The sequence below is a fragment of the Muscardinus avellanarius genome (genome assembly GCF_963383645.1).
Source record: "Muscardinus avellanarius genome assembly, chromosome: X".
Taxonomy (NCBI): Eukaryota; Metazoa; Chordata; class Mammalia; order Rodentia; family Gliridae; genus Muscardinus; species Muscardinus avellanarius.
The window spans coordinates 118,481,603-118,769,960 of NC_137792.1; the positions used below are offsets into that span (position 1 = coordinate 118,481,603).

The 288,358-nt window shown below is 37.6% G+C and overlaps 2 protein-coding genes and 1 pseudogene across 7 annotated transcripts; 1 reads left to right on the forward strand and 2 right to left on the reverse strand.

The window, feature by feature from the left end:
- Positions 1–77,250: 77,250 nt before the first annotated feature.
- On the forward strand, positions 77,251–100,121 carry ZNF711 (zinc finger protein 711; the record flags this gene model as incomplete). 5 transcript variants are annotated; one of them, XM_080718345.1, is made up of 8 exons in its annotated part: positions 77,251–77,329; positions 85,548–86,105; positions 92,418–92,573; positions 93,446–93,583; positions 95,566–95,703; positions 96,567–96,614; positions 98,052–98,195; positions 98,941–100,121. In XM_080718345.1, 8 exons carry the CDS (start codon positions 77,251–77,253, stop codon positions 100,119–100,121), a joined length of 2,442 nt encoding a protein of 813 aa, XP_080574471.1. The 5 variants fall into 5 exon arrangements, with proteins under 5 accessions (XP_080574471.1, XP_080574472.1, XP_080574473.1 ...); XM_080718346.1 differs by having other exon boundaries at positions 96,570–96,614; XM_080718347.1 differs by lacking the exon at positions 95,566–95,703.
- Positions 100,122–120,955: 20,834 nt separating this feature from the next.
- On the reverse strand, positions 120,956–206,271 carry POF1B (POF1B actin binding protein; the record flags this gene model as incomplete). Its single annotated transcript, XM_080719021.1, has 15 exons — positions 120,956–121,094; positions 128,040–128,122; positions 129,934–130,062; positions 131,328–131,447; positions 132,484–132,636; positions 133,443–133,556; positions 134,397–134,489; positions 146,507–146,581; positions 147,982–148,009; positions 151,481–151,611; positions 170,495–170,677; positions 176,719–176,820; positions 186,462–186,542; positions 190,064–190,138; positions 205,984–206,271. 15 exons carry the CDS (start codon positions 206,269–206,271, stop codon positions 120,956–120,958), a joined length of 1,794 nt encoding a protein of 597 aa, XP_080575147.1.
- A 46,660-nt stretch (positions 206,272–252,931) lies between these two features.
- LOC308279175 (transcription factor BTF3-like) lies at positions 252,932–253,437 on the reverse strand (annotated as a pseudogene). The gene has a single exon. The product of its transcript is annotated as a transcription factor BTF3-like (transcript).
- Between the last annotated feature and the right edge of the window lie 34,921 nt (positions 253,438–288,358).

A 288,358-nucleotide genomic window follows, 5' to 3' on the forward strand; every position in this document is an offset into this window, starting at 1 on the left:
AAGAGGTATCTATACTCCTCCACTTGTTTTAGCATTATTCATGATCATCAGGATAAGAGAGGTCATTTTTTAAAAAAAAGTTATATTGGTGCATTGTAGTCATACATCTTAATGAGATGCAAGATGGTGAAGACACACATGCACACATCACCCAAATAGCCCTTACTCAGTTCCTACCCCGTTCCCTCCCACTCGCTCCTTCTCATGTTTGGCTTAGTGATTGATATTCATATGTTTGTTAAAGTACATCATGTGCATTAGGGAATTTCCCTCTTCCCCCTCCCATCCCCTCAGGTCACCTTATTTGCTCATCTATACTATCTCCTTCTTCATCTAGAGTTTCTCCTAGGACCCATTCTCCCTAGCTTCCACATATTAGGGAGGGCATTTGATTTCTTTTTTTTTTTTTGTGACTGACTAATCTCTCTTAGCCTAATGTTCTCCAGTTCCATCCATTTCTATATAAATGATATAATTGTGTTCTTCTTTATGGCTGATTAAAATTCCAGTGTGTACATGTCCTGTAGTTTGTAATCCATTCATCTGTTGATAGACATCTTGGTCGGTTCCATAGTTTAGCAATGGTGAATTGTGCAGCTATGAACATAGATATGCATGCATTAGTCTGGTAGTTTGGTTTCAGTTCTTTTGGGTAGATACTGAGAAGTGGTGTTGCTGTATTGTATGGCCAATAAATGCATGAAATAATGCTCAACACCATTAGCAATCAGAGAGATGCAAATTAAAACTACCCTGAGATTTCCTCTAACTCCAATTAGAATGGCAATCGTTCAAAACACAAACAACAACAAATGCTGATGAGAATGTGGAGAAGTGGGAACTCTAATACATTGTTGGTAGAATTGCAAATTAGTGCAACCACTTTGGAAAACAGAATGGAGGCTCCTCAGAAGAATGGGAACAAACTTACCAAATGATCCATAAAGAGAGGTCATTTTTAATGACCAATACACTCTAAGTTTAACAACAACAGAAAAAATCTTCTGAACATACTGTACATGATGGGTATTTCAAGAGTGGGTATGGTATTTAGGTGCAAGTATGAGTAGGGCATTTATATTAGTTATGTAGTTGCTAAAGGCAGAACCAAACTAATTAGATTACAAAGGGGAAATTTTCAATTCAATGTAATGTATTTAATTTCTAACAATTGGAGCAATCAATAATTAAATAAATATTTCCACTTAGAAAGTACTTAATTAATATCTGGGAGTATTAAAAAAAAGTCTAAGATGAAACAGAAGGTACATCTTCAGGTGAAAAAGCAGACAAGATGATAGCTAATATTCCATGATAATCAACTCTAAAAATACATATTCTTTTCAGCATATCAGATTTTACTTATCTTTTATTTTGTGGGTCTAGGGGTGGAACCCAGGGGCATTTGACCTCCAAGATACACCCCCTGCCCTATTTTTTATTCTTTATTTTGAAACCGGGTCTCAGTGAGTTGCAGAGGACCTCATTAGGTAGCTGAGGCTGTCCCTGAACCACGATCCTCTGGTCTCAGCCTCCTGAGTGCTGGGATTACAAGTATGCGCCACCACGCCCGGCTCAGATTTTACTTATCTTTAATATATTTTTGTTGGCACATTGTAATTATACATCATAAGGAGGTTCAGAGTGATAGAAACATACATACATGAATACCATACTTTCAATTTGCTTTAACTTCATGTTTGAAGAGTCAAAAGAGCTCTCGTGGGATTTTTGGTTGTTTTTACCATTTTTCAACTCTGTGTTCTCACTGCATTAAATACGAAGGTCACATTTTGAAACCTGTTTTTTCCAACAAATAACATTTAGGTTATTGAAGCTTATCTGCTGAGCTCTACCCACTCACCCAGCCTTGGCAGATCTCAACACAGATTATCCTTGTCAACTTGACAGCTCATTTCCAGGAAGGTCAGCATCAAATGTTAGCCTGGAAGAAATTTTAGAGACCATCTATTCAATGACAGACACTTCCTCTAGCTCTATGGTGACCTAAATTTTAAAGAGCCCTTGTTGTGAAAACTTGTCAAGTATTTTTGAAAGTCTAAACCCTTTCAACTTCCATATGCAATGTTCATTTAAAAAAAACTTAGTTTGTTTATTCATATTTTTATTTACTAAAATTATATTTGCTTTTACCGTATGGATTATGTGTTTTTACACATATGATGATCTTAGCTAATCTACCACCTACCTACCATAGAGAAACAATGATTATTGGTCTATAGTCTTTTGGGTTCTATCTTTCTGGATTGGAGTTAACATAGTAGTTATTTATAAAATAAACAGCATTTCCTGGTCATCTACTTCACAATCTCGGGTTCCTTCAAATTTTTCTTTTTCTTTCTTCTTTGTGGTACTGGGGATGAAACCCAGGAGCATTCTACCACCAAGCTACACCCCCAACCCTATTTTTTAATTTTTTATATTGAAACAGGGTCTCACTGAGTTGCAAAGTGTCTCACTAAGTAGCTGAGGCTGTCCTCGAACCAGGATCCTTCTGTCTCAGCCTCCCAAATGCTGAAATTATAAGCATGCCAAAATTTTCAGTAGGCACTCTTTAAGTTTAATATCTTTGTTTTGTATGTACTGGGTGATTGAAGCCAGGATATTATATCTCTGAGCTAAATACTTAGCCCTTTAAATGTTTTGTTTTGTTTTGATGCAAGGTCTTGCCAGTTTACTGAGAGTCCTGCTACATTGCTGAACCTGCGATCCTTCAATTCTCCCGTCTCAGGATAACAGGTGTATGGCATCATGCCTAGCTCCAATATTGTCTTTTTTTAATGGTACTGGGGCTTGAACCCAGGCACATTATATCTCTGAGCTACACATCCAACCCTATATTTTTATTTTTGAAACAGGATCTCACTAAGATGCTGAGGACTTTGCTAAGTTGCTGAGGCTATTCTTGAACCTTCAATCGTCCTGTCTCAGCCTCACAAGTCCTGGGATTACAAGTATGCACCACCATACCTGGCTAGCCCTAATAAATCTTAACCAATTATTTCAAATATAATTTGCTATGATAACAGATATGTTCTATAAATTTCTGTCCAGTTTGTTACTTATTAGCTAAATGTGACTATTATGGACTTGAAATTTGACTGATGTGACAAAGGACTGGGGATTTTAAAACCTTTTTATTTTATATCGCTCTTCGGTATCTTTACAAAAGACTTAATTTGTAAGTCAGGCATAGTAGCATGCATCTGTAATCCCAGTGCTGAGGAGGCTGAGACAATGAGACTGAGAGTTTGAAGTGAGGCTCTATTTCCAAATAAAAAATAAAATTAGTCTGGGAGTATAGCTTGGAGGTAGAATACTACTAGGTTCAATCTCCGGCACTACAAAAATAGTAAATGAACAAATTAATTAATTAGTACATAAATAGTCATATTTGGCTAGTGACCACTACATTGGAAGAAACGTAGCTAGACCATCCTACACATTTAAAATAATTTACTCAATATTTCTTTCCTTTTAGACTTATTAAATGCTTTGAGAAAAGTGCTATTATTGAGAAAAACAATTTCTTGTAAAAAACCAATGAAAAAATTAGTGTGGTCTATTTTCTAATCTTAAAATTTTTTGAATAGTTTTTTTATTTGGTTCCTAATTTCCTTCTGTGGGTTAGAGTATAAAATTTCTGAACTTGGAAACATGTGATCAGAGTCTGAAAAATGGTTCTGTGACCTTGTTCTTTTACTTATTGAATTTATTGAAATGAATTTGTTTAATCATAGTTATTGAGTAGTTACAATGATTTTTACCCCTAGTCAGCCATCCTTCAGTATTCATTACCCTTTACCATGAGCAAGGTACTCTGAATATAGCATGAATTAGAAAAGGGAGTAAGAAAAATAGCATTTACTGAGCATCTACTATATAACAGGGATTTTCCTATACATATAACATAGGATTTATATTTTAGTCTTCATGCCATCTCTGTATGATCTTATTGGCCCCATTTTTAAAAGGAGGGAGCCAAGGGAAAAAATAGGCTAAGTGACCACAGAAGTCAATAGGACTAAGTAGTAGAGCCAGAATTCCAAACTGAGTCTTTGAACTCGAAGTTCAATCTTCTTTCCAGTAAACCATAGCTGCCTCCTGAGTAATGTGTGTGTGTGTGTGTATGTGTGTGTGTGTGTGTGTGTGTGTGTGTGTGTGTGTGTGTGAGATACTGGGATGGAACCCGGGGGCATTCTACCTCTGAGCTACACTCCCGGCCCTATATTTTATTCTTTTTTTTAAATTGGTGCACTGTATTCATACATCATAGTGGGTACAAACTTTTGTAGACATACATGCACGCATCGCCCAGTTAGCCCCTAACCTATCCCCACCCCATTCTCTCCCCATCCCTCCCTCCCATGCTTGGCTTAGTGGTTGTAATCTAGTATTATAGCAATTTATCCTAAATTAAAAATGATAATCTCACATAACAGTTTCATTTGTCTGATACCAAGCTTTTGATGACTTAAAGATAACATTTCAATATTTCTTTTTACTTTCTTTCTTACCAGAGAATATTTTTTCTATTTTTTTAGGTGAAACTATCATATATTTATATATTTATTTTTCAGAAAAAAAATCTATCCTAATATGGAATATGGACTCTAGATACCCAAAATGATCTTGAAAAAGAACAAAGCTAGAAAATATATATTTTCTGATTTCAAACCATATAAAGCTACAATAATTGAAACAGTGTAGTACTGTTCTAAAGGCAGATATATAAACCATTGGAGTTAAATACAAGCCTAGAACTAAATTCTTCCCTATATTGTCAAGTTGTTTTTGACAAGGTTTCCACGAACATTTGGTGGTGGAAATAATAATCTTTTAACTAAATATTGTTGAAACATAATAATTACATGGAAAAGAATAAAGTTGGACCCTTACCTAATCCCATATACAAATATTAACTCAAAATAGATAAAAGACCTAAATATAACTCTTAAGACTGTAAACTTTTAGGAGAAAATCTGGGTCATAAAACCTCACAACACTGAAATTGGCAGTGATTTTTTGGATATGATTTCAATGGCACAGGTAATAGAAGAGTATACAAACTCCCTAAAAAAATATTGTATATCCAAAGACAACGTAAACAGAGTTAACAGTTACTAATAGAATGGGATAAAATATTTCCAAATGCTATATCTGAAGGTATATTAATATTCCAACTAGAAATCCTAAAAATTAAAAATAAAGGCAAACAATACCATTTAGAGATAGGTAAAAGACTAACATAAATAATGAATCTCCACAGATAACCAGTCTTAGGTGTCTGTTGGATGGAAACTCTTGTTTCTCTGGTTCTGGTGTGTGTTACCTATTTCTTCTTTGTAGTTAATCTCTTTGAGTATTTTCTCTAGTGCTGGTTTTGAAGACATAAATTCCTTCAGTTTCTGTTTGTCATGGAAGCTTCTTATTTCTCCATCTAATTTGATAGAAAGTTTTGCTGGGTAGGAAATTTTTGGCTGAAAGTTGTTTTCTTTCAGAGTTTGGAATATGTTACTCCAAGCCCTTCTGGCTCTCATGACTTGGTTTGGGAAGTCTGGAGTGATTCTAATTGGTTTGCCTCTGAATGTCACTTGGCCCTTTGTTTTTGTTGCCTTTAAGATTCTCTGCTTGGCTTCCACATTGGTCGTTTTGACAATTATGTGGCGTGGGGATCCTCTTCTCCGATCCTGTCTAAAGGGAGTTCTATAAGTTTCCTGGACCTGTGTATCGACCTCTTGCTCTATGTTTGGAAAATTTTCTGCTATTACTTCCTTGAAGAGATTGTTGATCCCTTTGGTTTCACTTTCTTTTCCCTCCTCTATTCCAATTATTCTTAGGTTAGCTCTCTTAAAATGGGCCCATATTTCTTCAATATCAGATTCCTGCTGTCGGATATTTTTTCCTAGATTAGAAACTATGCGTTCATTTTTGGAATGATCATCTTCTAAGAGCGAGATTCTGTTCTCCATGTGGTCTAATCGGTTGTTTGTGCTTTGAATTGAGGCCTTTACTTCATTAATTGCATCCTTTATCTCTTTTTGGCTCTCTCTGAGTTCTTTTCGAAGCACCTCTATTATTTCTACAGTTATTTTCCTGATTTGATCTTCTAGAAATCTCTGATTTTCTGTTTTATTGGGTTCTGATGTTGTGGGGTTGTGAGCATTCATTGCTCCAGTATTATTCCTCTTTCCCATGATTTCGGAAGTTTGTGCCTTCTCTGGGTTCTTCCCTTGGGTCACTATGACTTCGCTTAAGGTGTTCTGGATCTCGAGTCTGTAGTATCTCAGACCCCACTACTCCTTTACTGGGTTGTATCACAGAGTCTCCGACCCAGAGAGTCGATAGAGGCTGCTTTAGACTGTGGGGGGTGCCAGGTTGCACGTTCTCCTATGGTGTGATATTTCTGCCACCTCCCCTCCCCCACTGGGTCAAGTCCCAGGGAGTACAGTACTGGGATTTCTCCTCTGTGGCCCACAATTTGACTCACTGTTCTTGAGTACGCAGATGTAGCTGTACTGGATTCGGTGAATTCTCTGCTGCTGCCGCAGGTGGCAGTATGGCGCCGCTGCTATGCCCTCGGCCATGAGGCTGGCGTATTTCTTCTTGGTTTTGATTTCCACTCTGAATCCCTGCAGCGTGTGCTGAGCTCAGCCACTGGGAGCTTTAGATTTTACCTGTGGCGAGAAATCCCGCCTGGCTGTTCCGCAGCGGCTCACCTCAGCTTGCTGTAGCCGTCCGGTGAAGTCGCCGCTGCCGCCGGCAGTATGGCGCTACTGCTGCGGCCTCGGGCGTGAGGCCGATGTATCTCCTCTGTGGCTCTGAGCTCTGTTCTCAGTCCGCTTTTTCTCTGGAGCCTGGTGATTTTTTTGTTTCTCTGGTGATGGTGTTTTCTGGCTATGAAGGCGCTGATTTTGTGGTAATGGAGTTTAGTTGTTAACGGGGCTCTTAAGCCCCGCTTTTCTCGGTCGCCATCTTCCCGGAAGTCCTCTATTTTTCTCTATTCTTTTTTTTAAAACAGGGTCTCACTGAGTTGCAAAGGGCCTCACTAAGTAGTAGCTGAGGCTGTCTGCAAACCACAATCCTTCTGTCCCAGCCTCCCAAATGCTGGGATTACAAGTGTGTGCCACCACACCTGGCTCTGAGTAATTATCATCATCATCATTATCATCATCATCATCATCATCTAGTTTATGTTGAGAACTCATGTGCCCAGACATATGTGAGATACTTCATATATTTTATAGTTTAATAATGAGAATAGCTTTATGGATTTTACAGACAATAAAACACAGGCTAAATTAAGTTAGTAAGGTCAAGTGTTCTAAAGAGGTCAAGGAGACTCTAAAAAGTCAATACTATCACCCTCATTTTTCTGTAACCATGATATCAACAGGTTTGAGGACCACTTCACACTTCAATTTCAAATGTAACTTGACTGTTCTTCATGTACAAAACATTATCTTCAGCAGCAAGAATAGAGAGAGATTGAAAAGACAGAGAAATCCAGATTCTTGTTTTCAAAGCCTTTTGCTTTTCCATTTTCTTCAGTGTTCCTTCTTTCCCTATTTCCATTCAGTGTGATTTTAGCCAAAGATATTCAAACTGAAAGCCAAGTTAGTGATATGCCATTTTCATTTATTGCTAGTGTGGTTCTCGGTACTAGTTATATTCTAATTATATTGGAGAAGTCAGGGCCAGGGTGGAAGCTGCTTAAGGTGTTAAGCTGTTATGCTCAAAATTACAAGTGGAGCCAGGCGTGGTGGCACACGTTTGTAATCCCCGCGCTTGGGAGGTGGAGACATGAGGATTGCACAGGTTCGAAGCCAGCTGCACTGGCTTAAGAGGCCCTGTTTCCAAATAAAAAAATATAAAATGGGTCTGGGAGTGTAGACCAGTGGAAAAAGGGTTTCCAGGAACCCCAGTACCACACACACAAAAAATTACCAGTGGAGCAAAGGAGCTGCTACCTTTTCACAAATCCTCCATCCCATTTTTCCTCTCTTGTCTCATCATTTAGAAATTCTATCTGTCACTGGGCTTGGTGGCACACACTTGTAATCCCAGCGCTTGGGAGACTGAGACAGGAGGATTGCACAGGTTCAAAGCCAGCCTCACATACTGAGTGAGGCTCTCAGCAACTTAGTGAGACCCTGTTTCCAAATAAAAAATAAAATAGGTCTGGGAGTGTAGCCCAGAGGTAGAAAAGCCCCTGGGTTTCATCCCCAGTACCACAAAAATTAAAAAAAAAATTCTACCTGACTCATGCATTTGAATGTTCCCCTTTAAGTTTTGAATATTTTTGCCATAATGTTAAAAAGTGCAGTTACATATATTTTCAGTAAATTCTCTCTATTCTCTTTCTTTCTTCTCTATGAAACAGTAATATAATCTAAGTGTTCTAGCCAAGATCAGAAAAAATGACTTAACAAGAAAACAATTTGTCATTTGATAACTTGGCCAACTTGGATATATACACATTGAAGAGTTCAAAAGATTCAACTCGAAACACTGCTGAATGTAATAGGTGAGAGAGAGAGAGAGAGAGAGAGAGAGAGAGAGAGAGAGAGAGAGAGAGAGAGAGTGTGTGTGTGTGTGAACACATATACACGTGCACATTCCCATTCGGAGCCGAAAACTGAGAAAAATTTTCCTGAGTGAATGCCTAGGGAAATGTTGATTTCCTCTTTTTCTTTCTTGGGAGTCATTTTATGGTTCTGTTTATGGAGAAACCCAAGGGTAAGCTAAAGTCTGGAGTTATTAAAAATGCAAGTTTTGAGAGATTTGGGACATTTCCCAGATTAACCTAGCATTGCAGTGTTATTTGTGGGGAGCTGAAGGACTTACTCAAGATCTCTGGAAGCATTCGAGACTGCCCCAAAGCAGACTTGAAGCCTACTTGCTGAGGCTGGAGAAGTAAAGAGTCAGACTTCTCATAGGATTAGTCACCAGTTCCTCTCCTTTAACCTGAAAACAATGCCTAAATATAACATGCAAGATCAAATCCGAACAAATTTCAAATGTCCTGATCGCTCAGAAAGAGCACAGAGCTGAGTACAGACAAATCACAGATCTATATGTTAGTATCTTCATTTATTAAACAATTAGATAGGACTGTGTATAATCTCTATCTTGTGAAGCTGTTTTTGTGTGTATGTGTGATACTGGGAATTGAACTTTCAGAGACATTCTACCTCTGAGCCATTTTCCAAGGCCTTTTATATATTTTGTTTTTGAAACATGGTCTTGTTAGGTTACTGAGAAGCTCGCTACCTTGCTGATCTTGTACCTACAACCCTCCTGTCTCCTAAGTACTGGGATTACAGGTATGTGTCCCAAGCCTAGCTACAAGGTTGTTTGGGATATTTAATAAGGTAGTAAATATCAGGTGCTTCAAATACCAAAAAATATTATATAATCTATTATTTTTATTTTTTTAATTTTTATTGGTACATTATATTCATACATCATATTGGGATAAAAAACTTGTGTGGTACAATCTATTATTGTAGAAGCAAAATTGCTTTGTAATTTTTATACTTTTATCAGTACATCACAGATATACATCATAGTGAGGTTCAATGTGTGTATATATATGTGTGTGTGTGTGTGTGTGTGTGTGTGTGTGTGTGTGTGTATTTGGCTTTTTTTTTTTGCAGTTCTGGGGAATGGAACCCAGGGGCATTCTACCTCTGAGCTACACCCCCAGCCCTAGTTTTTATTTTTTTATTTTTGAAACAGGTTCTCACTCAGTTGCAAAGGGCCTCACTAAGTAGTAACTGAGGCTGTCTGCGAATCAAGATCCTCTTACCTCAGCTTTCCAAATGCTGGGATTACAAGTGTGTACCACTACACCCGGCTTATATACAGCTTTTGATGTATTCCCTTCTACATCCCAAACCACTACACTCTCCTTACTTAACCCCATCCATCAAGTTGGTAGTGATCCCGCCAAATATTTTTCTGGTATTATTTGAACAGTTTCCTTAAAACAGCTGAGCATGGTGGTGCATGCCTTGTAAGCCCAATCCTTGGGAGGGTGAGAAAGGAGGATCACATGTTCAAGGTCAGCCTCAGCAACTTAGCAAGACCCTCTCAGCACCTTAGCAAAACTGTTTCAAATATACAAAATAAAATAGGCCTGAGGGTGTAGCTCAGAGGTAGGACACCAAGAGAACATTTTTTAAAGCAGCCAAATAATGTGTACATATTTACTAGAATTTTGTATAACTAAAATGTATAACTTTTTTGTTGTTGTTTGTTATTGGGGATTGAATCCAGAGGTATTCTGCCTCCTAGCTACAACCCAGAACTATTTTTTTTTTAAATTTTGAAACAGAGTCTCTCTAAGTTGCTGTGGGCCTTGCTAAATTGCTGAGGCTGGCCTCAAACCTGCGTCAAACTTCCTGTCTCAAGGCATGTGCCACCATGCCCAGCTAAATTTATACCTCTTAAAATAAAGCAAGGCACTGTTTCTTAAACATTCTAAGGCTTTTAAATTCTTCTGGAAGCCTATAACCCCTAATATACTGTTGTAAAAGGAAAAAATAGAAAAATTTTGTCGGTCTAAAAAATATGATTTTGTGAAAATTCACTAGTATATTTTTTTAATTTTTTTATTGCACATAAATGGTATACATTTAAACTATATTTGGTGCTCTCTCCCCCCCGTCCCTGTTTTCCCTTCCCCCCTCCCACCAATGGTTGTCTAGGTTAACCATGTCATATTCATAATTTTACACATATTCAGATGTAGACCCTCATTAATCAAGGTCAGCCTTCCTCCTCTCCTATCTTTCCATTCAAACTTTGCTGATATTTCCCCTTCATTATATGGAGTCCCACTGGTATCCTCTGTGTTTCCTAGTATAATTTTAACATGTTCTACCACTTTTGCATATTCTATTGCTTATTATCTCTTTGGAAATAAAATGTTACCTTACTTGCATGTAGAAAATTTCATATGTAAAAAGGTGTTTGGCCCGAGCATGAAGATAAAAATTCAAAAATAATATATTTTAATAAACTGGAAATATGGTATCTTGCTTTTATACTTTTTTTGTGGTACCAGTTTGATAGCCACATGTAGTATTGTCATTAATATAGTAAATGAGAAGTGGGAAATCAACATTTACTAGCTATCTCTGCTCTTCAGAATCATTAAATAATATTAAATGAGTACTTGGGAGGGTGAGATAGGAAGATTGCAGGTTCAAGGCCATCCTCAGAAACTTAGTGAGCCCCTCAACAACTTAGTGTGATACTGTTTTAAGATTTTAAAAAATAGGGCTGTGGGTATAGCTTGGAGGTAGAATGCCCCTGGGTTCAATCCCCAGTACCAAAAAATAAAATAAAATAGTATTAATTGAGCATTCACAAGATACCTAGCCCTCATATAATCATGAGAAAATATCAAGAGGAATGTTACATCCTTGTTATTAAACAGAAAAATCATGAAGATATGTTCTCTACATATTTCACAATAGTTGACTTTTTGAAATGTGCTATTTTGCATGAGCATACATGTTTAAGAAACCTTTCTCTGCATAAAAAGATCATAGCCAATGTATTAATGATTTTCCTTAGAGATTTCATGTCATATTTATAACTGTTTTAATTTCATACCATAAAACACATATGCACTCACATATACACCTCTTCCCAACTTCTTTAAGTTCTTCCACTTCCGCAAACCTCAGACTTTTACAATGACTTTCTATCATAAACTATCTTGAAATTTTAGCAGTTAATTATTTTTATGGAAAGTATAAAAATCTCACGCTCTTGTAAGCCAACCATTTGGGAGGCTGAGACAGGAGGATGGTGGTTTGCAGCCAGCCTCAGCTTAGTGAGGCTCTGCACAACTTAGTGAGACCCTGTTTCAAAAAAATAGGGCTGGAGGTATAGATCAGAGGTAGAATGCCCTTGGGTTCCATTCCTAGTAATGCAAAAAAAAAAAAAAAAGGACATATTAGAATCTTATCCCCTTCTTCTTCCTTTCCTGTACTTCCTAGCTTTTGATGAGGTAGGTGGTTTTGCCTGACCATGAGCTCCTGCCATTGTTTGTGTTCACACCACAGCATTGAAAGCATGGGGACAAACTGACTATGGACTGAGAACTTCAATATGGTTAGCCAAAATCAGCCTTTTCCCATTTTTTTTACTTATTTATTTATTTTTATTTTGGCAGTATTGAGGATGAATACCCAGGGGCATTCTATCTCTGAGCTACGCCCCAGCCCTATATTTTATTCTTTCTTTTGAAACAGGGTCTCACTGAGTTGCAGAGGGCCTCACTAAGTAGCTGAGGCTGGCCGCAGACCATAATCCTCCTGTCTCAGCCTCCCAAATGCTGTGATTATAAGCATGTGCCACTATGCCCTGCAGCCTTTTCTCTTCTTAAGATGACTATATTAAGTATCTTGTTACAGTAACATAAAGCCAAATAATACCTCAATGTATAGAATGATTTTATTACATAATTATCTCCCTCATGTCACTATATAATTCAGCCATTAAGATGATAAAAATATACCAATTCGTGTTCCACCCTTTTACTTATCTATGCCAAAGATGGAAACCATGGAGTTTAATTCCTGTTAGCTTTGCTAGAATGTACTGCCTTTGAAACTTATTATTATTGGCTCTATGAACACGATTTTCCAAAAAAAAAAATACTTGTTGCAAATGAAGTTCTTTTGGAAGCAAACAAGATTTTCTTTTGCTGTTGGAGATTGAACCCAGGGGCTCACACATGCTAGGCAAAATGCTCTGCCACTGAGGTTTGTCCTCAGTCCTCAAAACGAATTCGGATGTGACAAGTTTGTTGTGTTAAAAAGTCTTCCTTCAGGTTCCAGCATTGAAATATGCTGAATTCTGAATACATTTGAAGCAGCTTTATGTTACTCCATAGTTCAAGGATAAATGTAGTCATACAAGATTCCTGAAAGCTCTATGTGCCCCCCCAAAAGGAGCCACTCTGCAAATCTATTGCTTCAAAACCTCATTTCTCAGATCAAAGTTCTCTCTGAAATTGATGCTAATATCCACTTGAAACATATATGGAGTTTTCAGAGGCAGGCGCAGCAAGACATCTGTAACACAAGACTATGAATACTACTCAGCAGAATTTGATATTCAATTTGTGGATATCACTCTAATATAGATATTGCGCAGTTAGAGCCAGACAACTTCTAGGTATACAGCCTGGTCAGAGCAGCTACCGGCAGCATTTGATAAGTGAATGCACAAAGGAAGAGACTTTGTCTCTTCTTTAATCATTGTCTTGCTAATGAGTTCTACTTTATTCTCATACCAATTATTTCCATTTATTACTAAATGGAAAAAATGATTACCAAACTCCTTTCTACAAATGAAAGAGCATAAAATATCAGTATTAATTCATTCATTCTCAAACATATTCTTTTATTGAGTTACAAATAAATATAAGGCTATAGTCTTAGCTTCTAACTTATTGCAGTTTGGTATTTAGCAACATTACTTTGATGCTCTTGTTGGTGCACTGCAATTATACATCATAGTGTATTTCAGTATGATATAAACATACATGCACAGAGCTTTTTGTGTATTTCCCTTCATATACAACCCCATTACTCTTCTCCCTCTTAAACATGCTACCAAAACCATTAGTAACACGTTTATATATTGGCAAAGCATTATTTCAACCATTTCCTTCATCAACATCTCATTTTCCCCTCCCCACCTCACTCTCCCAAATCCCTTCCACTATTCTACTGGTCTTTCTTCCCATTTATCCAAAGTCTCTTATGTTTTCTCTTTTATTTATTTATTTTTTTATTTATTTATTTTTATTTTATTGGTGCACTGTATTCATACATCATAGTGGGATACAAACTTTTGTAGACATACATGCACACATCACCCAGTCAGCCCCCACCTGATCCCCACCCCATTCTCTCCCCATTTTCTCTCTAACTTCCACATATAAGAAAAAACATATGACCCTTAACTGAGACTGGCTGATCTTACCTTGTATAATATTCTCTAGTTCCATCATTTTTCTGAAAATGACATAATTTTGTTCTCTTCGTGGCTGAATAGAATTCCATTGTGTGTATATACCATATTTTCTTTATTCATCCATCTGTTGGGGGGCGCCTGGTTTGGTTACATAATTTGGCTATGGTGAATTGTGTTGCTGTAAACATGATGCATCACTATTCGCTGACTGTAATTCTTTTGGAAAAATACTTAGGAGTAGAATAGCTAGCTCATATAATGTTTCCATTCCTGTTCTTTTGAGGAACCTCCATACTGATCTCCTTAGTGGTTATACTAATTTACAACCCCATCAACACTGTATTAGAGTTGCTATTTCTCCTCATATTCTCCAGCATTTATTATTTTTTTATATTTCTTGGAATCTAACCCAAAGGCATTCTACCCCCAAATTACACCCCCAGGTATTTTTTAAAATTTGTTTTGAGAGCCAGGCGTGGTGGCACACGCTTGTAATCCCCGTGCTTGGGAGGCGGAGACAGGAGGACTTCACAGGTTCGAAGCCAGCCTCTCTGGCTTAAGAGACCCTGTTTCAAAATAAAAAATATAAAAATAGGTCTGGGAGTGTAGCCTGGAGGTAGAAGGATTTCCAGGAACCCGAGTACCACCAAAAAAAAAATTGTTTTGAACAGGGTCTTGCTAGATTACTGAGTCTTGCTGAGTTGCTAAGGCAAGTCTTGAACCTGTGATCCTCCTGTCTCAGCCTCACAAATACTGGGATCACAGGAATGTGCCACAGAGCCTAGTTTATTGTTTGTATTCTTGATGAACAAACTTATTTTAAAATATATTTATTCTAGCCGGGGGTGGTGGCACACGCCTGTAATCCCCGTGCTTGGGAGGCAGAGACAGGAGGATCATGCAGGTTCGAAGCCAGCCACGTGTGCTGGCTTAGGAGACCCTGTTTCCAAATAAAAATATAAAATAGGTCTTAGAGTGTAGCCTGGAGGTAGAAGGGCTTCCAGGAACCCCAGTACCACCAATATATATATATTTCTCTTTTATTTATTTATTTATTTATTTTTATTTTATTGGTGCACTGTATTCATACATCATAGTGGGATACAAACTTTTGTAGACATACATGCACACATAATATACATATATATATATATATATATATATATATATATATATATATTCTGTAATTATGGTTATAACAGCTACACTTTACCAATGGCTCCTGTAATTGCTATAATAATCTAAGGATGATATAGTATAGGCTGTATGGTATATAATATTAGAAAGAACAGGAATAAAATTAGTATCTCCAAAAGACTTTGTTTGACCAGGAAAATGCTATTCTAATAAACAATGACCTTATCCAATAGGATCATTCCTTTTTTAAAGTTAAAGTCATAGTCCTCTGATATTAAAATAAATCAGCATTAATAATAATGCTAAAAACTCATGATTATCTGCAGATGGTTAATCCACATACTTTGACATCTGACTCAGCTGAATAAAGGTTATAGTCCTATTTTTAGAGGGACTCAATACAGCTTTCATTACTTTATTAATATGCATAAGAAATATGTTAAGATTAAGTACTAACAAAGTGTTATACAAGAATAATAAAAGTGGAAGGATATTTTAATTAATACCCACTCAAATATATACTATATCTTATAACAATGGTTCTTTTTTCTTAAGTAAATTATTAAAAATAAAGCTTACTCAATTAGCAATGTTAGCACCAGATACTCTCTTAATTTTAAAGATATATGAGTTAACAATTCTACTATAAAATAATGAGGTCAATTTTCTTAAGCTAAAAGTTAGCCTTATATTATTATCACAGTCCTATTGTGACTATGGTGGAAAAGGCGATGCAAATATTGTTAGAACGATATTAATTACATAGGAAATTGAGTAATTGTATGTACTCTCGGAGGTAGTCTTCTGTATACATAGTATTTCCATCAATCAATCCAACATTTCTGTGCTACAGGCTGCATGAAATAAACAAGAAATATAAGGTATATTCCCTCCTCTCTTTTAGCTTCTAATAAAGTTGGAAAGACTAAAGCAACATATTTACACATGTACATTTTTAATAGCTAACCTGACAATAACAACAATAGGATTTCAGAGAAAATTAGTGTAGGTTAAAGTAGCTAGTTTAATCATGGTGAAGCTGAGGTTTGGGGTGTGTGTGTGTGTGTGTGTGTGTGTGTGTGTGTGTGTGCATATGTGCACTATTGGAGGATGAACCCAGAGGCATTCTACCTATGGTTGATACTCCCAGACCTGTTTTTATTTCTTCTTTTTTTTGGGGGGTGGTACTGGAGTTCCTGGAAACCCTTCTACCTCTGGGCTACACTCCCAGATATATTTAATACTTTTTTATTTTTGGAAACAGAATCTCTTAAGCCAGCGGGGCTGCCTTCAAACCAGCGTGATCCTCCTGTCTCCACCTCCCAAGCGTGGGATTACAAGTGTGTGCCACCATGGCTGGCTTATTTCTTCTTTTGAAACAAGATCTTACTAAGTTGCAAAGGGTCTCACCAAGCTTCTGAGTATGGCCAAGAACCTGTGACCCTCCTGTCTCAGCCTCGCAAGTACTGGGATTACAAGTGTGTACTACCATGCCTGGCTTGGGTTGATTCTTGAAGGATTACCCTAGAGTAGATGAGCCAATAGTCCCTCATTGTGATTTACTTGGCAAAAGATCTTGATCAATTTATTTAAGTTAAAATGTCAAAAGTATGTATGTAGTTCCTTTACTTTTCCTAAGGAGGGAAAAATTAAAATCTCAGCCTGAACTGAATATATCTTGTGTGTGTGTGTGTGTGTGTGTGTGTGTGTGTGTGTGTGTGTTGCTAAGGATAGAACTCAGGGGCATTCTACTCTGAACTACACTTCCAGCCCTATTTTTTTAAATTTTGAAACAAGAGTCTCATGAAGTTGCTGAAGGCCTAAGTTGCTGAGACTGGCTTCAACCCTACAAATTTTCTGTCCCAGCCTCCTAAATACTGGGATTATAGGCTTGTGCTACCATGCCTGGCTCAGAGTATATCTTTTGTGCTTTCTTTGTTTTCATTTTACAGACCAGTAATAGTAGATTAAAAGAAAGTCCCTCCCTCCAAGCATTCTAAGATAAAACTTGAATTTATATGCATTTAGGTCCAGAAGAAAAAATGGAGCATTAAAAAAGCATGAACTACTATGTAAAAATTAAAACCAAATGTACATTATGTGACATATGTTGACATCTGAGCATAGAGAATTGCTAAAGTATCTGAGTGCAGATCAAGGTCAGTATCTCAAGCATAGCTGGTTCAAGCTGAATTGAAATGGATTGTTTCTCTTTCAACATGTGAATGTAACACTTGAGATACAAAAGAATAATATGATGTTCTACAGAACTGAAGCTGATGATCTGGCCATAATGTTGTAGGGTCATTATGAGGCCAAGCCTTAACTCTGAGGGTTATAACCTTATGGAAAGCATTCCTATTGAAACATATAGTCTGGTTTCTGAGGAAGAGATTCAGCTGGGAACAGTCAGTGCTAGTGTTCTCTGAGAGGTCACGTCCCCTGTACTTGTTCAAATTATGTGAGAGAATATGAAGAAAGAATGGTCCCGTGATTTGGGACTTTATTATTCTAATTTCTACATTTCCTGAAATAACCTAATGGCTCTGTTATCCTTTACATCTCCCTGTTCACTGATCCTTCAAAATATATATTTTTTGCGGTACTGGGGATGGAACCCAGGGGCATTCTACCTCCAAGATATACCCCCAATGCTATTTTTTATTCTTTATTTTGAACCAGGGTCTCACTGAGCTACAAAGGGTCTCACTAAGTAGCCGAGGCTGTCCATTAACTGCGGTCCTCCAGTCTCAGCCTCCCAAAGGCTGGGATTACAAGTGTGTGCCACCACGCCTGGCTCAGAACATATTATACCTATTATAAACAGTTAATGATATAGCCCATTGACAACTTAAACTGGTTCACTAAGAGACCACTACCCGCCCAAGTTAACAAAGCCAGAAATGTACACTTGGTTTTTACATAGTCCCTCTTCCTCATTTGCCATGCCACCTGCTTGCTTGTATTTTTAAAATTTCACTCCTCTCGCTCTCGCTCTCGCTCTCGCTCTCGCTCTCGCTCTCGCTCTCGCTCTCGCTCTCGCTCTCGCTCTCGCTCTCGCTCTCGCTCTCGCTCTCGCTCTCGCTCTCGCTCTCGCTCTCGCTCTCGCTCTCGCTCTCTCATGCTAGTGATTGAATGATTAAATCCGCCGGTATTCTACTTCTGAGCTACAGGATCTCATTAGGTTTCTCACTATGTTGCTGAGACCGTCCTCAAACCTGCCATCTTCCTGTTTCAGCCTCCCAAGGACTGGGATTACAGGTGTGTGCCACCATGCTCACCTTTTCGTCATCTCTATTGCCACTGTGTCACTTTAACCCGGTCAAATAATTTTTCACCAGGTCTATTACCATAGCCCCTATTAGCCCCTATGCTTGGGCTCTGTCTTTCTCCACTGTCCATTCTCCAAGATTGATTTAACTAATTTTTCCAAAGGATAAATCCACACCTGTTACCTCAATAACTACAAACTATTTGTGTGTGTGTGTGTGTGTGTGTGTGTGTTTCTGGGGAATGAATTCAGGTACATTCTACCTCTGAACTATACCTCCAGCCCTATTTTATCATTTTATTGTGAAACAGGATCTTACTAAGTTGCAGAGAGGGCCTCACTAAATTGCTGAGGCTGGCCACAAACCTGTGAGCCTCCCATCTCAGGCCGCCAAGTACTTGGATTACAAAGGTGCACACCATCATGCCCTATGACTACAAACTTTTTAATGGAGTCCATACAAAGTTAAAACCATATTCCTTGGCATTGCTCAAAAAGCCTTTACTAGCCTGGTGTGGTGGAGCACACTTGTAATCCCAGGATTCAGGAGGCGGAGACGGGAGGATCACAGTTCATGGCCAGCCTTAGCTACTCTTAGTGAAGCCCTTCATGACTCAGTAAGACCCTGTTTCAAAAATAAAAAGACTAAAAATAAGACTGGGGGTATAGCACAGAGTTATAGTGCCCTTGGGTTCCATTCCCAGTACCACAAAAAATAAAAATAAAAAATAAAAATAAAAAATAAAAAATAGAAAATAAAAAGACTGCTGGACATGGCAGCACACACTTGTAATCCCAACATTTGGGAGGCAGAGATGGGAGATCACAGTTCGTTGATGGCCTCATCTACTTAGCGATGACCTTCGCAACTTAGTGAGACCCTGTTTCAATAATAAAGAGACAAAAAAATAGGGCTGGGGGTGTAGCTTGGAGGTAGAATAACCTGGGTTCCATCACTGGTACCACACAAATAAATAAATAAATAAATAGACTAAAAATAGGGCTATGGGTGTACCTCAGAGGTACAATGTCCTTGGATTCCATCCCCAGTACCATAAAAAATACAAATAAAATAAAATAAAATAAGCTGGGCGTGGTGGCACACGCTTGTAATCCCAGCATCTGGGAGGCTGAGACTGAAGGATCATGGTTTGTGGACAGCCTCTGCTACTTAGTGAGGCCCTCTGCAACTCAGTGAGACCCGGTTTCAAAATAAAGAATAAAAAATAGAGCAGGGGATATAGCTCAGAGGGAGAATGCCCCTGGGCCCCAGACCCACAAAATAAACAAATAAATAAATAAATGAATAAATAAATAAATAAATAAAAAATAAAAAGACTGATGGGTGTGGTGGCGCATGCATGTAATTCCAGCATTATGGAGGCTGAGACCGGAGGATTGCAGTTCACTGCAGCCTCAGATACTTAGCGAGGCCCTTTGCAATTCATTGAGACCCTATTTCAAATATAAAAAGACCAAAAAATAGGGCTGGGGTTGTAGTTCAGAGGTAGAATACCCCTGGGTTTTATCAACAGTGCCACAAGAATAAATAAAAAATAAATTAATAAATTAATAAAAATAAAAATACTAAAATATAGCGCTGGGGTTGTAGCTTGGAGGTACAATACTCTTAAATTCTATCCTTGGATTGCAAAAAAAAAAAAAAAAAAAAAAACCTTTCCAGATTGACCTCCTGTTTCCCATACCAACCTCATTTTTTATGATTTCCCTTCCACTCATCACAGTGTGCTCTAAACATTTCAAGGAATTTGGAGTTTTTGCAAAAGCGTCCTGCAATTTCACTTTCCACTCTTGGCACATTTGCCTTGAATGTTCTCATTTTTCTTTGACCTCTGCTATCTCATACCGGAACGACTCACTTATCTTCTTCTTTTTTTTTGTTTTGTTTTAGTGTCACCAAGGAATTTTATTTTTTTATATTTATGTGGATCATATTGAAAATGGCATACATTCTCCCTTCCTCTTTCCCCCCTCCCAACAATGAGTGTCCAGGTTGCTACATTCACACTTATACACATATTTGAATGTAGATCCTCCAGTTCATCAACATCAGTCTTCTCCTCTCTTACCCTTCCTTTCTAGCTTTGCTGAGGCTTCCCCTCCATTATCTGGAATATACCCTCTGCTATCTCTAATATTCCCTGGTTTGGGCATATCTTTTAAAGCTCAGATCAAGCAGTCATTAAAATCATTCACTGCCTCTCACAGCATCTCATAGACCTCATCTCTACAATGCACACTACACTCAATTATAAGGATACACCTATGGTTTCTGTTATATACCTATAGTCTCAGTAACTTTTTTAACAATTTGAGGTCAGACACCAACTCATATTCTTTTCTTTATCCTTAATGCTTAGTAGAGTGCCTAGCTCCTAGTAAGCACTTAAAAATTCTGTTAGGTGACATTTAACTACTTATAGATGGATGATAGTCGTTAAATGAATTATAGACAGTATATCACATATAAAACTCAGGTATGAGATAGCAGAGGTCAAAGAAAAATGAGAGCATCCAAGGCAAATGTGCCAAGAGTAAAAAGCGAAATTGTACGAAGTTTTGGTAAAACTCCAAATTCCTTGACATGTTTAGAGCACACCGTGATGAGTGGAAGGGAAATCATGAAAAAACTGAAAAACTGAGGTTGGTATAGGAAACAGGAGGACAATCAGGAAAGGTTGTTTTTTTTTTTTTCAATCCTGAGGATTTAGGAGCATTGTACCTCCAAGCTGCACCCCAGTCCTATTTTTTAGTCTTTCTTTTTCTTTCTTTCTTTCTTTCTTTCTTTCTTTCTTTCTTTCTTTCTTCCTTCCTTCCTTCCTTTCTTTCCTTCCTTCTTTCTTTCTTTTTTCTTTTTTTCTTTCTTACACTTTTCTTTCTTTCTATTTATTTATTTATTTATTTATTTATTTATTTATTTATTTTGTGGTACTGTGGATGGAACCCAGGGCCATTATTTCTCTGAGCTACACACCAAGCTCTAGGTTTTAGTCTTTCTATGTTTGAAACAAGGTCTGACTGAATTGCAAAGGACCTTGCTAAGTAGCTGAAGCTGTCTGCAAACTGATATCTTCTGGTCTCAGCCTCCTAAATGCTGGGGTTACAAGTGTGAGACACCACGTCCAGCAGTCTCTATTTAATTAAATTAAGTATTTAATTAATTAATTTCCAGTACTGGAAATGGAATCCAAGGGCATTGTACCTCTGAGCTACATCCACAGCCCTATTTTTTAGTCTTTTTATTTTTATTATTTTTTTCTGGTACCTGAGATGGAACCTAGGGGCGTTCTACCTCCAAGCTACATTCCTAGCCCTAATTTTTAGTCTTTTTATTTTTCAAAGAGGGTCTCACTGAGTTGCAATGGGCCTCACTAAGTACCCTTCAGTGCATTTAAAAAATCATAAAGAGCCGGGCGTGGTGGCGCACGCTTGTAATCCCCATGCTTGGGACGCAGAGACAGGAAGATGGTGCAGTTTTGAAGCCAGCCTTGCCGGCTTAAGAGACCCTGTTTCCAAATAAAAATATAAAAAATAGGTGTCTGGGAGTGTAGTCTGGTGGTAGAAGGGTTTCCAGGAACCCCAGTACCACAAATAAAAAAAATATGGGCAGAAGTTTTAATCTTAAATTACGTGACCCTACTCTAAAAGCTTTCCTTTACTCTAAAAGAGAAACATAAAATCAAAGCTAAAAGTTGTAATTAATGCAAAGTTATGGGTATGTCTCTAGGGGAGCTTTTGTAAATTTCACAATGCTAGAAAGTCTAAGAGGATAATGGTACTCTCTATCCCATATCATTTACCCATCTAATATTTACTAAGTACCTAATTTATTCCAGGCACTATAGCAGTAGTAGAAACTAACACGTGATTATAACATAGTACTGAAACTTACAGTCAAAGGGGAGAACATGATGACAGTATAATGTGAATTGGGAGGTGAAATTGGGAGGCAAGTGTGTTGTGAAATCGTGTAGAACCCAGAGAATGTTAAGAAAGTTTGTCCAGAGATAAGAAGGTACTCCAAAAAAGAAGGAGGATAGACTATCCAGGAAAAGGCAGGAGTCACATGAAAAGGCTTAGGGCTGAGTGAAATTGTGCCTCCTTTGAAAAACTGCACACAACATACGTCTGTTTCAATATATCTGGACCACGGGGTGGAGGGGGAGGATAATGATTAGGCAAAGAATTTTATAAGTCATGATTGATAAGAGATTTTATTCTGAAGATAGTACAGGGAGTGGAGATTTGGTGAGAAGAATTAAAGAATTTTAAGTAGAAGAGTGCCACAATCAGGTATGCATTTTAGAAATATCACTTTGATGTATTGGTTGTGCGTATATAAATATATCACTATGGATCTCACTATATGAGTGTAGAAGGAGGAGGGGAGAAAAAAGATGTGTAGAGAGGGAAACAGACCAAGTGACATTGTGTGGATATATGATTTATCCCTAGGAACCTCACTGTGACGTATAATTGGAGCGTACCAATAAAAGATTAATAATTTATGCTGAACATGGTAGGTATGCTTGTAATCCCAGCATTCTGGAGGCTGAGACAGGAGGATCACGGTTCACAGACAGCCTCAGCTACTTAGTGAGGCCCTCTGCAACTCAGTGAGACCAGGTTTCAAAATAAAGAATAAAAAATAGGGCTGGGGGTATAGCTCAGAGGGAGAATACCCCTGGGTTCCATCCCCAGTACCGCAAAAAAAAGATTAATAATTTAAAATAAAAAAACAGTACTCTGGTGAATGTGTGCATAATGGATAGGAATGAAGGAAACAGGAAGCAAGATTGGAGGCAGAGACGTAATCCTGTGCAAAACTAACTTAGTAGTAATAGAGGTTTAAAAAATCCTTCAAATATAAATTTGGGAAGTCTGATAAGATATATAAAGGAAGGTCTGGAGTAAAGTCTTTGTCTCTAACTAGTGTTACTGACTGTAGTTAATCTATTCCTTTAGACTGAGCATAAGGAAGAAAGATGAGACTTGAAAATAGTAAATGTCATGAGGGTCGAGATGAGTAATATACAGTTGAATATATAGGGATAAACCTTAGGATGAAGGTCTTAACTATAAATAGTGATTTGGGAGACATCAGCATAGAGATGACAGTGAGAACCTTGAGAGTTATTGACTCCCAAATCTTCGCCTTTTGCCAAGAAAAATTTCCAGATGCCAAGAAAATTTTTCAGAAAAATTTCCACGTTTTCCATGTGTGGAGTGAGAACACCTTTTCAGTGGTCTGATGGGAGATATAACACATCAAGATCAGAGTGGCTGGCATAGAAATAGAGGTGGTAGAACATCCTTAAGGAAACTAAGCCAGGCACAGTGGTGCACACCTGAAATTCCAGTACTGGAAGGCTGAGGTGGAAGAATGGCAGGTTCAAGGCTAGCCTCAGCAACTTAACAAGACTCTGTTTCAAAATAAAAAGTTTAAATAGGTCTCAGGGTGTAGCTCAGAGTTAGGTTTCCTCTGGATCCCAGCCTCAGTACTACATAGAAACAACACAAAACTGGGTGTGAAGAGTTCAACTGATAGTAGTATTCATAGAGAAAATTTAGTATCAAAGTGAGTATGAATGTGTGAAGTGTGCATGTATGCCTTTACCATCCTGAGCTCATAATGATGTATGATTACAATGCACCAATGAATAAGAAAAGAAAAGAAAGTGAATATGATAGATGATAGAACTCAGAAGGAAGGGCATATTTTAGATTGAAATGGAGACCAGGCATAAAGAATGGGTTCTGGAAAAACACTTTTGTCTATAGGGGATCAGAAGATTGAGGGCATGTTCAGAACAGCTTTTTTACAGATCACTATGACAACATGGGAGTATTAAATTTATTGAATTAAAGGTAGTTGAATGATTTAATAAATGTATGTATTCCTAAGGCTGGGGCAGGGGTAGTGGTCTGGGGTTTAAGCTCTTAAAGGAAGAAGCAGAGAACACCCAGTACATTTATATAAACCCACTCTTGCCACGAAGTTCAATATAACTTCAGGTTTATATTGAGCTGGCTATTGAAATAAAGCAGGACACAAGACCAATTTACAAAATAAATTTATTTCTATATATGAACAATGAGCAATCTTAAAATGAATTAAGAAAATGTTTTTATCTATAATAGTGTTAAATTACTGAAATAACTAGTGTTAAATTTACTTTTCATCTACTGCAACTTTAAACATTATCCTGGGACTTTATGTGTGTGTGTATGTATATATAGGTGTGTGTGTGTGTGTGTGTGTGTGTGTGTGTGTGTGTGTGTAATAACGAAACTACTCACCTAACGATATGTAAAAATTAACTCAGAGTACAACTTAAAGTTAAGAGCTAAAACTATAAATTTCAAAAGATAACAATTTTAAAACTTTGTGATTTTAAGTAATAGTAGTTTCTTAGCTGTTATATATACATCCAACTGACAAAATAAAAAATAGGAAAAGTAGAAATAACCAAAATGTAAACATTTGTGCTTCAAAAGACACCATTGAGAAAGTAAAAAGATATACCAGTGACAGAAAAATTTGGCAAGTCATATGCCTGATAAAGAATGTGTCTCTAGAATATATTAAAGAACACACACAAAAAAAATAAAAAGACACATAGCCTAATTAAAACTTTGGCAGAGTATTTATAAAGATATTTCTCTAAAGAATGGGCAATGCATACATGAAAAGATCCTCAACATCAATAGCTATCAGGGAAATGCAAGTTGGAATCACAATGAGATACTGATCCATACCCACTTGGATATTTACAATCAAAAAGACAGACATTAAGTGTTAGCAAGCACATAGAGAATGTGGGACCTTCTTATGATGCTGGTAGAAATGTAAAATAGTGCAGCCAGTTTAGAAAAGAATCTGGCAGTTCCTTGAAAAAGTTAAGTACAGAGCTACCATATGACCAGCAATTCTATTTCCAGATATTTAGCCAAGAGAACTGAAAATATATATCCAATCAAATTGTGCTCATTAATGCTTATGTCATTTATTATTTTAATAACCAAAAAGAAAAACAGCTGAAAAATCCATCAACTGATGATTATATAAACAAAATGTGGTATACTCTTATAATGGAATACTACTAAGCAGTAAAAATGAATTAAATACGAATACATGCTAAAACTTGGATGGCCCTTGAAAACATACTAACTGAAAGAAAACCACTCCCTAAGGGATTACAGATTGTGTGACTTTATCTGTATGAAACTTTCAGGAGAAGAAATTTTAAATAGTCAGAAAGTATACTGATGGATGCCTAAGTCAAAGTATGAAGTAGCATTTGGGGAAAGTGAGTACATTTTATGGTACATAAATGACTAATTTAAGTTTTTAGTATTAATACATATTAATTGCAAATATTAAGGGGGATCACTACAGTACTTCCACACATGCATACATCATTCATTGCTCATGTCTGTCAGCCTTCTTCTACCCTCACCTCCCCTTCCTCCCCTTTCCTTTCCCTAGTAGTCTCTCTTCTTTTCAGGTTGACTTTATTTTTAGTTTTCTCATATGAGAGAGAATTTATTAAATTATTGCCCAACATGATGTCCTCCAGTTTCATTCATTTTGCTACAAAAAACAGGAATTCATTTCTTTATGAATACTATTCCATAGAGTATAGGCACTATATATATTCTTTATGCATTCATCTGTTTAATGAGCACCTCAGCTGACTCTATACCTTAGCTATTGTGAATAGTGCCACAGTATCATGGGCATGCAGGTATCTCCTTTGTATGCTCACTTCATTTCCAATGGATATATATTCAGGAATAAGATAGCTGGATAATAGAGTTATATTAATTTTTTTCAGGTTTGGGGATGGAACCCAGGGGCATTTGACCTCCGAGCTACACCCCTGCCCTAGTTTTTATTCTTTATTTGGAAACAGGGTCTCACTAAGTTGCAGAGGGCCTCATTAGGTAGCTGAGGCTGTCCACGAACTGCAATCCTCCTGTCTCAGCCTCCCAAATGCTGGGATTACAAGCATGCACCACCACGCCCGGCTATATTAATTTTTTTGAGAAAACTCCATGACGTTTTCCATAGTAGCTCTATTAATAAATGTTCCCACCAACAGTGTATAAGTGTTCCTTTTTCTCCATATCACCACTAGCATTTGTTATTATTTGGGTGGGGGGAAGTAATTAGAATCTACCTGTGGTGAAATGGGATTTCACTGAAGTTTTTGATTTGTAAGTCCCTGATAGCTAATGATTTTGAGCACTTTTACTGTATATTTATTGATCTTCTTATTTCTTCCTTTCAGAAACTTTTATTTAGATTTGTGTATATTTTATTTTATTTTTTAACAATTTTATTATTGAACATAAATAGTATACATTTAAACTATATTTGGTGCCCTCTCCCCCCGCCCCCGTTTTCCCTTCCCCCCTCCCACCAATGGTTGTCTAGGTTAACCATGTCTTATTCATAATTTTACACATGTTCAGATGTAGAACCTCATTAATCAAGATCAGCCTTCCTCCTCTCCTATCTTTCCATTCAAACTTTGCTGGTATTTCCCTTCCATTATCTGGAGTAATTGGTTTGTTTTTAAGTTTTATTTTACTTCCTTATATATTATGGATATTCTGTATTGCATTTTTATTCAACTTTTGAAAATCACTGTGCTCAGCTGGGCATGGTGGCTCATGCTTGTAATCTCAGCAATCGGGAGGCTGAGATAGGATCGTGGTTTGCGGCCAGCTACTTAGTGAGGCTCTTTGCAACTCAGTGAGAACCTGTTTTAAAATAAAGAATAAAACATAGGGTTGGGATGTCACTTGGAGGTAGGTTGCTCCTGGGTTCCATCCTTACTGCAAAAAAAAAAAAAAACTGTTTCAATTCTTCATTGGGCAAACTATTTCAACCACTATGATATATTTGGAATCTGTTATGTAAACATCTTGAGTTTCAGAATATGTTGTATTACCTTATTTTTTATATTTCATATTTTTGTGTCTTTTTCTGTGTGCATGTGTGTGTATGTGAGAGAGAGAGAGAGAGAGGGAGATGGAGGGAGAGAGAGAGAGATAGAAAGACAGACAGACAGACAGACAGACAGACAGACAGACTGGAGATTGAGCCCAAGAGTGTTCTACCTGTGAGCTGGACCCCCAGTCCTTTTAATGTTTCTTTCAAATTTTGAAACAGGGTCTCACTAAGTTGCTGAGAATCTTCATAAGTTGCTGAGGCCCATCTCAAACTTGTTATCCTACTATCTCAGCCTTCCAAGTATTAGGATTATAGGTGTGCCACTATGCCCAGCTTCTTGTGCTCTTATATTGAGATTTGTGCTTCTGATGGAATTGATAGCTTTACTACATGTATTGGATGGCTTTCCTAGTAAGTGTCTTTATCCTGAAGTTGTGTCTTGGGATATCCATTTCTTTCTCAAAGTTGAGCTCATGTCCAACGGGGTATTATAGTATTAATCTCCCTGTAGCTTCTTTGGGAATGATTAGTGAGTTTGTGGCACAGTATGTGCTATGTTAGAGTTGGAAAGATCCACTATTTCTGTGGGTTACACAAGAGTGGGAACACTCTAATGGTTAAAAGAGTTGTGATTTTGATAGTAGAATATGTATCCTGTGTGTTTGCTCCTACAATGGAAATGGTAGCCCCATCCTGTGATGGGGGTTTCCTCAGGAATCTTTGCTACTGGTTCTGTTACTTATACTGGCTTTCTGGTGCTGATTGTTCAAGTCCTGGTAAGAGATCTGACACATTTTTCTTGTATTAGACACTGGTATAGGTCTAGTGTTCTGCAGGGAGAAGCTAGAGAATGAATAACAACCTCCTTTCTTTGGTATTAATATTAATCTTGTCAGCAGTGCATAACTAGACAAGGTGCAGAGACCTTCTAGACCTGGACTTCTATTTAGTGTGAGGCTTTTTATTTCCTTTTTATCCCTTTCCTTGCTATTGGTCAGATTGGAACTTCTATATTCTCCTGGTTCAATTTAGGTAGGTTGTATGTGTTTAGAAATCTTTTGATTTCTTCTATATTTTCAAGTTTATTGGAGTATAAATTTTCAAAATAGTTTCTGATGATCCTCTGGATTCCCTCACTATCTGTGGAGAAACTAATAACCAAATCAAGAAATGGACAATTGAACTAAATAGATACCTCATGAAAGAAGAAATACAGAGCAAGGCGTGGTGGCACATGCTTGTAATCCCAGCACTTGGGAGGCTGAGACAGGAGGATCACACAGGTTTGAAGCCAGCCTCAGATACTTAGTGAGGCTCTCAGCAACTCAGTGAGACCCTGTTTCCAAATAAAATAGAAAACAGGTCTGGGAGTGTAGCGCGAAGGTAGAAAGCCTCTGGGTTCCATCCCCAGCACCACAAAAAAAGAAGAAGAAGAAGAAGGAGGAGGAGGAGGAGGAGGAGGAGGAGGAGGAGGAGGAGGAGGAGGAGGAGGAGGAGGAGGAGGAGGAGGAGGAGGAGAAGAAGAAGAAGAAGAAGAAGAAGAAGAAGAAGAAGAAGAAGAAGAAGAAGAAATACAAGTGGACAATAAAGACACAGCAAATGTTCAACATCATTAGCAATGAATAGATGTAGACTAAAATGACACTGAGATTCCATCTAACCTCAATCAGAATGGAAATCATCAAGAAGACAAACAACAATAAATGCTGGTGCAACTCTTCCATACTATTGGTGGATCGCGAATTGGTGCAGCCACTATAGAGATCAGTGTAGAGATTTCTCAGAAAGCTAGGAATGGATCCATAATGTGACCCAGCTATTGTACTCTTGAATACCTTTCCTAAGGAACTGAAATCAGAATATTGTAATGATACACTCATATTTATGTTTATGCATGGATAATGCACAATATACATTAGCTAAATTATGGAACCAACCCAGGTATCCATTCACAGATAAATGGTTTGCAAAACTGATATACACACAGTAGAATTCTCTTCGACAATAAAGAAGAACAAAATTATGTCATTTGCAGGAAAAGGAATGAAACTGAAGAACATTATGTTAAGTGAGATTAGCTGGTCACATAAAGTGAAGGGTCATATGTTTTCTCTCATATGTGGAAGCTAGGGAGTAATAGGATGCAAGAGGGACTTTAGATAATGGAGGAGTCTGTGACCACAGTGGAGTAAGGAAGGTGGTCTAGTGGAGGGTGGTGTGTGGGACTAATTAATACTAATTGTATTAGTGAAGGAAACACTTTCATTGACTCTATATACATAGGTGAGAATTTCCCATCTCAATACCCTGTATGGGGAAGAGGAGGGAGTGGGGAAGGAGCCAGAGAGAAATTCACCAAGTGCTGTATGCATGTATGTTATTATCAGTATGAACTACGTTATGATGTGAGACTATAATGCACCAATAGAAGTATAAAATTAACAAAGAAATAGTTATCTTCCAATTGCTTTTGTTTTCTAAGTGAAATGAGAAGTGAGATCATCCACCGGACAAAAAGAAAGTTTGAAGATTTGAGGAAAGAAGAAATGAAATAGTTGTCTTAGAGAAGGAAAACTAATTAGCAAATTGTAGGATAAGCCAGCAGTGCTATTGGACCTCTAGGGATGTATTATAAGTTTTAACACCTTAACTTCATCTGAAAAACTCACATCTAGTCCTCCATGATGTATTATTCTCCTGATTACAAGTATCACTTCTCTAAACATAGCCTTATTCTATAACAGTTGGGAGAATTTCATTGGCATTAAGGAGGAGAATGAATAGGGCAATTGCTTTGCCTGTCACATCCAATAAGTTGGACACCAAGTCTAGCTGTTATAAATTAGATGTACTTGTGTGTCTTCCTGCAAGTGAGTCCAAAACACTTCTCTTAATTCCTTGACTTTTCTCAACCAACAGATGCTTTTACTCTTTGATCATGAATTTAAATGGGAATCTACTGACTTCGCTACCCTTGTGCCTTAATGAACCCCTCCCTGTGGCTTTATCTTTGTTCTTTGAAATTGTTAAGTTCAACTGTTGATTGCTTAATGCTATATAGAACACATCTATCCTGTACTCCCACATCATCAACCTCACTGTGGGTTTGTAACCACAGAATCCCTGATTGTGCTTATTAATACCAAATACAATGTTTCCAGGCTTGCTGAAATAAGATATAGGAGTACTGAACTCAGGATCATTGTACCTCCAAGCTCCACCCCATCTCTCTTGCTTTTTTTTAATTTTGAAACAAGGTCTTGATAAGTTGCTGAGTGTATCACCTAAATTGCTGAGGATGGCCTCAAGTCTGTGATCCTTCTGCCTCAGCCTCCCTAGAATTTAGATTATAGGTGTGCACACCATGCCTGTATAGAAGAGGAATTTCTTTTGACAGTGAAAACAGAAGCCACATTGGCTATGTTTCTGGAGAATATGGAAATTTAGGGTCCTAAAATTGACTTCAAAGTAGTGTAATCAGAAAAGTCCCATTGTTTTCATGTAAACATTAATAGCTTACTTTATAATTCTCATAGGTGTTCTGGTTTGACAATAAATGATATTGTCACCCTACTTCAAGGATTTATTATGGACACTATGAAGGAAGCCACCTTCTTTAGGTACCTGCAATTCTTTTTTAAATATATTTGTATTGGTGCATTGTAGTCAAACATCACAATGGAATGTAAGACTTGTTAGGATATCCAAGTACACATCATCCAATCAACCTTTATCCAATCCCCATCCCACTCCCTCACCCTCCCTCAATCCCATGCTTGATGTAGTTTTTAACACTGATATATTTATTTATGTACACCATGTGCTTTAAAGAGATTCCATCTTCCCCCATCCCATCCCCTCTGATTGGTCACCTTAATTGCTCCTCCATAGGGCCCCTTCTTCCATTAGATTCCCTCCTATTACCCATTTCTTCCTAGTTTTACATATTAGGGAGAGCATCCTATTTTTTTTAATTTTCTGTGATATTTCTTTGTGTATGCCACTTTGCAAGTTCCAGTCCCACTTATGAAGGCCCCAGCACTGGCCTGGCCACCCAGTAGACTCTGCTCCCGGCCACACTGGCTCCAGTACTGGCCTTGTCTTGTGGCAGGCTCCGATCCCAGCCTCGGGGGCCCCAGCATTGGCCTTGTCTTTAGTCTAGCTCCTATCTCAGCCTTGCTGGCTCCAGCTATAGCCTCACCAAGTGGCAGGCACCAATCCTGGCCTTGCTGACCCCAGCACCGGCCTCCCCCCTTGGCAGGCTCCAATCCCAGCTTCCGAGGCCCCAGCACCGGACTTGCCTCACTGCAAAATCCAATCCTGGCCTCACTGGCCCCAGCACCAACCTCACCCCTCGGCAGGCTCCGATCTCTGCCTCCAAACCCCCAGCAATGGTCCTGCATCACAGCAGGCTCTGTTCCCAGCCTTGCTGGCCCTGGCACCTGCCTCACCCCTCGGCAGGCTCTGATTCTGGCCTTGGAGGTCCCAGCACTGGCCTTGCCTCACAGTAGGCTCCGATCCTGGCCCCGCTGGCTCTGACACTGGCCTTGCTTCACCATAGGCTCTGATCCTGGCCTCGTTGGTCCCAACACTGTCCTCACCCCTTGGCACGCTCTGATCCCAGCCTTGGAAGCCCCAGCACTGGCCTTGCTTCACAGCAGGCTCCAATCCCAGCCTCGGAGGCCCCAGCACCAGCCTCACCCATCAGCAGGCTCTGATGCCAGCCTTGGAGGGCCCAGCACCGGCCTTGCCTCAAGGCAGGCTCAGATCCTGGCCCTGCTGGCCCCAGTACCAACCTTATCCCTCAGCAGGCTCTAATCCCAGCCTCAGAGGCTCCAGTACCGGCCTTGTTTCATGGCAGGCCCCTATCCTGGCCTCACTGGCCCTGGCACCAGCCTCACCCCTCGGCAGTTTTCGGTTCTGGCCTCAGAGGCCCCAGCCCCAGGCTTGGCTCATGGCAGGCTCTGATTCCAGCTTCACTGGCCCCAGCACCGGTCTTGCCTCATGTCAGGCTTCGATCCCAGCCTTGCTGGTCCTGACACTAGCTTTACCCCTTGGCAGGCTCCGATCCTGGCCTTGGAGGCCCCAGCACTGGCCTTGCCTCAAGGCAGGCTCTGATCCTGGCCTCGCTGACCCTGGCACCGGCCTAACCCCTTGGCTGACTCCAGTCCCAGCCTTGGAGGCCCCAGCACCGGCCTTGCCTCACAGCAGGCTCCGATCTTGGCCTCGCTGGCCCTGGCACTGACCTCACCCCTCGGCAGGCTCTGATCTTGTCCTCAGAGGCACCAACACAGGCTTTGTCTCATGGCAGGCTCTGATCCCGGTCTCCCTGGCCCCAGCACTGGCCTAGCCTGCTTGCAGGCTCCTATCCTGGTCTCCAAGGCCCTACCTCCGGCCTTGCTGTCTTGCTGTGCATCGGGCCCTGTTCTCTGCCCCTATGAGCAGGTCATCTACAAATGTTCCATTTTTTCTCCCCCCTTTTTTTTGGTGGTACTGGGGTTCCTGGAAACCCTTCCACCTCTGGGCTTTACTCCCGGGGACCCACTTTAAAATATATATATATATATATATTTTTTAATTTGGAAATAGGGTCTCTCAAGCCAGCAATGCTGGCCTTGAGCCTATGCGATCCTCCTGTCTCTGACTCCCAAGCACAGGGATTACAAGCGTGTGCCAACACGCCCAGTGTTCTTTTTTTTTTTTTTAATATGAGGGAGCAGTACATGTCTTTTGTGGAAGCTGGGACCCCAGAAACCCAGTGACAATAAAATTTTGTCCTCCCTCCAAAGGCAGAGGTCCACAGCTTCACTCCGGAGAGCAGGCTCTGCTGCCCCATACCTACCCTTGCCTCCCATTCTGCACAGAGGAGCGTGGTAGCCATAAGGGCTGATGACTCCCAGAACCCACAGTGTGGCAGCCCAACCTGACCATGGGGGGCTCCCTCTGAAACCCCCCAAACCCTTTTACCACTTAGCATGTTGTCCAGAAATCCCGATCATGTGTGGGAGGAGCGGTCTACTTTGGGGGAGATTTCCTCAGAAATTCACGGTAGACTGGACTGGATCTGACTGCCCCTCCAAACTCTGGTCACCACCACTGCCACTGCTGCCACTGCCATCTTGTTTCTCTGCCAAACACCCTTCCCACGCAGTTTGTTTTCCAGAATTCCTGAGCATGTATACCTTTGAGGATATTTCTTTAAAATTATGATGTGGATTGGATTGAATCTCTGCCTCTACCAAATGCTAACTACCGCTGCCACTGTCACAGCCATCTCAGTTCTCTTCCAAGCACCCTCTTCACACAGCATGTTGTTCCAAGTCCCCAAGCATGCACAGTGGTATCATTCTACCTCTGGGGCTATTTCTTCAAAACATCCAGGTGTGTTGCATCAGATCTCTGCCTCTCCTGAATACCAGCTGCTGCCATTGCCGCTGCCTCCTCCATTTCAATTCTTTCCCATACTCCTTTCCCACACTGCATGTTGTCCAGTATTCCTGAGCATGCACAACAGTAGCATTCCACCTTTGGGGCAATTTCTTCAGAAGATCAGGGTGGGTTGGATCAGATCTCTGCCTCTCCCAAATACAAGCCTCCATAGCCACCACTGCTGCTGCTGCTGCTGCCAAGACCGCCTTCCTTCTAGATCTCCACTGAGCTCCCTCTTTACAGACGATGTCCAGGATTCTTAAGCATGTAAGGAAGACGCAGTCCCCTTCGCGGGGAATTTTTCCAAAAGATCCAGGTCAGTTGGATATGTTTTGTCTGCATATCCAGAATCCTGGCTGCTGCTGCGGCCATTTTGAACCCTCTCCAATATTTATTCTTTTTTTTCTTTTTTTTTTTAATAAGAGAAGACAATATGTGTAGTTTGAAGAGGTTGTGAGATCAGGCACTTGGTAGAAATGAATTTTTTCTCCCTTCCAAGAGCGGAGTCCCACAGCCTCATCATGCAGAGCAGGATCTGATGTTCTAAATGCACAATGGCCCCTGTGTAGCACAGCGGCACTGAGTTCCTCGGGCCATGCGGCTCGCCCTCCTGCTCGGCACCGGGCCTTCTGGTGCGCAGGCTGGGCCACCTGCCCCCTGCCTGGCATCGAGCCTTCCTGGGCGCAAGCTGGGCCACCACCCCCAGCCCAAACTGGGCTTTCCAGGGCGCAGGCTGGGCCACCCGCCACCAGCCCAGCACTGCAATTCTTTCTTAACCATTAATTGCTTGTAAGAGTAGAGTGCCATACTCCTATCAGCAATACCATCACCAGGAACTGATCTAAACAAACAAATAACAAAAAACAAAGAACTAACCGTTTTATTTATTTTATTTTTATTTTAAAAAATTTTTATTGGTACATTGTATTCATACATCTTAATGTACTACAAGATGGCAGAGGCACTCATTTAGCCCTTCCCCAATTTCCACCCATCCCCTTCCCTTCCCTCCTTGTCATGTTTGGCTTAGTGATTGACTCTGATATGTTTATGAATGTATATCATGTACACTAGGGAATTTTCCTCTCCCCTCCCATCCCCCTCAGCTAGGTCGCCTTATCTGCTCATCTATACTATCTTCTTCATCTAGAGTTCCTCTTGTGACCCATTTTCTCCCTAGCTTCTGCATATTACGGAGAACATCTGATTTCTTATTTTTTGTGACTAATTTCACTTAGTATAATGTGCTGAATACCTTCCCCTTGGCATAATTTAAAATAATGAACTCAGATCTAGCCCCAATCTAACTAGGTAGATATGAGAAATGTATTTTTGGAAAGAACTTAAGAGTGAAACAATTCTAGAGTTAGAGGGCAGGGAAAGAGGAAAGATAAAATGGCTAGCTTTCCAGTTCCAGTCACTTTACTTTTCCTCCTTCCCTGCCTTCTACTCTAGAATTTTTCACTCTTTTTTCCAAAAATACTTTCCCCATCTCTACCTAGTTAGATGGGGGCTAGGTCTGAGTTCATTATTTTAAATTATCCCAAGGGCTTGGGAAGTATTCACCAGTGACCTTATATGCTGGGATGCCCCTACTGCTTCCTTTAGGATCTCTATCCTCAAACATTCATATTGCTGAGGCTAAAAACTCTGCATGTATGCCCTTCTAACCCAAGTTTTTCTAGGCCTCTTTTTATTATGTCAGTTATTCCTTTCTACCTCACCTATTAGAGGAATGGATTGAAAAAGTTAAGTCCTACAGAAAGGAGCGTAGCCCCTTTAAGAGCAGAGATATGGTATGGTCATAAACCCTTTGTTATGTCAGCTGTGACATCAAAGGGCATATAAAAGGACGTGGCTACGGGTACAAGCCAGGAGTTTGGCCAAACTCAATTGAACTTTGCCAAGAGCCATGGTATTTTTGTTATGTTTTGTGGTGGTATTTTATTTCCTTTTGAAGAAGATATCAAAAACACAGCAGAAGAGGAAAGCTCAACGTAGAGAGAAAGATATTTGAACGATGGAGGAGAAAAATTGGGTCTGTCTCATTTTTCCTATTTTTATCAGTAGATCTTTCCTGAAACCTAAGCTCTGTCTCATCCCTGATTTTATTATGTTTAAGTTTCCCTACCCTTCAAAGGCAGTTGTGGGCTGAAACTTAGGGATGGGTTGTGATGTTTATTTTATATATCATTTACTCTTTCTCAAATCAAAGTTCAATGGACAATTGAACTTTATAACTATCAAAAGGGCTATGTGATAACATTCTGAATTTTAAAATGCTTCTACCAAAAGAGTCATATCACGATGTTATGTTCCTGTCCAGAACAAGTGTGGCAGTAAGAAACTGTATCCATGGATACCTGGAGCCACTGTTACATGCCTCAAATCTGCCTTAATGCCAGTTTCTTGTTTCAGTGACTGTATTATCATCATTTAGTCTTTATTTAGTGCTTATTTGAAATACGGTATTTGACAACTGCCTTTTAAAAAACATATACTTGAGCCGGGCATGGTGGCGCATGCTTGTAATCCCTAACGCTTGGGAGGCTGAGACAGGAGGATCACACAGGTTCGAAGTCAGCCTCAGCTACTTAGTGAGGCTCTCAGCAACTCAGGGAGACCCTGTTTCCAAATAAAGTATAAAATAGGTTTGGGAGTATTGCCTGGAGGTAGAAAAGCCCCTTGGGTTCCACTCTAAGTACCACCAAGAAAACCCACCATATACTTGTATTGGTGTGTTTTAATGATATATTACAGTGAGGGTCATTGTGATGCAAACATACATGGGCACAGCCCTTGGTGTGCCCTCCCCATCCCATCCCACCCCACTCCCACCCTCCCTGTACACATTAGTGGAACTGGTAATGATACCATAATATAGGGATATATATATATAGTGTTATTTAAAATGTATTTTTTATTAATTCATTGGTGTGGGAAGCTCACTATAAAATGTTGTATTTGTTTCATGCAGAAGCTCTCGTATTCGACCTGAATTTTTTCTGAGTTATTTTTGTCAAATGTATTTTCTCTGGAGATAATTCACACTATAAATGTGGGAAGGGGAGGAATTGAATTGAATCCTTTATTTAGAAGGGTCATTTACTGCTTACAGTATGGCCGAAATGTGTCCTCCATTTGCACTTCCCCTTTGCCTTGTGTGGCCCCTCAAGCCTGTCATCCCAGTATTTAGGAGGCTAAAACAGCAGGTTTCAGGCCAGTCTCAGCAACTTCCCATTTAGTAGACCATTTTCCATAAATATATGATAGAGATAGATAGATAGATAGATAGATAGATAGATAGATAGATAGATAGTAGGCCATTCTCCATAGATGATATAGATAGATGATAGACTGATGGTAGATAGATTTACAAAGTTGTTAATGTAACACACAAACATTTTATTTTTTACAATATCTTTGTCATTTTGTAGAAATGATACTAGGACTACATTTTGTTGTTGTTGTTTTGGTGGTACTGGGGATTAAACCCAGGGGCATTCTGCCTCTGAGATATACCCCAGCCCTATTTTTTATTCTTTATTTTGAAACAGGGTCTCACTAAGTAGCTGAGGCTGACTTCGAACCTGTGTGATCCTCCAATCTAACCCTCCCAAACACTGGGATTACAAGTGTGTGCCACCAGGCTTGGCCAGTACTAGGGACATTATAACATTTTGATATTTGCATGTAAACTCAATATGGGCTATTATATATTATATTTCAAATTTATTTAAACTCATGACTAACTCTTTGACTTTTCCTTTTTAAAAAATCGATGTGTAGAATCCCTGGAGCAAAATCAATCAGGAGATTCTTTCTTTAAGTCCTGTACCTCCATCACCCCAGTTCTCTAAAAGAAATTACAAGTAAGTTATCTCTTTTTTGTGTGTTTTTATTTATGTATGTATTTGGTACTGGAGATTGAACCCAAGGGCATTCAACCTCTGAGCTACACTCCTATTTTTTATTCTTTATTTTGAAAGAGGGTCTCACTAAGTTCATAGAGCTTCACTAAGTAGCTGAGGCTGGCTTTGAGCCTGTGATCCTTCTGTCTCAGCCTCCCAAGTACTGGGAGTACAAGCGTGTGCCACCATGCCAGCCCGGATGTTTTTATTGGTCTGTTACAGTTTTACTTCATAGTGTAAGGCTGAAATCCCTCCTCATTGGTCCATTACAGCTTTACATCATAATGTAAGACTGAAATCCCTCCCCATTGGTCCATTACAGCTTTACATCATAATGTAATACTGAAATCCCTCCCCATTGGTCCATTACAGCTTTACATCATAATGTAAGACTGAAATCCCTCCCCATTGGTCCATTACAGTTTTACAACATAATGTAAGACTGTAATCCCTCCACATTTCCCTCTCTCCCGATAGAGAGTACCCATATTGACATTGGTATATTCACGTGCATACACATAGTTGATGGTAGTATTTCCATTACCCAGTAGTGGTATGGCCAAATCATATGGTGGATCCATTCCTAGTTTTCTAAGGAATCTCCACCATCTGAATCTCTTCTTTCATGAAATGTCTATTCAGTTCAGTTGCCCATTTCTTGATTGGGTTGTTTTTCTAGTGTAAAGCTTTTGTTTTGCTGGGATTGATCCCAGAGCATTCTATCTCTGAGCTATACCCTCAGCCCTATTTTTTTTTTTATCTAAGTTGCTGAAAGCCTGGTTAAATTGCTGAGGTTGGCTTTGAACCTGCAATCCTTCAGCTTCAGCCTCTCAAGTACTGTGATTACAAGTATGTGACACCACACCTGGTTGATTTTTGTTTTGGAACAGGGTCTACCTAGGTTACCGAGATTCTCGCTGAATTGCTGAGGCTGGTCTTGAATCTGCAATTCTGTCTCAGCCTCCAATGTACTGAGATTACAAATACGCACTACCAAACCCAGATAGTAAACTCTCTTAAAAGGGGAAATAAAGCATGTGAATGCAGAAAAAAGAGAAGCAGTGTCTCATTTTAATTTGTGTTTTAATTTCAATTTATGTATTTATTTTTGGTAAGAGATAGGGTTGTAGAGAGAAAGGGGAATAGTCAATGTTTCTTTACTGTGAATTTCTACATGATTGTGTTTCTGCCAAAGTAAAAGCCCTTTGATACATTTCCTGAGAAAAAAGTTCAGCACTAACCAAAATGCATTTGTAAGACTTTCTAATTCGTACTTTTTTATTTATCTGAGTATCATATAATTTATCAGACATTCTGAGACAGAAGATAGGAAATATGCCCTAACAAGCCCTAGTTTTAGTGAAAAATAGAATAAAAACCATGGTTTAGGTCTTTCAGTTTCATGAATATGACATTATTTTATTACATGTGTTATATCAATCTAATACAACTTCTGAATGACTTCATTTATTTGCCTCCTGTGTAATATATTTATAATAATCTATTTCATCATAACATTTAACACTACATTGATTTAAAAATATCCTAAAGTATGTGTTATTTATTTTTCATTAAAAATAGCTTCATGATTTATGAGCCCAAACAGGACAACCTTTACAACAATCCAGCTTATAATTGGGATGGCTCTCAGGGAATGTCGAAACCCGAAACAACTTATGAGATCAACTATGCTTCAGCCAACCTCTGTACGTATTTATTTTTCCAGTACTGGGGATGAAACCAAGGGGCATTCAGCCTCTGAGCTACACCCCCAGCCCTGTTCTTTTTTAATCCATTATTTTGAAAAAAGTTCTCCCTAAGTTCCAGAGGGCCTCACTCAGTAGCAGAGGCTGACTGCGAACTTGCGATCCTTCTGTCTCAGTCTCCCAAGTACCCAGATTACAAGCGTGCACCACAAGACCTGGCTTTCTGTAGGTATTTAACATCTCAATTTCTATATATGGTTATCATTACTGTAATTCAAGTTCAGGTAACATAGTGAATAGGAGGACTTCATTATACCAAAATGATATGAGATAATAAGTTCAGATAAAGGTTTGCAAGTTTATATGATTCAAACACTAGTTATTTTATTTTTGTAAAACTGGATTATAAAAAGTGAGGCAAAGTATAGTTTGTATAATATTTAATGTGTATTAATATACACATATAAGTGCAGGTATATACAATGTATGTTTATAAAATTTTGTATGATATACTTCCTTATGTATAATACTTAAATTTTCAATCTTTAAAAAGGAGATTTGAAATAAAAAACCTAGCTTAATAACATGAGACTAATTCAGAGGTGAAGGTGATCTTACATTATTATAGTCATCATATTTTAATAATTTAACAAGGCAACTTATTTTGGTGTTACAATGCAGTTTAATATATTCAATAGTATTAGCCCAAGTTAATGCTTGAAGAATATCTAGCTATTGATCACCAATTAGAAGAACTTAACAGTTAACACCAAATGCAAAAGGTTTCTTTGTAGAAGTGTTTCAAAACAGCACTCAGAAAAAAGCAGTGAGATGAATCATCACGTGAAAGTTATTTTTATTTTCTAGGCAAAGGCAATGAATTATAGAAAAAATGGAGCCAGATCATCAAAATCTTTAACAATTGTTTGCTAATATAATTAATTGGGAAGTTTTGACTCTAGGGCAAAGTATATTGCACCCCCAAATCCACTATGGGTTGATGAGTGACCTTAGTGATATAAGTTATTGAAAAATTAATGAGTTTTAAGGATGTAATTATTTATAAAGGTAAGATATTGGCTGTGTGATTGAATAAAAACTGAATTTTCTAATATGTATAACACCCACTAGAATAGATGTACTATTTATATGAACCAGCAATGGAAGAAAAAAAATGAGGAAAAACCCCTAGGAACTTTTAAGGGGTATGTGAAATTCTGAAGGGGAAGGAAATAAGAGAGAATAACATTGTATTTATTGTAGGTCAGTATGTGTGGAAATCCAAGAAGAGGAAGACTGAGTCAGGAAAAAAAGGAGAATGAGAATGTCAAGGAGAAATATGTCTCTTAGCTCCCAAGTGTTGCACACAAAATCCCCATACATTTAGCAATTTAAAACAACACATTATCCTGCAGTGTCTATGAAGCAGGAATCTGAGTCTGGATATGGCTTATCTGGGTTCCATTGTTCAGGATCTCACAAGGCTGCAATCAAGTTGTCAGGCAGGCTCTCTTCTCTCTGGAGCTTGGGTCCTCTTCCATGTTCATGCATTTGGTAGGAGAATCCACTTCCTTGTAGCTGTAGGATGTTATTCCCTCTACACCCACCTTTCTATTTCCTTGCTGGATGTCAGCTATGAGCCACTGTCAGTTCTTAGCGGCTACCTGCAGTTATCAGGAGGCCCTGGAGCAGACCATTTCACAACATCAGAGAGAACTTTCAAGGTCAGCAAAAGAATTCCTGGCTCTATTCTGATAGCATAGAGTCTTAAATAATTGAACCTATTCAAGAGATTATCTAGCTTTTTGCGACTCTCTATCATCCTCTCAGTGTTTTTCTGGCTAAAAGAAAGTCACAGATTCTTCCCACACTCAAGTGGAGGGGTTGTCACTCATTGGGCTCGGTGGTGCAGCCTGTGATGCTAGTACTTGGGAGGCTGAAACAAGAGGATCAACAGTTCAAGGCCAACCTCAGCAACTTAGTGAGACTGTTTCAAAATGAGGAGTGCGGGGGGTTTTGTTCAAAGGTAAAATGCCCCTAACTTCAGTACCCAGTATGCCCCCAAAAAGGATAAATAAGGAACTTACTCTTTAAAGGGTACTAAAATGCAATAATTCAGGCTTTTACTATAAAACAAGATGAACCAGGAAAGAATGTTTACCCTTAAAGGTTATGAGATTTTAGGAAGTCTGGGACAGACTGATAAAACTTTTAAAATAAAATTAAGCAATTAAGTAACAAGACATTTTAATTCACTCAACAAATTGGTTGAACCAAATATACAAAACACTGTGTAGTTAAACAATGATAAAAATGCTTTTATTCCTGCCCCATGGCATGACAATGTCACGTAAAAGCAGATACTAAATAAGTAAAACATGTATAGAATTACAAATTGCGATTGCACACAATTATATAGAATTGTAACTGAGGATGGTTCAATCACTTTAAGCGTGCTGTATCTATCAGTATTACCCTTAATTATTGCCACTAAAAGAAAAAGCAATGATGATACGAGAGGTAAGTAAGACACTTAAAAGGGAAGAATTTTTTTGTGTGTGGTTACCAGTCCTTGAGAGGCTGAGATGAGAGAATTGCAGGTTTGAGGCAAGCTGCAGCAACTTAGCCAGATCTTTTTCAAAATAAAAAATAAATTAAAATAGTGCTGGGAGTATATCTTAGAGTTATACATCCCTGGGCTCAATCCCCAGTACCATAAAATAATGTGATAATAGTTTTCAAGAAGTAAGGGCAGAATTGGAAATAGTGGAAAAGATAAGCAAACATTGAAGTGAAAAGGGGAAGTTGAGGGGAAGATAGTGTACAGGGCAAGAAAGAATACGTGTTGAGGTCTTTAAAAGTATTGGAAGGAAATTTTCATCCAACACTTTTTTTTGGTGGTACTAAGGGTGGAACCCAGGGGCTTTTCTACCTCTGGGCTATACTCCCAGACCTATTTTTATACTTTATTTGGAAACAGGGTCTCACTACGTTGCTTAGAGCCTCACTCAGTAGCTGAGGCTGGCTTCGAACCTGTGCAATCCTTCTGTCTCAGCCTCCCAAGCGCGGGATTACAAGTGTGCACAACCACACCCGGCTCATTCAACACTTTGCTAACAAATTAAACAATTTTTCTTTCCCTGAAAGATTTCACATTGTATTGTGACTTAAAGTATTTATAGAAACCAGACACAGCAATTCTGTTTAACCACCACATTATTAAAGTTGTTGTCACTGGGCTGGGAGTTTAACTCAGTGGTAGAATACTTCCCTAGTATGTGAAAGGTCCTGGGTTCACTCCCCAGTGCCATACACACACACACACACACACACACACACACACACACACACACCTTTCATTGAGTATACTAGTCATCTCTTAGTTGTCAAATCCAAAAGCTCATTAACTCATTTTAGGACTACCATACCTGACCTCTCTAGATGCATTTGATGCTTCCTGATTTCTGAACTCTTCCTTTGTCTTCCAGAGTGCTATTTTCCTGGTACTGTGCCCTCCTTCCTGACTATAATACCCAAACTTCTGAAATACTCCCAACTCAGTCCACAGCTTCAATGTGAGTGTTTTCTAGGGTTCCATCTTTCAAACCTGAATAAAGTAATCCATGCCAAGGGAACTCGAAGACAAACAGGAGTAGCAAAGTTATCAGACAAATTAGACTTGAAGTCCAAACTTATGAGAAGAGACAAAGCAGGTCATTGTTTACTGGTAAAATGAATAATTCAAAAAGAGGAAATAATAATATTCAACATTTATGCCCCATACACGCAGCCACTTTCATAGAACAAACTCTTTGTGACATTAAGCCACACATCGATCCCAGTACAATAACATGGAGAGACTTCAACTCTCTCACACTGTTAGACAGATCTTCTAGACAAAAGGTCAAATCAAAATTTGAGCTCATAAAATCTCTTTAAATCTAGATCAGTAGAAGCTGGTATGTCCAGGCATGCCTGTAATCACAGGACTTGGGAGGCTGTCCTAGTGAACAGTCTCACTGCTACAATCCAAATTTAGAGGAAGGAAGATTTACTTGCTCACGCTTTCTTGGAGATTCTGGGTTCAGTCCATGCAAGGCTAGGATCTGAAGCTCAGGGCAGGAGGCAAAAAGAGGGAGAGAACAAAGTTCTACTCTCACAGTATAGAAGCCTGAAGCCAAGAGAACAAGGGGAGGAGAGAACCTAATATAATCCTCAAGGTTACACCCCCCATCGACTCCTCCTCAGCAACCAAGCCCCACTCCCAACATTGCTACTTGTTTTCCTGCAGGCTGGGGACCTTCTAAATCCAATCTCAGTACTTGGGAGGCTGAGGTAGGAGGATCACAAAGGTTCAAAGCCAGCTTCAACTACTTAGTGAGGCTCTCAACAACTTAGACCCTGTTTTCAAATAAAACAAAATAGGTCTGGATAGCACAATAAATAAATAAATAAATAAATAAATAAATAAATAAATAAATCCAAACCACTATAGAAGCTGACACAGGAGGATCACAGGTTTGAATCAAACCTCAACAATTTAGCAAGGCCCTGCTTTAAAAAATAGAGCCGGGCGTGGTGGCGCAGGCTTGTAATCCCAGTGCTTGGGAGGCTGAGACAGGAGGATCACACAGGTTTGAAGCCAGCCTCAGCTACTGAGTGAGGCTCTCAGCAACTTAGTGAGACCCTGTTTCCAAATATAGTATAAAAATAGGTCTGGGAGTATAGTTTGGAGGTAGAAAAGCCCCTGGGTTCCACCCCCAGTACCACAAAAATTTTTTTTAATTAAAAAAACAAAACAGGGCTGGGGTGGATCCCAGAGGTAGAAAGGCCCTGGTTTTAATCTCCAATAAAAAATTAAATTGACATCTATGGTTCTTAAAGCCGATGGGATAGCTGTACTTTTTTTTTTCAATACTAGGGATGGAACCCAGGGGTATTCTACCACCGAACTACACCCCAGCCCTACTTTTTATTTTGAAACAGGGTCTCACTGAGTTGCAAAGGGCCTTACTAAGTATCTGAGGCTGTGTGCAAACCACGATCCTGTCTCAGCCTCCTGGATGCTGGGATTACAAGTGTGCACCACGCCCAGCAGGCTGGCAGCCCTCTTAAGGGCAGAAGTCAGTATCTCTTCAACCCCTTCCCCTTCTCCTCTCCCATATTCTCAGTGAGAAGTGCAAGCTACGCACTCATTCAAGCCTGAATTCTCTAAATCCTAGGAGAGTTTTTTTCCCTTTATTACTTACCTTAAATCGAATCATGCAAAGACGTGGAATTTTTGTCCTAAATCTCAAATGACCAGCTGATCACATTTGACTTGGGATCATTCTACTTTTAAAATGGAAAGTTCCACATCCCAGGAACCCTATCAGTGCTGGCAAAGTCCCGTCAACTGCCACTGACCTAATTCAGGTCCTCATTATGCCCCTTCTACATTGTTTATCATGAATCCACCACCTCTCTTTTCCATTTCAGGATTAACCTTCACACTCCTGCCAAAATGATTATCCTAAAACCAAATCTGATCTTATTGTCACATCGCATGGAAGGCCATACTATCCTTATTGTCTAGAGCCCAGAATCAAAACTCCTTAAGGAAGCAAAAGAGGCTGTTCAATTTCTAGCCCCTTTTACCTTTAGAGCTCTACAAATTTAACTCTTGTGACTCTTGGGCTTGTATCTTTTAATTTAGCCGGACCAGACATACTGTTTCCTAAGTATATGATTCCCAAGCATGTATGGGTCAATTCATAAAAACTCTGAATCATCCTAAAATGCCTACTTTGCGTATCATATTCTACATGAAGCTGTTCCCAATTATCTAATCAGATGCAGTGCTCTATCCTCTGCCCTCCCATCCCCACTATGTTATTGGCCGCATCTTATATTTATCAGTTTATAGCTCCCACTGGACTTTGAATTCCTCCCCATTAGGGACAATTTTATTACTTTTGTATCCTGAATCCCATACTCAGTGCTTTTTGTATCCTGAGTTCCATACTCGGTGCCTTCCATGGAGTGGCAGTTAATAACAGCAGCAACAACAAATGCATATGTATATGTATATGTATATGTATATGTATATGTATATGTACCTGTATGTATACAGGCTGAGCTGTTGTTGGACAAAGGAAGGTTACCTGGAAATGTAATGCAGAAGGTTTCCCAGTAAAAATAGAGAAGTTTCAAAATAAAGCTTACAGTTTTCATAATCTCTCATATCTGTTTTAAATTATATTTTAGATGTTTATGGGTATGTTTGCTTAGGGTTTCTATAACTGAAAAATGTCCTTGTGAAAAGAAAATCTCGAAGAGGGAAACACTTCAATGAACAGGATGCATATACACATATTTAACAACTCCAATCACAGTGTCGTACATGTGAAGGTGGGGAAGGAGGAAGTGGAGTAGGAACTGGGGGAAGTTTCACTGAGTGCATGTATGCATCTATAACCCTTAGCCTCATCACAGTGTGTGGTTACAATGCACCAATTAAAAATATACAAAGAAGCTGGGCGTGGTGGCACACGCTTGTAATCCCCGAGCTTGGGAGGTGGAGACAGGAGGATCACACTGGTGGCTTAAGAGACCCTGTTTCCAAAACTATATATAATAGGTCTGGGAATGAAGCCCAGAGGTAGAAGGGCTTCCAGGAACCCCAGTACCACCAAAAAAATTATATATATATACATACATACATAGAAAATGCCCTTGTGAGTAGATACTTTTAGTGAATAAAAAGTAGCATGCTATGATGGGGAAATGAAGTCTGAGTATGAATCTTTATCATATAGAATTCTATAGTATTGACAAAACTCTATGTGATACAAATGATATGTTATGGCATGTGATGTAAAACAATGATATAATTTAAAATTTGTGCACGTAATATACAAAGGAGAAAAATGAGATTTTAATAAAAGTAACATTTAATTATCATAATACTGTAGTTACATTTATCACTGTTGAGCATTAGAGTGTGAACTGTAATATCAAAAAAGTATTTGTTTTTCTTATGTAAAATTTCTTCCTACAATATACAGAATTCGGATTACATGATATCTAAGTCAGTCTGGAGGAACTGCATTACAAATTTAGTAGTTAATAATTACACAGGGCAGCCAATAATTCATTTTCTAAAACAAAACATTTTATGTGTTTTATTTATTTATTTATTTATTTATTTATTTATTTATTTATTGTGGTACTGGGGATGGAACCCAGGGGCTTTCTACCTCTGGGCTACACACCCAGACCTATTTTTTTATATTTAATCTGGAAATAGTATCTCACAACACTGCTGAGAGCCTCACAAAGTAGCTGAGGCTGGCTTTGAACCTGTGTGATCTTCCTGTCTCAGCCTCCCAAGTACTGGGATTACAAGCATGTGCCACCATGCCTGATTATGTATTGTTTTAAATCATTACAAATGTCTGTATATTATTATATTAAGCATATGTAACATTTTAAGGTTTTCTAAAATGACTCAGATTATATATAATTTTCTAATACATAAGCATAGCTATACAAGGATCAAAATTTTATTGAATCATTTTTAGTTACACTTGATATTTCTAATTTCTTTATAGAATTTTTCCACACTGAGAGTTCCAAAGTCAACCTACCTTCCAGAAGAAAAACTGCATGAGATATTCGACTACCGGAGAGCCAAAAATCCCTGATAAAATAGGTCATGTGCAGAAGAGTTCTAAGTTCTCTGCAGAAAAGTATACAAATACCTATACATAACCATCTGACCAGTTTAAAAGTGTTCTTATAATACATCAATAAGACATTATAAGTAGGATTGAACTCTGCTCTAAATATCTTTGTTTCTTCATTTCGTGAATCAATTTTTCTCATTACATCTTGAACTTTTCTTTCATTTACCCCTGCGTACACAAAGCAAAACTTTCATTTCTAATACCTAACTTCATTAACTCAGCCATGAAAGGCATATTCTTGTTATTTCCAAAATTTGGCATCATACTTGCTCACTGATTTATAACGTGTATCTTCATAAAGTGCTCCATGAAGTGCATAGAAGATTGGTTACAAATTTATTATAAAGGCCATTGAATGTTTATGGTTAAGGGATAAGTCTAAAGAATTACACCAAAGAATCAGTGAACAATTAATTTTATTTGAAATGTGCAATTTGATTATAAATTAATTCCTGAAAATAAGCTACTGGGAATTGCTAAATTTCTGTAAATTGAGTGGCAAAATGGAATGATCCCAAGGTCTGGAATACTCCCTCCCATCTTACCTTTCTTCTTTCATTTTTCCTTCTCTCCCCTTTTTCCTTCTTTTCTTTAAAAGGCACTTATCCCACCAGCTATATTCCAAGGACTGGTTAGTTGCTATGGTACAGAGATTAATCTGATATGGTCGCTGGAAGTTAGACTGGTAAGAGTAAAGTGATGGAGATTAAAAAATCAACTATTATTATTCAATATGATCAAAGTGATGATAAAGAAATATATAATAAAATGGGAAGCCGGGCGTGGTGGCACATGCATGTGATCCCAGCATTTCGGAGGCTGAGACCAGAGGATCGCGGATTGCAGACAGCCTCAGCTACTTAGCAAGGCCCTTCACAACTCAGTGAGGCCCTATTTTAAAAAAAAAATAAAAAGACGAAGAAATGGGACTGGGGGTGTATCTTGGAGGTACAAAGACCCTGGGTTCTATCCCCAGTACCACAAAAGAAAGAAAGAAAGAAAGAAAGAGAGAGGGAGGGAGGGAGGGAGGGAGGGAGGGAGGGAGAGAGAGAGAGAGAGAGAGAGAGAGAGAGAGAGAGAGAGAGAGAAGAGAAAAGAAGAAGAAGAAGAAGAAGAAGAAGAAGAAGAAGAAGAAGAAGAAGAAGGAAAGAGAGAAAGAGGAATAAAGAAGGAAAGAAAGAAAGAAAGAAAGAGAAAGAAAAGAAAATGGGAAATCAAAGAAAAATTAACCAAGCCTAATAACAAGTGTGATTATAATGGTGAAGGAATAAGGCTATTTTAAAAAGGTGATGCCTAAAGCTGTTGCAATACTAAGTAAGACTTCATTTTATGAAAGGAGAGGTAGGAGAGAGTTTTTGAGAAAAAGGGAGTGAATAAGAAGCATAGAGGTGAAAAGCAACATGGAGTATGAAGGAACTTCAAATATTGTTACAGTGTAAAATGAGGAAGTGAAAAAGATAAGACTAGGCCTTGGAGGTACAAGCTTGCAATTCCAGTACTTGGGAGGCTGAGACAGGAGGATGGATTGCAGGTTTGTGGCCAACCTCAGTTACTTAGTGAAGCCCTCTGCAACCTAGTGAGACCTAGTTTCAGAATAAAAGATAAAACATAGGGCTGTTGGTGCACTTTGGAGGTGCCTGGGTTCAATCCCCAGTACTGCAAAATAAAAACAATGATCTTTCTAGTCCATTCTTCTTGGCACATTTCATTTATTCTCAGAATGTGATACTCATCCACAACCACAGGCTGCTGCTGTACCTCATATCCAGTTCAGGTAATGGTAAAGAAGGAGTGAAAGGCAGAGTACTTTCAGATAAGCCTATTTGTTTTAGGAAAAATGTCCTGGTTGTGCCCCTCAGCACCTTCCTTCCTATAAGAAGAACACACTGAGACAGAATGAGTGCTATAGATGTGGAATACCTACAAAATGTAAATATAGTACACATTATATAATTATGTAGTATGATAATATAACATAAAATAATATCTAATATATGTACACTCTAGATTATGATTTCTAACCTGTTTTAGTTCCCCTGTGCTAATCTCACTGAAAGACTCATAAAATGCAAAACTTGAGAATTATTGAAGGCTCATGTCCTTGAGTTGGGGGAGGAACAATCTAGCACAAATCTTCTCTTTTACTTCCATATATTGCTCTTTTGTTCTGCTTTTTTTGTGCTGGGGACTGAACCCAGGGATGTTTTTCCTCTGAGGTCCACCCCAGCCCTTTTGATTCTTTTTATTTTGAAGTAGGGTCTCACTAAGTTGTGAAGGGCCTCACTGAAGTTACTGATGTGGGCCTTGATCTTGTGATCCTCCTGTTTCAGCATCTCAAGTACAAGGATTATAGGTCTGCACCACCAAAAAGGCCTGTCCAAGCCTCTTTTGTGAAAGAGATGGCAACATGTAGCTATGATCTAACCCTCTGGAGGATCATCTAAATGGAACTCCATTATTACTTAACCACCTATTTTTCTTTATTTTTCTCTGTCATTTAATTTTTATGACTTTCTTGCTCTATCTAGTCTTCCAGCCCTCTTTCCTTTTGTATCTCTTCCCTCCTTGACCAAATTTTTGCATCAGTCTCTCTTATGAATAGCCCTATGGTAATGGTAAGGTCCCAAGATTCCTTTAGGATTTTGCAAATATCAGGACCTCCAGTGTTCGATGTGGCATTTTCTCAGAGTCTATAGGTGGAGGAGGGAGAAAATGTAGAGGCTTTCTAATCTACGCTGCAGTGAGTCTAGTTGGTCTTTAGAGCAGCTAAATTCAAATGCATTTCTTCACCAAAACTGGTAAGTTGGCAATAATATGATAAAAGAATGATAGCTCTCTTCTGGATCTAAGATACATCACAAAGTTTCCTATATTAATTTGTTAACTACTGATCCTACGATTCAACTATTTCTCCTTAATCCCCTAGGGTAGAGGGAGGATGAAGTAGAAAAGAAAATATAGCTATCAAGTCTCAGTTTACCAATTCCTGTCCCTTCTGCTTCCTGAATATATCTCAAATACATCCCTGTTCACACCTATATCTCTATCTACTCTGTTACTACTCTCAACTAAGATATCACCATCTTACTCCTGGACTACTTTAAGAGAATCCTAGTTGTTCTCCGATATTTACACTTGTTTTCATTCAGTCCTATTGCCACATTACAACTAGGATAATGTTTTATTATTTTCTGGTACCAGGGATTGAACCCAAGGCCGTTCTACCACTGAGCTACATGCCAAGTCTTTATTTTTTATTTTGAAGCAAGATTTTCCTAAATTATTGTACACTGGCCTCTAACCTATGAGCCTCCTGTCTCAGCCTCTAAAATATTGGGATTACAGGTTTGCACCACTCTACTTGGTCCAGATTTTGAGTGAACATTAATTTTGTTTAAAGATTTTCTTCTTGCCAGGCGTGGTGGCACACTCTTGTAAACCCAGTACTCGGGAGGCTGAGACAGGAGGATTGCACAGGTTCAAAGCCAGTCTCAGCTACTTAGTGAGGCTCTCAGCAACTTAGTGAGACCCTGTTTCCAAATAAAATACAAAACAGGTCTGAGAGTGTAGCCCGGAGGTAGAAAGTGCCTGGGTTCCATCCCCAACACCACAAAAATAAAATAAAATAAAAAGTAAAGATTTTCAGGCCAGGCGTGGTGGCACACACTTGTAATCCCCGCGCTTGGGAGGTGGAGACAGGATGATCGCGCAGGTTCGAAGCCAGCCGCGCTGGCTTAAGAGACCCTGTTTCCGATTTAAAAAATATATTAAAAATAGGTCTGGGAGTGCAGTCCAGAGGTAGAAGGGCTTCCAGGAACCCTAGTGCCACCAAAAAAAGTAAAGATTTTCTCCTTAAAACTCTTTAATATGTCCCTATTGTCCAAGAATAAATAAAGCTTCAAATCCTTCCCATAAGTTATAAAGCCCCCTAAGGCATGGGGCTTCTGTCTGTCTTTCTGTCTCTTTCTAGTTATATCTGTGTGTGTTTGTGTCCTTCCCATAAGTTATAAAGTCCCCTAAGGCATGGGGCTTCTGTCTGTCTTTCTGTCTCTTTCTAGTTATATCTGTGTGTGTTTGTGTGTATGTGTGTATATGTGCCTTTATATATTAGTGTGTAGTATTTGTAAATATTTCCCAAGACAAATACAAAATGCTTTACATGCATTATCTAATTCCACCTTCACAACATCTCTGTGATGTGGGTACTGTTATTTTCTCTAATTACCAATGAGGAAATTGAGACATTAAGTAATTCAGTAACTTGCCCCAAACCACATAATTAGTGTCAGAGCTACAATTCAAATACAATCAGCCTGACTCCAAAGTCTCTAAGTAGTGTAGTGTATACTTACCAGTGTATTAACATACCACTCTCCATCTTGCTCTGTGGTCTGGTCATACTGAACTTACACTTTTCTTTTTAGGGCCTTCATACACATAGTACCCTCTACCTGGATAAACATCAGAAATAACTCCCTGACATTCATATAATACTTCTCTAGAAGATATGACCATCTCAGTAAAAGCTAAATTGGGCTGGCACTGACTGAAAGTGTTCCTAGTTGTTTGAATAGTTTCTATGAAAGCCACATATTCAGGAATAGGAACAGATTTCAGGTGGTTAAAAGCTTCCTGTACTCATACTGAGAGTCCCACGGGGCCAGACCTTGCATGGTAAGACTTCTGTAGTTGCTTGATACAAGAGCAGACTCTAGCTAGCTTCTGTGGGTTTAAGTAGAAATATACTTTGGGTGTTCGCAGTATTGTCTCTTGATGCTGAGACGGGCCTAAGAACAGACTCTGGGTGGTTAGAGGTTTTTATTTTTCAGTACTGAGAATGGAACCCAGGGGCATTCTACCTCCAAACTACATCCCCAGCCCTATTTTTTTCATTCTTTATTTTGAAACAGGGTCTCACTGAGTGGCAAAGGACCTCACTAGGTAGCGGAGACTTTGTGAACCATGCTCCTCCTGTTTTAGCCTCCCAAATGCTGGAATCACAAGTGTATGCCACCATGTCTGGCTGCGATGTTATCTTTTTAGGTGTTTACTGTTTGCCCTGAATATTTCTCAAATTACCACAGGCTTCTACTATAAGTTCTTGCGTTCAAAGTACAAAAACACCCAGGATGCTCAAAGACGTGGTCTACAGATAGGATAATATAGTACACAGGTTAATAAACTAAACTACACTATAGCTGACCTACTGCATTAAAATACCAACTTTTCTACTAAATAGATGGGACACTGGGCAAGTGACTTATCCTTTATGACTGTTGCATTTTCTCTACAGTGAAAATAACAGCATGTATTCCATAGGGTTGTTGTAAGAATTAAATAAGACTTTTAAAGCACTTAAAACAGAGCCCAGCAAATATTGAGTAGCCAATAAATCATAGTTATTATCTATTAGACATTTTAATGTGGGAATAAGGCTAAAGTGAACAAAGTCATCTTTTTTTTTTTTTGCACTCCAAGGAACAAAGCCCATGTTTCAACTTATAGTCTATATTCTTGATTATCCCTGCCTCACCTGACTTTTCCCCATCTGTGTGTGTGCTTAAGTGTGTGTCTGTCCCTGTCTCTCTTTTAATTTTGATAACTCTGACATATGCCACCTGACTGCCTGATCTAATTACTTAATTATGAGATCAGGCCTGTTTTTGAGTCCTACATCTATTTCACTGTGACAAAAGCAATTTGGTTTTCAATCCTTTCCTATTAGGCACAGGATGAGTTTGGTTTGCCTTTATGATAATGCCAGACATGATCACAAGTCCTCATAGCCTTTGTTCCCCAAGACTAATGGAGAGGAACAAAGAGTAGCACAGATAATACTATGCTCAAAGGGTAAGTACCTCCCAAATAGATTCTTCTCAACCAGGGGAGAAGTTTTACTGATCCTATAAACAATGAAATACTCCACTTTGTATTACTTTTCTAACCAGAAGTTTTAGTTAAGATAATATTTCTTTTAGCAATGTCCTTGCAAGAGCTACAACTTTATACTCTTAAAAATTTGTTTGTCCTGATTTATGAAGGAATCATTCATCCATTGTGGGGTTTGTAACACTTTCATAGGGCTTTCCCTTTTTCCTCTACTGTATAGTTTTTATCTTAATAGATATTGAGAATACATTGTATACTTAGTTATGAAAGATTTCTGTTGCATGCTTAGTTTATGTGCTTTCATATCACATGGTTGAGAAATCACCACAGTGAGAATATTTATAATTATAATAAAAAGCACATTTTATTATAATTATGAATCTTAAGTTTTATCCCATTTCCTTGCCAAGGAAGTTTGTGTTACTGACATTTGTAATCTAGAAACTTGGTAGGAATGGGCAAGTGCCTGGTTGGGAATTTTATTAGACTTTAAAAAGGATATTTAATTAATTTATTTTTTATATGAAAGTGAGGCTTGAGCCCAGAGGCATTCTACCTCTGAGCTACATCCCCAGTCCTTTTTATGTCATTGCGCCTACAATTTTCCTGTCTTAGTCTTCCAAGTGCTGGGATTCAAGCCTATACCACTATGTCCAGCAAGGATCTTTTGCTTTTTCAGTAAGGCAGAAAAGAGAAATAAGGCCAAGAGAATAAGTTATATATCAGAGAGCCAGAGAGAAAGGAAAGGTCAAGTTCTTAGTTCCCTCTTCTCTAAAATAAAAAGGTTAGACTAGATGACCTTTTCGTCCATCTCCAGACCTTCTGTTGTATTATCCAGATCCTGCGTGATGAACCAAGACAAGGATCCCATGTATTTTATAGAGGTGTTGTAGGCATTAAATGAGATAAGACATTTAAGTAAAGTACTTAGAGCAGTGCTTTCCAAGTAGCAAATAGTCAATAAAGAGTACCTATTACCTGCTAAAGCCTAGTCCAGAAATAAGGCTAGAGTGAACAAAAGCTTCTAGACAAAGGTCTAGAAAGCAGGTTAGATCTAGGCAGGAAATTAGCAGAGATTAGAAACCTAGGCTTGCTGACTGGAGAACAAAAATCCTAAACCAAAAAGTCTGGGAAATAAAAGTTGCTATCTAATTATGGGATCTGAGTGATAAACACAGGTCATAAACAGAAAGTAGCTTGACACTGAGCCAAACACCTTTTTTAGGATGGAGTTTTCTGCCCAGGGTTACTTAGAATAGTTCCATAGTGTTGACAGACTTGAATCTGTAGAGTCAAAATAGGAATGAATGAAGTAATAGACTAGGGGAGTATGGGAAAAGATAGTTTCAGATAATGTTCATTAGATCAATTGCCTTTGCCAGGGACTAGGGTTGAGTTCAAAAGGAAAACTCCTAAGAATTATGTCCTGAGTTATGCAAATCTTATTTTTCTTTAGCAATAAATTCCCACTGATATACATTACAAGATAGTTCACATTGTTATGATACAACACCTAATTTTGTAGAAAGTTAATATAAACGGGTTTGAAAAGGGTGGAGCTTTCAACAGTTATAATGAAATCAGAGCCTGTTTCATCCTTTTAAAAGGTTATTGAAATTCCAAAGTCTTGATAACCTAACTAGACTTTATTTTTCACATTAAGTAGGAAAATTATATAGCAATGTTCCCCAAATGAGAGACAAATGCTTGTGTTAGTTATAAACCTACATTCCCATCTAATCACAATCAAAATGGCAATCATCAAGAAATATAAAAAATAAATCTGGCAAGGATGTGGGGAAATAGGAACTCTTATACACTGTTTGTGGGATTGCAAATTAGTTTAGCCACTATGCAGATCAGTGTAGAGATTTCTCAGAAAATTAGGAATGGACCCACTGTAAGATCCAAGTATACCACTCCTAGGTGTCTTTCCAAAGGGACTGAAATCAGAGAACTACAGTATTGTATGCATGCCCATGTTGATAGCAGCACAATTCACAATAGCCAAATTATGAAACCAACCTAGGTGTCCATCAACAGATGAATGGATTATAAAATTGTGGTATATCCATATAATGGAATTCTACTTGGTAATAAAGAAGAACAAAATTATGCCATTTGCAGGAAAATGGAAGGGCCTGGAGAATATTATGTTAAGTGATATTAGCCAGTCAAGAAAGTGAAGGGTCATATGTTTTCTCTAAAATGAGGAGGCTAGGGAGTAATCAGGATACCTTAAGGAAACTTAAGTGGAGACAAATAGATGGTCTAGGGGGAAAAGAGGGAGAAGAGTGAGGATCAATGAAGGAATTACTACCATTAGCTTTGTATACATATGTGTGAATACTAATGTCAATCTCAGTGTCCTGTATGGGGAAGGATGGAAGGAGAAGGAGCCTGGGGAAGGTCCACCAAGTGCTGTGTGCATGTATATCACTGCCAACATGATTTACATTATGATGTGAGACTATAATACACCAATAAAAGCATATTAATAAATAAGCCTAAACTGGGCATCGTAGTGCACACTTGTAATCCCAGTCCTTTGGGAGGCTGAGACAGAAGGATGGCAATTTTGAAGCTAGCCTCAGCAACTTAGTGAGACCCTGTTTCCAAATAAGAAATAAAAAATTATTCTTAGCTGGGCTTGGTGGCGCACGCTTGTAATTCCCTGTGCTTGGGAGGCTGAGACAGTAGGATCACACAGGTTCGAAGCCAGCCTCAGCTACTTAGTGAGCCTCTCAGCAACTTAGTGAGACCCTGTTTCCAAATAAAATATAAAATAGGTCTGGGAGTATAGCCCGGAGGTTTAGTAAGCCTCTGGGTTCCACCCCCAGTACTACCAAAAAAAATTATACCTAGGGGTATAACTTGAAGGTAGAATGTCTTTGGGTTCAATCCCCAATACACCCCCCCAAAAAAAACAAGAAACCTACATTCCTCAGAATTGTTTCCCATTTAGAAAAGCAAACTGTTGACAATAGTATGCTAACTATTCAACATACACAGAACTATTGAATTTATTAAGACTTCTGATGGGAGCTTCTCGTTTTAATATTTGATTAATGGATATATTTAAAATCAGCTATAGTCCATGTACATTACCTTTTTAAAATCACATAATTAAATCAAGTATTATACTATATATTAAATTAGTTTCTTGCCCAGGGCTCCTATAGTAACACTATTATTCACTGGTGAAATCATTACTGATATTGAAGAACTCCCTAGATAGCTATAGTAGGCTAGTATTTCAATGCCTCCAGTCTTAGCTTAATAAATATAATCAGATTTGTCACTCTATTATATTCTATTTCCCCATTGACATTGAAAAATCACGTGCTCAGATCCAGAAGGAAAGAATATATATTTTAATTATAGAAATGATGAAGGTGTTGTATAATTTTTATGTCTCTTAAAAGAGGCAGAAATCATAGTCAGGAGTATACTAGCTATTGCCTTCAAAAGTGAAAATGAAGTGTTCTTTATGGAAATAGTAATACTTAGGGAGAAAGACAGAGAATATTATGTACTAATGGTAGTATTTGCTTGCCTTGTTTTTTAGCTTTGCCTTCCTTAATAACACTAAAGCTAGAAGCTAACGAGTGCTTAGTATGTCCAGGAAGTTGTGTTAAATGTTTTATGTTGTCACCATTTCACTGTTGAGAAAACCTAAGCTTTGAAAAGTTAAGGCGTGTTCCCAGTGGTCAGGGTCACTCACAATAGTTTTCCACATGTCTGTAGTCTTAAATCGTTAGAGTCAAAAGTAAAAGCAGTTTTCTAATGTAATGGGCTAGAGGAGCAGGGATAAATGATAGTTCAAGATAATGATCATCAGAGCAAATATCTTTATTTGGTCCTAGGAATTGAACCCAAAGGCATTCTACCTCTGAGCTACACCCTCAGTCCTATTTTTTGTTTGAAAACCAGGTCTCCCTAAGTTGCTGAGACTAGCTTGGAACCTGCAATCCTCTTGTCTCAGCCTCCCAAGTACTGGGATTACAGGTTTGTGCCACCGTACCTGGATCAGCGTAATTATCTTTGTCAGGGATTGGGGATGAGCTCAAAAGGAACAATCCTCATGCTGGTAAATGACTGAGGAAAGTGTTGAATGCAGACCCAATTCTAATGTCAGTGCTCTTAAATACTGTTATTAATTTTCATGGGCTACTATAATAAATTAGCATAAATTGGGTAACACTACAACAGATATTTATACTCTTACAAGTTTGGAAGCCAGGGTCTTACTACCTCTTTAATACATTTTGTATTGCTATAACAAATTGTCATGGACTAGGTAATTTATAAACAATAAAAATTTTTTTTGGTTCTTGAGGATGGAAAATCCAGTGTCAATGTACTGGCATTTACATTTATATCTTGCTGTGTCATCCTAAGGCAAAATGCAGAAAAGAGAACATTAGAGAATAAATCAGCAAGAAGGAGCCAAACACAATTTTAGAACAAGTTTACTCTCACAATAATTAATCCACTTCTGCAATAATGAGATTTCAATTTTTTTCCAATAATAAATTGGAGGAAATAGAGAACCTATCAATTGAAAGTAACTTAAGAGACCACATCAACTGCTTCAGTCAACATTATGTGGGCACCAGGATCAACCACCAGCACAAATGGTAGTTTCACTGTCTTAATCATGACCACTGTTCCACATTAATCATGGACACAGGGTCCTTTTCAGTGATGGGCTCTGGACCTTCTTCAAAAAAAAAAAGATCTCCCTAAGTTGTTGAGGGTTCTCACTATGTTTCTGAGGCTGGCCTTGAACCTGTGATCCTCCTATTTCAGCCTCCCAAGTACTGGGATTATAGGTATGTGCCACTGGGCCAGTTTATTCCAGTATTTTTTTTTTTTGCAATACTGGGGATAGAACCCAGGGGTATTCTACCTCCAAGCTACAACCCCAGTCCTATTTTTTATTTTTTATTTTGAAACAGGATCTCACTGAGTTGCAAAGAGCTTCAATAAGTAGCTGAGGCTGTCTGCAAACCATGATCCTCCTGTCTCAGCCTCCCAAATGCTGGGATTACAAGTATGTGCCACCATGCCTGGCTCCGTAATTGTTTTTTTTTTTTAACCTGCATTATTAACTTTTCATTTTCTACTGAATTATTTCCAATAAATGTTAAATGTGCCATACTTAATACATTTAAAAAGGCAATATGACCAGGCACGGTGGTGCATACCTGTAATCCAGTACATTTGAGGCTGAGACAGGAGGATCTCAGGTTTGAGAGCAGCCTTAGTAACTTAGCAAGACCCTGTTTCAAAATAAAAAAATAAAAAGGGCTGACACTATAGCTTGAAGGTAGAATTCCCTCAAGTTCAATCCTCAGTAGCAAAAGAAAAATAAATATAGGCAAAGCAAGATGATGACTGAGTGAGAACCTTTAGTGATCATCTTCCCACAGACATATCAATTTGAACAGCCATTCTTATACCAAACTATCCTAAAACGTGCTAAAGAAACCAGATGAGAGGCCATAGTATCTTTAGTATATATTTAGTATACTAAAATAAAAACGTACATTGAAAAAGGAAGGAAAGAAAGAACTGCCCAAATGACCCATCCCCAAACTTCAAGCATTACATCATGAGGGAAAGAGGCAATTGAGTCAGACCCAGTACAATGTAGATCTGAAATATCTTCCAAAGGTCAATGTGTTACAGGCTTGCTCCCCAGCTTGGTGCTTTCAAGAGGTGGTGGACCCTTTAAGGTCACAGACTAGTGGGAGATCTTATGTCATTGAGGGCATACTTTCAAAGGGGATTTTGAGACCCCAGACTTGCTCTCTTGTTTCCACACCCAGCCAAGAGGTGAATGGACTGTTTGTTCTGCTGCAGAATCCCCACATGTTATGCTGCCACAGGCCTAAACTAATAGGGCCAATTAGTCATGGGCTGAAACCTCCAAAACTGTGCCTTAAAGTGAACCTTTTTTCCTTTATTAGTTCACTAGATCAAGTATTTGTTACAGTAATGGAAAGCTGACAAGCATGAGGCCTTAGACTTAGAAGCCAGCACCAGCCTGGCTGAAACTTAGTGTCAGGCACAGCTCCCTGACCCTACTGCCAGTCAAATACATGGGGGCTGAGCTGCTGGAACTGCAGGAGCCAGGTGGCAATGAGACTGCTTCCACCACCCCTTCCTAAACTCGAGTCTTAGAATAAAGAGCAAGACTCCACCCTCTGGGGAACAGGACACAAAAACTAGTGCAAAACTTTGTCTTAGATCTCAGTGTCGGCACGCCGTGCTAAAACTCAGCACAGTGAATAAGCCAGTGGTCTTGTATGAAGGCCAGAGCTCAGAGATGTAAACTCTAGACCTACGCCAACATTAGACAGAGACCTGCATGTGAACGGGAAGATTTGTCTTTTAGCCTAAATCATTACCAGCCTTAAGTGTCCTGGGACAACCTTCCTCAGAGATTATGCAGGTCCCTGTGGCTCTGAGACTCAGGTGTGACCCAGCTTGCTGTGAGCCTTGATGGCCAAGGAACTGTCTCTATCACCTATTCCCAACCTTGGGCAACATAGCTAACACTAGGTCAGTACTTGCAGACAGAGTTCCATATATGCCTCAACATCAAAGACCTGCACACAGTTAGATGGACCCATGTGTCAGTCTACAACTCCACAAGCAAAAGCATAGCCTTAGAGTGCCCCTGAGACTATGTCTGTACATGCAGCTATGAGATTCAGGTTAAATCCAGGTTAGCATCAGCTTAAGTAGACAAAGAATAGCCTTCAGCAACACTCCTCTAACCTCAAGCAATGTATCTTGAAGGAAGATCTATTTACTGGGGTAGGGCAGGGCAGTAATTACAGGACATTGCCCTAGAACTTAGTGTTGGGCTTGTGAAACCTAAAACTGGGAAGATCCTAATAGCTTCCATCCCCAGGCTTGTCCGAAGACAGAGCTTTTGTACTTTTGTACTTTTTGTACTTTTTGTACTTTTTGTACTTTTTCCTTCATACCTGTTTCTGTTTGCAGCATTACTGAAATATGAGCCCACATCAGCAATAGACAGACCATACCAGTGTGGGCCTTGGTTTCACTCTAGTGTTGTGCTGGTTTTGGAGAGTTAAGGATGTTACTCAGCTTGGTGGTATTGGTGGTAACAGGAACAACATAGGAGGTGCATTCACAGTGATTCTTCCCAGACTGGTTGGAATCCCATAGTATTTGACTACAGGTTGTTGACAAAAAATTAGGGCCTATTCAGGCCCCAGGGGAGGAAATAGGGGTATGAAATTCACTTTTTAGGTATTTTTTTCAATTCATACATTACTATAAACCAGCTGGGGATTTAGGACATATCCAAGCTTGGGTTACTCTCTTTTACTAAAAAAGAGACAACAACAGCAGACTCGAGGCAAAATTTTACACAGGCACCATCTAGTACTGCATTAGTAGAAAAACTATAGGCTCAGGAAATATGCAGCCTGCTTAAAATATCTGGAAAGACTGGCACAAACAAAGCTACAATACAAAGACTGGGATGAATACCTATTCCTTTAATGTCCAGATACCATCACATATCAACAAGCATTAAGTAACTTTTTAGTAAACTACAACTCCATAGATATTCAACATAAGGTACTAGAAACTGGCCATAATCAATATGGAAGAAGTCTCAGAGAATTTAAAAACAACTTTATGGAAACTCAATGAGCTTTAAGAAAACACAGCAAAACTATTCAATGCTGTAACAAAGAAGCATAACAAAAAGATGGGAGCAATTTTTAAAAAGCAAGAAGAAATCCTTGATTGAGCAGAAAAAAATACACTCAGTAAAATTAAATACACAATAGAAGGCATCAGTAGCAGGCTAGATCAAACAGAAGAAAGAATTAGTGTGCTCATCCCCTGCAGCTGTGGTGGAGCCCCTCCCCCACCCTACACCACACCAGGGCCAGAGTGACTGACTCTCACTGGCTCCCAGGTGACATCTTCTTGCTCCTTGTGCTGCTGCTGTTGGGTTCAGCCTTCTCTTCTGCTTCTCTTTCTCAGGATCCACGTATTCTTGTTCAGCTATGTGCTGCCAGACAGGTACCAACCATATATGGTGCTGGGGCTCATCGGCCAACAGGACGACTCAGGACTTAGGAATCATCATGTTAGGGTCCTCGTTTCCAACCACATGGCATCTTTCGATCACAACAGAGTCAATCTGCTCACCATCTGTAGCACCCCTCTACTCAGTAGTCCCCCCAGCTTTGTGTGCTGGTCTCAGAGCTTCATGAAAATGGATAGGAGGGGGAGTTGCTGGAGTCACTAAAGAGGTTTTTGTGCTTCAACAAGGCCTCTGGAGATGCCTCCTGGGTCTCAGAACTGCTGTGGTCACTTTTCATCCTCTTCACAGCGTTATCGTAAAGTGGCTTCATCTTGTTCTTCTCCAGCCAGGGAAGGGGAAGGAGGAGTATGCTCTCCATGTACAGCACCTTTTAGCCAGGGAACTGGATCAGTCTGGGACACAGCTTACACCAATAAAGCAGAACACATGAAGCAACAGACACCCCAGATTGCATCCCCCCTCCAGCCCATTCTCCTTTCCCTTCATCTCCTGGTTCTTCTCGTGAAGTATAGCTGTCAACTCTTGCTCAGAGAGTCAAGGAGGGCTTTTTCCCATGTGCTATTAGGCATCATCCAGAGAGACCTGGCTAGGGCTGGCTGTGTAAACTTGACCATCAGTAATTTGCTGGAGGGGGTAGTGGCTTTCATGCCAGAACATGTCACTGAGGGAATTCATTCTCTGTCCACAACCTCTGCCCCAAAGTTTTCCAGCTCTGGTCAGGTCACCTCTCAGCCCACAGCCCTAACATTTGCCAGGTCTTCCTGGGCCTGTCAGGAAAGCCTGAGAAAGCACAAGCAGGCACTGTTTGTACAATGCAAGGAAAGTCAGAGAGAGATAGGCCCAGGAAGCTGACTGAGCCCAAAGGAACAGGACAGGACCAAGAGCTGCATGAGAGACTGAGGGCAGCCCTGACCCAACTAACAAAAGGCTGGATTAGTAGGTGGTAAAAAAGGAAAAATGTCACATTAAATTCAGGGTTTTCATCAAAACAAAAGAATGTGTGAGCTCAAAGACATGCTATTTTAACAATCATAATCAGAGGAGAAAGTAGAAAAAGAATGAAAAGGAATGAAGAAAGCTTATGGAAACTTTGTAACCATGCTGAAGGAGAACATATTTGGTTTATTAGTATTCAAGATTTGAGAATGTCAAAAGAGGAGAAAATTTACTCAAACAGATCATAACAGAAAACTTACTCAACCTAGAGAAGGATACAAATATTCAGAAAGAAGAAGGTTACCGTTAGATTTGACTCAACCAAATCTATCCCAAGTGATATTACAATCAAGCTTTCAAATATAAAAGATAAAAATATTCTCAAGGCATCAAGAGAGAATAAAGAAATAATAAGCTGGGTGTGGTGGTGCACATTTGTAATCCCAGCATTTGGGAAGCTGAGGCAGGAGGATCATGGTTTGCAGCCAGTCTCAGCTACTTAGTGAGGCCCTTTGCAACTCACTGAGACCCTGTTTCAAAATTAAAGAATAAAAAATAGGTCTGGGGGTGTAGCTCGGAGGTAGGATGACTCTGGGTCCCATCCCCAGTACCACAAAAAATAATAATAATAATACATAAGGGTGTCCTAAGCAGACTGATAGCAAGCTTCTTGGAAGAAATCTCACAGGACAAAAGAGATTGGCACGGATTGTGCTGTGTCTCTTTGAATCCCTTTGCTTGCTTTCTCTTTTGCTTCTGGCCTCCACAACATCATGAGACAGAGCTTTGGAGATATCTCTCTCTCTCTCTCTCTCTCTCTCTCTCTCTCTCTCTCTCTCTCTCCTCTCTCTCTTTGCTTCCTGCTGCCACACCCTGAGGTGCAAACCCTGGCCACAATAGAATCCCCAAGAAACTGTAATCCCAGCATTCTGGAGGCTGAGACAGGAGGACCACGGTTTGCAGACAGCACCAGCTACTTAGCAAGGTCCTTCACGACTCAGTGAGACCCTGTTTCAAAATGAAGAATGAAAAAGAAAAATAGGGCTGGGGGTGTAGCTCGGAGGTATAATGCCCCTGGGTTCCATCCCCAGTACTGCAAACAACAACAACAACAACAATAACAAAACAACAACAACAACAACAACAACAAACAGAATTTTTTTATTTAAAAAAATAAATCTTCCTTTAAGTTGTGTGGTCATGTTTTTCGGATCATATCAATGAGAATGCTGGCTGAGACTGAAATTGGTACCTGAGAAGTGACATGGCTGTTCTAAGTCTGACCACATAAGTTTTGTGTGTTTTTGGAACTGTTTTGTGAGAGGAAGTTGGAAAGGGACAGAAGATGGCTCGAAAGGTAGACATAAGAAACTGCTCAGGAGATTCTGGAGGGTAAAGAGGGATCCAAAGGTAAATGGAGCAGAGGATGCAGGTGTTCCATTCTGCCAAAGAACTTATCAGCATTTTTCCCATGTCCTGAAACTTTGTGTGAAGCCAAATTTAAGGGAGATCCTATAGAGGAGCAAATAAGGTGACCTAACTGAGGGGAGGGAGGGGGGAAGAGGGAAACTCTCTAAAGCACATGATGATGTACTTAAACATATCAAAGTCAATCATTAGGCCAAACATGGGCAGGAGGGTTGGAGGGAATGGGGCAGGAATTGGGTAAGGGCTAATCGGGTGATGTGTACATGTATGTTTCCACAAGTTTTTTATCCCATTAAGATGTATGACTACAATCACCAATAAAACATTTTTTTGAAACTAAAGAAAATAAGATTTAAAGATGATGGACTGATTGAACTGGCAGAAGGAGTCTCAAAACAGTAAAATATCCCAAAACCAAGCATAGAGATTTTATAGGCTTGGAGTTTGGTCATAAAGGCATGTATAAAGCTGGAGCCTGGAGAGATAGTGTTGTAAAAGAAAGTGAGATGGCTGAAAGGAGGTTGAATATTTTCCATTGGAACACAGAAAAAATGTGGCCAGGGCAGTTCAAGCCCAAGGGTGGAACCATGAAAACAAGGGCCTGACAATGGTGGCCATGATTGAAAAGAGCCTGATAGACTCTTTTTGAAGACAAAGCGGTAGTCAGGATTGAGACAGGCACAGAAGATGTGATTCAAAAGGCCTCCGTGGTAATAATTAAAGAGAATGTGACTACTTTTCCTGCTGGTAGTCAATCTCGGAACTCATATAATATTGCCTTTGCTGGAAAAAAAGGGTTATGGGTTCCCCCAACACACACATTTCTAAGGAAGGCCTAGGAAGCCAGGCAACCTGTGGTAGGGTCAGGATCCCTGAAAGCAGGCCCAAAGGGGGCAATACGTGAAGCAGTGAGGGTGAAGCCAAGGTTGTAAGAAAACAATTTAGAAATGCCAGAAATGTGGAATGTCCTTGAGGAAACGCTGCAAGCAGCAGACCATGACGTGAGGCTGGAAAAAAGGTTATGCATGGCAAACTAAAGGCCAACACCTTACTAAAAGGAAGAACTCAGAGTATTTTCTCTAAAGTCAGGAACAAGACAAGGACGTCCACTATCACCACTGCTCTTTGATACAATTCTTGGTATTTTAGCCACAGAAATTATGCAAGAGAAGAAAATGAAAGAGATAAAAACAGGAAAAGAAGAAGTCAAGTTGTCACTGTTGTTGGTTATGATTCCATACTTAGAAGACTCCCCCAAAGAAAAACTCTAACAGAAGACTTCTAGAGCTGATAAACAAATACAGTAAAGTAGTAGGATACAAAATCAACCCACAAAACCAAGAGCTTTTATATACACTAATAATAAATTTTCTAAAAAAATCAAGGTTTCAAAAATTAAAATCATTAGGAATAGCTCTAACCAAGGAGGTGATAGAGCTCTACAATGAAATGTTTATTGATTAGTATTTATTTATTTATTTATTTACTGTAATACTGGGGATTGAATCCAGGGGCATTCTATCTCTGAGCTCACCCCTAGCCCTATTTTACTTATTTTGAAACAGGGTCTCATTAAGTTGCTGAGGGCCTCACTAAGTTGCTTAGCCTCTTTGTGAATGTGAGATCCTCCTGTCTTGGCCTCCTAAGTACTGAAGTTACAGGCATGCAGCACCACACCTGGCTTATTATGAAATTTTCAGAACATTGAAGAAATAATTTGAAGAAAACACTAGAAATTGGAAAGATCTTAATATTGTTAAAATGGCCACAGTAACTGAAAGTGATCTACAGATTCAATGAGATGTCCATAAAATTACCAATGAAATTCTTCACAAAATTTAAAGTCTTAAGATTCATATGAAGGAATAAAATACACAGAGTAACCAAAGCATTTCTGAACAACAACAACAACAAAAAAAAAAAACTGGAGTCATCAGACTATCTCACTTGAAATTATACTAGTAACAAAATCAGTGTCCTGGCCATGCCCCCAAGGACACCTCCCCAGCAACAAAATCCCACCTCCAACATAGCTGCCTGGTTAACCACATGAGATCAGGAGAACATTATAAATCCAAACCATAACAATCCCTGGCCCCCAAGATCTCACAGCCACTACTCCACAACGCAAAATGCATTTAGTCCATCTCCCAGAGTCCCATAGTTTTAACAGTTCCATCATCACTCCAAATGTTTCTATGAGATTCAAGGTAAACTCTTGGGTGAGAGCATCTGTAAAAATAAAAATCAAGTTACATGCATTCAATGCACACTGGCACGGAGTAAACATTGCATTCCAAAAGGGAGGAAGGGGGCTTTAGAAAGGAGAAATGGAGAACAGGACCCAAAACAGTAAGGCAAACATTAAATCCTATAGCTCCACCTCTGGATTCCAGGACACTTGGAGGTAAGATACATTCTCCAAAAGGGCTTGGCAGCCCCACCCCTATGGCCTGGTTGATCTTCTAGCCTGGCTCCATGGCTCACAGCTCATAGCCATTCCTGCCTGCAATTCCAGGTTTATGGCATTTCATAATCTTGGAAGGTTTTCTTGCAATTTTGGCTTCATGCTCACAGCTTCGCAAATTACCCACTTCGGGTCCACTTGCAAGGGTTTCGACTCTGCCACACATTGCCTGGACTTTCCCTCTTCTAAGGTCTTTGTAAGCCAGTCTCAGGAAGTCAATTATTGCCGGGGTCCAGCCCTAGCAAGAGTCGAGGTTCATGTGTTGGTGAGAAAAGAGCCAAGGTCGAATAAGAGAAGAGCTGTCACATGAGATCAGGTTCAAACTTCTCCATTTTATTCAGGATTTGTTACAATTTTTATATATATTTTTTGGCATAAAATCAAGGGCATAGCCATGCAAGCAGGATCTCCAAGGACAGGAAAAGTTTTATTTTTTATAGAGTTTAGGGCAAGGGTGCCAGACATTTAAATAATCATAGTATGCTTTGTCTCACTTCACAAAGCTGACTCAAACTTAATCTTATACATTGGCCCAAACTAGTGTCAGTTTGAACTTAATGTTTGGCCCAAACTTTATCCTTGGGAAAAAAATCTTTGCTGCCTGAGTCTCTCACAAGCCGCTGCCCATCAGTTTTAGTTATAATGCTTATACATAAAATTCCAATTATACATATTAATCAAAATAATCCTAAAATAATTTTTTGAAGAAAGGAATGCTAGACATACTTCATGGGGGATCTATGCCATTGCAGATCCCCTGATCGAGCTTTCTCAAGATCTGCATGATATGCTGTAGCAAATGATCATGTAAACGTTTTCTCTAATGTGTGGAAACTAGAGAGAAATAAGTGTTATAGTTTGGATTTAAAATATATCCTAAGAGTTCATGTGTTGAAAGCATGTCCCATGTCAAGAGGTAGATCATTGTTAGTGTGGCCTTGAAGATTAAATATGTCTGTGGGCCTCTTCATCCTTCCTGCCTGCCTGCTTCTTCCCTTGCTCTCACTCTTTCTCTGCTTTGGGCCACCATGATATGAGAAGCATGTCACTCTGCATGTTTCAGCCACTACCATGGTTTCTGCCTTGGAGCTGACCCTATGGACTAAAATTGCTGAACCTATGAGTCCCAGCAACCTTTATTCCTTTAAGTTGTTTTTGTGGGGTAATTTGGTCACAGGAATGGGAAAGCTGACTAAAACAAAAGGAAACAAAAGGGATTTCAGATAAATAAGGAGACCAGTAGAATACTGGAAGAGGATCGAGGAAGGGAAATGGAAAGAGGAAATGGAGAATTGATGAAGAAAACAGTTCAAATAATGCTGCATTAGAGATAAGGCTAACAACACATGAGCTTTGAGGGGGGAGAGTCTAAAACCAAACTTTAATACCACTGCTTGGTATTCACCAAAAACAAAGAGAACATACGTGCTTATTGCACCACAATTTTCAAGAGCCAAGTTATAGAACAAGGTTAGGGGTGCATCGACATATGGCTGGATAAAGAAAATGTGGCGTACACACACACTTAAGTTTTTCCCAGCCATAAAAAAGAATGAAAGCATGCCATATGCAGAAAAATGGATGGAACCAGAAAGCCTCAACTTAGTCAGACTCAGAAAGACAGTGTCATGTGTTTTCCTCCATATGTTGAAGCCAGAGAGAAACAACAACAACAACAACAACAACAACAACACAACTTTCTCATGAAAATAAATAAATGGGAGACTATTAGCGTAGAGGAAGGGAAGCAGGGAGTGGAGGAGGGGAAACCACGGGGAGGTAATGGGTAATGAAATTGATCAAATTATGTGGAGGAAGAATATGCCACAATGAAACCCTGTATTCTGTATAATTAGTATGCACCAATACAAACATCATTACTTATCAGGCAAATGCAAAATAAAACCTCAATGAAATATATATGGCTATGTATATATTCAACTGAAATAAAATGTTAGAATACCAAATACTGGTGGGTACCCTGCTGAGAAGGTGATTAGAGGATTCAAGTGATGAGAACTGGAACTGCATAAAGTTTTTCATCAGTCTTTCTTCTCATGTTTCACCCACTACTGATCATTGCTTGAATCTGTTATTTCATTAGAGGTTGTAAAATTGTGGCTTGTTATACTTATTCATCATACTTCTTGCAAAAATAAAAGAACTTTCTGTGTTCATACTGGGACTATTTGGTTATCACATAATAATTGGTACAAGAAAAACAGCGTAATTTTTTTTTAATTCTTGTTTGTTTGTTTGTACTATGAGTTGAACCCAGCGAAGTTGTACCTCTGAGCTATACCCTCAGCCTCTATTTTGTTTGTGAAACAAGGGTTTTGTTAAGTTGCTGAGGGGCTCCATAAGTTGCTGAGGTTAATTCTCCTGTTTCAGCTTCCCAAGTACTGACATTAGAGGTCTGTGCCACCAGAAAAAAATGACAAAGTGGATTATTTTTATTGCTTATTGTCAAAAGAATGGAGTTAATGTTCTATATATACAAGAAAAAAATGGTATCCTTATGAATTTTTGGGAGGGAGAAGATCTCTATTGTAACCTTATTCACTCCATAAATTTTTATGTATTTAATGTGTTTCTATGATTCCGAGTTACTATTATTTTTATGCTCCTGTGTACTTGTACCATGATCATGTTCATCTTTGATGGTTTCCTTGTTCTCGGACATAAAAAACTGATACAATCTCATTTATTTCCTATTGAAATTTGAAATTAGCTATTTCTCTCAAGGAGTCCTGGTACCATTTTGTGTAGGATAGAATTTATAGACTTTTGTATGTCATTTTGTATTTTTATTGTAGACTATTTTAAAGGAAATACCGTATTCTCCAATGCTAATTTTATTCGGGTTTTCAAAATAATTTTACTTGAACAACAATAGAGAAAGGTAAAAATGTATGCTTTGGTGCCAGACACAGAAATACATGCCTATAATGCCAGTACTTGTGAGGTTGAGACAGGAGGTTTGAGGCCAGTGTATTTTATTTATTTATTTATTTATTTATTTATTTATTTATTTATTTATTTTTATTTTTGGTGGTACTGGGGTTCCTGGAAACCCTTCTACCTCCGGGCTACACTCCCAGACCTATTTTATACTTTTTATTTGGAACCAGAGTCTCTTAAACTGAGTCTAATAGCCAGCGAACCTGCACCTGCATGATCCTCCTGTCTCTGGCTCCCAAGCGAGGGGATTACAAGCCTGTGCCACTATGCCCGGTGAAGAGGCCAGTGTATTTTAACTTAGTGAAACCTGGTGGCGGCGCTTGGGAGGCGGAGACAGGAGGATTGCACAGATTTAAAGCCACCCGCACTGGTTTAAGAGACCCTGTTTCCAAATAAAAAAGTATAAAATAGGTCTGGGAGTGTAGCCTGGGAGGTAGAAGGGCTTCTGAAACTCCAGTACCACCACCAAAAAAAAAAAAAAAAACTTCACTTTGCTGGGCGTGGTGGCGCACGCCTGTAATTCCAGCATTCAGGAGGCTGAGACTGGAGGATCGCGATTCGTGGACAGCCTCAGCTACTACTTAGTGAGGCCCTCTGCAACTCAGTGAGACCCTGTTTCAAAAGAAAGAATAAAAAATAGGGCAGGGGGTGTAGCTCGGAGGTCGAATGCCACTGGGTTCCATCCTCAGACCCGCAAAAAAAAAAAAAAAAAAAAAAAAAAAAAAAAAAGCTGGGCGCAGTGGGGCTTGTAATCAATCCCAGCATCCCAGCATTTGGGAGGCTGGGACAGTAGGATTGCATTTTGAGGACAGCCTCAGCTACTTAGTGAGGCCCTCTGCAACTCAGTGAGACCCTATTTCAAAATAAAGAAGAAAAAATAGGGCTGGGGGTGTAGCTCAGAGGTATGCCCCTGAGATTCACCCCCAGTTTTGCAATAAATTAAGTACTTAATTAATTAAAATTTTAAAAATTTAAAATTAAAAAGATCTGGGAGTGTAGCTCAGAGGTAGAACACTCCAGGGTTCAACCCCCAGTAACACACACACACACACACACACACACACACACACACACACACAATTTGGGTTTATGATGCTCATACAATTATAAAACCAAACAACAGCTAACAAATCTAATACATTGACAGCATTCTTTTAATGCTATGCATTTATATTGTTTTGCTGAGTCTGAATTGTAGCTCACCACATGAAAATGACTCCGCAGTAATATATAGGGTATGGCTTGCCTTATTGTATGCTGTGGGATGATGTACTTTCCTCACCACTCTACCCATGAAGAAATCAGTTTATATACAGCAATCTGGTAGGACCATGTAATTAGAAATGAAGTCCGATTCTTTGTTTTTCTTTAAATTCTCCCAGAATGAATATAAGAGTACAATCTAGTGTCAGCGCAATGCAATACAAACACAAATGTGGTGGGATATGCATTTTGGATTACTTCCTTGGGGCTTGTCTACAAGGTTACAGTAAAAGCAAGGAGGGAAGAGGGTTTTTCACAGAGGCGGCTCAAAGTAAGGAAAGTATAGTTGACTACAAACAAACTGTGCGTGACTCCATAGTCACAGGGGAAGAAAGAGCAATATTTAATATTCCAGAGCAAACTACTGTTAGTTGGTTAAGATTGGTCAGGAAGCAGAGGGAGTAAGGTGAGCAAAGTAAGAAGAAAGCAAGCTATGAATTAGAGTTTATAGCACTTACTATTATTGGTCTTGGAGCTGCAAAATGAAACTGCAAAATGCTAAATCAGATATGAAAACAATACCATTTTAAAAAACAGCATAAACTGCCATCTTTAACATTTCTTCTTCTACATGGTAGTCAGTTTCCTCTTTCAAATAAATACCATACATCTAAACACTGGATGGTCTCCTTCACTGTTGCTCGGCTAGGACTCCTACAAGTCTCCTCCTGTCCTTTCCTGGGTGTCACGACTTCTAGGAGACAGCAATGTTGAAGCACAGTGAAATATAAATTTTATTTATTTTGCTATACAAGTGAACTCTAGTGATAGAAACTTCACATCATAAAAGATATCAAGTGGAGTAGAGACCTGTAAACTTGTAGCAGAGAAATGAATCTGAAGGCTATTACAACCGTTCTATTTGGGGAGAGCTTCAACTGTACTGAAAATGGAGTGAGGCGTCCTCATTTGGTGATTATTTATTTTGAGATCTGTTGACTAAAGGAACGCAGAGGAACTACTTAACACAGTGTTGCAGTGATGCTGTTTAAGAAGGGATGTGAATCCGAACATAGTCATTAAGAATGGGAAAAATTAATGATTGCCACAGATATTATGGAAGTAGAATTCTCTTGTGATTGGCCACATGCTTGGAGAAAAAGGAAGAAGAACAAGCTTCAGGATTGAAAAATTATCTACCTCAGTGTATCATTCACAAAGGTGATTCATGTAAAAACCCCATATCTGGGCTTTCTTCTTTTAGTATTGTGTTGGAATTGTCACTAGAAAAAGACCATTAAGTAGTATTTGCCAGGGTTTAAATCAAAGAAATATGTCATGTATGGAAATGTACTTACAAAAATACCTTTCTTTGTTAAGGAAGGAAAATAAAAGTGTAAATAAATGATAGCTACCAGGATGAGCAAACTATGGTACATAGGCAAGATCTGGGCTCCTGCCTACGTTTTTATGATGTGCCACTAAGAATGGTTTTTATATTTTTAAATAGTTGAAAACATTCAAGAAGGAATAATTTTCATGACACATTAAAATGAAATACAACGTAAATGTCAGTGTCTGGGAGGAAAGTTCTACTGGAGTGAAGCCATGCAGCCATGCTCATTTGTGTAGGTATTGTCTATGGCTACTTTGGGGTTATATTGGCAGAACTGAGTAGTTGTGATAGTGGCACAACACTTGTCTAGCATATGCAATGCGTCCCTGGGTTTTATATCCATCACCACAAAAGGTTTTAAAAATTGTGAGCTGGGTATGGGGGAGCACGTTTGTAATCCCAGCATTTGGGAGGCTGAGACAGGAGGATCTTGGTACAAGGCCAGCCTCAACTACTACTTAGTGAGGCCATCCACAACTTAGTGAGGCCTTGTTTCAAAATAAAAAATGAGCCGGGCGTGGTGGCGCACGCTTGTCATCCCCGTGCTTGGGAGGGCAGAAACAGGAGGATCGAGCAGGTTCTAAGTCAGCCGCGCTGGCTTAAGAGACCCTGTTTCCAAATAAAAATATAAAAATAGGTCTGGAAGTGTAGCCCGGATGTAGAAGGGCTTCCAGGAACCCCAGTACCACAAAAAGAAAAAAATATAAAAAACGAAAAAATAGGGTGGGGTATATAGCTTAGAGGTTGAACGCCCCTGGGTTCCATCCCTAGTACTGCAATAATAATAATAATAATAATAATAATAATAATAATAATAATAATGTATTATTTTTATTATACAGATGAGTGTGGTGGTGCATGCTTGTAATCCCTGTACTTGAGAGGTTGAGACAGGAGGAACGCAGGTTCTAGATCAGTTTCAGCAACTTAGTCTCTCAGCAACCTAGCAAGACCCTGTTTCAAAACAAACCAAACAAACAAAAGGGCTGAGGGTATAGCTTGGAGGTATAATTCCTCTGGGTTTGAGTCCCAACACGCCAAAAAGTTTTTAAAAATTGTTTACTATTTATTTACACAACTTAAACATTTACTATTTGGCCTTTTCAGGAGATTAAATTGCTACCTCCAGGGCTAACATGAGCCAGATATTATCTTGGGGCTTTCACATTTCTTCTCTACTTGTCTCAAAATCTCTATTAATACACTAAGTCATACAGACACGTAGACTTTGTCTAATGTAGAACAATAAGCTGTTTCATTTAGAATTCCAATAATTTACGTGATGGTAATGAGCTAATTTTTTCCAAAGGTTTCTATCTTTCCCCTGGAGAGATACCGTTAGCATTCCCAATGATTACACCAAATAAAGCTAAATCGGCCGAACGTAAGATGCTTTGCAAATGCCACCTCGTCCCCACCTACGTTTCGGTCACGTCTGGCCACCCTTTTCCTTCTCTACCCCTCATTCAGTGAATTTCTAACTGTTCTCCTTCCGTGTGCAGACAGGCTGAAAGTGACACACACAAGGAATATTTAGTGTTCGCTTCATGTCGGTCCCTTGTCCACCTTCCCCTTCCATGTTTTTCTTCACTCCCCTTCACTTTCTTCATGAAAATTGTCTACCATTACGAAATCTAAAAGGAACTGAGGGAAGGAGCGGGGAGGGACCTGCCAAGCACACCTAGGTTTTACTGGTGGAGAGGCGATGCCTCTTATCCTAAGCTCTGGCCAGCCTCATTTGTCAAATACTCGAGGCGAGGAGCGACGACTGGGATTACTTCTTCGGTGCCATCCAGCGCGTCTGCAAACGGTGCGGCTCGCGGCCATCCCGTCACCGACTTCCCCCTCCCCCTCCCCGGTCTCCTTGGGGCCGTCCCGACCACCAAATCTTCCCACGGCAACTCCTCCCGGGCGCGCGGAGATCTGGGCATGCGCACTGGGCGGCGAGCGGCGGCGCGGTCCCCGCCGTCAGCTCGCGGGGTCTCGGAGCACAAACCCCGCGCGGGCTGCGCGCGAGTCCAGGCGCGCGGCCGTGCGCGTGCGCGCCACCCCCGCCCGCGGCCCCCTGCCCCGCAGCCCGGGCCGCGTGACGTAATGCAACCTCAGCAGTCGGCGGGGATATAAAGGAGGACCGCGAGGCGCGCCTCCCAGACGCAGAGTCGCTTGTGATTGGCTCCGGCTGCGGAACCTCGGAAACCCGAATGCGAGGACCTTACGGTTCCACAGCTGCCGCCCCCCGCAGCCACGCAGAGCCCGGTCACAGCCCGACCGGCGGCGGCGGCGGCAGGTAAGCGGCGGCGGCGGGGAGTCGCGGAGGGACGCGGGGCGGCTCTCGCGTGAGGGGAGGAGAGGCGCACACCCAGCCCGGAGTGCGGGAGCGGGGAACAATGGAAGTGGCGTCTAGTCCCTCAGCGTCCCCTCAGCCTTGGGCGGACCGCTCGCCAGCGCCGCTGCCGCCGCCGCCGAGGGCGGTCCCCCCACGCACGCTCTCGCTCGCCGCCCGGCCCCCGTCGCCCCGGCCACAGCCCCGGGGGGGGGGACCCGAGCCGTCGCGGAGGGCCGTCGGTGGGGCAGGGTGACGGGAAAATGGCGGAAAACAAAACGGGGAAGGGAAGAACGCGGCGTCCCCTTGACATGTTCCCTCGGCGACCCGCCGGCCCCGCTCCATCACGCCCCCCGCCGCGCCGCCCGGCCGCTCCCTCCCCCGCCGCGCCGCCCGGGGAGTCTCGGGCAGCGGCGGCCTCGGCGAGGCGGCGGCGGCGGCGGCGGCGGCGGCGGCGGGGAATCGGACATGTTCGGGAGCCCGAGCCCGGCGGGGGTGTGCGTGTGTGGCGTGTGGCAGCTGTCGCCTCCGCTAAAACACCACCATTTTGGTTCTCGGCCGTCTCCCACGTAGCAGGGCTGAGGGAGCGGGAGGAGGCTGAGGGGCTGGGCGACCGCTGCACCAGCCAGGGGAGGGAGGAGGGGAAGGGGTCTCCGGGGCTCCCCGGCTCCTTTGGGCGGCGGAGGTTCTCCTTCGCTTCCCGATCCAGGCAGGTGGGTGATATCCGAAAGGGCACGTGTGTTCCGCCTCGAATCATTGCAACTTGGCGTGGACGTGGGAAAGGGAGACTTCTGCGGGAAGAGGGCTGCGTTCAAAGCTGCAATACTGCTACTTGCCAGGGCTCCTTTGTCTCCCATCTGCAAATACTACTTTCGCATTCTCTCTCTCTCTCCCTCTCTCTGCCGCGTTACCCTTTCTCTTCTCTGCTTCACCCTACCGACATCGCCGAGAAGCTGGGTCCTGAATGAGCTATGTTTAGAGCAGAGAGATGCGAGTGAGATTCTATTTTTGTGATTTCTGCTCCCCGTGCTTTGACGGAGAGATGTTTACTTGAAGCTTTCCTTGGTAGGTTACCTCCATTCAGTAAGGATGCGAGATTCACTCTTGAGAAGACAGAGCAGCCTAGCTATCTATTGGTTATTGAATACTTAACACGCTGCTGTTCTCTGACCTCATTTATTATTGATCTTATAGAAACTTCCTATATGGGAAAGCAACGCTCCAATTTATTTATTTGGTATCCATATACTGTAATTGCCCGTGGTCGTTGCGCTTGTGTGTTGTAATTTTTACACTTCATTGAGTGCCAAGGCGGATTTCTTTTTTCCGTGTGGATTTGGCAAGGATAAACCTTGCCCTTGGTTCTTTTATACTTTCTAAAATAAGGTATTGCTAGCGATTTTTAAAATGTGCTTTGGAGAAGATTTGGGTTTAGTCAGACCGTCAAATTCTACGTGTTAACAACATTACTCAGATCATAGTAGATATTTCCTTTGGCATCCCTTTGGTTGCTTTTTAAGATAAACACAGATTTGAGCACATGAGCTCTTCCCAACCTCACCCTAAAGTTGAAGAATAAATAAAAACATCCCTAAGTTGTGTAAGATTTTTGGTTTAAGATGTTTTAAAATATCTAATTTTGAATGTATTTGTACAATAGGTAAAAAGCGTGTTTTCACAGAGAAAATAACATAATTGAAAAGGAAAAAATAAGAAATTGCTGCAGATTTTACTTTGCAGTGTGTAAGAAAATCTACAATTTCCTCAAGCCACTCATATAAAGGTGAATGACAAATTACTTAATTATCTTATTTAAAAACTAAGTTAATTTTAAGACATTTATAATTGTTCTTTTATGTAATGAAGAAAGCAATTGATCAAATTAAAGTCCAAATAGTACACAATTTTAAGTGTTAAAATAAGTATATATGACATTTTAGTTATTTACCTGCATGAACATACAGGTAATTTATTCTGAACTCTCTTGGCCTTTTGACCTCATTTTGCATGCCAGTAAGGTAAAAATCAATGTGGTTTTTGAAAAAAATACTTTTAAAAAATTATAAAAATAGATAATTTTGCAATTATAGATGCATAATTTCATCTGAGTACTTTGATAAATAAAAATATCACCCAGTGCTGAATCATATTTATGTACACATTACATACATCTCAAATGTTGAAAATGATTTACTCTGCGATTTTTTTCCTCTTTTATATATAGAGAACTCTAAGGCATGGGGAAAAAACTAAAACTCCTTAGCAATATTCCAGCACTTAAGAATAGATTTTATTTAACATGGCAGCTTTGTAAAATTTTCCTTACAGATGTAACCTTATCTTTTGTGTAGTGTATCCCAGTTTGTTAAACACTCCCATTGAAAATGTGATAAATGTCTTATGCAGCTGGTTGATTTGTTTAGAACTTTATGTTTGAAGGGGAGCTACACATATGTAATGATAAGTAATACATTGACTGACAGCATCTGGCTTTATGTTCCATATTGCCTGGTGGCCTTAAGTATAGGATGAGTCATTTGAAATGAAATACTGAGCAATAGTGAGCCTTTGCTTTCTAATCCAGCATGAAGCTAGCATGATTTTATTAATCACTACTAAAAAAATTCACTTGTACAGTTACAAGAAATTATATGCTGAAAAACCAATTTGCTGAATGTTTGTATGTGATTGATCTTATCTTTACCATATTTAGGAAACAGACATGTTTCATGAGTCCTCAAAACTGACCCAAGAGAATATAGTAGAGTGAGGCCAGAAGTCCTTACTGGTTCAAAGAACTCCAGGGAAACTGGGATAGAACATTTTACATTATAAGTAGAACCCCAGGAGCCAGAGGTGAATACAAGTTTATCTGCAGAGCTCCGCTGCAGGGCTGATCTGGGTCTGGAAGAAATGGATGAGAGCCACTGGATGAAATTCACTAATACTAGACATCTGAGTCCTCTAGTAATGTATAAATATCCCAACTATTGTTTGTTCTCATCTTATTCTTTCTCTTCTTTTATAATCTCTATTTTAACTGGACCCTCAGTGCTGCAGTTTGTGTTCTTTTGCTTGCTGTCACTTCTCTATTGCTCATCGCCCTTGCTGTGCCTTATTCTTCATTATCTTTCATTTTCTTCCACATACCCTTCCTTTTATTTATGGTTGTGTCACATAAAGCATCTAATTAAGGTTTTGGGGCTTTTTGTTTTCTTTTGTAATGAGCTTCGCATACCTGGTTGAGAGGCATATTTTCAATTGCATTTTTTTCTCAAAACAGCTGACTTTGGGCTAAATGTATTTAAACTCTTTAAAACAATTTCTTTTATAGGTATTGGTGAATGAATTTTGCTAAGTATGGATTCAGGTGGTGGAAGTCTTGGATTACACACATCGGACTCTAGAATGGCCCATACCATGATTATGCAGGATTTTGGTAAAGCATTTTCTTTGGTGTATTTTTTCCTTTCTTAAAAGTAAGAATATAAAAATAAAGAAGGAGAAAATTACAGTAAGACTAAAAAATAAAAAATAAGGGGAAATTGCAATAAAACAAACAATATTTTACTGGGAAAATAAACTTTTCAGTAGTCTGATCCTTCCTACACTTTGTAGTAGATCCTTCCTACACTTTTGTTTGAAGGTTTGAAGTTAGGAAACTTGGAAGAGGGTAATATGTTACTGGAAATGAAAACCTCAGGTTGCCTAAATAAGTACATGATCATGTCATATTCTGATGTTTTATTTCAGTTCTCACATGTAAGATGTTAAGTTGGCTTTCTAAAATACATTTCAAATTGTATTTTTAATAATACTGGAAAGTGAAGGACTTACATCAATTTATTTATTAATTTTTTAACTTTTATTTATTTATTTATTTATTTATTTATTTATGTATTTATTTTTGCCGGTCTGGGGATGGAACCCAGGGGCATTCGACCTCCGAGCTACACCCCATGCCCCATTTTTTATTTTTAATTTTGAAACAGGGTCTCACTGAGTTGCAGATGGCCTCATTAAGTAGCTGAGGCTGTCCGCAAACCACGATCCTCCAGTCTCAGCCTCCCGAATGCTGGGATTACAAGCATGCGCCACCACGCAACTTACATCAATTTAAAGAAGTTAGAAGCCAGGCGTGGTGGCGCACGCTTGTAATCCCCGCACTTGGGAGGCTGAGACAGGAGGATCGCGCTGGTTCGGAGCCAGCCTTGCTGGCTTAAGAGACCCTGTTTCCAAATTAAAAAAAAATAAAATAAATAGGTCTGGGGGTGTAGCCTGGAGGTAGAAGGGCTTCCAGGAACCCCAGTACCACCAATAAATAAATAAATAAATAAATAAATAAATAAATAAATAAATAAGATGCTTATAAAGTGATACATACAAAACATGTACTTGGTAAATAGTTATATATTCTGATGCTTTTTTTCCTCAGAAAGTTGTTACCAATAGCATACATTTTTTTTGTTGTTTTTCTTTTTTTAAGAAGACTACTTTTTGGCCAAGTTTTTAGCGTCTTAACAGTAGTCATTTGGATGAAGATGCTAAGATTACATTGATAGTCAACAAGAAACTGAACTTAGGCAAGATCAGTCTCTGGACCTAGAGGTATCTGAAATTAAGTAAGCAGTAATGAGATTATAATTGAAAATCAGATTGGAGTAAAAGCAGAGAACAAAAATGGTAAATTGGGATGGATTAAATAGGAGACATGAGGTAATATGGAGTTGAATTAGTGATGGGGAACTAGGACTAGTGATACTTTGTTCAATTAAGAAAATGCTAGTACTATTCTAAGACACTATGGTTGAATATGTCATTTGAAGCCTTCAGTACTAAGAATCAGAGTAAGTAGATTCTACTTTTTGCACTACTGTTAACTTCTGTGTAAACTTGGTTAAATGACTGAATTCAGTTTTATAATAAGGAATTGACTGAATAACATTTGATGTCCTCTCTAGTTCTGTGATTTCTTTGATACTTCTGTCAGATGAGTAAATTTGGTCACATAAAAATTGAATGTGGTAAGGATTGAAATGCTTATTTAGTTAATGATATAGAAAGGAAACATGGATTTATTCTCCTAAATGATATGCAATGGATGATGTAGAAATGATAGTATATACAAAAAAACATAACTAAATTCTAGAGGAAAGACAATAGGGCTAAAAAATAAGAGAATTCACATGACCTTTATGAATTCTTGGCTTGAAAGTTGATTGGTTTAAAAATCTTAAATACTTTAATTTTAGTATAGTAAGAGGGTTTGGTTGAAATGTCAGCTTTAAATTTTAAAATAGGTATTGTAAAAATTGAAATAATACTTTTTTTCCAATTACTGTAAAACATAATCTGCCCTGTAGCATTTGGTAAAATGCCAGGACCCCCTTCACTCATGAATGTGTTTCCTTATTGGCATGTAAAGTGTGATTTCTTCCAAAGGATAAAAATGCTGGTGAATATTTACTTCTCATTTCTCTTACTTTCTATTTTTCTGCTTGTAATTGAACCTTTATTACATCTAATGATTTTATTTCTTTTAGTTGCTATGGAAGTAGAACTTGTATACTGAAATATTTTATATAAATATTTTTCTTTATTGAGATATAATTCATATAACATTCACCCATTTTAAAGTATACAATTCAATGGTAATAGTTTTTTCATGTATCCATAGAATTGTGCAACCATCTACACTGCCTAATTTTAGAACACTTTATCTTTTTTTCTTTTCTTTTTTTTTTTTTTGCCAAACTGAGTGTTGAACCCAGAAGCATTGTACTTCTGAGCTACACTCCCAGGCCCCCTTTTTTTATTCTTAATTTTAAAATGTCATCTCACTAAGTTGCAGAGGGCCTCTCATAGCTAAGGCTGGCTGTGAACCTGCGATCCTCCTGTCTTAGCCTCCCAAGTACTGGGATTACAAGCTTGTGCCATGGGGCTTAGATTTTGCCATGGGGCTTACATTTTATCTTTTATCTCCTTTTTAGCGACACTGGGGTTTAAACTAAGGAGCTTTCTACCTCAGAGCCACACCTCTAGCCATCTTTTTTTTATTATTTTGAAATAGGGTCACACTAAGTTGCAAAAGACCTCACCAAGTTGCTGAAGCTGACCTCAAACCTGCCATCCTCCTGTCTCAGCCTCCCAAGTACTGTTTTTCTTTGTGTGTGTGGTGGTTGTTGTTATCTTAAAAAACAAACAACCCTTTTATTCATTAGCAGTCACTCCATAGCCTTTCTTTCCCCCGAGCCCTAGGCAACCACTCATCTGTGTATTTTTCTAAATACCACATATAAATGGAATCATGTGATATATGGCCAAATACTGGGATTACAGGCATGTGCCACTATGCCTGGCTGATTATTGATTTTGTTAAAAGAATGTATTGTATCTGAATTTAATTTTATACTTTCTTAATGTTAGTTACATAAATTGATGTCAACTAAAATTGCCCCTGTATTTTGATAAGATTACTATTGTATAGGTAATGCTCACTGATTTTTTTTGGTTAGTGATGTTTACCTAAAATGTAAGTTAGCTTTACATTTGTCTTAAGTAAATAGATTCATCTCTTAAATGTCAGAAGCTTTGTGTTTGATATACAGTTGTGAACACAATTTCGTAATAGATGATGTCTTTTTTGTATGATATTTTATGAAATGCAAATGTGTTAAACTGATCTAACTCTGGAGACCTTTATTGGGAGAACTTTTAGAAATTTTAATTTTGAGTGGCATGGGTAGAGTGGCACATACCTGTAATCCTAGTACTTGGAGGACCGAGACAGGAAGATCCAAAGTTCAGTGAGAACCTGTTTCCAAATAAAAAATTATAATAGGGCTGGGGGTATAACTTGGAGGTAGAATGCCCTTAGGTCAACCCTCAGCACCATAAAAAGAAAAGAAATTTTAATTTTGGTAACTTATATTTCTTCTAAGCAGCCTCTGTGCTTAGTTAAACTTTCTAAATTCCAAAATCCATTCTCTTTAAATTTCTGTTAGTGTCAAAACTTAGATATTTGTAACACAATATATTAATTATATTTTTAAATAGCAAGTTTAGCATTCAGAGGTAGAGAATATGGGTCAGGATCTCTAAATTCCATAAGCTTCTTGGTCAGGAGTGTGGGATGGCTAACTATATAGAGAATCTGAAACATTAATTTAGAATTAGACTGCTTTCTTTTGATAGTTAAAATGTAAAATTTCACAACACTGTGCTTTTGTAATGACTTTACTAATGTCTTAGTATGACAGTTGTCCTTGTAGTCTGTGACATTTAACAATAAGAATTGAATGTTGATAAAAGTCTTGGTTTGGCATTCAAATAGCAAAATAGTCTTATACAGTAGTACAGTGCACACCCAACAAATAACAAATTTTATGTATCACTCTGAAGTTTTAGAGGTTCACATTTAAATAAAAACTTGAGTAAAAAGGGAAATACTTGAAATCAGAACTTCTTACTAGTATCTGATTATCTCATTAATTTCACACTTTTTAAATGATTTTTCTTGTCATTTATAATTTCAAAAGCTAATAAGAAAAATTAATGTTACCTATTACTTTTTACTAAATGTTTTAAAATTTAAATGAGTTTCTATGTGAAAGGTCTTTTTACGCTTCCACTCACACTATTCTTCTAGTTGATTAATTCTACGGATCTCTTTAAAAATGAGTCTCTAAGCCAGGCGTGGTGGCGCATGTTTATAATCCCCGCGCTTGGGAGGCTGAGACAGGAGGATCCTGCAGGTTCGAAGCCAGCCTCAGCTACTTAGTGAGGCTCTCAGAAACTTAGTGAGACCCTGTTTCCAAATAAAGTATAAAATAGGTCTGGGAGTGTAGCCCGGAGGTAGAAAGCACCTGGGTCCCACTCCTGGTACCACACACATACAAAAATCAGTCTCTAGGGTAAGTAAATAGACTCTCTCTTCATAGACAAGTAGAAAAAAGCTAGAGTTATACAATGAGTTTGACTCCCATTTTGAGCCATGAGAACATTCATTTAACCTCTGTAAACCATGGTTTATATTTTATATAAGAATAATAAATGGGGTATAGTGGCATATGCCTGTAATCCCAGTACTTGAGAGGCTGGGGCAGGAAGATCACAAGTTTGAGGCCTGTGTGAGATAAATTAGCAATATCCTGTTTTAAATTTTAAAAAAATAGTCAGCATGACTACAATGCACCAATAAAAATTTATTTAACAAAAATAAATAAATAAATGAAAAAAATAGTTGGCTACAGTGGTGCATGCTTGTAATTCCTATATGTGGGAGGCTGAGACAGTAGGACAGAGGCTTTACAGTCAACTTTAGCAACTTAGCAAGGCCATCTGCAACTTAGTAAGACCCTGTTTTAAAATAAAAAATAAAACAGAGCTGGTCATGTTGGCATACACCTGTAATCCCAGTACTTTTCCTTTTTTGTGGTGCTGGGGGTGGAACCAGGGGCTTTTCTACCTCCAGGCTATACTCCCAGACCTCTTTTATACTTTATTTGGAAACAGGGTCTCACTAAGTTGCTAAGAGCCTCACTTAAACAGCTGAGGCTGGCTTCGAACCTGTGTGATCCTCCTGTCTCAGCCTCCCAAGCGCTGGAATTACAAGTGTGTGCCACCATGCGTTGGCTATCCCAGTACTTTTGAGAGGTTGAGACAGGAAGGATCGCAGGTTCAAGGACAGCCTCAGCAAGTACTGAGACTCTCATCATTCTGAGACCCTGTTTCAAAATAACATAAAAATAGGGCTAGGGTTGTAGCTTAGCGGTAGAATGCCCCTGGGTTCTATCCCCAATACCACAAAAGAAGAGAAATTTAAAAAAATATATAGGGAGCTGGATGTGGTGGCACACAATTGTAATCCCAGCATTTGGGAGGCTGAGACACGAGGATCACGGTTCAAGGACAGCCTCACCTACTACTTAATGAGGCCCTTTGCAACTCAGACCCTGTTTCAAAATAAAGAATTAAAAAATAGGGCTTGGGTGTGGCTCAGGGGTAGAATGCCCCTGAGTCCCCCCCCCCAAGAAAAACAACATAGGGAGGGGATTGTAGCTCAGGGATAGAATGTCTTTGGATTCAATCCCTAGTACCACAGTCAACCAGTCAATAAATGAATAACTGAAATAAAATAAAAACTAAAAAGATCTTGGGTATATGTAGCTAAGTGATAGAATGCCCCTGGGTCCAATGCTCAGTAGTTTAAAATATAACGATAATAATACCTAGTTTATTATTATTCTAATGATTAAATGGGATAATATATAAAACTCTTAGGTGGTTTGGTTCATTGTCAGTGCTTAGTAAATATAGATAGTGTATAGCTAAATGATTTTGTTTAGGAATACAATAAAATCTGACATGAATTGTTAAGAGATCTTAGAATTGGATCTTGTTCTAAGTAATCTGAAGTAATCTGATTCATCAATTCTTGGTCTAGGATCCTTAACATCATTTGGTTCTGGATACATAAACATATTTAGATTCATTTTGGCTTAGATCTGGTTTATTTTGACTTGTAAGGTTCCACTAGATGCTTGGTGAGCTTAAAAGCATTTATTACATCTTCTTAGAATCCAGTGAGATTAATTGGAATCAGGCAAGCATGAGCATTATTCTGTCAATTCATCCTCTGAGCTCTACCCTCAGGGACCAAAGTAGCCTGTAGCGATGCTCTAAAATTTTTTAAATAAATATTTTATGAAATAATTTTATTATCTATGTATGTACAATTAAAGTACTGAGTTTTATAGGCCTAATATTTAAATTTATTCTTTCTCAAACTATCCATTTCCAGGTCAGTTGAATGCTAAATTTGAAACTCTACCCTTCCCTTTGTTAGAATTTGTCACAGGAATAATAAATGAATAAAAAGTGCTTGTTTTGTATATATTCCCTTTGTCTCTCAGATTTGCAAGATCCTGATTGTGAACTTTTCAGGTAATTTGGTGGTTTAGGTGAGAGGCTGAGAATGGTGAGGATTCAGAAAAGCTGAAAGGAAGAGAGGTTCATTGAAAGCTCAGCTTTCTCTTCTTATTCTTCAGTGGACAGGGTATTGAGAGTGTCAGCTAGTCAACGTCCTTTAACTTTCATGATAAATTAGTTAAAATAGTGAACATTCTATAGCAGGTTTTATACTGCGTTATTTAATATATGTATTTTATATAACCAGGCCCACAAATTCTTAATTTATTCACTGCTTCCTCAGGGAGAGACACAGACTGTAAAAATTCCCCATGAATAGTTTATGCTCATATGATATTTACAAGGCAGAATGGAGTTATTTACCATACTGTTCAAGAAAAAAATTAAAGCTTTTTTCTTGTTATAGAGTTACTATTATCAAACCAAATCTTAGTCTAAAATAGTAGGTTTTTATCTCCCATATCAGATAATGAAAGGTACTCCCCAGTTGTGTATGTTGTAATTCTTAAGGAAATTAAGGGAATTTCATGTTTATAGTACATATTTTATTGACTCGTGAATGTATTAACATTTTGTTTATGTTCTCTTATTTTCATTTTATTTTTTGAAATACTTAGACTCAATTGACTCATATGAAATAGGAAAAGTAGTTCATAATGTTTTATTCACTATTTACTCATCTTCCTCCAATGATTTTATGTTATGTAGCCATAGTACAATATCAAAACATGAAAATCAACACCTATGCATTACTATTAACTCAAAATCCAAACCTTATTTTATTTTCACTGTTTTTTCATACACGTATATGGGCGTATGCCTGTAGTACCTATGCAGTGTTATCCCACATTTAGTTTCATGTAAACACCACTACAGGGAACATACAGAACTGTTCTATTACCATATATATTCTGTCCCTGTGTGTTTATACCTATACCCCATTTTTGGCAGCCACTAATCTGTTCTTAATTCCTGCAGCTTTATCATATTATGAATGCTATCTAAATAATTCTGTTTATGTATTATACAGCATTGCAGGTTTTGAGGACTGGCTTTTTCACACAGCATAATTTTCTGGATGTTCATTCAGATTGTTGAATATATCAGTAGTTTCTTTTTATTGCCAAGTAGTAGTTGTACAGTAAGAATGTTTCAGATTTAATTTAACCAACCATTCACTTGGTGAAGGATAATTGAGTTTCCAAGTTTTGGGTACTATTAGTAAAAGCTATTATGTGCTGTTTTGAATAATTAAGTACAATTTTTATATAAACATATGTTTTAAGTTTCCTGAAGAAGAAGGCCCTACAGTCCAAATGTTGGTTTGTATGGTAAGTGTTTAGTTTTGTAGGAAACTGACCAACTATTTTTCAGAGTGACTCTTACCATTTTACATTCTTACCAACAACACATGAGAAATGTAGAATTTCTCTTCATTCTCACCAGTCTGTGGTGTTGTCCTTGTTTTTAATTTTATTATGGCTTTTTTTGTTTTCCTTGAAAGTACTTTATTTTTAAGGCCTTAATTTAGATTTTACTAACAGTTTTTCACTCACCTCTAGTTCCTAGTTGTTTTATTATAGTTAAATTGTGAGCAATTATTTAAAAAGGATGTGTTTTAAATATTATTTAATATTTATATTTTATAGCATTTTATAAATTAAATGTAGCACATTTAATTAATAAAATAACTTTACCTTTTTTTTGAATAATTGTTTGTATTATAGTGGCTGGAATGGCTGGTACTGCACACATCGATGGAGACCACATTGTTGTTTCAGTTCCTGAAGCTGTATTAGTTTCTGATGTTGTCACAGATGATGGGATAACTCTTGATCATGGCCTTGCAGCTGAAGTTGTTCATGGGCCTGATATCATCACAGAGACTGATGTAGTAACAGAAGGTGTGATTGTTCCTGAAGCTGTACTTGAAGCCGATGTAACTATTGAAGAAGATTTAGAGGAAGATGATGGGGATCACATCTTGACTTCTGAACTAATTACAGAAACTGTTAGGGTACCTGAGCAGGTTTTTGTGGCCGACCTTGTTACTGGTCCTGATGGACACTTAGAACATGTGGTCCAAGATTGTGTTTCAGGAGTCGACTCTCCCACAATGGTCTCAGAGGAAGTTCTCGTAACTAATTCAGATACAGAAACTGTGATTCAAGCAGCCGGTGGTATTCCTGGTTCTACAGTTACCATAAAAACTGAAGATGATGATGATGACGACGACGATGATGATGATGTCAAAAGCACTTCTGAAGACTACTTAATGATATCTTGTAAGTAAACTATAAAGTCTCTCATTACTCAGAAGATTGATATATGTAACTTAGAAAGATTTTCTGAGATGAAAAATATATTCAGGGATAAAAGTCACAGGGAATCCTTGGAAAATAATTTGCTGTGTTGTGGAGGTTTCTTTTTTAATTTCTCATTGGAACATTGTAATCATGCATCTTAATGGGATACGAGATGGTGGAGACATACATGCACACATACATGTACACACAAATTAGCCCTTACCCAAATGAGGTATTTTAGTTTATTCATGTTTTAATTTATTCAATGAAATTTCTTACCCAAAATAAAATGAAATTATTTATTACTATCTTAGAAGTATAGATTTGGGAGATTGAAGATGAGCATTAATACAAACTTTAATGGTAAACATTTATATCTCAAAATGAGTAGTAACTTTTATGCCACCACTGTTTTACTTTTAAGCATGGCAGACAGCAGAGTTGTCATTTCAATTTTGCAGAGGAATTTAAGCATTATTTGTTAAGAAATGTCATATTAGTTTTTTAAATACTTAAAAATTAAATCCTAGACTCAGATTATGTTCTAGAGTCCTCTTTAGATTTGTGTTCTGTTTGACTAAATATATGAGTATAGTTTATACAAAAATATTTAACATGTTTACTTTAGACTGCTTTGTGAGATCCTTGAAACATTGCATCTGAAGATAGAAATATTTTGTTCTCATTTGAAGATGTTTGCTAGAGTAGCATTGATAATAAAGTCTCATGATATATTATTAATGGAACTTGAAAAGGAAATGGGCTTTTTGCATAAATTTTGAAGGGATTATGCTATAAGTAGTAAAGATTAGATAAAATTACTTTCTCAGGAAAGGTTTCTTTTCTTTGTAAAACAGCAAAAATGATTGACTAGGAAGGGAACTGCCAGGTAGAGAGAGTGTGTGTGTGTGTGTGTGTGTGTGTGTGTGTGTGTGTATACATGCATACAAAGTGATCGCATGCTATATGTGTGCCAGTAAATTTAAAATTAAAACTAGATTCATTCAATTTGTAAATATGATTCTGAAATCTAGTCTGTTAACTTTTTTTCTCTGTAAGCACTTTTTTTTTTTGGCGGGTCTGGGGATGGAACCCAGGGGCATTTGACCTCCGAGCTACACCCCCTGCCCCATTTTTTAATTCTTTATTTTAAAACCAGATCTCACTGAGTTGCAGAGGGCCTCAATGAGGCTGTCCACGAATCACGATCCTCCAGGTCTCAGCCTCCCAAATGCTGGGATTACAAGCGTGCGCCACCACGCCCGGCTTCTGTAAGCACTTTTGAAGGTGAATATTTACATCATTTTACAGGAATGATTTATGCTATTCAAACAATGTCCATGTAAATTTTATTACTTATACTTAAACAGATGTGAATTACTAAAGCAACTCCATATTTCCATTTTTTTTTGGTGGTACTGGGGTTCCTGGAAACCTTTCTACCTCTGGGCTACACTCCCAGACACCTATTTTTTATATTTTTATTTTGAAACAGGGTCTCTTAAGCTAGCGAGGCTGGCTTTGAACCTGCACGATCCTCCTGTCTCCGCCTCCAAGCGCAGGGATTACAAGTGCGCAACACCACGCCTGGCCATATTTAGATCTTAACCTGACATTAAAATTACTGAGGTTATCATAAACAAAATGATATAACAAAAGTTGGTAGTCTCTTTGTACTAATATATATTAATATGCCTTCAAAAGTGTAGTTTTTTTTGTGTGTGTGATATACACCCCCAACCCTTTTATTTAAATTTGAAACAGTCTCATTAAGTTACAGAGGGCCTCACTTTGGTGAGGCTTGCCTTGAACCTTCCATCCTGTTTCAGCTTCTCAAATACTGGGATTATAAGCATGTGCCACCATGCCTGGCTAAAAGGGTAGTCTTTAAACTGGTATAAAAATGGTTTCAAATTTAGACATTACATATTGTAAATAGTCACACGTTTCATTATCATCAATGGTTTGATTCTGTATGTTTAAAAATATATGTCTAAAAGCTGCCTGTAATCCCAGTACTTGGGAGGTTGAGACAGGAGGATCCCAGGTTCAAATTCAGCTTCAGCAACTTAGCGAGGCTCTCAGCACCCTAGCAAGACCTTTTTTCCAAATAAGAAAGAAAATTGAGTTGGGCGTGATAGCTCACGCTTGCAATCCCAGCATTCTGGAGGCTGAGACTGGGGCATCTCGGTTTGCAGCCAGGCTCAGCTGCCTACTCTGGTTCTTTGTAACTCAGTGAGACCCTGTTTTAAAATAAAGAATAAAAATAGTGCTGGGGGTACAGATTGGAGGTAGAGTGCCCCTGAGTTCCATCCCCAGTACCATATTAAAAAAAAAAGAAAATTATGCTGGTGATATAGTTTGAAAGAACACTGTCTCTGGGTTCAATCAGCAGTACCCCCCCCCCACACACACAAATAACTGAAATATTTTAAGTTCAAATATTTATCTTGAAAGCTGGGTGTGGTGGTACATACTTGTAATCCTAGTACTTGGGAGGCTGAAGGGGGGGGGGGGATAACAAAGGTTCAGGGCCAGCCTCAGCTAACTGAGTGAGGCCCTCTGCTACTTAATGATACTCTGTTTCCAAATAAAGAATAAAAAATAGGGCTGGGGATATAGTTTTGGAGGTAGAACACCCCTGGGTTCTGCCCCTAGTACCACAAAAAATTATCTTGATAATTATCACATACACTACAATTGCTAGGATTTATGTCCTTCTAGAATAATATAATTAGAAAGAAAATTAGAGAACATTATATTACTATAATGTTATTGCAATAAACTGCATAATAATTTTAGGGGGAATTTACACTGGGGTTTAATTACTCAATCATTAGAAAGAAAAAAGCCTTTAAAATTCTTTTAAAATGAAATCATTTTGTTGTAGTAAATGTAGTATACAAGTGCATAAAAATTAAATATATTTTATATGACCCATTATCCCCCATTCATATCCTTGCCCTTTTTTATATAATGCTTATCCTAGTTAAATTGGACGTATTTACTTTTACTATTTTATTTTTTCCTCTTCATCTGTTCTTTAATCTTCACTTTTCATTCCCGTGTAGTTTCTGTTGGCTACTGTATCTTCCAGGAATTAGAGAAAAAATTGCCATGAAAGATGTTAATGTTAAAAGGGCCTATTCTCTGTGTTCCAAAATAGAGATTTTCAAAATACCTAAAAGCTAAATTTAAGGACTTAAATTGGACTTTTGTCTTGATCCTGAAACCCTAAATATTCTTCTAAGGAAACTTAATCAGTAGATGAATTTTAGAAGTAGGGAGATAATCACCTTTCAGTATCTGAAGTACATCTGAGTTTAATTCACATTCTGGTCAAATCTCACAAATTTTTAATCTTAATAGATTGTTAGGCTCTTTCACTTAGGTTTAGTAACTTTAAAGTTAATATAAATCTGAATCAGGTTCCCAAACTTATTTGGCTTACTTCCCCTTTTCAGAAAAAAAGGAATACTGTGTCCACCCTACCCCCCCGAAACTACCTTCTTTAAGTGAATAAACAGATTCAGTGACAAATATGTATTATTTTATTAATCTATTTCATTTCAGTGCCCTCAGGGGTCAATATCTCTCATTTTGGGAACCTGTGAAGGATAATCATACAAGATGTATTTTCTCAGATGTGTTCTTTAAAAATACCAAATACCTGTAAAACATTCATGGTTGACTGTTTCCTTCATGAAAAGTTTCTCTGTACATTTTTCATTTTTTCCTAATGTATTTATATGATTTTTTGCTCATAAGATATGTTCATACCTTTTTCAAGAACATAATATTTGTTTGTTTGTTTGTTTGTTTGTTTATTTCAGTACTGGGGATGGAAACCAGGGACATTGTACCTCAGCGCTACACCTCTAGCCCTATTTTTTAAAGTCTTTTTATTTTTGAAACAAGGTCTCACTGAGTTGCAAAGGGCCTCACTTAAGTAGCTGAGGCTGTCTGCGAACTGCAGTCCTCTGGTATCAGCCTCCCGAATGCTGGAATTACAAGTGTGCACCACCACCCCCAGCAGGAACATAATTTTATATAACAAAATATCTCTGTAGATTTTATTCACAGCTCACCAATTTCAAGCGTAAAAAAGTTAACATATTTTTGTTTTTTAAATATAAGTACCTTATCAAGACAATTCACACACCATACAGTTACCCATTTAAAGAGTTATTTTAGTATATTCACAGTGTTATATAGCTATCACCACAAACAATTTAAAAACGTTTTCATTACTCAAAAATGAAACTATGTAACCTTTAGAAGTTAACTCCCTCTCCATTTACTCTAGGTAACCATTAATTAATTTTTAGATTTGCCTATCCTAGCCATTTCATACAAATGTAATATTTTGTGTGGGCTATTGTCTCTGGCTTCTTTTATTTAGCATAATGTTTTCAAGGGCCATCTACGTCATGGCATGCATTGCTATCTCATTCTTTTTTATGGTTGAGTAATATTCTAATATACGGATATGCCATATTTTGTTTATTCACTCATTACGTGATGTATATTTTGGTTGTTTCAACTACTTGACTCTTATGAATAATGTTGCTATGAAAATTTATACACACGTTTTTGTGTGTGTATGTTTTTAGGTCTCTCTTGAATATATACCTGAGGGTGACACACCTTTGAAATTTAAATATGACTAATTTTAAACTTTTTTCCACATTTTTAAATGCAAATCCTTTGTACATTTCTTGACCCTATACTTATATCATACCAATGTATTATTTTGGTAGATAATAGTATAGAGGTTATAAAGTAAAATGCCTACTTTAAGAAGTGATAGACATTTTACTAAAATGAAACTTTTATCAAATTGTTCCAATAGGCTGTAAATGTTACCAGATTTTGCAGTGTTGGCAAACAGTGTGCCTTATACTTTTATATTTAGTGCTAATAGAATTCTGTGGTGGGTATTAAATTAGTTACTTATTAATGGTTTGAGAAACAACACTGGAGATTGAATATTGCAATCTTTACAATAGACAAAAATGTTAAGCTTGAGTTTTAGATATTTTAAGTATTATATACATTAACCTATTTTGTTCCATCATCTCCAATGTGGAATACCTATAAAAACTTACCAGGAGCAACAAATATTTAAATCACTTATGGTAAATTTGAAATACTTATGTTTGAAAAAGTAATAGGTAAATAATTAGAAAATTTGAAATTATATTTAACTTTATTGTGAAAATATCATAAACTGTTGCAAAAGTTATTTCTACTGTATTCAACTGAACAAAATATGTATATAACTGGTATGTCATATAAAAATGAGTTCATGAAAGTATTTTCTAGAAATAGGTTATTTCAAGCAAAATACTGTATTTCACATCAGATACAACATTGTTTTTTGGTCCTATTGACAGAACAATCTTTATTTTCATTTTTAATGATAATGAAGTATATTTTAGCTCTAGATTATGATTTACAGCCTATTTTCTTGTAACCTGTGACAATTTCATTGAAATACTTTCAGAATTGAAAGAGACTAAAATGTTTTAAGTGTACTTTAAACGTAAGTAGTAGTCCAAATACATATGATTTTTTCATATGTATTGAAGCATCAGATTTTTAGTAAGGAAAAAGCATAAAAGTACATATTTAGGTATTTCTTTGCATATGATTTATATATAAAGCATACACTAAATTTAGACATACACAGACTTTGTGGTTTAAAGTTATCTTTAATTGAATCAATAGAAATTATGGAGTATTTAGTAAGATTTAATTTTAAAATTATTTATGAAAAGCTCTTTATAAAATCATATAGATGTTGTATCATCGCTTTTAAGTCCTAGATCTCATATGCTCATTGATTTTAGAAACAAGTCTAGATCTCATATGCTCATTGATTTTAGAAACAATTTCTATTTAATTTGGGAGTTTTTTGTGTGAGTTTATTTTATGATTGATATACATTTTATGTTTTAATTTTTCTGTTACTGATTTTGGTGATGGTATTTAACTTACAAATGTCGAAAGTTATGGAAGATTATTTAATCTTTCTTCAAGCCACTTTAATTAAAGCTATATTTTTATTAGGAATTTTCAACACAATTTGAAATCTGTGATCATCCAATATATCTGATCTTGTGTACTATCTTTCCATGAAATGTTCTGTAAATTGCTGTATAATAGGTCACCAAGAGAATATTGTAGATAGGTGATTAACACTCTAATTTCTTTTGCATTTATAATTAGCACTCACTAAATGTTAGTAGTACTTTTTTACTGAAATCTTTTTCTCTTTATATTTTACAGTGGATGACGTTGGAGAGAAATTAGAACATATGGGGAACACACCATTAAAAATTGGAAGTGATGGTTCACAAGAAGATGTTAAAGAAGATGGGTTTGGTTCAGAAGTAATAAAGGTGTACATATTTAAAGCAGAGGCTGAAGATGATGTTGAAATAGGTATAAAGCCTAGATTTAATTTAATGCTATAGTAAGAATTAGAAATCTTTTTATTTGGAGAATATTTTTAAATTATCCTCAAAGGACAGATTTTTTATAGGCTTCTTGAATGGTGTATTTTTTAATTGTATATGAATATAAAGAAAGAATGCAGAGTATGCCATTCTGAAATTCTTTAAATATTGTAGTTGAAAATACCAAAACAAATGAATGGTGAGGAATTAGAGTAAGAAATTATAATGAGGAATTAAGATCATGGATTCTAGAGGCAGATTGTTTGGGTTTCAATCCTAGTTCTGCCACTTAGTCGAGCCATTTTCAGTGAGTTACATAACCTGTCTGCCTCTGTTTTCTTACCCATTAAATAGCCATAAAGATAGTAACTACCTAATGGGACTGTTGTGAGGAATAAATGAGTAACTATATGTAAAATGCTTATATAGTGCCTGGTAGCTAAGTGTGATGTTAAAAAGTGTTGTTGCTCTGGTAACAGAAAATTTAAAGTGTTATTTATATGAAAAATTTCTTGGCACTTTGAAATTTATTTTGGAATCAATAAACAGTATTTTCTAAAGAAAAATATTTCTAAGCCTGGCGTGGTGGCACATGCCCATAATCATAATACTTGAGAGGTTGAGACAAGAAAATCACAGGTTTGAGACCAGCATGCAGTAACTTAGTGAAACCATTTTTCAAAGTAAAAAACAAACAAGAAAAAACAGAAAGGGCTAAGGGTAGCTCATAGGTAGAATGCCCCTGGGTTCAACCTCCTGTATTACAAAAATGGAAATATTTCTTATAGATGATCCTTATTAATTTAGGGAGTTATTCCATGGCACTTCTCTATTTTAATATCTGTTTTAATTTTTAAGGTGGAACAGAAATTGTCACAGAGAGTGAGTATACCAGTGGACATTCTGTAGCTGGAGTCCTTGACCAGAGCCGAATGCAGCGGGAGAAGATGGTTTATATGGCAGTTAAAGATTCTTCTCAAGAAGAAGATGATATCAGTAAGAAAAAAGGGGGCACTGTAGTGGACTTATAAGTAGTAATCATACAGCTTTAAGAAACAAGCAGTGTCAGAGATAGAATCACTATGTAAGAACAAAGTTCGATAAAGTAAGCCTGACCCTTTGCTACAAATATTTAAAGTGGAAGGGTCGTTTTCACCATTCATACACACATATATTGTTCATTCAGTAAACATATTATATCCAAGACACTATATTGGAAATATAGAGATGAGCAATGAAGCTCACAAATAAAAAGATAATTCAGTGTCAATGTTGTATGTGCTGTTAGATATGTTGCAAATACATGATATCATTTAATTCTCACAAGTCGTCTCTGAGATAGAGGGTATTATCCCTGTTTTATGGAAGGAAAAGGGTTCAAGAAAATGATTTGCACAAGGCCATTACAATGTTAAGTAGGGAAGGAAGGATTTGAACTCATATATTCTAAATCTACTGTTAGTGTTCTTTACACATGGCAACGAGCACTTTCATCTCTGGATTTAGCAGTGCAAGGGCTAACTGGTTGTTCTCCTTGTGTCACTGAGAGTCTAGCTGTGTAAGTATTTATTTAAGCCAATCTGCCAGGATCTTGTTTTACTGTGCTGTTGTTGGTCTCCAAGTAGTTGTTCCTTAGGGTTTCTTGGGTCCAAATACCACTGGGTTTAAAAAAAAAACTCCTTAGGTTTTCTTTCCTGTAATGCTACATGTTTCTTTTTGAAGATAGTACTCTGCTTACTTTTTCCTTTTCTCAGTATGCAGGCATTATCTGTTACTTCTGTCTCCTTGTCAAGCTGAGAAAATACTATTTTGTTTTGGTTTACAAGGGCAAATCTTCAGTTTCACAACATTACCCTGGCAATATTGGATTTTACATATGCTGCACTCTGTTAGCTACTCCTCAGGTGTCCTCTTGAAGACCTGGGGAACTGGATTCTACTCCCAAACATGAGTAGTGTATCACCACTGAAAATACCAAAACAAATTAGTAAAGGTTTGGTTAGAGAGACAAAGAGTTCAAAGAAATAATTTGTATTTGGTCTCTAAATCCTTTAGTATTGTGCTTTAACTCACTGATTGGGAAAGGGGCACAATAGGATGTGGGGACTGAGGCTTAGGTTACCTGATGCCAGAATGCCTGGGGATTAGGAAAACTTAGAAGAGTGTCTCTTTCTGGTTGATGGAGAGAAGTTTGGCGAAGAGAGACAACTTTCCAACATTTATTTTCACATTTCTCATAATTATAGTATATAGAAGATCCCAGTATATTAATCAAAAGAAAAGCATAAGTTCAAGTCAATTTTCTATTTAATAGGCTAAATCTAAACAGATGATTTTGTATAAACTATATAAAGTGGCTCTCTAGGTTTAAATATATTTTACCACAATATTTTTTAAATGAGCCTCACTGAATCCTCCTTTTTTCTCAGTAGTCTCTTAAAAAGTATCTTGAAGTGTGTCCACATATTTTGAGCACCAGCATTTTATATTTATGTCTGCATATATATACTTTTAATTATTTTTATTTATAATTACCAGTTACTTTGATTATTTTATTACTTTTATAGATGGAGTATAAGAAGTGGTATAACATAAATGACTTTCTAGTATTATTTCTTTAGAAAATGTTTTCTGAGTTCAAAGAACTGTCAGGCAAATTTATGGAATACAGCTCCTTTTATAAATCTGTAATACCTGATGGGCTATAAAAATCAGTCAATATATTTCAAGCGCACACGTTTTATACAATTAAAAAGCCATTTTCATCAGACTTGGTTCTGAGAGGAGAATAAGAATTTTGCTAAATGATTGTCTCCTAGTGGCACGAGTCTCCAAAAGTGCCAAATATAAATTTAAGTTAAATTTATAAATTTTTAAATGAACCAAACTGAAATCTTGAAAGTTGAAAAATTTAAATTGTTTGGAATTTTTACCCACTTATTTGGGGTTATAAACAAGCAATTATTTCTAAAATTTAGGTTGCGCTGAAATAGCAGATGAAGTTTACATGGAAGTCATTGTAGGGGAAGAGGAAGGAACTTCTCTCCCTGAGATTCAGCTTGAGGACTCTGATGTTAATAAAACAATTGTCCCTGTTGTCTGGGCTGCGGCATATGGTAGGACAATGGTATCTTTTCACCTGATAAGTGCATAACATATATATTTAATCAGCCTTTAGGCCGTTAAATATGCTGTGCTAATGCCACTGTGTGTTGGCTAGTATATCGTAAAATGTTTTTTTGTGGACTGATTAATCTCTAATTACTTTACATGATTTTTATCATATATCTATTATATATTTAAAGTGAAACTTGCTTAATGCATTTTCAATAAGATATATTTTAAATCCTACCTATATAAGTGAGTGCCATAAAACATTTTATTTTCCTAAAATAGAAATATCCTTTGACAATCAATCCCCTTTTGGAAAAAGTATTTCAATTATTAACACTACAGATAGTAAGATTTTGGGGTTCTGAAAAACAAACTCAGGTGTGCTCTTTTAGAAAATATGTAATGGAAGGTAAATTTATCAAGTTATTTTTCCCATTCTGTTTATTTTCCCATTCGGTTTATCTAATTTCTGTGAAATGTATAAGATGGTCCAGGTATACTTTTTACTTTGAGAAGTTTTGGTATATTCAAATGCATTAATTTATCTCAACTTGGTTCTTTTCAAAGGTTCATTCATTCAACAGTTATTTGTTGGCCATCTTCAGTGTTGGGGGTACTCAGCAGAAAATGCTGCTCTGCTTTCATTTAAAAAGTAAAACTGTTCTAGGTTTTAACAATCCCAAGGATATTGACAGCAGCCCTTATTTTCAGTGTGTGAAATTATTTAATCTATGGGAGTGGAACAACTCAAAGTTGTTATTTAATCCAAGGAATAGTGGGCAAAGTGCAGTTTTGTAGAATAAAATGTGAAGTGCTGGTCATCACTGTAATTAGCATATCAGCTTGTAATTAGTATTTTTTTTAGGAGATGAAAGAAGAGTTGCCAGAAGGTATGAAGATTGTCAATCATCAGGTGAGAGAGCATTGTATATGATATATAAATTAGATATTTAGCTTTATATACTGTTTGGTAAGTAAAGAGTAATTAGTTTGTGTTGGCAGACACATTTGTTAGTCTATTACTTGCCTGATCACACCTAGTTACATATGAGTTTGCCTCTTTAAGGAATTAATTTATATAAGGAAATAATGTGTTTACAGTGCAGTTCATTTTAGATTTCCCTAAAGACACAAGTATCAGCCAGCTTAACACATGGGCCATAATATGGAAAGAAAAGTAAAATATATTCATGTTATTCAACTATTTGTTAATGTTTTCTTTGGAGGTGAATGTTTTTCTTCTGTGGTACCCAGTTGATTGATATGTTACATATACATCCATATATAATTTTTATATGGTTATTATATTAATATTTATAACAAAGTCCATGTGTCAGCTCTTTTGTTTATTTATCTATTGGTTTTATTTCACTCTATGTAGTGAAATAATTGATTTTTTTCTTAAGCAGGAAGACTTTTTCTCATGACAGAGTATATACTCTGTTTCTACCCTTGGGGAATATTTGACTCCTAAAACGTAAATGTAGATTTCACAGAAATTGATGAGACATATATCATAGCACATAAACTAAGCTGACAATTTTGTTCATAAACACTTTTATATTCACTTTTAAAATACCACAATACATTTGTGAGAACTTGAGTTTTATTAAGCACTTTATTCGTTGTGTGCAAATCCACTGAAATTGCAGCAAACTGCCTTCCACAGCTATTTAAGCCCCTAAAATCAATCTTTATTTTTTGTGGTACTGTGGATCGAACCCGGGAACATTCTACCTCTGAGCTACACTCCCAGCCCTGTTTTTTTTTTTTTTTTTATTTTGAAACAGGGTCTAGCAAAATTGCTGAGGCTGGTCTTGAACCTGTGATTCTCCTGTCTCAGACTCTCCAGTATTCTGATTATACAGGTATGTGCCACCACCCCAGCTAAAATCAATTTTAATACCTTTCACATTAAGTATACTATTCTGAAGTACACATATGAGATTTGTTTTGTTTTTAATGATTATATGTAGTGACTATGACTTTATTGGTTCACTGATAAATATATATTTCTTGTTGAATTTCTTTATCAGCCTTCGTCTGTGAGAAATTGGTCTGATGCCGGAATTCTATATAGGGCCATAAAATTCTGGTTTTTTTATATTACTTCATCTTATCAGTTTATTCCTTTTGATTGATCAAAGTAAAATATTTTAAAATTTATTTCATGTGATATCCCATTTAGAGTGTATTAATATACACATCTGTGACAGAGAAAATATATGAGAAGATGAAATGTTTCACCACAATGGCAACTTTGTAGTTGCCATTTATAATAATTCACCTAATTAAGCCAAAAAATTATAATTATATGTAGTTTAACAGTCTGCTGATTTTTTCCCCTCAGGAAATACTTTGGAGTCAACATTAGAAAACAGAAATAATACAGCAGCACAGTATCTTCAAATTTGTGATAGCATTAATACAAATAAAGTACTTAAGCAGAAAACCAAGAAGAGGAGAAAGGGAGAATCAAGGCAGTGGCAAACAGGTAAAACACTGCTTTATGAATACTATAATAATTTGATATGTGCAATTGTTTTTTATTTTATTTATTTATTTTTATTTATTTATTTTTTGTGGGTCTGGGGATGGAACCCAGGGGCATTCAACCTCCGATCTACACCCCCTGCCCTATTTTTTATTCTTTATTTTGAAACCAGGTCTCACTGAGTTGCAGAGGGCCTCACTAAGTAGCTGAGGCTGTCCGCGAACTGTGATCCTCCGGTCTCAGCCTCCCAAATGCTGGGATTACAAGCGTGAGCCACCACGCCCAGCTTGTGCAATTGTTTTTTAATTGAAAGAAAAAAAAAACATTGCTTACAGAGTGTTTACACTCCTGACGTGCCTGTTTGTGTATTATGTAGATAATTGTTTTTTTTAAATACTGTGTCAGTGGTATTTAATAAAACTGTTCTTGTGCTTGGGCTTTATTTAAAATTTTTAAAGAGAATTTTCAGGTTGTTTTAACAATAAAAGGCACCTGATTCTGGTTTTCAAAGTACATATATTGATACTATTTTGACAGGTGAATGGTCTTATAGTACAGTGCTACTCATTACTTTTTGGTGAGCTGCATTATCAAAAATTTCTTTAATGTGCATTTATCTCTTATGGGATTTTATTTAGCTAGTATAGTTTTCACATAGTGAATGACAGCTAGCTTTGACACCTTTATTGTAAAATCCTAAAACAGTCTGACCAAATGTCACAATTTCCTTTATTTTTTTATCTAGCTGTTATAATAGGTCCTGATGGGCAGCCTCTGACAGTATACCCTTGTCATATTTGCACAAAAAAGTTTAAATCCAGGGGATTCTTAAAGAGACATATGAAGAATCATCCTGATCATTTGATGAGAAAAAAGTATCAGTGTACAGATTGTGACTTTACAACTAACAAGAAAGTGAGTTTCCATAACCACTTAGAAAGCCATAAGCTTATAAACAAAGTTGACAAAACACATGAATTTACAGAATATACACGAAGATACAGAGAGGCTAGCCCACTGAGTTCAAATAAACTTATTTTGAGAGACAAGGAACCGAAGATGCACAAGTGCAAATACTGTGACTATGAAACTGCAGAACAAGGACTGTTGAACAGACATTTGCTGGCTGTTCACAGCAAGAATTTTCCTCATGTTTGTGTTGAGTGTGGGAAGGGGTTTCGACATCCTTCTGAACTCAAGAAACATATGAGAACGCATACTGGTGAGAAGCCATATCAGTGTCAGTATTGTATCTTCAGGTGTGCAGATCAATCCAATCTGAAAACTCACATTAAGTCTAAGCATGGTAACAATTTGCCGTATAAATGTGAGCATTGTCCCCAAGCGTTTGGTGATGAGAGGGAGCTTCAGCGTCATCTGGATTTATTTCAAGGACATAAGACACACCAGTGTCCTCATTGTGATCATAAGAGCACCAACTCAAGTGACCTTAAGCGGCACATTATATCTGTCCATACCAAGGATTTTCCTCACAAATGTGAGGTCTGTGATAAAGGTTTCCATCGTCCTTCTGAGCTCAAAAAGCATAGCGATATTCATAAGGGTAGAAAGATTCATCAGTGTAGGCATTGTGACTTTAAAACATCAGATCCATTTATTCTTAGTGGTCATATCCTTTCAGTTCATACCAAGGATCAGTCGTTGAAGTGTAAAAGGTGCAAGAGAGGGTTCAGACAACAAAATGAGCTCAAAAAGCATATGAAGACCCATACTGGAAGGAAGATTTACCAATGTGAATATTGTGAATACAGCACTACAGATGCATCTGGCTTCAAGCGACATGTGATTTCAATTCATACAAAAGACTATCCACACAGGTGTGAATTCTGCAAGAAGGGATTCCGAAGACCTTCAGAAAAAAATCAGCATATTATGAGGCACCACAAGGAGGCTCTTATGTCATAAAGCCCATATAAAGAAAGAAGCTATTTAGAAAATAAGATATGCCACTTGGGAGGAAAATCTCAGTTTCATCTGTTTTCAAAGCTTAATATTAAATCATAACTTTACATTATTTGTATTAAATATCTTAAAATATTTGAATTGACAGGGGAATCACAGCCCTTTTCAAATTACTTAAAGAATTTAAGAAGCACTATAGAGTGGTTGGAGAAAATCTTAATGTGTCTATTTAATATTATTTTATGTGTAAAATACAGAGGGGGAAAGTAAAGACAGATACCTTATTTGTTTGATCATATTAGAAACCAGTGTTTCTGAAAAGAAGACTACAAAATTGAGTTTAGCAATGTTTTGCTATAACAAGCAAGTCTCACTTTTATGCAGTTTTAGAAATGGGGTGGAAAAATAAAATGCAGTTATCCATCAGTCACTAAGTCATTGAGCCTTTTATATTGTACCTGGATGTTGAATTCCAGAAATGGCAAATGTTTTGTGTATTTATTAAAATAATTTCACTGGAAAACCGGTTAGATTAATTCAGTACTATTAGAAAAAGAATTTCAGAGCTGCTACTATTTTATCACAGGATAGGATGTTTAAAATATAGCATTCTGTGCTGAAATCTGGGGTGAAGTCTAAGGACTAAAGTTCCCTTTTACCTGATGTTCAAGTTGATTGTTGTTCTGTATGGCATATATAACAAAAGTATATTTGAGTCAAATGTGGCTTTCTAAAATGCAACTGTTGTGTTGACCCCCCAAAAATCAGCACTATATTTCTTAATGATCTAAAGATTAAATTGAGAGAACTCAGCTTTCTTAAATATTATAATGTTTAGTTTTTTTAGGACAGTCTTAGCAAGTATGATTGTTCTACTCTTACTTGCTCTAATGTTTAAGGTGCAATTTTATGCCATTATTGAAACTTTTGATTTTTAAATCTATATACCATATTATTAACACATTTTCATATGGGGCAGTATTTGTGCAGTATTTAACAGAACAATATGCTGCCAATAGAGTTTGGAGGTGGATATTCAGTTTACAGTGTATAAATTTAAAATATGCATCCCTTTAACAACGCTTTGTGTTAGCATGCTGCAAATCAAAATGGCGCTTAATATTAAAGGCTGGTTTAGGGAAATTTAATGAAAATCCTGTTCATAAATGTAATGCATATGATGTATACTTTTAAGTTTTAGTTGCTTTATGTTTACATTCAGCTGTTCAACATAATTAAATGTAATTTTACTTAATGATATATTGTGGCTTTGTGTTTCAAATAACGTTCACTTTTCTGTTTTTGCACCAGATAAGAATCAGTTATTTGAGAATAAATTTTTTATCTTTCGTAACTTCAGAATATGAAATTTGGAAAATCTAAAATTGTGTGTTATGTGGCTGTAAATGATGTACACGCTGTAAAATAAGATTGTCACTGTTACGTGGGAATATTATTTCTAAATGTTACTCATTGAAATGAGCATAAATAAAAAGCATTTATTGCACTTTGAGGTTTTATGTGTTAATGTTGTGCCGTGATATTTATTCCTTAAAATACTTTTTACTTAAAATTTTTCTTAGGCAATTTGGCCCTTTTTAAATATCTTGCTGAATTTTGTGCACTAACAGTAACATGAGAAGGATTTTAAACAATTTTTTTTGTGTGGTATTGGGGGTTCAACTCAGGGGCATTCTACTTTTGAGCTACACCCCCAGCTCTACCTTTTATTATTTATTTATTTAATTTGCAGTACTGGGAATTGAACCCAGGGGCATACTGCTTCCGAACTACACCCCCAGCCCCATTTTTTATTCCTTATTTTGAAATAGGTTCTCACAGAGTTGCAAGGGCCTCTCACTAAGTAGCTGAGACTGGGTGAGTACCTGGATCCTCCTGTCTCAGCTTCCCAAATGCTGGGATTACAAGTGTGTGCCACCATGCCCAGCTTAATCTTTATTTTGAAACGGTCTCACTAAGCTGTGGAAGGCCTCACTATGTAGCTGAGGCTGGCTACAAACCTACAATCCTGTCTACCAAGTACTGGGATCACAAGCATGTGTGCCACCACATCTGGCTCTAATTTAACAATTATAATGACTATGGTATGCTTCTCAAAAATTTACATTATTTGCTAAAACAGTGGTGAAATACTATAAAGGGTCCATTTTAAGACCTGAGATTTAGTACCGTAAAGAAAACTAAAGATTAACCTTTTAACATGAGTCTTAAAAAACAATTCCATTATGCTCCTAATATATATCGAATATTGAAAATAATTCAGGTACTTGGGAAATATTTTTTTAAATAAATATAAAATAATTTGCTATGTTCTAACTAGTCAACATTTAATATAATTCCAGTACCTAGACATATAGCACAATTAAAGGTCAGTCAACTGTATGATACTTTGATACTTTTTTTTTCAGTACTGGAGATGGAACCCAGGGGCATTCTACCTCCAAGCTACACCCCCAACCCTAGTTTTTATTCTTTATTTTGAAATAAGGTCTCAGTTGCAAAGGGCCTCACTAAGTAGTAGCTGAGTCTGTCCACAAATTGGGATTCCCCTGTCTCAGTCTCCCAAATGCTGGGGTTACAAGCATGCGATATTCTTTAATAATTATTAACAAAGAAGAAATCTCTTCATTTTACATGCTAGACCGGTACTTCCAAAATTTAATGTCTGTAGAGTTAATTATTGGGTCAACAATTCTGTATTTAGTACAAACTCCCATGTGTTGATACCATATGGATAATGAGGTATTGGATCAAATCACCCAATGTAATTCTGCCACACTTTGGTATTTCTGCCTAACCATTATAGTATGGGTGAGAGGACAGAGGCAGTTCTTACTTGAAAACATGTTATTTGAGCTAAGACAAGAGTGGTAAAAAGTCACATGAAGCCGGGCGTGGTGGCACACGCTTGTAATCCCTGCGCTTTGGAGGCAGAGACGAGGGATCGCACAGGTTCGAAGCTGGCTGGCTTAAGAGACCCTGTTTCCAAATTTTAAAAGAAGTATAAAATAGGTCTGGGAGTGTAGCCCGGAGGTAGAAGGGTTTCCAGGAACCCGAGTACCACCAAAAAAAAAAAAAAAAAAAAGTCATATGAAAATTTTGTAGAACAGCAAAGAAGAGAAACTCACAAATGCACATAAATTTGAAATAGAGCTTTGGCTGGATGATGGTGAAAGGAATTGATGAGAAGGCACCTGTGAAAAGTTTGAAAAGTTTGAAGAGGAAGCCATTTGCGCGTTTTTTTTTTTTTTTGTGTGTGTGTGTGGGGGGGTACTGGGGTTCCTGGAAACCCTTCTAACTCCAGGCTTCACTCTCAGACCTATTTTTTATATTTTTATTTGGAAACAGGGACTCTTAAGCCAGCACAGCTGGCTTCGAACCCGTGCAATCCTCCTGTCTCTGCCTCCCAAGAGCGGGAATTACAAGCATGCACTACCACGCCAGGCCATTTGTGGTTTTTATAGAAGAGAATAATGCTACCGCTCTGGAGGCTTGTGAGGAATGTATCAAAGTTGCTGAGGGAAGCAGAAATCCATGTTAAGCAATAGAGCTGGAGAAACGTGGATGGATTTTCTTTTACTTATAAATTAGGTCTAGAAAGCTTCAGCCCAGGTAAAATATGAATTTAACCCATGTTACATATGAAACAGTGTCTTAAAAATACTCATTTTTTGGCACAAGGTTTTTCTATGTGCCCAGATTCCATACAAAAAAGTACCTTTGCAGGTCACAGTAGCCTCACAAAGGATAAAAAATGAGAATTACTGAAAATCATTTTTTCAGAACAGTTCAGGGCCATTATGTTCAGATGGATTTGTTCAATTGTCACTTCTAAATGAACTGTGATATGTAAAGGAAAGTATTTACGGAACACTACCAGATAGGGCCCTATAAGTCATCATGACTTATCGGACAACCACCAATTTGAATCTTGAAATATTCTTGAAGATAAATCATATATATGTATATATGCATGCATATATATGTACACACAAAAGAATATAATGAACTTCTATGTAGCCATTACCCAGCTGCAACATTTATGAAAAATACTGTTTCCTTTATGTTCTTCCTCTTCACTTAAACTTGGTTGCTTTATTTGATTCCTCCTTCCCCACTGGTTTAGTTTGAAGCAAATCCCACCGATCTTTTAAATAAGTTTTGATAGAAGATAGAGCAAATGGCTCACATCTTATGAAGGTAAAGAACAAAAGAATCCTCTTGCTCAGATTTCTCTGCTTCCTTGTGTGAGAACCAAGAAAAAGCTGGCTACATTTGGAATTCCACCCAATAGTTTAAAAAAGAAACATAAAGCTTCACTTACAAAAAATACAGGGCTAGATTATGATTCTAGAATATCATCAGGTTAGAGAATCATCCCAATCTTCCAAATTTGTGTAGCCTCATCTTGCCCGTCTACAAGTGGTTGCTTATAAATTTGGAACTCATTGAGAAATGTCTTGGAAACTTGGATCCTAGATAAGAACTGGATTTTATTATGGGCAGTAGGTTAAATATCCCAAATTAGTAATGGTTCACCTATTTCAACTGCTATTCCTTTCTCTTTTTAATTCCCACCCGTCATAGCATTAGACTCCTTTAGAGAATTATGTCAAAAAGCCCATATAGTCTCCCATTTTGAAGAAAGAGGTCTGCTTTGTTAGATGTTAGCACATATTAGCTAGGAGTATTCAACACTGACTATGTTAGCAAGACATTAAAGGAGCAAAGCTAAGGCTTTAGCTTAATATAAAGAGTCATAGGAACATATGCTTTAATAAAAGTAATTTGGTGGGATGGGATACCAAACATAAAGACCATAGATTTAAAACATCTCATTGTCTACAAGACATGAATCCAAGATTATCAAAACTATCATATAACTCATGTTGACTATCAGATAATTAAGTCATAAAACAATTCCAGCATTCCTTTTTTTTGTTTTGTTTTTTGGTGGTACTGGGGATGGAACCCTTCTACCTCCAGTCTACACTCCCAGACCTATTTTTATATTTTTTTATTTGGAAACAGAGTCTCTGAAGCCAGCGCGGCTGGCTTCGAACCTGCGTGATCCTCCTGTCTCCGCCTACCAATCACGGGAATTACAAACATGTGCCACTGCACCCAGCTCCAACATTTCTTTTGTAGATTGAAAAGAGGCGCATCATTCTGAAGCTCATATTGTTAAAATTTTATCAAGAAAGATGTTCTTATTAACTTTATTTAAATGTTTCTGGTTAGTATTTATCTGAGGATGAGCAGGAAATACTTTGTATTTTTAATTTATTTATTTTTTAAAAATTTTATTGGTGCATTATATTCATACATAATATTGTGGTTAAAAAAAAAAACTTGTGTGTACATACCTGTACACATCACCGATTTAACCCCTACCCTAAGCCAAAAGTACTATGTAGAAATGCAATAAATTCAGTAATTGCATGAGGTGAAGAAGATGTACTATTTGAAGAGATCTTTTCAAAACATCACTTTCAAAAGAATTTTTTTACATTCAGAAGAAACATGTCCTTTTACATTACTGGATTCCAGTAATAGAAAAGAGTTGTGAGGATGGCTTTTTGTTAAGGTGATCCAAATTGGTTAGTAAGGTACAATTATTTTAAAGATTTATTTTGGGGGGGCACATTGGACCCCCGGAAGGACCGGAGGCCCGGGCCCCAAAGCCCTGGACCCCTGGCGGGGGTCACATGGGGCACGCAGGACCCCCGGAAGGACCGGAGGCCCCGGGCCGCAAGGCCCTGGGCCCCGGGCAGGGGTCATGCAGGGCACGTCATATCCCCGAAGAACTGGGGCCTGGGCCGCAACACCCTGGGCCTGGGTGGGGGCCGCGCAGGGCACGCCAGATCCCCTGGAAGGTCTGGAGGCCCAGGCCTGGGCCCTGGACGGGGGTCACGCGGGGCATGCCGGCCCCCCAGAAGGACCAGGGCCTGGGCCACAAGGCCCTGGGTCCCGGACGGGGCGCGCGGGGACCGGTGGTCCCCCGGAAGGTCCCGAGGCCCGGGCCAGAAGGTTCGGTGCCCCGGGCAGGGGGGGAAGCCCGGCCTACCACCGGGAAGGCATGGTGCCAGGCAGGAGGCCGAGCCCGAGTTCTGGGAGGCCTGGTACCAAATAAGAGGCCCAGCTGCGGGTACAGAGGAACCCAGCACTGCTGTGCCGCGCCAGGCTGTGGTGCGCTTAGAATAGCAGATTCTGCTCTGCAAGGTGAGGCTGTTGGACTCTGCTCTTGGAAGGGAGAAAAGAAAAAAAATTCATTGCTACCGAGTGCCTGATCCCACAACCTCCTCAAACTACACATACTGTCTTATTTCAAAAAATAAAAGGAAAAGAAAAAAGAAAAGAAAAATATTGGAGAGGGGTAAAGATGGCCGTGGTGGCAGCCAAGGTACTGGAGATGCAGACAAAACATATCCAACTGAACTGGAACTTTTGTAAAAGTTCCCCACAAAAGAGGACATCACCTTAAGAATCCTGGACATCACCTGTAAGGAGAGAGTTTAGCGAAGACCTAGGAGGAAGGTGGTGTTGGCAGCTTTTACCGTGATGGCGGTGGAGGCTTGTATTTAGGAGAGGCAGAAATCTGATCCTACCAACCTTATCTTCTGGAGAAATTGCACCAAAGTTTGAATGCTACCATTGCGCATGCTTAGGAACACTGGACAACATGCAGTGTGGAAAAAAAGTGTGGGAAAGATTTGAAATGGTGGAGGGAATGGCAATGGCAGCGGCCAGTACTCAGGGGAGGCAGAGATCTGATGCAATACACCAGGAGCTTTTGAAAAAATAACCCCAGAGGCAAAATGCTACCACCTCACACCCTCGGGAACGTGGGACAACCTGCTGGGTGAGGAGGGTGCTCGGATTGGAGCCTGCCGAGGGGTGAGGCTGGTGATGGGAACAGCAAGGCCAGGATTGGAGCCTGCCATGAGGCAGGGCTGGTGCTGGGGCCTCTGAGACAGGGATCGGAGACTGCCGAGGGTTGAGGCCGGGGCCAGTGAGGCCGATATTGGAATCTGCCAAGAAGCAAGGCCGGTGCTGCAGCCTCTAAGGCTGGGATTGGAGCCTGTTGAAGGGTTAGGGCAATGCAGGGGCCAGCGCGGCCGGGATCGGAGCCTGCCGTGAGGCAAGGCCACTACGGAGGCCTCCGAGGCCAGGATCGGAGCTTGCCGAGGGGTTAGGCCGGTGCTGGGGCCAGCATGGCTGGGATCGGAATCTGCCGTGAGGCAAGGGGCTACTGAGGCTTGGGAGGCTGGGATTGGAGCCTGCCAAGGGGTTAGGCTGGTGCCAGGACTAGCGAGGACGGGATCAGAGCCTGCCATGATGCAAAGCCGGTGCTGGGGCCTACAAGGCCGGGATCAGAGCCTGCTGAGGGGTTATGCCGGTGCCGGGGACATCGAGGCCGAGATCGGAGCCTGCCGAGGGGTTAGGCGGGTGCTGGAGTCATCGAGGCTGGAATCGGAGCCAGCCGTGAGGCAAGGCTGGTGCTGGGGACTCTGAGGCCAGGATCACAGCCTGCCGAGGGGAAAGGCTGGTTCTGGGGCCAGCAAGGTGGTTTTGGAACCTGCTGTGAAGCAAGGCCGGTGTTGGGGACTCTGAGGCCAGGATTGAAGCCTGCTGAGGAATTAGGCCTGTGCTGAGGCCAGTGTGGCCGGGATTGGAGTCTGCCATGAGCCAAGGCCGCTACTGAGGCCTCTGAGGCCGAGATCGGAGCCTGCCATGATGCAAGGCCGGTGCTGGGGACTAAGAGGACAGGATCAGAGTCTGACGAGGGGTTAGGCTGGTGCTGCGGTCATAGAGGCCTGGATCGAAGCCAGCTGTGAGGAAAGGCTGGTGCTGGGGACTCCGAGGCCAGGATTGAAGCCTGCCGAGGGGAAAGGCTGGTTCTGGGGCCAGTGAGGCCGGGATTGGAGCCTGCTATGAGGCAAGGCCGGTGTTGGGGACTCCGAGGCCAGGATCGAAGTTTGCTGAGGGGTTAGGCCTGTGCTGGGGCCAGCGTGGCCGGGATCAGAGTCTGCCGTGAGCCAAGGCCGCTACTGAGGCCTCCAAGGCTGGGATTGGAGCCTGCCAAGGGGTTAGGCCTGTGCAAGGCTAGCGTGGCTGGGATCGGAGGCTGCCGTGAGGCAAGGCTGCTACTGAGGCCTGGAGGGCGGGACTGGAGCCTGCCGAGGGGTTAGGCTGGTGCCGGGGCCAGCAAGGCCAGAATCAGAGCCTGCCATGATGCAAGGCCCGTGCTGGGTACTAAGAGGCCAGGATCAGAGCCTGCCGAGGGGTTAGGTGGGTGCTGGGGTCATCGAGGCTGGGATCGAAGCCAGCCGTGAGGCAAGGCTGGTGCTGGGGACTCTGAGGCCAGGATCAGAGCCTGCCAATGGGAAAGGCTGGTTCTGGGGCCAGCGAGGCCGGGATTGGAGTCTTCCGTGAGGCAAGGCCGGTGTTGGGGACTCTGAGGCCAGGATCGAAGTTTGCTGAGGGGTTAGGCCTGTGCTGGGGCCAGCATGACCGGGATCGGAGTCTGCAGTGAGCCAAGGCCTCCGAGCCCAGGATTGGAGCCTGCCGAGGGGTTAGGCCGGTGCAAGGCTAGTGTGGCTGCGAACGGAGGCTGCCTTGAGGCAAGGCTGCTACTGAGGCCTTGGAGGCCGAGATCGGAGCTTGCCAAGGGGTTAGGCTGGTACTGCGACAAGCAAGGCCGGAATCAGAGCCTGCCATGATGCAAGGCCAGTGCTGGGAACTAAGAGACCAGGATCAGAGCCTGCTGAGGGGTTAGGCCGGTGCTGGGGTCATAGAGGCCAGGATCGAAGCCAGCTGTGAGGCAAGGCTGGTGCTGGGGACTCCAAGGCTGGAATCAGAGCCTGCCGAGGGGTTAGGCTGGTGCCGGGTCCAGCAAGTCCAGGATTGAAGCCTGCCATGAGGCAAGGCTGGTGCTGGGGCCTCCGAGGCCGGGATCCGAGCGTGCCGAGGGGTTAGGCTGGTGCCGGGGAGGGCAGGGCCGGGATTGAAACCTGCCATGAGGTAAGGCGGGTGCTGGGGCCAGCGAGGCCGGGATTGGAGCCTGCCATGAGGCAAGGCCGGTGCTGGGGCCTCTGAAGTCGGGATCAGAGCCTGCCGAGGGGTAAGCCTGGGACTGGGGCCAGCGAGGCCCACATCAGAGCCTGCTGTGAGGCAAGGTAGCTTCTGGGGCCTCCGAGGCCAGCAACAGAGCCTGCCGTGAGGCAAGGCCACTATTGAGGTCTCCGAGGCCAGGATCGGAGCCTGCCGAGGGGTTAGGCCTGTGCCGATGCCAGCAAGGCTGGGATCGGAGCCTGCCGAGGGGTTAGGCCAGTGCCAGGGCCAGCAAGGCCGGGATTGGAACCTGTCAAACAGTTAGGCTGGTGCTGGGGTCAGCGAGGCCGGGATCAGAGCCTGCCATGAGGCAAGGCTGGTGCTGAGGCCTCCGAGGCTGGGATTGGAGCCTGACAAGGTGTTAGGCCCGTGCCGGGGCCAGCGAGGCTGGGATCGGAACTTCTGTGAGGCAAGGCAGGTGCCGGGGCCAACGAGGCCGGGATCGGAGTCTGCCATGAGGCAAGTCTGGTGTTCGGGCCTCTGAAGTCGGGATCGGAGCCTGCCGAAGGGTTAGGCCTGTGAAGTGGTCAGCAAGGCTGGAATCGGAACTGCTGTGAGGCAAGGCCACTACTGAGGCCTCCAAGGCCAGGATCAGAGCCTGCTGAGGGGTTAGGCGCGTGCCGATGACAGCGAGGCTGGGATTGGAGCCTGTAGTGAGGCAAGGCCTGTGCTGGGGCTTCTGAGGCCGGGATCAGAGCCTGCCAAGGGGCTAGGCCAGTGCTGGGGCCAGCGAGGCTGGAATTGGAGCCTGTCAAGCAGTTAGGCTGGTGCCAGGGTCAGCGAGGCTGGGATCAGAGCCTGCCATGAGGCAAGGCTGGTGCCGGGGCCAGTGTGGCTAGGATCGGAGCCTGCCGTGAGGCAAGGCTGCTACTGAGGCCTCCGAGGCCGGGATTGGAGCCTGCTGATGGGTTAGGCCAGTACTGGGGCCAGAAATGTCAGGATCAGAGCCTGCTGTGAGGCAAGGCCGGTGCTGGGGCCTCTGAGGACGGGATTGGAGACTGCCGCGGGGTTAGTCCGGTACCAGCCATGATTTGGGGCCAGCGTGGCTGGGATCGGAGCCTGCTGTGAGCAAAGGCCGCTACTGAGGCCTCCAAGACCAAGATCAGAGCCTGCCGAGGGGTTAGGCCAGTGCCGGGGCCAGCATGGCCAGGATCGGAGCCTACCATGAGCCAAGGCCACTACTGAGACCTCTGAGGCTGGGATTGGTGCCTGCTGAAAGGTTAGGCTGGTGCTGGGTCCAGCGTGGCAGGGATTAGAGCCTGCCGTGAGGTAAGGCCGGTTCTGGGGCCTCCGAGGCCGGGATCAGAGGCTGCCATGAGGCAAGGCCGGTGCTCTGGCCTCTGAAGTTGGTATTGGAGCATGCCGAGGGGTTAGGCAGGTGCCGGGGCCAGCGAGGCTGGGATCAGATCCTGCCGTGAGGCAAGGCCTGTGCTGGGACTCTGAGGCTGGGATCGGAGCATGCCAAGGGTTTAGGCCAGTGCTGGGGCCAGCGTGACTGGAATCGTTAGGTGTTAAGCAGTTAGGCCGGTGCCGGGGCCAGCATGGCTGGGATTAGAGCCTGCCATGAGGCAAGGCCACTATGGAGGCCTCCGAGGCCGGGATCAGAGCCTGCTGAGGGGTTAGGCCGGTGCTGGGTCCAGCGTGGCCGGAATTGGAGCCTGCCATGAGGCAAGACCGGTGTTGGGGACTCCGAGGCCGGGATCAGAGCCTGCCGAGGGGTTAGGCTGGTGCCGGGTCCAGCAAGTCTAGGATCAGAGCCTGCCGTGAGGCAAGGCTGGTGCTGGAGCCTCCGAGGCCGGGATCTGAGCCTGCCAAGAGGGAAGGCTGGTGCTGGGGCCTCTGAAGTGGGGATCAGAGCCTGCTGAGGGGTTAGGGCTGTGCAGTGGTCAGCAAGGCTGGAATCAGAAATGCTGTGAGGCAAGGTAGGTACTGGGGCCTCTGAATTCGGGATTGGAGCCTGCCAAGGGGTGAGGCCGGTGCCGGGGCCAGCGAGGCCCGCATTGGAGCCTGCCATGAGGCAAGGCTGGTTCTGGGTCCTCCGAGGCTGGGATCAGAGCCTGCTGTGAGGCAAGGCCACTACTGAGGCCTCCGAGGCCAGGATCAGAGCCTGCTGAGGGGTTAGGCGTGTGCCGATGACAGCAAGGCCAGGATTGGAGCCTGCCGTGAGGCAAGGCCTGTGCTGGGGCCTCTGAGGTCAGGATTGGAGCCTACCGAGGTGTTAGGCCAGTGCCAGGGCCAGCGAGGCCGGGATTGGAAACTGTAAAGCAATTAGGCTGGTGACAGGGTCAGCGAGGACAGGATCGAAACCTGTCAAGGGGTTAGGCCAGTGCCGGGGCCTGCAAGGCTGGGATTGGAACCTGTCAAGCAGGTTCGGAGCCTGCAAAGGGGTTAGGCTGGTGCCGGGTCCAGCAAGGCCTGGATCAGAGCCTCCCATCAGGCAAGGCTGGTGGTAGGGCCTCCAAGGCCAGGATCAGAGCTTGCTGAAGGGTTAGGCCGGTGTCGGGGCCAGCATGGCTGGGATCGGAGCCTACCGTGAGCCAAGGCCTCTACTGAGGCCTCCGAGGCCGGGATCAGAGCCTGTTGAGGGATTAGGCCTGTGCCGGGGCCAGCATGGCCAGGATCGGAGCCTGTCGTGAGGCAAGGCAGCTACTGAGGCCTTGGAGTCTGGGATCAGTGCCTGCCGAGGGGTTAGGCTGGTGCCGGGGCTAGCGTGGCTGGGAACAGAGCCTGCCATGAGGCAAGGCTGCTACTGAGGCCTTGGAGGCCGGAATTGGAGCCTGCCGAGGGGTTAGGCTGGTGCCAGGGCCAGCGAGGCTGGGATCGGAGTCTGCCATGATGCAAGTCCGGTACTGGGGACTAAGAGGCCGGGATCAGAGTCTGCCAAGGGGTTAAGCTGATGCCAGGGCCAGCGAGGCCTGGATTGGAGCCTGCCGAGGAGTTAGGCTGGTGCCTGGGACATTGAAGCCAGGATTGGAGCCTGCTGAGAGGCAAGGCCAGTGCTGGGGACTCTGAGGCCCGGATCGGAGTTTGCCAAGGGGTTAGGCCAATGCCAGGTCCAGCAAGGCCAGAATCAGAGCCGGCCGTGAGTCAAGGCTGGTGCTGGGGCCTCCAAGGCCGGCCTCGGAGCCTGCCGAGGGGTTAGGCCAGTGCTGGGGTCAGCAGGGCCGGGATTGGAGCCTGCCATGAGGCAAGGCTGGTGCTGGGCCTCCGAGGCTGGGATCGGAGCCTGTAATGGGTTAGGTCAATGCTGGGGCCAACAAGTCAGAATTGGAGCCTGCCGTGAGGCATGGCCAGTGCTAAGGCCTCCGAGGCCAGGATCAGAACCTGCCCTGAGGCAAGGCTGGTGCTGGGGACTCCAAGGCCGGTGCTGGGCACTTCGAGGCTGGGATTGGAGCCTGATGAGGGGTTAGGCTTGTGCTGGGCCAGCGAGGCCGGGATCGGAGCTTGCCATGAGGCAAGGCCAATGCTGGGGCCTCTGAGGTCGGGATCAGAGCCTGTCGGGGGGTTAGCCCTGTGCCGGGGTCAGCAAGGCCGGGATTGGAAATGCTGTGAGGCAAGGCCGGTGCTGGGGCCTCTGAAGTCGGGATCGGAGCCTGCCGAGGGGTTAGGCGGGTGCTGGGGCCATCGAGGCCGGGATCGGAGCCTGCCATGAGGCAAGGCCGGTGCTGGGGCTTCCGAGGCCAGGATCAGAGCCTGCCATGAGGCAAGGTCACTACTGAGGCCTCTGAGGCCTGGATGGGAGCCTGCCGAGGGGTTAGGCGCGTGACGATGCCAGCGATGCTGGGATTGGACCCTGCTGTTAGGCAAGGCCTGCGCTGGGGCCTCCGAGGCCAGGATCAGAGCCTGCCGAGCGGTTAGGCCAGTGCCGGGGCCAGTGAGGCTGGGATCGGAACCTGTCATGCAGTTAGGCCAGTGCTGGGATCAGCGAGGCCGGGATTGGAGCCTGCTGTGAATCAAGGCTGGTGCCGGGGCCAGTGTGGCCAGGATTGGAGCCTGCTTTGAGGCAAGGCTGCTACCGAGGCCTTCGAGGCCGGAATTGGAGCCTGCCGATGGGTTAGGCCAGTACCGGGGCCAGCGAGGTCGGGATCGGAGGCTGCCGTGAGGCAAAGCTGGTCCTGGGGCCTTGGAGGATGGGATCAGAGCCTGCCGTGAGGCAAGGCCGGTGCTGGGGCCTCCGAGGCCGGGATCGGAGCCTGCCAACGGGTAAGCCTGGTGCCAGCGCCAGCGAGGCGGGGATCAAAGCCTGCCGAGGGGTTAGGCTGGTGCTGGGGCCAGCGAGGCTGGGATAGGAACCTGCCATGAGGCAAGGTCGGTGACGGGGCCTCTGAGGACGGGATCGGAGACTGCTGTGAGTCTAGGCAAGTGCTGGGGCCTCCGATGCCGGGATTGCAACCTGCCGAGAGGTTAGGCCAGTGCCGGGGCCAGCGTGGCCAGGATCGGGGCCTCCCATGAGGCAAAGCAGCTACTGCGGCCTCCAAGGCCAGGATCAGAGCCTGCCGAGGGGTTAGGCTGATGCTGGGGCCAGCGTGGCCGGGATCGGAGCCTGCCGTGAGGCAAGGCGGCTACTGATGCCTCGGAGGCCAGGATCAGAGCCTGCCGAGGGGTTAGGCTGGTGCCGGGCCCAGCAAGGCCGGCATCGGAGCCTGCCATGATGCAAGGACGGTGCTGGGGCCTACAAGGCTGGGATCAGAGCCTGCCAAGGGGTTATGGCTGTGCCGGGGCCAGCAAGGCCGGGATTGGAGCCTGCCAAGGGGTTAGGCCAGTGCCGGGGTCATTGAGGCTGGGATCGGAGCCAGCCGTGAGGCAAGGCTGGTGCTAGGGCCTCCAAGGCCAAGATCGGAGCCTGCTGAGGGGAAAGGCCGGTGCTGGGGCCTCCGAGGACGGGATTTGAACCTGTTGTGAGGCAAGGCTGGTGCTGGGGCCTCCGAGGCTGGGATTGGAGCCTGCCGAGGGGTAAGGCTGGTGCCGGGGCCATCGAGCCCAGAATCGGAGCCTGCTGTGAAGCAAGACCGGTGCTGGGGACTCCAAGGCCAGGATATGAGCCTGCTGAGGGGTTAGGCCAGTGTCAGGGCCAGCATGGCCAGGATTGGAGCCTGTTGTGAGGCAAGGCTGCTACTGAAGCCTCCGAGGCCGTGATTGAAACCTGCTGAGGGGTTAGGCAAGTGCTGGAGTCAGCAAGGCCGGGATCGGAGACTGCCATGAGGCAAGGCCAGTGCTGGGGCCTCCAAGGCCAGAATCAGAGTCTGCCGATGGGTTAGGTCAATGCCGGGGCCAACAAGGCCAGAATCGGAGCCTGCCATGAGGCAAGGCCGGTGCTGAGGCCTCCGAGGCCAGGATAGGAGCCTGAGGAGGGGTTAGGCCAGTTCTGGGGCCTCCGAGGCTGGGATTGGAGCCTGCCATGAGGCAAGGCCTGTCCTGGGGTCTCCGAGGCCGGGATCGGAGCCAGCTGAGGGGTTAGGCTGGTGCAGGGACCAGTGAGGCTAGGATCGGGGCCTCCCATGAGGCAGGGCCGGTGCTGGAATCAGCGGGGTCAGGATCAGAATCCTCCAGGTGGCCAGGCCACTCCCGGGGTTGTCAAGAGTGGGATCGGAACTTGAAATACGGCATGTGCAGAGAAATATCACAGAAAATAAAGCCAGATGTTTTCCCTAACTAGCAAAAACTAGGAGGAAAGGGGTAACAGGAGGAGGTCGAGTTGTAGAAAGGGCCATATAGAGAAGCAATTAAGGTGACCAATCAGAGCGGATGAAATGGGGGGAGGATGGAACCTCTTTAAAACTCAGGAGGTACGTAAACAAATGTATCAAAGATAATCACCAATCAAGCATGGGATCGAGGGAGGGGGAGGGAATGGGATGGGGATTGGATGAGGGCTAATTGGATGATGTGTGCTTTTATATCCTCTAAAGTCTTGTATTCCAATGTGATATATGATTACAATGCACAAATAAAAATTACAAAAAAAGAATATGTCATTAAGTAGTAAAACAATGAAAAGAAAAAAATGATTTTGGATAGTGTAGGGAGAATCATGCAGGTAGAATCTTAGTTATTGGGAGCATTTTAGTTCTAAAGATGTGTAACAAGTTCACAAATATTCACTTCATTATTACATCTAATAACTCACTTATATTTTTATATACTCTTCATGTTTTTTCCTAATAATTAAATAAAAAATCTCAAAGTAAAAAAATAAAGATATATTTTGTTCCTCTTTTACAGTCCATGCTAATAAAGCGTAATATGAGTTAAAGAACCATTACAAAAATAGGATGAATGTGGTATGGAATTATGTAATAAACAAGTGAGCTATGAAACTTATAAACTAAATTTGTGAGATAGAAATTCTAACTTTAGAGCAGAAAACTTTATCAACTGAAGGTCAAATTATGTTAAAGTGTTATCTTTAGTAGTTCATATTAGGAAATCATTTATTTTTATTTTATTTTATTTTATTTTATTTTTTCTTTTTGTGGTACTGGGGTTCCTGGAAGCCCTTCTACCTCTGGACTATACTTCCAGACCTATTTTTTTATATTTTTTTATTTGGAAACAGGGTCTTTTAAGCCTGTACGATCCTCCTGTCTCCACCTCCCAAGCGCAGGGATTACAAGCGTGCAACATCACACCTGGCATATATTTTTGTTTATTCTAATTAGGTGATTTTTGTTAGCTCAGACATAAACATTCACATGATAATAACTTCTTGACAAAAATATAGAGCTAAGCTAAAAATTCTTCCTACACATTTCCTAATTGAAGTTCCCATGTAGACAGTTTACATGTTTTATTTAAACAAATAAACAAGTTGCATGCAATTGTACAGTCTCCATTTTATTTGACATATCTAAAGTGGCATACTAGAATAGAAGTTATATAAACAGGCATTCCTCACCTGACATCTTTGCAATTTTCATAGATAAGCTGCATGAGGCTGGTGAAAGGAAAACACATCACTACTATTTCTATTTATCTCAATTACACATAGAAGCTATACACAGAACACTTCTTGATGCCATTACACTTTGTATTAAAGTTTTACAAATTATTAAGTATAATAAAGACTTTTACAAGATCCCCCTCATTCACTATGCATGGATCAAGCGGATCCAGAAAATGCTGATTTCCTAACTGCCTCAAAATTTTGGATACTGTTATTTTTGTGTAGTTTAGAAAAAGCATACACGTTCTTATATTCAAATAGTAATGGTGCAGTTTTTACCAAGCTAATAATAGCTGTCCTTTATATGATTTATAATGGATAGATAACAATGTGTTTTTATTTTTATAATTTTTAAATAGAATTTAATGCATAGTGATTGTACATATTTATGGGGCACAGTGTGATGTTTCATTATATGCATACAATATATAATAATCTTATCTGGAAAATCAGCATATCTATTACTTCAGATATTTACCATTTTTTGTTTTGAATTCCTTATATATATGAGTAGTCAGAAGAGGAGAAACTTCTGTTGTTTCTATGCCAAGGGACAAAGTGTAGGAATATGAAGAATATTCACATTTTCTATCACAAAATATTAATAAAATAGGAATTATATTAATGCAAGTTATGGAGCTTTTATGCCAACGCATTTAAGATAATATAAATAAGTATTTTAGCTTCATAGCAAGACCTATTTGAATATTTCTACAAAAGAATATCGAAAGCATTTTTCTCCTCTTTGTTTGCTTAGTATGGGGACTTATCTGTGCATATCCTAACAGTTTCTTAATATAATGAGTAAGTATCAGAATACCATTATAAAGCATAACATAATTTTATGCAAATATTTTAGTGTAAAACTTCATTTACATGTAACCCAAATATATCTGTTATTAATCTAAACTTTGAGAAATGAAACAATTTTTGGTGACTGTTTAGTCAGGTTGAAATTAAGAAATTTTATTCTTATCCTATATTTAAAAAATACTTTTGTTCACCTCATAAGGTCGAGTTCCAATTAACTAACCAACTTCTGAGTACATTAAATGATATAAATGTTTCTCCCAAGTAGGAGATAGCCATTAATTATTTTCCATTGCTGTTTTTATTACCTAAGCCTTTATATCTATACAATATTTCAATGTTATATTTCTATATCGCTATGAAAAAGTCTACCTTCCTTTTGATCACCACTACAACAATATAGTTTTATATATGTTTTTAAGAATTAAGTAGTGGGCTCTTTGGGAAAGGGTATGCCTTACAAAAACAGATTTGCCAAGGTACTGTGTGTGTGTGTGTGTGTGTGTGTGTGTGTGTGTGTATAACCAAGTATCGTAATGTACAATTTAATGGAATGGTATATTCATTTATTTTATTACTTGATTTACTAATTTAGTGATACCCAGGGACATTGTACACCCCTCTGCCTTTTTTATTTTTTGTTTTGAAGCAAGGTCTTGCTTCATTGCTGAGAATGGCCTCGAACCTGCAATCCTCCTTTCTTACCCTCCTAAGTACTGTTGTTACAGGCATAAACTAATACACCCAGCTGAATTAGTTATTTAAAATATATTACTCCCACATTCTTATTTAATTACACTAACTATCACTTTTAACTTAGTTTTCTTTCCAAGAGGTGTTAAAAAGGTCATAGGATTAATGTGAGAAAAGCAAATTAAGGCTGTATATACCATGCACTATACTACTGTTTATAATCCAATTGTCTTTTTCTTCTTTTGCCAGAAATGCTATTAAATCTTGTGGCTACACTGTACAAACAACATCAGAGAAAATCTTCTAATGGAATAACTTGCAAAAGTTCTACCTCTGCAAATTAGTTCAATATCTAGGAAGTAACCTAACCAAAGACAGGTTATGTTCTGCCACATCTACAAAGTTTAAATAAGCAGGTTCCTCTTTCAGTTTGAATGTTAATATGGTAGATATATAAATATTATAGAAAAGATTTGGGTCTCATAAATGGCTGGAGAAACACATCTGTGGAGTTAAGTTATTCCATTAGATTCCTGCATAGTCATCATTGTCCAAAATGTTGATTGGCCTTTAGTGGTGGAAAAATAAAAATACTAATACAGACACAGAAACTTCCTTTAAGTTGAAGTGCTTTAATGTAGACTCATTCATGGCTAGAAAAGAAAAAAAATATGGTTATCTTACAACTAGTTCATAATGAGAAACATTGTTATATGCATACAGTTTGGGAAAATTATTAAAGTTGATATGTATAAAAGCACAAGAAATGTATTGCAAATCGGTGACACCCTTTTATATGATACTCAGTGAATCAATGAGATGTTTGACTTTAGTCAGCACATATATTTCAAAAGACTTTAGGCTGGAAGGAGGGAAGATTGAGTAGATTTCCTGTATAGTATCATGTTTACAGGTTAAATATATCCCCAAGGTCTCTGCTAATAGATATGGATCTCTCTTCTGTTAACTTAAATGTATTTTGAACTTGCTAACCGTCTCCAGAGCCAATTCAGATATCAATTTTAAAGTTTATTGCTACAGATTTTATTAGAGAGAAGAAATTGCTATTGCTATTATTGCCACCTGTGTGGCATATGAGGTTAGTAGCACCAATTGTTTCTAAGTATTAACTTTCAGCATCAAATTATCCCTGAATAACGAATTTGCAAATCCTATGTAGGCCATCTTTTGCTCCTCATATAGTTTTTAGGTCATCAAATAACTTTAGAAGGTTGCTAATTAAGCTGGGCGTGGTGGCGCATGTTTGTAATCCCAGCATTTGGGAGGCTGAGACCGGAGGATCCTGTTTTGAGGCCAGCTTCAGCTACTTAGTGAGGCCCTTTGCAACTCAGTGAGACCCTGTTTCAAACTAAAGAATAAAAATAGGGCTTAGGTTGTAGTTCAGAGGTAAAATGCCCTTGGGTTCAATTCCTACTACCACAAAAAAAGTTGATAATTAGTAATAAGTAATTCATTTTCTTTTTGTTGTACTGGTGATAGGACCCAGGGACATTCTACCTCTGATCTATGCCCCCAGCCCTAGTTTTTATCCTTCATTTAGAAACAGGGTCTCACTGAGTTGCAAAGGGCCTCAATCAGTAGGTGAGGCTGGCCGCAAACTGCGATCCTCCTGTCTCAGCTTCCCAAATGCTAGGATTACAAGCCTGCGCCACCACGCCCGGCTAAAGTAATTCTTAACTAACTAGTAACCTAAGTAAAACAACATGTCTTTTTTTTTACATGTCTTAAAGATCAAAGTAAGCAGGTATATTTTTGGGGGGTAAGTCATTAAGACTTGGTTGTTTCCACTGATGACAGAAAACCATATTTGTAAGATTGATGGCCTGATTATAGTTAAAGAAGGGCTTTAGATCTAAAAACTTTGTTTCTTCTTACTCAAATATGAGAGCCCTTCTGGCCAAAAGGTATTATTTAAAGTGAATTATTTGATAGATGCTTAATTTCCTTAACAATACAACTGAAGTATAATTTTTATACTTTTATTGGTGCATTATAGTCTCACATCATAATGTAGTTTGTAGTTTCTTCAAAGGGCTCTGCAGAATATTCGACTGCCATTTGTATATTTATTGCTTGTTACAGTATACTTACTTAAGTATAATAAGCAGGTAGAGAAGAGTCACATATTATTAGCACTGCACTAAATGAATTTTCCCAAACTGAACACATATATGCAATTATCATACAGCTGAGGAAACAAAACATTATTATTTACCCAGATGCCTTCCTTAGTACTGTCTTGCAATAGCGCCCACCTTCTAAGGTTAATAACTTCCTTATTTTAATAACTATAGATTAGTTTTTGCCTGCTGTTAGTACTTTCAGAGGTTTGATAGATGAGACATTTGACATAACAAGATAAAAGGTAATTTCCACAGTGTTTTCCATCAGATGATGTATGATTTAAGTGCTGGGTTTCTCAACCTTTTTTCTGTTCATTGTACCTGAGGGATAGCACATATTCCTATGCTCAGTATCAGTGGATTACCATCAGAATCACTTGCAAGAGTGTAGGAGAAAATAATTAGAAAAAAATCTCAAAAGAGCATCTTGTGTTAGCAGAGTTTCTCAACCTCAGTACTTTTAACATTGTCTGGATAATTCTTTGTTGTGGAGGACTGTCTTGGACATTGTGAACATGCTCAGCAGCATCCATGGCCTCTATATACTGGATTCCAATATACTCACCCTCTATTTGTGGGAACCAAAAATGCCCCCGGACATTGGTTAATATGCCCTAAAGGGAAAAATTACTCTTGGAGAGAACTATTGTATTAGTGAATATGTATTTCCTCTTTGTTTATCAGTAAAGGTCAATAATTCAGTTTAAAGTTTTAGGAAACTAGCCGTCAGTCTAAGAAGAACATGTTTATAATCAGCCACTTAGCAATGAATTCGACTAATTTGGAAGATGCTATGATCCGTGTTACCTCGTGATACTGGAAGATGAGGTAGAAGGTAGATATTAGAGTGTATGACATTTAAAGGACTATTTTTCAGCCTCTGTACACTCTAGGACTTAAAGCTAGAGGATATGATAAATTCGTGAGGAAATAGATACCTCTCTCTTCTTTCAAAATTCTAGAAGTAATCTATGGGAATAGATATCATATTTAAATATATAAGATTTTATTAAAACATATCTCATCCCCATCCTCCACTCCACTTCATAATTGTCTATATTTTATATTTTACCTCGATGCTTAAAGGATCTTAAAATATAGTCAAAACAGTTCTAGAGATGCTGTTGTGAACTTACAGAAGTCCATTTGTCTTCTGTTTTCTCAATCACAATAGTCTGTGTGTCGTTGCCGGGTGGTATATATTCATAGTCATCATATAGGAGGCCTAGGATTGGGTACTGAGTCCTGTACCTATAAACAAGAAAAGAATTTACAGGTGATATGAGCAAATAACTCATTTTAGTCACTACTAATTTGATTCTAGTCACTATTAATTTGAATTAAACAAATTTGGCTCCCATGACTTGCAAAAGGAAAATAAAACCCCCTGTTAACGGAAAAAGAGTTACTACCATAGTTTTCTGAAAAAGTAAAGGAGAGAAACTTCTATCTATGGCCATTTTGGGGATCACTTGCATCACAGGGCAATGATTCCAGAGAAGAGATACACATGATACACTCTAAAAATGCCTAGCTCTCCTGCTGGAGAGATTTTTCTTGGTTACAAGATTAGGAAAAGGAAACCAAGAAGATTCCAGATATTTCATGAGCAGAGGTGACAGAGGTTAAAAGTGGGCCAAGACAGACAGAATTTGGGAGGGAGTACTCGACAGGTGAATAGATGGAGACATACATGGAGAGAAGTCAGGAAATAGAGGCTCTTCATGTGAGTGGTGATCAGTGTATGCATGTGAATAAGCTATCAAGTACAGTAAAAGACCATTGGAAAGAAAAAAGGCTGGTATAGTTGCTTTGTGTTCAACTAGACAGAATAGTAAGACATTTCCTAGACAACACAGAAGACTACTGTCTTGGTAGTAGAATGTAATTAATCTTAGACTACAGTCTGTTCTAACAAAGTTTTAAAGCAAAGCTTGTATTAAAGTGTTTCCAGTTACTTTAAATTTATCTCAGAATGAAACTTTCAAATAATTTAAGTAATGAAAATTGACAATTTAACCATGTCAAATCAATATATGACATTCAATAAAAACAAAACTTTCAAATATTTTAAATAATAAAAATTGAGAATCTGACAATGTACAATCAATATATGACATTCAATAAAAATAATCATGCAATGAAACAGGAAGATATGACTAATAATGAAGAGAAAAATAAATTAGTGGAAGCAAACCAAGAAATAACATTGATAAACAAATAGGGAAGATATATCCACTAAAAACTTACAAAATGTATATAGGAGGAAAAAGGAAAGGATGAGCACAATGAGGAAAGAAATGGAATAAATTAAAAATGACCCATGTTTTATTTCTTAGGAATAAAAATATATTTAATGAGATAAAAAATAATGTAGGCACTACAGAAGAAAAAACTAGAACATTGGAAGCTATTGGGAGAAGTTGCTGAAAATAAAATGATAAAAAGAGTAAAATGTTCACAGCATGAATTATCTATGGAAAATATCAACTGTAATTATCTAGCCACACACATGAACATATACATGCATACTAGAAGTCATACATAATGGTAGAAGATAAAAAATAATTGAAATAACAACCAAATTACTTTCAAACTGATGAAAATCCAGGGCATTAAAATCTAAGTTCAGTAAACCTCAAAAAAAAAAAAAAAAAAGGAAAAGGCTGGGCTTGGGAAGCAGAAACAGGAGGATCGCGCAGGTTCGAAGCCAGCCTTGCTGGCTTAGGGAGACCCTGTTTCCAAATAAAAACATATAAAAGGTTTTCCAGGAGCCTCAGTACCACCAAAAAAAAAAAAAAAAAAAAAAAAAGAAAAAAAAAAGAAACATGAAGAAAGCCTGAGAAGCACATCATTATCAAATTATTAAGATCTTGTTGTAGCCGGGCGTGGTGGCGCACGCTTGTAATCCCCGCGCTTGGGAGGCGGAGACAGGAGGATCGCACAGGTTGGAAGCCAGCCGCGCTGGCGTAAGAGACCCTGTTTCAAAAATATAAAATAGGTCTGGGAGTGTAGCCCGGAGGAAGAAGGGCTTCAAAAAAAAAAAAAAAGATCTTGTAGGGGGAAATACTATTCAAAGAAGAAAAGTCATAATATTAACAGCTAAATTCTCATCAGACACAATAAAGGTCAGGAGACAGTGGAATGACTCTTTAAAGTACTTTAAAAAATATATCAGGTTACTAATCTACTACTGTATAATCCCCCTTATGGTTTTAGCTATTCATTGTCTGATACACTAAATGAAAATTTTCTGTAATACAAAATTCTTGAATTTAAAATTTTTCACTATTCTAAGTATCATAATGAAATCTTAAACTGTTCTGCTCCACTTGGGATAGGGATCATCCCTTTGTTTGGTGTATTTCTGCTATATGTGATACCTCCCTATTTGTAAATTAGTACACTTCTGAATTTTAAGATCAACTATCATGATATATGAGTATTTGTGTTCACAAAACTTTACCTTAATAATAGCCCCAATATACAAAATAGTGATGCTAGCAATTCATATATGCCAAGGAATAGATATAACATGCTACCTTTAAGAGAAAAGATGAAATTTCTTGACTTAATAAGGAAAGAAAAAATTTAAGTGGCTAGGCATGGTTGCACATGCCTATAATCCCAATATTTGTGAGGCTGACACAGGAGGATCACAGTTTAAAGGTTATCCTCAGGAAACTAGCAATACCATCAGCAACTTAGTGAGAACCTGCTTCAAAATAAAAAATAAAAGGGGTGGGGTACGCTGGGCATGGTGGTGCACGCTTGTAATCCCTGCACTTGGGAGGTGGAGACAGGAGGATTGTGCAGGTTCAAAGCCAGCCATGCTGGCTTAAGAGACCCTGTTTCCAAATAAAACTATAAAATAGGTCTGGAAGTGTAGCCCGGAGGAAGAAGGGTTTCCAGGAACCCCAGTACCACACAAAAAAGGGAGGGGGTAGGATAAGGGGGGTGGAGTAATGCTGGGCGTGGTGGCTCAGGCTTGTTTACCTGAGGCAGAGACCAGAGGATCACTGTTTGCGGACTTGGCAACTTAGGGAGGCCCTTTGCAACTCAGTGAGACCCTGTTTCAAAAATAAAAAGACTTAAAAACTAGGGCTGAGGGTGTAGCTCGGAGGTACAATGCCTCTGGGTTTCATCCCTGGCACTGCAAAAAAGTAAAAAAAAAGGGGGGGGTTATAGTTAAGAGGCAGAATGATCCCCCCAATACACCCTAATGTTGTTAAAATCTATGGTAAAAACGGTACGTATAGAGTTTGTTACTATTCATGTTCTCATGCATCATTGAGAATCTTGAAACATATTACTCTCAAATAAGGTGTATTACTTTATCTCTGAATAATTAAAGAATCATAAAGACTGTATTCAAACTTACAAAGCCGTGAGGAATTGTCACCAGAAGATCAGCATAAAAAAGTTAAAGGAAGTTTATTTAGGGAGAGAGAAAAATGATGCCAGATAAAACTTGGATCTAAACAAAGGAATTAATAGTGCCAGGAAAGATAAATATGTGGATAAACTTAAAACATTGCTTTTGTTATTCCTAATATATGTTTAAAAGATAACTAATATGAAAAAAATTTACTTGATGGTTTTAATATATGCAAAAGAAAATACACATGACGAAAATAGCAATACAATCATGAAGATAAATTTAGGCTGCATGTAAGGGTATGTTTAAAGGTAGACTGTGAAAAATCAAAAAAATACTATAAAATCTATAGCAATCATAAAAATGAATACATCATAAGCTAAAAACATAATATGAAATAATAAAAAGATACCCAAAGGAAGAAAAGAAGAAAGCTAAATGGGAACAAAGAAAATGTAAATCTATCCAGCACAGTGTCGCACACCTTTAATTGTATTACTTGGGAAGCTGAGACAGGTTTGAGGACCACCTCAGCAACATAGTGAGACTTAGAAACCTAGTGAGGGCCTGCTTCAAATTCACACAAAAATTAAAAAACAAAATACTGCGAATATAGCTCAGAGGTAGAATGACCCTGGGTTTGATCTCTAGTACCATAAAAGGAACAAAATGTGTGACAAAGATAAAATAAATAGCTGTTTTACTGATATCTAACATTATAGATAATCACATTATATGTAAATGGTTTAAGAACTCTAACTAAAAGGCAAAGATTGTTAAATTGAGTAAAACCTCAAGACACAACTCTGAATGCTATTTATAAAAACAAACACCCTCACAATATTTTAATGTCAAGAAATTGTTAAAGGATCGAGACATATATATGATGTAATCTCTGCTATTGTTTGAATACACGTCTCCAAAAGACCAGGTTTAAAAGTTCTTTTATCAGCTTATGGCATTATTGGGATATTATCGGTCCTTTGGGAGGTGGGGCTTAGGAGAAGGACAGTAAGTCACTGAGGTCAATAACTAGAAGGTGATAGTACAGCTGTGGCACCTCCTATTTCTCTTTGCTTCCCAGCCACCCTAAGGTGAGAAGCTTCCTCTACCATGTGCTCTCTTCCATGATGTTCTGCCTCACTGCAGGCCTGAAGCCAATGGGACTCAATAGCCATGGTCTGAAACCTCTGAACTGATGAGCCAGAAGAATCCTTACCTCCTTATAAGTTGGTTATCTCAGGTATTTGGCTCAGTGATGGAAAACTGATGCTATGGTTTGAATCTAGAATGGCCCTCTAGATCTCATGATTTATAGCCCCCCCCCCATGCGGCAGTGTTCCAGAGGCGGGGATTTAGAGATGTAATTAGATCATGAGGGCTCTGACCTCATTAGTGGATTTTCCACTGATAGCTGAATGAATTACTGGCTGGTGGGGTATGGTTGGAGAAAGTGGGTAACTGGGGGTGTGCCTTTGGGGACTATATCTTGTCCCTGGTGTTTCTGTCTCTCCTTCCCAGCAGCCATTAGCTGAGCAGCTTTCCTTCAACACATCCTCTGTCATGATATTCTTCTTCACCTGAGGCCCCAAATCAATGGAGTTAACTGACCATGGACTGAACCACTGGAACCATGAGACAAAATAAGTCTTTCCTCCTCTAAGTTATTCTTTTCTATTATTTTGATTAGAGTGATGAAAATAAAACACAGAAGAGTAATCCAATCTATAAGCAAAAAGCTGGAGGAGATATATTACTATCTGAGTAATATCTTGAGAACAAGAAGTATTTGTATGAATAGAAAGGGTCATTTCATAAAGGTAAAGATGTCAATTATCAGCAAGAGTAACTATCCTTAAGGTACATCTACCAGTAGAATATAGCAATCCAAATGTTTATGTACCATCTAGCAGAAATGCAAATTACCAAGCAAAAATGAATAGAACCAAAGAAGAAATAAACAAATCTACAATTTGAATTGGAGGATTCAGCATGTCTTTCAAGACAGTTGATATAAGAAGTAGAAAAAAAGGCAGTAATAATACAGGCGTAAAAACTACTGTTAATCAAATTGATCTGATTGCCATTTATAAAACACTCCACCATTCAACAACCAAATACTCATTCTGTTTTCAAGGGCACATGAGATATTTATCAAGAGTCCATATTCTGGATCACAAGTCAAAATAAGCTCAAGTCACTGATATCATAAAGTATTTTCTCCTACCATAATGGAGATAAGATAGAAATCAATAAAAGAATGATATCTGAAAAAATCACCAAGTATTTGGAGGCAAAAAGTTCTAAGCAATCCATATGTCAAAGTATAAAATGGAAAATTAGAAAATATTTTGAATTGAATGGAAATAAACACACAACTTGTCAAAACATTGGGATAAAGAAAGAGCAGTGCCCAAGTAGGAATTTATAGCATTAAAAGCTTATGTTATAAAACAAAATCAAGCTGGGCATGGTGGTGCATGCATATAATCTCACAATTGGAGCAGCTGCTTTAGAAATCAGCATGGCACTTCATCAAATAGTTAAATATAGAGTGTCCATGCTACCCAGAAATCATGCTGCTAGGTATATACTTTCAAAAAATGAATACACATTTCACACACATTTGTAAATAGATGTTTGTGGTAGCATCACTCATAACAGGCACAAATGGAAAACAACCAAAATATCCATCAACTGATAAATAGGTAAAATGTTGTATGTTCATAGAACTGGATATTAGTGACAGAATTGAACTGAAGTTTAGGCATAGGCCAGAACATGGATGTATCTTGAAAATATGAAAAATGAAAGGATCTGGTCACAATTATTCCATTTTTATGAAACATCCAAAATAGACTTTTCATAAAATCTTCATTGTTTATTTTTATTTGGTTTTGATACATTTCGGGTCTGTAAGTTGTGGGTATATCACCACTGTGAGAGGAGACTCCGAGAATCAAATCTCCACATAAAAGAGTATAGCCTCAGTATATGAGAAAATATAACTGCTTTCTGAGACTGGCTAATCTCATTTATCATAATTTTCTCTAGTTCCATTCATTTTCCTGCCAATGACATGATTTCATTCTTTATGGCTGAGTAAAATTAGAGTGTGTGTATAAACCACAGGTTTGGAATTCATTCATATACTGATGGATACCTACGTTATTTCCATAATTTGACTATTGCGTATTGTGTTGCTATAAACATGAATATGTGCTGAATAACATGTTTTCTCTCATATGTGGAAGCTAGAGAGGTAGTGGGTAACAAAAAAGGCCTCGGATAGAGTACAGACTCCAATGAAATGACAGAATGGTTTTGGTGGGGGGAGTAGATATTATGAAGGTAACAGCTGAAACAATGCTGTGTACATATATGAAATTATCAATGTCAATGACATGAGTGGGGAAGGGGATGAGTGGGGTGGGATCCTGATGGAAAAACAGTTAAGGGTTATGTGCATTCATATTCCTATCATTCTATAACTTATAACAGGGTCTCACTAAGTTGTAGAGGGCTTCAATAAGTAGCTGAGGCTGTCCACGAACTGCAATCCTCCAGTCTCAGCTTCCCAAATGCTGGGATTACAAGTGTGTGCCACCACGCCTGGCAGGGAAGGTATCTTAAAGGATTGTACTGTACAGGAAAGGCATTGTAAAGGATTTTACTGACCATAATAGCAATGCCTTTTGTGTATATTCATTATTCAGTAGGATTATTGGCAAGTAGAAAACAACAAACTCTGTCTAAAAGTACAATATCTTAAATTATATCAACCAATCACATTAAAATTTCATTTTAAAATATCTTACTTTCTAGTGGTGATAGTAGTCCTTCCACCACTGGAGGGTTGATTATGAGATGAACATATTTCTTGTCTCAATTTTGAGAGTTCCTTAAAAATAAAAGTCAACAAATTATTTGAAGAAAAGTAGAAACATGAGAAAAGAAATATGTTTGAACATTTAAAAAGGCTACTAAGGATAAATGCCATTCCCTTCCTTTTCTACCTTGATAAAAATATTTTGTGGAATATCATATAGTACTACTTCACAGTACTCAAGAAGTTATATGTGAGCTGGGCCTGTGATCTCAGTACATGGGAAGCTAAGACAGGAATATTGCAGGTTGGAGGCCAGTCTCAATAACTCAAGGCCCTTAGCAACTTAGTGAGATCCTATTTCAAAATAAAAAAAATAAATAAAATAGGGCTTGGGGTATAGATCAAAGGTAGAATGCCCTTGGGTTCAATCTCCAGCATCACTCATAAAAAAAGAAATTATATGCCTTTGCAGGTCCATTAACTGCAGTGAGGTATCAATCATTGGTAGATACCTTGAGACTGAATATGCATAATTCTTAATATGAAGATGTGGAAGTTTTTGTCCTTAAATTCTTGCAAAGTATAGCCAAGCCAAATAATGGAACCAACTTAGGGGTCCATCACGAAATGAACAGATTACAAAATTATGGAAAATACACATGATTGAATTTTACTTGGCAATAAAGAAGAACAAGCCGGGCGTGGTGGCGCACGCTTGTTATCCCAGCATTCGGGAGGCTGAAACCTGGAGGATCGCGGTTCACGGCCAGCCTCAGCTACTTAGTGAGGCCCTCTGCAACTCAGTGAGACCTGGTTTCAAAATAAAGAAAAAAAATAGGGCAGGAGGTGTAGCTCGGAGGTCAAATGCCCCTGGGTTCCATCCCCAGACCCGCAAAAGAAGAACAAAATTACATCATTTGCAAGAAGATGGGAGGACCTGGAGAACGTTATGTTAAGTGAGATTAGCCAGCATAGAGAGTGAAGGGTCATATGTTTTCTCTAATATGGGCAAGCTAGGGAGTAATTGGGATACAAGAGGGACTCCAGATAATGGAGGAGAAACCTCAGTGGAGTCAGGGAGGAGGTCTAATGGTAGGGGAGGAGGAGACTGAGGTTCATTAATAGAAATACTAGCATCCACTATGTATGTATGTATGTATGTATGTATGTATGTATGTGTGTATGTGTATGTGTGTGTGTGTGTGTGTGTGTGTGAACATACCAATATAAATATGGATACTCTATTTAGAGGTAGGGTAAAGGGAGGTGGGAGACACCAAGTATTGTGTGCATGTACGTCATTGTCAACATGATTGACATTATAATGTGGGACTCTAATGCACCAATAAGAACATACAAAAAGTATAGCCAAAACATAAAAGTATTGAAATTTCAATACGGAAGCAGATATAAGTCCTTAACAGAGAGTTTATGAGTAAATGCTTTCAGTGAATGCAGTTATTGAAATGGTGTTTGTTCAATAACTGCAATATGTTATTAGCCACTAGTTTGGGGAGTCCTTTAGCATCGACTGTATGCCAAATCCTAGGCCACATGTTGTGGATACAGGAAGGGATATAACTCAGTCCCTTGATAAAGCAGTTCATAATCTAGTAAGATGCTCATGGGATTTTGAAGCTTTTCACTAATGAAATAGAAAATCAACATCTTAAAATATTAAATGTACAGTACCATAGAACTTTTTGCTTCAGTTTTGGCTTTCATTTGAATTACTCCTCCTGAAATATCAATCTACTTCTTCATACTTACACATAATAAAGTATGCCTTAGATACATATTCTTTTATAGTTCGTGTGAAGTACATGTCCTACAAGATCAAAGTTATATTATTCTCCCTTATTCCCCCCCTTTTTAGTTTTTACCTCTGACTGACGCTTTATAAGGGAATCCTTCTCTTCTAGCAAGCTTGTCAGTTCATGAAGCTTGAACTGGAAGTCACTACAACTTCCTTCTCTTCTTGAAACATCTTTTTGGTACTGGTTTAATTGGGACTAAGGATTTGGAAAGAAATAAGCATTATTATAGCCCTTATTTAAAAATGTTATTGAGTCACAGTGTGGTTTAAGTTATACAAAAGCACACAGCTACTTATGAAATGAAATACAAAATACCAATAGTTATCTCTATACAATTTTATGAATATAAAACATGAATGAAAATTCCAGTTAGGAATTTCTCATTTTTTAAAGTTACTTTTACTATTTAGCACTAAGAATTATCTAAGAAATGGTCTTGGGTAACAATAATTAAAATTAAGTCAAAACAGGCAGTTCAGATTCCTTCAAATGATAATTAAAAATTTTCAATACAAATATTATATAGTAATTTTAAGTTCACAAATTATTTTTCTTGCATTACTTTTCTCAGATTTCAGAGCATCCCAGTAAAAGAATCATTATTATAATCTTCATTTATAAAAAGACTTAAATGAATTTCAGAGGTTAAATGATACAGAATCACTAGGTAAAATAGATCTAATTCAACACAGAACTTCTGACTACAGATCCTGTCAGTTTCCCATGTATCATATATTTGTACATACATGGCTATTAGACTAAAGTGATATGCATTGGTTATGTTGGGATGGAAAAGAGGAAACCAGTGGAGAAAATCTGATAGAACAAACTAAGTTTTTAAACAAATAATGTTTTGTTTCATTTTGATTGTGGGAAAAACCATACAGTTGTATTGGATAGAAAAAGTTTGGTCATTTTTTCATTAAGATATTTAAGTATATTTTACTACATTTAGGAATCAGCAAATTAAGGATGATACTAAGTCAACTCAAATGAAAATTAAAACACCATGTTTACAATTACAAATACTCTAATTGTTATGCCAATTACAGGTACATAAAATTCAACACTGTTTTCATTCTGATGCTTGACAAACACCTTAATATATAACATTCCTCAAAGTTAAGAATTTTTATTTTTTCTTGCTGTATAATCTTGTATATTGCTCTTGCCTTCGTAACCATGCTTATAGCAAAATCATAAAGTACTCTAATTGTAATCCAATACAATGAAACTAATGTTTAATTTTACTCTCCTAGAAGAGAGTAAGCTAAATTAGAAAACAAACATGATATTTTATATGGACAGTGCTGTGTATTTAAAACAAAATATTCAGTAGCATGTTCCTAAATCTTTACCTTCAGTTGGTTTTTCCAAGTAGCTTAAAACTTGAAACTATCATTACCATGTTAGGAAGTTTGCACCGACCTGTGTATTTATACAATGTAGGATCAACATACCCTTAGCTTGCATATCTCTCTATCTTTCTCTGTTCTCAAGTTTTTTACCATCTCCATATAATGGGTGCCAATTTCATCCATTTTAGCCTGCAGCATTGGGCCCGTGCAAGTCTCAGAAACCTACACAAGACAAAATAATTTTCCATAATTGAATTAATATAAACAAAATACATATTACATTTCATGTGGTACTGTTATATGAAAGCCATGCAATTCGGTGGAGTTTTATTCAGCCATAAAGAAGAACATAATTGCATCATTTGTAGGAAAACGATATGCTAATCTAAATAAGCCAGATTTAGAAAGAAAAGAATTGTATGTTTTCTCTCATATATGGAAGCTAGAGAGAACAAGAGGAAAAAATGGGGAGATCTCATTAATAAAAAAAAAAATTTTTAAATGGGCAGCCAGTAAAGTAGAGGAAGTGGGGCAGGAGAGGGAAAGAGGCAAGGAAAAGGGAAGAACTAAAGAATAAAATTAGACAAATTATGGCATTTGCACGTGTGAACTTATCACCATGATTAATAATTAATCTCACCATTAAGCTGGGCATGGTGGTGCACGCTTGCAATCCCAGCATTCTGGAGGCTGAGACAGGAGGATTCCGGTTTGAGGACAGCCTCAGCTACTCAGTGAAGCCCTCTGCAACTAAGTGAGACCTGGTTTCAAAATAAAGAATAAAAAATAGATCTGGGGGTGTCGCTTGGAGGTCGAATGACCCGCAAAATAATAATAGTAATTAATCTCACTATTATGTATAATTATAATGCACCAATAATAATTTTAAAGGAAATCATGTGAATAAATGAGACACTGAAACGATGAGAATGGCATTTGGAAATTGTTTTATAAATCTCAAATGACTGTGTGATCATTTCTGTGTTTGAGGTCACCAGAAAGCAATTCATGTACGTTCATAAGATGAACAGGAGATGCAGATACAGAGACACATCTCTTTACTATTTTATTTTTTGTACTAGGGATTTAACTCAGAGGTACTCTATGACTAAGCTATACCCCCAGATTCTATTCTTTCCAAGTACTGAGATTAAAGGTATATCTTACCATGCCCTGCCATATCTTAACTATTGCCAATGCTAGAATTACAATGATATAACTAAGGCAATATTGTATTATATAAATAAAGATTTAATACCTGCATTCTAAGATTTTTATTCTCTTGCTCTAAATTGTGCTTGCAATATTCCAGTTCTTTTATTCTGTATTCCATGTCAGATAGTGTATGTCGAAGAGAAAGAATGTTTTCTTCCAATGTCTGGCATTTTGAGCTTGAGTCTTGAAGTCCTTGCTGTTAAGAAAGACATTGGGCATAAGATAAATGAATTTCATAGGTTGAAGGGAAGTGTTATTTTTGCTAATTCATTCAGTCCAATAAAGCAATATTTGTTCATGCCCATGTTTTATATTCTTATCCTTAGCTGGTATGTTAAATCATCCTTCACAGTTATTAACGTTTCCCAGTCTCACTTGCCTATCTTTAGCGAGGAGTCAAGACTAGATGAATTTTCCGTATTCCAACTTAGCAATTAGATTCTTTCAACTCTTTGACAATATTGTCTTCTGCCTTCTAATAGGCACCAAAATGTCCATGTGCCTGATTATTTATGTGATAACTAGCAACTGAGCAAGAATTTAGAATAGTTTTAAGGGTGATTAAGGAGTAAGCCTTAGAGACTCATTACAATTTCCTAGGAAACATCTCTACTCAAACATCTGGAGAAATTCTCTAGAGTTCATTCATTTATTATTCATTGTACAAATAGAACTAAGTCCACAAAACTCCCTCCTTAATACTTTAGTAGATCAAATGGGTGAGTGAACTTAGATTTTCAGTATTTACATAATTCTCGTCACCCAAAACACATGAAATTGTATACCATATGTATTTTACCCCTGAAATATACAAGGTTGTCTATTTTTATGAGAGGGTGTTTAGCTCTGGGAAATAACCAAATACACTCAATTTAGATATGAAAAAATGCTCTATCATATTTTAATTCTATCTGGATGTTATCTCATAGCCCTATGATGCAAGTAGTTGTGCATATGAAGAACTATCAATAAAATTTCTCATCCAGAAAAGCATCAACTTACTTGCTGCTGGCGATTATTTGCTCTCACTGATGCCAAGAGTTCTTCATACTCTTTTATTTGAGTTTCTTTGAATGCCAAGTCCTTCTCAAGTCTTATCTTGTCATTTTCCAGTGACTAAAAGTATAAATTATTTATGGAGGTTCAGAATTATAGAAACTTGTCAAGAGTCACACAATACAAATGCTTGTTTACCTAGGAAGATTTAAATAGGTACTCACTTTCATTTGGAGTTGCTTAATAAGGCAGAATTCTTAAAAGTTAATCAAAATATGGGATTATAAAAGGTTTGAAACTTTAAAAACCCATGTTTAAAGGGACATTTTTGATGGACTAACTCTAAGTGCAATGAAGCAGAACCTTCTGAAATATTTTAATGTTTTTCCCCTGATCTACAAAGACTCTTTGTTAATCCCAGCAGGTGGTAAATTTTCAAATTAGAGTCTAACCACATTCATTAGAACACAGAAACAAAAGAAAAACAACTCCAAAATCTTCAAGGAGTTATTCATTGTAGGGAAAGCATTCTGAATGCATCTAGTTGATGGCACTAAGAACACCAATTAAAATAGAAAATAGAAAGATTAAGTTCTTGGAGAAAGTTTTCAAGTTGTTATGCTTGAAGAGAAGTTCAGAGCATGCTTTCTTATTACAGAAAAGGGGGAAATTTTCCATTCAATGAGTCAGGCTCTTCTAACATTGTGGGCTACTACCTGGTTTTAAATATTAAATCGCATTAGTGGTAAACTAAATAGCAAGTGCACATTCAATATCCTTTCCTTTACACACTGGGAAATTATTTTCTCCTTTCAACACTGTTTCAAGAAAATAATTTAGTTATGTCTGAGTAAGCATAATATTGTATAATATTACATTTTGAAAGCATATTGAATGTCTTCATGACTATGTTTGGAAGTTCAGAATTAGAAAGACTTAGTAAAGAAAAATAAATCTTACTGTCAAATCATTTTGAAGATGTCCAAGCTCCTCTCGTATGTTGCTGAATGTGGATAGCACTAGCCGGAGTGACTTATCAGAGATACCCCTCATCTGGTGGAAGAAAATAATCAATAGTTTATAATCATATTTTTCTGTTCCAAGTACCATACTTATTTATAACTTTATTTTGGACATGACAATATTACAACAGTCATTTTATCAAAATGTCCTTAAGCAACTTAAGAAATATTTCTTAAGAGATCAGGAAATTCTCATTTTAACTTCATATTTTTGTTTAAAAAAAGTAGAAGGAACAAGACAGTTAACATTCAAATAATAAAGTGACCTTTTTTTTGCGGTACTGGAGATGAAATTCAGGGGAATTCTATCTCTGAGTTATGCTCCAGCTCTGTTTTTTTATTCTTTATTTTGAAACAGGGTCTCACTGAGTTGCAAAGGGCCTCACTAAGTACCCGAGGCTGTCTGTGAACCACAATCCTCCTGTCTCAGACTCCCAAATGCTGGAATTGCAAGCGTGTGACACCACGCCTGGATTAAAGTGACTATTTCTAAGTATGCTGCCAAGGGCACGGATTTTGCATGAGATGAGAAGAATATAATACTAATTATGTTTAAATATAAAGTATGGAATCATCTCTAAATCTTAAAAAAGATGGAGAAAAAATTTTGACTCAATTATTTGTTTTAAGAAAAACAGGTATTTTTGCCAGGCGTGGTGGCACACACTTGTAATCCTAGTGCTTGTGAGGAGGAGACAGGAGGGTTGCACAGGTTCAAAGCCAGCCTCAGCTATTTAGTGAGGCTCTCAGTAACTTACTGAGAGACCCTGTTTCCAAATAAAGTATAAAATAGGTCTGGAAGTATAGCCCGGAGGTAGAAAGCCTCTAGGTTCCACCCCCTGTACGACAAAAAAAAAAAAGGAAAAATAAATATTTTTAAAAGGCAAATTCAACTTAAGGAAAGATGAAGAAGTGATTTTTCCTAGTCCTCTTACTAAATACAATAAAAAAATGGGTAGTATATATAAAACAAATATTAAAAAGGCTTAGAATAGTGTAAAGAAAGAAGGCTGGTTAGTACTTTTGGAGCTGAGAAAAGACCCATTTTCGAGTTCTTGGGTTTTCCTTTTGATTTATATATCACAGTTTGGTGTTTGGGAAACTAGTGACCCAAATACGTTAATGGATATAGACAGCAATAGTCCGAAAAAAAGCAAAGGACCGAAAGCACCTTAGCAAGAAAAAAAAAAGACATTAACCACTCTACTCTAGCAAAACACCACAGAAAAACAGCAAGTCTACCCTCACCTAATCAAGGGCTGAGAGCTAAGCCTAGACCTCCCCGATCATCAGATTCTAAGCAGGCATTATCAACACCATTCACCATGTCGGTGTCAGGAAAGGCCTATGAAGGATGCGTCTTTCATCCTAACCAGACAAAAATGAAACCACATACACTGTTTTGTCAGTTGACACCATGAAGGGAACTTGGGTTGCATCTTTTCATATCAAGAGACTGAATAGGAAAGCCTAGACTTGTTTCACTTTCAGCTGCTAAACAGAATATTTGAATAATATCCAGAATATAATAACATAACACCAATAAAATGTTGTTTAAATTGAAAATCACTCATCATTCCGATAACAAGGAAAATCTCAGTTCAGTAAGAAAAGACAAATAATTGTCAATGTCAAGATACTGAAATGTTAGAATTATCTGACAATAGTTTTTAAGTGAAGATCATGAAATGCTTCTGCAAGAAATTACAAACTTGAAACAAATAAAAGGTGAAAGGGCTCAATAACAAAAGAAAAAGTCTTAACAAAGAAACAGAACATATTTAGAACAAGTAAATAGAAACTTTTTAACTGAAAATTCTCAGCAACCCATATACACAAAACAAAACAAAATAAAAATGCTCTCCATATAACGACTAAAAGGCATAACGGAGAGAAGAGAGGAAAGAAATAATAAATTTAAAGATAAAACAAGGCCGGGTGTGGTGGCGCATGCTTGTAATCCCTGCGCTTGGGAGGCGGAGACAGGAGGATCGCGCAGGTTTGAATCCAGTCACGCTGGCTTAAGAGACCCTGTTTCCAAATAAGAAAATATAAAAAATAGGTCTGGGAGTGTAGCCGGGAGGTAGAAGGGCTTCCAGGAACCCCAGTACCACTAAAAAATAAATAAATAAAGATAAAACAAAAGAAAATATATATAATCTGAATAGCAAAGAGAAAATATAGTAGAAAAAACAATTGAACAGAGTCTAAGAACCTGTGGGAATATAACCCATATCTAATATTCATGTAATCAGAGTTCTGGAAAGAAGAAAATAAGGGGGTAGAATTGAAAAAAAAGCACTCAAAGAAATAATGGCTAAGTTCCCCAAAACAGCAAAAAATAGCATAAATATTCAACAAGTTAAACATAAACAGGATTAATCCAAAGAAATATATGCCTAGATAAATCAAATTTCTTGAAACTAAAGACAATTTTTTAAAGCAGCACAAGGAAAATCCTTAACTATTAGGAATATCAACTAAAATGGCAGCAGACGTCTCATCAGAAACCATGGAGGCCAGAAGGAATAAGCATGCTATTTTTTAAACGGCGAAATAGAATAGTCCAATGCAAATTTTACTATCCAATAAAGTCGAATTTTCTTTAGAAATGAAGAGAAAATCCCAATATTTCCAAATGAAGGAAAATGAAAATGTTTTATTATAAAACTTACCCAGAAAAAAATAAAGGATTATTTCTAAAGAGAAGAAAATGATAAAAAAAAAAAAACACTATTTGAGAATATTGAGAAGGAAAGATAGCAAGGTAAGTAAAATATAACTATAACCTCAAAACCAATAAAATACCTAGGAATAAACCTAACCAAAGATGTAAAAGACCTCTACAACAAAAACTAGAAAACATTAAAGAAAGAAATTGAAGAAGACCCTCATGGATAGGCAGAATAAATATCATCAAAATGGCCATTCTGCCAAAACTGATCTATAGGTTCAATGCAATTCCCATTAAAATACCAGTGACATTCTTCAGAGACCTAGAAAAATCAATCATGAGCTTCATATGGAGAAAGAAAAGACCTAGAATAGCCAAAGCAATTCTCAATAACAAGAAACACGCAGGAGGCATTACAATCCCAGACTTCAAACTATACTATAGAGCAATAGTAGTAAAAACAGCATGGTAGTAGCACAAAAACAGATATACTGACCAGTGGATTAGAATAGAAGATACAGAAACAAACCCACACATCTTTAGTCAATTAATCTTTGACAAAGGGGCCAAACACATACGCTGGAGAAAATTCAGCCTTTTCAACAAGTGGTGCTGGGAGAACTGGCTAACCATTTGTAAAAAGATGAATCTAAACCCCTATATCTCACCAAACACAGGAATCAACTCAAGATGGATCAAAGACTTAGAAATTAAACCTGAGACTGTGAAGTTAGTAGAGGAGAGCATAGGTTCAATACTACAACATATTGGCACAGGCAGTAACTTTCTCAACAAAACCTCCAAAGCTCAGGAAATTAAAGCAAGAATAAACAAGTGGGATAACATCAAACTAAAAAGTTTCTTCTCATCAAAGGAAACTATCAATAACCTAAAGAGGAAGCCTACAGAATGGGAAAGGATCTTTACCAGCCACCATTCTGATAGGGGGCTAATATCCAGAGTATACAAAGAGCTCAAAAGACTCTACACTAGCAAAACAAACAACCCAATCAAGAAATGGGCAAATGAACTAAATAGACACTTCACAAAAGAAGAGATACAAAGGGCCAATAGATACATGAAAAGATGTTCTTCATCACTGGCCATCAGGGAGATGCAAATCAAAACTACACTGAGATTCCATCTAACACCAGTCAAAATAGCAAGCATAAAGAAATCAAACAACAACAAATGCTGGTGAGGATGTGGGGAAAGAGGAACTCTTTTACACTGTTGGTGGGAGTGCAAACTAGTTCAACCACTATGGAGATCTGTGTGGAGATTCCTAAGAAAGGTGGGAATAGATCCACCATATGATCCAGCTCTACCACTCCTGGGTATCTTTCCAAAGGGGTTGAATTCAGAGAACTACAGCAACATTTGCATACCTATGTTCATAGCAGCACAATTTGTAATAGCCAAAATATGGAACCAACCCAGATCACCATCAACAGAAGAATGGATAGCAAAACTGTGGGAAATACACACAATGGAATTCTATTCAGCCATAAAGAAGAACAAAATTATATCATTTGTAAGAAGATGGAACGCCCTGGAGAACATTATGTTAAGTGAGATCAGCCAAGCACAGAAGGAGAAGATACATATGTTTCCTCTAATATGCCCAAACTAGGAAACACAAAGGATACCAGTGGGACTCCAGATATTGAAGGGGAAATACTAACTAAGTTTGAATGGTAAGACAGGAGAGGAGGAAGGCCGATCTTGATTAATGAGGGTCTACACCTGAACATGTGTAAAGTAATGAATAAGACATGGTTAACCTGGACAACCATTGGTGGGAGGGGGGAAGGGAAAATGGGGGCATGGGGGGGAGAGGGCACCAAATATAGTGTAAATGTATACTATTTATGTTCAATAAAAATTGTTAAAAATACTATTTGAGAATATTGAGAAGGAAAGATAGCAAGGTAAGTAAAATATAGGTAAATATAATGTGGTTTTTTCTTCCGCCTTGTTGCTGAAGCAAAACATTATAACACTAATATATTTATTAATTGGAGAGGAACAAATTGTGGAGGGGAAAAAGAGATAAACAGAGTAAAGTTTCCTAAAGTTGAATAAGACTGGTAGAACTTTGGCACCAATATACTAGGATAAGTTATGAATTGTTAATGTAAATGACCTCTAAAAACCTATACTAAAAGTTGTACTCAAGCCGGGCATGGTGGCACATGCTTGGAATCCCAGTACTTGGGAGGCTGAGACAGGAGAATTGCAGATTCGTGGCCGGCCTCAGTGAGGCCCTCTGCAACTTATCAAGACCCTCTTTCAAAATAAAGAATTATAAATAGGGCTGGGAGTATAGCTAGGAGGTAGAATACCCCTGGGTTCAATCCCAAGTACTTAAAAAAAAAAAGATGTACTTAAAGGCACTAGCAAAAAATCAAAATCAAATTTTAAAACATGTAATCCACAAGGGAGCAAGACAAGGAAAATAAGACTGTTAAAAAACAGAAAAAGTTAGAGCCCGGTGTGGTGGTGCACTCTTGTAATCCCCGCGTTTGGGAGGCTAAGACAGGAGGATCGTACAGGTTCGAAGCCAGCCTCAGCTACCTAGTGGGGCTCTCAGCAACTTAGTGAGACACTGTTTCTAAATAAAGTGTAAAATAGGTCTGGGAGTATAGCTGGGGAGTAGAAAGCCCCTGGGTTCCACAGGGGGAAAAAAACCAAAAAAAATTAAATAAAATATAAACATTGGATCTAGCCATAATATATCAATAATTTCAAGTTATCTAAATATATCAGTTAAAATAAAGAGATTGAGAGAGTAGACAGAGAAAATAAACAAGACCTAACTATATGTTGTCTATGAGAAACTCACATCAAATGTAATGTAAAGCAGACAGTATATTAGATAAAGTAGAAAGTTGGAGAACATATGCCATGCACACATTAAAAGAAATCATAAGTGGTTATACTGATATCAGGATAAATCCACTTCATAGCAAGGGAAATTTCTAAGGACAGAGAGAAATATGACAGAATGACTAAAGGGCTAATAAAATAAGAAGATGTATAGCAATACCCAATTTCTGTACAGTAAATGACAGAGCAACAGAATATATGAAATAAAAGCTGATAGAGTTAGGCATTGTGACACACACCTGGAATCCTAGTACTTGAGAGATTGAGCCAGGAGGTTTACAGGTTTTAGATCAGCCTTGGCAACTTAGTGAGGCCTTCAGCAATTTAGTGAGATCTTTTTCAAAATAAATAATAAAACAGGGCTGGAGGTATAGCTCAGAGTTAAAATGCCCCTAAGTTAACACACACACACACACACACACACACACACACACACACACACAGAGAGAGAGAGAGAGAGAGAGAGAGAGAGAGAGAGAGAGAGAGAGAGATTAATAGAACTGAAAGTCAAAGAAAAATCCTAAGCCATATAACTCTCTCTGACAAAAGGATAGAGCTAAATGACAAAAAAGGAAGGAAGGATATAAAAGAACTCAACAAGACCATTTACCAAAAAATCTGACACTTATAGAACTCTCTCCCTAACAACAGAATACACATTTTTTAGGCTCCCATGGAACATAAACATAAACCAAAACTGGCTAGTCATGGAGGTACACATCTGTAATTCTAGTACGTGGGAGACTGAAACAAGAGGATCAAAAGTTTAAGGCTATATTAATATACCTTCAGATATAGCATTTGGAAATATTTTATCCCATTCTTTTAGTAACTTTTAACTCTGTTTACATTGTCTTTGGATATACATTTTTTTTTTATTTTTTAGGGAGTTTGTATACTCTTCTGTTGCCTGTGCCATTGAAATCATATCCAAGAAATCACTGCCAATTTCAGTGTTGTGAGGTTTTATGACCCAGATTTTCTCCTAAAAGTTTATAGTCTTAAGATTTATATTTAGGTCTTTTATCTATTTTGAGTTAATATTTGTATATGGGATTAGGTAAGGGTCCAACTTTATTTTTTTCCATGTAATTATTATGTTTCAACAATATTTAGTTAAAATATTATTATTTCTACCACCAAATGTTCGTGGAAACCTTGTCAAAAATAACTTGACAATATAGGGAAGAATTTAGCTCTAGGCTTTTATTTAACTCCAATGGTTTATATATCTGCCTTTAGAATAGTTCTACACTGTTTCAATTATTGTAGCTTTATATGGTTTGAAATCAGAAAATATATATCTTCTAGCTTTGTTCTTTTTCAAGATCATTTTGGGTATCTAGAGTCCATATTCCATATTAGGATAGATTTTTTTTTCTGAAAAATAAATATATAAATATATGATAGTTTCACCTAAAAAAATAGAAAAAAATATTCTCTGGTAAGAAAGAAAGTAAAAAGAAATATTGAAATGTTATCTTTAAGTCATCAAAAGCTTGGTATCAGACAAATGAAACTGTTATGTGAGATTATCATTTTTAATTTAGGATAAATTGCTATAATACTAGATGTCAACCACTAAGCCAAGCATGGGAGGGAGGGATGGGGAGAGAATGGGGTGGGGATCGGGTGGGGGCTGACTGGGCGATGTGTGCATGTATGTCTACAAAAGTTTGTATCCCACTATGATGTATGAATACAGTGCACCAATAAAAAAAAAAGAAAAAAAAGAAATTAAAAAAAAAGTTTAAGGCTATCCTCAGCAATGTAGTGATGCTCCCAGTAACCTAGGTGTGGGGAGCCATTAAGGTTTTCCCCCTTTAAGAATACTTCTGTTTTGCCCAGAGCCAATAAGGTTTGGGGTCATGGAAAGTTCAATGTCTGAGAGAAGCTCAGGTGGAATTGATTGCTTTGACCGTTAAGCGCACAGGTGGTGACGGAACAGGCTTGATTGGTTTGACCATTGCGCGCATAGATGGTGACGTCACGAGGGTTGGTTGACCAGGAGCGGTATAAATAGGACGAGAGCGATAAAACCGGGATAGGTTAGTAGAGATATCGTCCCGGGAGTGTACTGCCGATCCTTCCATGAGAGAATGAAGTATTCTATGAATAAAATTCATTGAATAAAATTCTTCTCATCCTCACTCCTCTCTTCAGAACCCGTACTTTTGCCGGCTGGCTCCGGCACCTAGGAGACCCTGTTTCAAAACAGCAAGTTTCTAAAAGTGGGTCTGGGGATGTAGCTCGGGAGTAAATGTTCCTAGGTTCAATCATCAGTACCACAGAAACAAAGAAACAAACACTTTTAAAAGAATTGATCTCAGAGTGTGTTCTCTGAGCGCATTCGAATCAAACTAGAAATTAGTAACAGAAAGGCACCATGAAAATCTATATGTATTTAAAGTCGTAACAATAAATTTTCAAAAAATTCATGTATAACAATGTTATAGAGAAATAAAAGTACATGGAACTGACTGAAAGAAAATAAAAGTACAGACTTCTGGGAAGATGGCGACCGAGAAAAGCGGGGCTTAAGAGCCCTGCTAACAACCAATCTCCATTACCACAAAATCAGCGCCTATGAATAGCCAGAAAACACTATCACCAGAGAAACAAAAAAAATCACCAGGCTCCAGAGAGAAAGCGGACTGAGAACAGAGCCACAGACGCGGCAGCAGCGCTTTACTGCCGGCGGCAGTGGGGAGTTCACCGGACGGCTACAGCAAGCCGAGGTGAGCCGCTGCGGAACAGCCAGGCGGGATTTCTCGGCGCAGAGAGCATCTAAAGCTCCCAGTGGCCGAGCTCAGCACACGCTGCAGGGATTCAGAGTGGAAATAAAACCAAAAGAAAAACACCAGCCCCACGGCCGAGGGTGTAGCAGCGGCGCCATATTGCCACCGGCGGCAGCAGCAGCAAATTCAGCGAAGCCAGTACAGCTACATCTGCGTACTCAAGAACAGTGAGTCAAATTGCGGGCCACAGAGGAGAAATCCCAGTACTGTACTCCCTGGGACTTGACCCAGTGGGGGAGGGGCGGTGGCAGAGATATCACACCATAGGAGAACGTGCAACCTGACACCCCCCACAGTCTAAAGCAGCCTCTATCGACTCTCTGGGTCGGAGACTCTGTGATACAACCCAGTAAAGGAGTAGTGGGGTCTGAGATACTACTGACTCGAGATCCAGAACACCTTAAGTGAAGTCATAGTGACCCAAGGGAAGAACCCAGAGAAGGCACAAACATCCGAAATCATGGGAAAGAGGAATAACACTGGAGCAATGAATGCCCACAACCCCACAACATCAGAACTCGATAAAACAGAAAATCAGAGATTTCTAGAAGAGCAAATCAGGAAAATAACTGTAGAAATAATAGAGGTGCTTCAAAAAGAACTCAGAGAGAGACAAAAGGAGATAAAGGATGCAATTAATGAAGTAAAGGCCTCAATTCAAAGCACAAACAACCAATTAGACTACATGGAGAACAGAATCTCGCTCTTAGAAGATGATCATTCCAAAAATGAACGCATAGTTTCTAATCTAGAACAAAATATCCGACAGCAGGAATCTGATATTGAAGAAATATGGGCCCATTTTAAGAGAGCTAACCTAAGAATTATTGGAATAGAGGAGGGAAAAGAAAGTGAAACCAAAGGGATCAACAATCTCTTCAAGGAAGTAATAGCAGAAAATTTTCCAGACATAAAGCAAGAGGTTGATACATAGGTCCAGGAAACTTATAGAACTCCCTTTAGACAGGATCGGAGAAGAGGATCCCCACGCCACATAATTGTCAAAATGACCAATGTGGAAGTCAAGCAGAGAATCTTAAAGGCAACAAAAGCAAAGGGCCAAGTGACATTCAGAGTCAAACCAATTAGAATCACTCCAGACTTCCCAAACCAAGTTATGAGAGCCAGAAGAGCTTGGAGTAACATATTCCCAATTCTGAAAGAAAACAACTTCCAGCCAAAAATTTCCTACCCAGCAAAACTTTCTATCAAATTAGATGGAGAAATAAGAAGCTTCCATGACAAACAGAAACTGAAGGAATTTATGTCTTCAAAACCAGCACTAGAGAAAATACTCAAAGAGATTAACTACAAAGAAGAAATAGGTAACACACACCAGAACTAGAGAAACAAGATTTTCCATCCAACAGACAACTAAGATTGGTTATCTGTGGAGATTCATTATTTATGTTAGTCTTTTACCTATCTCTAAAGGGTATTGTTTGCCTTTATTGTTGTTAATTTTTAGGATTTATAGTTGGAATATTAATATACCTTCGGATATAGCATTTGTGAAATATTTTATCCCATTCTATTAGTAACTGTTAACTCTGTTTACATTGTCTTTGGATATACAATATTTTTTAGGGAGTTTGTATACTCTTCTGTTGCCTGTGCCATTGAAATCATATCCAAGAAATCACTGCCAATTTCAATGTTGTGAGGTTTTCTGACCCAGATTTTCTCCTAAAAGTTTAAGTCTTAAGATTTATATTTAGGTCTTTTATCTATTTTGAGTTAATATTTGTATATAGGATTAGGTAAGGGTCCAATTTTATTCTTTTCCATGTAATTATTATTTTTCAACAATATTTAGTTAAAAGATTATTTTTTCCACCACCAAATGTTCATGGAAACCTTGTCAAAAATAACTTGACAATATAGGGAAGAATTTAGCTCTAGGCTTTTATTTAACTCCAATGGTTTATATATCTGCCTTTAGAACAGTACTACACTGTTTCAATTATTGTAGCTTTATATGGTTTGAAATCAGAAAATATATATCTTCTAGCTTTGTTCTTTTTCAAGATCGTTTTGGGTATCTAGAGTCCATATTCCATATTAGGATAGAGTTTTTTTCTGAAAAATAAATATATAAATATATGATAGTTTCACCTAAAAAATAGGAAAAAAAATTCCCTGGTAAGAAAGAAAGTAAAAAGAAATATTGAAATGTTATCTTTAAGTCATCAAAAGCTTGGTGTCAGACAAATGAAACTGTTATGTGAGATTATCATTTTTAATTTTGGATAAATTGCTATAATATTAGATGTCAACCACTAAGCCAAGCATGGGAGGGAGGGATGGGGAGAGAATGGGGTGGGGATCGGGTGGGGGCTGACAGGGCGATGTGTGCATGTATGTCTACAAAAGTTTGTATCCCACTATGATGTATGAATACAGTGCACCAATAAAAAAAAAGAAAAAAAAAGAAAATAAAAGTACAACACAACAAAATTTAAGGGACACAGCTAAAGTCATGCTAAGGGGGAAATTTATAGAACTAAACTACCAAACTAAGACATGCGTAACTATGTTCATGGCCGCACAATTCACAATTGCCAAACTATGGAACCAGCCAAGATGTCCATCAACAGATGAATGGATTACAAGACTACAGGATCTGTACACAATGGAATTTTACTCAGCCATAAAGAACAAAATTACATCATTTGTAGAAAAATAGATGGAACTGGAGAACATTATGCTAAGTGAGACTAGTCAATCACAAAAAGTAAAAAAACCGGATGCTCTCTCTAATATGGAAAGCTAGGGAGAAAAAGGGTCATAGGAGGAACTCCAGATGAAGGAGGGGATACTATAGATGAGCAAATAAGGTGACCTGAGGGGGATGGGAGGGGGGAAGAAGGAAATTCCCTAATGTATATGATATACTTTCACAAACATATCAAAGTCAATCACTAAGCCAAACATGAGAAGGAGAGAGGCGGGGGAGGGGAGGAGGGAAATGGGTGGGAACTGGAGAAGACCTAAATGAGTGATGTGCGCATGTATGCCTGCACCATCTTGTATCCCATTAAGATGGATGATTATAATGCAACAATAAAAAATTAAAAAACAAAAAATTAGAAAAAAGCTTTCTGTTCAATTCATTTTTATTCATCATTTAAAACACACGTTTCTTGGTGCATCCCAGCATAATGAGATTAGTCTCACATCACAATGACGTTAGAGTGATAAGGACATACACGCACACAGCACTTGGTGAGCTTCCCCCCAGCCATGTACTCTTCTTTTAAGGTTGTATTTCCTTAGCATCCTTTCGATGTTCTCTCCCTTTATCATAGGGGGAATACTGCTCTAGTCATCTCTAGCCTCCCTGAACTCAGCAAAAGCAAGGCAATGGCCTTCGTAGCTCTCACTGCCAGTAGTGGCATGTGGGAGAAGATGCAAAGGAAAAGACGAAGGCAAAGACTATGGGTTAGAGTCAGGCTGTATTAAAGCACTGAAGAATGAATTAGGGAATTCAGCAGTAGGTTTTCTGAATGCTAACCATTCGATAGTAGTTTAACTCAAATGCAACACAAGCCTTAACTAATTAAATCATAATCAGCTCTTTTAAAACATCATTTTCATTTGGGACTTTCTGTTCCTAATTAAGGGAGGCATCCTAAGGAGAAGTTTGCTGGCGCTGATCTCATTCACCCACTCCTGACCTCATCTCACCTGCAGTATGTAGCGAATTTGCTGTTTTGTAAACTCCGACAATCCTTTTGGAATCAAGGATTCAATATCTTCTGACTGTAAGAAAAGAGTTTTAAATATTAGACACGTTAGCATTTTAATATTATGGTCAGCAGTCCACAGCTTTTTTGTAATGAGACATATTTTAGGGATATTAAAAGATTATTTCATTTTTAATGAATAATTTCCACAAACTTCATTTATAGCCTTATCAGTTCTTACTTTTTAAAAGCTCATTATATTACTTAGACATGGAAAGGATTCCAGACATTTTTTTTAAGCTTTAAAGGCAACCAATTAAATGCTCCATTTCCATTTTTTAAAAAAAGCAATTTAGGACTGGGGATGCAGCTCAGTGGTACAGTGTTTGTCTGGTGTGCACAAGGCTTTGTGTTTGATCCTCAGAATAAAAAAATTAAACATAAAATGGTCTATTAAATTCTATTAAACACTTTATTTGGTGTATCCTCCAACAGTGAGATGATTGATATAACATTTTAGAAGGTAAAATTTTTAAATAATGAGAACTTTGGAAAATAAAATTACAGATATTACCAGGTTTATTCAGAATTTATGTAGCACTGTGGTGACTTTTGAAAGATTAAGATGTTGCCACAGCAACATTGGGAAGCTTCAACTAATTTTAAGTGAAAAGATGAATTGAAGTGCTTTTTAAAGGCAATTTAGGACTTTTTGAATTATTGTAATTATTGCAGTATACCAATACACTGGAAATAAAGATAAAATTAACACAAAAGAGGTGATTGTGCTTTTTATTGCATTGAAATCAGTTCTTTTCTCCTTTTGATTACTTATTCCATTAAAAGCTATTATTAGCAAAATTGAATATGTAATAGAATTAATACTTGGAGAAATTTTAATTTCAAGTTGCAGGCATGCACCAGGATTTGAAATATATTAAAACTGCATTTATTATTTATTTAGTTAGTTGTGTAGATTTAGGTTTCCTAAAGCAAAAAAAGTATAGGGTCAACTTTAGATTTTCTGATAAGAAAAGATAAATTCTTTTTTTTTTTGGTGGTGGTGGTACTAGGGTTCCTGGAAGCCCTTCTACCTCTGGGCTACACTCCAAGACCAATTTTTACATTTTTATTTGGAAACAGGGTCTCCTAAGTCAGCGCGTGCGGCTGGCTTCAAACCTGCGCGATCCTCCTGTCTCCGCCTCCCAAGCGCGGGGATTACAAGCGTGCGCCACCACGCCCAGCCAGAAAAGATAAATTCTAAAGTGACAGCTGACAAAACATTTTTGTGAATGATTATTACTTTGATAGCCATTACAAAGATATACAGGACTATATAATTAAAAATAAGTATTTATTGTACTGACCTATGTTATTAGCTTAATAAAGGTACTAAGCTAAAAGAATATTATTAGTGCAAATACCAGGATGTACTTTGCTATTGACTGCTAGATTTTTAACTATTTTATCACTTACATTATCTGTAGACTCAAAATCCTGTTTGCTGAAAGAACAACAAAAAAGAGAATCTTAGGAAAAAGGCATTTATTGAGCACATATAGATTTAACTGTTCTTAATTTATATTTGATATATTATAATAGTGTTTATTCATTTTATAATTGAAAATGAAGAATTGAAACTATCTGAAATGACACTTTCAGTTAGCTTAACTAAAACGAGTTTCCTATAGTTAGCTAACCTATTAAACATCTGAAGAGCAAAATAAGAAAATATACAGAATTGGTTAGAATGCCATCTATTAGTACCAGTCCATTTGTGGCTAACTGTAGAAGTCCTTTGTTGGTGGCAATAAATGCTACCTGGGTAAATAAAGTAACAATACTGATTTTCTATCTCTATTTCTACCTCCCTTTCTCCCTGTATTTCTTTCCTTTCAGTGCTGATCCCAGCTTTTCTCCACAGTGTTTTCAAGTTCTTTGTATCCAAATAATCAAAATTAAAACTTGCAAGACAAGATTAACTCATTCCTCCTATACTATGTATGGTAGTGATGAGGCTCAAATTTGAATCTTTATGTAGGACAAAGCCTTAAGCAAAATGACCAGAATTCTAGTGGAATAATAAAATTTCCAGCATCAAAACGAGTGTTTGGCCACAGGGATTAAAAAATCGTTTGTAGAGCCATGTTAAGAAGGCAAATACTGCAAAAGAATTGTTTGTGGTTATACTAGACTGTTACTTGCTCCCTTGGGAATGGTGAAAACTGGAAGGTATACAGTTCTGGTGTTGTCAGGGGCAACAGGCTGGCTTTTATTTTTATCCACTTGCTCCCTCTGCACTTGTGGAAGAACTGGGCCAAAATACATATGCTGAACATATTTCTCAAACAAACAACCAAAACAGTACATGTGTTCTGACAGAGAGGATCTTTTCAAATAAGAGCATTTTAGTACATTTATGTTTCCCTTTACATTTTAAGGAATTGTTTATGATTAATATATTGTTTAGAGATAAGTAGGTCACTCATTGTGCAAAGCTTCTTACATGTATTTCTTAAAACATACAAACTAGTATTGAGAAAGAAAAATAAGGGTTCCATTTCCCAAGGCATAACTATATATATGCAATTGTCTGTCTGTATGTATGTGGTATTTTCTATGTTGTCCAAATCAGAAATTGTTAGGAGGCCCTCCCTAGCAAAAATAAAATATCGTCTAGTTTTGTAAGATTTCATTAAGGCAGCTCTATGTCTATGTCTGAGGCTGAAGCATGTTAAAATCACGAATCACTGCCTGGTGTGGTGGCACACGCTTGTAATTCCCACGCTTGGGAGGCAGAGACAGGAGGATCGCACAGGTTCAAAGGCAGCCACACTGGCTTAAGAGACCTTGTTTCCAAAAATGAAAAAGTATAAAATAGGTCTGGGAGTGTGGCCCGGAGGTAGAAGGGCTTCCAGGAACCCCAGTAACACCAAAAAAAAAAAAAAAAAAATCATGAATCACGATGGAGTTTCACTAGCCTTGCATTGAAGTTAACAGGACTTATGACACTATTAATAAATTATTTTTGTTTAAAATGTTAATCTTTCTCCTATTTCCAGTGCTAATTTAGTATGCATGTTCCTAGTCATTTTTCTATAAATAAGAAGCACAACCAATAAACAAAACAAGGAGTAATAGTGCTTAATATCAGAATTTTAGGAGGTCATCAGGAGGGTTCCTTGAGACAAGCTTCCTTAATTCTGTAGTCCACTTATTGCTGAATTGCATTGTTGAAAGAGGAGAAAAGTGGAGTCAAAGGTAGGGACAGGCAGAAAGTGGCAACAAAGAACAGATCAGGGAGATAGAAAGGTCAGTGTGGCAGGGCACGCCTGTAATCCCCGTGCTTGGGAGGCAGAGACAGGAGGATCATGCAGGGCAGGTTTGAAGCCAGCTGCGCTGGCTTAAGAGACCCTGTTTCCAAATATATATATAATAGGTCTGGGAGTGTAGCCCAGAGGTAGAAGGGCTTCCAGGAACCCCAGTACCACCAAAAAGAAAAAAAAAGGAAAGGTCAGTGTGAATTATATCTCCAGCCAGCACTGGGGGGATGGTGGCTGGAATCACACAAGGTAGAAAAAAAAACAGACTGGCACTATGTGTACCTCATTTCTAGAAAGGAAGAAATGTAACAAAGAAAAACAAAAAATGTAAGGAGTGTGAAAGAGTAATTGAGAGAGGATGGAGGGATGAAGAAAAAGAAAAACTGCAACCTCTGACAAGGAGAAACTCCTGGGCAGCAACTCCTGGGCAGTGCTTACTTCAGAGTAATAATAATTTAATAATAATAATAATAATAATTTAACTCCCACCTTGCTTAACCATATTCTTGACTTCTAATTAGTATAAAACAAGAACTTTGCAATATATCTAGCTCTCATTTGAGACAACTTTATTGAAGAAACTGAAACACAGAGATTAAACCAAAGACTTAGTATGACATATCTGGTATGTAACAAAATCTAGGACCCGAATCCAGGATATGAGCTTTGGTTCTCAAATTAGGCTATTTAAGACCATATGTATTTATATGTCTTGATTTTACAATACTCTTGATACTTTGATAGAAACTTTCACAAAGTGGCATGCCCCTAGTGTTCTGGAAACCCAGGAGGCTGAGACAGGAGGATTGCTTGAGCCGAGGAGTTTGGGACCAGCCAGGGCAACATAGTGGGACCCCATCTCAAAACAGAAAAGATGAAAGGAGAGAAAGGAAGGAAGGGAGGTAGGGAGAAAGTGGAAGAAAGGAAGGAGAAGAGAGCAGAGGAGAGTAGAGAGGAAGGAAGGGAAGAGCAGGGGAAGGGAAAGGAGAAGAGAAGAGAAATAGTCATAGGACATCATTAATGCACAGAAAAGCAACTAGACTTAAATGAGGGTCTTCTAGGGAAGGCTGCTCAGAAATGCTGAGTCATAGTTTATAGGTAAAGATATACTCAAAAACATTTGAATCCATCTCAAGCCCTTAGTAGCTGTGTGACCTTAATTAATAATTTACTCTCTTTGGGTCTCCATCTAAAACTTTGTAGGGTTATTGTACAAATTTGGTAATATAGCTAAAATACTTAGCACAATGCCTGTCATGTAGTGAATATTCAACAATTGACTTATTAAGAGTTAGGAAAAATATTCTAAGAGAGTCCATTTGTGCAAAGAGATGAATGCATGAAGTAGTTGTCTGGGTAATGGGAGAATTGTTCAGTTAATGGGAGAGGGTGCTAATTAGCATAAAAGTATTATCTGAAGGCCTATCTGAAGATGAAAATCACATTCATTTATAGTGGAAGCAATTCATTAGCTATATGGCATAGCAGTGAAACAGGAATTAGTCACTACAAAAACCATCAAGAACACCTGAGGGAATAAAGCAGCCAATACAGAGTTCTACTGTGAACCTGCAACTGCTCTTTAAAAATACAAAAATGTGACAAAATATTTGACAGCTACAATATCAAGGCAAAAAATACATTTACCATACCTTCCTCCAATTCTCTGCAAATGTTCTAATAAACAGTGGTACAGATCTGTATTCTTACGACTTAAGTCGGCAAGCAACTCTCCAAAATACTTAGGGTCCAGTTTTTCAGGGCCTTCATCCTGAATCAACACCTGAAGCAAACAGCAATCACAATTACAAACAATATTATGTTTTCTAAGTTCACTGATACTTGGATGTGAAATATTCAAAAAAATAAAATCACTTATTGATGTCATTACATGAATCAAGCCACTCAATTATCTTTGTGTCTGAGGTATCATTTTTCAGTATGGTAGGAGCTGAAAGGGAAATAAACATTGCAATAGCATATTCAGTTTCATTTTATTCGAATCTAAATGATCTAATGAATGCAAATCTTGAACAACATGAAAATTCTTGAATACATGTACTTAAATAAAAAAATAAAATTAGTAAAAAAACATATCTGAAACTCCCATTATCACCACATTGCTTTCTCATCAGCATCCTGTGGGAAAAGTAAATGTGAATTATTCAAGTTAGTCTGAATATTTAAAATTTTAGTTTTATTTGGATCTTGCATATTTTCAGTAAAAACAGCTTGATTTACTAATATATCTTTTAGTTAGACCAAGAACATCTACTCAATTCAATGTGTTTTATGTATTTCTTGTTGGATTCTCTTCATTTATTATTTGAACTGAATATCTTGTCAATATGACATAGAAAAAATAGGCATAATAAATGAGATAAGAGTAGAAAATTCAGAGATCTAGGAGACATTTGAAGTCTTAGATACCAATGATTATGAATTATGTCCTAAATTGGACATATTTTATGGCTTCTTATCCTTTGGTACCAATGTTTTCAATTTAGTTGTCCACTTTTCCTCCCATAGGTCATATTCCATACTATATTTGATGTATCATGTAGGACCAAGTGCCTTAAAAACACTCTTGTTCCCCAGTATACAGATGATAAATGGATCATATTTGAATACTGACAACACTTTCTTTTAAATATATTCTCTGAAAACAGTCTAAAATGCCACATATGCTGAGGCAAAGTGAACTATAACGAAGTAAACAAAGAGGAGATTTTACAATCACTTATGTGACATGGGAATAAGTTTGTAAAATACCGGTCAATGGAATAACGCAAGATATAAAATACAGTGTAATACCATCATATGTTTATTGAGCTATGTATTTTGTTGCCATCATATGTTTATTAAGATTTATTTTGTGGTACTGGGTATTGAACCCAGGGGCATCTACCTCTGAGCTATACCCCCGGCCTTTTAATTTTTTTTTATTTGATACAGGGTCTAAGTTTCTGAGGATGACCTCAAACTTGCTGTAATCCTCCTGTCTCAACCTCCCAAGTACTGGTATTACAGTTGTGAGCCACCACGCCTGGCTTATATCTACATTTTTAAAAGTCTGGATGAATATAACATAAATTTAGTTATCATCTCCATGATCTCTATGTATCCTTTAGAGATGCCTTTCCTCGAGACATAATAATTATCTCCTAAACAGTGTGAAGTCTTATTTAGCAAAGCATGAAGAAGCTGGGTAAACCTGTAAAGGCAATACCATAACACAGTATGTTTAAATGTCATAGAATGTATAAGCAGTATGTGTAGATATATACATAGATGTAGATAATATATAAAATAGGAACCTTTAAATGCTCACATGATCATAGTAACACTTTCTAGTTCCCAACATGTTCTCTATTCCAGCCATAGTAGAATCCACTGCTCTGGGCACACATCGTGCTATTCCTGTCTCTGGGATTTTACTTAAATTGTTCACTTAGATATACCCTCTCTCCTTGTTGTGAATTCAAATCTTGCTATCCCTTGAAACCCACCTCAAGATGTCTTATGTCCATGAAAATTAAAACCATGTCAGCCAACAAAATGATTTAATTTAGCTCTTTCTGCTCACACTATTTTATAACTAAGTCTTTTTCTCTTGGCACCTTCTCCCTACCACAAAGGAAACAAAGGGAAGTAACAAGTCATATGATTTGCTATATCCTATAATATCTAGCATAAAACTGATCTACAGCTACTCAGTAAGTACTGGTTTAGTACTGATTAGAACTGAACAGAAGTGCCAGCTGATTCTCAACAGAATTGTTTACACATTTTTTCTTAAAGCAGCCAACAAAGAATGATGAATAAATCCATGTCAATCTCAATACTCTATATTGGGAGGGAGGAAAATAGGGAGGAAGGGGGGTCATCAAGTGCGGTGTGCATGTATGGCATTGTCAATATGATTTGCGTTATGATGTGAGACTATAATGCACCAATAAAAGCACATTGATATATCATAAAAAAGAAATCCAAAAGGACTATAGGCAGCACTTCATCAAGAATACTGTAGTGATCCTTGTACCTTCTTCCTAAGTTAAAAGGGAATGGCAACTAAATTGCATTAACAAAAGTAAACTCCTTGTTGGGATGGAGGTTCACATTTCTACCTGAAATTTCTACCTGGATCTTGTCCACCAGCTGCTAAGTGGCACGCCTCTCTCTCTCTCTCTCTCTCTCTCTGGAAATGAGGGTCAAAACCAGGCAAATCTTTATTCAGATTAACATGAATATTTAATGCTGATTTTGTGTTTTATAATGCATCTCCCATTTATGGGGGGATATGAATACATAATAGTCAAAGTGGGAGTGGCCTTAAGACATGTATCAGATATGATTTTAATCATACTTAGCTAGATAAGAAGAATTAGACTGGTTTCTCTTACATAACTAAATATCCGAGGTTGAATATTTTACAAAGAAAAAGGTATATTTGGTTCATAATTCTGGAGACTCAAGGATATGGAACCAGCATCAGTTCAGCTCTGGTGAGGGCTCTATGGCAGATGACAACACAGTGTTGGTAATGTATCCCAGAGGAAGAAATCACACAGTGAAATGGGAAGCCAAGGCAGGGAAAAGACCCGACATTATTTTTATAACAAGGAATCTTCTCCTCCTCCTCCTCCTCCTCCTCCTCCTCCTCCTCCTCCTCCTCCTCCTCCTCCTCCCTTCTTCTTCTTCTTCTTCTTCTTCTTCTTCTTCTTCTTCTTCTTCTTCTTCTTCATCATCTTCATCTTCTTCTTCGTACTGGATATTTAACTCAAGGGTCTCTTAGATATATCCTGTGTTTGTTTATTTATTGATTGATTGATTGATTGATTGTAGTGCTGGGGATTGAACCCAGGGTCATTCCACCTCCAAGCTACATCCAGCCCTATATTTTATTCTTTATTTTGAAACAGGGTCTCATTAAGTTGCAGAGGGCCTAAGTAGCTGAGGCTGGCTGTGAACCTGTGATTCTCCTGTCTCATCCTCCTAAGTCCTGGGATTATGAGGATGCTCCACATGCCCAGCTCCAAGCCTTTTTTAATGTTCTCCATTTTGAAAGATGTCTAAGTTGCTGAGGCTGGCCTTAAACCTGGGATTCTCCTGTCTCAGCCTCCTAAGTATTGGGATTACAGGCAAGTACCACTATTTGTTCTATTTTATAAGACATTTTTAAAATTATTTATTTTTCTGTGGTACTGAGGATAAAACCCAGGGGCTTTCTACCTCCAGGCTACACTCCTAGACCTATTTTCTATATTTTATTTGGAAACAGGGTCTCACTAAGTTGCTGGGAGCCTCACTAAGTAGTTGAGGCTGGCTTCGAAGCTGTGCGATCCTCCTGTCTCAGCCTCCCAAGCGCGGGGATTACAAGCGTGCACCACCACTCCCGGCTACAAGGATTTTTTTCTTATGAGAACTAACTCAGGGTCACACAACAACTACATAATGCCTTCTGAGAGTATTCCCTATGACCTAACCAACTCCCATGGACCTCACCTCTTAAAGGTCCCTAAACTTCTCAACATCACTACACTGGGGACAAAGATCCCTATAGGAAATACATCCAAATCCTGGCAGAGAGTAGAAATGTAGGCATCATGTCAGTATCACTCCATTGATCTTTAGATTGCTTTTGGTTGATTGATTGATTGATTCATTGAATATTCCTTCTTGCTGAAGCTTCCTTCTTCACCTCTTTGTTTGTATTTCTTCCAAGATGACAACTTTTCCAAGCAGAAGAGAACATTTATTTAGCCACAGATATTCAAGTGCTGAATGTCTCTGCTAGAATTTTTAAGCAACCAATTGATGTTTAGAATTTTGCATATTTTTCATTCTTAGGTGATTATAATCCTCTCATAATATTGTGAAAATTATGTTTCTTTTCCACGCAGTTTGATGCATTTGATAGTAATTTTATAGTGTCAGTTTGTCTTATTTATTTTTGCACAAATATTCTCTGCTCATTGTTGCACATCGTTAGAACTTTTAGATGTGCAGTTATTTGCTATACGAATCATTAGTACAACTGATGAAATATTGTCCCTATGATTTCTGTGTGGCAAAATTAAGTGCTCAAAGAATCATAAAGGGCAGGGAATAGAATGAACTGGATAAACATTGTGTGCCCGCTCAAAGCTAAAAAGAGATGTTAGAAGCTTTTTGTGTCTGGGTCTGGGGATGGAATTCAGGGGCATTTGACCTCCGAACTATACCCTGTACCCTATTTTGTATCCTTTACTTTGAAACAGGGTCTCACTAAGTTGCACAGGGCCTCACTGAGTAGCTGAGGCTATCTGTGAACCATGATCCTCCTGTCTTAGCCTCCCAAATACTGGGATTACAAGTGTGTGCCACCACACCTGGCTTAGAAGCTTCTAAATGATAATGATTAACTTGTGAGAAAAGATAACAATAACTAAAATGTATTAAGTGATTGCTAAATACTTCTAGGTACTGCCAAGCATTTCACATAAAGATTAAACAATTCCACTACTTCTTACTATAAACTATATTGCCTCTATATTATATTGCCTTCCTAAATGACCACTATTATCGTTTTCTTGGCCACTGTGGAATCGCACTGTCCCTAAGTGTATTATTTTGAAAGCTAGTTGGGCAAAGACCATAAACAGTAAAGATTTTTATTTTCTTCCTGGAAAACTATGCAAACTAGGCCTAAAGTTTAGGCGATAAATTTTATTTAGCCAGAGGAAAGGTAAGAGGATTAAAACTGAAGAATGGGTTCCTTTGGTAAAAGAAAATGTTGCAGTAGGAAATGGAAGAAAATTTGCACTCTTTTGTGACTATATTACTTCTCAATATCTTAGAGTCTATAATTTATAATAACAATTAAATAAAACTCAGGAAAAACCAAATCCCAGGCGAGTTCAAAAGTTTGGAGGGAAAATTAATGAAGAGAACACCTCCATTGGAATTCTGTACATATGTGAGAATACCAATGCAAATCTCTATATTATGTATGGGGAAGAGGAAGGAGTGGGGAGGGAACCAGGGGAAAGCTCACCAAGCGCTGTGTACATGCATGCCATTATCACTCTGTACTACATTGTGATGTGAGATAAGACACAAATACACACACACATATATGTATATATATATACATATATACTTCAAGTCAGGTGTGCTGGCACATTCTTATAATCACAGCATTTGGGAGGCTGAGACAGGGGGATCTTGGTTCGAGGACATTCTCAGCTACTACTTAGTGAGGACCTTTGCAACTCAGTGAGACCCTGTTTCACAATAAAGATTTAATAGTAGGGCTGGGGGTGTAGCTCAGAGGTAGAATGCCCCTGGGTTTCATCCCTATACCTCAAAACAAACAAACAAACAAACAAAATGTTTGGAGAGATGAGGGTCAAGTTAAATCAGATTTTTACCTATTTTTAAGTCTTTGCTAAAAACAGAGCCTGAGAATTAAAAATAATTCTAATCCCAAATTGGGGTGTGCCAGTTAGCAATATCTTCCACTACTTAAGTACAATTCTTTTTATTGTATATGTTTGTGGGTGTGTTTTGGCATAGATTTTAGGGTGGTCTTAAAGCCATATTCTTATTGCCATGAGAGAGTCAAGATAAGGTACTTCCCAAGGAATGATGAATACTTTGGGCCAGAAATACTTTAATATTAATAGATGGAGGTTTTTCTCTCTTGGATCTTGGTTTATTTAATACATTGGATATAACTGCACCACACATTTACTCCTCTGCCTAATTAAGGAGAGCTATCTCAACTGTCAATCTGGAATAATTTCAGCCATTCACATAGGGAAGGACTACAGACTGCTGAAGAATAATTTTCCACAGATATACAAAATGTGATTATTTCTTCAAAACTTATAAAATTGTTAAAGATTATTGAGCAGACAACAATGAAGTACCTTTGCTAGATTACCATTTGGTTAATCTAATGTCCAAGCTGTCCAACATCTTGTATGTGACTGCAGGTGAGAAACCCTTGATAAGGATGACTCCAGAAAACCCAAAGAAAGGCAATGACATTTAGGTGTAAGCAGAGGCAAAGTAATGGTAATTTTTCCCCCCAGAAAATCTGTAGAAAAGAAGTACTTTCTAAAGGGAAACAGTGGATCTCATGTCACTAGTACCTTGGAAGTTTATGTCCTAATTCCAACTTGGAGTTTTGTTTCATACTTGTGGTCTTTGAGATTCCAGGAGTAGTAGCTGAACTTCCTTTGGTAGTCTCTACATTATATAAATTTTATTTTTAAAATATACTTTACTGGGTACTTTGTAATTATACACCATAATGGGGTATAGAGTGGCAGGAAGATATAGCCACACAACACTAACACCTGGTGTGTTTCCCTTCAGATCCCACCCCATTCTCTCCACTTCCAAATACAGGTCATTGAGAAAATTATATAAACTTTCATATTCCCTCCTCTATTCCAATTATTCTTAGGTTAGCTCTCTTAAGATGGACCCATATTTCTTCAATATCAGATTCCTGCTGTCGGATATTTTTTTCTAGATTAGAAACTATGCATTCATTTTTGGATTGCTCATCTTCTAAGAGCGAGATTCTGTTCTCCATGTGGTCTAATCGGTTGTTTGTGCTTTGAATTGAGGCCTTTACTTCATTAATTGCATCCTTTATCTCTTTTTGGCTCTCTCTGAGTTCTTTTCAAAGCACCTCTATTATTTCTACAGTTATTTTCCTGATTTGATCTTCTAGAAATCTCTGATTTTCTGTTTTATCGGGTTCTGATGTTGTGGGGTTGTGGGCATTCATTGCTCCAGTATTATTCCTCTTTCCCATGATTTCCGATGTTTGTGCCTTCTCTGGGTTTTTCCCTTTGGTATCAGACAAATGAAACTGTTATGTGAGATTATCATTTTTAATTTTAGATAAATTGCCATAATACTAGATGTCAACTACTAAGCCAAGCATGGGAGGGAGGGATAGGGAGAGAATGGGGTGGGGATTGGGTGGGGGCTGACTGGGAAAAGTGTGCATGTATGTCTACAAAAGTATGTATCCTACTATGATGTATGAATACAGTGCACCAATAAAAATAAATAAATTAAAAAATTAAAAAAAAAACTTTCATATTCAAAGATGATACTTTTGGCCAACTATATAAAGTTAAGTGGTAGTGATTATACAGTCCTGTAGATGGTATATAAGAGTTGGTATTGATTTTGGCTGATCTCTCTATGTTTCCTCTGGTCTCCTTCAAGTTTAATGGCATGCATTTGTGAGAATGCTTCTCAGGGCTAGTTTACAGCTGAGAAACAAATTACAATTTAGTAGCATAGGGTATTGGATCAATTAAATTTATTCCCACCAGGTAACTGGTTTAAATGTGTACCTATTAAGTCACCTATTTAGAAGGGATTCTTATCAGAATATAAAGGGCTTTATATACATATATATATACACACACATATGTGTGTATGTATGTATATATATACATACATGTATGTATATATATATATATATACATACATGTGTGTGTGATTAGACATAAGTGCCTAACATTCTAAAAATTCTAAATGTATTAACAAGGTTTGCTGTGCTAAGATCCAACCAAATAGTAACTTTTGAATTACTGCATGATAATGAAAATATCATTATTAATAAAAGGTTAAAACATAGATTATACTGATATGACCGGTAAAACTCATAAGGGTATAGTGATACTTATAAATAAATAAGGGTACCACTTGATTAATATTGTTTTTATTTGGGATATTCAATAGCCTTCAGATTGATTCAAACCATAGATAATCTAGTGGACACTAATCTTTGAGAAAATTAAATGCATTTTACTTGAAACTTCATTTGGCTAATGGGGTAAAAATAACTGTACTCATGTAATTTTAAACCACAAGTAGCAAGCAATCTTAGCCAGAGAAAAAGTATAAAATTTTAGATTATGAAATTCCTTACTTCTATTTTACTATCCATAGATATTTTATAAGGAATTTATGTAGTATACAGAACTTGGTACATACTGGATGTTAGTAAATATTGTCACTGAATTGATTTTTTAAAAAAAATACTTTTACTGGTGCATTGTAATTCCAGAGTAACAACCACAATTTAAAATCAAGATTTTTTTTGTGGTATTAGGGATTGAAACAAGGGACATTCTACCTTTGAGATATACTCCCAGCCATATTTTACTTTATAATTTTGAAACAGGATCTTGCTAAATTACCATGTGCTAGCCTCAAATGTGCGATTCTCCTGCCTCAGCTTCCCAAGTCCTGGGATTATAGGTGTGTGCCACTATGTCTGGCTAACAACTTCCTTACTTGTAACAGTTCTGTTCTTGAAATAAATACTTAATATAACATTCTTTCCCTCCTAATATAAAATTATATGTGAATAAACTTAGACAACAAAATACTGTAATGAGAGAAAAATGGAAAATATTTTCTTCATCATAAAAATAGTTATAAGGCTGATTTTGTACCAATTTATCTTGTAAATCAAAATATATATTAGGGACATCATTTTAACAGATTAACTTTGAAAGGTAATTAGTGAGAAAATTGTAATCAAGGATGAATTTTTGGACTACATGCTAAATAGAATAGATAGAAAACACTGGTTGGAAGAGGTACTTTAATTAGGCACAGTGAAATACATTTCACTGAAACCTAATCAAGGTTGTTATGTCTCCCTTTTGGAAAGAGGGAGAATGAGAGTGAGTGTATGTGTGTGTGTGTGTGTGTGTGTGTGTGTGTGCATTTTGATATTAAGTTGTATTATAAAATGTGCTGATTTTTCCACTTCTAACCAATTAAAATTTATCTAGGCAGTTTCCATTGTCATTTTATAATGAATGCAAGTAAATGAATAATAATATTTTAGGTTCTTAAATTATTCTTTCTGGCTAGAAACAAAATGTATAATGTTTTACTATAATACAAAATGGGTATCAAGAATTTATCAAGTTTTTTTCTCACAGAAAATGGGAGTTCTGAAAAGAATCATGTTTTCTTTTGCTTTCTTTTAGTTTCTGGGAAGCTTAGAGCTGCATTTTTTTATTCAGTTTTTCTAATGACAAAACCCCATGGTGTGCCTTTCTATAGACTTTTCTTCCTGGTATTATCATTCCCATTATATTTATTCTGTCATAGACATGTAGTTTTCTTCCTATTCCATTGTATCTTATTCACTCTCATAAGCCATTCCAAAAGATTTTGGAATGAAATGGGAAGAAGTATAGTACATAAATATAGTTGTATAAGTATCTACATTGAAGAGAGTAATATGTACTTTAAAAATATATAACTTTTTGGTGATAACTTTATTGCTACCTTTCTTTCCTTTCCATTTCTCTATCATTTCTCATTTTTGTGATTCCTTTTTTTTGGATTTTACACTTTATTTTATTTTTTTTCCTTTTAACAATTTTTTAATCGAACATAAATAGTATACATTTAAACTATATTTGGTGCCCTCTCCCCCCTCCCCCATCTTCCCTTCCCCCCTCCCACCAATGGTTGTCCAGGTTAACCATGGGACTCCAGATAATGGAGGGGAAATATCAGCAAAGTTTGAATGGAAAGATAGGAGAAGAGGAAGGCTGATATTGATTAGTGAGGGTCTACATCTGAATATGTGTAAAATTTTGTGATTCTTTAGCATACAATTTATTGAAAGGATAGAAATATTTAGTTTATTTAATCAAGATGCCTGGAGGAGCTCATTGCACATATACGCTAGCTGTTTAATGTAATTTATCTTATATTTTTGTACACTTAAAACTAAAATCTATACCCACAAACCAAACTCAGTATCTACAAGGCCTCAGTGGTATGAGTGATTTCCTCATTCAGCATGCATTTTACTGAGAACTTATTAAAAACTGTTCCAATAATTATTAGAAACACAAACGCATGAGCTATTATCTCCTCAAGGTCTTTATGACCTTTATGGTCTTTTAGAATAGATAATATGTAAACCTAAATAACTTTACTCTAAGGAATGGATCGACTGATAAGGACATAACTAGAGGCACAGACCAAATGCCAAGAGAGTTCTAAGAAGAAAACAACTTTGAGCTGTATAAGAAAGAATGTATGTAGAATCAAAACTATGACAGATAAGTAGGTGTGGAGTGGCAAGGATAAGGAAAAATAGAAAAGAACGATGTTAACTTTTAGGTCTTATGAATCGAGTTCTAGAGGTACCCTTTACAGAGATAAGAGACACGGAGTAAAAATCTGACATGGCCAGTGCATGTGACTGTGGGACAGCCAAGCAGAGATTCATGCAGGAGATTTCTTTAATTTTATACATTATTGGTGCATTATGATTTCACGTCATAATGAGGGTCATGGTGATAGGGACATACATGCCCACAACACTTGGTGAGCTTTCATGTAGATTGTTTAAAATGATAGAGTGGATCTGAGGAAGATTTTTGTAGTTGTCCATGAAGATGTAGTAGCAGAAGTCAACATTTAATATCATATTGTCAAGAGAGAGATGGTAGAGAAAGGAGAAGGGGGCCACAGATGGGTCCTGGGGAAAGTTTCCTAATAAGTGAAGGGAGAAGAGCCTGGGAAGAGGACTCAGAAGCAGTAGTACACAGTATAAGAGAAAGGAAGACTATCAAGGATAAAATCAATGGAATTTCCCAAACCCTAAATAGAATTGGAGCAATATGGGGATGAGTAAAGAAAGTTGAATTTGGCCACTTGGAGGTCAATAAAAGAAGGTTCAAGAGCATAGTGAAGCTATAATGTACTTTGCAAAATGTTAAGGAATGTATGGGTAGTGAGGAAATGGCATCAGTTAGCACATCTTTCTCTAAATTTTATAGGTAAGGTCACTGAAAAGATAAGTTTCTGTCAATAGAATGATTGGGTTATGAATGGAGCCACCTTGAAGGCAAAATTAGAGTCTTAATTGTGTGTATGTGTGTGTGTGTGTGTGTGTGTGACTGGTGATTGAATCCAGGGGATTTCCACCTCTGAGCCGTACTCCTAGCACTTTTATTATTTTTATTTTGAAACAGAGCCTTACTAAGGTGCTGAGGTTGGTCTCAAACTTGTGAGCCTCCTGTCTCAGCCTCCTGAGTGCTGGAATTACAGGAGTATGCCACCATGTCCAGTTTAGAGTCTTAGTTCTTGAATAAAAAGTGTTCTAAAGGCATAGAGAAATTGTTTCCGAGCAGGGGGACATTGATGTTCACAGAGTAAACACAAACTGTGTTTCCCAGACCAGGTATTAAGATAGCCAGGGAACTTGGAAATGCCAATTATCAAGCCCAAAGAAACCTCTTCTTAAACAGACTCTCCAAGTGAGTCTGGCACACAATGAAGTTTGAGATCTACCGTCCATTTTCAGTAGACAGCAAAGTCATCTTCAGGGAAAGAACAGAGGTGGGACTGGGAAAATAAGAAGGATGGGGAATATAAAGATTAGACATTATAGGGTCTATTAGAATGAATTAGAAGGATTGTCTAGCAATGGAAAGAGGGTAGCAAGACAGATTCGATCTGCCCTAGGCTACATTGGCCTAGTTTGGGGACTTTATCACACAAAGAAGTAAAAAAACTCAGAACAGATAAAGTGAATAATTTTAGCCCAGCCAAAGTAGAAAATCACCACTGTAAAAATGGTAATAAGAGAAGGCAAAAAGAAATTGGGCTTCTAGTAAGAGGATTGTTATACTGACTGACAATGGAGACCAGTATAGACTAGAACTGATGGCTGAATATCTTGATGAGGGCAAGGTTGAATAGAAATGAGAGAGTGGAGGATGAAGTAATAAAGTGGTAAGAGAAAAAAGGAACATTCAGAATTCCAAGTTAAATGGTTTCAAATGATGAGATAAATTTCAGATTCCAAAGTTTTTGTGGACTGAATATGTAAAGATGAAGGAATTATAAAGGTGCTGAAGAATCATGAAGACAGAGTGTGGAAAAGGTAACTGATACAGGTGATGCACTTGTCAAAGATGATACTAGGGCAGGAGTCAGTGGAAAGTGGGAAGAAGATCGAAAGCTGCTTCATGAAACTATTGAAGAAGGGGCAAGTGACCAGGTCAGAAGATAGTGGTAATTGAGCCAAAAAGAGTGGTTCATATATAAGGGTTGCAGAGTTTTAAGGAGAGTTGAAGGTTGATGAGAGATGGTTGATAAACAAGCACCAGGATGTCTGAGTATAAAATGACATTAAGAAAAGAATTAGCAATCGATAACACAAACACAAGCAAATGAAAAAAAGGGCAATTAACACCAGTAGCAAAATAGTTGTACTAATAAAAGAAGCACATCGATATATAAATTTGTTCAGCAGTATATATCAATAATGATATAAACAATGAATACTGATTTAGCAAGAAAAAAAATACACAGATTTAACTGTACTAGGATGATAGGAAGGAGAAAAGCAGGTGGTCGGGGGAGTAATAAAACTTAATCTTTATGTATCAGAATTATCAACATATGGTACAGAACATTGATAAATCAAGAAATAGCAGCACAAATATGCACCCTATTTAGCTATATGGAGGTAAATGTCAGGATACAAAGAATTGAAAATCTTTGCCTCTGGGGATCAGATCTGGGTGATGATAAGGGCTAGGAAAGGGAATTGATATTTCTTATATGTTATTCAGTACTGTTTGACCTTTTAAGCTAATGCATATGCATTATGCTGAGAGAAAAATAAAAACTAGTTTCTAATAAGAGCCAATAGGTAAGAACTTTTAAAAACAAAGATGGAACTGGTGAACATTATGCTAAGTGAGATTAGTCAGTCAGAAAAAGTGAAAGGTTGGATGTTTTCCTTGTGTGGAATCTAGGGAGAATTTGGGACATAGGAGGGATTCCAGACAAAGGAGGAGAAACTTTAGTGGAGGGAGGGAGGGAACCTAACTGAGAGAGATGGGAGAGAAGAAGAAACACTTCAAGGGACATGATGTACATACACACACTTATCAAAGCTAGTCACTATGCTGAGCATGGGAAGGTGGAAATGGAGAGGGAGTGGGGTGGGGAGTGGAGGAGGGCTTATAAAGGACTATGTGCATGTCTTCCTCTATTACCTTGAACTTCATCATGATGTATGATTACAATGCACGAATAAAGAAGAAAGAAAATGCCTAACCCCCAACCCCCCCCAAAAAAACCATAAACAAAAGAACGAAAAAACAAGATGCATTTGATGTAAACAAAGTCCGGAAGGACACCAAATACATATTAATTAAAAATTTAATAGGATAAGAAGTTTTCACAAATGGCATTCAGTTTCAATAACAGGAATGAAGAAGGCAACTGATATGGAGAAAGACTTGAGCTACAGGTTAATGAGAGGGAAGTGAGTTTGTTGAACTAACCAGTCACCCAATTCCATCATTAGTGAATGACTTACTTAAAATAAATATTTCAACAATCTTCCTGAAGACTTTCCAAAAAAAGCACTTGACACTAAGACTTGTACTATATTGAAGTTGACAAAAGCCAAAATTTTAAATGATGGATGAATGGCCATTCATCCTGGGTTGGAGTCTTTTTTTATTGGCAACAGTATTATACAAACGAGGAGGATTGTTCCATTTCCATCTTCCCAGGACTCTAAAAGTTGTCCTGGAAATCTCAAGCCAATTAGAAGAGAGTTTCACACACAATATAAATATTTATTTGAGTTTTTCTTATAAATACCACCTGTATGACAACTTGTAAAATGAGTTCAGCTGAGCTTTTCCCTGTAACTAATACATGTGAAATTTTCTGTTCCTTGCTAATGGCAGGAAAATGATCACATAATATTATTCTTAATTTCCCCAGGGAAGGATAGATGACTGGAAATATTTTGAATTTAAAACGATGTTGTGAGGGAGGACCGTGGAAAACATATATGCTTTGAAATATATTTCAGTGTCTTTGCACTGGGGAAAACATTTAATTTTTTTTGTTACTAGGGGTTGAAGCCAGTGACATTGTACCTCCGAGATATATCCTGAGCCCTTTTTACTTTTATTTTGAAACGGGACCTCGCTAAAGCTCCTGAAGCTGGCCTCAAGCTTGCAATCCTTTTGTCTTAGACATCCAAGTACTGAGATTACAGGCATGCTCCACCACACATGCCTGGGTAAAGCATTTAAAAAAGGTCATTTTGTTTTATCTAAAATAGTAGTACAGGAGCAAAGGGTGTAGCTCAGAGATAGAGCACATGTCTAGCATGCATAAGGCCATGGGATTTGTCCCCAGCACACAAAGTATTACTGTGGAATGAATTTATTATACGGTACTTTGAAATACCCAGAATCTATGGTTGGGGGGAAGAAGATAAAAAGTCAAGCACTCATTTGACATATACTATGTGCTTTGCACTAAACTGGGCACTTCACATGTTTTATCTAATTTCATCCTTTTCTTGTAGGATATAATGTACATTAAGGCAAGATTTCCCCTATTAGTGATTCAAAAATTGATGTTCAACCCATTCATTGCTGAAGATCATGTAGCTCTGTAGGATCATGTTTTTACAAACTCACACAAATTAAAAGATTTTGTCTTTTCCACTTCACCATGCTACCTCCAAATTATGACTCTGTGTGTGTGTGTGTGTGTGTGTGTGTATGTGTGTGTGTTTGTGTGTGTGTTACTGGGGATTAAACCCAGAGATATTCCACCTCTGAAACACATCCCTACCTGTTTTTGTTTTTTTGAGGTACTGGGAATGGAACCCGGGGGCATTCTACCTCTGAGCGACACCCTCAGCTCTGTTTTTTATTCTTTATTTTGAAACAGGGTCTCACTGAGTTGCAAAGGGCCTCACTAAGTACCTGATGCTGTCATTGAACCGCGATCCTCCTATCTTAGCATCCTGAATGCTGGGATTACAAGCGTGTGCCACCAAGCCTGGCACCCCTAGCCTTTTAAAAAAACTATTTTGCAACGGGCTCTCCCTAGGTTGGTAAAAGTCTTGCTAAGTTGCGGAGGCTGTCCTAGAATCCTCCTATCTCAGCCTCCCAAGTACTGGAATTACAGGCATGAGTCAACACACCCAGCTTCAGAATTTGCCTTTTAACACAAATTTTGATAATGGGCCAAACATTAAATTTAAGATCCTAACTTAATATGTTCTGCCATCCTTTAAAGAGATTTTCTACCCAATGTACAATTATAGAGGACATGTAAACCTCAAGGAGCCTAGGTTTGAGAACTCTCTCCCTGCATTTTTTTGGCCATGTACATTGTAACTTTAACCTCATGAAATAATAAAAAAGAAAAAACTATATTTAAATAAAAATCCTCCAGCCTTTAACTTATATAAGAACTTCAAATTACAGTATTAATGGTAAAATAGGAAGTGATATATTCAATAGTCAATTGTACACATTTTCTAAAGGGATACTAATGTTATCTGGCCAAATACATTATTAGATATGCTAAACTGGTGAAAATATATGGCATTATTTGTTCCCTATGTATAAAATTTCCAATCTTGTGGTATTGTTATCATATCTGATAATTGCCTCTCATTACTATTCCTGTTATCATTATTCGAGTTTAAGTTTAATTCTCTTCATAAATCTTTCTCCATGATATTTTATCATGTTGTACAGTTTTTAGTTCATGAAGCTTTTTGAGTATATGTTTCATTCAGGCTTTAGATTACACCTGTGAAGTGGACATTATTACTCAAATTTTATGAATGAGTATGTTGCAGGGAGGTTTAGAATTATTAATATTACATAGTTTAAAAGGGACAGCCAGGCATGGTGGCACACACTTGTAATCCCAGTGTTTGGGAGGCTGACACAGGAGGATCATGGTTCATGACAGCCTCAGCTACTACTTAGTGAGGCCCTGTTTCACAATAAAGATTTAAAAATAGGGCTGGGGGTGTGCCTCATAGGTAGAATGCCCCTGGATTCCATCCTCAATACTACAAAAAAAAAAAAAAAAAGAAGGGGCAGAGATAGGATTGCAAACCAGATTGTCTTTTCTGATGCTGTCTGCTTTCTACTATATCGCCAATACCCCTCTGGGGTCAGACTCTTCTTAACCCAGTGCCTATCAAGTACTCTCCACATAACTGACTCAAATTCAAGAGGTTCTACAGCTAAATAACTTATGTTATCAATCTTGCCTCTCTCACATGCTAACTATGCAGCTTTTGCAAGTAACTTAACCTCCTCCAAACTCAGTTTTTTATTGAATGATAAGGACAACTACACCTAATCTGAATAGTGTGAAAAGAAATAAAAATCTCTGTCTCTCCTGCACAAAGGTGTTAGGAATAATATTCTAGAGTATACCTATCAGTTTCCCTACCCAATTACTTTCAATTACTCTCTGTAGTGTAGTAAAGAAGGCCTAAAGTTTATAACTTAACACTTAAAAGACCTCAAAACTTGGCCTTTAATGTATCATGTTAAGACTATACCCTAGTATTTCCTTATTAAAGGTTTTCTGTACCATACAAATAAACATATTAACTATTCCTGAAATCCAACATATGCTTTTCCAAATCTTCGACGTTGTTCATGTGATTCCCTCTTCCTTGGATATTATATACATGCAATACTACAATACCGCATGTGGAAATTTTGTCCATTTTTCAAAGTCCTGGTCAATTCCTACCTTTTCAACAAACCCTTACTCAACCTCCAAACTAAAATTAATTTCTTCTCTCTCTGTTCCCAAGACATATTATTTTTTCCTGCTTTATGACAGACAACACAATGCTCTGTATTATATTTTATGTGCCTGCCACTTTCCCCTATTGAGGAAACTAAGGGAAAATAAAGTTGAACATTAGATTGAACTATATGAAGTTGCTGATTTTGACATATAAAAATTACAATTTCAAATGACTTAATATAATAAAATATCTTTTTTGTCATTACTAATACATTTAATGTAAGAAATTTGATACTCTCTGGATTATGTTTTAGAGACCATTATTTCTACTGCAGACCTTTAGAAGAAAGCAATTTTAGAGTGTTTTTAGATTGAAAAAACAAAGAATTTTAAAATTACTTATAGTCCTTTTTGTCCAGTGTGGCTAATATATATATATATATTATAATATATATATTATATAATATATATTATATATATTTCAGAGTATTAGTCATTAGAAATAATTTTATGTATGTTTACTTTATATAAAGCAATTCAACATTTTTATGAGCTAGATCCCCCATTTTTTCTTATTCTTATCTTGTTTCTTTTAGTAAGAGTTGCCCATGAGAGAGGTCAAATTGAGATCTAAAAAATCACAAATGATGTCTGATTCTCTATTGTTCCTGTTATTGTTATTTTTTTACTGGCTACAAGAAAAACTTTTGTTCATTAAACACTTGTATAGCAGATGTTTACAAGATTCTAAAGTCATCACAACATAAATTAGTCATTGAAGATTGTATCCCAATAGATTTCTCCTTAGCAACTAACTTTTAGTTCCTATTTTATTGCAATATACAATAAAACATAAATGTATTCTGACTGGGGTTAGTATAATATATTCTCGAAAATGTATGAAGAGAGTAATACTAATTTGTAAAATGTGACCATTATCATCTTTGATAATATAATTTCCAATTTATCGTTCCTTTCAGTACCATACCACATGAAAATACTGAATGCTGTACAACTATTGATGTCATTTTAGAATAAGCTGGAAACTAGGTATTCAATAATCAAGTCATGATGTTCCTCATAGACTTAATGTATTAATCAATCTGAACTCTTTTGTCTTTTGAGAGGTGGATAATTTATTTGAAAAAATGATGTAACAAAATGCAAATACCACACAAAAATAAGAAATCAGATGCTCTCCCTAATATGCAAAAGCTAGGGAGAAATGAGTCATAGGAGGAACTCTAGATGAAGAAGATTTTATAGATTAGCAAATAAGGTGATCTGAGGGATGGGAGGGGGGAGGAGAGAAATTCTCTAATGCATATGATGTATTTTAACAAACCTATAAAAGTCATCACTAAACCAAACATGAGAAGGAGGGAGGGCGAGGGAGTGGGATTGGGAATTGGGTAAGGGCTAATTGGGTGATGTGTGCATGTATGTCTCCACCATCTTGCATCCCATTAAGATGTAAGAATACAATGCACCAATAAAAAGTTAAAAAAAAACAAAATGCAAATACCAGTAGAATAACTGCCTAATATTTTGATGAAAAATATTTTCTGGTACTGTGGGACTAAACCCAGAGACAGTCTACCTCTGTGCTACATAACAGCCCTTTTTTTTTTTTTTGGTGGTACTGGGGTTCCTGGAAGCCCTTCTACCTCCTGGCCACACTCCCAGACCTATTTTATATTTTTTGAAACAGGGTCTCTTAAACCAGCGCGGCTGGCCACGGACCTGCGCGATCCTCCTTTCTCCGCCTCCCAAGCACAGGGATTACAAGTGTGCGCCACCATGCCCGGCTTATAACAGCCCTTTTTTTAAGTTTTTGTTTACACTTAGGTTGCTGAGAGTCTTGTAAAGTTGCTGAGGTGAGCATTGAACATATAATCCTCCTGTCTCAGCCTCCCAAGTACTGGCATTGCAGGTGTTTGCCACTATGCTCAACTTTTTATCCAAATTTAATGTGAATACCTGTAGAGTGGTGTGAGAAGTATTCAAATAGGTTACTTTTATATGATAATTAATAAACTCATTGATCTTACCTGCTCATGTATCTGGCTTGATCCACCATGGCACAGTTCATTTCCAATGTTGGTAGAAATTGAATCATTTCCAGTGATACTTTGGATTTGTTGGCTAGAATGAGATTGTTGACAGTGTGCAGAGTGGATAATCTGGGGCTGCTGGACAATATGGTGATGACAGTGAACCTGAGGATAGCATTCCTAAAATATGAACACATCAGACATGGCCGCTGTGAACAAAAATTCCTGATAACAAATTGAAACTATTTGTGAAAATTCAATATATTCTTTTACAAAATAATTCAATTCTAGAATTTGTGGTGTTAATTAGTGGTATATCATTTTTCAAATTATTCCATTTTGAAAATTTGTATTGAACTCTAGTATTATTTGATCAGGTAGCTGTGACCATGCAAATACTTATCTAGATAAGTATTGCATGTTCTGATTAAATTAATATTCTAATACACTTAGAAATAAAACCATAATGAATATTAATATTAATTAATCTTTCCTTGATGATTCAATAGGCACTTCAGTATCAAATTACATAATACACCATAACACTGAAGATGTAGATGGATATAAAATTAGAAAATAATATAATGTTGAGATTTTCAATGTCAAAAAGCACATTAGAGTCCCAGTGTATGGGTGGGGTAAAGTACATATGCTTATAAAAATAGAGTATAAATAAAAAAGATTAAAAACCAGTGACTAATGCTTCAGATCCAGAAAATAATGAATTCTAACTTTATTTTTTACCATTTACTACTATTCTTTAATCTTAGGAAATTATATATGTATATTAACTTTATAAGCCTCAGTCTCTTTATTTGTAAAATTGTATACAGTATGGGCTTCATTGGGTTGCTGTGAGGAGTAAATGAATTAAGTCTGTAAACTATGTAGTACAAACTAGATGAATATTAAACACTTATTATTCTTGTTATTATTACATCATCATTGCCATTATCATCAACTTTATTTTCCACCTTACTAACTTTGAATATAGAAAAAAAAACCGAGGCCCAGAAAAATAAGATGATTTACTTATAAAACTACTCCTAATTAATGAAAAAATGGTACTAGAACTCATTACTTGTGGATTGGACTTCTTTTAGAAAGTTGGGCCGAATTTATAAAGACCCCAAAATATTCTGAAATATTATGTGGTATTAGGGATTGAACCCAGGAGCATTCTACCATTGAACTACATACCCAGCACTTTCTTATTTTTATTTTGAAACAGGGTCTCACTAAATTATCATGAATTTCCCATAAACCTGTGATCCTTTTGTCTCAGCCTGCCAAGAACTGGGTTTACAGGTGTTCATCATTGCACCTGTTTGAAATATGTTGTTTTATTCAGGTAAATCTTTCCTGTTTTCTTGTTTATATGCTATGGCTTTTTTTCCTGGTAATTACAGAGAACAAACAAAGAAAATATATCTTGTTATTTCAGTTTTGAGGATTTTAGTTATACTTGAATTTGTTGTAGTAAGCTGTTATTATTCTACTTTGATAAGAGGCATCCACAAGCCTTTGAAAGGAAAAACACTTCATTTTGGGTTATAATGCTACATTCATGCACAGACAATCAATTCTGAAAGTGTAAACTCAATGTGCTATTTTATTCTGTATGTAGAAAGTTGACCTATATTAAAATAGTAAAGTACATTTTAAATTTTTAATAGAAACAATTTTCAAACTCTACTATATGGAAAAAGTATAATAGAATGAATATAGTATGATTCTTCAGGTATAACCTGTAAAATAATAAACATAAATAATATTTATGTATAAACATACATAATTACTTTTATATGAATAGACCAATAAGCTCTTAAGAAGGGCTCCCTTTGGTAAGATAATCTAGAAACAAGAATATCCAAATAATGAAGATTGTTTTTCACTGTATTTTTTATCTTCTGAAAATTCTTCCTATGTAAAACAATTTACCTTTCATACATATAAAACATTTTGAAAGAAAAAAAGAGAGAAAAAATATATTTTTAAAGTAGGAGTTTCCTTGGTATACATTAGATAAAAGTCATAAAATCAGTTATTAGAATTATTTTCTTTAGACCTTTTAAATAGGACTCATTTCAGAAGGATGCTTGAACCAAGATCTTTACAGTTAAGGAAACTATATGCTACTAGCAATTTTTTGTACAAATGTTGGGGATTCCATGTATTATTTTATGTTACTAAATACCTTCATATACTGGATTAGGATAAATCACACTGACAGTTTGAGAAGTCCATTATGCAGTAGGGAGCTAGAATATTAATGAACTAGAATCTTTCCTGAAGAAAAGAAAATAGCACCTCAAAAAGTAAGTTAGAAAACAATTGCTAATATATCAAGTAAATATTAAAATTAACATAAGGAGTAGCGTTGTTCTCTTAAAAGAAGTTCTTCAGTTCCTTTTGTTATTATAGATATGTAAAGATAATATGATGGCCGGGCATGGTGGCGCCTGGTTGTAATCCCCGCGCTCGGGAGGCAGAGACAGGAGGATCGCGCAGGTTTGAAGCCAGCCACGCGCGCTGGCTTAGGAGACCCTGTTTCCAAATAAAAATGTAAAAATAGGTCTGGGAGTGTAGCCCGGAAATAGAAGGGCTTCCAGGAACCCCAGTACCACAAAAAAAAGATAATCAAGACTGTTAATCTTTATTCTAGAGAACACAAATTAGAAAAACTGTTTATTCTTTTTGAAACAAGAAGCTAGAAGTATCATGACATGATGCACTTCAAACATTCCTTGCTATCAAGGCCAGTATCAGAGCTCACCGTGAGGCAAGGCTGGTGCTGGGGCCTCCGAGGCTGGGATCGGAGCCTGCCGAGGGGTTAGGCCAGTGCTGGGGCCAGTGAGGCTAGGATCAGAGCCTGCCATAAGGCTAGACCGGTACTGGGGCCTCCGAGGCCAGGAGCGGAGCCTGCTGAGGGGTTAGGCTGGTGCCGGGGCCAGCGAGACCAGAATCAGGGCCTCCCATGAGGCAAGACCACTGCTTGAGCCAGCGAGGTCTGGATCAGTCCACCGGGTAGCCAGGCCACTACTGGGGCCGTCAAGAGTGGGATCGGTACTTGCAACGCGGCATGCACAGAGAAATATCGCAGAAAATAAAAATCAGATGTTTCCCCTAATCAGCAAAAAACTAGGAGGAAAGGGGCAACAGGAAGAGGTCGAGCTATAGCAAGGGCCCTATAGTGAAGCAACTAAGGTGACCAATCAGAGGGTATGGAATAGGGGAGGATGGAGCCTCTTTAAAAAGCAGGAGGTACATAAACATACGTATCAAAGTTAATCACCAAACAAGCATGGAATCGAGGGAGGGGGAGGGAATGAGATGGGGGCTGGATGAGGGCTAATTGGATGATGTGTGCTTGTATATCCTCTCAAGTCTTGTACTCCAATGTGATATGCATACATTAAAAACTAAGTAAATAAAAAACATTCCTTGCTATCAAAATGTGTAAAATTTATTATTTTGGCAAGCCAGTTGAGTAAATGACAGATTTTATAATTTGATAGCTTGAAGATGTCCAAATATTTTTGATAAAAATTTTCTACTTGGAATAATGTCAAAAAATATTCTGTTGTTCCTTTATAAATATGTGTTCAATGCATGCCACACAGAACGCTTGAGACTATAATTTTCCAGGCAAACCCAAATCTTCAAAAGTTGGGTGTTTAACTTCTTTTTTTATTGGTGCATTTTAGTCATACATCTTAATGGAGTGCAGATGGTAGAGGCATACATGCGTTTATAATTCTGAAGCTAATTCCATTTTATTTTTGCTTGACATCAAATAAATAAGAATGTGTTAGTTCCTATGAATCTGGTGACAACTGCTCATAAGTGCTTATACAAATAAAATGTGAAGCCAGACATTGTGGTGCACGCTTATAATCCCAGTACTTGGGAGGCTGAGACAGAAGAATTCAGGTTTGTGGCCAGCCTGGACTACTTAGTGAGGCTTTCTGCAACTTAGATCCTGTTTTCAAAATATAGCATTCAGGAGGTTGAGACCAGAGGATACTGGTTTACAGACAGCCTCAGCTACTAAGCAAGGCCCTTCACAACTCAGTGAGACCTTGTTTCAAAAAAAAAAAAGACTAAAAAATAGGTATGGAAGTGTAGCTCAAAGGTAGAATAAAAACAACAGCAAAAAAAAAAGAATAAAAAATTGGACTGGGAGTGTAGCTTAGACATAGAATGCTCTGGGTTCAATACCTGGTACAGTAAATAAATAAATAAATAAATAAATAAATAAATAAATAAATAAAATGTCTTCTCATTCTAAGAAGTTTAAAAAGCATAATCTAGTTAATATCTTTCAATAAGTTTCATTTATATATGAGAAAAATAATTTTGTTATCTGAATTGATTTGATATTATTTAACTACTTATTATGGGTTAAATTATAATGCTTCTTCAAAGATATATTGAAGTACTAACTCTCAGTAACTTAGAATGTGCCTTTATTTGTAAATGGGGTATTTATAGACAATCAGTTTTTAATGAGCTCTTTAGGATTGGCCCTAATCCAATATTATGGCTACTCATAAAAATGAGAAACTTAGACATGGAAACAGACCTGCGCAGAGAAAAGCCAATGGGAAGATACTCAGGGAGGATGCCACATGAAGACAGAGTATTCAAATGACTCATTTACTTGACAAGGAATTCTTCGAGCTACCAGAAGCTAGAAGGCAGGCATAAAAGGGTTCCTTTCCCTAGGAGCATAGCCCTGCCCATGGAATGACTTCCAGAACTGAGACACAATAGATTTCTGTTGTTTTTAACTATCCAATATTTGGCAGCCCTAAGAAACTGATACTTCGCCCTAGTTCAAGAATGTCTGAGACTATCTCAAATTTAACTGGGTTGAATGAATTTGAATGTCTATTTTAGTTAAACTCTGGGATTGTAACTACTCAGCAGAGCAATGTAAAACTTCTGGTAGTTACAATAACATCTGCATAATGGACTTGGTGCTCTAAATGCCAAGGAATTACCATGTTCCTACGGCAGCTGTGTACGCTGTACTTGATTTCTCAGTTAACCTCAATGAAAAAAAATTTTTTTTCGGGTCTGGGGATGGACCCCAGGGACATTTGACCTCCGAGCTACACCCACTGCCCTATTTTTATTCTTTATTTTGAAACAGGGTCTCACTAAGTTCCAGAGGGCCTCACTAAGTAGCTGAGGCTGTCTGCGAATTGCGATCCTCCAGTCCCAGCCTCCCGAATGCTGGGATTATAAGCGTGTGTCACCACGCCCGGCTCTCAATGAAATTTTTTTAAAATGCAAAGTTATTATTTTATGAGAACAATTTCAAATAAAAACAAACAAGATCACTAAGCCAAGCATGGGAAGAAGGGATGGGGTGGGAATTGGGTAGGGGCTAAATGGGTGATGTGTACATGTATGTTCACACAAGTTTTTTTTTAATCCCATTATGATGTATGAATATAATGCACCAATAAAAAATAAAATAAAATAAAATAGGGCTGTGGATGTAACTCAGAGGTAGACTGCCCCTGGATTCAATCCCTAGTACCATTAAATGAAAATAAACCATACAAGATGTCAACATCAAGTTGAGATTCTAGAGCTAGGCATGGTGGTGCATGCCTGCAATCCTAGTACTTGGGAGACTGAGATAAAATTAGGAGTTCGAGGCCAGCCTCAGAAACTTAGCAAGACCTTTAGCAACTTAGTGAGATCATGTTTCAAAAACAATAAGTCTTGCCAGACGTGGTGGTGCACGCTTATAATTCCAGTATTTGAGAGACTGAGACAGGAGGATCACAGGTTCATAGCTAGCTGTAGCAACTTAGAAAGGCTCTCTGCAATTTAGTGAGACTCTATTTCAAAATAAAAAAAAATAGGGCTAGGGGTGTAGCTCAGAGTTAGAAAACCTCTGGGTTCAATCTCTAGTATCACACAAAAAAAGTTCAGATCTGAATCTACCATCAGTTTTCTAAGTGACTTTATATATTTCATCATCAGGTTTCCTGCCAGTAAAATGAGGACAATGACACTTCACATGATAAAATAAATATGAAAGTATTAAGGATGGCAAAAAGAGCTGTAGGTATGACAGATTATTATATCTCAATATGAGCTTGCTTAGTACTTGACAACTGAATGCCATCTTGTTTTATTAAACTATTCATAATTCAGATGTTCACATTTATAACACAAGTTTTACAACAAATATTACTTACCTGATCTGTATTTAGCTTCTCTACTTTTCTTATTGTTTTTTCATAAATAACATTGTTTCCTGGAAAGAACTGGCCTCCTCTTAGGAATGGAGACAGTGGTTCCTATAAAGACAGTAAAGATCATATATTGCTTAGAAATGTATCTTTTCCAAAGAACCTTAACTTAAGAAAATATCTAGTCTCTAACAGGCTCTAAGGTAATAGCAGAATTAAGGAGTGTGAGTGACATCCCAATAAGGTTCTGATCGATATAAGAAAATAGTTAGATAGTCATTTTCATCAAAAAGAAAAATATGAATTTCTCTTGCTACCCGTTGCTAGGTCTTTTGAGGAGATTGGAAAGAGGTAGGAAGGACTTTGTTACTAAGGCACGCTATAATTAGTTTCCTCTGAGCCAGACCTCATATGCGGTTGATCTCATTTAAATTGGATTCACTGGCAGGTTTCTTTCTGTGCAAAAGTATTATCAGAGAAATACAAAATAAACATAATTCAGCACTACTAAGTCATAAAGTAGGTAGAGCTATTTAATACTTTTTTGTATTAAATACAAACTATTTTAATTTAATAAATTAAATAGAACTCAGTTTAGTTGCCCATGAAGCATACAATTCTTATGATTATAATCAGGGCTAAGACTCTCAGTACAACATATGTTTTGAATACTAAGAACAGAGTAGAAGCTTTAAGAGCCACTGTATCTCCATATAATCAAGTAAATTGCTGTGGGATTAGCCAAGTGCTTAGAAGATGTCAGACAATGAAATAAAGGCTGGTGACATGTCCAAGACCTGAAAGAAACCAGAAAAGGATTACCAGGAATCAGACCAAGAGTCTAAAATGTGATCTTCATTATTTTACCTTCTTTAGGTTTTCATTTAAATCTTGTATAGTGAGAACTGGTCTTTTTTTGTTTGTTGTTACAAAATCAAATGCCATTCATTTAATTTGTTATTTAGGGGAATAGTGTAGAGATGGAAATGGCCAAGCCTGTGACAAATTAATGTGTTTAGAAACATTTTAAAATAAATGAAATGTAGTTTACTACATTTTGTAGTATACTGTTGTAAATACTCTTGACCTACTGTATTAGAACACTAGTTGTTAAGGGGAGATACTCTTGCACCAAAAGTTATATGCTCCTGATATTCAAGTTTGATTTAAGGGTGCTTTAGCTAACTGATCCTTGGATACTGGGATAAAACAAACATGTAAGTGACTAAATTTGACTAGTTAAGAGATTATTAATTCTTTAGATAGATTGTATTTAGAAAGACTCCCCTAGAAGCTATTTTATGTTTGTTTATTTTTGTAAAAGTGTCTCTTTGGTAGTTATTATGTACAATCATGTAATGCATTGCTAAATATGCACAATGTATTTTGTTAAGTGCTATAAGGCATGCAAACATGAATCACACTTATCACTGGGAGTAATTAATATTGATCAGAGTTTATAAATCTATGGCAGACAGCTTTTATTTGTACTACCCTCAAGCTAAAAATGATACTTGGATATTTAAAAGACTATAAATAGTTATTTCAAAATGTCTGGCTAAGCTCTAGGCCTTTGATCCATCTTGAATTGACTCTTGTGCAGGGTAAGAAAGTGGAATTTTTTTGTGTATGTGGTTCTGGGGATTGAACCCAGGGACATTCTACCTGCAAGCTACACACCCAGCCCTATTTTTTATTCTTTATTTTGAAACAGAGTCTCACTAAATTGTGGAGGACCTAAGTAGCTAAGGCTGGCTTTGAACCTGCATTCTCATGTCTCAGCCTCCCATGAATTGGGATTACAAATGTACACCACCATGCCTGGCTCAGAAAGTGGGATTTATTTCCATATTCTACAAATGAATAACCAGTTTTGTCAGCACCATTTGTAGAAAAAGCTATCTTTTCCCCAGCATGTGTTTTTGGCCCTTTTGTAAAAAATCAATTGGCTCTTAGTGTGTGGATTCATTTCTGAATCTTCTATTGTACTCCTTTGGCCTATGTGTCTATTTTTGTGCCAATATCATTCTGTATTTTGTACTATACCTTTGTAGTATAGTTTAAAGTCAGGTATTGTGATGCTTCCTGCATGGTTTTTATTGCTATGAACTATTTAGGCTATTATTGGTGTTTTCCTGTTCCATATGAATTTAAGGACTGGATTTTCTAGATATGTGAAGACTGACCATGGTAGTTTAATAGAAATTGCTGAATGTGTAGAATCACTTTTGGTAGAATGGCCATTTTAATGATATTTATTCTGCCTATCCAAGAGCATGGGAGATTTTTCCATCTTCTAAGATCTTCATCAATTTCTTTATTTAGTATCTCATAATTTTCTTCATAAAGGTCGTTTACCTCCTTGGTCAGAGATATTCCTAGGCATTTCATTGTTTTCGAGGTTATTTGGACTATCATAGTAATGCATGCATGCATATGTATGTTCATATTGTGAATGACATAGGACCAGTGCTTCAAAATATCAGCACTTTTTGAATAAGAATCCAAAGGCACACACAAAAAATGAGGATTCATATGTGGGATTTATTTAAACTGAAGAGCTTCTGTCCAGCAAGGGGAACTATCAAAAACCTTAAGAGAGAGCTAAAAGAATGAGAGATCTTTGCCAGTTATTCCTCCCATAGAAGACTAATATCTAGAATATAGAAATAACTCAAGAAACTCATTGCCAACAACAACAAAAAACAAATAACCCCATAAAAATGGGCAAGTGAACTAAATAGACACTTCAGAAAAGAAGAAATATAAGTTGCCAATAAATATATGAAAAATGTTAAACATCATTAGCAATTAGAGAAATGCAAATTGAAACTACCCTGAGATTTCATCTAACATCAAGGAGAATGGCAATCGTTAAAAACAGAAATAATAACAAATGCTGGCAAGGAGGGGAAGCAGGAACTCTGATAAATTTTTGGTGGGATTGCAAATTAGTACTACTTTGGAAAACAGGGTGAAGGATCCTCAGAAGAATGGGAATGAACATACTATATGAGGCAGCTATACCACTCCTGGGTATCTACACAAAAGAAATGAAATCAGACTATCATAGTAATGCATGCATATCTATGTTCATAACTGCACGAATAATATTGACAAACTATCCATCAACATGTGAATGGATTTCAAGATTATGGGATATATACAAAAATAGAATTCTACTGAGACATAAAGAACAAAATTATGCCATTTTCAGGGAAATTGATGGAACCGAAGAAAATAAAGTTAAGTGAGATTAGTTGGTCACAAAAAGTGAAGTGTTGAATGTTTTCCTTAGTATGCAGAAGCTAGGGAGAAAATGGGGCATAGGATGAATTCCAAACAAAGGACAAGAAACCTTAGATGAGTGAACAAGGAAACCTAATGGAAGGATATGTGAATGGGGAAGAGGGAAAAAAAAAACCTCAAATGGGTGCGATGGATATATACTGATTTATTATTACCATTCTCAATGTCATGCACAGGGAGAGGGACAGAGCAAAGTAGGAGCTGGGGGAAAGCTTACCAAGTGCTATGTACATGTATGTCTCTGCTGCTCTAAACTTTATCATGATGTATGATTACAATGCATCAATTAAAATACTATAAAAAAGAAAAAGATCTGAGGCTTTCCTCTGTCCAGCAAAGGATAAATTTTCACCATCTTGCCCTTTTCAGGGAAATTCTGCTAATCTCTTATCTAGATATATGAAGACAAATATCTAAAATTAAAGGTATAAAGGTCACAAGTCCCAATAGAGATACAGAGAAAAAACTTGTAATCTGAATTCTATATATCTGTTAGTGCTCAGGTAGAATACTTAGGGTGACATTTTAAAGAAAGTTGAGGTGATTTGGGAATATAAAGAGATGGAAGGAAAATGATTTTCCAATTGAAGGAGAAAGGGAAAATATAATCCAAATCATCATGCTTGAAAAAGGGTAGGTAAAATATAAGGGATGAACTTCACAGATAGTTTGACTCTGTAAGCAGAAAGAAGTTTTTCTATGTTTTTAAAAGGGTGTGTGAGTTGAGCAAGTTTTATTTCAGGAAGATTGCAGAAAAGAAAGAATACAACTGAGGAGACCACTTACGATATTATCCTACAGAGGAAGATAGTACTTTTCAAAGATGACTTTGAAATCTGGAACTTGAGAGGTCTACTTCATGGTCAATGATACCAAACACAGAAATACTTAGACACTGAGTTTTATGTGTTGCTATTGGAATCTAGGTATGATTCATTTGTTTATTCCTCCTAATATGTAACCATAAGAACATGTATTGAGTTATTGCAAAGAGCTACCAAAGATACACCCTAACAAACAATGTGTGAGGGACTGGGGTTGTGGCTCAATAGTAGAGTGATTTTCTAGCATGTGTGAGCCTCTGAATTTGATCTCCAGAGGTACAAGCCTGCACACACACACACACACACACACACACACACACACACACACACAACGTGTGAATGTGTGGATGAACATGTAGGCATATGTGTCCAACACACAATTCAAAACACAGATCTGGAACTAAGGCTGCTTAGCTAGATTTAAGAACCACTTGCTTAGAAGTGTTAGTTAAAACCATCCATTTGCTAAAAAGGTGCAAAAAGGTGAAAGAACTAGCCAAGACTCAAGAGTACTGAGAATCAAAAAAAGAAATCATAGAAATAAAAAGAAAAAATTCAGGATGTAGTAGGAAGTCAAATGTATAAAAACTTCAAAGATGTCAATAATCTTTTCTTAAAGATAAAATCATCTTATAAGTGGGGAAAAACAAATTTATAAAAATCATGAAATTTTCTTCATGACTAAAGTTCATTATAAATCCTGAATCATTATTTCTGTTTTTAAGGAAAGATGATTCAGACATTAATTGTACTGATTTTCTCTAGAATGTATGTTGGTCTTGATATTTTAAATTAGTTACTAAAGACTCTTCACATTGAAATAATTATTTTTCCCAAATCTATAAGAAAGTAAAACCAAGTATTAATATAAATAAACCATTCTATGTAAATCAGCAAAATAACTTTAATCAGAAATATAGATTTCACTACAAATGAACTGCTAGACAGTTTTACTATTTTAACAGATTCTTTTGTTCAATATGTAGACATTAATTGGTGCCAGACCCACCCTAAAAATTAACAGGTGCTTTTGAAATGCTGATCTTATAATTTTAATTATTACTTTTAGAACCTCAGGCAGTAGCTCTCACATCTAACAAAGTATGTAATCCCCAACATCTACTTTACCATTCCCAGGCCACAAAGCTCTGTTGGAGAAAATTGAAAAGATTTACTCACTCTAAGTTCAAGTTATCAAATTTCATAAAGTGCTTTGAACTTTGTGATAATATTTGTATTCATCAACTTCTCTAAATGTGGCTACAAATCTTCATTTTCCTTAAACCTCTGTGTTCACCTTTTATTTATTCAGTTTCTGCTTCATCTCTCTCATTATGGAGGAGTACAAACTTTTCTTATTTTCCTTAAGTCTCTCTCTATATTGGGAACTCTATTTCCTCTTGACCCATGGAATCTTATTTCATTTGTCTCTTCTGTGATATATCTTTAGCCTTTTTTATCATTGATTCTTTTCCACTATCTACAACTTTCTCAGGGTATCCAAGATTCTGTTATCTCCTTTACCTACCATCCCATCTATCCTTCCTTTGACCAATATTTTTTTCAGAAGAGTAATGTTCACTCATATCTTCTACTTCCTCTTGCTATACACACTCATTAACTTACTGCATCTTTCCCTTCATAAGTATAGTAAGACCAGCTCTATGAAATACCGCTATCATTTTTTTACTTTGTTCTTTTTTGGGGGGTACTGGGCATTAAATCCAGGGGCATTCTACCTCTGAGTTACATCCCTAGTATTTCTTTTATTTTTTTGTAACAGGATCTCACAAAGTTTCTGAGCTTGGTCCTGAACCTATGATGTTCCTGTCTCAGCCTCCCAGTACTTGGGTCATTGGTATGTGCCACCATGCCAGGCTTCACTATCATTTTCTTGATGGCCAACCCCAATCTCGAACCGTATCCTCCTTGGCCTTTTGCTCATTGAAGAAATGTGACCACTTCCTTCCTAGATAGAATGCCCCTGGGTTCCATCCCCAGCACCACAAAAAAGAAAGAAAGAAAGAAAAGACAGTAATGAATTTGAGAAGACCTGAGCAAGTCCCACTTACATTCACTTTAGTTTCCTTATTAGTAAAATGATGCTAAAATAATGTTAATCATATTGACATCTTAAATGCTATAATGTATCCATTCTCAATTCCCCCAACAAATGTATTATTTTCAATACCTGAACTCCAATAAAATTTTATCTATTTCTCTCATGGTATTTTATTATGTATACTACCATGCATGTATATTTGTGCAAATTTCTCATTTCCCTGCTTGGAATGAATAATAGTCTCCCTTGGCTTGGGAAAGATGTCTTATTTCTTCTATTTGAAGGCTGCATAGTGTCCTCCACACAGCAGGAGCTTCATGATTGGAAAATTAATGAAAATGATAAATATCAATTGAGTTATGTTCACAGGTGGAACAAAAGTATTTTCTTAATTTGTCATTCAAATAATCCAACAGATTGCCTAAGACCTTTGACTAAAACAATGGCAAAAGGGGAATAAGAACGTTCAGGAACAACCAAAAGGAAAAGGCAGAACAGAGATAGAAATAAATCATAATGAGAGAAGTGGATTGAGATCAGTTTAATTATAGGGAAGAGGAAAAACGATTAGACAAGCTGGGAGGTGAACGAGTATGAAGTTGCCATTTAAGAGGCTCGGCTTATTATAAATATTGTAATTAGACGAGAGTCTTCTCCTGGAGGGATTTGAAAGAGCAAATAACAACAATAAAAAAAGAAATGTAGTTAGAAATAGAATGGGTACTATATCCAGACAGGATTTTAAATCTGTTGTGTAAGACCAGTTCGACTACTTTGTTTACAAAGTGTGGGGCTTGAAATTTGTTTTGTTCTTGCTTTAAAATGACTGTTTTTTATGGCTGAGTAAAATTCCACTGTGTACATGTCCCAAAGTTTTGTAATCCATTCATCTGTTGATGGACATCTTGACTGGTTCCATAGCTTGGCAATGGTGACAGGGAAATGGATGGAACTGGAAGATATTATGCTAAATCACAAAAAAGAAGTAATCGGATGCTTTCCCTAATATGCAAAAGCTAAGGAGAAGTGGGTAACACGAGGGACTCTAGATGAAGAAGGAGATCCTATAGAGGAGCAAATAAGGTGACCTAACTGAGGGATGGGAGGGGGAAGAGGGAAATTCCTTAATGTACATGATATTCATAAACATATCAATCACTAAGCCAAGCATGGGAAGGAAGGAGGGGGAGGGAATAGGGTGGGGATGGGGTATGAGCTAATTGGGTGATATGTGCATGTATGTCTCCACTAGTCTTTTATCCCATTAAGATGTATGACTACAATGCAGTAATAAAAAATTAAAAAATAAAATAAAATGACTATTTTCTTCACTTATTGCCAAGACTTCCAGAGAAACTGTAGTTGAATACAGACCATAATAATGAATTCATACAAAGGAAGCCCAGTGTTTATAATACTTCTAATTTCTCTGCTTTTGTAACTAACGGTGGGTAAGAAGATATATAGGTGTAGCTCTATTATCCTTAATGTGCATCCTTTCTCCCAGATCTTTACTGTTTAATTTCAGTTCCAACTCTGTCATTTTGTAACTGAACATTTTTGTACCAGTTAAGAACTTAGGTTTCTAGAAAGCTGGAACCTTAATTTTGTATACTGCTCTATCCTCAGTTCTTAGGGCAATTTGTGGCAAATAGCAAGCAACTGATAACTATTCATTGAATAAATGACTAAGTTTCCCTATTCTTATGTCTTCTCACTTGTTTTTAGGATTGAGTGGTATATGGTATGTAAATTGCCTAGGATGGAGTATATAACCGATAAATACTAGTTTTCCTTTTCCTTATTAACTAAAGAAGAAACAATGATCCCAAGTTGCATAATAAATGCTGGCAAAGTTAATTTGAATCCAAATGATTTGATATTTAAAATATCTGGACATATCCCAGGCAAGCAGATCAGTTTTACATTATGTGGAAGGAAGTGTTCTCTTGAACTTACTATTTGGAAGCCAGAATTATCAAGAGGACCATGCACCCAAATATGCACATTTTTCAGTTTGTATGTGAAACAAAGAAAAAGAAGAGGAAAAGGAAGGTCAGAAAACTGTGAAGTGTTTGGTCAAATGAAAACAAAAGATACCTTGTTCTCTCCCAGGCCCATCATCTACTCCTGACCCCCTCCTAATTTTCAGATTTGTTGCTTATATATTTCACTCTAAAAACAAGAAAAGCAGGCGGCTGCTTTAGCTGCAACCATATCCTATTTCAATGTTTAAATAGATCTAGAAAATAAAAGCAAGTGTCCAAAGCAATCATCCAAGGGCACACAGTTTCACAGAGATGCTCATGAACTCCCAGCAGCCTCTTTAGCGAAGGAGACATGAAAACAGGATTTAGATAAAACAGGAATTAGAGGAATACACACTAGTAGAAAACGAACATATCTTCCCTGTTCACCAAGATTAGCTACAAGCATGGCACTCTAATTTAACCCTTTGATTTTCACAGCTGAAGCAAACACTTCATTTTGTAAGTGAAAGGAAGATTGTCTCACGGATATAGAGCAAGCAAAGAGTGGTTGCATTTCTATTTGGATCATACTACTTATAATCATGAAATAGATCTCCTTACCCTCATAGAACTTCCTTTCAAAGATGGAGTTGTGTGTGTGTGTGTGTGTGTGTGTGTGTGTGTGTGTGTGTGTATGAAAGAGAGAAAATGTATATATTAAGGAGAGCTGATTACTGTGGATAAAAGCAATTTTCTTAATTTTCTCCTCAAAACAAAATAATCATGTTCTACTTTTATGAAAATATCATTCTGTAACTTAGTAAGAAATATAATAATTTTCTTTTCTTTTTTTTTCTGGTACTGGGGATGGAAACCAGGGGCATTCTACCTCTGAGCTATACTCCTCAGTCCTAATTTGTTATTTTATTTTGAAACAGGGTCTCAGTAAGTTGTAGAGGGCTTCACTAAGTTGCTGAGGCTGTCTTCAAACCTATGATCCTCTTGTCTCAGACTCCCAAGTACAGAGATTACAAGTGTGAGTTACCATGCCCGGCTATAATTTGATTTTCTAAACAGCTCATTGCTAAGCATGCATATTCACACACACACCACAGGCAATGAAAGCATGAATATAATTATGAACTTTTGACTTTTAATTTCCTTCTGCCTCACCCATATCTCAAAGACAAATCTAAATACACTAAAGACTCCAACCCTTAGTGTAATGATAGCATTTTATGGGAAGCCTGTGAAAGAACTTTGTCCCTTTTCTCTATGGCTCAAAGTGTAAAAATCCTTTGTAGTACCAGGGTGGGGCTATAGAAATAGAAAGCCTTTATAACTGAGGGATTTCCAAGCTGCTTGGAACTTCTGCGTCTCTGAGTCAGAATGTGTGGGTACATGGTTGTCTTAATTGAAATATGGCATTTTTTATACTAACAAATAGAAATTCATGTTATAACTAAAAAAAAAAAAAAAAGGCCGACCTAAGTCTACAGATCTGGCAATTGACTCATTCTTCTGGTTTAAGCTACCGAGCTTTAATGAATTGTATACTACAAAAATGTTTTTGTGATATCTTACCTGTTCAGAATTTTGTACTATATATCTCCTAATAGTTGTCTGTGGATATGTTGTGAGTTTCACTGTTGGAGAATGGAGTTCCTGTGAAGAATAAAAAAAGAGATATATTTATATAATTCCAGTTATTTAGTAACCTTGGAACCATCAGTAATTATAGGGAACAATTTTCAGAAGTTTTAAAATAATTTTTTGTGGTACTGGAGATGGAACCCAGGGGCTTTTCTACCTTTGGGCTATACTCCCAGACATATTTTATATTTTATTTGGAAACAAGGTCTCACTAAATTGCTGACAGCCTCTCTGAGTAGTTGAGGCTGGCTTGGAACTTGTGGGATCCTCCTGTCTCAGCCTCCCAAGTGCTGGGATTACAAGCACACACCACCATGCCTGGCCAGAAGTTGTAAAATAATCTGCACAAATAATATAAGATACTATGATTTAGTTCATTTCAATCTTGGAAGCATTTATGAAAGCATGTCTTGTTCCTTGTATTATGCTAATTTCATGGTATTTTACACTACTTTCTGAACTATTGTTGTTGAGAGTTTCAAAATATTTATTTCAGCTGGGTGTGGTGGCACATGCTTGTAATCCCAGCATTTGGGAGGCTGAGGCAGGAAGATTGCAGGTTCACAGCCAGCCTTGGCCAATTAGTGAGGCCCTCTGCAACTTAGTGAGACCCTGTTTTAAAATAAAGAATAAAAAATAGGGGCTGGGGGTGTAGCTCAGAGATAAAATGCCCCTGGATTCAGTCCCCAGTACTTTAAACACACACACACACACATACACACACACACACACACACACGTGTATGTATATGTATATATATGTTTCATTGTATCACCAACTTATTAAAGAAAATATAGCTTTGCTTTTACTTATTCTATGATTTGAAAAATACATCTAACATTTAAAAATGGAAGGAAACACAAAGAAAAATGTATGTGTTTCTTAAACATTTAAATATTTTTTGTGTTGGAAAGGAGGGAATCTTGAAACAACATTAAAAGAAAATAGAAAACTAGAATAAAATCATTTGTAAATTTGTTGATGGAAAAAGGACATTATTAATACCAAGTTCTTTTAACTCAGTGAGAACAAGTTCTTTACACTAATAGATAAACTAGAAAATTATATGTGTAATTTCTAGAAAAAAAGAAAATGGTTAATAAATTTAATAAAAATGTTCAAGGAAAGGAGAAATTAGTTAACAAAAGAATGCCATATTTACTGAAGAATTTAAAAATAATAATGCTGAAAAAGATAGAGTAAGAAGAGCACTCTTCTAAAGAAAGGGAAAAAAGTAATGAGCTACAGGCTGGAGTACGTAGGTATTAAATAATAATCTTGAATAATATAAATACACAAAAAAGTTCATAATGTCATGTAAGGTTAAATGAAGGGGATAGGAGGGGGGAAGAAGAAAACTCTCTAAAGCACACGATGTACGTATTCATGTACTTATTCATATTGTAGTTAACCACTAAGCCAAGCATGGGAGGGAGGGATGGGGAAGGAGTAGGTGGGGACTGGGTGGGGACTGGGTAGGTGCTTGATGGGTGATCTGTATATGTATGTCTACACAAGTTTTTTACCCCATTATGATACAGGAATACAATGCATCAATAAAAAATTTAAAAAAATTAAAATAGGGATAGGGGTATGGCTTGGAGATAGAAGATCCCTCGTTTTAGTCCCCAGACATAAAACTGCATATAGAGTATAATTTCAATTTGCATCTGAGTTGAAGAAAACACAAGAAAATGTTAACAGTAGTATATCTGGCAAGGGGGAGAATCCTTAGTGCTTTTATTATTGCTTTTTATATTCTTGTATAGCTCTAATTTTTATATGATAAACATTTTATTACCAGAAATTAAATACGTAGTAAACACAGTTTTAAAGATTTGATTATGAAAAAGAGCAAAGCTAATGCCATCTTCTGACTGACTTTGATAGTACTGAGGTATAATTTAAGTAGATTTGCTTCTCTAAGGGAGGTCCTACAGGGTTCCATTTCTACATCAATTGTAGCCTACTGTCCCATGGTTTGTCCCTTTTAGTGACCCGTACTAGTCTGTGAGCCCTTTGAGAAAAGTCATTGGGTCCAATTCAATGTTATACAATACTGGCACAAACTTGGCACTTAGAAAATGTTTGTTGAACAAATGCATGATGTTAATTGCCACAGTTCTAATTTAGGCCAAATTAGAAAATGGTAGGAAGGTTTTCTTTGATAATCTTCTTATTTACTAAGAAAAATATCACAATTTCTCTATTATACTCAAGGGCTAAACATCATTTTTTCTATGTGTTTCCTCAATACCCTATTCATTCTGACACCTAAACTGGGTGAGACTGGTTTTTATTGTTGTTGTTGTTGTTGTTGTTTTGGCTGTACTGGGGATGGAACCCAGGGGCATTGCACCACCGAGCTATATCCCCAGTCCTGTATTTTAGTCTTTTTATTTATTTTTATTTTAAGTGATACTGTGGGTGGAACCCAGGGGCTTTTCTACCTCCAGGCTATACTCCCAATCCTATTTTATATTTTTAATTTGGAAACAGGGTCTCATCAAGTTGCTGAGAGCTTCACTAAGTAGCTGAGTCTGGCTTCGAACCTGTGCAATCCTCCTGTCTCAGCCTCCCAAGCACTTGGATTATAAGTGTACACCAACACACCCAGTTCTTTTATTCTTGAACAGGGTCTCACTGAGTTTTGGAGGGCTTCGCTAAGTAGCTGAGGCTGGCCGCAAACCACGATCCTCTGATTTCAGCCTCCCAAATGCTGGGATTACAAGTGTGCGACACCACGCCCGGCAGTTTTCTTATTTTTTGAAACAGGGTCTCACTGAGTTGTGAAGGGCCTTGCTAAGTAGCTGAGGCTGTCTATGAACCAGGATCCCCTGGTCTCTGCCTCCCAAATGCTGGGATTACATTAAATCCCACATCTCCTGTATTCCTCTCCCAAATAACTAAAATCTCTGTACATCTTATGCTTTGTTTCCTTAGAATTTATTTTTTCAATATATTACTACTGGCTAATTAAACAAATCTTTGTTAATACACTATTTAATTGTTATTTAGGTATATTTGTTATTCACAATGCCTAGACTCAAGAATAATCCTACAAATAGAGTTATTAGGCCATAAAAGCTAAGGAAGATAGATCCACATGTGTCTTTCAAATCAAGCACCTATGAGCAGGGTAGTTCTTTCTGCATATAAGCATAAAATACTATCACTGGCAAAAATCAGTTACTCAATCAGACCAAGCTCTAGGTACTTTATTTGTGTTCAAATCAAGGACTCTTAAAATATCCACTCACCAGGAGATTCTTTGCTAAAATTAAACTGCACTCTAAAAGCAATTAGATACAGTAGGCAATGATACTAAAAATCTGATTCATAGTGCTCATTTCACATTCTTTAATGGGCCGAGATGATTCTCATATGCGCATGTCCTTTTGTGCTTTAGAAGGTTCTGACATTTTGTGAATGTATAAAGTGCTATGAGGGCCTAAAAATTTCTTAAACATATAAACAAGTCTTGCATAGAAAGAATAAAAACAAATGTGATCTAATCCAAAACTTCTTTTTACCTGTTCAGTGTTTTGGGTTATATGTAGAGTGCTTGGGGCACAAGTAGATATTTTCAGAGTTGGAGAATGGAGTTCCTGTTGAGAGAAGCAAAAGAGTTCAGGAATTGTTATTGAGCAGTGTCCTTTGGAAGTCTTAAGTCACCAAGGTATTAATTCCTTTATTTTTATAATAAATTAATAGTCGGAAATAAGAGAACTATGTAAGGCTTTCTTACATGATGGCTTTCTTTCCAAAGAGCATATTACCCAATTACTTTGTGAGCTTTGCAAATAACCTATTGATAAAAATAATTTCTAGAGTACTTTCATAGCAACACATTCTCTATATACTCTTAGGTTATATTCTTTTTTTTATTCTTCTTTGAGAACTCTGCTAATATACAGCCTGATGGTATTATATGTCCCTAATTAATATCCCATTTTGTCCCAGAATCCCAGTTATCATATTTATTCATAATGTGTTGTTTGTAAGATGGCATATAGGTATACATATATATGTATATACATTGCTATTGTTCTAGCATTCAAAGAACAGTCTGTATTCCAGTGTGTGTGTGTGTGTGTGTGTGTGTGTGTGTGTGTGTGTGTATTAATGGGGATTGAAACCAGAAGTATTCTACCTCTAAGATACCCCCCCCAGTCTCTTTTGTGTGTTTTCAAGCAGGGTATTGCTGAGTTGCTGAAAGTCTGACTACATTGCTGATGCTATACTTAAACCTGAGCTTCTCCTGTCTTATCCTGCCCAAGTACAGGCATGTACCACCAAGCCCGATTTATTTTTATTCTTAATCATAATAAAGGATATATACGCTCTAGATTATTATTTCCAACCTTATTTTGGTGCACCCTTGTCAATTTTGCTAAAATATTCTCAGACGTGAAAACTTGGAACTCAAATGTAATTTTCTTTTTCAGCATTGGGGATAGAACCCAACATTCTACCTCCAAGCGGCATCCTCAGCCCTATTTTTTATTCTTTATTTTGAAACAGGGTCTCACTGAGTTGTAAAGGGCCTCACTAAGGAGCTGAGGCTGTCCTCGAACCAAGATCTTCCTGTCTCAGCCTCCAAATGCTGGGATTACAAGTGTTTGCCATCATGCCTGGCTTAAATGCAAAGTTTTTTCAAACAAAAACATTAAATGTAAAACTTGCCAAACCAGTGTAGGAAAATACCTTTGAAAACTTGACTAAAACTATTGCCCTTGGATTACTTCAAGTTGTTTCTTAATTATGCTTTGTCCGATCTTATTCTAGTTTAATTCCAGAGAGTAAACACTAATGTTTAAAAAATTCAGAAAAGTAAAAGAATAAAATTTTTATTAATAACTGATAAAAAATGATCACTCATTTATTCTGGTAGTGTTTCCATTTTTTCCAAATTTGCAAAGCTGCATCATTTTAGTAGTATGCACAGAGTTGATATCATTATTTAATCTCCCCATTCCTTACTGTAATTTACACTTAATTAACATGACCTCCAGGATAGGATATTTTCCCACAAAGACAAAAAAGCTAACTATGAAAAATCGAAATCACAGATTTACAAGGGAAACACTGGCAAATTCATATATACGCATAATTATCATGTAGCATTTTTCTGAAAACAGGGCTGTACATTTACTCCAACTGCCCAATGTTCTGCACATTTTGTTTTCTGTTGCTCTTGTTGTATCTGTAGCATTTTCATCCTTCCCCTTGCTCTTATATCAGCAGTAATACTGCAGGCGCAGTGTTTCCAGGCAGACTCTGAATATGTAGAGTTCTTGCTGGTAGCCAAGGAGAATTGCTCAGACAAATACACATAATTAAAGATTGTAGGTCAAACAGGTACATGTTCTTCAGTTGGGAACATGGCTACAAATACTACTGTGCAGGTAGGCTTGGCCCACAGAACCATGAGCAGGTAAAGTCTGGGGGTGTAGCTCAGAGGTAGAATGTCTCTGGGTTTAATCTCCAGTGCCCTCCCACACAATTCCAATCTGATGGCATCAGAAAATGAAACATAATAAAGCTTACTAGCCAAGTGGACTAAGTCTTATGATAAAAGAGTTTACTCAGATTTATAAATTTTCATACATTAACCCAAATAGGGACACACACTCACAAACACACACACACACACACACACACACACACACACACACGATAATTATACTACTGTAGGCAGGGTTACTCCATTCAGATGCTAATACTAAATATTTAAAGAGTAAATATATTTCCCTACTTATTAATGTTTAAATTGAATGCAGGTTTCTGGTATGCTACAATGATCATTTTTGTGTAATCTTAGTGTTTCCCTAGGAGCTCACAAAAAAGGGAAATTTCTGGGCTTAGTCTGCCCATAAAATGAAGAAATTTAATCATCTTACATTTAGAAAGCCATTGCATTAATATTACAGATTATAATATGTTTATGTGTTTCTAGCTCACCTTGAGCTTCTACTTTTAGAATTGATCATCTAGACAAATGAGCTTTTCTCATACAACCTCATGGAGATCTTAAATGACAAATTAATAGTCTTAAAAATAAAACATTAAGACAGTGGTTTAATATAAGTTAAAAGGGCTAAGACATGATGGTGATTTGAAATACTTTAAATGACTGCAATTGGATTTAGGTAGTCATAAGAGGGCAACCTATCTGAACCTAAGGTTTATTAATTCCACAAAGACTTGCTTAAGAAAATGCTTTTCCCTGGAAGAATACAGAATTAGGTAAGAAGGTCTGAGGAAAGGTCCCAAATGAATAATATCTGGATGATAAGTGGATAGTTTCACTGGCATCTAGTTTTAAAGCAGGGTCTAACCAAGTTGCTGAGGCTTGCCTGGAACATATGATCTTCCTATCTCAGCCTTCTAAGTACTGGAATTACAGGCATGTGCCACCATGACCTGCTTCACTCATCTTCATACAACTCACATAAATCCTTTATGTTGCAATAATTAAATTCATAAACAGTGAAATTTTTGTTCTTGTGTTCTCTGTATCACAGCCTACATGCCTGATAACCAAATAATCTAAGGCAAGGGAGGGGTGATATGACTATCATGGTGTAGTAGAACAATCCCTGGACTTCGGGTCAGGAGCCCTGGATTTTACTCCTAGTTATACTAAGAGCCAGTTGTGTGACATTGGACTGTAAAACTCATGTCATCTTCATGGACTTGTGTTTCATCATGTGAGGACTGGAATATGAATGTGGATAAGAATAGATTAAAAGATGTTTTCTTTCCATTTCCGACATTCAGTGAGTATGGGAGATCATTCCTAACTCATTTTCCTATAAAGACAAAATAATTTCAAATGTTTTACAAATGTCAGCTTTGTTTTCCATTGATGACAACAATGATTATGATGATGATCAACACCTATTAAGAGTTTTTTTTTTTTTGCCAAACATGTTACACACATTTTCTCTTTCAACACTCCAAAAACACCATGAAAAAGGCACCATTACAACTCCATTATACATAATGAGTAATGCTGGACAAAGAGTCATTAATTATATGAAAATCACAAAGCTAATGCTTGGTGCTGAAATTGCAACTCAAGTACCGTGCCATATGTTGCCACATCTCTAGCTTACCTCATTGTATTTTCTGTTTTTCAAGTTGTAGAACTTAATCATAAAGTCAACTAGTCCCTATAATAGGAAGCTAGCTGTTTTTCTTTAATTCTTTTGGTACTAGCTATTGAACCCTGGGAGCATTATAACTTTGAGCCACACCCTCACCCATATTTTATTCTTTTTTTTTAAACAGAGTCTCACAAAATTGCTGAATGTCTTCCTAAGCTGCTGAGGCTGGCCTTGAATCTCTGATCCTCATGCCTTAGTCTCCCAGGAACTGAGATCACAGTCATGTGCCACCACACCTGGCAATATTTGTATCTTTTAAGTCATTTATTTTCAAGAGCAACTTTTGGATATCTGAAAATAAGAGACTCACTTGAAAGTGACAATGTAAGGAAATACTCCTAATTAAATAACTTAAGCTTCTATGAATTCAGTAGTGGTTGTTTATAGAATACATTATATATTTACAGAGTATAGCCACAGACTTTTAAAGTCAATAAAACTTTGAATTTTTACTTAATATATAATATAAGCCCTTCAATTTTGCAGAAAGCCCTACATTTTCTGATCCATTATAAAGCATATTATTGAGTCATTTATTCCTGTGGTTCAGACCTGCTAAATAAACAAATTTTACCTTGTTGGCAACTAGTAAAGAAGTCTTTTGTTTATAAGTATGTGGGTTTAATCCTGATATAAAAGGCATGTGTGATTTTCCTGAGCTGCCTCAGGTAATGATTTTCAACTTTGGGAAAGTTGTTACAGAACTATTTCTCTTCTTCTCAATTTACTTTTTATGAAGTACATATGGAATTACTAATTTTAAGATCAGAATGGATTAAAATCAATTTCATTTTTCAGATATTTTCACTAAGTTACATGACATAATTGGTTATAACTTAGTACATCCTAAATCAGAGGTGGGGAGATCTGGTTTCCTTAGAGAATTCACCCTTCACAAAAATATACCTTTTTTGGAAAATATACCATTTGGAAAAATGGTTAAAGTAGGTAAGTTTTTGTCAAGTGGGGTGATAGATGCCTCCAACCCCCATACTTGGGAAGCTGAGACAGGAGAATTGAAAGTTTAAGGAGCTTAGCAAGACTTTCAGCAATTTATCAAGAACTTGTTTCAAATTTAACAAAATAAAAAGGGGGTATAGCCCAATGGTAGAATGCCCTGGGTTCAATTAGAGTTAAATCGGTTGACATGTAAATGGCCTATAGTGAGACTGCTTTTGAGTAGCACAGTGCAATGGATAAAGGAGGGAAATCAGAAACTAGAGATGTGGTATATTCTCTTCTGGGAATAAGGAAAACCATAAATCCTTAAGATGCATTCTAAATTTCAAGGAAAGACCTTGAAATCAGAATGAAAACTATTCTTGATCTCTAATATATTTTTATGCTTCTTAGAATAGGAAAAAATACAGTAATGGTAGTCATTATATGATTTACTGAAATAAAAGTATATAAACCTGTTTAAACTGAAAACACATTAGTATCTTACTAAGCTTAATTAAGGGAAATAGCTAATTTTTCAGTCAACATTCTCACTGCTTTAATCCAAAACACCTGGACACCATGATTTAGAGGAAGGAGATTATTTGCTCACAGTTCTGGGGATTTCATGGGTTGAGTCCATATCAGGCCAGGCAAAGTCTGCGGAGTTCAGGGCATGATTGAGGGAACACAGCGAGATAGAGAGCTCAAGTGCTGTATTCTCCCACTGTGGAGAGCAGGAGAAAGAGAGAATACATGCACAAGGAGAGGAGGAACCATATACAGTATCCAAGGTCCACCCTCTAGGGACCTCTTCGCAGAAACCAAGCCCCATCTCCAACATGGCTACCTTGTCTCTGTGAAGTCTAGAGGGACATTCTAAATCAAAACTATAATATCTAATGTAGTGAAAATATCAGGAGATGATTTCTTAATTCATCATACTCATTAACTAGGTGTGTTAAATTGGGTGGATTACTTTGAACTATTTAAATCTTACTTTCTTTACTTATATAATAGACAATTAATTATGAATGTATATTGTCTTAATTGTATACTGTAAGATTTATACAATAGACATAATTATTATACTTATATTTGGTGCCCCAGAGAGTAAATAAACTAATACATGTAAAAGATTTTTAAAAATTAAAAAGAATAACAACTGGGCATGATGGTACACATCTGTAATTCCTAGGACTTGAGTAGCTTAGACAGGAGTGGAGGATTGTAGGGTTGAGAACACTTGAAGATCCTGAAAATTTGTTATAATTTTAATATATCTAGATTGGTGAGGGAGGGGATGGGGCATTTCAGATGTAAAAGCAACTTGGACAGAAGATAGACTTGTAAAAAAATTAATGGCTACCTTTACAGAATAATAGTTTGCATTTTGGCTGAAACATAGGGCCCTAGAATGGGGGTGGTCAATGAATTAAGGTCCATAACAGCCTGATCATAGACGGCCTGATATTCAGACAATAAAATTTACAGACACTCAGTGTCTTATAGGTATTTTGGGAAGAAAAGTGATATGTGATATTTATAAGGAATTTAAGCAATGTTTCTCAAGAAGATATTCTTAGCTATAACTCAGTGTGTGAATATTTAAAATAATTTTATGCTAGGGTTTATGCATCCATGCTGAAGTTTGTCTTAAAGAAGAAATGGGTATACACTATGCTTGAGATAAAAACCTTTCCTTAGAAAGTTCTAAATGTGCTTTGGTGTGTGAATGAGGACTGTAAAGTAGTAGTTTTCATGAGGCAATCTCTGTGCAAATATTGATATGTTAAACTACTACAGGGTAATTTAATAAAAGTAAATAAATAAAAGCATATCACCTAGACAGAATTTCAGCAGCAGTGGAGTTGGAGGGGGTATCTCTATAAGAAAACTAATTAGAAGCTTCAAGATAATCTCATTAATGGAAGTATCACAACAAAAATCCCTGGAAAATGATGTGATGGTGAATCAGAAAGGCTGTTTTTAACATTTGCCATAATAAGTAATGATAAATATTGGTCCATAGGATAAAAAAGTACAGACCAAATATAAACAAGTCAAATCCAGATGCTTAATGGTGCCCAAGAACTAGAATAGAAAACTAATTGATTCATTAAATAGCTTCTTTATGTTTAATTTATGTGTTGTTCACTTTTTTAAAGAAGTAATTTGTGTCTTCCATTTTCAGTTCAAAGAGAGGGCAGAGAAGAGTGAAAAATATAAATAGCAATAAAGTCATATTTCTCTACTAAAGTCATTGCTTACAGCCATATTAAGGCAATTTTGGAAGCCATGATAACAATAGGGAGGGAAAAACAGAGGAGATAGGAGGAGAGAAAAGGGTAAGTAGGGGAGAGAGAAAAAGAAAATTTATATATAAATTTCAGTTCTACTCTATTTCCCAAAATTGACTTGTCTTTGAGTTTTTGTTTTCTTGTTTGGTACTGAGGATTGAACTTAGGGGCATTCTACCTCCAAGCTATGTCCCCATTCCTATTTTATATTTTTAATTTTGAAAGAGGTTCTCACTACATTGCTAAGGTTGGCCTCAAACCTGTGATTCTCCTGTTTTGACCTTCCAAGTACTGGGATTATAGGCATGTGTCACCAAGTCCAACTTGTTTCTGAGTTCTGTTTTTAAATTTTTTTTTTACTCTGAAGAGGTATACAGGCCAGGGAGGGTAGAAAGAACGAACACAGTAGCATTATATGTCATCTTATGATTAAGCAACACAAAGTGAAATTGGATTTAAAAGGAGACCCCATCCAGGATGGAGGTAGCATTGGAAGATGCAAGGTTGGATGCTTGAAGATTACTTTTCAGAAGTATTTTAAGAAAAGATGGGATTTCAGCATAGATATGGGCAAGGTGGGAATGGGGACAAAGGCAAAATTCTCTGTGTTGAAGAACCAGCAATACACTATTCTGGGACACAAGGTGGAAAGAGATCTTGGAAGGTAAAGGGAGATAAACTGTAAAAGTAGGATGGGCCTGTCCTGAGGAGGTCCTTTAACATCGCCAAGGTGAGAAGTTTGAACCCATAAATTTCACAAGGTACAAGCCAATTTTATTTGTTCATAATATTTATATCAAAGTTCTTCTAAATCATTTAGACTCTTTCAATAACTACACATTAATAAACTTAGTGCTACAGCATTATATATTTTTATACAGTCAACAAAACTTGTGATATAGAAAAATTATGAAAAACAAAATAGTCTGCCCTCTTGATAAATAATATATTTTAAATGGAATCTTCATTCACATTATTTATGTTCATTGATGTTATTTGTTTATATCCTGGCTTACATCCCAAAGGATTTCAAGTGGTTCATGATGGGAATACATAGGAGAAGATGATCAAGAAATATAAAAATAAAATAGATATCAGAGATTTGTCATATAATAATCCAATGTGTAGACAATATGACATAGTGGTTATAGGCATAGACCTACAATTAGACTTCTGGATTTAAAATCCCAGTTCTACCTTATACCAGCTCTGTTGACTTGAGAAAATCACATAACATCTCTGTGCCTAGGTTATCTCTTCTGAAAATTGTGAATGATGTTGATGTTTACTTACTAAAGTCCAAAAGTAATTCAGTAGAGTAAAGTAGACTAGTGGCAGTTCCAAAAAAGATATGAAACCCAGATCACATGCACAAAAGAAAGGAAGATAGCTGGGCATAGTGGCTCATGCTCATAGCTCCAGCTACTCTGGTTGTTGAAGCAAAAGGATGTCTTGTGTCCAGGAATGTAAGGCCTGCCTGAAAACATACATAAACCTTTCATTCAGTTTTTCTTTTAAGTTTATGAGTTTAAGTCTCCTACTTCAAGAGTCACTAAAAACTTATACTTTGAGAGATCGTGGCTTCATTCCATGATCAATATATCTGATATATAATTTGGTAGCAAATTGATAACACATTTGTATGACAATGAATTTCCTTAAATGTAATGATTTTAGAGAAATTTTTATATTTAAAGAATGGCTTGTATAGAGTACCGCTGTCTAGTAAAATTCTCTATAATGGTGGAAATGTCCTACGTCTGCAATGTCCAATAAAATAGCCACTAGCCCCATGTGTCTCTTGAATATGTAAAATGAGGCTAGTGTGACCAAGGAACCGTATATATAATTTTATTTGATTTTTTGTGTGGTAGTGGGGATTGAGCCCAGAGCCATTTTACCACTGAGCTATAACCTAGCCCTATTTTATTTTTTAAATTTTAAAAGTGTCTTGTTAAGTTACTCAGGCTGGCCACGAATTTTTGATCCTCCCAAGTACCAGGATTATGAGTGCTCAACCACACCTTGTTAATTTTATTTGATTTTAATTAATTTAAATTTAAATTTGCCGGGCATGGTGGTGCAAGCTTGTAATCCTAGCATTCAGGAGTCGAAGAACAGATTATGGCTCACGGACAGCCTCGGTTACTTAGTGAAGCCCTTTGCAACTCAGTGAGACCCTGTTTCAAAAATAAAAAAGAGTAAAAAATAGGGCTTGGGGTGTAGCTCAGAGGTATGATGCCCCTGGGTCCCATCCCCAGTACAGCAAAAAAAAAAAAAAAAAAAAAAAAAAAGAAAGAAAAAATCAAATTTAATAGCCATATATGGCTAGTGGCTACTATATTGGAAGTGCATCTCTAGAGGAAACATGTAAGAGGCTGTCTGCCAGCAAGCTTTAAGGTTTGCTGCTACTTTAGATTTAATAAAGCAAAAAAAAGAAAACAAAATTTAAAACTCCATCTCAAATATTGAGGTTCTAGTTCAAAGACTATAAAAGCATGAGACCTTCCTAATGACTGTTTCTAAAATATATTTATGCCAGTAAACATTTTAAGTACATTCCTGCTGTTTCAGTCTTTTGATCATATAGCACATATTTTGGAAAATTGCTTTAATGCTTTCTCTCCTTAGTTTTTCTTTGCTAGTAGAGCCTTAATGAGCCTTTCAAGCATGTGGGTTTCCCTAACCTCTCCAAATGTCAGAAGAACTCTTACTTGATAGTCTGTTCATTTAGTTGATTACCGTATCTGTGCAGCAGACGTTTCTGTTGGCTATACTTGTAGAAATCAATGATAAAAATAAAGAAAAGAAAGTTATTGAGTGTTAACTTCATGTCAGACATTGTGCTAGACACCTTCAGATGTTATTTATTTATCACGATCAATACTTACTAAGAGGAATTTATTTTCCCTATTTTATAAATAAGAAAACCAAGGTCCTGAGAGGTCAAGTGATTTATTTAAGGTAACACAGTAGTTAACAGTTAATTGTGCCACACACTGCGATGTGTATCTTTCATTATATATATAAGCACATTTGACTCGAATAAAATCTTATAAATTGATGGATGAGGCAAATGACACATATAGCTAAGGAGTCTCTGAATCAGGAATCGCATCTAAAAAATTTAAAACCTAAACTCACATTGTTAGGTACCATGACTAGGATGTTTCATAGGTCTCTTCTGTCAATATCCACCTCATGGCTGCACATTTACTATTTGTAGCTTTCCCTTGTGATACTGTGTTAAACCTGTGTAATCTCTGATTTACATGGTGTTTAGCCTTTGTTCAGAAAGCCCAGAAACCTAAAGGGCCGCCTCCCCTTTCCCCTGCTTCCAAAAAAGGAAGCATTATCTGTAATTAGCTACATTTAAGATTATGCCACAGATTCTCGTGCCTGTACCTGGGAGAATATATATATATATATATATATATATATATATATATATATATAGTCTGTGAGTTAACAGGGGCTGTTGCCATATTTTGCCTAGCTGGGAGGATGGCAGTCCTACGTGGAATTATGGCAGCCCCACAAGGAAGTAAAAAATCCTGGCCTTTACTATGTGATGGTCTTGATTTCTTTGTTCTGCGCTTATGGTGTAACATCCTGAGATGGTCCACACTGACCCATTTTAGGGTATTTTCTTTGTGATCACTTTTTAGCCTGCAAAATCCAAGCCTCTTTAAGTAATTCCTATTGGTTCTCATTATCCTTTTGGTAGTTCTGGTCAAAGAACTCAAGTCCTTTGATGGGAATGACAATAAGGTAAGATAGAATGTTAGGAATATAGTGCAGGACTTTGTTCTTTTTTTTTTTTTTGGTGGTACTGGGGTGGAACCCAGGGGCTTTCTACCTCCGGGCTATACTCCCAGACCTATTTTCTATTTTATTTGGAAACAGGGTCTCACTAAGTTGCTGAGAGCCTCAATAAGTAGCTGAGGCTGGCTTCGAACCTGCGCGATCCTCCTGTCTCAGCCTCCCAAGCGCGGGGATTACAAGTGTGCGCCACCACGCCCGGCAGGACTTTGTTCTTAAAATATTTGGAAACTTGCTGAAATGAACATAGCACTCTTTCATATTGTTTAATTTGAATTCTGAAACTTTATTATAAACTAATATATAATATCACGTTTTAAGAAGAAAAAACGTGGGAGCCTTATGGATGTTTCTGTCAGTCCCAGTAACAAGAATCATTTAGAGTAATAATAGTGAGTTAAAAACAGTCTAGGCTGAACAGTTTCAAAAGATGCAATATAGCTGGGCATGGTGGCTCACGCCTGTAATCCCAGCATTCAGGAGGCTGAGACCTGAGGATCGCAGTTCGTGGACACCCTCAGCTACTTAGTGAGGCCCTCTGCAACTCAGTCAGACCCAGTTTCAAAAAACAAAGAATAAAAAAGTGGGCAGGGACTGTAGCTTGGAGGTCGAATGCCCCTGGGTTCCATCCCCAACCCCCCCCCAAAAAAAAAGCAGTATCTTTAAGAACCACCCAACATTCATGCTGACAGAATTTGCCAAGGTAAACTGCCATGTGAATAAATTCTATGAATAGCATGGAAGAGGTTGTTGTTAGAAGCTTTCAACGATAGTAACACAGTCAAACACCTGCAGTAGGTTATTGTTGAGATGTTATTTTAAACCTTGTATAGCAAGAAATAAATTATAATAATTTCTCTTTATATGAAGCAAGTACTTTCATTTAGGATAAAATCAGTGATTCTATTGACATGTGAAAAAAGGAATAGAATGTCCTACCAATAGAACTACTTCCCCTTCACCTTTTTCTTCCCCACCCAAATTTCTCATTTAAGAGACTCATTCCTGTGTTCTTTATCTTCTTTTTTAAAAAATAAACTAGTAGATGGAGAAAAAAAATGCTTTCTGAACTATAAGTGTATATGCTCCATTGGAATTAAAACAAAAGAATGTCATTTGGATAGCTTCTGATGTGAAGAAAAAACACAATTATATTCATTCAGAAAGATTTTAACTTTTAAATAGAAACCAGTAGCATGATAAACCTTCAGTTCTTTTACCATGTGTTATTTAAAAAAACTAAGACACTTGAAGAAAAATTTCCCTCTCTTCCCCTTGCTACACTTCCTGTCTGCCTTTATCCCATAATGATAGCTGTAAGCACAATTGGCCAAAAATAGGTTCAGTAATTTGTCAGACCTCCCTTCAACCAGACACAATTACTCTGGGCTTTTTAGCCCAGCAATTAGATGCAGTCACAATTTCTGCAGTTTCAATTGTAAGCACTAAAGGGATGACCAAAACTCAAAACACCAGTCCTTTTATCCTATGACCTCATTCTTTTTTTCAGGCAACCTACTTCCCTGAACAATCATTGACTTTAATGACCACACCCTTGAACAACAATTTGTCAAAACAACACAGCCCTTCCCACAGAACAGGAAAATTTTCTGATAGCATATAGTAGTCATCCTGCAATCTGGGAGCAACCCACAATCTTTGCAACCCAAGTCTAAGAAAAAAAAATCTTGTAAACAGAGGTAAACTGAAGCTGAACAATTACTGAGAGCAGAGACCATTCATGAATTCACATTTTCCCCAGGCATCTCTCTCTAAAGTCAGATTTGGTTGTAAGTTTCAAATATAAAAGAATGGCAAGTTTCATAATATATACATTGAAAAATCAGTATTTTATTCAATAAACTATTTCGTGGCCACAATAAAAATAAGCTTTAAAATAAAACATAGATAGGTATATAGGGCACCTACAGATTAGGCTCTGTATGTCTGTCCTCAAAGTGGAGTTTCCCTGGGCATGCAAATGTGCTTTTTACAAAATAGGCACTTAACAAGCATGTGAACAACAAATGCATGGAATAAAAAAGTATTTTTATTCTTTTATTTCTTTCAAAAAAGAGTTCCTCTGTATTCGTAGAAAATATTTTGAACTTCATGAAAATCTAAATTAGCAGGAGGACAAAATCTAAGTTCAATGAGTAATTCGCATTAATGCTTTATATTGAAGGCAGTGTTTGATTTTGAGTTAATGATGGTAGGTTAATAATAAAGCTTAAAGGCTGAGTTCTAATGTATTTTGCTTTGTTTTATGTTGCTTCTAGAACACTATTCATTATTTACAAGACCACGTTCAGTTCTAAAAGGCATCTATGACCTTGACTGCTCCTGTGTTTGATTAAATCTATTCATATGGATAAACCCAATAATTTTAACTCCACCATTAATTCAGACAACTTACTAGCAACTATATTCTACATCTTTCCCTGAGATACAAACTATTAATCAGGCAGAATAATAACTGACAAAACCATCAAATATATCTGATCAATTATAGACAAGAAGCCAAGCAACATCATGTATCAAGAGAACATTTTAAAATGTTTATATCCATAACATCATTTTTAGCACACAAGAGAGCAAAAGGTGAAAACATGTTCTAAAAAGCTAGAAATAAATAACACTGAAGTACGGCAAAAAGCATCTGGTTAAACCTAAAGCGTCTACTACATGAGCTAAAATTAAGATTCAGGAAGCAAAGCAAGATAGCATAAATTTTGGTTACTCCAAAGGAACATATTTTACTACTGTCATATTTATTTTAAAATCTCACGAGTTCTCTGAATATCATCCAAACACTAACATGTTTCAAAACAAAGTGAAAGTTTAATTTAATGCATGATGACCAGCAGTTTAATGTGATATTCAGTCCCCTAGCTACCACTGGCACACACTTTGACATCAGAATATTTGCTACAAACCAACTCATCTGAAACATGCCATATTTTAAGTTGAGATTTTTATTAAAACATAAAACAAAAAAGTTATTGAGTAATGTATACTGCTCAATCACACTTTGCATGGTATTTAGCTAAGTTGGCATCATATCTTACCGATTTTTTCAGTGTGAAGGTAATTTCAGATTAAAGGAAGGTACTACTTTATATAATGTCACAACACGGTCCTGCCAATAAACAGGTAGAGAGGAAAAAACGAATTTCCTAGCCATGTTCTTGGCAGTAGCTATCTAAATGCAGTTTTGTCATATTCTCTAATGTGTATTTGATATTCAACTCAGTTTGACATTTTATAGTCAAATTTGTTCTCTTTTTCTCGGCCAAGGAAATAAGACTTCTTTTTGTTTCCTTTTAGTACATAATTAAAATCTCACCTCCTTTATGTGCACCAAGGCCTTACTTTTCTTTTCAATCATAATGTTACACTTCATAATGTCCTCCATTCCAATCTCTATCTCAGCTTTTGTGGCCATCATTTCTAAGTTACCTCACATACTTTTCTATGAGAAACTACGTTTCACGATGGAAGCAGTCTTGTAAGGATCACTTAGGCAAATATAAAATAAAAGCAAGAAAGTCTTTTAAAAGGCTTGACAAGCTTGGTTCTGGTATTTATTAAAAGGGAAAGGTGAACAAAGGAACGAACAATAAAGTACAAACCTAAAAATTGTTCTGTAGTCAATATTTATAATTTGCCAAATTTTAGCTTTTAATTATGAATTTTTTACCTTGCTTTTACTAGCAAGTTCATATGAAAATTTGTTGGATGGGTTAAAGTAATTTTGATGAATAGGATAGAGTTTAGTAAGTGTTGGTTTCAACCTTCATTGTTTTGGTGCGAGAGTGTAGTAAAGCTGATAACACTTTGTTGTTCATTAGTATCTTAATGCTGAAGATATGCATTATTATTACCACTTATATAAACTGGAATTTTTGACCTTTGTATTTTTCTTCCCCTTGACTTTGATACAGGTGCCTTTCTTTCTTTCTTTCTTTCTTTCTTTCTTTCTTTCTTTCTTTCTTTCTTTTTCTTTCTTTCTTCTTTCTGCGGTACTGGGATAGACCCCAGGGGCATTCTACCTCTGAGTTACACCTCCAGATTTTTTTATTCTTTATTTTTGAAACGGGTCTCACTGAGTTGCAGAGGGCCTCACTAAGTAGCTGAGGCTGGCTTCGAACCTACACAATTCTCCTGTCTTGGCCTCCCAAATGCTGGGATTATAAGTGTACACCACCCCAACCAGGCTTACAGGTGCTTTTCTTAACCAGGAAATTACTGGTAGTAAATCCTAGATGTTTTTATGTTTTTCCCTGAAATTAAAATTTAGGTAAATAAAGTAAAACTGTAACATCTGGAGTTCTCAAATTTTATATTTGAAAATGCTTTAATATCGTTTTATTATGCACTTAGAAATGTTGCTTACTTAAATTGTGCTTTAGAAATTTAATCCATAGTATATCCAACTGGTATGGTAATGTGACAATGGTTACTTTTAAAATCATCACAGTATAGATTACAGATTAAATAAAGTACAGATGAAATATTTATTTCATTTGTGAGGGTATATTAGAGTTCCATCTTTTGTAGCTTCAAACAATAACTGTTGACCTCTTCAATCCCTCAATTCTATATCTTTTCTTTCTGTACTCCTTCTACCAATATTCCATAAAATTTTCATCAAGTTTGATCAAGAATCAATGTGTCAATTTTTAAAAGATGAAACATATAATTCCTGCAGACATTTGTACCTGTCACTTATCCTGAAGTAACATACTATTAGCTGAAAACCAATTACTTGTCACTCCATACAGGCCATTGCCCCTGTACCACTCCACTGGGTACAAAAACAAAACAAAAGAAGAAAAAAAATCTGTGTGCCTTTGATATAAAGTGAATCAATGGGTTTCCCAAAACCTACTGTAACTACTGTATTCAAGTTGAAGTCTGCTTTGTGGTAGAGTCAAAAGGGTACCTCACTCAGTTCAGATTTCCAGTCCATTCCAACCAAAAATGAAGCTTCCTATGCTCTAGTTAGATTATGGAAATCATTGGAACTGGTAAACAACCACGGGCTCTAATAAATGAAAAACAGCCAACAGACAAGATTTAGGAGACTCTCTAACGAATACCAAACTGTAATTTACCCAGAGAGAACTCATAGGATAAAGAAGCAGAAAGGAAGGAGAGAGACGAGGTTGGAAGAGATTTCCTTTTTCCACCAATGTGGAATAGCCATCTTTGTGGTACCTGGGAATGGTTGCTCCAAACCAAATTTTGGTAGGAGGAGGCAGGTTTGAGAGGAGAGAGCACTTCCCTCGGGCCGATGGGGTCCAAGGCCTGCACCACCCTGTTCATGGGTCCACTGTAGGTCCTCACTCGCTCGTACACTACATTTTTTTCTGGAGGCTGCTGTACTTGGCTTGATTGGTGGTAGCAGTGGTAATGCTGGGGCTGGTACTGCAGCACCTCTAAGGGCTGCTGGGTCCCACAGCTGCTGCTGCTGCTGGTCTCATTCCAATAGCTCGAGCTCATCATTTTCTTGGTGGTCAGAAAAGGCTCCCAGATAGATGCCCTCCCTAGGAATAAAAAGAGAATGATCATTAAAAAAAAAGGTGCAGACAGGCAGGTACACGTGGAGAGGCCATTTATCACACACCTCTGCCCAAAGTGGTGCCAGAGAGAGAGAGATGAGTTACCTGAGCCACAGCAGGAGCAGGTCTGGCAGCTGCAGGGGAGGTAACAAAGTATTTGAGCTCTAATGAAAAGTGGAGCCACCCTGTGAGATTGCTCCAGGAAATGGTGCCGACACACCCCTGAGGGGCGGATTCACCCAACAAGTTTGCGTGCCAACAGAGGCCCTGCCTTGCCACACAGATAGCTATGAGACGTCCCAGTAGGTAGAGTAGTGTGGAAAGAGAAGAAATACAGAATTCCAGGGCCAAATACAAAGCTTCCAAACTCATGGGATTTGAAAGTCAAAGGCAAAAGCAAGCCAATCCCAAGTTTGCAAGAGATAAGAAGTCACACACATCACATGATAATGGCTTTCCCATGGTTCAGGAGCTTAACAAAGTGCTTACATGCCTAAGTGCAATCAATCCAGAATCTCACTCAAATAAGGGGTATTAGCCTAGAGACACACTAATTTCTTTTTTTTTAATTTTATTTTATTGGTGCACTGTATTCATACATCATAGTGGGATACAAACTTTTGTAGAGATACATGCACACATCGCCCAGTCAGCCCCCACCCGATCCCCACCCCATTGCCTCCCCAACCCTCCTTCCCATGCTTGGCTTAGTGGTTGACATCTAGTATTATAGCAATTTATCCAAAATTAAAAATGTTAATCTCACATAACAGTTTCATTTGTATGATACCAGGCTTTTGATAACTTAAAGATAACATTTCAATATTTCTTTTTGCTTTCTTTCTTACCAGAGCATATTTTTTTCTTTTTTTTTTAGGTGAAACTATCATATATTCATATATTTATTTTTCAGACAAAAATCTATCCTAATATGGAATATGAATTCTAGATACCCAAAACGATCTTGAAAAAGAACAAAGCTAGCAGATATATATTTTCTGATTTCAAACCATATAAAGCTACAATAATTGAAACAGTGTAATACTGTTCTAAAGGCAGATATATAAACCATTGGAGTTAAATACAAGCCTAGAGCTAAATTCTTCCCTATATTGTCAAGTTATTTTTGACAAGGTTTCCATGAACATTTGGTGGTGGAAATAATAATCTTTTAACTAAATATTGTTGAAAAATAATAATTACATGGAAAAGAATAAAATTGGACCCTTACCTAATCCCACATACAAGTATTAACTCAAAATAGATAAAAGACCTAAATATAAATCTTAAGACTATAAACTTTTAGAAGAAAATCTGGGTCATAAAACCTCACAACATTGAAATTGGCAGTGATTTCTTGGTTATGATTTCAATGGCACAGGCAACAGAAGAATATACAAACTCCCTAAAAAATAAAAAAAATATTGTATATCCAAAGACAATGTAAACAGAGTTAAAAGTTACTAATAGAATTGGATAAAATATTTCCAAATGCTATATCTGAAGGTATATTAATATTCCAACTAGAAATCCTAAAAATTAACAACAATAAAGGCAAACAATACAATTTAGAGATAAGTAAAGACTAACAAAAATAATGAATCTCCACAGATAACCAATCTTAGTTGTCTGTTGGATGGAAAATCTTGTTTCTCTAGTTCTGGAGTGTGTTACCTATTTCTTCTTTGTAGTTAATCTCTTTGAATATTTTCTCTAGCGCTGGTTTTGAAGACATAAATTCCTTCAGTTTCTGTTTGTCATGGAAGCTTCTTATTTCTTCATCTAATTTGATAGAAAGTTTTGCTGGATAGGAAATTTTTGGCTGGAAGTTGTTTTCTTTCAGAGTTTGGAATATGTTACTCCAAGCCCTTCTGGCTCTCATGACTTGGTTTGGGAAGTCTGGAGTGATTCTAATTGGCTTGCCTCTGAATGTCACTTGGCCCTTTGTTTTTGTTGCCTTTAAGATTCTCTGCTTGGCTTCCACATTGGTCATTTTGACAATTATGTGGCGTGGGGATCCTCTTCTCCAATCCTGTCTAAAGGGAGTTCTATAAGTTTCCTGGATCTGTGTATCAACCTCTTGCTCTATATTTGGAATATTTTCTGCTATTACTTCCTTGAAGAGATTGTTGATCCCTTTGGTTTCACTTTCTTTTCCCTCCTCTATTCCAATTATTCTTAGGTTAGCTCTCTTAAGATGGGCCCATATTTCTTCAATGTCAGATTCCTGCTGTTGGATATTTTTTTCTAGATTAGAAACTATGCGTTCATTTTTGGATTGCTCATCTTCTAAAAGCGAGATTCTGTTCTCCATGTGTTCTAATCGGTTGTTTGTGCTTTGAATTGAGGCCTTTACTTCATTAATTGCATCCTTTATCTCTTTTTGGCTCTCTCTGAGTTCTTTTCGAAGCACCTCTATTATTTCTACAGTTATTTTCCTGATTTGATCTTCTAGAAATCTCTGATTTTCTGTTTTATCGGGTTCTGATGTTGTGGGGTTGTGCGCATTCATTACTCCAGTGTTATTCCTCTTTCCCATGATTTCGGAGGTTTGTGCCTTCTCTGGGTTCTTCCCTTAGGTCACTATGGCTTCACTTAAGGTGTTCTGGATCTCGAGTCTGTATTATCTCAGACCCCACTACTCCTTTACTGGGTTGTATCACAGAGTCTCCGACCCAGGGAGTCGATAGAGGCTGCTTTAAACTATGGGGGGTGCCAGGTTGCACGTTCTCCTATGGTGTGATATCTCTGCCACCACCACTCCCTCACTGGGTCAAGTCCCAGGAGGTACAGTACTGGGATTTCTCCTCTGTGGCCCGCAATTTGACTCACTGTTCTTGAGTATGCAGATGTAGCTGTACTGGACTCGGTGAATTCACTGCTGCTGCTGCCGCCGGTGGCAATATGGCGCCTCTGCCACACCCTCGGCCGTGAGGCTGGCGTATTTTTTCTTCTCTGGTTTTGATTTCCACTCTGAATCCCTGCAGCGTGTGCTGAGCTCGGCCACTGGGAGCTTTAGACGCTCTCTGCGTGGAGAGATCCTGCCTGGCTCCTAATTTCCAAAGATAAATTGGTGTTATTCTCAAAATGCACTGATGATTACAGATAAAGGAAATTGTTATGGGGTCTCCTTCTAACAATTCTCTGTAATTTATGAACCTTTTTCTCTTGCTCTAGGTCTTAAGATGCTTTTGTAACATATACCAAAAGAAATGTGTCTAAATGGTTGACTTGCAGTTCTGAAATGGAGGTGGGAGTGCGGTGGGTCAGGGGAAACCTAACATCCTATAAATGCTTTGCATTATGACATTTCTTTTTATTACTTAGTATTTTTTCAAAGGAATTTACTGTGACTTTATTTGTGCCCTAGGAAACACTGAATGGGATTACTTTTGTAATGTCCGGTTGTTAAGGGAGCTACAAGTAAAAAAATGTGCCTTATCTGACATATGAAATTTAAATGTGTTCAGGACTTATATTTATTATGACTTAAAATTCCAACCATAATGGATATTTACCCACTAGATTTTACCTCGCAAGTTGCTTTACTTTCTCAGAACTCCAAAATGCTCACTGAGGATTCCTTCAGAAAAGGAGCATCTTACTGGCATTTATATGTACCATAGGTCTTGACATATCACCATTATTATAAAGAGTAAGAGAATGTCCTTTAGCTGGTTAGTCATATTTTTCCTGCTGAATGAACGAAGGTTAATGAATTACTTGTCATGACTATGTGCCAAGTACTTCTCAAGAATCTTTACATGTAGAGAGAGACCAGTTGAATAGTGGAAGGGGATTGAGGGAGGGAGGTGGGGAGGAGAAAAAAGAGGATTGAGGAAGGAAACAGTGTAAATAATGCATGGGCAAGGTATTAATCTGATTTCACTAGCATGTGTGAGGAGGGAGAAGATAGCAGGGTGGGAAAAGGAGGGAAGTACATCGAGAGCTCTATGTATATATGTTTAGATCACATTGAACCTCACTATGATATATAATGTCAATGTACTAATACAAGTGCAAAAATAATCTTCACACCAATTATCTCACTCTCACAACAACTTTATGTAAGTAAGGATTTATAGGTAAGGACCTCTATGAATGAAGATGCACAAAACAATCCCAGAGTTAAATCACTGGTAAATGGTGGATCTAGAAATTTGAACACAGCAGATTCACTCTGTGGTCTAAGCTCTTCTGAAGTATATCATACGTTAAATATATTCTTACTTTCGTTCTGCATCTATTTCTCTAATAAATCTAGGTGAGAAATAAAAGAACACTTAAGAACTGCTAGCTTAAGAGTGATGTTAAAAGGAATCTTTCGGTTGTTAATGGGAGGAGGATGCATGTAAAATGCTGAAAATAAACCTTAAGAACATGTGAAATAATTTGCTATGGATTTACATTTATATTTGTGTGCTGTGTGCAGAGCTTTAAAATTTAATCTTTGTGTATTTTGATGTCATCCCATAAGAATAAATCAAAATTTAATTAGAAACATGTGGCCGGCCAAATAACCTAGTAAAATATCAGATCAATAACTCATGAACTATCAGCCTCATTTTGAATATGCTTTACGTGTGAACAGGGCATGGGTGTTAAGTAGGGTCATCTAGTTAGCGCTGATTGTTGACACAAACAGCATTGCTAGTACCTGCTGCCAACCAAGCGGTGACCTAGTAAATAAAGGAAGAGATGAACATGAAGAATAAAAATTCTTTAGTTGGGCGTGACAGCACATCCTGTAATTTCAGTTCTTTGGAGGCTGAGACAGGAGGATCTCAGGTTCCATGTCAGCCTCAACAACTTAGTGAGATACTGTTTCAAAGAAATAGATAAGTACGATAGAAATGAGGCTATAGCATGGAGGTAAATCCATCTGGGTTCAATTCCCCAGTTCCATGTACATACTCAAAATTTCTTCCCCCATAAAATGGTGCCCATATCTGCGCTTCACATTTTTTAGTCCTGTGGTCTTTTGAGATAGCCTTCTTGACACAGTCAGGCTACAATACATGTGTGCAACTAGTACATGCGCCCAGTCCCCGAGCTTCTTGCATCACTGTTTTCTACTCCTATGTATAAAGGACAGAAAGATTGAAACCAGGGATGGCCGGGCGTGGTGGTGCACGCTTGTAATCCCTGAGCTTGGGAGATGGAGAGAGGAGGATCACAGAGGTTCGAAGCCAGCCACGCTGGCTTAAGAGACCCTGTTTCCAAATATAAAATAGGTCTGAGAGTATAATCCGGAGGTAGAAGGGTTTCTAGGAACCCCAGTTCCACCAAAAAAAAAAAAAAAAAAAAGAAAAGGAAACCCAGGGTACTATGGTACTATGTTCTACACAATCCACATCCAGCTACAAAGCAGATGTTTGTCATCCTTGTTCACTTCAGAGAGATCAGCCATTCTCAAGATGGTTTCTGATTTTTCTATGAAAATTAACTCATGCTTTCATATTCTGTATCTATGAGTTGTTTTATTTCTCCTTTATGAAGATGATCTTAATAAATTTTTTTCTTTTTTTTTTTGTACTGGGGATGGAACCAAGGGGCACTTTACCTCCAAGCTATACCCCTAGCCCTATTTTTTATTCTTTATTTGAAACAGGGTCTCACTGAATTCCAAAAGGACTCACTGAGTAGCTGAGGTTGTCCTCGAACCATTATCCTCTTGTCTTATTAATACTATTTTTAATAAACAAAAAATTGTATGTTCTCCCTAATATGTGTAAGCTAGGGAGAAAAAAGGTCATAGGAGGGACTCCAAATGAAGAAAGAGAAACCATAAAGGAGCAAATAAGGCGACCTAACTGAGGGGGTGGGAGGGGAAAAGAGGCAAAATCCCTAATGTACATGATGTACATTCATAAACATATCAAAATCAATCACAAAGCCAAACATGAGAAGGTGGGAGGGGAGAGGGAACGGGGTGGAAATTGGGGAAGGGCTAAATGAGTGATGTGTACATGTATGCCTCCACCATCTTGCACCCCATTATGATATATGACTATAATGCAAGAATATCAAATTAAAAATAAACAAATATAACTATATCTGTGTTTAATAATAGTAATTACCCTGATTTACATTTGAATATCATAGAGATCAACACTCTGCATTCTATAAGCTTCATGTTTAGTCTATCTTTCTAATATTGCTGGATGGGGTACTTGGGGTACTAAGAGTCAATTCCTTATTTGTAGCTCCAAACTGGTTCAGGTAATCCTTAATTACATTTCTATCAGTCTTTAGTTTCACTCAATGATGCAGATATTTTACTTTTAGTACTAAATAACTCATTTATAATGATAGATTTGGAGTTTAAAGTGGCTCTCCCCTTAGAAGCTAATTCAGTTCTAACAAAGTTAAGAAAATCTTCATTGTTTGCAATTACAACTATGATTCATTCTTGGAAAACAAATTAGTAAATACATGAACAGAGTAGAAAATGAAGTTTGTCTATTCAGGATAGCAGTAAGGAATGGAGTAAGGATCAGGAATGCCTGCTGCATGTGTTAAAAGTAATTAAAAAAAAACAATGATTGACATTTTGACTGAGTAGTCTTGAAGGCCATCTGAAAATGTCCTGAATTGCCCTACTGAGGAAACTGAAAATACACACTTAGTTTATTCTACACTTAAAACATTGAACACTTTTGTGATCACAGATAAGTGAGGATTTTCCTCCCTCTTAATAAGCAAGCAATCGCTTCTGCAGTGGGCTCAGTTGGAGTCACCTCTAATTTAAATCAATAGTGACAGATATTGGGGGCTCAGTCTCACAAGGCAGTCCCTCTTTTCAGATGCCAATGATGAGTCACAAGTTGTTTTATCTGTGCTTCTGACTGCCCAGCTATAAATCAGAGTTCCCTCGACCCACTCCACAAGTTCAATCAATTTGCTAGAGCAGCTCACAGATCAGGGAAACACTAAAATTTGCTAGTTGAATATAAAGAATACAGATTAATTCTTGATGGAAGAGAAGCACAGGGCCATGCATGTAGGAAGGGGTGTTGGGTTTTCATATGCTCTCCCTAGGTGAACCACTGTCTGGGAACCACTACATGTTCTGCTATCCAGAAGCTCCCTGAACCTAGTTCTTTTGAGTTTTGATGGAAGCCTGATTGATTGATTACATCATTAATGACTGCTGATCATCTTAACCTTAAGTTCTCCTCTGAATGTTAGGTTGGGGCTGAAATTCCCAAACCTCATTGTTTGGTCTTTCCAGTAACCAATACCAATCCTGATGCTATCAAGGGCCTGCCAGTCAATCAACCCATCAGTATGCATATATGACAAATCAATTTAGGGGTTGTATATCATGAAAAGGGACGGAAGACCACAAGCACATACATTTATTTATTTGTTTTTAATACTTTTATTGAGTATAGTCTCATATCATAATGTAGTTCAGAGATAGTGATAAACATGCACACAGTGCTTGGTGAGCTTGTCCCTGGCTTCAGTATCACACGCTTCTCATAAAATTGTTATTAGAATTGAATGTGAAGAAGGGAATTGCTAATTTTAATACACTATCTAGATATAAGATTTTAAAATATATTATTCACAGATAATGCAGTGTGGCTTCAATGAAATAGACTTTGAAAAGCAAATTGAATATCCCAGGAAGCTAGGAGCCTAAGCTACCCAAAACCATTATGGTAAAACAAATTAGTAATTAATTTATCAAAAGTGATGTCCAGGGCAATCTTAAAATATTAAACCACAAAAGTAATTATAAATTTATCACCAAAGACATTTTATTAGCATCGGTAGTTTTTATGTGTATAACTAATCCTTGTACTCCACCTCCTGTTTAATGGGGTGACGCTCAAATCTATCTCATAGCTTGGGGCAAATGATAAAATGGCAAATGATAGTTAAAGTTAGTCAAGTCTTTTTACTTCTGCCTCCTCGATAAGAAAGAGAAAAATGTTCACACTGGAAAGGGTCAACAAATGTTGGTGAAAAGGGGGTTGAAGCTCAAGGGAGGTGAGATGATGGTACGAAATCACCTATGTTTCATTAAATGAGTCCAACTCATTTTATCCTGCAGAACTCCATTCCAGCCTTCTGACAGAATTTAAAGTCAAGCTTGTTTAACTGCTGTTGGGAAATTTTTGACTGGGAAACATTTCAGGATATCAGATATGAAAAAATATTTGTCTTGATATGAACAAAAATGAATGACAGTGTTTAAAAACTTGGCAGTTTAATCTGACATCGATTCAAGTCAAACTTCTACATCAAATTATCAGATTCTGATGGTATATATGTGTAGAACAGAGATAGATGATCCTTTTGAACGAGTGTTGGTATCACTCCATCCTGGTCTCTAATTCTCTGTTTTTAAGAACATTTTTCTTTGTGGCATTTTTTTCCCTGAACTAATTTATCCCAGTGTTGCAAGTGTCATACTGGAGAAAATCAAACCTGGGTTCTAAACAGAGTAAATAAGTCCTTAGTATGGCTTGAATGCAGTGGAATACGCATCGAGCCTCTATGATTCAAGGAGATTATTGACCTCTCCCATAAAAAAGATTACTTTAGAGCCAAATTTCTCAAATTGTGTCCTGAATCACACTAGTTCTCAGAGTGCTATACCCAGAAAAGAGTTTTGTGACCAAATGAGTTTAAGAAATACTTGGCTAAATGTACTTTGAGAAGTAGCTTTATTGCTCTTCTTCCTCCTCCTCCTCCTCCTCCTCCTCCTCCTCCTCCTCCTCCTCCTTCTCCTCCTTCTTCTTTTTCCCCTTCCCCTCCCCCCCTCCTTCTTCTTCTTTTGGTGGTACTGGGGTTTCTGGAAACCCTTTTACCTCCAGGATAAACTCCCAGACCTATTTTTATATTTTCATTTGGAAACAGGGTTTCTTAAGCCAGAGAGGCTGGCTTCGAACCTGTGTGATCCTCCTGTCTCCACCTCCCAAGCGCGGGGATTTCAAGGGTGTGCCACCTTGCCCAGCTATTGCTTTAATTCTTATAGCATAAGAATTAATATCTTAATTAATATCTTAATTCATAAGATAACATAGATCCTGATTTTCTAAATGGATCAGTGGAGCCGGGCATGGTGGCGCACGCTTGTAATCCCAGCACTTGGGAGGCTGAGATAGGAGGATCGAGGTTGGAGGACAGCCTCAGCTATTACTTAGTGAGGCCTTTTGCAACTCAGTGAAAGCCTGTTTCAAAATAAAGAATCAAAAGTAGGGCTGGGGGTTTAGCTCAGAGGTAGAATGCCCCTGGGTTCCATCCTCAGTATCGCAGAAAATAAAAAATAAAAAATAAATAAATGGATCAGTGGTATGTAGTGTTTTTCAAGTTTTGTTGGTGATAAAATGTATTTTGTGTGGAATAGATCTCCAATGTATGTGGAGAATATTTTATGTTCTGTTTTTCTCCTTTATGACATTTTCTTCTGTATGCTTTAGACTGGACTCACACAATAAGAATTCATATGTAGTTTAAGTCTACTTATATTATGAAATCATACCAAAGACATATGTAGTTTGATCAGCTACATCACTGTACCAGTATATACTCAAAAGTGAGGTTTCTGAACTGAAAGCATCATCCTCATCTGGTAACCTCTTATTTTTATTTGTTTACCTTTTTATTAGTACATTGTAGTCATATATCTTAATGGAGTACAAGATGGTGGAGGCATACATGCACACATCACCCAATTAGCCCTTTTAGAAATGCAAATTCTCAGGTCTCACCCCAGAGCGACTGAGTCAGAAACTCTGGGGGTGGGGCTCAGTAATCTGTTTTAACAAGCCCTCCTGGTAATTGTGATATATACTCAAGTTTGAAAAATCGCTGAACTTTACCATGTATTGGGTGCAAGCTTAGATGAAAGAGGGAGATATTAATGGCACAGAGATAAGACTTGTTACTAAGGAAGAAATTGTTAGCAGCTCAGTAGTAGGTGATTATAAGTCAGCAAGGAAGTATAGGTGAGCTATGCTGCTGGGTAGAGTCAATCTATTCACTGTGTATGGAGAAATTCAGAGGGCCATGAACTAAAGTGTAGTGCATTAGTTATAGCTATCTAAGGTATTCTGTCATTAAACATAAAGTAAAAGAGGAGACTATTGAAGCATGCCAAAAGGCTGTGTCCTTAAGAAATTTTCTCCTTGTGGGGTACTTTCACCAGAACTAACTTATCCCAGTGTTACAAGTGCCATCCTGGAGAAAACCAAACCTGAGCTCTATACAGAATAAATAAGTCTAGTAGTATAGTGAGTAAATAAGTCTGTGTAGTATATAGACTTATAGTCAGACAGACCTAAATATAAAATCTGGCTCTACCACATATTATCTCTATGGCTTAAAAAGATATATTACTTTTCTAAGCTCCTGATGCTTTTCAATGAAATGGGTAGTAGCCCCTAACAATCAGCTTGTTGTATAGAATAGATAATGAGCATGGCATCCAGTGTCTACTAGTTGCACAATAAAAGGCTGTTCTTTACATTATACTTTAGGTCTGGCTTGGAAAAAATAAAGAAAGGGCTTTTTATGCCTTTGTAGGTAGGAATCTGCCTATAGTAGCAAGTATCATATAAGGCAGGCCTGACTTGTAAAAGGGAGAAATAACAAAAGTGGGAAAATTCAAGATGGCATAGTCACAGGCTTAATAACTTATCAAAAAAGAGAAGGTAGAATGAAGCTCAAGTATAAGGCAGTCATTTATAATTTAAAATGTTTAGCGAGGATAAAAGACCTTAGTTGAAGGCAAAATCCTATAATGTCTGTTCTAGGTATTTATGTTATAATATAGAGAAATTATAAGAATCAATTTTAATGTAATAAAATATACAAACATACACAAAGCAAGCAGCAGAATGTAAGTAATAAATATTAGAATTAAAATCTCTGATATTAGCCGGGCATGGTGGTGCATACTGGTAATCCCAGTACTTGGGAAGCTGAAACAGGAGGACCACAGGTTCGAATCCAGCCTCAGCAGCTTAGTGAGGTTATGGCAACTTAGTGAGACCCTGTTTCCAAATAAAATATAAAAATAGGTCTGGAGGTGTAGCTTGGTGGTAGAAGGCCTTTGGGTTCCATCCCCAGTACCACACACACACACACACACACACACACACACACACACATCTCTTGGGGATCGGATAAGTGCTAATTGGTGATGTGTGCATGTATGTCTCCACAGGTCTTTTATCCCATTAAGATGTATAACTACAATGCATCAATAAAAAATAAAAATAAAAAAAGAAAAACTCTGATATCAAGAACAGAAAAATAGAGAAAATCAATAAAAGTAAAAGATGATTATTTGAAAAAATACACCAATAAAGTTGATAATTGACAAGATTAGAAGGTAGAAGGAGAGAAAATATGAATAACACAAAATATTAATTAAAAGAGGGAATCTGTAGGCATTAAAAGGGCAATGAAGTAACCTATGAACAATTTTATACAAGTATATTCTATTACTTAGAAGAAATAGAACAAATCCTTGAAAACTATAAACTACTACAACTCATCCAAGATGAAATAATAACCCTATAGTTATGAAAGTATTTGAATTCATAGTTATACCCTTCCACAAAGAAAAAATCTAAATTTCACAAACCACTTAAAAATTAATATTGTTTTATTTTTTTGAGATACTGAGAAGTGAACTCAAAGACTTGCACGTGCTAGAGAAGTACACTGAGTTACATCCCCAGAGACTTTATCTTCTACATAATCTCTTCTAAAAAATAGGAGGGAACACTTCCTAAATAATTTTATGAAATCAACATTACCAGGATACTAGAACCAGAGAAAGATAATACTAGAAATTATAGGAAAATACCCTCATGAAAATAAAATAAAATATCTACAATGAAATACTTACAAATAAAATCTAACAACATATAAACATATAAAGAGAGTAATACGTTATGACCAAGTAAGTGTTATCTCAGGAATGCAGTGCTGGTTCAACATTCCAAAATCAATCATCATAATTTATCATGTTAACAAACCAAAATTAAAAAAACAAAGTCATTTCAATCAATGCAGGATAAGCATTTTATAAAATCCTACATGAATGTAGGATTAAAAAGTCTGGCAGAAGAGTCTAAGTAAAAGGTTTAAGTAAACTAGGAACAGAAGAATGCTTCCTCAACCTGATAAAGGATATCTACAAAAATTTTACAGTGGATATCATATTTAATGGCGAGAGATAAAATATTTTCCTCCTACAATTAGGAGCAAGTAGGATATCTTCTGTCATTACTTCTACTCAATATCATACATGTAGCCTTAGACAGTGAAAAAAACAAGCCAATGAAATAAAAGGCCTTCAACTACCCCTATTAACAGATACCATCATTGTTCAAGTAGAAAATGCCAAGGAATCCATGACAAGCTTCTTGGAAGTAATGACGGGGTTTGGAAGGTTGTAGGACACATGTGAATTCCAACAGTATTTCTGTACACCACTGTGATGTGAACTATAGGAGAGGGGGGAAGAGAGAGAGAGAGAGAGAGAGAGAGAGAGAGAGAGAGAGAGAGAGGGAGGGAGGGAGGGAGGGAGGGAGAGAGAGAGAGAGAGAGAGAGAGAGAGAGAGAGAGAGAGAGAGAGAGAATTATTTTTATAGTTTCCTCTCCAAGGCAGGTCATAGGAACTCATATCTTCCCCCCACCTTTATGTTATGTCTTGAAGCTGACCACAAAGGAAATTCTTTGATCTACCTTTGATAGTAGGTCATAAGACCCTCATCATTCCATAGAAGTTCTGCTCCATACCCTGGAGGGAAGAATGTTGCACAGAGAAGCCAAGAAGAATCTGAATAGACAGGCCTGGCTGGGTTTCCCCGCCCAGTCTCTTAGCAATTATGTGTATGCAATGAAGTCTCCCCATAAAAAGTCCCAAGGACAAGGTTCCTAGAGCTTCCTGATAGCTGAGCATGTGGAAGTTCTTGGTGGATGGCACACCCAGAGAAGGCAAGGAAGCTCCATGACTCTTCTGCCAGACCTCGCCCTATGTATCTCTTCATTTGTATTCTTTGTAATAGCCTTCATAATAATTAATCAGGAAAAAGAAGTGTTCTCTTGCTCTTACTAAATTAATTAAACCTGCCTTTTCCTTGAATTAAAATGGCTGTGGCATGTTAGCAGCTGAGATGGACCTGAACAAAAGAGGTCAGGCTTTCCAAAACGTTACCTGAGTTCCTTTCTGAGTTGGCATTCGGTTGCAGCTCTGGAAGCTGTGGGTTCAAAGGGACCCAGAGTGCCAGTCACAATCCTCTCAACCAATTCCACTCCAGGGGTGGAGCCTGAAGAGTAGCTTCTGGAAAATGAAGCCGCTGCACCAGAGTTCAAAAATTGGCTTATAACTCACATCTGAAGTGGGGAAGGGGAAGTGTTGGAGACCAAATCCTCAATCTGTGGGATCTAACATTATCTTCAAGTAGTATTACAACTAAATTTATTAGAGGATACTCAGTTGTTGTCTGCTATTGAATTGCTTGTTTATTGGTGAAGGTAAATCCCTAATCTTTTTGGGGTCACAGGAGTCATCGTGTTGATTGTGTTATGCAAGCAGAGGAAAAAAAAGACACTTTCTTTTAACTGACACACAACCATCAGTGAACAACTGGAAATGGAAGTAAATCAAACAATGATACTTATAGCACCTTCCCTCAATGCAATATTAAGATACATAGCAAACAAAATATACATAGAATTTTATGCTGAAAGCTGTAAATTACTGGTGAAACAAGTAAAAGCATTCCATGCTTGTTGAATGGAAGATTTCATATACTTAAAGTGCCAAACTTTTTTTCCAAAATGGTCTATAAATATAATGCAAATCCAGTACAAATGCCAAAAAGATTATTTATAGACATATGCATGTGGATTCTAAAATCAAAATGAAATGATAATGAGATAGAATAGGCATAACAATTTGGAAAAAGAAGGAAGATAAAAAACGGTGGTGGACAAGGGGGCTGAGGGTATAGCTCAGAGATAGAGGAAAGAGTGTGTGCTTAGCATGCATGAGGCCCTGGGTACAATCCCTAGCATAAAACAGGTAGAGAAAGCCGGGTATGGTGGCGCACACTTTTAATTCCAGCATTTGGGAGGCTGACACAGGAGGATCTCGGTTCACAGCCAGCCTCAGCTACTTAGTGAGATCCTCTGCAACTCAGTGAGACCCTGTTTAAAAATAAAAATTAAAAAAAAAATATGGCTAAGAGTGCAGCTCAAAAGTAGAATGCCTCTGGGTTCCATCCCCAGTACTGCAAGGAAAAAAAAAAACTGGTAGAGGAAAACACACTACTCAGAATTAAGTTTTTAATATAAAGTCTCAATGATCAATATAGTTTTTATTGATGAAAATATAAATCAATGAAATCAGAAAATTCTAGATATAAATTCAAACACATAGGATCATTTCAATACTTCAATACATTGGACCTAGTAAAGATTAAAATCTTCTGTTCTTTGAAACTGTTTAAATGTGAGATTATCATTTTTAATTTTAGATAAATTGCCATAATACTAGATGTCAACTACTAAGCCAAGCATGGGAGGGAGGGATGGGGAGAGAATGGGGTGGGGATTGAGTGGGGGCTGACTGGGAAAAGTGTGCATGTATGTCTACAAAAGTATGTATCCTACTATGATGTATGAATACAGTGCACCAATAAAAAAAAATAAAATAAAAATAAAAACTAAAATATAAGCCACAAACTGGTAAAAATATTTTTGAATTGTAAAGATTTACATCCAGAATATATTGTTTTAAAAAACTCTGGAATCTCAACAATAGTAAAAAAAACAATGAGGTATTTTTAAATGGACAGAAGATTTGAATAGAGCACTCACCAAAGAAGATAAATGAATGGCGGGTGAGCATATAAAAGATACTGGCTATCATGAATGATTAGAGAAATTTAAATTATAAGCATAATAAAATATTATTAAACATCTCTTAAGGCTGAAATAAATAGTAATACAAACCTGACACTACCGAGTGCTGACAGGGATGAGGAGCAACTGGAAGTCTCTACCATTGCTGGTAGAAATGTAAACTCTGAGGTACAGCCATTTTGGAAAGACAGTTTGAGATTTTCATATAAACATCATATGAAACATCAACTATACTTCTAGATATTTAACCTGGAGATATAAAAACATAGCCAGGCGTGGTGGCGCACGATTGTAATCCCAGCATTCAGGAGGTGGAGATAGGAGGATCGTGGTTCAAGGACAGCCTCAGCTACTTAGAAAGGCCCTTTTGAAACTCAGTGAGACCCTGTTTCAAAAAAATAAAAAGACTAAAAATTAGAGCTGGGGGTATAGCTAGGAGGTAGAATGCCCCTAGGTTCCATTACCAGTACCATAAAAAAAAAGAAAAACATATGTTCACCCATAAGCTTTGCTCAAATATTTATGGGGATTGTACTTCTAATTGCTAAAAATGGGAACAGTCCAGATGTCCTTCCATTCAATGGAATCCTTCTCAGAACGAAAAAATAAAATAAAATATTTATATACATAACAATGTGGATGAACCTTAAATACACTTCAAAGAAACCAGGCCCCAAAGCTATATGAAATACTATCTTATTTATATGACATTCTGGAAAAGACAAAATAACAAAGGATAGAAAATTTACATTAATTGCTCTGAGACAGAGTTGAGAGTATTGATAGTTAAAAAAGGCAGAAAGTGGAATATTTGGAGTAATAATAGGCTACAGTATTGTGACTGTGCTGGTGAACCTACATGTCTTTGATTTTATCAAAATCTGTAAAACTACATAGTGCAAAGGGTATGTTTTACTTAATATAAATTATATTTTAATCCTTATAGTTTAGTAAATAATCACTCTAAATAAACCATCAAGTCGTGATATGCAGAAATTTGCCTATATATTTATTATTTAGTTTAGTTTAAATTTTTTATTAGTTTTTCTCTTTTCTTTTGTTTTTGTTTTGCAATGCTAAGCATCAAGCCTTGGGCCTTGAATGTACTAGACAAGTACTCTGCCTCAGAGCTATATATACTCCCAGGCCAAATATTCTTTTTTTTTTTTCTTATAATCTTTTCTCTGTAAGGTTATTAATAGGTGTGGTTTTTGATTTTCAAAAATATGCAGACTTTTATCCTTTTGGCTTCAACATCTAGCTCAATCCTGAAGTGGTAAAAGAATATGATCTAAGTGATTTTGATTTTTTCAAATGTTGATATTTTCTTTGATTTAATACAATGATAATTTAAAAATTTTGATACATCATTTAAAAGAATGCTGTCTTTTGGAGGTACAGTATTATGTATATGTGTATTAGCCATGTTAGTTAAAAGTATTATTTAAACAATCTATAACTATACTAATTTATCTCTGATATTAAGTGAGATGAATTAAAAATTTGCACAAGCCAGGCATGTTCGTGCACACCTATATTCCAAGTACTTGTGAGGCTGAGACAGGAAGATTGCAGGTTTGCAGTCAGCTTCAGCAATTTAATGAAACCCTTCACAACTTACTGAGACCCTATTTCAAAATAACAAAATGAAATAAGACTGGGGGTGTAGCTTAGAGGTAGAATGCCCTTGAGTTCTATACCTAGTACTGAAAACGAAACAAAAATCTTGCACAATGATTTTGTATTTGTCCATTTCACTTTATGTTTAAACACTTTGTATTTTACCACATATACATATTTAAACATTAAGCACATAATTTTTTTCTTTTTGGTAGTACTGGGGTTCCTGGAAGCCCTTCTACCTCCGGGCTACACTCCCAGACTTATTTTATACTTTTTTTTAAATTTGGAAACAGGGTCTCCTAAGCCAGCGCGGCTGGCTCCCAACCAGCGTAATCCTCCTGTCTCTGCCTCCCAAGCCCGGGGATTACAAGCATGCGCCACCACGCCTGGCAAGCACATAAAAATTTTAAAATTGCCTGTCTTCTGAGTCAACTGAAACTTTTATTATGATATAGTGACCTCTGATTCTGTAATAATCCATTTTATCTTAAAATGTATTCTGTCTTATTCTAACACATTTTCCTCAGCTTTCTTTTTTTTCTGTTTATTTTTTGGGTGCTAGGCTCCCCCAGACTTGCACATACTGAAGACATGCTACTACTGTTTAGCTATATTTGCAGCCCTCAACTTTCTTTTGGTTAGTATTCACCTTATACCTTTTAAGAACTTATAACTTTTAAGTGGGATGTGGTGGTACATGCTTGTAATCCCAGTACTTAGGAGGCTAAGAGAGAAGGATGTGGGTTTGCTGCAGCCAGCCTCAGCTACTTAGTGAGGCCCTCTGCAACTTAGTGAGACTATTTCAGAATTTTTAAAATAATTTTTAAAAACAGGCTAGGAGTGTAGCTCAGAGGTAGAATGCCCCTGGGTTCAATCCCCAATACTGCAAAAAAAAAACTTTTACTTTTAGTCTTTCCATATTATCATATTTAAGATATGTCTTTTGTAAATGACATATTACTGGACTTAAAAACTATATTTTAAACAGGAATTTAGTACATTTGCATTTAATGTGATTATTATCATATTTTGTGCTTAAATATGCCATTCATTTTATCCTTTTCATATGTCCCAAGCTATTTTACATTTTCATCATTTTATTTCGTTCTTTGTATTAAGAATATTTTTACTTCATTTGCCCCTCTACTAGCTTGTTTTCTTCTACTACACTGTTTCTACTCATTTTGTGGTTATTTTTGAAGATGCAGCAGGTACAGGCATCATGTTGGAATCTATAACTAGTAAATAGTATTATGTTCTTCTTAGTAAGATGATTGAAATTTGATTTCTGTCTCCTGAAATGTATATAACTATTATCATGTGTTTAGAGGTCTCTAGCTAATGAGCAATATATAAATTTTTAACTATTATGTTATAATAGCCTATGGTATACAGTAAACTAACATGCTATACAAGTTTGCAGCCTATAATACAGGATACCATATAGACTATGTCTATACCATCTATTTTTTTTTTTTTTTGGTGGTACTGGGGTTCCTGGAAGCCCTTCTACCTCCGGGCTACACTCCCAGACCTCTTTTTACATTTTATATTTGGAAACAGGGTCTCCTAAGCCAGCGCGCGCGGCTGGCTTCCAACCTGCACGATCCTCCTGTCTCTGCCTCCCAAGCGCGGGGATTACAAGCGTGCACCACCACGCCCGGCTACCATCTAGTTTTATAGTAAGTACACCTATATTGTTCATACAACAATAAAATCACCTAATGATACCTTTTGTTTTTAAGCAAAAATGTATGACTGTATTCAAAGTGTTGAGAAAATCACTACAAACCTAGAATTCTGTACTATGCAAAATTATTCTTTAAAAGTGAAGGGTAAATAAATACTTTTTCAGCAAAAAAAATTCTGAGGAGGAAGTACCATGCTGGAGGCATCACAGTACTTGATTTCAAATTATACTACAGAACTATAGTGAAAACATCAATGTATTGGCACAAAACAGACACAGAGGTGAATGGAATAGAATGGAAGATACAGAAATAAATCTGCATGCTTTTAACCAGTTGATTTTTGACAAAGGAATAAAAAACATAAGTTGCATAAAAGACAGTCTCTTCAATAAATGGTGAGGAAAAACTAGATAAACATATATAGAAAAATCAAATTAGACCTCTATCTCACCTGGCACAAAGGTCAACTCATAACGGATCAAATACTTAGAAATTAGACCAAAACTTATGCATTTACTAGAAGAAAATATAGGAGCAATTCTCTAATAGAAGAAGTAGAGACTTTCTCAGTAAGACTCTTTAAATCTCAGAAAATAAAATGAGAATTAATAAATAAGATAACATCAAATTAAAAAAGCTTCTGCCATCAAAGGAAACAATAAGTAGAAAGCCTTCAGAATGGTAGAAAGTCTTTGCCACTACTCCTCTGATAATGAATATCTGGAATATATAAAGAATGCAAGAAATTTAAACCATATAGCCCAATAAAAATGTGCAATAGAACTGAATAGACATTTCTTAAAAGAATAAATACAATTGACAAATATATGAAACTATTTTCAACATCAGTAGCAATAAATAAAATGAAAATCAAAACTATACTGAGAGTCTAACAAACTCCAGTCAGAATGGTAAATATCAAGAATACAAACAATAACAAATGCTCGCAAGGATGTGGGAAAATAGGAACTCTTATACACTATTGGTAAAATTGTTGTACAAGCACTATGGAAATCAATTTGAAGCAAAATATCACTAAGCCAAATATGAGAAGGAGGGAGGGAAAGGGAATGAAGTGAAAATTGGGGAAGGGCAAATTGGGTGATGTGTGCATGTATGCCTCCACCATCTTGTACTCCATTAAGATGTATAACTACAATGCACCAATAAAAACTTTTAAAAACAAAAAGCAAGCTGCAGTGTGATCTCACTTTTGCAAAAAAGAAAATTACAGAAATAGAAAGACTAAGACAAAAATATGTTTAGTAAGGGTTACAAGAAATTTTGATTTCTTTTGTGAATTTGTTTTCTATATTTCCTAAAATAAGTATCTATTTACTCTAAGTATAATTTTAAAGCAATATATATGTTATTCATTTTAGTATTAATTAATGTGTACTATAAAACATTCATAAAAACCTACAAGTATAAAAAAGAAGAATATGAAATATTATCATCCCCTAGAGATAGTTTTACACATAGTATGCTAGATGATTTTAGCTACAAGCAACAGAAAACCTTACTGAAACTTGGATAAACTATAAGGATATTATCTCTCTTAAGAAATTCAGAGGTAGGGAGAGATTCAGTTTGAAGAGATCTCTTCAATATGTTGTCCACCACATCAATTTCATCCATATCAGTTTTCCTTCATTTTAATATGGTGGTTGCTTGTATCAATCTGGATTAAAGTTTTATCATTTACATATTAGTTATAGTTACCAGGATGTTTAACATATATCTCCAACGTATTTTTCTGTGTAAAACTGTTTCCTTGGACCCACATTTCCTCCAATATCCCTACTTCTGGAAGCCATCATTATAACTCTGCTTTGTGGGTTTACATTTTTTAAATTCCACATATAATTGAGATCATGCAGTATTTGTTTTTCTGTGTCTGGTTTATTTCACTTGACCTAATGTAATCCAGGTTCATCTATATTATAATAAGCAAAAATATCTTTAAAAAGAGATTTTTAAAGAGGTTTTTAAAAAGGAGGCTGACTACTTCTCCATTGGATAATGTTACAGTTTGGATTTGCAGTGTTCCCCAAAGAGGTGTTGAAGGCTTGGTCCCCAGTTCCTATTGGAACCTTTGGGAAATGGAGCTACTGCGAGGTCCTTAGGTCATGCCCTCAAAGCCATTGTGAAGCCAGTGTGTGTGTGTGTGTGTGTGTGTGTGTGTGTGTGTGTGTGTGTTTCCCTCCCCCTTCTCTGGTTTGAGATGTGATGTTTGCTCCTGCCATGATGTGCCACCATCCACTAAATGGGGCCTACATCATCATCTTGGACTTTTAACTTCTAAAACTCTGAGTTAAATAAGCATGTCTACTTCATAAATAGTCTGTGTCAAGTATCAAGTTTTTAATTACAATAAGAAAAAGTCATACATACACACATATATACATATATATACATATATATATATACACACACACTTTTAAAACTTCATTTATCTGTTGATGTTTACATACCTTGGGCTATTAAGAATAATTCTGAAATGGAAATGAAAATATAATTATCTTTGTGACACACTAATTTCAAATTATACATATATATATATATATATATATATATATATACACACATACACACACACACACACAGAATTTGGAATACTGGGTCATACGGTAGTTCTATTTTTAATTTTTTGAGGTACCTCCATACTGTTTTCCATAATGACTGTATTAGTCTGCATTCCTACCATCAGTGTAGAAGGGTTTTCTTTTCTCCACAGCATCATCACTATTTGTTGCCTTTTTTGGGACAATAGCTGTCCTAACAGTTGTGAGGTACTTCCTCATTGTGATTTCAATTTGCATTTCCCTGATGATCAGTGACATTGAGCATTTTGGGTACCCGTTAGCCACTGAACCCAGGCATTCTACTTCGAGGCTGTAAACCCAGCATTATTTTGAAACAGGCTATCACTAAGTTGCTGAGAGCTTTGCTCAGTTGTTGAGGCTGGCCCTGAACCTGCACTTCTCCTGTCTCAGCCTCCCAAGTGCTGAGATTACAGGTACATGCCATCATGCCAGACCTTTGTTCAGTTTTTAATTGTGTTGTTTTCTTGTTACTTTTAAATTCTGTGTGTGTGTGTGTGTGTGTGTGTGTGTGTGTGTGTGTGTGTGATGCCCTCGGGATTGAATTCAAAGGCATTTTACCTTCGAGCTCCAACCCAAGCCCTCTTTGAATTCTTTCGCTGTTGTTTGTTTTGAAAGAGAGTCTCAATAGATTGCTGAGAGTCTCTCCAAGTTGCAGAGGCTTGTCTGGAACCTGTGATCCTCCCGTCTCACCCTCTCAAATATTGTGATGGCAGGCACGTGCTATGACTCCTAGCTCATTTTCTTGTTACTGAGTTCCTTATATATTGAGGATATTAAATCCTTATCATATATATGGTTTGCAAATCTATTCTCTCTTTCCATAGTCAATCTCTTCTCTATGCTGGTTAAACTCTTTTTTTCCCTAGTGCTGGAGATAGAACCCAGGGGCCCTATACCACTGAATTATATTCCTAGCCCTTTTTATTTTATATTTTGAGATGGGGTCTTGCTAAGTTGCCCAAGCTGGTCTCAACCTTGCAATCCTTCCGCCTCAGTGTCCTGAGTAGCTAGGATTACGGGTGTGGGCCACTGTACCTGGCCAATGCTGAAACTTTTTAGTTTGAGGCAATTCCAGTTGTCTATTTTTGTTTCTGGTGTTCTGCCTTAGAGGTCATACCCCAAAAAAAGCATTGTCTAGGCTGATATGATTGAGCTTTACCCCTGCACTTTTTTAGTAGGTCTTTTTAAACTTTTGTGACAGGGTCTTGATATGTTTCAGTCTAACCACTAATTTGAAATTCTCCTGCCCTACCCTCTGGAGTAGCTACAAGTACACATCAATATGCCAAGCTCTGTTTTTTATTAGCTTTACAGTCATTTCTCTCAGACTTTATGAGCTACTTTTAATCTGGAAAAACTTTCTCCTACTGGGGAGTGTCAGGGTCCTTACTACATGAGGTGGCCCAGCTGTGTAGTCTCTGTGTAGCTTTATCAGCTCCAGTGTGGAGAGAGATTGCATGGATCCTCAGCGACCAATGTTGTGAATGTCTGCAGAAGCAGAAATGGTTGGTGTCTTTGATAGTGATTGTGGGCACTGTGAGGTCTGGCTGTGAGGCCTGGCTGGAGGAGGGGGAGAGCAAAGAACTCTAACAGTGGTGGGAAAAGTGGTCCTAACCGTCCTCCTGCACCCAGCCCATAACCCTACCTGTCCAAACCCCTGTCAAGACCACCAAAGGGAAAGAGCCATGGCTGTGTAACTATCCCTCCCTCCTAATGCCCCATAAAAGCCCCTAGTCTGTAAGACAGGGGCTCCTGACTCTCATGGACTCTCTCAGTCAGGTGCCTCCTCCCAGATTTATCCCCAAATAAATCTGTTCCTGCTGTTAAGCTGTGTACTCCTTGTCCTGATATTTACCAACATGTGATATTTACCAACAGTGATGAATGCTGCAGTCTTTCAACTAAGGCTGGCTTTCGCTGCAGTGGCAGTGATACTGATGTCTGATGAGTGGCACCTGTAGAGCTGCCATAGCGCTGGGATCTGAAGCCTGGGCACATGGAGAGGAATATTACTCTGGGATCTGGAGTGGTTAGAGTACTGAGGGCCTGCAGTGCAGGTACCCACACTGTGATATCCATAACAGCATGTAAAGCACAGATGCTCGTGAAAACGCTGAGAATAGGAGCTTGGGTGTATACAGCGTTATTGTGGATCTGGGTTAGGTGGTGCCTAGTTCTCTCTGGTCACTGAACTAGTGCCTGGAGTGTACGCATGCTCCTTAAGACTGTGGCCATGGTCATTTTGCTATATGTCTGAGACACAGCAGGCCCAAGTGCTGGCACAGAGCCCAGTTCTGAAGTGTGGGTCCTCATGGACAGCTGCAGTGTGGGGAGTGGGGGCACATAGGCAGGACTGGAAAAAGTAGGGGTTGCTTTCCTGAAGGAGTTCAACAGCATTTGCTTTGTAGGCTGAAGGAAGGGTGTGCAGCCTTATCTGTCTTTCTCTCACACTGGTTCCCTGGCTAGAATGGCAGTTGACATTCGGTGACCAAAGATGACAGTGTTCTGTGTAGAGCAGACTGCTGGGGAACACAGTGCTTCCCAACATGTGTCTGATACAGATCACCTCTGCCTTTCTTTTTTTAATTTTATTATTATTATTTGCGTGTAATATTGGGGATGGAACTCAGGGGCATTCAACCTCTGAGTTTTACCCCCAGCCCTAGTTTTTATACTTTATTTGGAAACAGGGACTTCCTGAGTTGCAGAGGGCCTCATTAAGTAGCTGAACCATGAGCCTCCTATCTCAGCCTCCCAAATGCTGGGATTACAAGTGTGTACCACCACACCTGGCTTGCATTTCTTTTTTGTTCAGTCATTTCCTGGTCTTTCAGGTATGCCTAGCTCCCTGGCCATCGTTTCTGAGTAAATTATCTTCTTTTTAATGTTTTTTTTTATTCTATTTTTCCTTCTGTTGTGTGACTGCAGATTCCTTAGAGGACCCTTTAACCCTCTCAAGGCTCTTTTGGTTTGTCAATAGCTGTTTATATTCTTTCTTTGGTGGGTATCTCCTCCTCTGCTATTTTAGCGACATCCTTCCTTCTTGACAAATAATAAAGAATATTTGAGAAATGTTTGATAGTTTCTTAAGTAGAAGATTTTTTTTTCTTCTTAGCACCGGAACAACAGAGCAAAGATGAAGCCTGAGCTTCAGGGGCTCCTAGCAACCAGTGGGGGCGGGAGTTCCATGGAGACTGGGAAGCAAGCGGCCTTGGCTGCCTCTTGGTCCTCCCGTTTCCTTTGCTTCCTACGCAAGTGCAGCAACTGCATCCTCTGCAGCCACCCACGCATTTGATCTTTGTGATGGGAAGCTAAATTCTTAACTCACCCAGAGGATACAGACAGAGATGTTGCCGTGGACATTATAATTACCAAAGTAATCTGTGTTTTTAGAACAAGATACCATTTGAACTTATGCAAGATTGCTTTTGGAGGGAGAAAATGTAATTTTTAAATGTGATATCGGCAAAGCATTAACAGAGCTCAGAAAAATCTAGAATTACACTGCAATTTGGTCCTCAGGAAAAATTCTGTGCACTAGAGCAACAAGTGAAGAAACAGCTAAATTTGGTGCCAGACTTTTAGCTAACAGTCGGCAGAAACTAGGTTTTCAGGTAATATTTACAGATTTTAAAGTTGTTGGCATTTTAGCAGTTTGTAACAAGCCATTTGAAATCTGTTTGCCAGAATTGACAAAAAACAATAAGCCTTATGCTAAAGATGAACCTGAACTTCATGCTGCTGTGTGCTATCAGATAAAGTCTCTAAGATATTTTTCTCAACAGAATGTATCATAGTAACAGTGCCCAATAAAAGACTGTGACTACTGCTTGGAACAGATTTACTCATTTGAATTTGAAAGCAGGAAAGGAATTTTGTAGCTCATCACTTAATTGGTTAGAATCCCTAGATGAGTACCTTATAAAAACCTACTACAAAAAGCACCATGGTTGCTGGACATGGTGGTGCACGCTTGTAATCCCTGCGCTTAGGAGGCGAAGACAAGAGGATCACGCAGGTTCGAAGCCAGCCGCGCTGGCTTAAGAGACCCTGTTCCCAAATAAAAAAGTATAAAAATAGGTCTGGGAGTGTAGCCCGGAGGTAGAGGGGCTTCCAGGAACCGCAGTAGCACCACCACAAAAAAAAAAAGCACCATGGCGCACATTAATAATCCCAGTACGTGGGAAGCTGAGAGAAAAGGAACACAGGTTCCAGGCCAGCCTGGCAACCTGGTGAGACCCTGTTTCAAAATAAGAAGGAATGGGGGTATAGTTCAGAGGTAGAAGGCCCCTGGGTTTCATTCCCATTCGAAAAGCAAACAAAAAACTGCTGCAAGTTGGATTTTAAAAAAGAAAATCGAATCAAGTATAATTGAGGAAGTACACTTTTTGATTTTTATGTTTTACTCTTGGCTCTAATGTAAGCTCTAGTCCCTTTGGATTTCATTTCAAACTTTACTGTAATGGAAAAAGGAAGTCTATAAGACACGGCATGGCTACTTTTCCAGAAGGACATTCTATTCATTTTTGCAGAAAATCTCTTGTCACCATAAGTAGAGCAGTCAGATGAATACCACCTTAAGTTGTTTTATTGTTGTCACTGTTATTTTTTCCAGCTAATGTGTTTCATTTATGAATAGTCTTTTACATTTTTATTTGCTGAATATGGACACCAGAAAACCTGTAAAAGTTCCCTTTCTCAAATGAATACCCACAAATCAAAGTATGTAAATGATCTCTTTTTAGAAATATTTTTATCCTATTCTACTTCCACATAGCCATTTGTACCTAGCTAAATACTAGTACAGTATTAGCTACTATTATAGTAGTATAATTTTTTCTACTCCCAATTTCTTCCTTTACCTTAATCCTCTCTCTTCTATTTTCTTTTCTTTTAATCTTGCAGTACTGGGGATTGAGTTCAGAGGCATTCTACCTCTGAGCTACACCCTCAGCCCTATTTTTCATTCTTTATTTTATTTTATTTTATTTTATTTCTGTACTAGGAATGGAACTTAGGGACATTGTGCCTCTGGGCTACACCCCAGCCCTATTTTTTAGTTGTTTTATTTTTGAAACGGGGTCTCACTGAGTTGTGGAGGGCCTCACTGAGTAGCTGAGGCTGTCCACGAACTGCGATCCTCGTGTCTTAGCCTCCCAAATGCTGGGATTACAAGTGTGCACCACCACACCTGCCTTCTCCCGTCTCTTTTCATGAGATCTCATTTTCCCTCTACTTCAACATATGAGAAAAACATCTGACAAGACTTCCTGAGTCAGGTTTATTTCACTTAACATGATATTCTCTAGTTACATCCATTTTCATGCAAATGACATATTTTTTCTTTTTAAAGGTAGAGTAAGACTCTATAGTGTACACATACCACATTGCGTATACATTTCTAAATTTGAAGCTTAATTTTTATACTTATAAGATAAAAAATTCCCCTTCTCCTTGTTAGTCTCATGGACTTGATATCACCTAAATGCGGATGGTTCTCAACTTTGTACCTCCAACCTGACTTTTCCTCTGAGTTCTAGATGCATGTGTCTACTTGGCGTAAGCACATGGAATTAATTAGCATCTTGAACTGAATATAACCAAAACAAAACATTGATTTTCCTTTGAAAAAAATCCCATGCCTGCTCCAGTCTCCTCCATTTTCGTAATTCCACCCACATAACAATTGCTTAGGAAATATTGTCATTCATGATTTAACTCTTTCTTCCCAGTCCATCTATAAGCAATTCTGTTAAAATTATTTTTGGAAAAAATATATCTTGAATTCCATCCCTAACTCTTTTGTTCTCATTCAAGTCCTATATTTTTTAGCTGGACTACCAAAAATATCTAGTTTTCCTGTGTATTATGATTTGAATTGTGTTCCCTTTTACTGAGATTACATAAAGACACAAAAATGTGTCCATCTATAAGCCAAGGAGAGAGACCTTAGAATAAATCATCATTACTGACACCTTGATCTCAGACTTTTAGACTCCAGAATTGTGAGAAAGTAAATTTGTGTTGTTTAAGCTACCCAGTCTGTGGCAATTTGTTATGAGAATCCTAGCAGAACACACTGTTTTTTGTTGCTCTGTAACAAATCACCAACAACTTAGCTTAAAACATCATTTGTTTATCATTTCCCAGATCTGTTGGTCAGAAGTCTGGCATATTGTAAAAAGGTATCACAAAATATGAAATCCAGATGTTGCCTGGACCAAATTCTAGTCTGGAGTTTCTGAGGGAAATCTATTTCTAAGCTTATTTCCATTCTTTGCAGAATTTATCTCAGTCTCAATAGCCAAGGATTTTTTTTCAAAATTGTAAATAAAATCATTCCCTAACTGTAGGGAATGATCTCATGGTAGGGAGTGGTAGTATATTCCTATAATTTCATTACTTGGGAGGATGTGACAGGATGTGACAGGCGGATCACTGGTTTGAGGTCAGCATCAGAAACTTAGCAAAGTCCAGCCTCAGTAATTTAATGAGCTCTATTTCAAAATAAAAAGACATATAAAGTGCTGAAGGTATATCTCAGAGGTAAAATGCCTTTGAGTTCAATTTCTTGTACCCAAAAGAGAAAATCATCTTATTTCTCATTATTCTACTAAATAAATCTAAACCACCTGCTTCAGCTCCCAAAACTTTAAATGGTCTCTCTCCCTGTTTGCATCTCAAATGTTCTAGCCTCATTGACCAAACTTGTTCTCACTTCAGAATTTTTGCTTTTGTTATTATTTTAGCCTACATAGGCTCATGTCTGCCTCCTTTTCATTTAGGTTTCAGCCTGATTGTCTCTCCATTTTTCTTATTTAAAGCACACCAATCTCCACTCCTAGCCTAGATCATTGTCACATGACTGTGATTTTATTTCATTGATATTACTGATGGCTTTCTGAAATAATGTTATTTACCTGCTAATGTCTTTCTCCTCCCACTGATTTTCATAGTTCCAGGAGAACAACTTGGGCACTTGGTTCACTGCAACAAAGCGTATCACCAACTTGTATCACCAACACTTGAAACAATTCATGGCACAGAGGAGTCACTCAATAAATACCTGTTGGCTGAACCAAGAAAAAGTATGATCTGGATTAAAATAGTATGCTTTCATAGTCTTCAGAGTTGGTGATTGGGATTGTGACCTTCTCTAAAGGCAACCAGTCATTTTACTCTGAGTCATTCACAATCTCTACCTTGGTTCAATCTTAGCAGTTTCCTTCCTCACCACTGAGAATTTATGAAATGCTGAATATTAAACAATTGAGAATTTTATGATACAGGATTTTTATTGGTTTTAATAGATGGTTTATTTAACCCAAATAAATAATGTACTTGTTTTCAGAAGCATGTGTGGGACAAATCTAGTGGAAGTCTCTGTTTTTAAAGAAAAGTTCAAATTGACAAAGGAGCCATTTTAGTGTGATGTGTGTGTGTGTGTGTGTGTGTGTGTGTGTGTGTGTGTATGAATTTTATTGAGCAAAAAATGGTTTCTGCTCCTACAAAGGATGGACATTCAGAAAGCCAGGGCTGCAATTGAAAAGTGATAGACAGTGAGATTATTGTAGTACTAGAACCACAAGGTTGTAGATATTAGAAACAATTGCAGATGAAGCCCTCCGAGGAAAATCACTAGTAACCATGTTGTTTACCATCCCTGTCCTTTCAGGAAGGGACCAGAACAGACGAGTTCTGTGTTTACTTAAAAGTCATAAACATAAAAGTCAATTAAGAGCAATACATCTGGGGCTCCCACCTGCCCTCAAGCACAGGTTCCCATTCAGCTATCTCTAATTTAACAACCGACCATATCTTAATGACTGGAAAAGCAATAAAATCTGGGTAGTAGTCTTAATCATGCACTAAAATACAAAATTCTGCTTTATAGAGGTGATATATATGATTAATTATTTAATGAAAACATACCAAATAGTGTATAATGTTGTTGTGAAACCCTGAGGCTATTATCTCCCCTAAAGACTAAACAGAAGTTAATATTATTAGCAGGAAATTATATTTAGGAAATTCATGACATTGATTGCAGTTTGTACTTTCTTGTTAAACAATCATCTGTCTGTTTCAGACTGCCTAGAATTGGATTTTTTTTATTCAGGGGAACTAGCAGAGAAATAAACATCAAGTCCATATGAATAGCAAGTTAATTGCTTATTTTAATATCATGCAATAAAATTAACATTTTTCTTTTGGTGTATTGTTCTATGAATTTTAATATATTTACATATATTTGTTTAATCACCACAGCAATCAGGATACAGACTTTTTCTAACACTCTCCTAAACTTCATTGTGTTATCCTTGTAGAGTCCCCCAATTCTAACCCTTAGCAACCATTGAGATGTTTTCTCTTATAAGTAAGAGATTTCATATAAATAGAAGCAAACATATATAACCTTTCAAGACTGGCTTCTTTTACTCAGTGTAGTGTTTTGCAGATTTATATAAGTTGTTCTTTCATTTTTACTATTTAATAAGTTCCATGGTATGGGTAGGACATATTTCATATAGCCATCTGCCCATCATAGTACATCAGAGGTGTTTCCAATTGCTGGACCTAAAATAGAGCTGCTTTTTTTTGGTGGTACTGGGGTTACTGGAAGCCCTTCTCCCTCCGGGCTACACTCCCAGACCTTTTTCTTATTTATTTGGAAACAGAGTCTCCTAAGCCAGTGCGGCTGACTACAAACCTGCGCGATCCTCCTGTCTCACCTCCCAAGCTCGGGGATTACAAGCGTGCGCCACCATGCCTGGCATTAGAGCTGCTTTTAATATTCTTATTCAAAGATTTATGTGAATATATTACTCTAGAATGAATAATCAAGAATATATGAATTTGGGTCTACCATTTTATTATTAGTTTTCTGCTTATACAATTTATTTTGCCCTATGCTTCCCTGTTCTTTCCTTCCTTTCTTTCTTTCTTTCTTTCTTTCTTTCTTTCTTTCTTTCTTTCTTTCGTAGTACTGGGGATTGAACCCAGGGACATTCTACCTCTGAGCTATATCTCCAGCCCTATTTTTATTCTTTATTTTGAAACAGGGTCTCACTGATTCGTGGAGGGCCTCACTAAGTAGCTGATGCTGTCCAAGAACCAAGATCCTTCTATCTAAGCCTCCCGAGTAGCAGGGTTACAAGCGTGTACTACCACACCCAACTTATTGCTTTCTTTTGAGTGATAAGATCATTTCTAAATGTTCTGTTTTTTCTATTAACTTTTGACTATATCTCTTTGTATGTACATTTTATTAGTTTCTTCAGGGATAATTAAATATATATTTACTTCACAATCTTTTTAGAACCAATATTTTGATATTTAAAGTACAATGTAAAAACTCACTAGAACACACATCTTTTCTACTCCCCTCTTTAAGTTGCAGATCTCACATATATTACATGTACATTGATCAACAATCCCATAAGACAAGGCTATACTTTTTATTTGCAACAAACATATTTTAAAGAACTAAAAAAGGGAATTCTGCTTTATTTATGCATACTTTTACTATTTCTATTGTTCTTTCCTTCTTCCCAAGGTTCCAAGTTTCCTCATTTTATTATTTCTTTCTTTTTTAATACAATTCTTTAGTCATTCTGTCATAGCAATCCTGTTGGCTATGACTTCCTTTAATGTTCTTTAGAGAAAGTCTTTATTTCACCTTCACTTCTAAATTATATTTTACTTAAAGTATAGTGAGATGACAGTTCTCTTCCTTCATGACATGAAAAAAGTGCCACTTTTTCTGGTCTTCATGGATTTTAGCAAGGAATTGGGAGTCCTTTGAACGGTTTGTCCCTCATAGGTAATATGATTTTTCTTTGAATGCTTTCTAGTTTTCAACAGCTTGATTAAGATATATGTCTGAGCATAGATTTCTTCGGGTGGTTCTTATTTGGAGTTTCATCAATTTCTTGAATCTTTGGGTTAATGTCTCTCATCAAACTATGTAAACTGTCATTATTTCTTGAGATTTTTAACACACACTCTTTCTCTTCTGTTTTTTTGAAATCCAATGACAAGAGTGTCAGTTCTTATCTCACAAATCCATGAGGGTCTGATAATTTTTTAGTCTCCTTTCTTTCTCTTGAAAAATTTCTATTGCTCTCTTAAAAATCACTTGTGCTAGTATCAGGTCTGCTATTGAGCCCATCCAGTAAGTAGTTATAGTATGTTCGTTTTTTAAAATTTCCTATTAGTTTTCTGTTATGATTTATATATCTTTGCTAGTACTTTCTGTTTTATATTGATTCAAGAATATTATTGTTTGAGCATGTAGGGAAGAGCAAGATCTTTCTATTCTACTTCTTAGTTCTTACATAGGCTCTTTGGCTGGATATATGAATTTAATGAATATTTGAGTTGATTAAGAAGAGGAATACAGAGCAGGGCATGGTGGCTCACACTTATAATCCCAGCATTTGAGAGGCTGAGACAGGATCGGGGTTCACAAACAGCCTCCGCTACTACTTAATGAGGCCTTTTGCAACGCAGTGAGACCCTGTTTCAAAGTAAAGAATAAAAAAATAGGACTGGTAGTGTAGCTTGGAAGTAGAATGCCCCTGAGTTCCATTTCCAGTGCTGCAAAAAAGAAGGAGGAGGAGGAGGAGGAGGAGGAGGAGGAGGAGGAGGAGGAGGAGGAGGAGAAAACATAAAAGCTATTAGTTTTAAACTTACATGGGGGTCTTCAGAAGAGAATAAAGGCCAAAGGAATATCCAAAGCATGATGTTATTTTAGACAAAAAACAAAAAATGTAAATGAATGATTGGACCCATGTTTATCTGGACTGGGGTACTTAATTCTAGGGATGTTACTAAGAGATATATGAGTTACGGAGGTTTAAAAGATGGCAGAGTACAACGGTTGATTCAAAGAGTGTGTTTATTCAAGCTCAGTGCAGCACCAATGACCAGTCTTTCACTGGTGATCAAGGTTTGATATGTGAAAGACATGCTTCCTAAAAGAAACTTTATGGCTTGTTGCATTTAGGAAAAGTCAGGCAAAATGATCTGCCCTGCAGTTAGAGTTCAAGTGATTTCAGCTCGAAATAATCAATACACCAATGAAGCATATTTTCTGTAGTTCCTTCAGCATCTTAAAAGTAGCTAGGTGCTTTAAGTACCTCATCAGGTAATGCCAATATTTGTATCACTTGGTCATTGACAATTATTATTCATATTTTTTGTATGATTTGATATTTTGTGGTTATTCATGTGCTTATAGTTTTGGTTTTTATCTTGAGCATTTTGAGACTCTTGGTCTTTTACAAATACATATATCATTGATATTTATATTTTTGCTTTAGCACACAATCTGGTTAATTCAAATGGATAGCAAAAAAGGAATGAATAAACTGGAGGATTTTTATCACTGCTTTTAAACTTTAGAAGTTCCCTTTTCTCCTCCCTGAAGCAGAATGAGTGAATTCCCCCTCTACTTACATGTTTCAGTCACCCTCAAACTCAGGTTAGGGGGTACCAAAAAAAGACAATGGCAAATTCACCACTTCAGTTGCATGTGTAATTCAGATGTTCTTTCCTGAATTTCTTTATGACATTTACTTTTCAGAGAATTCAAATAATTTCACCGTACATTATGGACTGGTTTTATGTGTAGCTTTTTTTTTTTGGTGGGGGGCAGAACTGGGAATGGAACCCAGGGACATTATAACTCTGGACTATACTCCCAGCCCTATTTTTTATTCTTTATTTTTTTGAAACAGGATCTCACTGAGTTGCAGAGGGCCTCACTAAGTAGCTGAGGCTGGCCGCAAACTGTGATCCTCCTGTCTCAGCCTCCCAAGTGCTGGGATTACAAGTGTGCGCCACCACACCCAGCTCTTATGTATAGGTTTTATTGCTGTATCGCTTGTGGTAAAATTGGACATGTTTGTTTACTCCATCTCACATAAAATTTGATCCATTGTGTGATTGTTTGTAAATTGGTAAATGTGAAACTTAGTCATGTAATAAAAGTATCACATGATTTGGAATAAAAATACCTGGGACTTGTTTATTAATTGAATGATCTTGATAAAGTAGCAATCTCTCTTTGTTTTGCTTTCCCATCTGTCCAATGATAATAATGAAAATGTCTATTTCAGAGGGCTCTTAGGAGACTAAAGATAAATAAGATAAGCAGAGGTTAAATTGAGAGGATAGGAAAAACATATTGAGAGGCATCCTGAAACAGATGAAAAAGAGAAAAAGAAAAGAAATTGAATTAAGGATATATATATATATATATAGTCACAAAGCAGTCCTCTGCAGCTAAACACACACACAAACAGTGAAATACTATATAACAGAGAGAATAAAAGTGATATGGAATCAAGAATTATGGGGCCAGGGTGAATCTTGTTGGAAAAGTATACGCTTAACACAAAAAGGGACCTGGTTTCAATACCCATCACCAATCTAAAACAAAATAAAATCACCAAAATTAAGAACTCATATCTGTCTTGCAATCTTTTGAGATAAAATATCTATAACATATTAGTGAACTACTTTGAAACTTGGGCATTTATATGTTTCTCATCTCAGCTCCTGAGTAGAATTAAAATCTCATAATAAATCAAGAAATTTTTATCTGTTTTTTCACTGAGGTTACTCAGGTACCTGGGCTTATGCTTTGTACTTGTTAACTTTCTTGGTAAGTATTTGTGGAATACATAAATTATTTAACTTCTTATAATTTAGAATTTTTTACAATTGTGGTAGAGGTTTTGATGAAGTTTAGCTTCTTGATATTATGAAGGAAACATTTTGCTATACAAACAAATAATATAACTACATTTGTTTTAGAAAATGTTTAAGCTATCCTCAGAGAACAAAGTGATATTTAAAAACATTAATTATATTTCAAATATTTGCTCTTGTTAATTTAAAACTCCCTTTAAAAATCCATTTACTAAAACAAATCCTTATGAAATCCTTTCTAATTTGTAGCTTAATTTAATGGCTATAAAATTGCAAGTTATAAAACTATATTTCTTTTAAAATGGTCTATAATTGACTTTATGTCATCAGATTCATGTCTCCAAGTAGTTCAAGAAGAGCTAGCATATTATCTGTTTAAAAAATATTGACTGTGCCTCAAATCTCTTTGCAAAATGTAGCTAGACCTAATTTTAATTTGAAGATGCTAATATATATTTCATTCACTAACAATATGAATAATTTAATATTCCATTTGCTCAAAAACTTCCCTAGTATGCAAAGCTTTTAATGATACTTAGAACACTTAGCATGTACAATTTAATTTTATTCCAAATTGTATGCTACTTTATATAGTTGTTAACCAATAATTTTGAAATGTGTTAGTTACTGTTCCCTCCCCAGATAGATTTTTAATGTCTTTGAAAATAAATAATCGGCCTTCTGGGAAGATGGCAATAGAGAAAAGCAGCGTTTACGAGTCCCGCTAACAATCTATCTCTATTACCACAAAATCAGCACCTTTCATAGCCAGAAAATACCATCAGCAGAGAAATAAAAACTATAAATACAAGAGACAGAGAAAAAGAGGGCTGGAAGAACAACCAGACACCAGAAAAGAAACCAGCCTGCAGTGCTGCGGCCAGAGCCGTGGCGCGGAGCTGCTCCGGCGCCATCTTCCTTCACAGCACCAGGCTCCAGAGAGGAGGGGGACTCAGAACTGAGATCAAAATCAGAGAGGAGATAGGCTGGCCTCACGGCTGAGGACGCAGCAGCAGCGCCATACTGCCGGCAGAAGTGGCGAGTTCACTGGACGACACCAGACCAGTGTATTCAACAACCCACCAGGTTCCAGAGAGGAGGGGTGGACAGTGAGCCAAGGTGAGCAGCTGAGGAACAGTGGGACAGAATTTGGCAGTTTTTTTTGTGTGTGTGCAAGGAGTGTCTAAAGTTCCTAGGGGCCGAGCTCAGCACACCCTGCAGGGACTCAGAGTGGGGCTAAAAAACCAGAGAAGAAATATGCCAGCCTCATGGCTGAGGAAGTGGCAGCGGTGCCATATTGCCAGTGGTGGCAGCAGTGAGTTCACCAAGTCCACTACAGCTCCATCAGCGCACTCAACAATCGTGAGTCAAATTGAGGCTCCTAGAGGAGAAATCCCAGTACTGCACTCCCAGGGACTTGCGCAGCTTTGATAGTCTCCCTGGGTCGGAGATTTTTGCAGTCCAACCCAGTGGGGGAGTGGCGGCAGCAGAGATATCACACCATAGTTGCAGCTCCCCATGGGAAAACACCCAGCCTGGCACCTCCATGGTCTAAAGCAGCCTCAATTGACTCCCTGGGTCTGAGACTTTGCGATTCAACCCAGTAAAGGAGTAGTGGTGACTGAGATACCATGGACTCGAGATCCAGAGCTCCTTAAGTGAAGTCATAGTGACCCAGGGAAGAACCCAGAGAAGGCACAAACTTCTGAAATCATGGGAAAGAAGAATAACAATAAAGCAATGAATGCCCACAACCCCACAACATCAGAACCTGATAACACAGAAATTCAGAGATCTCTAGAAGATCTAATTAGGAAAATAACTGTAGAAATAATACAGGACTTTCTAAAAGAATTCAGAGAGCCAAAAAGAGATGAATGATGCAATCATTGAAGTAAAGGCCTCAATTCAAAGTATAAACAACAGATTAGATCACATAGAGAATAGAATCTCACTCCTAGAAGATGATCACTCCAAAAATGAACGCATAGTCTCTAATTTAGAAAAAAAAAATCTGGCAGCAGGAATTTGACATTAAAGAAATATGGGCCCATTTTAAGAGAGCTAAACTGGAATAGAGGAGGGAAAAGAAGGTGAAACCAAAGGGATCAATAATCTCTTCAAGGAAGTGATAGCAGAAAATTTTCCAAACATAGAGCAAGAGGCCCAGGAAACTTATAGAACTCCCTTTAGACAGGATCAGAGAAGAGGATCCCCACACCACATAATTGTCAAAATGACTAATGTGGAAGCCAAGGAGAGAATCATAAAGGCAAAAAAACCCCAAAAGGCCAAGTGACATTAAGAGGCAAACCAATTAGAATCACTCCAGACTTTCCATTAGAATCACTCCAGACTTTCCAAACCAAGTCATGAAAGCCAGAAGGGCTTGGAGTAACTAAACTAGTATTCTAAACTAGAAAAGAAAGCAACTTCCAGCCAAAAACTTCCTACCCAGAACAACTATCTATCAAATTAGATGGGGAAATAAGAAGCTTCCATGACAAACAGAAACTGAGGGAATTTATGTCTTCAAAACCAGCGCTAGAGAAAATACTTAAGGAGATTAACTGCAAAGTAGAAATAGGTAATACAGGCCAGAACCAAAGATACAAGATTTCCCATCCAGCAGACAACTAAGCAAAGAATAAACAGTATCTCAAACAGAAATAAAAAAACATGTTAGGAATTAAAAATTATCTCTCTATAATCACACTGAATGTAAATGGCCTCAACTCCCCAATAAAAAGACATAAAGTAGCAAAATGGATTAAAAACCAGAATCCATCCATCTGCTGCTTATAAGAAACACACCTTACAAGTAAAGATAGGAACAAACTCAAGGTAAAGGGCTGGAGCAAGGGAATCCATGCTAATGGAACTCAAAGAAAAGCAGGAGTAGCAACTATGATATCAGACAAGTTAGACTTCAAACCCAAACTTATTAGAAGAGACAAAGAAGGTAATATTTTACTGGTAAAAGGAAAAATCCAGCAAGAGGAAATAACAATAATCAGCATCTATGCACCAAATATAGGTGCAGCTACTTTCTTAAAACAAACTCTTTGTGACATGAAGTCACACATAAATCACAATATAATAATACTGGGAGACTTCAACACACCTCTCACAACACTAGAATGATCTTCCAGACAAAGGGTCAGTAAAGATGCCTCAGTACTAAAGAACACCATTAACCAAATGGACCTGTTGGACACATATAGAATATTTCACCCAAATACAGTGGTGTTTACATTTTTCTCAGCTGCTCATGGAACCTTCTCCAAAACAGATCAAATCCTGAAACACAAAATGAGCACTAGCAAATTCAAAAAATGTTACATACTTCCCCGTGTCATTTCAGACCATAACGAAATGAAACTAGAAATAAACTATAAGAAGACCCAGAGAAACAACCTAAACATGTGGAGAATGAACACCACACTTCTGAATGAAGAATGGGTCATAGAAGATGTAAGTGGTGAAATCAAGAAATTTCTAGAAACAAATGAAAATAAGGATACAACATATCAAAACCTCTGAGACACTTTGAAGGCAGTATTAAAAGGAAAATTTATAGCACTGAGTGCTCACATAAGAAAAACAGAAAATCTTCAAATAAATAACCTAAAAACACACCTCAAAGCCTTTGAAAAGCAGGAACAATTGAACCCCAAAGCCAGTAGAAGACAGGAAATTATTAAAATTAGAGCAGAAATTAATGAAATAGAGAATAAAAAAATACAGAAAATCAACACAACCAAAAGCTGGTTTCTTGAAAAAATTAAAAAGATAGATAATTATGAAGATAAGGGATGAAAAGGAGAAATTACTACTGACAGTGTAGAAATCCAGAGGATTATCAGAAATCACTTTGAAAAACTATAGTCCAACAAAATGGAAAATCTGGAGGAAATTGACAACATCCTAGATAAATACAACCTTCTTAAACTGAGTCAAGAAGATATAGAACACTTAAACCAACCAATAACAATCAAAGAGATTGAAACAGCAATAAAGAGCTTACCATTAAAGAAAAGCCCAGGACCAGATGGTTTTCCAAGTGAATTCTATAAAATCTTTATAGAAGAGCTAACCCCAATACTCCTCAAACTATTTCGCAAAATAGAAAAAAAACGGGACTCTCCCAAATACATTCTATGAAGCCAACATCACACTAATACCCAAACCGAATAATGACAGTTTAAGGAAGGAAAACTACAGGCCTATGTCTCTGATGAACTTGGATGCAAAACTATTAAACAAAATACTAGCAACATGTATTCAAAGCCACATCAAGAAAATCATACACCATGATCAGGTAGGGTTCATCTCAGGGATGCAAGGCTGGTTCAACATATGAAAATCAATCCACATAATTCACCATATAAACAGAATCAAGGACAAAAATCACATGATCATTTCAATAGACACTGAAAAAGCATTTGATAAAATTCAACATCCATTTATGATAAAAACACTGCAGAGAATTAGAATAGAAGGAACATATCTCAACATTATTAAGGCAATCTACAATAAGCCTACCACCAACATCATATTAAATGGGGAAAAACAGCCAGGCATGGTGGCGCATGCTTGTAATCCCTGCGCTTGGGAGGCAGAGACAGGAGGATTGTGCAGGTTCGAAGCCAGCCGCATGCGCTGGCTTAGGAGACCCTGTTTCCAAATAAAAAATGTAAAAATAGGTCTGGGAGTGTAGCCCGGAGGTAGAAGGGCTTCCAGGAACCCCAGTACCACCAAAAAAAATGGGGAAAAATTTCAAGAATTCCCCCTAAAAACTGGAACAAGACAAGGATGTTCATTATCACCACTTCTCTTCAATATAGTACTAGAGACTCTAGCCAGAGCAATAAGAAAAGAAGGAAATCAGAGGAATACAAATAGGAAAGGAAGAACTCAAACTTTCACTATTTGCAGATGACATGATACTATATTTAGAAAACCCAACAAACTCAACCAAAAGGCTTATAGAACTGATCAACAAATTCAGCAAAGTATCTGGATACAAAATCAATCTCAAAAAATCAGAAGCTTTCCTGTACACTAACCATAAATCCACTGAAAAAGAAATTCAGAAAACACTTCCACTCAGGATCTCCCACAAAAAAATAAAATAATTACGAATAAACCTGAACAAGGAGGTAAAAGATCTCTACAAAGAAAATTATAAAACACTGAAAAAAGAAATCGAAGAACATCTTAGAAGATGGAAGGATCTTCCATGTTCATGGATTGGCAGAATAAATATCATTAAAAAGGCCATCCTTACAAAAGTGATCTATAGATTTAACACAATGCCCATTAAACTACCAAGATAATTCCTCACAGACTTAGAAAAATCAGTCCTTAAATTTATCTCAAACAACAAAAAGCCCAGAATAGCCAAGCTAGTTCTCAGCAACACAAAACATGCACAAGGAATCACAATACCTGACTTTAAACTATACTACAAAGCCACTGTAATAAAAACAGCATGGTACTGGCAAAAAAAAAAAAAAAAAAAAAAAAAAAAAAAAAAAACAAATCCATACACCAATGGAGCAGAATAGAAGACCCAGAAACAAGTCCACACACTTTCAGCCAATTGATTTTTGACAAAGGGGCCAAAAACATACACTGGAGAAAAGATAGCCTGTTCAACAATTGGTGTTGGCAAAACTGGTTAACCATATGCAGAAAATTGGAAATTAATCCCACTTTTTCACCCTGTACAAAAGTCAATTCAAGATGGATCGAAAACTTGGAAATCAAACCAGAGACCTTGAAGCTCCTTGAAGAGGGCATAGGTCCAACACTGCAACACATAGGCACAGATAAACACTTTATCACAAGACCCCAAAGGGACAACAAATTAAAAGGCAAACCAATATGTGGGATTGCATGAAACTGAAGAGCTTCTGTTCATCAAAAGAAAAATATCAAGAACCTCTATCAAGAGCCAATAGAATGGGAGATTTTTGCCACCTCCCCTCCAATAAAGGACTAATATCTAGAATATACAAAGAACTCAAGAAACTCAACACTAAGAAAATACAGCATCCAATAACAAAATGGGCAAACAAACTAAATAGACACTTCACAAAAGAAGGAATTCAAATGGCCAATAAATGCATGAAAAAATGCTCAACATCACTGGCAATCAGAGAGATGATAATCAAAACTACCCTGAGATTTCACCTATCTCCAATTAGAATGGCAATCTTTCAAAACACAAACAACAAATTCTGGCAAGGATGTGGAGAAGTGGGAACTCTAAGACATTGTTGGTGGGATTGCAAATTAGTGCAACCACTCTGGAAAACAGTATGAAGAATCCTCAGAAGAATGGGAACAAATCTACCATTTGATCCAGCAATACCACTTCTGGGTATCTACCCAAAAGATAGGAAGCCAAACTACCAAACTAATGCATGTGTATCTATGTTCATAGCTGCACAATTCACCATTGCCAAACTATGGAACCAGCCAAGATGTCCATCAACACATGAATGGATTACAAAACTGTGGAATATGTACACAATGGAATTTTACTCAGCCATCAAAAAAACCTCAATTACATCATTTTCAGGGAAATGGATGGAACTGGAGGACATTATGCTAAGTGAGATTAGTCAGTCACAAAAATTAAGAAATCAGATGCTTTCCCTAATATGTGAGAGTTAGGGAGAAATGGGTCATAGGAGGAACTCTAGATGAAAAAATAAATTCTATAGAGGAGCAAACAAGGCAACCTAAAGGAGGAGAAAGGAGGGGGTAAGAGGAAAATCTCTAAAACACATAATGTACTTAAACATATCGAAGTCAACCTCTAAGCCAAGCAAGGGAGGGAGGGACGGGGAGGGAATGGGGTGGTAATTGGGTAGGGGTTAAATCAGTGATGTGTACATGTATGTACACACAAGTTTTTTACCCCAATATGATGTATGAATATAATGTACCAATACAAAATTTTTTTTGGTGGTACTGGGGTTCCTGGAAGCCCTTCTACCTCCAGGCTACACTCCCAGACCTATTTTTACATTTTCATTTGGAAACAGGGTCTCCTAAGCCAGCGCGCACGGCTGGCTTCGAACCTGCGTGATCCTCCTGTCTCTGCCTCCCAGGCGCGGGGATTACAAGCGTGCGCCACCACGCCCGGCTTGTACCAATACAAAATTTTTAAAAAATAAAAAAATAAATAATCATTGTTTTCTCTGGACTCTTCCATAAGATTTCTTCTAAAACTTAAAGTTATTTGAGAAGATAAACATGGATAAATCCTTAGCCAACCTCACCAAAATAAAGAAAGAAATATCCAAAACAATAGAGATAAAAATAAAGATATGACCACAGACAGTGCAGACATCCATCTGGTCATCTAGAACTATTTTGAAAATTTATATTCAAACAAATCAGAAAACTTAGAAGAAATCAACAAATTTCTAGATAAATACAACCTACCTGAATTGAACTAAAGAGATATAGAAAACCTAAACAGATAAATAACAAGACAAAGAAGCAGTAATAAAAATGCCTTGTAACAAATAGAAGCACTGGACTAGATAGATTTCCGCCTGAATTCTATAAGAACTTTAAAGAAATAATCTCAATGCTAATCAAATTAGTCCATGAAATAGAAAGAGATGGAATACTCCCAAACCCATTCTATGAAGACAGTACCATCTTGATACCAAAACCAAATAATGAAACTTGAAGGAAAGAAAATTACACACCAATATTACTAAGGAATATAGATGCAAAAACTAGCAATTCTTATTCAAACCCATTTAGAGAAGATTGTGTGCCACTACCAAGTTGGTTTCATTCCAGGGATACAAAGCTGGTTCAACATACACAAGTTTTTTTTATTATTATTATTTTTAATTTTATTTTATTGGTGCACTGTATTCATACATCATAGTGGGATACAAACTTTTGTAGACATACATGCACACATCGCCCAGTCAGTCCCCACCCAATCCCCACCCCATTCTCTCCCCATCCCTCCTTCCCATGCTTGGCTTAGTGGTTGACATCTAGTATTATAGCAATTTATCCTAAATTAAAAATGATAATCTCACATAACAGTTTCATTTGTCTGATACCAAGCTTTTGATGACTTAAAGATAACATTTCAATATTTCTTTTTGCTTTCTTTCCTACCAGAGGATTTTTTTTTGTTTTTTTAGGTGAAACTATCATATATTTATATATTTATTTTTCAGAAAAAAAATCTATCCTAATATGGAATATGGATTCTAGATACCCAAAACAATCTTGAAAAAGAACAAAGCTAGCAGATATATATTTTCTGATTTCAAACCATATAAAGCTACAATAATTGAAACAGTGTAGTACTGTTCTAAAGGCAGATATATAAACCATTGGAGTTAAATACAAGCCTAGAGCTAAATTCTTCCCTATACTGCCAAGTTATTTTTGACAAGGTTTCCATGAACATTTGGTGGTGGAAATAATAATCTTTTAATTAAATATTGTTGAAAAATAATAATTACATGGAAAAGAATAAAATTGGACCCTTACCTAATCCCACATACAAGTATTAACTCAAAATAGATAAAAGACCTAAATATATATCTTAAGACTATAAACTTTTAGAAGAAAATCTGGGTCATAAAACCTCGCAACATTGAAATTGGCAGTGATTTCTTGGATATGATTTCAATGGCACAGGCAACAGAAGAATATACAAACTCCCTAAAAAATAATAAAAAAATATTGTATATCCAAAGACAATGTAAACAGAGTTAAAAGTTACTAATAGAATTGGATAAAATATTTCCAAATGCTATATCTGAAGGTATATTACTATTCCAACTAGAAATCCTAAAAATTAACAACAATAAAGGCAAACAATACAATTTAGAGATAGGTAAAAGACTAACATAAATAATGAATCTCCACAGATAACCAATCTTAGTTGTCTGTTGGATGTAAAGTCTTATTTCTCTGGTTCTGGTGTTACCTATTTCTTCTTTGTAGTTAATCTCTTTGAGTATTTTCTCTAGTGCTGGTTTTGAAGACATGAATTCCTTCCGTTTCTGTTTGTCATGGAAGCTTCTTATTTCTCCATCTAATTTGATAGAAAGTTTTGCTGGGTAGGACATTTTTGGCTGCAAGTTGTTTTCTTTCAGAGTTTGGAATATGTTACTCCAAGCCCTTCTGGCTCTCATGACTTGGTTTGGGAAGTCTGGAGTGATTCTAATTGCTTTGCTTCTGAATATCACTTGGCCCTTTGTTTTTGTTGCCTTTAAGATTCTCTGCTTGGCTTCCACATTGGTCATTTTGACAATTATATGGCGTGGGGATCCTCTTCTCCGATCCTGTCTAAAGGGAGTTCTATAAGTTTCCTGGACCTGTGTATCAACCTCTTGCTCTAAGTTTGGAAAATTTTCTGCTATTACTTCCTTGAAGAGATTGTTGATCCCTTTGGTTTCACTTTCTTTTCCCTCCTCTATTCCAATTATTCTTAGGTTAGCTCTCTTAAGATGGGCCCATATTTCTTCAATATCAGATTCCTGCTGTCAGATATTTTTTCCTAGATTAGAAACTATGCGTTCATTTTTGGAATGATCATCTTCTAAGAGCGAGATTCTGTTCTCCATGTGGTCTAATCGGTTGTTTGTGCTTTGAATTGAGGCCTTTACTTCATTAATTGCATCCTTTATCTCTTTTTGGCTCTCTCTGAGTTCTTTTCGAAGCACCTCTATTATTTCTATAGTTATTTTCCTGATTTGATCTTCTAGAAATCTCTAATTTTCTGTTTTATCAGGTTCTGATGTTGTGGGGTTGTGGGCATTCATTGCCCCAGTGTTATTCCTCTTTCCCATGATTTCGGAGGTTTGTGCCTTCTCTGGGTTCTTCCCTTGGGTCACTATGACTTCACTTAAGGTGCTCTGGATCTCGAGTCTGTAGTATCTCAGACCCCACTACTCCTTTACTTTGTTGTATCACAGAGTCTCCGATCCAGGGAGTCGATAGAGGCTGCTTTAGACTGTGGGGGGTGCCAGGTTGCACGTTCTCCTATGGTGTGATATCTCTGCCACCCCCACTCCCTCACTGGGTCAAGTCCCAGGGGGTACAGTACTGGGATTTCTCCTCTGTGGCCCACAATTTGACTCACTGTTCTTGAGTACGCAGATGTAGCTGTACTGGACTCGGCGAATTCACTGCTGCTGCCGCTGGTGGCAATATGGCGCCTCTGCCACGCCCTCGGCCGTGAGGCTGGCGTATTTTTTCTTCTCTGGTTTTGAGTTCCACTTTGAGTTCCTGCAGCGTGTGCTGAGCTCAGCCACTGGGAGCTATAAATGCTCTCTGCGCCGAAAGATCCCGCCTGGCTGTTCCGCAGCGGCTCACCTTGACTTGCTGTAGCCGTCCGGTGAGTTTGCCGCTACTGCCGGCAGTATGGCGCTGCTGCCGCGTCCTCGGGCGCGTGTATCTCCTCTGTGGCTCTGAGCTCTGTTCTCAGTCCGCTTTCTCTCTGGAGCCTGGTGGTTTTTTTGTTTTTCTGGTGATGGTGTTTTCTGGCTATGAAAGGCGCTGGTTTTGTGGTAATGGAGATTGGTTGTTAGCGGGGCTCTTAAGCCCCGCTTTTCTCGGTCGCCATCTTCCCGGAAGTCAACATACACAAGTTATAGTTATCAATTTAATAGAGTCAGCTATCAATTTAAGCAATAGATATTTTTGAGGGTCTTATAGTCTATGCAAGGTATCTTTCTAAATAGAGGATGCAAATTAATGATTAGTGTTGCCAACAAAAATATCAATAGTACATTAGTAGATTATCTTAGTATAATCAGACATGAATTTCACTTTCCAAAGTGTAACTAATTGTTTTCCCTTTAAACCAGTATGCCTTTATACAGAAACCATAGACTTACCTATTAATGAAATAAAATATATTTCACCTAGCACAAAAGAAAGTGATGGGTTACTTTCTCTCACCATTCTAAAGGTAGAATATACATAGACAGCAGAAAAAGAGAGTTGGTATCACTATGGTAGTCGTCAATTTGGCCCACACTGGTCCTGTCTTATCCAGTTCATCCAGGCAGGAGAAAAATAGCAGTGGGTATCAGTAAGCATATCCACAAATACCCAGGTCTCCAGAGAGACAGCCAGAAGATGTTTTCTTTTAAGTCTCAGTATAGTCATAACTTTTATATAAAATACCCATGTAAAATTCTATTAGCAATTCTATTGAGTTATGTTGCTAAAAGTTATTATCATTCTTACACTTCAAAAATAGCTTGTGCATTTCAGTTTAGAACTTTAAGAGTCAAGTGGATATAGCCAGATTTTAAGACCACAGATCTTAAAATATTGTAACCTAAATTAAGACTAAGGCCATAGGTCTTAAATCAATACAGTTTATAGTATAATGACAAAAAAAACAAATTAAAGAAGAACAGATGAAGGACATAGGTCCTAAAAAATGGTAATTTCAATGACCATTATCAGTAGTTGAATAGATTTATTACTCATATTTCCACTATAGCCATTGATGAATATTCTTTCTTGATATATAATTTATAAGATAAATCCTATCCTCAGTCTTTCAAAGTGAGTTATTCAAAGGACATTCTTTTAAGAGCTAATGTAGATTATTTTCCAGTAGCTTATCTGTACCTCTTATTTTTAAGCCAGACTGTTACTCTTTGGAAGCATATGAATAAAAGAATATGGAATTACCCAAATTATGCAATATAATATAATTTGAATTTTATTGGTACAATATAACTATACAACATTATGAGATTCAAAGTGATACATTTGTGTATGCATACAAAAGCTCTTTGTGTGTCTCTTTTTTAACTCTTTTTTAAGATTAATTCCCAATTTTAGATGAAGTCACATCCTAAGTGAGCATTTTAGTGTTTGTTAAAGTTAGTCATATTTTAGTTTTCTTTTGTAGTGTTATTTTTAGCTACTAGATTCACAGACTACAAGAGAATAGTGGTTGATTTGAGTATGTATATTCAGACTACATGAATTACAAGTTTGGCCTTATACCTTCCTACTGTACCTGCAATGTAAAGCACTTGCAAAATATTCTTAAGCTCACCATGAATATATCTTTAGAAAAATAAGTAGCTCATAGTATATCTTCAGTTAATGCTATCCATTCCCCTTTATTCCTCACTATATTTTAAGGCACACTTTTTATTTTAAGATCAGTTTAAAGTGTTATCTTCTTTGTCAATTCCCTAATTTCATTATAACCTAATCATGCACACAAGACAATGATTAAGCTATAATGACTTTTTTTTTACAGTACTTGGGATTGAACCTGGGGCCTTGCACATGCTGGGTGAGCATTCTACCACTAATAAACACTCCCACGCCCTTTTTTATTTTATTTATTTTTATTTTCTAAGTTGTGAAGGTTGGCCTTGTAATCCTTCTGCCTCATCCTTAAAAGTACCTGGGACTACAGGTTTATACCATCATACCCAACAAGTTATAACAATTCGTATTATATTGTACTTTATTTATTTGAGTATCTTTCTTCCATCACTTGACCAGAAACTTTTAGCAAAGTATCTGGAAGAATTAGTCATCCCTTCCCTGGACTAGCATATGTCTCAGTTATATACCTATCACATTAAATGGCAATTCTTTATATACATATTTATCCCACCAGAATATAAGCTGTTCCCTCAGCAATAAGATCGACACTTGGAATATAATAGGTACTCAGTAAATACTTGTTGAATGGATCCCACAAAAATACCAAGTGGGGTGACGTAAGGGTGTAATACTGCTGAAGGTTCCATGTATTTTTTTTTAAACTAGGCAAAGGACTTTAACTTTTGTTTCAAAGTTTATTCCCAGGCTTCTTCAGCTTAATTAACTGCAAAGAATGAATTGTGTATATGCAAAAACTGAAAAGAGCTGCAATGTCCAAGGAGCCTGGGCTTAACAATATTAGAGATCTAGATTTATCAGATCCATAAAAAACACAATTTTAAAAATCAGTCATAATATAAAATAGCAGCTCTCAGTAACTTCTTCAAGTTTTATCTTCTTCAGAAGTTGACTCGGTTCAGTTTGTCTTATTCTTAGAAGCCTCGTCAAAATTCTCCACAAGATCTGGACCTTCATCATCATCATCCTCCTTTCCCATAGCAAGTGGTGCTTTTCCATCCACAGATTGTTTAGGCGGAGATACAGCTAGCCTCCTTAAACTGGTCAGGCGGTGCGCACCAAGCTGGTTTAAGATGCTGGGTAGCATTTCTGTCTGCTGCTTGGTCTCAGCATGGTCTGTGATGGCAAACGTGTTTGCTGCCAGAGATGCTTGAATTTTAGGGTTGTTGAAGTAGATCACTGTTCCTTGGTTTGTAAACATATTCACCTCTTCAATACCAGAGATGTTGTTTAACCCCTAAATTCTTTAATGAGAACTGGAGTTTTTTTTGTGTTTTTTTTTTTTTAATCACCTGCTGTTCTATGAACCACTTTCTTCTTTCTAGGAGCAATTCCTTTCCCACCAATGCGCATTTGTGCCTGCAGTCTGGAGAGTTTTTCCTGGTTCATAATAGTTTCTTTCATCTTGTCTGAGCAAAAATGGGGCCTCGCGGGGGACTAGGGTTGGCCCTCTGGGCTTCTCGGAAGGACCAGCTGAGATTAGGCACACACATGTGGAAACGCAAGATGGCAGCTTGCATTTTTTAAACTAAAAAAATTGCTGTAATTTTAAGGTAATCAATTTTGTGTCTTGTTCAAAGAGAAAAAAAAAGCTGAATTACCCTAATTTTGCCAAGTGGCCCTATGAGTTTATCATTTAGGTTTTATAAAGGAAATAAGCTGCTTTCACACATTTTGACTTTTGTTCTTAGGGAAGCAAGAACCCCCAAATTCTGATAACCTCAGTGTGCTTCCCATGGTTAACTTAAAGCCATGTTGAGGAGCTCTAGTCCCAATTCCTGGGTCAAGGTAAATTAACCTCAAGTTGGACCACCAGAAACTTATTTGAAAACATTGCTAATACCCTTTAGAAATATGTGCACTAAGTTTTATCTTTAGAGAAAAAACTATCCACCGACAAAAAATAACTGCCTTGATAAAAAGAGTTTGGGTTTGACTAATCATCACTCAAACCAAAAACTCTTTTTGGTTTGAGTGATAAATTTATGCAAGGTGGATTCTTGATGAGCCAACACTACACTGTGGATACATTTATTTATGTATACATACTATTAGAATAGAGAGTGCTGTATATAGAAATGTTGCTTTGAGGCAATATTTGCAAAACATGCAAACTCCTGTATCTGTATCTGGGTTCCATCCTCACATCCACAGTACGGAAAATTATATGTGTGTGTGTGTGTGTGTGTGTGTGTGTGTGTGTGCTGTGAAATAACAAAATAAGAAAAAATGACACAAATATATATTAAATTTTATGAGTTTAGTGTTAAAGTGAATGTGACTTATTAGAACTGGGAATTTTTAAGATGTAACTTTTGTATTCTTTTACCATAAATTCAACATGCTGACAGAATTATTTATTGGCTCTGTGTTCCTAGTACTTGGTTCAGTCCTATTAGGGACCTTGACACATGTACCAAGGACTTAAAAGATAAGCAGCTTTAAAGAACCACTACAGTAATTAAACAGTAACAAGAGTTAGAAAAACATCATTTGGAAGGTCAGAGAGAGTAGCAGACATCCCCTGTTCTTTGTATCTAATTCCCTTCCCGGTAGTGTAATATATGATATGTAATAGGAACTTTATGTTTTGAAGCATGCACGGTGTGGCTAATATTATTAAATTGTTGATTTTTACTGCGGTACTGGGAACTTAACCCATGGGTGTTCTACCTCTGAACTACACCCTCAGCCCTTTTTATTTTAAAATAGGGTCTTGCTAAGTTACCACATACTGGCCCTGAACTTGCAATCCTGTCTCAGTTTACCAAGTACTGGGATTACAGGCATGTGCCATAGTACCCAGCTAACTCACTAATTACTGACCAAATTTTTCTTTTTGATCATCTTTAGCCAGACTCCTCTTACCAGGCCTCAATTTGGAACTATGAAGACCTGAACATGGTTGCTAACAGCTCAAGGGTATATCGCTAAGATGACCTTAGCTCTTAAAGTGCCTGACTGAGAAAACTCAAGGCTGTCAGAAAAGTTTACTATTTGTTCCAGCCAATACCTGAGGACAAGACCTCTGTCTCCCATTCTCAGTGAGAGGACAGAATCCTAACTTTGATAATTGCCAGCAACAGATATATCTGGCTGAATCATATTTATACTCATTCTCTGTTTGTAACTTTTCACTTTACCGAATCTACTGAGCACCCTATCCCTATTTTCTCATTCTATCCTTAAAACACTCAGTCAACACTGTAAAAATGAAAGTTGGGTTCAGTTCACACTGGCCATTTTTTTACTATAGTACTCATTATTGATTAAAATCCATTCTTACCTCTTTTACTAGTATCAGGTTTATTTGAAAATACACAGAGTTTACAGTGCTCAGCTTTTTTATCATCTTATTTTAAAATGTTAGTTTTTGATAATAGCACTGTGGAAAAAAAAGTGAATTTCATGTTCTCACAGAACATATAGAAGTGTGTTAGACATGAAATACCTGATTTCAGGTACTTTCAATACGTTCATCACATTTCCAACAGTTACAAAAATTTACCGTTGGAATTTTGTGTGTATGTGTGTGGTTTTTATACATATCTCTCCTCTGTGCTTATGGTAAGAGCAAAAAATAAAAAGTTTATACATGTTGCATTATCATACTCTAATCCACAGATTTACTATTAAATATTTAGGTTGTATCAGGTACAGTGGCACATGCCTGTAATCGTAATATTTGGGAGGCTCAGGTTGAAGACCAGTCTCAGCAACTTAGTGGATCCCTCTGCAACTTAGCAAAGTCCTATTTCAAAATTAAAAATTAAAAAGGACTGGGAATATAGTTTGCAAGTAGGATAAGCCTGGGTTTAATCTCCAGTATGAAAAATTTTAAATAAATATTTAGTTTGCTATTATAAGCACAGCTTTAAAATATTCTCTTAAGAAATATGCAACTGAGGATTCAAAATGGCGACTGAGGGACACAGCACTTCTCAGTAGCTGAAACAAATGAAGTTCAACTACTTAGATAGCAGTGTCTTAATCAACAAAATAAATACATCTCAGGAACCATAACAGATCCAGGTACCTCGGCGGAAACTCTGAACATGAAGAAGAACAACAACAAAGATCAGGCACCAGACCTACTGCAGATACAATCTGGACCCCGCCGGTGGGCTGCCGGCCCGCCCAAACTGCACTCCTGACTCCCAAGACCTGACTGAAACCACCGCGGCAAGATAATCTGAGACTGAAAACGGATAGAGCCTCATCTTAAGCAGCGAGCAGCACCCACGTCAGAATTCTGTGTGCTCACCAGCGACTGGATCACAACGGCACAGAGACTCCCACGGACGCCTTGACCAAGGAAGCCAGGTACCTGAGTGCCTCCAGGGAAAGTGCGGGTACTAGCGTGCGCCCCAGGCCCAGCACTGGCCCAGGGCATCTGTCTCACGCCTCAGAACCCAGCACTGTCCTCGCGCACCCTGTCTGCGCCCCGGAACCCCACTAGTTAGTCAGTGCCTGTGCCACCCCCACCCCTAAATCGGAGCCTACCTTGTGTGCCTAGCCCTCACCCCCCACTGGAGCTCAGACACCCACCTTGCCGGAGGCCTGCTTTCCAGGCAGCGAAAGCTCTGTGCGCCCGTGAGATCTCCTCGGGTCCCCAGCTTCTGCAGCCCACGTGAGGCAGAGATCATTGCTGGACACTTCACAGCGCCTGTGCCCCCCGGACACTTGTGCACCTATCCCATGCCCCTGGCCCACCGCCAGGAGTTCCCACCCACCCGGCAGCCTGATACTCAGTTCTAGTCTAAAGCACAGCCCAATGCACCGTGGAGGAGCATAGCAGCAGGCACTAGGCAGCTGTGACCCACTCACACCTGGGTCCAGTAATAGCAGCGCACACAGCCTGCACTCTTAGAAATGGCAGAGCTCTGGCAGTAAGTGTGGGCATCCAGGAACCAGCAACCCTTTGCCCAGGACACACCTTGGGACCACACCGGCTGGCCCAGTTAGAATCTCCAGAGACACAGGAAAATCCATCGAGACACAATATCTGCACAGGACTGCAGAGGGAGGTTCCAAGTATACTTTGGATATCCTCCACTCCTGCTGTAGGGAAGCATAGGCCAGAGTCTAGGGTGGTGACTGCAGAGGTGCTGACTACAGGTTGGAATTACGCAGAACCTGGGAATTGTACAGAATTTAATAACAGTGACACCAGACATCCTGACACATAAACCCAAAGCAGTTAAAGGAAAGAAAGGTGTCCAAACACCCAGAGTGACCTAAGAAGATAAAAATAGAGTACAAAGAAAACTAAGAGACATTGGATTATATTCTGAAAACTACCAAAGCAATGAGATATGCAAATATTATATGGATCTGACCCCATATTCGTAAATAAGTAGGACTGTTTTTTTTTTTTTTACTGTTACTGTGGATGTTTTGTTTTGTTTTGCTTTTACAGTGCTTTTGTTTTGTTATGGTTATTGCTGTTTTATTTTTCCCCCATTGTTCTTTTACTTTAACTTGTTTTATTTATATATATTTGAGAGTTTGCCTTGTTTTCTGATTTCACACAGCTGCTAGTTCCTTTTATTTTATTCTTGTCCTTTTTTCCTCTTTCTTCCTCTTTCCTTCCTTTTTTCGTTCTCCTCCTTTGATTGGTTTTTCCTTTCTTTTTCTTGGATTACATAATAGTCTTGGTATCTTGTGTGGATTTTTTTTATGTTTGTCTGCTCCTTCCATTACCCCTCTTACAAACTTCCCCACACTAACCTATACACTCTTCTTCCCCAAAACTTTTCCCCATAATATACCTTCTTATTTAATACTCAGAGTATTTCATATCTCCTTACTTACTCTACTAACGACAAGAGTCCTACTAGTTAACTCTCTCTCTCATTCTCAGCAAGATATTACCTTATCATACTTAAAGTCTTTCTCAACCTAAATATATCCTCTACCTAATCCGACTCCTTTACCCATCACCCCAGCTCCTCCCACATCACCCAGCCTCAACACTGGAAAAGCTCTGCTGACTTGCTGATACCCCTTAACTCCTAATATTAAGATTGGACTAAGCATAATACTCACAAACAATGGGTAGAAATCAGAAAAACAGGACAGAGAATGCTATAAATATAAGAACCAGGAATTATGAAGAGACAGCAGAAATCACGAATACTGACCTACTAGAAATGCAAGAAGGGAAGTTCAGAATCTTGATGTACAATATGATGAAAGGATTTAAAACAAGTCTAGAGGAGGTGAAAGGTGAGTCAGAAACACAAAAAAGGACCAGGAAGAGGTCTGGAATGAAATGAAAGAAGCAATAAGTGAAATGAAGACAGCAATAGAAAGAAATTCTGGAAGATTAGATGAAATGGAAAACAGAATATCAATATTAGAAGACAGTACATCCCAAACTGAAAACACAGTCAGTGATATATAGAAATCTTTACAGCAACAAAACCTAAACATCCAGCAAATATGGGATAATATGAAGCATCCTAATTTATAGATGATAGACATTGAAGAAGGGATAGAGGTACAGACCAAGGGCATCTGTAATATCTTCAAGGAAATAATCTCAGAGAATTTTCCAAATATGGTAAGAGATTTGGACCTTCATGTCCAGGAGGCATACAGAACTCCACTGAGACAGGACCAAAGAAAGACCACTCCACACCATATAATAACCAAAATGACCAATATAGAGGCCAAGGAAGGAATCTTAAAAGCAGTGATAACAAAAGCACGGGTGACATATAGGGGCAAAACAATAAGAATCACCCCAGACTATACAACTCAGGTCATGAATGCTAGGAGAGACTGGTATGAAGTGATCCAGACCCTAGAAGAAAATAACTTCCAAGCCAAACTATAAACTATAAAACATTAAAGAAATTGAAGAAGACCTTGGAAGATGGAAAGATCTCCCATGCTCATGGATAGGCAGAATAAATATCATCAAAATGGCCATTCTGCCCAAACTGATCTATAGATTCAATGTAATTCCCATGAAAATACCAGCGACATTCTTCAGAGACCTAGAAAAATCAATCATGAACTTTATATGGAGAAAGAAAAGACCTACAATAGCCAAAGCAATTCTCAACAATAAGAAACATGCAGGAGGCATTACAATCCCAGATGTCAAACTATACTATAGAGCAATTGTAGTAAAAACAGCATGGTACTGGCACAATAACAGATATATTGACCAGTGGATTAGAATAGAAGATACAGAAACAAACCCACACATCTTTAGTCAATTAATCTTTGATAAAGGGGCCAAACACATACACTGGAGAAAAGACAGTCTTTTCAACAAGTAGTGCTGGGAGAACTGGCTAACCATTTGTAAAAAGATGAATCTAAACCCCTATATCTCACCAAACACAGGAATCAACTCAAGATGGATCAAAGACTTAGAAATTAGACCTGAGACTGTGAAGTTAGTAGAGGAGAACATAGGTTCAACACTACAACATATTGGCACAGGCAGTAACTTTCTCAACAAAACCTCCAAAGCTCAGGAAATTAAAGCAAGAATAAACAAGTGGGATAGCATCAAACTAAAAAGTTTCTTCTCATCAAAGGAAACCATCAAGAACCTAAAGAGGAAGCCTACAGAATGGGAAAAGATCTTTACCAACCACCATTCTTATAGGGGGCTAATATCCAGAATATACAAAGAGCTCAAAAGACTCTACACTAGCAAAACAAACAACCCAATCAAGAAATGGGCAAATGAACTAAATAGACACTTCACAAAAGAAGAGATACAAAGGGCCAATAGATACATGAAAAGATGTTCTTCATCACTGGCCATCAGGGAGATGCAAATCAAAACTACACTGAGATTCCATCTAACACCAGTCAGAGTGGCAAGCATAAAGAAATCAAACAACAACAAATGCTGGTGAGGATGTGGGGAAAGAGGAACTCTTTTACACTGTTGGTGGGAATGCAAACTAGTTCAGCCACTATGGAGATCTGTGTGGAGATTCCTAAGAAAGGTGGAAATAGATCCACCATATGATCCAGCTATACCACTCCTGGGTATCTTTCCAAAGGGGTTGAATTCAGAGAACTACAGCAACATATGCATACCTATGTTCATAGCAGCACAATTTGTAATCGCCAAAATATGGAACCAACTCAGATCTCCATCAACAGATGAATGGATAGCAAAACTGTGGGAAATACACACAATGGAATTCTATTCAGCCATAAAGAAGAACAAAATTATATCATTTGCAAGAAGATGGAAAGCCCTGGAGAACATTATGTTAAGTGAGATCAGCCAAGCACAGGAGAAGGTACATATGTTTCCTCTAATATGCCCAAACTAGGAAACACAGAGGATACCAGTGGGACACCAGATAATGGAGGGGAAATATCAGCAAAGTTTGAATAGAAAGATAGGAGAGGAGGAAGGCTGATCTTGATTAATGAGGGTCTACATCTGAATATGTGTAAAATTATGAATATGACATGGTTAACCTGGACAACCATTGGTGGGAGGGGGGAAAGGAAAACGGGGGCGGGGGAGAGAGGGCACCAAATATAGTTTAAATGTATACATTTATGTTCAATAAAAATTGTTTAAAAAAAGAAATATGCATATTTACATAATTGTCTTTATAATAAATAAATCAATGGATTAAAGGGTCTATTTTGTTATTTTCAACGTATTCTTATTTGATCATTGGAATTGTTTTAAATTTTATAGCTACATTGCCAGGTGTGGTGGCGCACGCTTGTAATCCCCGTGCTTGGGAGGCAGAGACAGGAGGATCGCGCAGGTTCAAAGCCAGCCGCGTGCGCTGGCTTAGGAGACCCTGTGTCCAAATAAAAATGTAAAAATAGGTCTGGGAGTGTAGCCTGGAGGTAGAAGGGTTTCCAGGAACCCCAGTACCACCAAAATAAATAAATAAATAAATAAATAAATAAATAAATAAATTTTATAGTTACATCAATGTATGAGGGTACCTGCTTCATTGCAACTTCATCAAGGAAAAAAAAAATATATATATATATACATACATATATATGTTTTGTTTTTTTGCAGAGAGTATATAAGTTGATTGATTGGGACTTTATTTTCTCAAGCATAAGTATCACTAATAATGATTTTCATCAGTAAAAGTATTTTATGTAGAGCATATTTTTCAGGTTGTTTTTATAATGTAAGATAAAACACATAAAATACTAATATGTATAGGTGTGGAGAGAAAAATAGATACAGTAATCTATGCTCATGTTATGAGTTTTCTAAGAGAAACGACCTAAAATGAAAGTTGAGTGTGAATGTTATTGAGTAGAAAACTTCCTGCATAAGTAATAGTCATTATCATCTTTACCTAAGTAGCCACCAGGCACATGCTGTTGAATTAAATACTTCATGTAGTTTACTTAATGAGAAAGGAAATAAAGGACTACTTGTTAATTTTTCTTCATTATGGCACTTGCTGTCTTTAGGTGCTGCTGAGAGAATTCAATTCTAAAGATAGCATTTCTCTATTCTTCCCCTTTTTTCCTAGTGTCTTATCTCTAGCATGGTTTTATTAGCTTCTAAAAATCACTGCAAAGGCAATTATTTTGAAAGAGGTCAAAGGCCTATTTGATTCACTTCAGCACTGACACACAGATTAAAGGTACAAATGTAATCAAATACTGCACTTAGAAAGAGCTGGAAAGAAATCTATGCTAAAAAATAAAATGCGACCTTACAGATGGGTGAAAGATATTTTATTTTTAATTAGTGTTTCTGTTTGGCTAAAAAAGGAAGCTGACTAAAGACTATTTTGGAATAATCTTGTCTTACAGTGGCATGGATTGAGTAAAATAGTTGCTCATAATGATTAAAAGTTGCACACTGAGAAATTATCTTTGACTCAGATACTATTGAAGTAAACGGCAAAGGTCATTCCATTTCTTCTATAAATCTGGGCATTTTCTCATTATCTTAAATTTTGAACTATGACACAATTTGTCTTCAATGTTCAGAATTGCTCCTGGATCACAGTTCATCAAATTTCAAGAAACTGGCTTTTTTTTAACTATTAAAAAGATTAACACACATCTTGCACAAGAAATACCAAACATAACTTTGTTACGCAACAAGCAGAGACATTAATCTTCAGGATGATTTCCTAAATGTAAAAATTGTCTTTGTCCTACCAAATTCTTCATTAGAAATTTGTTTCTAACCACTATGTTCTAGCACATTGAGAGTTCTAGAAAACACTAGTAATTAGGTGATGCTGTGCCTCACTCAGGTATGTTCTCAACTATTTTTTTCTAGGCTCCTGCAAAAAAGCATACATCAGACATTTATCTAACTTCAGTGTAACCATAATCCTGCACTCTATGAAAGATCATGCCAAGTCTCTCTTTTAGTAGAAGATCAGCTCTCAGAGCTCAGCAGAGAAGTCTTGTGAAAGTGTAAATTTAGATGGGAGGCAATTAACCTGAGTTTATTTAAGTAGTACAGTCAGCATGCAAATGTCCGTATTCATGAAGAAAACTATATATGTGAATAAGTTGGAAGAAAATTTTGAAAAAATGGAATTTTGAAGAAAAATAGTGTGGAGGGAAAACCTCAGCCATCTGGATGGGGGCCACTGTACCTGAGACCAAAAGATGATGGGTTCTTTGGGAATCAGTGAAAAGTGTGTGTGTGTGTGTAGGATTAAGACATCATGATTTGGTTTTTCACTGATAGTCTAGAGTCAAGAAATAGAACTTTGCACTATCTAGTTTTGGTACCATATTCTCATAATAGAGTTTTTCATGTTCTTACCATTAATTCTCATGGTAAATTCATTAATCCAAATTCCTGTCTCATTCAGTGTCTTTTGTAGGTAAATAGAGGGCAAAATTTAAAAAGCCACGTGCAACTATAGGACACAGTCACCACTTTATAATCTAGAGAGGAGGCTAATAAGGAGAAAAGAAACTGATGTTATTTCTATAAAAATTATGTGCTCAAGAAGTCCATTTTTCTCTCAAATCCTGTAAAATTTTATGTTATAACTGTCTAATACTTAAATTATTTTTGTACTTAATTAGTTACTTTTAGTTCTAAAGTTCCTGTATACATTTTCATCACCAACTATAAAATCTTCATTATAACTCATTTTCTGTTTTGCTTTTAAGCTATCTCGTGTCGTCTTACTGGATTTACACCATATAGTTCAGTTGCTAGCATTTTACTTTGGTGACTTTTCCTTTCTCCAATAATCTTTTAATGGTACTGGGAAAGGAACCCAGGGGTTTTCTACCTCAGAGCCACACACAACCAGTTCTATTTTATTTTTTATTTTAAAACAAGTTCCACTAAGTTTCTGACAGTCTTGCCAATTTGCTGAGACTGTCTTAGAACCTGTGATTTTCCTATCTCAGCCTCCCAAATACTGGGATTGATTTTAGGTATCTCCCACCATTCCTAGCTCTTCAACATTTTAACTATGATAAATATAGAAAATTTTGGTTTATAATCATATATAAAGTCTACTTTTTATTTAATGTGTTTATGTGTTGATTATATTAGCTTTATTCATTTTGCTTGTAAATAAAAGTGAGAGATAGTGACAGAAAATACTGCTATATTGGGAACATTCTCCTTTAGAATTCATTTTTTTTCTGATAACTTTTTTTTTGGTGGGTCTAGGGATGGAATCCAGGGTCATTTGACCTCTGAGCTACACCCCCTGCCCTATTTTATTCTTTATTTTGAAAAAGGGTCTCACTAAGTTGCAGAGGGCCTCACTAAGCAGCTGAGGCTGTCCACAACCTGCAATTCTCTGGTCTCAGCCTTCTGAGTACTGGGATTACAAGCGTGCACCACCATGCTTGGCTTGATAACTTTTAATGATGTATTTATCTGTCTTCCCTGATTTAAAAAAAAAAAGACAGGGCAGTCAGAAGATGGGGATCAATGCAAAGAATCAAATCATATCATTGACTTAAATAGAAAAATGAAGGCCAAGATAGGGAAGGCAATGACAATATATCACAAATCCTCTTTTGTAGATGCAATTCTCCCACTTAGACAACTTAAAATTAAGATAATTGAAATAATTGCTGACTGGATTACTGGATCACTGTCAGTAATTTGGAGTGAATCATGAAAATCTATAAATATGTCAAAAGACTGTAGATTTGGATTCTGGAAGTTATAGACAGGTAAGAAAAAAACCTTGATGTTTTAAAAATTTTAAAATATAATGTGGACTATTTGTGTATACTTAAAAGATGTCTAGGAGGCAGCAAAGATATGTTAAAAACAAGTCTTATCAAATTAGTCTCATTTTCTTTCACAATTATATCAATAGATAGGCTGAAAAAGAATTCTCTAGATATTGGCTGTCTATATAGAGGGAATATATATGTATATATAATATTTGAAATAAAATATCTTTCTATATATTCTATATATCATATATAATTTTCTCTATATAGAAATAATATATATACATATATATTCTAAGAAAATTTAGATCTATCCTTCATGAATGTATAAAGATTTTATTCTATCATTTATATATTAACACACACATGTATACATATATAAATACATATACACATATATATATATATAAACATATATATATGCACACACATATATATAGACATTATATATATATAGACATATTATGACTGGTTCTATAATTTGGCTAATGTAAATTGTGCTGCTACGAGCATGGATATGCAAGTATCATAATATTCTGATTCCAATTAATTTGGGAAGATGCCTGGAAGTTCTATCACTGGTTTATATACATAATAAATAATATAATATTATATATCTATATAAAATATTATATATAATACATATTCGAAGAAGAATTGGGCTTACTTTTCATAAGTCCAAAGATTACCAACAATATAATAAATAAGTAAAATTTACAAGTAAATTTACAAGTAGACTCATTTTAGTTCTATTAGGACAAACTTTCCTTTTTGTAATACTAGGGTCTGGACCCAGGAGTGTTCTATCTCTAACCTATATCCTCAGACATTTTGCATTGTTTTATTTTAAAACAGATGTTTGCTACATTGCCATGTGCGGGCCTTGAACCTGCAATCCTCCTCTCTTAGCCTCCCAGGCACTGGCATTACAGACATGTACCATCATACTTGGCTAACAAACTTTTCAATACTCAGAATTATTAAAATTTGAAATGGACTGCTCAGGATATTATGAGTCTTTTGTCACATGAGCTATTCTGACAGAGCCTGGATGATCATCTAGAAGGAAAGCCCATAGAAGGTATCCAAGAATGCAGTATATTTGTACAATCATCCATTTATTATGATTATAAGGAAAAAGGGTTAAGGAGAACCTACTATTTGTCAACATTCTGATAGACCATAGACCTCTAATGATCTTTTCGAGCCAATTACCATATGATTTTGAAGAAACAGGTATCTTAAGTTTACACAGAGAGTGCCTAAGCTCCATATACAGGCTGTTTTCTAGAAGTTATCTCACCTACTTCTTCCAGCAGCCTCAACATCATTTACTGCTGAAGTAAACACCCCATCCTATTCCATGTTCTGCCCTAAACACCAATGCTTCCTTAATCACATCACATTGGACTCTTTTTGACCTGCATGAAAATGTTCTTCCAGCTCAGCTAGAAAGCCAGAGATTCATCCATAGATTCCAATTGAGGCTTGGCTGCTGTGGAGTGATGCTTCATGTTGAAGTTACTTTCTTTTCAATGTAAATAATTTTAGAACTGTACTGAGGAGATCCCCATATAACAAACATACAAGAATAGCTATTCCTAGCCTGCTATGTAAAATCCTTTTGGGAAGAATTTAGAACAAAGAAATATATTCCCTTGCTGGGCGTTGTGGCGCATGCTTGTAATACCCGCGCTTGGGAGGCAGAGACAGGAGGATCGCGCAGGTTCGAAGCCAGCCACGGGTGCTGGCTTAGGAGACCCTGTTTCCAAATAAAAATGTAAAAATAGGGCTGGGAGTGTAGCCCGGAGGTAGAAGGGCTTCCAGGAACCCCAGTAACACACACACAAAAAAAGAAAGAAATACATTCCCTAGCTAGGAAATTATCTGAACTGCATTCACACCCTGTGTTCCAAATGAGGTGTTTTCCTTGCTTCAGTCAGCACCATTTGCTGCCAAATCCACCAACTGCTTTTGCCTGACCTTGAATAGATAAACAATATAATCTTCTGTGGGACAGATCAGCAGCCTTTGCTAGTCAAGAAAAGCATGCTTGTTTCACAATTACGTCACAAAAGCAACATGCTGTACTAGAACAGCAAAGTACTTGAATTAACAAATGCACTTGTTCAAGACTTCCTAGCCAACAAACAAAATAGAATAAAACTCCAAACACACTAAAGAAGAGCAGAGCATTGGGTGGTCAGTAAGAGTAGCCTGAACATAGCTAAAAATTGCCTTAGTAATTTTGCTTTTATTCCCAAGGAGAAGAAAGTCTTGGAAGTACTTCAAATGTCATTGCCTGTTCTCTTTGAAAGGGTAAGACTTTTAAAAGAAAGAAATATATCAAAATTGAGATGAGTGTTCTTTATGGCTGAGTAAAAATCCATTTTGTGTGTATACCAAAGTTTTGTGATCCACTCATGTATTGATAGACACCTAGGTTGGTTCCATATTTCGGCTACTATAAATTGTGCTGCTACGAGCATGGATATGCAGGTATTATTCTGATCTTAATTCATTTGGGAAGATGCCTAGGAACTCTATCACTGGGTCATATGATGGTTCCATTCCTGCTCTTATGATAAAACCTCCACACTGATCTCTCTAGTGGCTGTACTAGTTTGCAGTCCCATCAACAGTGTAAGAGCTCCCATTTCTCCACAACCCTGCCAGCATTTATTGTTGTTTGCGTTTTTGATGACTGGTATTCTAACTAGAGTTAGATGAAATCTCAGTGTAGTTTTGATTTGTATTTCCTTGATTTTTAAAGGTGGAATTCAAGAATATTATACTAAGGGAGATTAGCCAGTCCAAATAAACAAGTAGATGTATGTTTTCTCTTAATTTCAAAGCTAGAGAGGTATTTGGAAATAAAGATAACATTGGATAGAGAACAGAGAAAGTCAGGCATGGTGGCACACGTTTGTAATCCCAGTACTTGGAAGGCTGAAAAAGGATTGCAGATTCTCAGAGAGCCTCAGCTACTTAAAATATATATATATATATATATATATACAGAGAGAGAGACAGAGAGAGAGAGAGAGAGAGAGAGAGAGAGAGAGAGAGAGAGAGAGAACAGAGACTCCAAAGGAGTAAGAGGCGAGTAGGAAAAGGAGGAGGGGGGTTGAATTCATAAAGAATGTAACAGTTGAAATAACATTATGAATGCATACAAAATTATCAATTCCAATATAAAAGATATGCTTGAGAAGGTTGAGAGAGAGGGGAGGGACCCAGTAGGAAGGACACCAAAAGTTGTGTGCATGTGTTTTTCTGTCACTCTGTACCCCAATATGATATAAAATTATAATGCACCAAATAAAACATGAGATAAATGGAGACTATTAAAATAATATGAAATATCATGACCAGTTCATACCTTCCCTCACACTTCACACCCTCAGACCATATTCTATATGGCATTCATATAGATAGTAAAAGAATGCAATTGCCATTTTTCTCAGTTGCACACATTACATTATCCCTTTCCCTTGTTAAGTGACAATTTGCAAGTTCGCTCTAATACTTTTTAACTGGGCAGACATTCATATCTGTGCAGTAATATCAGTAATGTCCCTATTTTGTAAAAGAGACAGCACTGTAAAAAAGTTATCTAGCTGGGTGTGGTGGTACACGCCTGTAATCCAAATATTTGGCAGGCTAAGACAGGAAGATGGCAGGTTTAAGGGAAGCCTCAGCAAGTAGTGAGATTCATCAACTTAGCGAGACCTTGTTTCTAAATAAAAAATAAGATAGGACTGGGTGCAGCTTGGAGGTAGAATGTCTCTGGGTTTAATCCACAGCATCACAAAAAACGTTGTCAATTTGGATGAGTTTAAATAAGTCAAACAAATCAGCATGTTTTGATATAGAACCAAATGAGGTGGCTCAACTCCACTCCTTATTCTATTTCCTGTATGAAGCTGTGGATACTGCCAGCATTTTGTTTTAGGAAGAATATCCGGATGATATACTGGTGCTGTACTTAGTTGGGAGTGGCATGATTGGCATAGCTTTGCCTCCTTGAGTGAAGTGAAAGCAAATAGAAAAAAGTATTATCAGTTACGGCTGCACAGTTTCATAGACAACAGAGATGAGAAAGGTTAATATTTTAAAAAGGTAATAAAGTTGCACTTAACAGGAAAATCAACAGAAACGGTAGGATTAGCTTGTGAGTTTTGTAAAGTTGGCTGAGGAGATTTTTCAAATGGACTCAGCTTTAAAAGAACAAACAAAACAGGATTACTTAGCTAAAATGAGTAAAACACTTGAACAAATGATTAAACAAATACAAATGCCTAGTAGATATTTGAAAACATTCATTCTCAGTAGGAATTAGAAATAAAAACGAACATAAAATGGAATGTAGTTTTTCATTTGTCAACTTAATATAAAGGAAAAAGGATGATAAATTATTTTATTTTTGTGGTAATGGGGATTGAACCTGGGGTATTCTATATCTGATCTATACCCCCAGCCATTTTCTTTTTCTTTCTTTCTTTCTTTCTCTTTCTTTCTTTCTTTCTTTCTTTCTTTCTTTCTTTCTTTCTTTCTTTCTCTCTCTCTCTCTCTCTCTCTCTCTCTCTCTCTCTCTCTCTCTCTCTCTTTCTTTCTCTCTTCCTTTCTTTTTTATGGTACTAGAGATGAAACCCAGGAATATTCTACCTCTGAGCTACACCCTAAGCTCTGTTTTTATATTCTTTATTTTGAAACAGGGTTTCACTGAGTTGTAAAGGGCCTCACTTAAGTAGTAGCTGAGGCTGTCCCTGAACTGCGATCCTCCTGTCTCAGCTTCCCAAATTCTGGGATTACAAGTGTGTGCCACCATACCCCACTTATTATTTATTTTGAAACAGGGTCTTACTAAGTTGCAGAGGGCCTCACTAAGTAGCTGAGGCTGGCTGTGAACCTCCGATCTTCCTGTCTCTGCCTCCCAAGTACTGGGATTACAAGTGTGTGACACCACACCTGGCTTCTTTTGATATTTTTATATTCCCAAAATATGTTATTAAGAGTATATTTAATAATTTAACTAAAACATTGACAAAAACTTTTAAAATTGAACTCTGTTAATAAGAAATATCATCTAATTTTAATATATTTTTACTTTTTATCTAAATTTTTGGCCTCAAAATTTTGAATATTTATCATATGGTGACTTATATTGTTATATGTATGTTTGATGTAATGTTTACCTACCAATATTAAAATATTCTTTACAGTACAACTATTGGCTTCATTTTCTTTTGTGTGGGGGGGATTAGGGAATGTAACCCATGGACATTCAACCCCTGAGCTACACCCCTTGCTCTAATTTTTTTTATCATTTTTTATTTAGAAACAGTGTCTCACTAAGTTGCGGAGGGCCTCACTAAGTAGCTGAGGCTGTCAGCGAACTGAGATCCTCTGGTCTCAGCCTCCCAAATGCTGGGATTACAAGAGTGCGCCACCACACCCATCTTGGCTTCGTTTTCTTGAACCAACTATATTTTGACGTGAAACAAATTCATGTTAATTTCAAACAAAGCAATATATCTTCTTCTGTGCAAAACCAATCCCCAACTACTCTCCACTCCTGGGTCTGTCAATATAGTCAGTGTTACTATCATTTTATTACCAACTCAGTCTTAAAATGTCAGAATTTGAATCTTTTCTCCAATAACTAATCACTAAGTCCTTCAGATTCTTTGCAGTATTTATTCATATATTTTACTCCCATGGATGACTACAGTTGCTTCTTAACTGGTCATTCTGTCTCTAAATCCATCCTTTATAACACTCTCATACCAATCTTCTTACTGCATCATTTTATATGTGACACACCCCTACTCAAAAAGCCTTCAAGGAATTCCCATGCATTAGAGGACAAAGTAAAAACACCAAACTCCGCACTCTGTTATTTATAGTCATCTATAATTTGGTTCCAACCTACATTCCTTTATCCCCCATGTTCCCTTATAAAAATAAAACAGAAGAATACTTATTTAGTGCTTAGTATGGGTCAAGCACTGACAGGAATTTCTCCAAAAATTCCCTGAGTTATGAAGGTAGGCATTATTTAATTTTAGTTGTAAGGAAGCCCAAAATCATATGGTAAGATAGTAGTATTACTCTCATACATTTCTATTTCCTGGCCTCCCCAACACAGCACATACATTCTTTTCTTGGTATACTTTTACATGCTGTATCTTCCATCAAAATAGCCACTCCTTAATTCTAATAAACTTCTGACAGTCTCTTGGGACCAAAGTCAAGCTTTTTGTTTTTACTACAACTAAAACTACATCTTTCTTCTTCATAGTCCTTCTTAATTCATATTAAAATAGCAGGTGTCCTTGTCACCCATGTGATACTTATTACAGACTATTCTATGTTGTTGTTTATATACCTATTTCTTATTCATTTCATTAACCTAACTAGACTGTATTCCCCTTGAAAGCCAGAACTATATCATATAATTTGATCTACCCATCACCTGGCATAGTGTCTTAAGATAGTAGATCCTGGATGGTGTTTATTGATAATAATCACTTGTTTATTTGTCAAATATAATTAAACGTTAAATATCAATTTACCTGAGTTGTAATGAAATAAAGATAAGTAATCTGTTGTTTCCCTTACTCCAGAGTCTCACAGACCAGGTTTATTTATTTACGGTATTGGGGATGGAACCCAGGGACACTCTACCTCTAATCTAAACCCTCAGCCCTATTTTTTATTCTTTATTTTAAAACAGGGTATAACTTGTTTACAAAGGGCCTCACTGAACAATTCGCTGTCTGCAAATTGCAATCCTCCCATCTCAGCTTCCCAAATGCTGGGATTACAAGCATGCACCACCATGCCCATCTGGAAAGAAGGATTTGTCCTTGACAGGTTACAGAGATGGTATATGCGATGAGGTGTGGTGGTGCAGAAGAAGAAATGCTAATCTTCAACTGAAAAGTTTTCATTTGGTTGTCACATTTGAGTCTAACCCTGAAACAGAAGTTCATCAGGTACACAAGAAATGTTCAGGAGTAATAAACAGAACATATAAAGTTGCCGGAACAGTATCATTGTACATTGTTGAGTTGCAAATAGTTGAATGTGGCTAGATACAGTATGTGTAGAGGGAGATATAGAAAGGAACCTCAAAATATTGAGGACCCTGTTACCAAGGACATGGTATGCTGCACAAAAGTTTTGTTTTTATCTTGTAGTTAAGCAATAACATTTTTCTATTCAGTTTAACATTGGGGAAGGGGGGGCATTATGACCCTGGCAAAAAACATGTACTGGAGTCATAAACTATAAATCAAATAAAAGGGAACCAAAGTGGTTCCTGAGAGAAGAGTTACAGTGAATTTAAACTATGTATTGCACACAGTAACTATAGGGAAAGGGAAAATAAGAGATGATATGGTAGGTAGGGAGGATAGAGAATTGATATGGAAACACTTTGGGGAAAATGGGAAGAAGGGATAATTGTGTGATGGTTTGGGTAAGTGTCTCTCAAAGCCTAATGTATTAAAAGCTTGGCTCCTAGCCCATGGTGATTGCTCTTGGGAGGTGCTGAGATCTTTAGTAGGTAGGACCTAGCAGGAGATATTCAGATCATTGGAATGCCCTTGAAGGGAACTGTGGAGCCCTATTTCCTCTTTATCTCTTTCACTTTTTGGCCATAAGGTAATACATTTTGCTTTGTCATGTGCTCCTGCCATGGTGAACTGCCTTTGCCATAGGCCTTCAAGGAACAGGGCCAACCTATCATAAACTGGAAACTCTGAAACTGTGAGCGAGCTAAAAAACATTTTTTTCTCTATAAGTTTATCATCTCAGACATTTGTTTTAGTGGTGAAAAGCTAATACAATTCTATGAAGTTTGGATGCTTTAATAGATGGAAGAAGATCATGTACAAGCACAGATAAAGGAATTATTTAGACTAGAACAAGAAGAGGGGGCCGGGCATGGTGGTGCTTACTTGTAATTCCAGCATTCGGGAGGTGGAGACTGGAGGATCAGTTTGAAGACAGCCTCAGCTACATAGCGAGGTCCTTCCCAACTCAGTGAGAATCTATTCCAAAAAATAAAAATGATAAGAAAATAGGACTGGGGGTGTGGCTTAGGACTGGGGGTGTGGCTTAGAGGTACAATGCCCCTGGGTTCCATTTTGGTACCACAAAAAGGAAAAGAAAAAGGAAGGGACAAATAAAATTCAAAATTAAAAAATGTATATTGCAAGTTTGCCAAATGTGAAGTAATGTGCTTAAGAATTGCTGCCTGATGGTTTGTGTCATAGGTGTTTACTGAGACTGAGTGCATGTGAATTTGTAGGTGACATAAAGAGGTATATATTGGGAACAGTCTGGTGAAGGGATAGCAAATGATAATGGTGGATGATGCAGTCTCGGATAAGAGATGGGGGAAAGAAAGATACAGGTTTCTGGTCACCTGATAGAAAAGCAACTGGGGCCAAACGGCCAGAACTATCAGTAAGGTTGCATATGAGCATAGCAAAAGAAAGAGAAGAAGAAAACTAAACTAGACTTTATTATGGTCAGAGAATAGAATAATGAAGTTTAAATTTTCAAGAATTCAGGAATCCCAGGCAAAGTGAGTCTATAGTTTGGTTAATACACAAGAGTTGGGAAATATGATGAAGATAAATCTAAGTAAATACCGGATACTGATCTGCTCTACCATCACAATACTTTTGAGATCAGATCGTTTCTTGACAATTTCATTGAGGCCACTAGGTCTAAGCAACCATCAGCTTTCTTATTGGTCTCCTAATTGGTCTCTTACATTCAACTAATGCCACTACGAACCCCAGCAGCTCCTCATTGACCCACATGTACATTCGATCATATCATTTCTCCTTCCTTCTTTGCTCAAAACCTTCCCGAACTGTTAGCTTTTTTGTAGGTCCAATCCCAACTTGTTCATCCATACCACCTAGCATACTGCCTTTCCTCATGGTTCTGCAGCTACACTGGGCTCTTTGCTGTTGTAAGGGTACATTAAGTGCGCCTTAGGACTTAGAGCCTTTAGATCTCATTTCTTCTGCATATAATTAACCCCACCACAACCTCTGAAGATTTCCTTAAGACTTTTTCTCTGAATTCATCTCTATGCTAAAATTTCTTCTTTAAAGGCCTTTCCTTAAGTATCCTATTTAAAAATTAAATCTTGGGCTGAGAATGTGGCATAATGGTTATTATTTTACTTAGCATGTGCTAGGGTCTGGATTAGATACCGAGCATGACAAGAAAAAAAATGAGCCTTTATCTTTCTCTACCCTCAAAACCCTACATTACTTTTGTTATAATGCTTTCTCTGATTGAGATATTTCATAATTGCTTATTTATTTTGTTTATTCTGCCAGCTCCAACCTCCACACAAATTTAAGCTCTGTTGGGGGATAATGTCTTTGTCTTTTTCTGTTTTTATCTTATAGAAAAATTCCTGTCACAAAGCAGGACTCAAGAAAAATACTAGAATATTTGGTTGAGGCAAATTCTAAGCAAAGTGCTGGAGCTAGAAAGACAATGTGTAGACCCTGCTATGAATATCAGCAATCACAAGAATAAGGAACCAAGCAGAGCAAACAGCCAGGTACAGTGCTTGAACAATGCCAGAAAATGGAGTTGATGGTGAAAGCTCAACTGTTGGATTCTTAATTTTTGTTTTTTCTGCTCTGCAAACCTATGTAAAGCCAGAAATCCTGTTTTATTCAACAAGGATCAAAGACGTATGTGTGTGTGTGTGTGTGTGTGTGTATGTGTGTGTGTGTGTGTGTGTGTGTGTGTATGCGTGTGCACTCAAATGGAGATTGAGTCGTCCAAGGGCATTCTACTTTTGAGCTATACTCCCAGACCAATTTTAATTTTTTTTTAAATTTTGAAACAGGGTCTCACTGAGTTGCTAAGGATGGCCTCAAACCCACAATCCTCTTGTCTCAGCTTCCCAAAGACTGGGATTTCACTGCACCCAGCTCTTTGAAAACAAAATTCTGGGCCATCAGTTGGGCAGTTCTCATGCCATTCATAATACCAATGGGCAGAGACATGTGGGAAATCACATGACAAAACTCTTGTATATTATTGGAGTAATGATATTAAGTATGTTTCTGCTTGATTTAAATATCACCTTTACTAAAGAGTTAAGGCTACAAAAATGCTCTTCAAACTTTTATAAAATAATCCCTTCATAGGATTTCTTTAATCCTTCTGGTATGACTTCATCATTCTTTGCCTTAGGGAGTACAACCACATTCTTAATGTTCTTGTATTTGCACTTATTTTCTAAGCCAAAAAAAGAAAGAAAAGAAACATAGTGTGTATTGCACATGTTTGCAGTCATCCAAAAAAAAATTTCCCCTTTTAATTGACTCTACTTTCGCTGTCAGGTTTCGCTTAAAGTTTCTAAATCCTGTTACTTAGCATGTCAACTAGAAGCTGGGCACCATGGTCCATACCTGTAATTCTAATACTTGGAAGGCTGAGATGAGGATCACAGGTTTGAAGGCAACCTGAACAATGCTGCAAGACTTTGTCTCAAAGGGTATAACTTGGAGTTAGAATGATTCTGTGTTCAATCTCAGTTACTAAAAAGAAAAAAAAAAAAACCAACAACAGCAAAAACGGCACCTAGAGAGAGACCAAGCCATGATTACTGAGATTTAATGGCCATAGAAACTAATTAGGGGCGCCTAGTATTATGTTAGGCTTTCTAAAGCCTCGAGTCCTAATATCCACCCTTTACCATCCTCTCCTCAGGCCCCAAAGGGGAAAAAAAAAGTCCTCTCATGAATTTCTTTTAAAATTCACGCTACCCTCAGGAATCTGTAGCTAATTTCCAAGGAGCTGCATATTTCCATTTCAACACCTTAAAGCACTTTTTGGTGAACTTTATTTTTTCATATGAGCTAGCGATGTCTTTGTACCTGCCCATATTTGTGTGTACTATGACATGAGTTTGGGAGAAGAGAGGCCAAGTTAAAGAAGCAAATTTGCTTCCCAAGGAAACTATGTAGTTAGGTTGCATTTGAAGCCACTCTCAAGCCAAACTATGGAACAGTACTTAAAGTAAAACAGGTTCCCTCTAATTGGCCTAGCTCTCAACCTCTTGCTCAAGCTGTTTCCCCTCCACCTCCCCCTTCTTTTGATCTCTAGTGCTTGATGTGCTTGACCCCTTGAGTGACAGGCCTTATTGTTCCAATTTCCTGTGGTGACTTATTGTGAATCTGATGAGTTGCCAGAGGATGATGTGAGCTACCTGGCTTTAACATTTTTAACTTCCAAACAATGACAGTGCAACCAGAAAGGGAAGTAGCAAAACAAAAGAAAACAAAAATAAAACCACTAAATGTGCCACTCACTTACTTTCCTTTTCTGATCTTTTTCTTTCTTTCTTTTTTTCTTTTTTTGGTGGTAATAAGAATTGAATCTAGGGGCATTCAACCTCTGAGCTACACCCCCAGCCCAATTTTCTTTTTTATTTGGAAACAAGGTATTGCTAAATTGCTGAGAGCCATTACTAAATTGCTGAGGCTGGCTTTGAACTTGTGATCCTCCCATCTCAGTTTCCCAAGTACTGGGAATAAAGGCATATGCCACCATGCCCAGATCTTTTATTTTTTTCTTTGTTTTTATTATTTTTATACATTTATTGTTGCATTATAGACTCATAGAATGTACTTCAGAGTGATAGTGACAAAGGTAAAACTTGGTGAGTTTTTCCCCAGCTCCCTGCTGAGAGCTTCTTTAAATTTCTGAGGCAGGCCAGGAACCTTGATCCCTGTCTCAGACTCCTAAGTACTAGGATTACCAGAGTGCATCACAACATCCAGTCCCTATTGTGATATTAAAGACCTGAAGCAATTAAGATTAAAAATTAAATTTAAGATGGGCATAGTCATACAGTTGTAAATCTAGTTCTTGAGAGGCTGAGACAGGAGGATCACAGGTTGGAAAACAGCCTCAGCAAGTAGTGAGACTCTGATCAACCTAGAGAGACTCTGTTTCAAAATTAAAATTAAAAAAAAATATATATGGCTAGGGGTGTAGCTCAAAGGCAAAAGACCCTGGGTTCAATCCTCAGTACTAAAAAAACAAAAACAGAAACAAGTCTATACAATCCTAGTTACCAAAAAGAGCCTTTTCATTAGACCTACTTTCCCAGAACCTTCAAGAAATTCTGGATTAGCTTTATCTAGGCCTCAACTAAATCTTCATTTATATTAGTTTTTCATTATAGTTCCAGAAAGGCAGTGTCTACAAGAAAAACCTTGTTTCTAAGACCTCAAAACTTAAAATGAGGACACCAATAGTAATATTCTATTATGTCCTTATTATAAAGCAACACTCAATGTTTACAGCAGCATAATTCACAATAGCCAACACAGAACCAGCTGAGATGTCCATTATCAGATGAATGGATCACAAAATTATGGAATATGCACACAATAGAATTCTACTCAGCATTAAAGAAGAACAAAATCATGTCATTTGCAGGGAAATGGATGGACCTGGAGAACATTATACAAAGTGAGATCAGAATGTCAAGGGTTCTATGAAAATAGGGAGAGAGACCAGTAGAATAATGGAAGGGGGCCAGGGGAGAAAGAGGGAAGGTGAAAATGGAGGCTTGAAGAAGAAAACAAACCAAATAAAGTTATATTTATATATGAAGGAAATGAGGTAGGGTAGAAGAAATAAAATATTAGGTCAAAAGGAGGTGAACTGAGAAGGAAAGTGAAAATATATTTTTATTAAATCTGGAAACTGCATAACCCTTAATTTCACCCTATGAAGTCTGTTCTGTCTTAGGCAGAAGCCTTAGCAGGCCCACACCCTCAATAATAATGGTCCCTTTCCCCATCTGAGATTCCTGAGATGCTTAGTAAACAAAGGATACATAAGTAAGATCAAGCTCAGGTGCAACCCAGCCACCACCCATCAATGCCAGGAACCTGAGGATTCTGAGGAAGTTCAGACCTCCACCCCTTCGGTGTATGCCTACCCACTCCCTCACAGGGTCTCCTATAAAATAAAAATTGTGAGAACCCAAAGATACTCTTGCTTTCTTGAAATGACCCACCTTTTCCCTTGAATATGTATCCCCCTCTTTCCTAAAAAAACCTGTCTTTGTCTCTGACTGGCACATACTGAAATTCTTTCCTGCCATAGAAGGCAAGAACTCCACCAATCCTGAGTTTCTGAGGTGAGTAATGGACCCATCACCCCTGACAGTATCACTACCCATCTCACTAGCATATGGAGAAAAGGTGAGGTGCAAAGGGAAGCATTCCAAGAAATGTTGTGTGCATATGAGAACGTACACCTTGAATCTCACTACAGTGTGTAATTATATTACACCATTTTTTTTTTGGTGGTACTGGGGTTCCTGGAAGCCCATCTACCTCCGGGCTACACTCCCAGACCTATTTTTTTAAATATATTTTGAAACAGGGTCTCGTAAGCCAGCGTGGCTGGCTTTGAACCTGCGCGATCCTCCTGTCTCTGCCTCCCAAGCACGGGGATTACAAGCGTGCGCCACCACGCCCGGCTACATTACACCATTTTCAAAACATACATAAATGAAAATAAAACAATGCCCACGATGAAAACTCGACAAATACAAATATTGTCCTAATTATTTCTAGATAAACTATTTTAAGATATACTTTCTTTTCATTTTTAATTATAAAATAGCATATACTGATTATAGAAAAATTAAAAACCACAACTAAGGAAACATGATTCATATTGTAACAGATCCCCTGTTCTGTTTGTTTGTGAAATTTTATTTATTTTAAAATATGAAATTATATTTTTGTACTGTTTAGTGGGTTTTTAGAGGGCACAGCATATGATTAACATTGTCACTTTGAAATATATATGAAATATATATTTTGACAATATTATGCTTAAGAAAGCACCTTAATTTAAATAGTACCCTGTTGTTGAAGATTCAGGTTATTTATTCATTCTTACTCATCATTACAACTCATCTTTTGAGTAAAATTTTTATTGAAATATTTGTGTATACACCGAATCATTCCCCCAGATCACAGGTTGAAAAATTTATCCTGTAGGGGCCAAATGATAATTATTTAATGCTTTGGACCATAAGGTCTCTGTTGAAAATAGTCCGTTTTTCACCATAATGTAAAAGTAGCCACAGACAATATGTAAATAAATCATCTGTCCTATAAACATTCCTAGAAATAGAATTGAAGTCTGGCTCAGTGGTGCACATCTGTAACCCCAGCACCTGAGAGGCCGAGTCAGGAGGATCACACATTCAAACCAGCCTCAGCAATTTAGCAAGAACCTCAGCAACTTAGTGAGACCATGTTTAAAAAAAGAAGAAACGAAAGTAGAGTCTTAGAAATATGCATTTTTTAGGCTTTTGACATGTATTACTCAATAGGAATTCAGAAATTTAGTGCTAATTTACCTCTTTCCAGAAGTATGATCATCTGTTTTTTACACTGATTTTTTTTTTTTTGTTGGTGGTGGTACTGAGGTTCCTGGAAACCCTTCTACCTGTGGGCTACACTCCCAGACCTATTTTATATTTTTTATTTGGAAACAGGGTCTCTTAAGCCAGCGAGGCTGGCTTCGAACCAGTGCGATCCTCCTGTCTCTGCCTCACAAGTGCAGGGATTAGAAGCGTGCGCCACCACACCCAGCTACACACTGTGATAATTTTTAAAATGAGATTCAAGTAATCATGTCAATGGGGAAGGGATAGTGAATCTTATGAGGGCCACAAAACTCAAGGGAAATATTCTCCCACCTTTGAGGTTTGGCCCTGATCCATTCTAAGTGTAGAATCTTGCAAGAACTATGAGTAATCAAAACTATCTATAAATGTGATGAAAGAATCATTATTTATACATTAAATGTTATCAGTAGTATTTCTGGTATTTAACAGGACCACACCAACCACAGAAACATCTTAAGTAGCTGTTTGAAGCTGACCTCTTGAGGCTAGCATTTGATGTTAAAGAAATTTTGGGAATGACAAAGGTGTGATATGTATAAGTGACTTCTCCCTGCCAATACATTTGCGTACACATGTGCGTGCCTACACAAATAAAACACAATGACACTGTAAGGTATGGGAATGTGTTCTGCTCTGGGGCTTGAAGTAGCTAATGAAAAGTTGCACATACCTGCACGTCCACGGATAAATCCCACTGAATTTTGAGGCAATTATACTGTTGGATTCCACATTTATCTTTTCAACCCAGTGATTTCAGGTTTTCACTCTTATAAGAGAGAAATCTGGAGGAGGAAAGAGATGTCATAGAGAAAGGTAACAAATAGAATATATTGAGGGAGATGCATCTGTGAGGGAAGGAGGGAGGAGAGAGAGAGAGAGAGAGAGAGAGAGAGAGAGAGAGAGAGAGAGAGAGAGAGAGAGAGAATATTCTTGGAAAGGTACCTGAAGACTTTCATGTGGAAAATCAAGAAAAAGAATGAAATTCATAACATAAAGGGTGTTGAGTGACAAAAATAAAGGTCATAAGAAGATTCTTGAGGGACAGTTGGCATCCTCCATTCTGAGTCTCCAATGTGGTTTAGAAATAGAATACTAATGTTCCTCAGAATTTTAGTAATACCAAAACCACTTAGTAGTATTATAACCTTGAGTGAATTTACTTAGACTTCTGAGCGTAGATTTCCTTATCCATAAATTTAGTATATTACCATCCATCCAGTAGGTTAGCATATTACCTGTCACACAGCACTTGCTCAGTAAATGGTGGACACTATTACCATACCACCACCATCATCACCAGGATACCAAATGATTTCTTCTGCTATCCACTATGAGAGTTACCCTGTCTTTAATACCAAAATTCCTAACCAACAATAGGTAAAAATAAATTAGATAAGTGTTATCCTAAGTCAGGTCTCTAATATTTATTATTTTTTGTTTCCTAAGATATCTTTTTCTCAATGTAATTGTTAGCCATTATAATTCATGTCTACAAGTATGTTTGTGTATGTGTTGTATATGTGAACTTAATTTAAGAACGTTTGTGAATTGAAGATCATCATTATTACTGTTTTTGCTGAGGTGATGATATTATTTTACTCTGCATAACATTTGTCTACTTTGCAAATACATTTATTCAGATTATGAGCCTTGCTTATCTCACAATTAAAAAACTCAATAAGCGTTCAATTGTTGATATCCCATTGTTTACAGTAGCTGTATATAAAGAGAGATAAAAAGAGAAAACTGGAAATAAAATTACAGTAAGCAAATGAAACCGGCACACACTTGCAAATCATGGATTCTCAGAGCCTGAAGAAAACAGAGTTATTATCTAAAACATGTAGTTATAGAGGAGAAGAATTGAGGTCCACTGAAAATTGACGAGTATGTTTTTCTAAAATAATGAAACAGGGCTTCAGATGCAGGGTTTTTATGTCTTATATAATGCTCTTCCCCTTACCTGGCCTCTATGCTTGAAGTCATGAAACAGAGCAATAATGAGTACCCTGAAAGGGGGCCATTCATTGAGGCCCACTTCACAAGACCCACTTAAGGTTATAGAATAAATGAGCAGAAGCAAGCACTATGGGGAAAAGGAGATGGAAAACAACAGGGGTGGAGATGGGATGCATTCATACTCTGCATTGTCAGCAACTGGTTTTCCTTTGTTTAATTTGAGGATGGGGGAGGAGCAAAAGCTTGTAAGCTTCAGCCTTACTCTAGGATATCTCCCAGAGCTATGGATTTGCGATTCTTCCCCTTTTATTCCTACAGGGCTACAAAATAGTACTATAGAAGCTTTGGAGTGTGTGTGTATGTGTGTGTGTGTGTGTGTGTGTGTGTGTGTGTGTGTGTGTGCGTGTGCATGAATGTGTGTGACAGGATTAGGCAAAAAAATCTTTGTGATAGTTTAAGGAGAGTTTTAATTTTGAATAAACAGTGTTGATGTATTTAGAGATTTGGAGAAAGAAAATTTTGCAGAAAGTTCAGGCTTTGCTTGCTGGCTTGTTTTTTCTTCCTTTCTTATTAGAATGAGCTTGGGTAGTTTACTAGATAACTGATAAACAGTAATGATATGGAAGTTATGACTACTTTAAAAGAAAAATGTGAAAAATGGAAGAGGGAATTTGTGGGTATGATAGGCAAAGAAATCTTGAAAATTAACACAAAACAAAACTTATTGAAGTGGTGGTGGTCATGACATAATGGCATTATTGGGAGACCTGAGAAATAGGGAAGAAACTGTTCACTTAGTCTGAAACAAAACAGTTTTCTTTCCAGAAATTAATTTTATATACAAATATAAACTGAGTTTCATCTTCTTAGTTTGTAGTTGGTGTGGAGACAGGGTCTGGGAAATAGTTGGATCTCTCAGTCCCTAGATATTAAGAACAGAGGCTTTAAAAATTATTTTCTAGTTATTAATAATTATGTTTGTTTATGTTGTGGCAACTAACTAGCTTGGCTATTGCTTGACTTTATTTGATGTATTTTTAAAAATAAAATTTGATCCAACATTATGATATGAAACGATAGTATGCCAATAAAACATAATTGAAAAAACCTTTCAGTTAAAATATAAATGAAATTTATTCTGTATATTTAAGATATATATACCATGATGTCATAAAAAGTAGAAAAAGGGTTATTATATTGAAGCAAATTATTTGATGTAATTTTTCCCAGTCCCTATGTCCTTAAAAAGAAATCATTCAAAAAGAAAATGCGCTGAAGCTTGCTGCTGTTGAATAATGAAACCACTCCCTCCAAATGCAGCATGAGCCATTAAAAAGTTACTCATACAATGATTCATAACTTGACACCTTTGTTATTATTATTACAACATTTTATAGCTCTATTTACATTATGATTGGCACAATAGTAACAACAAAGAATGAAAGGCTGAGATCTCAGTGTACTTGTAATACTCAATGAACAGTTTAAAAACTAAGGCTTATACTTTATGATCTGAGTCTTATTTCCCTCATTGAGTTTGATTTTTCTATTAGAGTTACTGAAATTATGGCTTTTAAATAACTTAATGTATGGACAAATTCTGAGTGAATAATAATGCCATTTAAAACAAGCTCTTCAATATGAAGTGGCCTTCCTTCTTTGTGTTCATTTTATTGCATATAGACAGCCTAGATAATTACAATATTAAAAAAAATAAATGAACTGAAAGGAGGATTCATAATAACATAAGCAAATTATAAAAACCACATTCACATGAAAAATCAGCAAATTGAGATAAGGACCTTAGAAATTGTTATAAAATTATATTGAATTAGATTATTTCTCAAAAATATTTAGAAATTTAATTTAGGTTGGTAACTAAAGCATATTGTACAGGGGGGAAGAAAAATGATTATATTGCTAACTTTTCTCTGTAATAAAAATTTTGACAAATTTGAAAGGCATGGAATTGGTGTAATTTTATTTTTTATTTATTTTGTTGCTGTTTGATACTGGATAGGCCCAGGGGAATTCTATACCCCCAGTCCTTTTTATTTTTTGTTTTTGAAACAGGTCTCCCTTGGTTGCTGAGACTGTCCTTGTACATGTGATCCTCTGTCTCAGCCTCCCAAATACTAGGATTGCAGACATGCACCATGGCCAGCTGTAATTGGAGTAATTTTAAATGTCACCAGATTCAAATAGTTTTATCCTCCAATATTTTAGCTGTGCCCTCAAATGGAAAGTATTATCAAATAATGCAATGCAACCACACAGGATTTACATTATGGACTTCTAAGGATTGAAATACAGCATTGAAATCCTCATAGCACTGAATATCCTTTTACTTGAATCTGAGAGATTTGATTGAAACAGAAAAGCTACATAATGTGGGCTACCTACTAGATATAAAAAAGAGGCACTGTCTTTTTTGTGTTCCATCACTATGCTGCTTGCTGGTTAAACAATCGATCCTCTTTCAACTTGAGTTTCTTTAATCATAACTGCTATGATAATGCAATTTGTACCCTAGTGATTATTGCATGGGGTGGGTACTTGGGTGAGGTAAAAGAGCGAAGTAAAATAGCAACTAATTTTGTGACTTCTATACTATGAGTGTGGACAGTTCTTTAGTTTCATGTAGTGAGGTCTCTGGCAAAACTAGAGAGCTACAAAGGGCAAATAAAGACCTTGTCACTAGCTTCATCCTTGAGAAAATGGTAGGACAATAAGCAGTGACATAAAGAATTTTATGAGAGGCAAGAGGAGGGATGAAGAATGGAGAGACTAAATGTTCTAATCATTCCAAAAGGCTGAAAGAATACCGAGGCGCCATCTGTAACAAGGAGTGGTTCAAGGAATGTTATTTCAGTGACATCACCACCCAGAAAATATCCTTCTACTACCTTGCTACAACCTGAGAACTGCTTCTTTGGTTTATATAATCATGTTTTTTCTAGAATTTTCCAGCAATAAATCATTATTTCATGAATGTATTCACAGGGGTTCCTAAACAGGGTTACCCAGAACATACAACTGAGACATTTTGCTTAAAGTATGGGCTTCCAGACTCTCCCCTAAGGATTTCTGATCCAGAATGTTTGGCTCCCCAGGTAACTTGATGCTATAGACAGATACTTAAAAGACATTTCAGCAGCAGCTATTACTGATCAGTAATGACTGATTTTATTTTTCTCATCTAGTAAGTTCAAGTGAAATAAGAGCTCAAAGGACGGAAGACTGCTTTTATGGGAGGGTAGAAAGAGGTTCAGAGTTAAGAAGAAAACACAATTCTGAAGAATAATCCGCCAGCAAAAGGCTGCAGAATGGCATGGAAACAAGTTTTCCAAAAGAGAATGAAAAGGCTACAAATTCTCTACACAAAAGTTATCTGTGTCGTCCTTTGTCTAGATAGACTTCGCTTTTCCTCAACTACCAACTAAATGTAAATCTGTCTCCTGCCTAGACCTCATTAGGAAATGAGATTCAGGGAAGAAAACAAGGACACTAAGGGTGTGTCTACATCAAGCATTATGAAACAATTAATTATTGTTTTTTCTGTGGTCGTGAGAAATTCGAGTGTCTCTCCTGCTAGCACATTAAAACTCATGTTGGGAAATACAGAATACTTGAGCTTTACCTTTACCCCAGTATCACTTTTCCCCCATTTTTCCCCAAAATACCAAAAAAACGAATTACAGTTTTTATTGCAGACGTGGAGTCTCTTTTAGTTGCTTCTTCAATTACCATGAGTTTTTTGTATTAAATTATAGACCTAGCCCCATTGTCAAGGATATTTAATAAGAATGCTTGAAAAATATTGAGTAGAGGTAACAACGAGCAATATTAGAAAAAGTCTCATAATTTTAACACTTGAGTATAAGCCCCAGAGACAGCAATGAGAAAGTGTCAAATCAATTTATCCACTGTCTCATTTTCTCTGTTATGTTGCTTGATTTTCTCCTCAGGGCTGGGAATTTAACACAGGGACACTTTACCACTAATCTTCTCCTAGACCTTTTATGGTTTTAGCCTTTTCCTTTCCTGTATCTTTCTTTATATTTATTTTTATTTTTGAGAGGAGGTATTAGAGATTAAACTCAGAGGCCTTCTACTCTGAGCTACACCCTAGCCCATTTTTTTTTTAATTATGAAATAGGGTCTCCCTAAGTAGCGGAGGCTGGCCTCAAACCTGAGATCCTCCTGTGTCAACTTCCTAAGATTTGGAATTACAGGCTTCTGTCATATTACCTGGATAATTTTTTTTCTTTTGAAGCAGAGTCTTGCTAAGCTATTGCATACTGGCCTCAAACTTTGATCCTCCTGCCTTAGAATCTTGAGTAGCTAATTATTGGCATGCACCACTGAAGCAGTCAAGCTGCTTGATTTTAGTAGCAACATTTTTAGGGTCTTATGTTGGTTTAGATGGAGTCTCTGTAGGGATGAAAATAGTTACTGATTGAAGCTATGCTGACTTTCCCAGAAATCTTTGCTCCAGGAAGAGAGAAATGAAACAGATCACATAAGATGAGGATGCCATAAAAGCTAACATGAATTGAGCGCTTACTATATGCTAAGTTCTGTGCTGTGACCTTGACACATAAGGTCCTGATTAACCATTAAGGCAATTATATGAAATGGGTAATATAAGTATATGCATTTTATAGATAAAAAAACTGATGTTAATGAAGATTAAATTAATTTTCCGAGGCCATATGGTTTTAAGTGTTAGACCTGGAATTTGAATCAAGGTCCATCTGCAGTTTTAGTCAATGTACTGAAACAGCAATGGACTATCTTATTCCAAGACAGAAAACTTCAATTAAATTTTAGTTCCTATAAATTAAATTTTAGAACTACTATAAATGGACTCCAGAGAGGTAATCTTTTTATTATAGGTATACCAAGTTCTTAAATAATAGAACAGTGTAAATTCTAACCCAGACTATCCATTCAGATACTAAATATGACTGGCAGTCATAGGCAAGCACTTCAGAGCACCAAATAATGAAGTTGAAACCTACTTCAGAAACTTTCTTCCTCCTCTTATGAGTACCTATATTATGCTTTTATAGAGGCATTGTTGAGAATTTTTCCTAGCCTATCTAACCTTCACCCTTTTAAGTACAATTTTGTCTTATAAAGAGTTGAATAGCCAGGTGATATGGTACATACCTGACATCCTTCCTATTCTGCTCTGTGGCCTGAGGAAGGAGAAACACTTGATGCTGCAGGTTCAAGACCAGCCTGGGCAACATAATTGAGAACTCTTCTCTCACTCCCAAAAAGCTAAGGAGTAAGATAAAAGAATTCCCCAAATCTTGCACTAAAGTTTTCAAATCAATACTGTGAACTTTTCATTAAGCTCGGACCCTATTTTTACTTTTAAAAAGTGTTATTAAAATAATATGTTGCCAGTAGTGGTGGCACATGCTTGTAATCCCAGTACTTGGGAGGCTGAGACAGGAGGATCATGCAGGCTCGAAGCCAGCCTCAGCTACTCAGTGAGGCTCACAGTAACTAAGTGAAATGCTGTTTCTTAACAAAATATAAAATTTGTCTGGGAATATAGCCTGGAGGTAGAAAGCCCTGGGGTTCCATGCCCAGTACCACCAAAAATAAAAATAAAAATAAATAAATAAATAAATAAATAAAATGTTTAAGATGAATAGACAAAGAAAAATATGCTACATATATATACATACACACACACACACACACACACACACACACACACACACACACCATACAAACGTATACAATGACATTTGGAATTGTGGTCAACCATAAAGACAAATTAAATCATGTCATTGGCAGGAAAATCCAGGATGGAACTGGATAACATCAAAAGTGAGATGAGTCAAACTCAAAAAATCAAGGGTCGCATGTTTTCATTCATATGTGGAAGCTAGAGAGAAAAAAGAAAGAAAAGGAACCTCTAGGAAATAGGAGAGATCAGGCCAGGTGTGGTGGCGCAAGCTTGCAATCCCAGCATTCAGGAGGCTGAGACCGGAGGATCACAGTTTGTTGCCAGCCTCAGCTACTTAGTGAGGCCCTCCGCAACTTAGTGAGACCCTGTTTCAAAATAAAGAATAAAACGTAGGGCTGGGGGTGTAGCTCAGAGGTTGAATGCCCCTGGGTTCCATCCCCAGTACTGCAGAAAAAATGTAGAGACCAGTGGAGGTGGAAAGGCTTTGGGGGAGGGAGGAGAAAAGGGAAAGGGGAGGTATGTGGAAAAAAACATAGCAAATACTGTCACATGCATATATGAATGCATCACTGTGGATTTCACTATAATGAACAATTGTAATGCACCAATAAAGAATTTTTTTAAAGAAAAAAGGTAATGTTTCTACTTCTTTTGGCAATTCTAGTTATTTATAAAGTTTTACTTAGACCACCTTGGTTTCCTGAGAATCACTAATATTTATCATGAAATGGTCATATGTTTTTATTTTAATTTTCATACATAGCTAACTCTTAAATGTTTTCATCTCTTATATATTTTAGCAGTCCTAATTAAGTTACAATGCAATAGCTATATTAATAAATGATTAACCAGTGCAGTAGATGTACAAATAATAAACCATGTAATGAAAATTGCTGATAATACTTTCCATCTGTTCTTTTGTCTATTAGTTCTAACATACATCCTAACTAAGAAAAAATTCTGCCAAACAAAGCTTAGTTTATTATGAAGGGGGTCTCAGATGTGATCACTCTTGTTATTCTGAGTCATTGATTTAAAACTAAATTATCAGTATCATTGTCAATGTGTAAAATGTTTCAGGAAACTGAGGAATAGTTTGGATGACTTCTTCAAAAACCATGAATTCTGTCATGGTGGCAACAAGCTTATTTTTACACTTGTCTGTGTATAGCCTATAGTAAGTGCCTGATAAAAAATTTATTGAATGCAGCTTCAACTACTTAGTGAGGCCTTTGCAAATAAGTGAGACCCTGTTTTCAAATAAAGAATAAAATAATGCTGGTGATATAGCTTAGAGGTGGAATGCCCCTGGGTTCCATCCCCAGTACCACAAGAATTATTGAATGAATGGATGAATAAAATAACCTCATTAATGCTCACATCAACATATATACATTTTTTGAGGTACTGGGGATTGAACAGAGGGGAATTCTATCCCCAAGCTACACCCTAGCCCTATTTTTTATTCTTTATTTTAAAACAAGGTCTTGTTAAGATGCAAAGGACCTCACTAAATAGCTGAGGCTGGCCTGGAACCATGATCCTTGTCTTAGCTTTCCAAGTACTGGGATTACAAGCTCCCATGACCACACTCAGCTAACATATACACATTTTAAAATGCATAATCTCCTGTAAACTGGCTTGTCTACTATTTAGGTCCACGTCGGTGTCCTGGATCTTCTTTTCTTACTGCATGCATTCTCTGATACTCTCGTGACTTTGATAACTTTCGCTGCTGATGAGAAATTTATAATAAAATGTAGGTAACTACTCCACATCCTTCCGTTAGGTTCCAATTCAAATATCCAGTTGCTTAGGGAACATTTCTACCTGGATATTGCTCAGTCATTTTAGTATAACACAACCATATTAGAAGTCTTCCTCATCCTCAGTTACAAATCTGTTGTTGTTTTCCATGTCCCATCAAATGCCACCACCACTTATCCAATTGCTTAATTTGCAACCTGTGTGTTATCTTTGATTCTGTCTTTTCTCTCATT